Consider the following 288,358-nt stretch of genomic DNA (forward strand, 5'->3'; position numbering starts at 1 on the left):
ATATTTCCATGTTTATACAGATAGCGGTGGAGATATTTCCATGTTTGTACACACAGCGCTGTAGATATTTCCATGTTTATACAGACAGCGGTGTAGATATTTCCATGTTTATACAGATAGCGGTGTAGATATTTCCATGTTTATACAGATAGCGGTGGAGATTTTTCCATGTTTATACAGATATCAGTGGGGATATTTCCATGTTTATACAGAGAGCGGTGGAAATATTTACATGTTTATACAGATGGAGGTGTAGGTATTTCCAAGGTTATGCAGATTGCGGTGGAGTTATTTCCATGTTTATAGAGATAGCAGTGTAGATATTTCCATGTAGATACAGATAGCCATGTAGATATTTCCATGTTTATAGAGATAGCCAAGTAGATATTTCCATATTTATACAGATAGCGGTGTAGGTATTTCCATGTTTACAGAGATAGCGGTGATGTTATTTCCATGTTTATACAGATGGCATTGTTGATATTTCCATGTTTATACAGATAGTGGTGTAGATATTTCCATGTTTATACAGATTACTGTGTAGTTAATTCCATGATTATAAAGATGGCGGTGTATATATTTCCATGTTTATAGAGATAGCCATGTAGATATTTCCATGTTTATACAGATAGCGGTGTAGTTATTTCCATGTTTACAGAGATAGAGGTGTAGATATTACCATATTTGCACAGATTGCCGTGTAGATATTTCCATCTTCACACAGATAGCGGTGTACATATTTCTATGTTTACACAGACAGCTGTGTAGATATTTCCATGTTTACACAGATAGTGTTGTGGATATTTCCATGTTTATACAGATAGCGGTGCAGATATTTCCATGTTCATAAAGATAGCGGTGTAGATATTTTCATGTTTATACAGACAGCGGTGGAGATATTTCCATGTTTATACAGATAGCGCTGTAGATATTTCCCTGTTTATACAGACAGCGGTGTAGATATTTCCATGTTTATACAGATAGCGGTGTCGATATTTCCATGTTTATACAGATAGCGGTGTACGTACTTCCAAGTTTATAGAGATAGCGGTGTAGATATTTACATGCTTATACAGATGGCTGTGTAGATATTTCCATGTTTATACAGATTGCAGTGAAGTTATTTCCATGTTTATACAGATGGAGGTGTAGATATTTCCATGTTTACAGAGATAGAGGTGTAGATATTTCCATATTTGCCCAGAATGCGGTGTATATATTTCCATCTTCACACAGATAGCGTTGTACATACTTCCATGTTTACACAGACAGCTGTGTAGATATTTCCATGTTTACACAGACAATGTTGTAGATATTTCCATTTTTATATAGATAGCGGTGCAGATATTTCCATGTTTATACAGATAGCGGTGGAGATATTTCCATGTTTATACAGATAACGGTGTAGTTATTTCCATGTTTATAAATATAGCGGTGGAGATATTTCCATGTTTATACAGATATCGGTGTAGATATTTCCAAGTTTATGCAGATTGCGGTGGAGATATTATCATGTTTACAGAGATAGCGGTGTAGATATTTCCATGTAGATACAGATAGCGGTGTAGATATTTCCATGTTTATAGAGATAGTGTTGAAGGTATTTCCATATTTATGCAGATAGCGGAGTAGATATTTCCATGTTTATTCAGATGGCGGTTTAGATATTTCCATGTTTATACAGATAGTGGTGTAGACATTTCCATATTGATAGAGATATCAGTGAAGATATTTCCATGTTTATACAGATAGCGGTGCAGATATTTCCATGTTCATAAAGATAGCGGTGTAGATATTTTCATGTTTATACAGACAGCGGTGGAGATATTTCCATGTTTATACAGATAGCGCTGTAGATATTTCCCTGTTTATACAGACAGCGGTGTAGATATTTCCATGTTTATACAGATAGCGGTGTCGATATTTCCATGTTTATACAGATAGCGGTGTACGTACTTCCAAGTTTATAGAGATAGCGGTGTAGATATTTACATGCTTATACAGATGGCTGTGTAGATATTTCCATGTTTATACAGATGGCAGTGAAGTTATTTTCATGTTTATACAGATGGAGGTGTAGATATTTCCATGTTTGGACAGATGACTGTGTAGATATTTCCAAGTTTATACAGATAGCGGTGTAGATATATCCATGTTTATACAGACCGTGGTGTAGATATTTCCATGTTTATTCAGATAGCGGTGTAGATATTTTCATGTTTATACAGGGAGCGGTGTAGATATTTCCATGTTTACAGAGATAGAGGTGTAGATATTTCCATATTTGCCCAGAAAGCGGTGTATATATTTCCATCTTCACACAGATAGCGTTGTACATACTTCCATGTTTACACAGACAGCTGTGTAGATATTTCCATGTTTACACAGACAGTGTTGTAGATATTTCCATTTTTATATAGATAGCGGTGCAGATATTTCCATGTTTATACAGATAGCGGTGGAGATATTTCCATGTTTATACAGATAACGGTGTAGATATTTCCATGTTTATAAATATAGCGGTGGAGATATTTCCATGTTTATACAGATATCGGTGGAGATATTTCCAAGTTTATGCAGATTGCGGTGGAGATATTATCATGTTTATAGAGATAGCGGTGTAGATATTTCCATGTAGATACAGATAGCGGAGTAGATATATCCATGTTTATAGAGATAGCGGTATAGATATTTCCATATTTATGCAGATTGCGGTGTAGATATTTCCATGTTTATACAGATTGCAGTGTGGCTATTTCCATTTTTATACAGATGGCAGTGTAGATATATCCATGTTTATACAGAAGGAGGTGTAGATATTTCCATGTTTATACAGATGATTGTGTAGATATTTCCATGTTTATACAGATAGTGGTGTAGATATTTCCATGTTTTTACAGATGACAGTGTAGTTATTTCCATGTTTATACATATGGCGGTGTAGATATTTCCATGTTTATAGAGATAGCCTTGTAGATATTTCCATGTTTATACAGTTAGTGGTGTAGACATTTCCATGTTTATAGAGATATCGGTGAAGATATTTCCATATTTATACAGATAGCGGTGTAGATATTTCCAAGTTTATACAGATAGCGGTGTAGATATTTCCATGTTTATGCAGATAGCGGTGTAGTTATTTCAATGTTTATACAGAGAGTGGTGGAGATATTTACATGTTTATACAGATAGCGGTGTAGCTATTTCCATGTTTATAGACATAGCGGTGAAGATATTTCCATGTTTATACAGATGGCATTGTAGATATTTCCATGTTCATAGATATAGTGGTGTAGATATTTCCATGTTTATACAGATGACTGTGTAGTTAATTCCATATTTATACAGATGACGGTGTAGATATTTCCATGTTTATAGAGATAGCCATGTATATATTTCTATGTTTACACAGATAGCGGTGTAGATATTTCCATGTTTATACAGATAGCGGTGTAGATATATCCATGTTTATACAGACCGTAGTGTAGATATTTCCATGTTTATACAGATAGCGGTGTAGATATTTACATGTTTACAGAGATAGAGGTGTATATATATCCATATTTGCACACATTGCGGTGTCGATATTTCCATCTTCACTCATATAGCGGTGCATATATTCCCATGTTTATACAGACAGGTGTGTAGATATTTCCATGTTTACACAGATAGTGTTGTAGATATTTCCATGTTCATGCAGATAGCGGTGTAGATATTTCCATGTTTATAAAGATAGCGGAGTAGATACTTCCATGTTTATACAGATAGTGGAGGAGATATTTCCATTTTCAAACAGATAGCGCGGTAGATATTTCCATGTTTATACAGATGGCGGTATAGATATTTTCATGTTTATACAGGTAGCGGTGTAGATAATTCCATGTTTACAGAGACGGAGGTGTAGATATTTCCATATTTGCCCAGATTGCGGTGTAGATATTTCCATCTTCACACAGAAAGCGTTGTACATATTTCCATGTTTACACAGACAGCTGTGTAGATATTTCCATGTTTACACAGATAGTGTTGTAGATATTTCCATTTTTATAAGGATAGCGGTGCAGATATTTCCATGTTTATAAAGATAGCGGTGGAGATATTTCCATGTTTATACAGATAGTTTTGTAGATATTTCCATGTTCATGAAGATAGCGGTGTAAATATTTCCATGTTTATAAAGATAGCGGAGTAGATACTTTCATGTTTATACAGATAGCGGTGGAGATATTTCCATTTTTAAACAGATAGCGCAGTAGATATTTCCATGTTTATACAGATAGCGGTGGAGATATTTCCATGTTTATACAGATAGCGGTGTAGATATTTCCATGTTAATACAGATAGCATTGGAGTTGTTTCCATGTTTATACAGATGGCGGTGTAGATATTTCCATGTTTATACAGATAGCAGTGCAGTTATTTCCATGTTTACAGAGATAGAGGAGTAGATTTTTCCATATTTCCACAGATTTCCATGTAGATATTTCCATCTTCACACAGATAGCGGTGTACATATTTCCATGTTTACACAGACAGCTGTGTAGATATTTCCATGTTTACACAGATAGTGTTGTTGATATTTCCATGTTTATACAGATAGCGGTGTAGATATTTCCATGTTCATAAAGATAGCGGTGTAGATATTTCCATGTTTATACAGATAGCGGTGGAGATATTTCCATGTTTATACAGATAGCGCTGTAGATATTTCCATGTTTATTCAGACAGCGGTGTAGTTATTTCCAAGTTTATACTGATAGCGGGGGAGATATTTCCATGTTTATACAGATAGCGCTGTAGATATTTCCCTGTTTATACAGATAGCGGTGTAGATATTTCCATGTTTATGCAGATAGCGATGGAGATGTTTCCATGTTTATTCAGATGGCTGTGTAGATATTTCCATGTTTATACAGATTGCAGTGTAGATATTTCCATGTTTATAGAGATAGTGGTGTAGATATTTCCATGTTTCTACAGACGACAGTGTAGGTATTTCCATGTTTATACAGATGGCGGTGTAGATATTTCCATGTTTACAGAGATAGCCTTGTTGATGTTTCCATTTTTAGACAGATCGCGGTGTAGACATTTCCATGTTTATAGAGATAGCGGTGAAGTTATTTCCATATTTATACAGATAGCGGTGTAGATATTTCCAAGTTTATACAGATAGCGGTGGAGGTATTTCCATGTTTATTCAGATAGCGGTGTAGATATTTCCATGTTTATACAGAGAGTGTTGGAGATATTTCCATGTTTATACAGATAGCGGTGGAGATATTTCCATGTTTATACAGATAGCGGTGTAGGTATTTCCATGTTTATACAGATGGCATTGCAGATATTTCCATATTTATACAGATAGTGGTGTAGATACTTCCATGTTTATACAGATGAGTGTGTAGTTAATTCCATGTTTATACAGATGGCGGTGTAGATATTTCCACGTTTATAGAGATAGCCATGTAGATATTTCCATGTTTATACAGATAGCGGTGTCGATATTTCCATGTTTACAGAGATAAATGTGTAGATATTTCCGTATTTGCACAGATTGCCGTGTAGGTATTTCCATCTTCACACAGATAGCGGTGTACTTATTTCCATGTTTACACAGACAGCTGTGTAGATATTTCCATGTTTACACAGATAGTGTTGTACATATTTCCATGTTTATACAGATAGCGGTGTAGATATTTCCATGTTTATAAAGATAGCGGTGTAGATATTTCCATGTTTATACCGATAGCGGTGGAGATATTTCCATATTTATACAGGTAGCGCTGTAGATATTTCCATGTTTATACAGACAGCGGTGGAGGTATTTCCATGTTTATGCAGATAGCGGTGGAGATATTTCCATGTTTCTACAGATAGCGGTGGAAATATTGACATGTTTATACAGATGGAGGTGTAGATATTTCCAAGGTTATGCAGATTTCGGTGGAGATATTTCCATGTTTATAGAGATATCGGTGTAGATATTTCCATGTAGATACAGATAGCCGTGTAGATATTTCCATGTTTATAGAGATAGCCATGTAGATATTTCCATGTTTATAAAGATAGCGGTGTAGACATTTCCAAGTTTATAGAGATAGCGGTGAAGTTATTTCCCTATTTATACAGATAGCGGTGTAGATATTTCCATGTTTATACAGACAGCGGTGGACATATTTCCATGTTTATACAGATAGCGTTGTAGGTATTTCCATGTTTATAGAGATAGCGGTGATGTTTTTTCCATGTTTATACAGATGGCATTGTAGATATTTCCATGTTTATACAGATAGTGGTGTAGATATTTCCATGTTTATACAGATGACTGTGTAGTTAATTCCATGTTTATAAAGATGGCGGTGTAGATATTTCCATGTTTATAGAGATAGCCATGTAGATATTTCCATGTTTATACAGATAGCGGTGTAGATATTTCCATGATTACAGAGATAGAGGAGTAGATATTTCCATATTTGCACAGATTGCCGTGTAGATGTTTCCATCTTCACACAGATAGCGGTGTACATATTTCCATGTTTACACAGAGAGCTCTGTAGATATTTCCATGTTTACACAGATAGTGTTGTGGATATTTCCATGTTCATAAAGATAGCGGTGTAGATATTTCCATGTTTATACTGATAGCGGTGGAGATATTTCCATGTTTATACAGATCGCGCTGCAGATATTTCCATGTTTATACAGACAGCGGTGTAGATATTTCCATGTTTATACAGATAGCGGTGTAGATATTTCCATGTTTATACAGATTGCAGTGAAGGTATATCCATGTTTATACAGATGGAGGTGAAGATATTTCCATGTTTAGACAGATGACTGTGTAGATATTTCCAAGTTTATACATATAGCGGAGTAGATATATCCATGTTTATACAGACCGTGGTGTAGATATTTCCATGTTTATACAGATAGCGGTGTAGATATTTTCATGTTTATACAGATAGCGGTGTAGATGTTTCCATGTTTACAGAGATAGAGGTGTAGATATTTCCATATTTTCCCAGATTGCGGTGTAGATATTTCCATATTCACATAGATAGCGTTGTACATATTTCCATGTTTACTCAGATAGTGTTGTAGGTATTTCCATTTTTATATAGATAACGGTGCAGATATTTCCATGTTTATACAGATAGCGGTGGAGATATTTCCATGTTTATACAGATAACGGTGTAGATATTTCCATGTTTATAAAGATAGCGGTGGAGATATTTCCATGTTAATACAGATATCGATGCAGATATTTCCATGTTTATGCAGATTGCGTTGGAGATATTACCATGTTTATAGAGATAGCGGTGCAGATATTTCCATGTAGATACAGATAGCGGTGTAGATATTTCCGTGTTTGTAGAGATAGCGGTGTAGATATTTCCATATTTATGCAGATAGCGGTGTAGATATTTCCATGTTTATTCAGATGGCGGTGTAGATATTTCCATGTATATAGAGATGGCTGTGTAGATATTTCCATGTTTATACAGATAGTGGTGTAGATATTTCCATGTTTATACAGATGACAGTGTAGTTATTTGCATGTTTATACAGATGGCGGTGTAGATATTTCCATGTTTATAGACATAGCCATGTAGATATTTCCATGTTTATACAGATAGTGGTGTAGACAATTCCATGTTTATAGAGATATCGGTGAAGATATTTTCATATTTATAGAGATAGCGCTGTAGGTATTTCCAAGTTTATACACATAGCCGTGTAGATATTTCCGTGTTTATACAGATAGCGGTGTAGATATATCCATGTTTATACAGACCGTGGTGTAGATATTTCCATGTTTATACAGATAGAGGTGTAGATATTTCCTTGTTTATACAGATTTCGGTGTAGATATTTCCATGTTTACAGAGATAGAGGTGTAAATATATCCATATTTGCACAAATTGCGGTGTCGATATTTCCATCTTCACACAGATAGCAGTGTATATATTTCCATGTTTACACAGACAGGTGTGTGGATATTTCCATGTTTACTCAGATAGCGGTGTAGATATTTCCATGTTTACAAAGATAGAGGAGTAGATATTTCCATATTTTCACAGATTGCGTGTAGATATTTCCATCTTCACACAGATAGCGGTGTACATATTTCCATGTTTACCGAGACAGCTGTGTAGATATTTCCATGTTTACACAGTTAGTGTTGTGGATATTTCCATGTTTATACAGATAGCGGTGTAGATACTTCCATGTTCATAAAGATAGCAGTGTAGATATTTCCATGTTTATAAAGATAGCGGTGGACATATTTCCATGTTTATACAGATAGCGCTGTAGATATTTCCATGTTTATACAGACAGCGGTGTAGATATTTCCATGTTTATACAGATAGCGCTGTAGATATTTCCCTGTTTATACAGATAGCGGTGTAGATATTTCCATGTTTATGCAGATAGCGATGGAGATATTTCCATGTTTATAGAGATGGCTGTGTAGATGTTTCCATGTTTATACAGAGGGCAGTGTAGATATTTCCATGTTTATACAGATAGCGGTGTAGATATTTCCATGTTTAAAGAGATGGCTGTAGATATTTCCATCTTTGCACAGATTGCGGTTTAGATATTTCCATCTTCACACAGATAGTGGTGTATATATTTCCAAGTTTACACAGATATCTGTGTAGATATTTCCATGTTTACACAGATAGCGTCGTAGATATTTCCATGTTTATTCGGATAGTGGTGTAGATATTTCCTTGTTTATACAGATCGTGGTGTAGGGATTTCCATGTTTATACAGATAGCGGTGTAGATATTTCCATGTTTATACATGTAGAGGTGTAGATATTTCCATGTGTATACAGATATCAGTGTAGATATTTCCATGTTTATACATGTAGAGGTGTTGATATTTCCATGTTTATACAGATCGTGCGGTAGATATTTCCATCGTTCCACAGATTGCATTGTAGATATTTCCATGTTTATACAGATTGCAGTGTAGATAGTTCCATGTATATGGAGATTGCGGTTTAGATATTTTCATGTTGATAGATATGGCGCTGTAGTTATTTCCATGTTTATAGAGATAGCGGTGTAGATATTTCCATGTTTATACAGACGGCGGTGTGGATATTTCCATTTTTATAGAGATGGCGGTGTAGGATTTCTATGTTTATACAGATAGCGGTGTAGCTATTTCCATGTTTATTCAGAAAGCGGTGTAGATATTTTCATGTTTACACAGATAGCGTTGTAGATATTTCCATCTTTGCACAGATTGCAGTGTAGATTGTATATGTTTATTCAGATAGCAGTGTAGATATTTCCATGTTTCCACAGATAGCTCTGTAGACAGTTACTTGTTTACACTGATAGCGTTGTAGACATTTCCAGGTTTATAGAGATAGCTGTTTAGATATTTCCATATTTACACAGAAAGCGGTGTTGGTATTTCCATGTTTATGCAGATTGCGTTGTAGATATTTCCCTGTTTATACAGCTCGCGGTGTAGGTATTTCCATCTTTATACAGATGGCAGTGTAGATATTTCCATGTATATACAGATAGCGGTGTAGATATTTCCATGTTTATACAGATGGCGGTGTAGATATTTCCATGTTTATGGAGATGGCGGTGTAGATATTTCCATGTTTATACAGATAGCGGTTTAGACATTTCCATGTTTATACAGATGGGTTTGTAGATATTTCCATGTGTACACAGATGGCGGTGAAGATATTTCCATGTAAATACAGATGGTGGTGTAGATATTTCCATGTTTATACAGATGACTGTGTGGTTATTTCCATGTTTATACGGATGGCGGTGTAGACATTTCCATGTTTATAGAGATAGCGGTGTAGATATTTCCATGTTTATACAGATAGCGTTGTAGATATTTCCAAGTTTACACAGATCGCGGTGTAGATATTTCCATGTTTATAAAGATAGCGGTGTAGATATTTCCATGTTTATACAGATATCGGTGCAGATATTTCCATGTTTATACAGATCATGGTTTAGATATTTCCATGTTTATACAGATAGCGTTGTAGATATTTCCAGGTTTATACAGATAGCGGTGTAGATATTTCCATGTTTTTACAGATCACGGTGTAGATATTTCTACCTTTCTGCAGATTGCAGTGTGGATATTTCTATGTTTATACAGATGGCGGTGTAGATATTTCCATATTTATAGAGATGGCGGTGTAGATATTTCCTTGTTTATATATATGGTGGTGTAGATATTTCCATGTTTATAGAGATGGCGGTGTATATATTTCCATGTTTATAGAGATAGCGGTGTAGATATTTCAATGTTTATACAGATATCGGTGTAGATATTTCCATGTTTATACAACACGCGGTGTAGATATTTACATCTTTATACAGATGGCTTTGTAGATATTTCCATGTTCATACAGACGGCGGTGTAGATATTTCCATGTTTATACAGATGGCGGTGTGGATAGTTCCATGTTTATGGAGATGGCGCTGTAGATATTTCCATGCTGTTGAAGATGTTGGTGTGGATATTTCCATGTTTATAATGATAGCGGTGTGGCTATTTCCAAGTTTATACAGATGGCTGTGTAGATGTTTCCATGTTTATACCGATGGCATTGCAGATATTTCCATGTTTATACAGATAGTGGTGTAGATATTTCCATGTTTATGCAGATGACCGTGTAGGTATTTCCAAGTTTATACAGAGGGCGGTGTAGGTATTTCCATGTTTATAGAGATAGCCATGTAGATATTTCCATGTTTATACAGATAGCAGTGTAGACATTTCCATGTTTATACAGATAGCGGTGTAGATATTTCCATATTTATACAGATAGCGGTGTGGATATTTCCATTTTTATAGAGGTGGAGGTGTAGATACTTCCATATTTATGCAGATCGCGGTGTAGATAATTCCATGTTTCTACAGATGGCAGTGTAGATATTTCTATGTTTATACAGATGGCGGTGTAGATATTTCAACATTTATACAGATGGCGGTGTAAATGTTTCCATGTTTATGCAGATGGTGGTGTAGATATTTCCATGTTTATAGAAATGGTGCTGTAGCTATTTCTATGTTTATAGAGATAGCAGTGTAGGTATTTCCATCTTTATAGAGATGGCGGTGTAGTTATTTCCATGTTTTTAGAGATAGTGGTGTAGATATTTCCATGTTTATGCAGATAGCGATGGAGATATTTCCATGTTTATTCAGATGGCTATGTAGATATTTCCATGTTTATACAGATTGCAGTGTAGATATTTCCATGTTTATAGAGATAGTGGTGTAGATATTTCCATGTTTCTACAGACGACAGTGTAGGTATTTCCATGATAATACAGATGGCGGTGTAGATATTTCCATGTTTACAGAGATAGCCTTGTTGATGTTTCCATTTTTAGACAGATCGCGGTGTAGACATTTCCATGTTTATAGAGATAGCGGTGAAGATATTTCCATATTTATACAGATAGCGGTGTAGATATTTCCAAGTTTATACAGATAGCGGTGGAGGTATTTCCATGTTTATTCAGATAGCGGTGTAGATATTTCCATGTTTATACAGAGAGTGTTGGAGATATTTCCATGTTTATACAGATAGCGGTGGAGATATTTCCATGTTTATACAGATAGCAGTGCAGTTATTTCCATGTTTACAGAGATAGAGGAGTAGATTTTTCCATATTTCCACAGATTGCCATGTAGATATTTCCATCTTCACACAGATAGCGGTGTACATATTTCCATGTTTACACAGACAGCTGTGTAGATATTTCCATGTTTACACAGATAGTGTTGTTGATATTTCCATGTTTATACAGATAGCGGTGTAGATATTTCCATGTTCATAAAGATAGCGGTGTAGATATTTCCATGTTTATACAGATAGCGGTGGAGACATTTCCATGTTTATACAGATAGCGCTGTAGATATTTCCATGTTTATTCAGACAGCGGTGTAGTTATTTCCAAGTTTATACAGATAGCGGTGGAGATATTTCCATGTTTATACAGATAGCGCTGTAGATATTTCCCTGTTTATACAGATAGCGGTGTAGATATTTCCATGTTTATGCAGATAGCGATGGAGATATTTCCATGTTTATTCAGATGGCTGTGTAGATATTTCCATGTTTATACAGATTGCAGTGTAGATATTTCCATGTTTATAGAGATAGTGGTGTAGATATTTCCATGTTTCTACAGACGACAGTGTAGGTATTTCCATGTTTATACAGATGGCGGTGTAGATATTTCCATGTTTACAGAGATAGCCTTGTTGATGTTTCCATTTTTAGACAGATCGCGGTGTAGACATTTCCATGTTTATAGAGATAGCGGTGAAGTTATTTCCATATTTATACAGATAGCGGTGTAGATATTTCCAAGTTTATACAGATAGCGGTGGAGGTATTTCCATGTTTATTCAGATAGCGGTGTAGATATTTCCATGTTTATACAGAGAGTGTTGGAGATATTTCCATGTTTATACAGATAGCGGTGGAGATATTTCCATGTTTATACAGATAGCGGTGTAGGTATTTCCATGTTTATACAGATGGCATTGCAGATATTTCCATATTTATACAGATAGTGGTGTAGATACTTCCATGTTTATACAGATGAGTGTGTAGTTAATTCCATGTTTATACAGATGGCGGTGTAGATATTTCCACGTTTATAGAGATAGCCATGTAGATATTTCCATGTTTATACAGATAGCGGTGTCGATATTTCCATGTTTACAGAGATAAAGGTGTAGATATTTCCGTATTTGCACAGATTGCCGTGTAGGTATTTCCATCTTCACACAGATAGCGGTGTACTTATTTCCATGTTTACACAGACAGCTGTGTAGATATTTCCATGTTTACACAGATAGTGTTGTACATATTTCCATGTTTATACAGATAGCGGTGTAGATATTTCCATGTTTATAAAGATAGCGGTGTAGATATTTCCATGTTTATACCGATAGCGGTGGAGATATTTCCATATTTATACAGGTAGCGCTGTAGATATTTCCATGTTTATACAGACAGCGGTGGAGGTATTTCCATGTTTATGCAGATAGCGGTGGAGATATTTCCATGTTTCTACAGATAGCGGTGGAAATATTGACATGTTTATACAGATGGAGGTGTAGATATTTCCAAGGTTATGCAGATTTCGGTGGAGATATTTCCATGTTTATAGAGATATCGGTGTAGATATTTCCATGTAGATACAGATAGCCGTGTAGATATTTCCATGTTTATAGAGATAGCCATGTAGATATTTCCATGTTTATAAAGATAGCGGTGTAGACATTTCCAAGTTTATAGAGATAGCGGTGAAGTTATTTCCCTATTTATACAGATAGCGGTGTAGATATTTCCATGTTTATACAGACAGCGGTGGACATATTTCCATGTTTATACAGATAGCGTTGTAGGTATTTCCATGTTTATAGAGATAGCGGTGATGTTTTTTCCATGTTTATACAGATGGCATTGTAGATATTTCCATGTTTATACAGATAGTGGTGTAGATATTTCCATGTTTATACAGATGACTGTGTAGTTAATTCCATGTTTATAAAGATGGCGGTGTAGATATTTCCATGTTTATAGAGATAGCCATGTAGATATTTCCATGTTTATACAGATAGCGGTGTAGATATTTCCATGATTACAGAGATAGAGGAGTAGATATTTCCATATTTGCACAGATTGCCGTGTAGATGTTTCCATCTTCACACAGATAGCGGTGTACATATTTCCATGTTTACACAGAGAGCTCTGTAGATATTTCCATGTTTACACAGATAGTGTTGTGGATATTTCCATGTTCATAAAGATAGCGGTGTAGATATTTCCATGTTTATACTGATAGCGGTGGAGATATTTCCATGTTTATACAGATCGCGCTGCAGATATTTCCATGTTTATACAGACAGCGGTGTAGATATTTCCATATTTATACAGATAGCGGTGTAGATATTTCCATGTTTATACAGATTGCAGTGAAGGTATATCCATGTTTATACAGATGGAGGTGAAGATATTTCCATGTTTAGACAGATGACTGTGTAGATATTTCCAAGTTTATACATATAGCGGAGTAGATATATCCATGTTTATACAGACCGTGGTGTAGATATTTCCATGTTTATACAGATAGCGGTGTAGATATTTTCATGTTTATACAGATAGCGGTGTAGATGTTTCCATGTTTACAGAGATAGAGGTGTAGATATTTCCATATTTTCCCAGATTGCGGTGTAGATATTTCCATATTCACATAGATAGCGTTGTACATATTTCCATGTTTACTCAGATAGTGTTGTAGGTATTTCCATTTTTATATAGATAACGGTGCAGATATTTCCATGTTTATACAGATAGCGGTGGAGATATTTCCATGTTTATACAGATAACGGTGTAGATATTTCCATGTTTATAAAGATAGCGGTGGAGATATTTCCATGTTAATACAGATATCGATGCAGATATTTCCATGTTTATGCAGATTGCGTTGGAGATATTACCATGTTTATAGAGATAGCGGTGCAGATATTTCCATGTAGATACAGATAGCGGTGTAGATATTTCCGTGTTTGTAGAGATAGCGGTGTAGATATTTCCATATTTATGCAGATAGCGGTGTAGATATTTCCATGTTTATTCAGATGGCGGTGTAGATATTTCCATGTATATAGAGATGGCTGTGTAGATATTTCCATGTTTATACAGATAGTGGTGTAGATATTTCCATGTTTATACAGATGACAGTGTAGTTATTTGCATGTTTATACAGATGGCGGTGTAGATATTTCCATGTTTATAGACATAGCCATGTAGATATTTCCATGTTTATACAGATAGTGGTGTAGACAATTCCATGTTTATAGAGATATCGGTGAAGATATTTTCATATTTATAGAGATAGCGCTGTAGGTATTTCCAAGTTTATACACATAGCCGTGTAGATATTTCCGTGTTTATACAGATAGCGGTGTAGATATATCCATGTTTATACAGACCGTGGTGTAGATATTTCCATGTTTATACAGATAGAGGTGTAGATATTTCCTTGTTTATACAGATTTCGGTGTAGATATTTCCATGTTTACAGAGATAGAGGTGTAAATATATCCATATTTGCACAAATTGCGGTGTCGATATTTCCATCTTCACACAGATAGCAGTGTATATATTTCCATGTTTACACAGACAGGTGTGTGGATATTTCCATGTTTACTCAGATAGCGGTGTAGATATTTCCATGTTTACAAAGATAGAGGAGTAGATATTTCCATATTTTCACAGATTGCGTGTAGATATTTCCATCTTCACACAGATAGCGGTGTACATATTTCCATGTTTACCGAGACAGCTGTGTAGATATTTCCATGTTTACACAGTTAGTGTTGTGGATATTTCCATGTTTATACAGATAGCGGTGTAGATACTTCCATGTTCATAAAGATAGCAGTGTAGATATTTCCATGTTTATAAAGATAGCGGTGGACATATTTCCATGTTTATACAGATAGCGCTGTAGATATTTCCATGTTTATACAGACAGCGGTGTAGATATTTCCATGTTTATACAGATAGCGCTGTAGATATTTCCCTGTTTATACAGATAGCGGTGTAGATATTTCCATGTTTATGCAGATAGCGATGGAGATATTTCCATGTTTATAGAGATGGCTGTGTAGATGTTTCCATGTTTATACAGAAGGCAGTGTAGATATTTCCATGTTTATACAGATAGCGGTGTAGATATTTCCATGTTTAAAGAGATGGCTGTAGATATTTCCATCTTTGCACAGATTGCGGTTTAGATATTTCCATCTTCACACAGATAGTGGTGTATATATTTCCAAGTTTACACAGATATCTGTGTAGATATTTCCATGTTTACACAGATAGCGTCGTAGATATTTCCATGTTTATTCGGATAGTGGTGTAGATATTTCCTTGTTTATACAGATCGTGGTGTAGAGATTTCCATGTTTATACAGATAGCGGTGTAGATATTTCCATGTTTATACATGTAGAGGTGTAGATATTTCCATGTGTATACAGATATCAGTGTAGATATTTCCATGTTTATACATGTAGAGGTGTAGATATTTCCATGTTTATACAGATCGTGCGGTAGATATTTCCATCGTTCCACAGATTGCATTGTTGATATTTCCATGTTTATACAGATTGCAGTGTAGATAGTTCCATGTATTTGGAGATTGCGGTTTAGATATTTTCATGTTGATAGATATGGCGCTGTAGTTATTTCCATGTTTATAGAGATAGCGGTGTAGATATTTCCATGTTTATACAGACGGCGGTGTGGATATTTCCATTTTTATAGAGATGGCGGTGTAGGATTTCTATGTTTATACAGATAGCGGTGTAGCTATTTCCATGTTTATTCAGAAAGCGGTGTAGATATTTTCATGTTTACACAGATAGCGTTGTAGATATTTCCATCTTTGCACAGATTGCAGTGTAGATTGTATATGTTTATTCAGATAGCAGTGTAGATATTTCCATGTTTCCACAGATAGCTCTGTAGACAGTTACTTGTTTACACTGATAGCGTTGTAGACATTTCCAGTTTTATAGAGATAGCTGTTTAGATATTTCCATATTTACACAGAAAGCGGTGTTGGTATTTCCATGTTTATGCAGATTGCGTTGTAGATATTTCCCTGTTTATACAGCTCGCGGTGTAGGTATTTCCATCTTTATACAGATGGCAGTGTAGATATTTCCATGTATATACAGATAGCGGTGTAGATATTTCCATGTTTATACAGATGGCGGTGTAGATATTTCCATGTTTATGGAGATGGCGGTGTAGATATTTCCATGTTTATACAGATAGCGGTTTAGACATTTCCATGTTTATACAGATGGGTTTGTAGATATTTCCATGTGTACACAGATGGCGGTGTAGATATTTCCATGTAAATACAGATGTTGGTGTAGATATTTCCATGTTTATACAGATGACTGTGTGGTTATTTCCATGTTTATACGGATGGCGGTGTAGACATTTCCATGTTTATAGATATAGCGGTGTAGATATTTCCATGTTTATACAGATAGCGTTGTAGATATTTCCAAGTTTACGCAGATCGCGGTGTAGATATTTCCATGTTTATAAAGATAGCGGTGTAGATATTTCCATGTTTATACAGATATCGGTGCAGATATTTCCATGTTTATACAGATCATGGTTTAGATATTTCCATGTTTATACAGATAGCGTTGTAGATATTTCCAGGTTTATACAGATAGCGGTGTAGATATTTCCATGTTTTTACAGATCACGGTGTAGATATTTCTACCTTTCTGCAGATTGCAGTGTGGATATTTCTATGTTTATACAGATGGCGGTGTAGATATTTCCATATTTATAGAGATGGCGGTGTAGATATTTCCTTGTTTATATATATGGTGGTGTAGATATTTCCATGTTTATAGAGATGGCGGTGTATATATTTCCATGTTTATAGAGATAGCGGTGTAGATATTTCAATGTTTATACAGATATCGGTGTAGATATTTCCATGTTTATACAACACGCGGTGTAGATATTTACATCTTTATACAGATGGCTTTGTAGATATTTCCATGTTCATACAGACGGCGGTGTAGATATTTCCATGTTTATACAGATGGCGGTGTGGATAGTTCCATGTTTATGGAGATGGCGCTGTAGATATTTCCATGCTGTTGAAGATGTTGGTGTGGATATTTCCATGTTTATAATGATAGCGGTGTGGCTATTTCCAAGTTTATACAGATGGCTGTGTAGATGTTTCCATGTTTATACCGATGGCATTGCAGATATTTCCATGTTTATACAGATAGTGGTGTAGATATTTCCATGTTTATGCAGATGACCGTGTAGGTATTTCCAAGTTTATACAGATGGCGGTGTAGGTATTTCCATGTTTATAGAGATAGCCATGTAGATATTTCCATGTTTATACAGATAGCAGTGTAGACATTTCCATGTTTATACAGATAGCGGTGTAGATATTTCCATATTTATACAGATAGCGGTGTGGATATTTCCATTTTTATAGAGGTGGAGGTGTAGATACTTCCATATTTATGCAGATCGCGGTGTAGATAATTCCATGTTTCTACAGATGGCAGTGTAGATATTTCTATGTTTATACAGATGGCGGTGTAGATATTTCAACATTTATACAGATGGCGGTGTAAATGTTTCCATGTTTATGCAGATGGTGGTGTAGATATTTCCATGTTTATAGAAATGGTGCTGTAGCTATTTCTATGTTTATAGAGATAGCAGTGTAGGTATTTCCATCTTTATAGAGATGGCGGTGTAGTTATTTCCATGTTTTTAGAGATAGTGGTGTAGATATTTCCATGTTTATACAGATTGCAGTGTAGATATTTCCAAGTTTATACAGATAGTGGTGTTGGTATTTCCATGTTTGTACTGATAGCAGTGTAGATATTATTGTGTTTACAGAGATAGCGGTGTATATATTTCCATCTTTGTACAGATTGCATTGTAGATATTTCCATCTTTACACAGATAGAGGTATAGATATTTCCATCATTGCAAAGATTGCGGTGCAGATATTTCCATCTTTACACAGATAGCGGTGTAGATATTTCCATGTTTCACATATAGCGGTGCAGATATTTCCATGTTTACACAGATAGCTTTGTAGATATTTGCACGTTTATACACATAGCGGTGTAGATATTTCAATGTTCATACAGATAGCGGGGAACATATTTCAATGTTTATACAGATAGCGGTGTAGATTTTTCCAAGTTTATAGAGATGGCTGTGTAGATATTTCCATGTTTATACAGAAGGCCGTGCAGTTATTTCCATGTTTATACCGATAGTGCTGTAGATATTTCCATGTTTATACAGACGACTGTGTAGGTGTTTCAATGTTTATACAGATGGGGGTGTAGATATTTCCATCTTTATAGAGATAGCCATGTAGATATTTCCATGTTTATACAGATAGCAGTGTAGACATTTCCATGTTTATAGAGACAGCGGTGTTGATATTTCCATATTTATACAGATAGAGGTGTAGATATTTCCGTGTTTATAAAGGTGTAGGTGTATATATTTCCATGTTTATACAGATTGTGGTGCAGATATTTCCATCTTTCTACAGATGACAGTGTAGATATTTCTATGCTTATACAGATGGCAGTGTAGATATTTCCATGTTTATACATATGGCGGTGTAGATATTTCTATATTTATGCAGATGGCGGTGTAGATAATTCCAAGTTAATAGAGATGGCGGTGCAGATATTTCCAAGTTTATACAGATAGCGGTGGAGATATTTCCATGTTTATACAGATAACGGTGGAGATATTTCCATGTTTATACAGATGGCGGTGTAGATATTTCCATGTTTATACAGATGGTGGTGTAGATATTTCCGTGTTTATACAGATGACTCTTTAGTTATTTCCATGTTTATATAGATGGCGGTTTAGATATTTCCATGTTTATAGAGATTGCAGTGTAGATACTTCCAAGTTCATAGAGATAGCGGTGTACATATTTCCATCTTTGCACAGATTGTGGAGTTGATATTTCCATCATTACACAGATAGTGGTGTAGATATTTCCATCTTTGCACAGATTGTGGTGTAGATATTTCCATCTTTACTCAGATTGCAGTGTAGATGTTTCCATCTTTATGCCGATAGCGGTGTAGATATTTCCATGTTTATAGGGATGGTGGTGGAGTTTATTCCACGTTTATACAGATGACTGTGTAGATATTTCCATGTTTATACAGATGGCGGTTTAGATATTTCCATGTTTATACAGATAGTTGGGTAGAAATTTCCATGTTTATAGAGATAGTGGTATAGATATTTCGAAATTTATAGAGATTGTGGTGTAGATATTTCCATGTTTATACTGATAGCCGTGTACATATTTCCATGTTTATACAGGCAGCAGTGTAGGTATTTCCATGTTTCTACAGATCACGATGTAGACATTTCCATCTTTCTAAAGATGGCAGTGTAGATAATTCTATGTTTATAAAGGTGGCGGTGTAGATATTTCCATGTTTATACAGACGGCCGTGTAGTTACTTCCATGTTTATTGAGATGGCGGTGTAGATATTTCCAGATTTATAGAGATGATGGTGTAGATATTTCTATGTTTATAGAGATAGCGGTGCCGATAATTCCATGTTTATATTGATGGTGTTGTAGTTATTTCCATGTTTATCGATATAGTGGTGCAGATATTTCCATCTTTATACAGATAGCGGTGTAGATATTTCCACGTTTATACAGATAGCCGTGTTGGTATTTCCATGTTTATACAGAATGCGGTGTAGATATTTCCATGTTTATACAGCTCACGGTGTAGATATTTCCAGCTTTATACAGATGGCAGTGTTGATATTTCCATGTTTATACAGATAGCGGTGTAGATATTTCCATGTTTACACAGATGGTGGTGTAGACAGTTCCATGTTAATGGAGATGGCGGTGTAGGTATTTTCATATTTATAGAGATGGCGGTGTAGATATTTCCAAGTTTATAGAGATGGCGGTGTAGATATTTCCATGTTTATAGAGATAGCGGTGCAGGTATTTCCATGTGTATAGAGATAGCGGTGTAGATATTTCCATGTTTATACAGATGGCTTTGTAGATATTTCCATGTGTATACAGATGACAGTGTAGATATTTCCATGTTTATACAGATTTCAGTGTAGATATTTCCATTTTTATACGGATGGCGGTGTAAATATTTCCATGTTTATAGAAATATCCGTGTAGATATTTCCATGTTTATAATGATAGCGGTGTAAATATTTCCTAGTTTATACAGATAGCGTTCTATATATTTCCATGTTTATAGAGATAGCGGTGTAAATATTTCCATGTTTATACAGATAATGTTTTAAATGATTTCAAATTTACAGAGATAGCGGTGTAGATAATTCCAGGTTTACACAGAAAGTGGTCTAGATATTTCCACATTTACAGAGATAGCGGTGTATATATTTCCATGTTTATACAGATAGTGGTGTAGATATTTCCACGTTTATAAAGATAGTGGTGTAGATTTCCACGTTTATAGAGATATTGGTGTAGATATTTCCATTTTTATACAGACAGCGGTGTAGATATTTCCACGTGTATACTAATAGCGGTGTAGATATTTCCACGTTTATAGAGAGAGCGGTGTAGATATTTCCAAGTTTATACAGGTAGCGGTTTAGATATTTCTATGTTTTCAGAGACACCGGTGTAGATATTTCCACGTTTATAGAGATACCCATGTAGATATTTCCAAGTTTATGGAGACAGTGGTGTAGGTATTTGCATGTTTATAGAGACAGCAGTGTAGATATTTCCATGTTTTAGATACAGCGGTGTAGATATTTCCATGTTTATACAGATAGCAGTGTAGATATTTCCATGTTTATAGATACAGCGGTGTAGGTATTTCCATGTTTATACAGATGGCGCTGTAGGTATTTCCATGTTTATACAGACAGCGGTGTAGATATTTCTAAGTTTGTAAAGATAGCGGTGTAGATATTTTCATGTTCATGCAGACAGCGGTGTAGTTATTTCCATGTTTATAGAGATAGCGGTGTAGATATTTCCATGTTTATAGACATAGCGGTGTAATTATTTCCATGTTTATACAGATAGCGGTGTATTTCCATGTTTATGCATCTCGCGGTGTAGATATTTCCATCTTTATACAGATGGCAGTGTAGATATTTCCATCTTTATAGAGATAGCGGTGTAAATATTTCCATGTTTATACAGATAGCATTGTAAATATTTCCATCTTTATAGAGATAGCGGTGTAAATATTGCCATGTTTATACAGAAAACGGTTTAAATGTTTACACATTTACAGAGATAGCATTGTAAATATTTACATGTTTACACAGAAAGTGGTGTAGATATTTCCACGTTTATACTGATAGCGGTGTAGATGCTTCCACGTTTATAGAGATAGCGGTGTAGATATTTCCATGTTTATACAGATAGCAGTGTAGAAATTTCCACGTTTATACAGATAGCGGTGTAGATATTTCTACGTTTATACAGATTGCGGTGTATATATTTCCACGTTTATAGAGATAGCGGTGTAGATATTTCAATGTTTATAAAGACAGCGGTGTAGATATTTCCACGTTTATACTGATAGGGGTGTAGATATTTCCACGTTTATAGAGATAGCGGTGTAGATATTTCCAAGTTTATACAGATAGCCGTTTGGATATTTCCATGTTTACAGAGACACCGGCGTAGATAGTTCCACGTTTATAGAGATAGCGGTGTAGATATTTCCATGTTTATAGAGACAGTGGTGCAGATATTTCCACGTTTATACAGATGGCCCTGTAGATATTTCCAAGTTTATGGAGACAGCGGTGTGGATATTTGCATATTTATAGAGACAGCTGCGTAGATATTTCCATGTTTTTAGAGACAGCGGTGTAAATATTTCCATGTTTATACAGATAGCGGTGTAGATATTTCCATGTTTATACAGATAGCAGTGTAGATATTTCTATGTTTATACAGATAGCGGTGTAGATATTTCCATGTTTATACAGATTGCAGTGTATGTATTTCCATGTTTATAGAGATAGCAGTGAAAATATTTCCATATTTATAAAGATAGCAGTGTAGATATTGCCATGTTTATTCAGATAGCGGTGCAGATATTTCCATGTTTATACAGAGAGCAGTGTAGGTAATTCCATGTTTATACAGGTAGCGGTGTAGGTATTTCCATGTTTACACATATCGCGGAGTAGATATTTCCATCTTTCTACAGATGGCATTGTAGATATTTCTATGTTTATAGAGATGGTGGTGTAGATATCTCTATGTTTAGGCAAATAGCGGTGTAGATATTTCCATGTTTATACAGATAGCGGTTTAGATATTTCCACGTTTATACAGATAGTGGTGGAGATATCTCCATGTTTATAGAGATAGCGGTGTAGATATTTCCGTGTTTATACAGATGGCGGTGTAGATATTTCCATGTTTATACAGATAGCGGTCTGGCTATTTCCATGATTATACAGATAGCGGCTTAGCTATTTCCATGTTTATAGAGATGGGTGTGTAGATATTTCCACGTTTATATAGTTGACAGTGTAGATATTTCCATGTTTATACAGATGGTGGTGTAGATATCTCCATGTTTATACAGATGACTGTCTAGTTATTGCCATGTTTATACAGATGGCAATGTAGATATTTCCATGTTTATAGGGATAGCGTTGTAGATATTTCCATGTTTATAAAGATAGCGGTGTAAATATTTCCTAGTTTATACAGATAGCGTTGTATATATTTCCATGTTTATAGAGATAGCGGTGTAAATATTTCCATGTTTATACAGATAATGGTTTAAATGATTTCACATTTACAGAGATAGCGGTGTAGATATTTCCATGTTTACACAGAAAGTGGTCTAGATATTTCCACGTTTACAGAGATAGCGGTGTATATATTTCCATGTTTATACAGATAGTGGTGTAGATATTTCCACGTTTATAAAGATAGTGGTGTAGATATTTCCACGTTTATAGAGATATTGGTGTAGATATTTCCATTTTTATACAGACAGCGGTGTAGATATTTCCACGTGTATACTAATAGTGGTGTAGATATTTCCACGTTTATAGAGATAGCGGTGTAGATATTTCCAAGTTTATACAGGTAGCGGTTTAGATATTTCTATGTTTTCAGAGACACCGGTGTAGATATTTCCACGTTTATAGAAATACCCAAGTAGATATTTCCAAGTTTATGGAGACAGTGGTGTAGGTATTTGCATGTTTATAGAGACAGCAGTGTAGATATTTACATGTTTTAGATACAGCGGTGTAGATATTTCCATGTTTATACAGATAGCAGTGAAGATATTTCCATGTTTATAGAGACAGAGGTGTAGGTATTTCCATGTTTATACAGATGGCGCTGAAGATATTTCCATGTTTATACAGACAGCGGTGTAGATATTTCTAAGTTTGTAAAGATAGCGGTGTAGATATTTTCATGTTCATGCAGACAGCGGTGTAGTTATTTCCATGTTTATAGAGATAGCGGTGTAGATATTTCCATGTTTATAGACATAGCGGTGTAATTATTTCCATGTTTATACAGATAGCGGTGTATTTCCATGTTTATGCATCTCGCGGTGTAGATATTTCCATCTTTATACAGATGGCAGTGTAGATATTTCCATGTTTGTAGAGATAGCGGTGTAAAGATTTCCATGTTTATACAGATAGCATTGTAAATATTTCCATCTTTATAGAGATAGCGGTGTAAATATTGCCATGTTTATACAGAAAACGGTTTAAATGTTTACACATTTACAGAGATAGCATTGTAGATATTTACATGTTTACACAGAAAGTGGTGTAGATATTTCCACGTTTATACTGATAGCGGTGTAGATGCTTCCACGTTTATAGAGATAGCGGTGTAGACATTTCCATGTTTATACAGATAGCAGTGTAGAAATTTCCACGTTTATACAGATAGCGGTGTAGATATTTCTACGTTTATACAGATTGCGGTGTAGATATTTCCACGTTTATAGAGATAGCGGTGTAGATATTTCAATGTTTATAAAGACAGTGGTGTAGATATTTCCACGTTTATACTGATAGGGGTGTAGATATTTCCACGTTTATAGAGATAGCGGTGTAGATATTTCCAAGTTTATACAGATAGCCGTTTGGATATTTCCATGTTTACAGAGACACCGGCGTAGATAGTTCCACGTTTATAGAGATAGCGGTGTAGATATTTCCATGTTTATAGAGACAGTGGTGCAGATATTTCCATGTTTATACAGATGGCCCTGTAGATATTTCCAAGTTTATGGAGACAGCGGTGTGGATATTTCCATGTTTATAGAGACAGCTGCGTAGATATTTCCATGTTTTTAGAGACAGCGGTGTAGATATTTCCATGTTTATACAGATAGCGGTGTAGATATTTCCATGTTTATACAGATAGCAGTGTAGATATTTCTATGTTTATACAGATAGCGGTGTAGATATTTCCATGTTTATACAGATTGCAGTGTATGTATTTCCATGTTTATAGAGATAGCAGTGAAAATATTTCCATATTTATAAAGATAGCAGTGTAGATATTGCCATGTTTATTCAGATAGCGGTGCAGATATTTCCATGTTTATACAGAGAGGAGTGTAGGTAATTCCATGTTTATACAGGTAGCGGTGTAGGTATTTCCATGTTTACACATATCGCGGAGTAGATATTTCCATCTTTCTACAGATGGCATTGTAGATATTTCTATGTTTATAGAGATGGTGGTGTAGATATCTCTATGTTTATACAAATAGCGGTGTAGATATTTCCATGATTATACAGATAGCGGTTTAGACATTTCCAGGTTTATACAGATAGTGGTGGAGATATTTCCATGTTTATAGAGATAGCGGTGTAGATATTTCCATGTGTATACAGATGGCAGTGTAGATATTTCCATGTTTATACAGATGGAGGTGTAGATGTTTCCATGTTTGTTCACATGACTGTGTAGATATTTCCATGTTTATACAGATGGCGGTGTAGATATTTCCATGTTTATACAGATTGCAGTGTAGATAGTTCCATGTATATGGAGATTGCGGTTTAGATATTTTCATGTTGATAGATATGGCGCTGTAGTTATTTCCATGTTTATAGAGATAGCGGTGTAGATATTTCCATGTTTATACAGACGGCGGTGTGGATATTTCCATTTTTATAGAGATGGCGGTGTAGGATTTCTATGTTTATACAGATAGCGGTGTAGCTATTTCCATGTTTATTCAGAAAGCGGTGTAGATATTTTCATGTTTACACAGATAGCGTTGTAGATATTTCCATCTTTGCACAGATTGCAGTGTAGATTGTATATGTTTATTCAGATAGCAGTGTAGATATTTCCATGTTTCCACAGATAGCTCTGTAGACAGTTACTTGTTTACACTGATAGCGTTGTAGACATTTCCAGGTTTATAGAGATAGCTGTTTAGATATTTCCATATTTACACAGAAAGCGGTGTTGGTATTTCCATGTTTATGCAGATTGCGTTGTAGATATTTCCCTGTTTATACAGCTCGCGGTGTAGGTATTTCCATCTTTATACAGATGGCAGTGTAGATATTTCCATGTATATACAGATAGCGGTGAAGATATTTCCATGTTTATACAGATGGCGGTGTAGATATTTCCATGTTTATGGAGATGGCGGTGTAGATATTTCCATGTTTATACAGATAGCGGTTTAGACATTTCCATGTTTATACAGATGGGTTTGTAGATATTTCCATGTGTACACAGATGGCGGTGTAGATATTTCCATGTAAATACAGATGGTGGTGTAGATATTTCCATGTTTATACAGATGACTGTGTGGTTATTTCCATGTTTATACGGATGGCGGTGTAGACATTTCCATGTTTATAGAGATAGCGGTGTAGATATTTCCATGTTTATACAGATAGCGTTGTAGATATTTCCAAGTTTACACAGATCGCGGTGTAGATATTTCCATGTTTATAAAGATAGCGGTGTAGATATTTCCATGTTTATACAGATATCGGTGCAGATATTTCCATGTTTATACAGATCATGGTTTAGATATTTCCATGTTTATACAGATAGCGTTGTAGATATTTCCAGGTTTATACAGATAGCGGTGTAGATATTTCCATGTTTTTACAGATCACGGTGTAGATATTTCTACCTTTCTGCAGATTGCAGTGTGGATATTTCTATGTTTATACAGATGGCGGTGTAGATATTTCCATATTTATAGAGATGGCGGTGTAGATATTTCCTTGTTTATATATATGGTGGTGTAGATATTTCCATGTTTATAGAGATGGCGGTGTATATATTTCCATGTTTATAGAGATAGCGGTGTAGATATTTCAATGTTTATACAGATATCGGTGTAGATATTTCCATGTTTATACAACACGCGGTGTAGATATTTACATCTTTATACAGATGGCTTTGTAGATATTTCCATGTTCATACAGACGGCGGTGTAGATATTTCCATGTTTATACAGATGGCGGTGTGGATAGTTCCATGTTTATGGAGATGGCGCTGTAGATATTTCCATGCTGTTGAAGATGTTGGTGTGGATATTTCCATGTTTATATTGATAGCGGTGTGGCTATTTCCAAGTTTATACAGATGGCTGTGTAGATGTTTCCATGTTTATACCGATGGCATTGCAGATATTTCCATGTTTATACAGATAGTGGTGTAGATATTTCCATGTTTATGCAGATGACCGTGTAGGTATTTCCAAGTTTATACAGATGGCGGTGTAGGTATTTCCATGTTTATAGAGATAGCCATGTAGATATTTCGATGTTTATACAGATAGCAGTGTAGACATTTCCATGTTTATACAGATAGCGGTGTAGATATTTCCATATTTATACAGATAGCGGTGTGGATATTTCCATTTTTATAGAGGTGGAGGTGTAGATACTTCCATATTTATGCAGATCGCGGTGTAGATAATTCCATGTTTCTACAGATGGCAGTGTAGATATTTCTATGTTTATACAGATGGCGGTGTAGATATTTCAACATTTATACAGATGGCGGTGTAAATGTTTCCATGTTTATGCAGATGGTGGTGTAGATATTTCCATGTTTATAGAAATGGTGCTGTAGCTATTTCTATGTTTATAGAGATAGCAGTGTAGGTATTTCCATCTTTATAGAGATGGCGGTGTAGTTATTTCCATGTTTTTAGAGATAGTGGTGTAGATATTTCCATGTTTATACAGATTGCAGTGTAGATATTTCCAAGTTTATACAGATAGTGGTGTTGGTATTTCCATGTTTGTACTGATAGCAGTGTAGATATTATTGTGTTTACAGAGATAGCGGTGTATATATTTCCATCTTTGTACAGATTGCATTGTAGATATTTCCATCTTTACACAGATAGAGGTATAGATATTTCCATCATTGCAAAGATTGCGGTGCAGATATTTCCATCTTTACACAGATAGCGGTGTAGATATTTCCATGTTTCACATATAGCGGTGCAGATATTTCCATGTTTACACAGATAGCTTTGTAGATATTTGCACGTTTATACACATAGCGGTGTAGATATTTCAATGTTCATACAGATAGCTGGGAACATATTTCCATGTTTATACAGATAGCGGTGTAGATTTTTCCAAGTTTATAGAGATGGCTGTGTAGATATTTCCATGTTTATACAGAAGGCCGTGCAGTTATTTCCATGTTTATACCGATAGTGCTGTAGATATTTCCATGTTTATACAGACGACTGTGTAGGTGTTTCAATGTTTATACAGATGGGGGTGTAGATATTTCCATCTTTATAGAGATAGCCATGTAGATATTTCCATGTTTATACAGATAGCAGTGTAGACATTTCCATGTTTATAGAGACAGCGGTGTTGATATTTCCATATTTATACAGATAGAGGTGTAGATATTTCCGTGTTTATAAAGGTGTAGGTGTATATATTTCCATGTTTATACAGATTGTGGTGCAGATATTTCCATCTTTCTACAGATGACAGTGTAGATATTTCTATGCTTATACAGATGGCAGTGTAGATATTTCCATGTTTATACATATGGCGGTGTAGATATTTCTATATTTATGCAGATGGCGGTGTAGATAATTCCAAGTTAATAGAGATGGCGGTGCAGATATTTCCAAGTTTATACAGATAGCGGTGGAGATATTTCCATGTTTATACAGATAACGGTGGAGATATTTCCATGTTTATACAGATGGCGGTGTAGATATTTCCATGTTTATACAGATGGTGGTGTAGATATTTCCGTGTTTATACAGATGACTCTTTAGTTATTTCCATGTTTATATAGATGGCGGTTTAGATATTTCCATGTTTATAGAGATTGCAGTGTAGATACTTCCAAGTTCATAGAGATAGCGGTGTACATATTTCCATCTTTGCACAGATTGTGGAGTTGATATTTCCATCATTACACAGATAGTGGTGTAGATATTTCCATCTTTGCACAGATTGTGGTGTAGATATTTCCATCTTTACACAGATTGCAGTGTAGATGTTTCCATCTTTACGCCGATAGCGGTGTAGATATTTCCATGTTTATAGGGATGGTGGTGGAGTTTATTCCACGTTTATACAGATGACTGTGTAGATATTTCCATGTTTATACAGATGGCGGTTTAGATATTTCCATGTTTATACAGATAGTTGGGTAGAAATTTCCATGTTTATAGAGATAGTGGTATAGATATTTCGAAATTTATAGAGATTGTGGTGTAGATATTTCCATGTTTATACTGATAGCCGTGTACATATTTCCATGTTTATACAGGCAGCAGTGTAGGTATTTCCATGTTTCTACAGATCACGATGTAGACATTTCCATCTTTCTAAAGATGGCAGTGTAGATAATTCTATGTTTATAAAGGTGGCGGTGTAGATATTTCCATGTTTATACAGACGGCCGTGTAGTTACTTCCATGTTTATTGAGATGGCGGTGTAGATATTTCCAGATTTATAGAGATGATGGTGTAGATATTTCTATGTTTATAGAGATAGCGGTGCCGATAATTCCATGTTTATATTGATGGTGTTGTAGTTATTTCCATGTTTATCGATATAGTGGTGCAGATATTTCCATCTTTATACAGATAGCGGTGTAGATATTTCCACGTTTATACAGATAGCCGTGTTGGTATTTCCATGTTTATACAGAATGCGGTGTAGATATTTCCATGTTTATACAGCTCACGGTGTAGATATTTCCAGCTTTATACAGATGGCAGTGTTGATATTTCCATGTTTATACAGATAGCGGTGTAGATATTTCCATGTTTACACAGATGGTGGTGTAGACAGTTCCATGTTAATGGAGATGGCGGTGTAGGTATTTCCAAGTTTATAGAGATGGCGGTGTAGATATTTCCATGTTTATAGAGATAGCGGTGCAGGTATTTCCATGTGTATAGAGATAGCGGTGTAGATATTTCCATGTTTATACAGATGGCTTTGTAGATATTTCCAAGTGTATACAGATGACAGTGTAGATATTTCCATGTTTATACAGATTTCAGTGTAGATATTTCCATTTTTATACGGATGGCGGTGTAAATATTTCTATGTTTATAGAAATATCCGTGTAGATATTTCCATGTTTATAATGATAGCGGTGTAAATATTTCCTAGTTTATACAGATAGCGTTCTATATATTTCCATGTTTATAGAGATAGCGGTGTAAATATTTCCATGTTTATACAGATAATGTTTTAAATGATTTCAAATTTACAGAGATAGCGGTGTAGATATTTCCAGGTTTACACAGAAAGTGGTCTAGATATTTCCACGTTTACAGAGATAGCGGTGTATATATTTCCATGTTTATACAGATAGTGGTGTAGATATTTCCACGTTTATAAAGATAGTGGTGTAGATTTCCACGTTTATAGAGATATTGGTGTAGATATTTCCATTTTTATACAGACAGCGGTGTAGATATTTCCACGTGTATACTAATAGCGGTGTAGATATTTCCACGTTTATAGAGAGAGCGGTGTAGATATTTCCAAGTTTATACAGGTAGCGGTTTAGATATTTCTATGTTTTCAGAGACACCGGTGTAGATATTTCCACGTTTATAAAGATACCCATGTAGATATTTCCAAGTTTATGGAGACAGTGGTGTAGGTATTTGCATGTTTATAGAGACAGCAGTGTAGATATTTCCATGTTTTAGATACAGCGGTGTAGATATTTCCATGTTTATACAGATAGCAGTGTAGATATTTCCATGTTTATAGATACAGCGGTGTAGGTATTTCCATGTTTATACAGATGGCGCTGTAGGTATTTCCATGTTTATACAGACAGCGGTGTAGATATTTCTAAGTTTGTAAAGATAGCGGTGTAGATATTTTCATGTTCATGCAGACAGCGGTGTAGTTATTTCCATGTTTATAGAGATAGCGGTGTAGATATTTCCATGTTTATAGACATAGCGGTGTAATTATTTCCATGTTTATACAGATAGCGGTGTATTTCCATGTTTATGCATCTCGCGGTGTAGATATTTCCATCTTTATACAGATGGCAGTGTAGATATTTCCATCTTTATAGAGATAGCGGTGTAAATATTTCCATGTTTATACAGATAGCATTGTAAATATTTCCATCTTTATAGAGATAGCGGTGTAAATATTGCCATGTTTATACAGAAAACGGTTTAAATGTTTACACATTTACAGAGATAGCATTGTAAATATTTACATGTTTACACAGAAAGTGGTGTAGATATTTCCACGTTTATACTGATAGCGGTGTAGATGCTTCCACGTTTATAGAGATAGCGGTGTAGATATTTCCATGTTTATACAGATAGCAGTGTAGAAATTTCCACGTTTATACAGATAGCGGTGTAGATATTTCTACGTTTATACAGATTGCGGTGTATATATTTCCACGTTTATAGAGATAGCGGTGTAGATATTTCAATGTTTATAAAGACAGCGGTGTAGATATTTCCACGTTTATACTGATAGGGGTGTAGATATTTCCACGTTTATAGAGATAGCGGTGTAGATATATCCAAGTTTATACAGATAGCCGTTTGGATATTTCCATGTTTACAGAGACACCGGCGTAGATAGTTCCACGTTTATAGAGATAGCGGTGTAGATATTTCCATGTTTATAGAGACAGTGGTGCAGATATTTCCACGTTTATACAGATGGCCCTGTAGATATTTCCAAGTTTATGGAGACAGCGGTGTGGATATTTGCATATTTATAGAGACAGCTGCGTAGATATTTCCATGTTTTTAGAGACAGCGGTGTAGATATTTCCATGTTTATACAGATAGCGGTGTAGATATTTCCATGTTTATACAGATAGCAGTGTAGATATTTCTATGTTTATACAGATAGCGGTGTAGATATTTCCATGTTTATACAGATTGCAGTGTATGTATTTCCATGTTTATAGAGATAGCAGTGAAAATATTTCCATATTTATAAAGATAGCAGTGTAGATATTGCCATGTTTATTCAGATAGCGGTGCAGATATTTCCATGTTTATACAGAGAGCAGTGTAGGTAATTCCATGTTTATACAGGTAGCGGTGTAGGTATTTCCATGTTTACACATATCGCGGAGTAGATATTTCCATCTTTCTACAGATGGCATTGTAGATATTTCTATGTTTATAGAGATGGTGGTGTAGATATCTCTATGTTTAGGCAAATAGCGGTGTAGATATTTCCATGTTTATACAGATAGCGGTTTAGATATTTCCAGGTTTATACAGATAGTGGTGGAGATATCTCCATGTTTATAGAGATAGCGGTGTAGATATTTCCGTGTTTATACAGATGGCGGTGTAGATATTTCCATGTTTATACAGATAGCGGTCTGGCTATTTCCATGATTATACATATAGCGGCTTAGCTATTTCCATGTTTATAGAGATGGGTGTGTAGATATTTCCACGTTTATATAGTTGACAGTGTAGATATTTCCATGTTTATACAGATGGTGGTGTAGATATTTCCATGATTATACAGATAGCGGTTTAGACATTTCCAGGTTTATACAGATAGTGGTGGAGATATTTCCATGTTTATAGAGATAGCGGTGTAGATATTTCCATGTGTATACAGATGGCAGTGTAGATATTTCCATGTTTATACAGATGGAGGTGTAGATGTTTCCATGTTTGTTCACATGACTGTGTAGATATTTCCATGTTTATACAGATGGCGGTGTAGATATTTCCATGTTTATACAGATAGCGGTCTGGCTATTTCCATGATTATACAGATAGCGGCTTAGCTATTTCCATGTTTATAGAGATGGGTGTGTACATATTTCCACGTTTATATAGTTGGCAGTGTAGATATTTCCATGTTTATACAGATGGTGGTGTAGATATTTCCATGTTTATACAGATGACTGTCTAGTTATTTCCATGTTTATACAGATGGCAATGTAGATATTTCCATGTTTATAGGGATAGCGTTGTAGATATTTCCATGTTTATTCAGATAGTGGTGTAGATATCTCCATGTTTATACAGATGGCGATGTAGATATTTCCAAGTTTATCCAGATGGCGGTGAAGTTATTTCCATGTTTATACAGCTCGTGGTGTAGATATTTACATCTTTATTCAGATGGCAGTGTATATATTTCCATATTTATACAGATGGCTTTGTAGGTAGTTCCATGTTTATGGAGATAGCAGTGTAGATATTTTCATGTTTATAGAGATGGCGGTGTAGATATTTCCATGTTTATAGAGTTAGTGGTGTAGATATTTCCACCTTTATAGAGAGAGCGGTGTAGGTATTTCCATTTTTATAGAGATAGCAGTGTAGTTATTTCCATGTTGACACAGATGGCTGTGTAGATATTTGCAGCTGTATAGAGATGGCAATGTAGGTATTTCCATGTTTATACAGGTGGTGGTGTAGATATTTCCATATTTATACAGATACTGGTGTAGATATTTCCATGTTTACACAGATGGTGGTGTAGATATTTCCATATTTATGGAGATGGCGGTGTAGATATTTACAAGTTTGTAGAGATGGCGGTGTACATATTTCTATGTTTATACAGATGGCAGTGTAGGTATTTCCAAGTTTATTCAGATAGCGGTGTAGATATTTCCATGTTCACAGAGATAGCCGTGTAGATATTTCCATCTTTGCACAGATTGTGGTGTAGATATTTCCATGTTCTCACATGTAGCGTTGTAGTCACTTCCATGTTTATACAGATACCGGTGTAGATATTTCCATGTTTGTACAGATGACGGTGTGGATATTTCCATATTCATAAAGATAGCGTTGTAGATATTTCCATGTTTATAGAGGTAGCGTTGCAGGTATTTCCATCTTTATATAGATAGCGGTGTAGATATTTCCATGTTTATAGAGATACTGGTGTAGATATTTCCATGTTTATACAGATTGCATTGTAGATGTTTCCACGTGTATACACATGGCAGTGTAGATATTTCCATGTTTACACCGATGGAGGTGTAGATATTTCCATGTTTATACAGATGACTGTGTAGATATTTCCATGTTTTTACAGATGGCGGTGTAGACATTTCCACGTTTATACAGATGGCGGTGTAGATATTTCCATGTTTTTACAGACGGTGGTGTAGATATTTCAATGTTTACACAGATAGCGCTGTAGATATATCCATGTTTACAGAGATAGTGGTGTAGATAGTTCCATCTTTGCACAGATTGCCGTGTAGATATTTCCATGATTACACAGATAGCGGTGTAGATATTTCCATGTTTATACAGATAGCTGTTTAGATATTTCCAGGTTTATACAGATAGCGGTGGTGATATTTCCATGTTTATACAGATAGCGTTGTGGATATTTCCATGTTTATACAGATAGCGGTGTAGGTATTTCCATGTTTATAGAGATAGTGGTGTAGATATTTCCATGTTTATACAGATGTCAGTGTAGATATATTCATGTGTTTAAAGATGGCAGTGTAAATATTTCCATGTTTATACAGAAGGAGGAGAAGTTATTTCCATGTTTATACAGCTGACTCTGTAGATATTTCCATGTTTTTACAGATGGCGGTGTAGATATTTCCATGTTTATACAGATAGCAGTGTGGCTATGTCCATGTTTATACAGATAGCGATGTAGATAATTCCAGGTTTATAGAGATGGCTGTGTAGATATTTCCATATTTATACAGATGGCAGTGTAGATATTTCCATGTTTAGACAGATAGTGGTGTAGATATTTCCATGTTTATACAGATAGCGGTGTAGATATTTCATGTTTATAGAGATAGTGGTGTAGATATTTCCATGTTTATACAGATATAGCTGTAGATATTTCCATGTTTACACTTATAGTGGTGTAGATATTTCCATGTTTATACAGATAGCGGTGTAGAAATTTCCATGTTTCCACAGATGGCAGTGTATATTGTTCCATGTTTATCGAGATGGCTGTGTAGATATATTCATGTTTATAGAGATGGCGGTGTAGATATTCCCATGTTTATACAGATTGCGATGTAGATATTTCCATGTTTATAGAGATTGTGGTGTAGATGTTTCCATGTTTACACAGATAGCGGTGTGGATATTTCCATATTTATACAGATAGCGGTGTAGTTATTTCCATGTTTATTCACATGGTGTTGTAGATATTTCCATGTTTATACAGATAGTGTTGTAGATATTTCCATGTTTATACAGATAGCGTTTTAGATATTTCCATGTTTATACAGATAGCGGTGGAGATCTTTCCATGTTTATACAGATGGCCGAGGAGATATTTCCATCTTTATACAGATGGCGGTGTAGATATTTCCAAGTTTATACAGATAGCAGTGTAGATATTTCCATGTTTATTCAGATAGCGGTGTAGATATTTGCATGTTTATACAGGTAGAGGTGTAGATATTTCCATGTTTATACAGATCGCGGTGTAGATATTTCCATGTTTATGCAGATGGCGTTGTAGATATTTCCATGTTTATACAGATAGCGGTGAAGATATTTCCATGTTTATAGAGATAGCAGTGTAGATATTTACATATTTGCACAGACAGCGGTGTAGATATTTCCATCTTTACACAGATAGCGGTGTACATATTTCCATGTTTCCACAGATAGCGGTGTAGATATTTCCATGTTAACACAGATAGTTTTGTAGATATTTCCTTGTTTATACAGATTGCGGTATAGATATTTCCATGTTTATAAAGATTGCGGTGCAGATATTTCCATGTTTATACAGATAGCGGTGGAGATATTTCCATGTTTGTACAGATAGCGATGTACATATTTCCATGTTTATACAGATAGCGGTGGATATATTTCCATGTTTATACAGATGATGGTGTAGATATTTCCATGTTTATAGAGATAGCCATGTAGATATTTCCACGTTTATATAGAGAGCAGTGTAGATTTTCCATGTTTATACAGATTGCGGTGTAGATATTTCCATGTTTATCAAAATAGCGGTGTAGATATTTCCATGTTTATAGAGACAGCAGTGTAGACATTTCCATGTTTATACAGATAGTGATGCAGATATTTCCAGGTTTATAAAGATAGCGGTGTAGATATTTCCATGTCTATACAGATAGTGGGGTAGATATTTCCATGTTTATACAGATAGCGGTGTACATATTTCCATGAGTATGCAGATAGCGGTGGAGATATTTCCATGTTTATACAGATAGCTGTGGAGATATTACCATGTTTATACAGATGGCGGTGTAGATATTTAAAAGTTTATACAAATCGTTGTGTATATATTTCCATGTTTATTCAGATAGCGGTGTAGATATTTCCATGTTTATACCGATAGCGGTATAGGTATTTCCATGTTTATAGAGATAACGGTGTAGATAATTCCATGCTTATACAGATGGCGGTGTAGATATTTCCATGTGTATACAGATGGCTGTGTATGTATTTCCATGTTATACAGATGGTGGTGTAGATATTTCCATGTTTAAACAGATAGCGGTGTAGATATTTCCATGTTTATACAGATAGCGTTGTAGATATTTCCATGTTTATGCAGATCGTGGTGTCGATATTTCCATGTTTATACAGATAGCGGTGTAGATATTTTCATGTTTATAGAGATGGTTTTGTAGGTATTTCAATGTTTATACAGATGGCAGTGTAAATATTTCCATGTTTAGACATATAGTGGTGTAGATATTTCCATGTTTATACAGATGACTGTGTAGTTATTTCCATGTTCATACAGATGGCGGTTTAGATATTTCCATGTTTATAAAGATAGCGGTGTAGACATTTCCATGTTCATAGAGATAGCGCTGTAGATATTTCCATATTTATACAGATAGCTGTGTAGATATTTAAATGTTTATACAGATAGAGGTGTAGATATTTCCATGTTTATGCAGATGTCAGTGTAGATATTTCCATCTTTATACAGATGGCAGTGTAGATATTTCAATGTTTATAGAGATGGCAGTGTTGATAATTCCATGTTTATACAGAAGGCGGTGAAGTTATTTCCATGTTTATGCTGATGGCGGTGTAGATATTTAAATTTTCATAGTGATGGTGGTGTAGATATTTCAAGGTTTGTAGAGAAAGCGTTGTAGTTAATTCCATGTTTATAGAGATGGCGGTGTAGGTATTTCCATGTTTATAGAGATAGTGGTGTAGATATTTCCCTGTTTATACAGATCGTGGTGAAGTTATTTCCATGTTTATACAGATTGCAGTGTAGATATTTCCATGTTTATACAGATCGCAGTGTAGATATTTCCATGTTTATACAGATAGCGGTGTAGATATTTCCATGTTTATACAGATAGCTGTGTAGATATTTCCATGTTTATACAGATGGCGGTGTAGATATTTCCATGTTCATACAGAGTTCTCTGTAGATATTTCCATGTTTATATAGATGACAGTGTAGATATTTCCAGCTTTATACAGATGACTGTGTACATATTTCCATGTTAATACAGATGGCGGTGTAGATATTTCCATGTTTATAAAGATAGCGGTGTAGATATTTCCATGTTTATAGAGATTGCGGTTTAAATATTTCCGTCTTTATACAGATAGTGGTGTAGATATTTCCATGTTTATACAGATGGCGGTGTAGATACAGCCATGTTTCTGAATATGGCAGTGTAGATATATTCATGTTTACATAGATGGCGGTGTAGATATTTCCATGTTTCCAGAGATTTCGGTGTAGATATTTCCATGTGTATAGTGCAAGTGGTGTAGGCATTTCCATGTTTATACAGATACTAGTGTAGACATTTCCATATTTATACAGGTAGCGGTGTAGGTTTTTCCATGTTTATACAGATGGCGGTGTAGATATTTCCATGTTTCTAAAGATGGCGGTGTAGATATTTCCTTGTTTATACAGATAGCGGTGTGGATATTTCCATGTATATGCAGATAGCGGTGTAGATTTTTCCATGTTTACACAAATAGCGGTCCAGATATTTCCCTGTTTCTACAGATAGCGATGTAGATATTTCCATGTTTGTACAGATAGCGGTGTAGATATTTCCATGTTTATAGAAATGGCTGTGTAGATATTTCCATGTGTATACAGATTGCAATGTAGATATTTCCATGTTTATATATATAGCGGTGTATATATTTCCAAGTTTACAGATATAGCGGTAAAGATATTCCCATCTTTGCACAGATTGCGGTGTAGACTTTGCCAACTTTACACAGATAGCGGTGTAGATATTTCCAAGTTTACACAGATAGCTGTGTCGATATTTCCATGTTTACAGAGATATCATTGTAGATATTTCCATGTTTATACAGATAGCGGTGTAGTTATTTACATGTTGATACAGATAGCGGTGTAGATATTTTCAGGGTTATACAGATAGTGGTGTAGATATTTCCACGTTTTACAGATAGCTGTGTAGATATTTCCCTGTTTACACAGATAGCGTTGTAAATATTTCCATGTTTACCCAGATAGCGTTGTAGATATTTCCATGCTTACACAAATTGCGATGTAGATATTTCCAAGTTTACGCAGATAGCTGTGTAGATATTTGCATGTTTACATAGATACCGTTGTAGATATTTCATTGTTTATAGAGATAGCGTTGTAGGTATTTTTCTTGTTTTTAAAGATACCGGTGTAGTTATTTCCGTGTTTATAAAGATAGCAGTGGAGATATTTCCATGTTTATACAGATAGCTGTGTAGATATTTCCATGTTTATACAGATGGCGGTGTAGATATTTCCGTGTTTATTGAGATAGAGGTGTAGACATTTCCATTTTTATACTGGTAACGGTGTAGATATTTCCATATTTACACAGATGGCGGTGTAGATATTTCCATGTTTATTGTGATAGCGGTGTAGACATTTCCATGTTTATACTGATAGTGGTGAAGGTATTTAAATGATTACAGAGATAGCGGTGTTGATATTTCCATATTTATACATATAGCGTTGTAGACATTTCCATGTTTACAGTGATAGCGGTGTAGGAATTTCCATGTTTATAATGATAGCGGTGTAGATATTTCCATGTTTATACGGATAGCGGTGTAGATACTTCCATGTTTATACGGTTAGCGGTGTTGATATTTTCATGTTTATACAGATAGCGGTGTAGGTATTTCCATGCTAATGCAGATAGCGGTGTGGATATTTCCATGTTTATACAGATGGCTATGTAGATATTTCCATGTTTATGCAGATGGTGGTGTTGATATTTCCGTGTTTACAGAGATAGCGGTGTAGATATTTCCATCTTTGCAGAGATTGCGGTGCAGGTATTTCCATCTTTACACAGATAGTGGTGTTGATATTTCCGAGTTTACAAAGATAGCTGTGTAGATATTTCCATGTTTACACAGATGGCGTTGTAGATATTTCCATGTTTACACAGATAGCGTTGTAGATATTTCCATGTTTATACAGATAGCGGTGTAGGTATTTCCATGTTTATACAGATAGCGGTGTAGGTATTTCCATGTTTATACAGATAGCGGTGTAGATATTTCCATATTTATAGAGATAGCGGTGGAGATATTTTCATGTTTATACAGATAGCGGTGTAGATATTTCCATGTTTATACAGATAGCGGTGTAGATATTTCCATGTTTATAGAGATAGCGGTGTAGATATTTACATATTTGCACAGACAGCGGTGTAGATATTTCCATCTTTACGCAGATAGCGGTGTTCATATTTCCATGTTTCCACAGATAGCGATGTAGATATTTCCATGTTAACACAGATAGTTTTGTAGATATTTCCATGTTTATACAGATTGCGGTATAGATATTTCCATGTTTATAAAGATTGCGGTGCAGATATTACCATGTTTATACAGATAGCGGTGGAGATATTTCCGTGTTTGTACAGATAGCGATGTAGATATTTCCATGTTTGTACAGAGAGCGGTGGATATATTTCCATGTTTATACAGATGGTGGTGTAGATATTTCCATATTTATAGAGATAGCCATGTAGATATTTCCACGTTTATACAGAGAGCGGTGTAGATTTTCCATGTTTATACAGATTGCGGTGTAGATATTTCCATGTTTATCAAAATAGCGGTGTGGATATTTCCATGTTTATAGAGACAGTGGTGTAGACATTTCCATGTTTATACAGATAGTGATGCAGATATTTCCAGGTTTATAAAGATAGCGGTGTAGATATTTCCACGTTTATACAGATAGTGGGGTAGATATTTCCATGTTTATACAGATAGAGGTGTATATATTTCCATGAGTATGCAGATAGCGGTGGAGATATTTCCATGTTTATACAGATAGCTGTGGAGATATTACCATGTTTATACAGATGGCGGTGTAGATATTTCCAAGTTTATACAAATCGTGGTGTATATATTTCCATGTTTATTCAGATAGCGGTGTAGATATTTCCAGGTTTATACCGATAGCGGTATAGGTATTTCCATGTTTATAGAGATAGCGGTGTAGATAATTCCATGTTTATACAAATGGCGGTGTAGATATTTCCATGTGTATACAGATGGAGGTGTAGATATTTCCATGTGTATACAGATGGTGGTGTAGATATTTCCATGTTTGTAGATATTGCTGTGTAGATATTTGCATGTTTATACAGATGTCAGTGTAGATATTTCCATGTTTATACAGATAGTGTTGTAGATATTTCCATGTTTATACAGATGGCTGTGTAGGCATTTCCATGTATATACAGATGGTGGTGTAAATATTTCCATGTTTGTAGATATAGCCATGTAGATATTTCTATGTTTATACAGAGAGCGGTGTAGACATTTCCATGTTTATAGAGATAGCAGTGTATATATTTCCATATTTATAAAGATAGCGGTGTATATATTTCCATGTTTATACAGGTAGCGGTGTAGTTATTTAGATGTTTATACAGATAGCGGTGTAGTTATTTCCATGTTTACACAGATGGTGGTGTAGATATTTCCATGGTTACACAGATGGCGTTGTAGATATTTCCATGTTTATACAGATAGCGGTGTAGCTATTTCCATGTTTATACAGATAGCGGTGTAGATATTTCCATGTTTATAGAGATAGCAGTGTAGATATTTACATATTTGCACAGAGAGCGGTGTAGATATTTCCATCTTTACACAGATAGCGGTGTTCATATTTCCGTGTTTCCACAGATAGCGATGTAGATATTTCCATGTTAACACAGATAGTATTGTAGATATTTCCATGTTTACAAAGATTGCGGTGCAGATATTTCCATGTTTATACAGATAGCGGTGGAGATATTTCCATGTTTGTACAGATAGCGATGTAGATATTTCCATGTTTATACAGATAGCGGTGGATATATTTCCTTGTTTATACGGATGGTGTTGTAGATATTTCCATGTTTATAGAGATAGCCATGTAGATATTTCCACGTTTATACCGACAGCGGTGTCGATTATCCATGTTTATACAGATTGCTGTGTAGATATTTCCATGTTTATCAAAATAGCGGTGTAGATATTTCCATGTTTATAGAGACAGCGGTGTAGACATTTCCATGTTTATACAGATAGTGATGCAGATATTTCCAGGTTTATAAAGATAGCGGTGTACATATTTCCATGTTTATTCAGAAGGCGGTGTAGTTATTTCCATGTTTATACAGATGGTGGTGTAGATATTTCCATGTTTATACAGATAGCGCTATAGATATCTCCATGTTTACAGAGATGGTGGTGTAGATATTTCCATATTTGCACAGATTGCGGTGTAGATATTTCCATCTTTACACAGATAGTGGTGTACATATTTCCATGTTTACACAGATTGCTGTGTAGATATTTCCATGTTTACACAGATAGTGTTGTAGATATTTCCATGTTTATACAGATAGCGTTGTAGATATTTCCATGTTTATACAGATGGCGGTGGAGATCTTTCCATGTTATACAGATGGCAATGGAGATATTTCCCTCTTTATACAGATGGCGGTGTAGATATTTCCAAGGTTATACAGATAGCGGTGTAGATATTTCCATGTTTATACAGATAGGGGTGTGGATATTTGCATGTTTATACAGGTAGAGGTGTAGATATTTCCATGTTTATACAGATCACGGTGTGGATATTTCCATGTTTATGCAGACTGCGGTGTAGCTATTTCCATGTTTATAGAGATATCGGTGTAGATATTTCTATGTTTTTAGAGATAGCGGTGTAGATAATTCCATGTTTATAGAGATGGTGGTGTAGGTATTTCCCTGTTCATAAAGATAGTGGTGTAGATATTTCCAAGTTTATTCAGATAGCAGTGTAGATATTTTCATGCTTATACAGATAGTGGTGTTGATATTTCCATGTTTATACACATAGCGGTGTAGACATTTCCATGTTTATTCTGCTGGCAGTGCAGGTAACTCCATGTTTATACAGATGGCAGTGTAGCTATTTCCATGTTTATGCAGATAGCGGTGTAGATATTTCCATGTTTATACAGGTAGAGGTGTAGATATTTCCATGTTTATTCAGATCTCGGTGAAGATATTTCCATCTTTCTACAGATGGCATTGTAGATATTTCTATGTTTATAGAGATGGCGGTGTAGATAATTCCACATTTATACAGACGGCAGTGTAGTTATTTCCATGTTTATGCTGATGGCGGTGTAGATATTTCCATGTTTATTGAGATAGCGGTGTAGATATTTCCATTTTTATACTGGTAGCGGTGTAGATATTTCCATGTTTACACAGATGGTGGTGTAGATATTTCCATGTTTATTGTGATAGCGGTGTAGACATTTCCATGTTTATACAGATAGTGGTGTAGATATTTAAATGTTTATAGAGATAGCGGTGTAGATATTTCCATATTTATACATATAGCGTTGTAGACATTTCCATGATTATAGTGATAGCGGTGTAGGAATTTCCATGTTTATAATGATAGCGGTGTAGATATTTCCAAGTTTATACGGATAGCGGTGTAGAAACTTCCATGTTTATACGGTTAGCGGTGTTGATATTTTCATGTTTATACAGATAGCGGTGTAGGTATTTCCATGCTAATGCAGATAGCGGTGTGGATATTTCCCTGTTTATACAGATGGCTATGTAGATATTTCCATGTTTATACAGATGGCAGTGTAGATATTTCCATGTTTATGCAGATGGTGGTGTTGATATTTCCGTGTTTACAGAGATAGCGCTGTAGATATTTCCATCTTTGCACAGATTGCGGTGCAGGTATTTCCATCTTTACACAGATAGTGGTGTTGATATTTCCGAGTTTACAAAGATAGCTGTGTAGATATTTCCATGTTTACACAGATGGCATTGAAGATATTTCCATGTTTATACAGATAGCGGTGTAGTTATTTCCATGTTTATACAGATAGCTGTGTAGGTATTTCCATGTTTATACAGATAGCGGTGTAGATATTTCCATATTTATAGAGATAGCGGTGGAGATATTTTCATGTTTATACAGATAGCGTTGTAGATATTTCCATGTTTATACAGATAGCGGTGTAGGTATTTCCATGTTTATACAGATAGCTGTGTAGGTATTTCCATGTTTATACAGATAGCGGTGTAGATATTTCCATATTTATAGAGATAGCGGTGGAGATATTTTCATGTTTATACAGATAGCGTTGTAGATATTTCCGTGTTTATACAGATAGCGGTGTAGGTATTTCCATGTTTATACAGATAGCTGTGTAGGTATTTCCATGTTTATACAGATAGCGGTGTAGATATTTCCATATTTATAGAGATAGCGGTGGAGATATTTTCATGTTTATACAGATAGCGGTGTAGATATTTCCATGTTTATACAGATAGCGGTGTAGATATTTCCATGTTTATAGAGATAGCGGTGTAGATATTTACATATTTGCACAGACAGCGGTGTAGATATTTCCATCTTTACACAGATAGCGGTGTTCTTATTTCCATGTTTCCACAGATAGCGATGTAGATATTTCCATGTTAACACAGATTGTTTTGTAGATATTTCCATGTTTATACAGATTGCGGTATAGATATTTCCATGTTTATAAAGATTGCGGTGCAGATATTTCCATGTTTATACAGATAGCGGTGGAGATATTTCCGTGTTTGTACAGATAGCGAAGTAGATATTTCCATGTTTATACAGATCACGCTGTAGATATTTCCATGTTTATACAGATCGAGGTGTAGATATTTCCATCTTTATAAAGATCATGGTGTAGAAATTTCCATGTTTATGCAGATCGTGGTGCTGATATTACCATGTTTATAGGGATAGCGGTGCAAATATTTCCACATTTATAGATATAGCGGTGTAGTTATTAGCATGTTTATACACATAGCGGTGTAGATATCTCCATGTATAAACAGATGTCTGTGTATATATTTCCATGTTTAAACAGATGGCGGTATAGATATTTCCTTGTTTATACAAACAGCGGTTTAGTTATTTATATGTTTATACATATAGCGGTGTAGATTTTCCATGTATATACAGACGGCTGTGTAGATATTTCCATGTTTATAGAGATGGCTTTGTAGATATTTCCATGTTTATACAGACGACTTTGAAGGTATTTCCATGTTTACACAGATGGCGGTGTACGTATTTCCATGTTTATAGAGATAGCTGTGTAGGTATTTCCATGTTTATACAGATGGCGGTGTAGAGATTTCCACGTTTATAGAGATAGCGGTGTAGATATTTCCATATTTATACAGATAACGGTGTAGATATTTCCATGTTTATACAGATAGCAGTGTAAATATTTCCATGTTTATACAGATCACGGTGTAGTTATTTCCATGTTCATAGAGATAGCGGTGTAGATATTTCCATGTTTATACAGATAACGGTTTAGATATTTTCATGTTTATACAGACAGCGTTGAAGATATTTCCATGTTTATACAGATAGCGGTGCAGATATTTCCATGTTTGTACAGATGGTGGTGTTGATATTTCCATCTATACACAGATGACCGTGTAGATATTTCCATGTTTATACAGATGGCGGTGCAGATATTTCCATGGTTATGTATATGGCGGTGTAGATATTTCCATGATTATACAAATAGCGGTGTAGTTATTTCCATGTTCATATAGATAGCGGTGTAGATATTTCCATGTATATACATTTGGCTGTGTAGTTATTTCCATGTTTATATAGATCGCTCTGAAGATATTTCCATGTTTATACAAATCGCGGTGTAGATAGTTCCATGTTCCTACGCATGACTGTGTTGGTATTTACATGTTTATACAGATGGCTTAGTAGATTTTTCCATGTTTATAGAGATAGCGGTGTGGATATTTCCATGTTTATACAGATAGGGGTGTGGATATTTCTATGTTTATAGAGATGGCGGTGTAGATATTTCCATGTTTATACAGATCACGTAGTAGATATTTCCTTGTTTATACAAATATCGGTGTAGTTATTTCCATGTTTATACAGATAGTGGTGTAGATATTTCCTTGTTTATACAAATAGCACTGTAGATATTTCCATGTTTATACAGATCACGGTGTAGAGATTTCCTTGTTTATACACATAGCAGTGTAGTTATTTCCATGTTTATACAGATAGTGGTGTAGATAATTCCATGTATATACAGATGGCTGTGTAGATATTTCCATGCTTACACAGATGGCTGTGTAGATATTTCCATGTTTATACAGATGACTTGTAGGTATTTCCATGTTTATACAGATGGCGGTGAAGATATTTCCATGTTTATAGAGAAAGCTGTGTAGATATTTCCATGTTTATACAGATAGCGGTGTAGATATTTCCATGTTTACACAGATCGCGGTGTAGATATTTCCATGTTTATGCAGATCGCGGTGTAGATATTTCCATGTTTATACAGATAGCGGTGTAGATATTTCCATGTTTTTACAGATAATGTTGTAGATAATTCCATGTTTGCACAGATTGCGGTGTAGGTATTTCCATCTTTCTACAGATGGCCTTGTAGATATTTCCATGTTTATACAGATGGCGGTGTATATATTTCCATGTTTATATAGATGGTGGTGTAGATATTACCATATATATACAGATAGCTTTGTAGATATTTCCATGTTTATACAGATCGTGGTGAAGATATTTCCATGTTTATACAGATCACGGTGTAGATATTTCCATGTTTATACAGATCGCGGTGTAGATATTTCCATGTTTATACAGATAGCGGTGTAGATATTTCCATGTTTATACAGATAGCGGTGTAGATATTTCCATGTTTATACAGATGGCGGTGTAGATATTTCCATGTTTATAGAGATGGCGGTGTAGATATTTCCATGTTCATTGTGATAACGGTGTAGATATATCCATGTACATAGAGATAGCAATGAGGAGATTTCCATGTTTATACAGATAGCAGTGTAGATATTTCCATTTTTATAGAGATAGCGGTTTTGATATTTCATATTTATACAGATAGCGGTGTAGATATTTCCATGTTTATACAGATTGCGGTGTAGATATTTCCATGTTTATACAGTTAGCGGTGTAGGTATTTCCACGTTTATACAGATGGCTGTTTAGATATTTCCATGTTTATACAGATAGCGGTGTAGTTATTTCCATGTTTATATAGATAGCGGTGTAGATATTTCCATGTATATACACATGGCTGTGTAGATATTTCCATGTTTATACAGATGGCGGTGTAGATATTTCCATGTTTATATTGATAACGTTGTAAGTATTTCCATGTTTATACAGATGGCGGTGTAGATATTTTGATGTTTATAGAGATAGCAGTAGAGTTATTTCCATGTTTTTAGAGATAGTGTTGTAGATATTTCCACGTTTATACTGATCGCGGTGTAGATATTTCCATGTTTATAGAGATGGCAGTGTAGTTATTTCCATGTTCATAGAGATAGCAGTGTTGATTTTTCCATGTTTATAGAGATAGCGGTGTGGATATTTCCATGTTTATACAAATAGGGGTGTAGATATTTCCACGTTTATAGAGATGGCGGTGTAGATATTTCCATGTTTATACAGATCACGGTGAAGATATTTCCATGTTTATACAGATCGCGGTGTAGATATTTCCATGTTTATACAGATCATAGTGTAGATATTTCCATGATTATAGAGATCGCGGTGTTGATATAACCATGTTTATAGGGATAGCGGTTCAAATATTTCCACATTTATAAAGATAGCGGTGTAGTTATTAGCATGTTTATACAGATGGTGGTGTAGATATTTCCAAGTATAAACAGATGTCTCTGTATATATTTCCATGTTTAAACAGCTGGCGGTGTAGATATTTCCTTGTTTATACAAATAGCGGTGTAGTTATTTCCATGTTTATACAGATCACGGTGTAGATACTTCCTTGTTTATACAAATAGCGGTGTAGTTATTTCAATGTGTATACAGATAGCGGTGTAGATATTTCCTTGTTTATACAAATAGCGGTGTAGAGATTTCCATGTTTATACAGATCACGGTGTAGATATTTCCTTGTTTATACAAATCGCGGTGTAGTTATTTCCATGTTTATACAGATAGCGGTATATATATTTCCATGTTTTTACAGATATTGGTGTAGATATTTCCATGTTTACACAGATTGCGGTGTACATATTTCCATCTTTCTACAGATGGCATTGTAGATATTTCCATGTTTATACAGATGGCGGTGTAGTTACTTCCATGTTTATATAGATGGTAGTGTAGATATTACCATGTTTATACAGATAGCGGTGTAGATATTTCCATGTTTTTACAGATCGTGGTGAAAATATTTCCATGTTTATACAGATCGCGGTGTAGATATATCCATGTTTATACAGATCGCAGTGTAGATATATCCATGTTTATACAGATAACGTTGTAGATATTTCCATCTTTATACAAACGGTGGTGTAGATATTCCCATGTTCCTACACATGACTGTGTAGTTATTTCCATGTTTTTACAGACTGCAGTGTAGGTATTTCTATGTTTATACAGATAGCGGTGTAGATATTTCCATATTTGTACAGATGGCGTTGTAAATATTTCCATGTTTATACAGATCGTGGTGAAGGTATTTCCATGTTTATACAGATACCGGTGTAGATATTTCCATGTTTATACAGACCGCAGTGTAGATATTTCCATGTTTATAGAGATAGCGGTGTAGATATTTCCATGTTTCTAGAGATGGCGGTTTTGATGTTTCCATCTTTACACAGATTGCCGTGTAGGTATTTCCATGTGTATACAGATGGCATTGTAGATATTTCCATGTTTATACAGATGGTGGTGTAGATATTTCCATGTTTATACAGATGACTGTCTAGGTATTTCCATGTTTTTACAGATGGCATTGTAGTTATTTCCATGCTTATAGAGATAGCATTGTAGATATTTTCATGTTTATATAGATGGCGGTGTAGATATTTCCATGTTTATACAGATAACGGTGTAGATATTTCCATGTTTATACAGAGTTCTCTGTAGATATTTCCATGTTTATAGAGATGACAGTGTAGATATTTCCAGGTTTATACAGATGACTGTGTAGATATTTCCATGTTAATACAGATGGCAGTGTAGATATTTCCATGTTTATAGAGATCACTGTGTAGATATTTCCATGTTTATACAGATAACGTTGTAGATATTTCCATCTTTATACAAACGGTGGTGTAGATATTTCCATGTTCCTACACATGACTGTGTAGTTATTTCCATTTTTATACAGATGGCGGTGTAGATATTTCCATATTTATAGAGATAGCGGTGTAGATATTTCCAGGTTTATACAGATAGCGGTGTAAATATTTCCAAGTTTATACAGATCGTGGTGTAGATATTTCCATGTTTATACAGATACCGGTGTAGATATTTCCATGTTTATACAGACTGCAGTGTAGGTATTTCTATGTTTATACAGATAGCGGTGTAGATATTTCCATGTTTGTAGAGATGGCGGTGTTGATATTTCCATGTGTACACAGACTGCCGTATAGATATTTCCATCTTTATACAGATGGCGTTGTAGATATTTCCATGGATATGCAGATGGCGGTGTGGATATTTCCATGTTTATAGAGATAGCGGTGTAGATATTTCAATGTTTATACAGATCGCGGTGTAGATATTTCCATGTTTATACAGACAGCAGTGGAGATATTTCCATGTTTATACACATAGCGGTGTACATATTTCCATGTTTATAGAGACAGCGGTGTAGGTATTTCCATGTTTATACAGATAGCGGTGCAGATATTTCCATGTTTATACAGATGCCTATGCAGATATTTCCATATTTATACAGAGGTCTGTGTTGATATTTCCACGTTTATACAGATGGCAGTGTACATATTTCCATGTTTATACACATGACTGTGTATGTATTTCCATGTTTATACAGATGGCTTTGTAGATATTTCCATGTTTATAGAGATATCGATGCAGATATTTCCATGTTTATACAGATAGCAGTGTAGATATTTACATGTTTATACAGACCGCAGTGTAAGTATTTCCATGTTTATAGAGATAGCGGTGTAGATGTTTCCATGTTTGTACAGATGGTGGTGTTGATGTTTCCATTTACACACAGATTGCCGTGTAGGTATTTCCATGTGTACACAGATGGCATTGTAGATATTTCCATGTTTATAGAGATCGCGATGTAGATATTTCCATATTTATTCAGCTAACTGTGTAGATATTTCCATCTTTATACAGATTGCGGTGTAAATATTTCCATGTTTATACAGATCATGGTGCAGATATTTCCATGTTTATAGAGATCACGGTGTAGATTTCTCCATGTTTATACAGATAGCGGTGTAGATATTTCCATGTTTATACAGACCGCGGTGTAGATATTTCCATGTTTATACAGATAGCGGTGCAGATATTTCCATGTTTGTCCAGATGGCGGTGTTGATATTTCCATCTATACACAGATGACCGTGTAGATATTTCCATGTTTATACAGATGGCGGCACAGATATTTCTATGGATATGTAGATGGCGGTGTAGATATATCCATATTTATACAGATGACAGTGTAGTTATTTCCAAGTTTATATAGATAGCGGTGTAGATATTTCCACGTTTATACAGATGGCGGTGTAGATATTTCCATCTTTCTACAAAAGGCAGTGTAGATATTTCCATGTTTATAAAGATGGCGGTGTAGATATTTCCATGTTTATATAGATGGCATTGTAGATATTTTCTTGTTTATGTAGATGGCGTTGTAGATATCTCCATGTTTAAAGAGATGGCGGTGTACATATTTCCATGTTTATAGAGACAGCGGTGTAGGTATTTCCATGTTTATACAGATAGCGGTGCAGATATTTCCATGTTTATACAGATTCCTATGCAGATATTTCCATATTTATACAGAGGGATGTGTAGATATTTCTATGTTTATACAGATGGTAGTGTAGATATTTCCATGTTCCTACACATGACTTTGTAGGCATTTCCATGTTTATACAGATGGCTTTGTAGATATTTCCATGTTTATAGAGATAGCGGTGCAGATATTTCCATGTTTATACAGATAGCGGTGTATATATTTCCATGTTTATACAGATCGTGGTGTAGATATATCCATGTTTATAGAGATAGCAGTGTAGATATTTCCATGTTTGTACAGATGGCGGTGTTGATGTTTCCATCTATACACAGATTGCCGTGTAGGTATTTCCATGTGTATACAGATGGCATTGTAGATATTTCCATGTTTATACAGATGGTGGTGTAGATATTTCCATGTTTACACAGATGACTGTATAGGTATTTCCATGTTTATACAGATGGCGGTATGGATATTTCCATGTTTATAGAGATAGCGGTGTAGATATTTCCATATTTATACAGATAACGGTGTAGAAATTTCCATGTTTATACAGATATCGGTGTAAATATTTCCATGATTATACAGATCACGGTGTAGTTATTTCCATGTTTATAGAGATAGCGGTGTATGTATTTCCATGTTGATACTGATCGCGGTGTAGATATTTCCATGTTTATACAGACCGCGGAGCAGATATTTCCATGTTTATACAGATAGCCGTGCAGATATTTCCATGTTTGTACAGATGGCGGTGTTGATAACTCCATCTACACGCAGATGACCGTGTAGATATTTCCATGTTTATACAGATGGCAGTGTAGTTATTTCCATGTTTATACCGATAACTTTGTAAGTATTTCCATGTTTATACAGATGGCGGTGTAGATATTTCAATGTTTATAGAGATAGCAGTGGAGATATTTCCATGTTTATAGAGATAGCGGTGTAGATATTTAAACGATTATACTGATCGCGGTGTAGATTTTTCCATGTTTATAGAGATAGCAGTGTGGATATTTCCATGTTTATACAGAAAGGGGTGTAGATATTTCCATGTCTATAGAGATGGCGGTGGAGATATTACCATGTTTATACAGATCACGTTGTAGATATTTCCTTTTTTTACAAATAGCGGTGTAGTTATTTCCATCTTTACAGATAGCGGTGTAGATATTTCCTTGTTTATACACATTGCACTGTAGATATTTCCATGTTTATACAGATCACTGTGTAGATATTTCCTTGTTTATACAAATAGCAGTGTAGTTATTTCCATGTTTATACAGATAGCGGTGTTGATATTTCCATGTATATACAGATGGCTGTGTAGATATTTCCATGTTTATACAGATGGCTGTGTAGATATTTCCCTGTTTATACAGATGACCTGTAGGTATTTCCATGTTTATACAGATGGCGGTGAAGATATTTCCATGTTTATAGAGATAGCTGTGTAGATATTTCCATGTTTATACAGATCGCGGTGTAGATATTTCCTTGTTTATACAGATCGTGGTGTAGATATTTCCATGTTTATGCAGATCACGGTGTAGATATTTCCATGTTTATACAGATAGCGGTGAAGATACTTCCATGTTTTTACAGATATTGTTGTAGATATTTCCATGTTTACACAGATTGCGGTGTAGGTATTTCCATCTTTCTACAGATTGCATTGTAGATATTTCCATGTTTATTCACATGGCGGTGTAGATATTTCCATGTTTATATAGATGGTGGTGCATGTATTACCATGTTTATACATATAGCTTTGTAGAGATTTCCATGTTTTTACAGATCGTGGTGAAGATATTTCCATGTTTATACAGATCGCGGTGTAGATATTTCCATGTTTATACAGATCGCGGTGTAGATATTTCCATGTTTATACATATAGCGTTGTAGATATTTCCATGTTTATACAGATGGCGGTGTAGATATTTCCATGTTTACAGATATGGCGGTGTAGATATTTCCATGTTCATTGAGATAGCGGTGTAGATGTATCCATGTTCCTAGAGATAGCAGTGAGGATATTTCCAAGTTTATAAAGATAGCAGTGTAGATATTTCCATTTTTATAGAGATAGCGGTTTTGATATTTCATATTTATACAGATAGCGGTGTAGATATTTCCATGTGTATACAGATTTCGGTGTAGATATTTCCATGTTTATACAGTTAGCGGTGTAGATATTTCCACGTTTATACAGAAGGCGGTTTAGATATTTCCATCTTTCTACAAATGGCAGTGTAGATATTTCCATGTTTATAAAGATGGCGGTGTAGATATTTCCATGTTTATATAGATGGCAATGTAGATATTTTCTTGTTTATGTAGATGGCGTTTTCGATATCTCCATGTTTAAAGAGATGGCGGTGTACATACTTCCATGTTTATAGAGACAGCGGTGTAGGTGTTTCCATGTTTATACAGATAGTGGTGCAGATATTTCCATGTTTATACAGATTCCTATGCAGATATTTCCATATTTATACAGAGGGCTGTGTAGATATTTCTATGTTTATACAGATGGCAGTGTAGATATTTCCATCGTCCTTCACATGACTTTGTAGGCATTTCCATATTTATTCAGATGGCTTTGTAGATATTTCCATGTTTATAGAGATAGCGGTGCAGATATTTCCATGTTTATACAGATAGCGGTGTATATATTTCCATGTTTCTACAGATCGTGGTGTAGATATTTCCATGTTTATACAGATACCGGTGTAGATATTTCCATGTTTATACAGAGCGCGGTGTAGATATTTCCATGTTTATAGAGATAGCAGTGTAGATATTTCCATGTTCGTACAGATGGCGGTGTTGATGTTTCCATCTTTACACAGATTGCCGTGTAGGTATTTCCATGTGTATACAGATGGCATTGTAAATATTTCCATGTTTATACAGATGGTGGTGTAGATATTTCCATGTTTACACAGATGAATGTATAGGTATTTCCATGTTTATACAGATGGCGGTATAGATATTTCCATGTATATAGAGATAGTGGTGTAGATATTTCCATATTTATGCAGATAACGGTGTAGAAATTTCCATGTTTATACAGATATCGGTGTAAATATTTCCATGTTTATACAGATCACGGTGTAGGTATTTACATGTTTATAGAGATAGCGGTGTATATATTTCCATGTTGATACAGATCACGGTGTAGATATTTACATGTTTATACAGACCGCGGTGTAGATATTTCCATGTTTCTACAGATAGCAGTGCAGATATTTCCATGTTTGTACAGATGGCGGTGTTGATAAATCCATCTATACGCAGATGACCGTGTAGATATTTCCATGTTTATACAGATGGCAGTGTAGATATTTCCATGTTTATACCAATAAATTTGTAAGTATTTCCATGTTTATACAGATGGCGGTGTAGATATTTCGATGTTTATAGAGATAGCATTGGAGATATTTCCATGTTTATAGAGATAGCGGTGTAGATATTTCCACGTTTATACTGATCGCGGTGTAGATTTTTCCATGTTTATAGAGATAGCAGTGTGGATATTTCCAAGTTTATACAGATAGGGGTGTAGATATTTCCATGTTTATAGAGATGGCGGTGTAGATATTTCCATGTTTATACAGATCACGTTGTAGATATTTCCTTGTTTTTACAAATAGCCGTGTAGTTATTTCCATGTTTATACAGATAGCGGTGTAGATATTTCCTTGTTTATACAAATAGCACTGTAGATATTTCCATGTTGATACAGATCACGGTGTAGATATTTCCTTGTTTATACAAATAGCAGTGTAGTTATTTCCATGTTTATATAGATAGCGGTGTAGATATTTCCATGTATATACTGATGGCTGTGTAGATATTTCCATGTTTATACAGATGGCTGTGTAGATATTTCCCTGTTTACACTGATGGCTTGTAGGTATTTCCATGTTTATACAGATGGCGGGGAAGATATTTCCATGTTTATAGAGATAGCTGTGTAGATATTTCCATGTTTATACAGATCACGTTGTAGATATTTCCATGTTTATACAGATCGTGGTGTAGATATGTCCATGTTTATGCAGATCACGGTGTAGATATTTCCATGTTTACAGATAGCGGTGTAGATACTTCCATGTTTTTACAGATATTTTTGTAGATATTTCCATGTTCACACAGATTGCGGTGTAGGTATATCCATCTTTCCACAGATGGCATTGTAGATATTTCCATGTTTATACACATGGCGGTGTAGATATTTCCATGTTTATATAGATGGTGGTGCAGGTATTACCATGTTTATACAGATAGCTTTGTAGATATTTCCATGTTTTTACAGATCGTGGTGAAGTTATTTCCATGTTTATACAGAACGCGGTGTAGATATTTCCATGTTTATACAGATTGCGGTGTAGGTATATCCATCTTTCCACAGATGGCATTGTAGATATTTCCATGTTTATACACATGGCGGTGAAGATGTTTCCATGTTTATATAGATGGTGGTGCAGGTATTACCATGTTTATACAGATAGCTTTGTTGATATTTCCATGTTTTCACAGATCGTGGTGAAGTTATTTCCATGTTTATACAGATCGCGGTGTAGATATTTCCATGTTTATACAGATCGCGGTGTAGATATTTCCATGTTTATACATATAGCGTTGGAGATATTTCCATGTTTATACAGATGGCGGTGTAGATATTTCCATGTTTACAGATATGGCGGTGTAGATATTTCCATGTTCATTGAGATAGCGGTGTAGATGTATCCATGTTCCTAGAGATAGCAGTGAGGATATTTCCAAGTTTATAAAGATAGCAGTGTAGATATTTCCATTTTTATAGAGATAGCGGTTTTGATATTTCATATTTATACAGATAGCGGTGTAGATATTTCCATGTGTATACAGATTTCGGTGTAGATATTTCCACGTTTATACAGAAGGCGGTTTAGATATTTCCATCTTTCTACAAATGGCAGTGTAGATATTTCCATGTTTATAAAGATGGCGGTGTAGATATTTCCATGTTTATATAGATGGCAATGTAGATATTTTCTTGTTTATGTAGATGGCGTTTTCGATATCTCCATGTTTAAAGAGATGGCGGTGTACATACTTCCATGTTTATAGAGACAGCGGTGTAGGTGTTTCCATGTTTATACAGATAGTGGTGCAGATATTTCCATGTTTATACAGATTCCTATGCAGATATTTCCATATTTATACAGAGGGCTGTCTAGATATTTCTATGTTTATACAGATGGCAGTGTAGATATTTCCATCGTCCTTCACATGACTTTGTAGGCATTTCCATATTTATTCAGATGGCTTTGTAGATATTTCCATGTTTATAGAGATAGCGGTGCAGATATTTCCATGTTTATACAGATAGCGGTGTATATATTTCCATGTATCTACAGATCGTGGTGTAGATATTTCCATGTTTATACAGATACCGCTGTAGATATTTCCATGTTTATACAGAGCGCGGTGTAGATATTTCCATGTTTATAGAGATAGCAGTGTAGATATTTCCATGTTCGTACAGATGGCGGTGTTGATGTTTCCATCTTTACACAGATTGCCGTGTAGGTATTTCCATGTGTACACAGATGGCATTGTAAATATTTCCATGTTTATACAGATGGTGGTGTAGATATTTCCATGTTTACACAGATGAATGTATAGGTATTTCCATGTTTATACAGATGGCGGTATAGATATTTCCATGTATATAGAGATAGTGGTGTAGATATTTCCATATTTATGCAGATAACGGTGTAGAAATTTCCATGTTTATACAGATATCGGTGTAAATATTTCCATGTTTATACAGATCACGGTGTAGGTATTTACATGTTTATAGAGATAGCGGTGTATATATTTCCATGTTGATACAGATCACGGTGTAGATATTTACATGTTTATACAGACCGCGGTGTAGATATTTCCATGTTTCTACAGATAGCAGTGCAGATATTTCCATGTTTGTACAGATGGCGGTGTTGATAAATCCATCTATACGCAGATGACCGTGTAGATATTTCCATGTTTATACAGATGGCAGTGTAGATATTTCCATGTTTATACCAATAAATTTGTAAGTATTTCCATGTTTATACAGATGGCGGTGTAGATATTTCGATGTTTATAGAGATAGCATTGGAGATATTTCCATGTTTATAGAGATAGCGGTGTAGATATTTCCACGTTTATACTGATCGCGGTGTAGATTTTTCCATGTTTATAGAGATAGCAGTGTGGATATTTCCAAGTTTATACAGATAGGGGTGTAGATATTTCCATGTTTATAGAGATGGCGGTGTAGATATTTCCATGTTTATACAGATCACGTTGTAGATATTTCCTTGTTTTTACAAATAGCCGTGTAGTTATTTCCATGTTTATACAGATAGCGGTGTAGATATTTCCTTGTTTATACAAATAGCACTGTAGATATTTCCATGTTGATACAGATCACGGTGTAGATATTTCCTTGTTTATACAAATAGCAGTGTAGTTATTTCCATGTTTATATAGATAGCGGTGTAGATATTTCCATGTATATACTGATGGCTGTGTAGATATTTCCATGTTTATACAGATGGCTGTGTAGATATTTCCCTGTTTACACTGATGGCTTGTAGGTATTTCCATGTTTATACAGATGGCGGGGAAGATATTTCCATGTTTATAGAGATAGCTGTGTAGATATTTCCATGTTTATACAGATCACGTTGTAGATATTTCCATGTTTATACAGATCGTGGTGTAGATATGTCCATGTTTATGCAGATCACGGTGTAGATATTTCCATGTTTACAGATAGCGGTGTAGATACTTCCATGTTTTTACAGATATTTTTGTAGATATTTCCATGTTCACACAGATTGCGGTGTAGGTATATCCATCTTTCCACAGATGGCATTGTAGATATTTCCATGTTTATACACATGGCGGTGTAGATATTTCCATGTTTATATAGATGGTGGTGCAGGTATTACCATGTTTATACAGATAGCTTTGTAGATATTTCCATGTTTTTACAGATCGTGGTGAAGTTATTTCCATGTTTATACAGAACGCGGTGTAGATATTTCCATGTTTATACAGATTGCGGTGTAGGTATATCCATCTTTCCACAGATGGCATTGTAGATATTTCCATGTTTATACACATGGCGGTGAAGATGTTTCCATGTTTATATAGATGGTGGTGCAGGTATTACCATGTTTATACAGATAGCTTTGTTGATATTTCCATGTTTTCACAGATCGTGGTGAAGTTATTTCCATGTTTATACAGATCGCGGTGTAGATATTTCCATGTTTATACAGATAGCGGTGTAGATATTTCCATGTTTTTGCAGATGGCGGTGTAGATATTTCCATGTTTACAGAGATGACGGTGTAGATATTTCCATGTTCATTGAGATAGCGGTGTAGATATATCCATGTTCCTAGATATAGCAGTGAGGATATTTCCATGATTATACAGATAGCAGTGTAGATATTTCCATTTTTATAGAGATAGCGGTTTTGATATTTCATATTTATACAGATAGCGGTGTAGATATTTCCATGTTTATACAGATTGCAGTGTAGATATTTCCATGTTTATACAGTTAGCAGTGTAGATATTCCCACGTTTATACAGATGGCAGTTTAGATATTTCCATCTTTCTACAAATGGCAGTGTAGATATTTCCATGTTTATAAAGATGGCGGTGTAGATATTTCCATGTTTATATAGATGGCAATGTAGATATTTTCTTGTTTATGTAGATGGCGTTGTAGATATCTCCATGTTTAAAGATATGGCGGTGTACATATTTCCATGTTTATAGAGACAGCGGTGTAGGTATTTCCATGTTTATACAGATAGCGGTGCAGATATTTCCATGTTTATACAGATTACTATGCAGATATTTCCATATTGACACAGAGGGCTGTGTAGATATTTCTATGTTTATTCAGAAGGCAGTGTAGATATTTCCATGTTCCTACACATACTTTGTAGGCTTTTCCATGTTTATACAGAAGGCTTTGTAGTTATTTCCATGTTTATAGAGATAGCGGTGCAGATATTTCCATGTTTATGCAGATAGCGGTGTATATATTTCCATGTTTATACAGATCGTGGTGTAGATATTTCCATGTTTATACCGATACCGGTGTAGATATTTCCATGTTTATACAGAGCGCGGTTTAGATATTTCCATGTTTATAGAGATAGCAGTGTAGATATTTCCATGTTCGTACAGATGGCGGTGTTGATGTTTCCATCTATACACAGACTGCCTTGTAGGTATTTCCATGTGTATACAGATGGCATTGTAGATATTTCCATGTTTATACAGATGGTGGTGTAGATATTTCCATGTTTACACAGATGACTGTATAGGTATTTCCATGTTTATTCAGATGGCGGTATAGATATTTCCAAGTTTATAGAGATAGCGGTGTATATATTTCCATGTTGATACAGATAGCGGTGTAGATATTTCCATGTTTATACAGACCGCGGTGTAGATATTTCCATGTTTATACAGATAGCGGTGCAGATATTTCCATGTTTGTACAGATGGCAGTGTTGATAACTCCATCTATACGCAGATGACCTTGTAGATATTTCCATGTTTATACAGATGGCAGTGTAGATATTTCCATGTTTATACCGATAACTTTGTAAGTATTTCCATGTTTATACAGATGGCGGTGTAGATATTTCGATGTTTATAGAGATAGCAGTGGAGATATTTTCATGTTTATAGAGATAGCGGTGTAGATATTTCCACGTTTATACTGATCGCGGTGTAGATATTTCCATGTTTATAGAGATAGCAGTGTGGATATTTCCATGTTTATACAGATAGGGGTGTAGATATTTCCATGTTTATAGAGATGGCGGTGTAGATATTTCCATGTTTTTACAGATCACGTTGTAGGTATTTCCTTGTTTATACAAATAGTGGTGTAGTTATGTTCATGTTTATACAGATAGCGGTGTAGATATTTCCTTGTTTATACAAATAGCACTGTAGATATTTCCATGTTTATATAGATATCGGTGACAATATATCCATGTTTATACAGATCACGGTGTACGTATTTCCATGTTTATAGAGATAGCCGTGTATATATTTCCATGTTTATACAGATAGCGGTGTCGATATTTCCATGTTAATACAGACCGCGGTGCAGATATTTCCATGTTTCTACAGATGGCGGTGTTGAGATTTCCATCTATACACAGATGACCGTGTAGATATTCCCATGTTTATACAGATGGCAGTGCTGATATTTCTATGGATATGTAGATGGCGGTGTAAATATTTCCATGTATATACAGATAGCAGTGTAGTTATTACCATGTTTATATAGAGAGCGGTGTGCATATTTCCATATATGTACACATGGCTGTGTATATATTTCCATGTTTATACAGATGGCGGTGTAGATATTTCCATGTTTATACAGATAACTTTGTAAATATTTCCATGTTTATACAGATGGCGGTGTAGGTATTTCGATGCTTATAGAGTTAGCAGTGGAGATATTTCCATGTTTATAAAAATGGCGGTGTAGTTATTTCCATGTTTATATAGATAGCGGTGTAGATATTTCCATGTATATTCACATGGCTGTGTAGATATTTCCATGTTTATACAGATGGCGGTGTAGATATTTCCATGTTTATACAGATAACTTTGTAAGTTTTTCCATGTTTATACAGATGGCGGTGTAGATATTTCGATGCTTATTGAGATAGCTGTGGAGATATTTCCATGTTTATACAGATAGCGGTGTAGATATTTCCATGTTTATACAGATCGCGGTGTAGATATTTCCATGTTTATGCAGATCGCGGTGTAGATAGTTCCATGTTTATACAGATAGCGGTGTAGATACTTCCATGTTTTAACACATATTGTTGTAGATATTTCCATGTTTACACAGATTGCGGTGTAGGTATTTCCATCTTTCTACAGATGGCATTGTAGATATTTCCATGTTTATACACATGGCGTTGTAGATATTTCCAGGTTTATATAGATGGTGGTGTAGATATTACCAAGTTTATACAGATAGCTTTTTAGATATTTCCATGTTTTTACAGATCGTGGTGAAGATATTTCCATGTTTATACAGATCGCGGTGTAGATATTTCCAAGTTTATACAGATAGCTGTTTAGATATTTCCATGTTTATACAGATAGCGGTGTAGATATTTCCATGTTTATACAGATGGCGGTGTAGGTATTTCCATGTTTATAGAGATGGCGATGTAGATATTTCCATGTTCATTCAGATAGCGGTGTAGATATATCCATGTTCCTAGAGATAGCAGTGAGGATATTTCCATGTTTATACAGATAGCAGTGTAGATATTTCCATTTTTATAGAGATAGCGGTTTTGATATTTCATATTTATACAGATAGCGGTGTAGATATTTCCATGTTTATACAGATTGCGGTGTAGATATTTCCATGTTTATACAGATAGCGGTGTAGATATTTCCACGTTTATACAGATTGCGGTGTAGATATTTCCATCTTTCTACAAATGGCAGTGTAGATATTTAGATGTTTATACAGATGGTGGTGTAGATATTTCCATGTTTACACAGATGACTGTATAGGTATTTCCAGGTTTATACAGATGGCGGTATAGATATTTCCATGTTTATAGAGATATCGGTGTAGATATTTCCATATTTATACAGATAACAGTGTAGAAATTTTCATGTTTATACAGATATCAGTGTCAATATTTCCATGTTTATATAGATCACGGTGTACGTATTTCCATGTTTATAGAGATAGCTGTGTATATATTTCCATGTTTATTCAGACAGCGGTGTAGGTATTTCCATGTTTATACAGACCGCAGTGTAGATATTTCCATGTTTATACAGATAGCGGTGCTGATATTTCCATGTTTCTGCAGATGGCGGTGTTGCTATTTCCATCTATACACAGATGACCGTGAAGATATTCCCATGTTTATACAGATGGCAGTGCAGATATTTCTATGGATATGTAGATGGCGGTGTAGATATTTCCATGTATATACTGATAGCGGTGTAGTTATTACCATGTTTACATAGTGAGCGGTGTGGATATTTCCATATATGTACAGATGGCTGTGTAGATATTTCCATGTTTATACAGATGGCGGTGTAGATATTTCCATGTTTATATAGATAACTTTGTAAGTATTTCCATGTTTATACAGATGGCGGTGTAGATATCTCGATGTTTATAGAGATAGCAGTGGAGATATTTCCATGTTTATAAAAATGGCGGTGTAGTTATTTCCATGTTTATATAGATAGCGGTGTAGATATTTCCATGTATATACACATGGCTGTGTAGATATTTCCATGATTATACAGATGGCGGTGTAGATATTTCCATGTTTATACAGATAACTTTTTAAGTTTTTCCATGTTTATACAGATGGCGGTGTAGATATTTCGATGCTTATTGAGATAGCTGTGGAGATATTTCCATGTTTATACAGATAGCGGTGTAGATATTTCCATGTTTATACTGATCGCGGTGTAGATATATCCATGTTTATAGAGATGGCGGTGCAGATATTTCCATGTTCATAGTGATAGCGGTGTTGATTTTTCCATTTTTATAGAGATAGCGGTGTGGATAATTCCATGTTTATACAGATAGTGGTGTAGATATTTCCATATTTATAGAGATGGCGGTGTAGATATTTCCATGTTTATGCAGATCACGGTGTAGATATTTCCATGTTTATACAGATCACGGTGTAGATATTTCCATGTTTATACAGATCATGGTGTAGATATTTCCATGTTTATACAGATCACGCTGTTGATATTACCATGTTTATAGGGATAGCGGTGCAAATATTTCCAAATTTATACAGATACCGGTGTAGTTATTAGCATGTTTTTACAGATAGTGGTGTAGATATTTCCATGTATAAACAGATGTCTGTGTAGATATTTCCATGTTTAAACAGATGGTGGTGTAGATATTTCCTTTCCTCTACCAATAGCGGTGTATTTATTTCCATGTTTATACAGATAGCGGTGTAGATATTTCCATGTGTATACAGACGGCTGTGTAGATATTTCCATGTTTATACAGATGGCTGTGTAGATATTTCCATGTTTTTATGGATGTCTTTGTGGGTATTTCCATGTTTATACAGATTGCGGTGTAGATATTTCCATGCTTATAGAGATAGCTGTGTAGGTATTTCCATGTTTATACAGATACATGTTTAGATATTTCAATGTTTATACAGATCGCGGTGTAGATATTTCCATGTTTATACAAATCGCGGTGTAGATATTTCCATGTTCCTACACATGACTGTGTTGTTATTTCCATGTTTATACAGATGGCTTTGTAGATATTTCCATGTTTATAGAGATAGCGGTGTAGATATTTCCATGTTTATACAGATAGCTGTGTAAATATTTCCTTGTTTATACAGATCATTTTGCATATATTTCCATGTTTATACAGATACCGGTGTAGAAATTTCCATGTTTATAAAGACCGCAGTGTAGATATTTCCATGTTTATAAATATAGCGGTGTAAATATTTGCATGTTTGTACAGATGGCGGTGTTGATGTTTCCATCTATACACAGATTGCCGTGTAGGTATATCCATGTGTATACAGATGGCATTGTAGATATTTCCATGTTTATACAGATGGTGGTGTAGATATTTCCATGTTTATACAGATGACTCTATAGGTATTTCCATGTTTTTACAAATGGCATTGTAGATATTTCCATGTTTATAGAGATAGCAGTGTAGATATTTCCATGTTCATACAGATGGCGGTGTAGATATTTCCATGTTAATAGAGATAGCCGTGTAGATATTTCCATATTTATACAGATAACGGTGTAGATATTTCCATGTTTATACAGATAGCAGTGTAAATATTTCCATGTTTATACAGATCAGGGTGTAGATATTTCCATGTTTATAGAGATAGCGGTGTAGATATTCCATGTTTATATAGATTACGGTTTAGATATTTCCATGTTTATACAGACCGCAGTGTAGATATTTCCATGTTTGTACAGATGGCGGTGTTGATATTTCCATCTATACACAGATGAGCGTGTAGATATTTCCATGTTTATACAGATGGCGTCCCAGATATTTCCAAGGATATGTAGATGGCGGTGTAGATATTTCCATGTTTATACAGATAGCGGTGTAGTTATTTCCATGTTTATATAGATAGCGGTGTAGATATTTCCATGTATATACACATGGCTGTGTAGATATTTCCATGTTTATACAGATGGCGGTGTAGATATTTCCATGTTTATATTGATAACGTTGTAAGTATTTCCATGTTTATACAGATGGCGGTGTAGATATTTTGATGTTTATAGAGATAGCAGTAGAGTTATTTCCATGTTTTTAGAGATAGTGTTGTAGATATTTCCACGTTTATACTGATCGCGGTGTAGATATTTCCATGTTTATAGAGATGGCAGTGTAGTTATTTCCATGTTCATAGAGATAGCAGTGTTGATTTTTCCATGTTTATAGAGATAGCGGTGTGGATATTTCCATGTTTATACAAATAGGGGTGTAGATATTTCCACGTTTATAGAGATGGCGGTGTAGATATTTCCATGTTTATACAGATCACGGTGAAGATATTTCCATGTTTATACAGATCACGGTGTAGATATTTCCATGTTTATACAGATCATAGTGTAGATATTTCCATGATTATAGAGATCGCAGTGTTGATATAACCATGTTTATAGGGATAGCGGTTCAAATATTTCCACATTTATAAAGATAGCGGTGTAGTTATTAGCATGTTTATACAGATAGTGGTGTAGATATTTCCATGTATAAACAGATGTCTCTGTATATATTTCCATGTTTAAACAGCTGGCGGTGTAGATATTTCCTTCTTTATACAAATAGCGGTGTAGTTATTTCCATGTTTATACAGATCACGGTGTAGATACTTCCTTGTTTATACAAATAGCGGTGTAGTTATTTCAATGTGTATACAGATAGCGGTGTAGATATTTCCTTGTTTATACAAATAGCGGTGTAGAGATTTCCATGTTTATACAGATCACGGTGTAGATATTTCCTTGTTTATACAAATCGCGGTGTAGTTATTTCCATGTTTATACAGATAGCGGTATATATATTTCCATGTTTTTACAGATATTGGTGTAGATATTTCCATGTTTACACAGATTGCGGTGTACATATTTCCATCTTTCTACAGATGGCATTGTAGATATTTCCATGTTTATACAGATGGCGGTGTAGTTATTTCCATGTTTATATAGATGGTAGTGTAGATATTACCATGTTTATACAGATAGCGGTGTAGATATTTCCATGTTTTTACAGATCGTGGTGAAAATATTTCCATGTTTATACAGATCGCGGTGTAGATATATCCATGTTTATACAGATCGCAGTGTAGATATATCCATGTTTATACAGATAACGTTGTAGATATTTCCATCTTTATACAAACGGTGGTGTAGATATTCCCATGTTCCTACACATGACTGTGTAGTTATTTCCATGTTTTTACAGACTGCAGTGTAGGTATTTCTATGTTTATACAGATAGCGGTGTAGATATTTCCATGTTTGTACAGATGGCGTTGTAAATATTTCCATGTTTATACAGATCGTGGTGAAGATATTTCCATGTTTATACAGATACCGGTGTAGATATTTCCATGTTTATACAGACCACAGTGTAGATATTTCCATGTTTATAGAGATAGCGGTGTAGATATTTCCATGTTTCTAGAGATGGCGGTTTTGATGTTTCCATCTTTACACAGATTGCCGTGTAGGTATTTCCATGTGTATACAGATGGCATTGTAGGTATTTCCATGTTTATACAGATGGTGGTGTAGATATTTCCATGTTTATACAGATGACTGTCTAGGTATTTCCATGTTTTTACAGATGGCATTGTAGTTATTTCCATGCTTATAGAGATAGCATTGTAGATATTTTCATGTTTATATAGATGGCGGTGTAGATATTTCCATGTTTATACAGATAACGGTGTAGATATTTCCATGTTTATACAGAGTTCTCTGTAGATATTTCCATGTTTATAGAGATGACAGTGTAGATATTTCCAGGTTTATACAGATGACTGTGTAGATATTTCCATGTTAATACAGATGGCAGTGTAGATATTTCCATGTTTATAGAGATCACTGTGTAGATATTTCCATGTTTATACAGATAACGTTGTAGATATTTCCATCTTTATACAAACGGTGGTGTAGATATTTCCATGTTCCTACACATGACTGTGTAGTTATTTCCATTTTTATACAGATGGCGGTGTAGATATTTCCATATTTATAGAGATAGCGGTGTAGATATTTCCAGGTTTATACAGATAGCGGTGTAAATATTTCCAAGTTTATACAGATCGTGGTGTAGATATTTCCATGTTTATACAGATACCGGTGTAGATATTTCCATGTTTATACAGACTGCAGTGTAGGTATTTCTATGTTTATACAGATAGCGGTGTAGATATTTCCATGTTTGTAGAGATGGCGGTGTTGATATTTCCATGTGTACACAGACTGCCGTGTAGATATTTCCATCTTTATACAGATGGCGTTGTAGATATTTCCATGGATATGCAGATGGCGGTGTGGATATTTCCATGTTTATAGAGATAGCGGTGTAGATATTTCCATGTTTATACAGATCGCGGTGTAGGTATTTCTATGTTTATACAGATAGCGGTGTAGATATTTCCATGTTTGTACAGATGGCGTTGTAAATATTTCCATGTTTATACAGATCGTGGTGAAGATATTTCCATGTTTATACAGATACCGGTGTAGATATTTCCATGTTTATACAGACCACAGTGTAGATATTTCCATGTTTATAGAGATAGCGGTGTAGATATTTCCATGTTTCTAGAGATGGCGGTTTTGATGTTTCCATCTTTACACAGATTGCCGTGTAGGTATTTCCATGTGTATACAGATGGCATTGTAGATATTTCCATGTTTATACAGATGGTGGTGTAGATATTTCCATGTTTATACAGATGACTGTCTAGGTATTTCCATGTTTTTACAGATGGCATTGTAGTTATTTCCATGCTTATAGAGATAGCATTGTAGATATTTTCATGTTTATATTGATGGCGGTGTAGATATTTCCATGTTTATACAGATAACGGTGTAGATATTTCCATGTTTATACAGAGTTCTCTGTAGATATTTCCATGTTTATAGAGATGACAGTGTAGATATTTCCAGGTTTATACAGATGACTGTGTAGATATTTCCATGTTAATACAGATGGCAGTGTAGATATTTCCATGTTTATAGAGATCACTGTGTAGATATTTCCATGTTTATACAGATAACGTTGTAGATATTTCCATCTTTATACAAACGGTGGTGTAGATATTTCCATGTTCCTACACATGACTGTGTTGTTATTTCCATGTTTATACAGATGGCTTTGTAGATATTTCCATGTTTATAGAGATAGCGGTGTAGATATTTCCATGTTTATACAGATAGCTGTGTAAATATTTCCTTGTTTATACAGATCATTTTGCATATATTTCCATGTTTATACAGATACCGGTGTAGAAATTTCCATGTTTATAAAGACCGCAGTGTAGATATTTCCATGTTTATAAATATAGCGGTGTAAATATTTGCATGTTTGTACAGATGGCGGTGTTGATGTTTCCATCTATACACAGATTGCCGTGTAGGTATATCCATGTGTATACAGATGGCATTGTAGATATTTCCATGTTTATACAGATGGTGGTGTAGATATTTCCATGTTTATACAGATGACTGTATAGGTATTTCCATGTTTTTACAAATGGCATTGTAGATATTTCCATGTTTATAGAGATAGCAGTGTAGATATTTCCATGTTCATACAGATGGCGGTGTAGATATTTCCATGTTAATAGAGATAGCCGTGTAGATATTTCCATATTTATACAGATAACGGTGTAGATATTTCCATGTTTATACAGATAGCAGTGTAAATATTTCCATGTTTATACAGATCAGGGTGTAGATATTTCCATGTTTATAGAGATAGCGGTGTAGATATTCCATGTTTATATAGATTACGGTTTAGATATTTCCATGTTTATACAGACCGCAGTGTAGATATTTCCATGTTTGTACAGATGGCGGTGTTGATATTTCCATCTATACACAGATGAGCGTGTAGATATTTCCATGTTTATACAGATGGCGTCGCAGATATTTCCAAGGATATGTAGATGGCGGTGTAGATATTTCCATGTTTATACAGATAGCGGTGTAGTTATTTCCATGTTTATATAGATAGCGGTGTAGATATTTCCATGTATATACACATGGCTGTGTAGATATTTCCATGTTTATACAGATGGCGGTGTAGATATTTCCATGTTTATATTGATAACGTTGTAAGTATTTCCATGTTTATACAGATGGCGGTGTAGATATTTTGATGTTTATAGAGATAGCAGTAGAGTTATTTCCATGTTTTTAGAGATAGTGTTGTAGATATTTCCACGTTTATACTGATCGCGGTGTAGATATTTCCATGTTTATAGAGATGGCAGTGTAGTTATTTCCATGTTCATAGAGATAGCAGTGTTGATTTTTCCATGTTTATAGAGATAGCGGTGTGGATATTTCCATGTTTATACAAATAGGGGTGTAGATATTTCCATGTTTATAGAGATGGCGGTGTAGATATTTCCATGTTTATACAGATCACGGTGAAGATATTTCCATGTTTATACAGATCGCGGTGTAGATATTTCCATGTTTATACAGATCATAGTGTAGATATTTCCATGATTATAGAGATCGCGGTGTTGATATAACCATGTTTATAGGGATAGCGGTTCAAATATTTCCACATTTATAAAGATAGCGGTGTAGTTATTAGCATGTTTATACAGATAGTGGTGTAGATATTTCCATGTATAAACAGATGTCTCTGTATATATTTCCATGTTTAAACAGCTGGCGGTGTAGATATTTCCTTCTTTATACAAATAGCGGTGTAGTTATTTCCATGTTTATACAGATCACGGTGTAGATACTTCCTTGTTTATACAAATAGCGGTGTAGTTATTTCAATGTGTATACAGATAGCGGTGTAGATATTTCCTTGTTTATACAAATAGCGGTGTAGAGATTTCCATGTTTATACAGATCACGGTGTAGATATTTCCTTGTTTATACAAATCGCGGTGTAGTTATTTCCATGTTTATACAGATAGCGGTATATATATTTCCATGTTTTTACAGATATTGGTGTAGATATTTCCATGTTTACACAGATTGCGGTGAACATATTTCCATCTTTCTACAGATGGCATTGTAGATATTTCCATGTTTATACAGATGGCGGTGTAGTTATTTCCATGTTTATATAGATGGTAGTGTAGATATTACCATGTTTATACAGATAGCGGTGTAGATATTTCCATGTTTTTACAGATCGTGGTGAAAATATTTCCATGTTTATACAGATCGCGGTGTAGATATATCCATGTTTATACAGATCGCAGTGTAGATATATCCATGTTTATACAGATAACGTTGTAGATATTTCCATCTTTATACAAACGGTGGTGTAGATATTCCCATGTTCCTACACATGACTGTGTAGTTATTTCCATGTTTTTACAGACTGCAGTGTAGGTATTTCTATGTTTATACAGATAGCGGTGTAGATATTTCCATGTTTGTACAGATGGCGTTGTAAATATTTCCATGTTTATACAGATCGTGGTGAAGATATTTCCATGTTTATACAGATACCGGTGTAGATATTTCCATGTTTATACAGACCGCAGTGTAGATATTTCCATGTTTATAGAGATAGCGGTGTAGATATTTCCATGTTTCTAGAGATGGCGGTTTTGATGTTTCCATCTTTACACAGATTGCCGTGTAGGTATTTCCATGTGTATACAGATGGCATTGTAGATATTTCCATGTTTATACAGATGGTGGTGTAGATATTTCCATGTTTATACAGATGACTGTCTAGGTATTTCCATGTTTTTACAGATGGCATTGTAGTTATTTCCATGCTTATAGAGATAGCATTGTAGATATTTTCATGTTTATATAGATGGCGGTGTAGATATTTCCATGTTTATACAGATAACGGTGTAGATATTTCCATGTTTATACAGAGTTCTCTGTAGATATTTCCATGTTTATAGAGATGACAGTGTAGATATTTCCAGGTTTATACAGATGACTGTGTAGATATTTCCATGTTAATACAGATGGCAGTGTAGATATTTCCATGTTTATAGAGATCACTGTGTAGATATTTCCATGTTTATACAGATAACGTTGTAGATATTTCCATCTTTATACAAACGGTGGTGTAGATATTTCCATGTTCCTACACATGACTGTGTAGTTATTTCCATTTTTATACAGATGGCGGTGTAGATATTTCCATATTTATAGAGATAGCGGTGTAGATATTTCCAGGTTTATACAGATAGCGGTGTAAATATTTCCAAGTTTATACAGATCATGGTGTAGATATTTCCATGTTTATACAGATACCGGTGTAGATATTTCCATGTTTATACAGACTGCAGTGTAGGTATTTCTATGTTTATACAGATAGCGGTGTAGATATTTCCATGTTTGTAGAGATGGCGGTGTTGATATTTCCATGTGTACACAGACTGCCGTGTAGATATTTCCATCTTTATACAGATGGCGTTGTAGATATTTCCATGGATATGCAGATGGCGGTGTGGATATTTCCATGTTTATAGAGATAGCGGTGTAGATATTTCCATGTTTATACAGATCGCGGTGTAGGTATTTCTATGTTTATACAGATAGCGGTGTAGATATTTCCATGTTTGTACAGATGGCGTTGTAAATATTTCCATGTTTATACAGATCGTGGTGAAGATATTTCCATGTTTATACAGATACCGGTGTAGATATTTCCATGTTTATACAGACCACAGTGTAGATATTTCCATGTTTATAGAGATAGCGGTGTAGATATTTCCATGTTTCTAGAGATGGCGGTTTTGATGTTTCCATCTTTACACAGATTGCCGTGTAGGTATTTCCATGTGTATACAGATGGCATTGTAGATATTTCCATGTTTATACAGATGGTGGTGTAGATATTTCCATGTTTATACAGATGACTGTCTAGGTATTTCCATGTTTTTACAGATGGCATTGTAGTTATTTCCATGCTTATAGAGATAGCATTGTAGATATTTTCATGTTTATATAGATGGCGGTGTAGATATTTCCATGTTTATACAGATAACGGTGTAGATATTTCCATGTTTATACAGAGTTCTCTGTAGATATTTCCATGTTTATAGAGATGACAGTGTAGATATTTCCAGGTTTATACAGATGACTGTGTAGATATTTCCATGTTAATACAGATGGCAGTGTAGATATTTCCATGTTTATAGAGATCACTGTGTAGATATTTCCATGTTTATACAGATAACGTTGTAGATATTTCCATCTTTATACAAACGGTGGTGTAGATATTTCCATGTTCCTACACATGACTGTGTTGTTATTTCCATGTTTATACAGATGGCTTTGTAGATATTTCCATGTTTATAGAGATAGCGGTGTAGATATTTCCATGTTTATACAGATAGCTGTGTAAATATTTCCTTGTTTATACAGATCATTTTGCATATATTTCCATGTTTATACAGATACCGGTGTAGAAATTTCCATGTTTATAAAGACCGCAGTGTAGATATTTCCATGTTTATAAATATAGCGGTGTAAATATTTGCATGTTTGTACAGATGGCGGTGTTGATGTTTCCATCTATACACAGATTGCCGTGTAGGTATATCCATGTGTATACAGATGGCATTGTAGATATTTCCATGTTTATACAGATGGTGGTGTAGATATTTCCATGTTTATACAGATGACTGTATAGGTATTTCCATGTTTTTACAAATGGCATTGTAGATATTTCCATGTTTATAGAGATAGCAGTGTAGATATTTCCATGTTCATACAGATGGCGGTGTAGATATTTCCATGTTAATAGAGATAGCCGTGTAGATATTTCCATATTTATACAGATAACGGTGTAGATATTTCCATGTTTATACAGATAGCAGTGTAAATATTTCCATGTTTATACAGATCAGGGTGTAGATATTTCCATGTTTATAGAGATAGCGGTGTAGATATTCCATGTTTATATAGATTACGGTTTAGATATTTCCATGTTTATACAGACCGCAGTGTAGATATTTCCATGTTTGTACAGATGGCGGTGTTGATATTTCCATCTATACACAGATGAGCGTGTAGATATTTCCATGTTTATACAGATGGCGTCGCAGATATTTCCAAGGATATGTAGATGGCGGTGTAGATATTTCCATGTTTATACAGATAGCGGTGTAGTTATTTCCATGTTTATATAGATAGCGGTGTAGATATTTCCATGTATATACACATGGCTGTGTAGATATTTCCATGTTTATACAGATGGCGGTGTAGATATTTCCATGTTTATATTGATAACGTTGTAAGTATTTCCATGTTTATACAGATGGCGGTGTAGATATTTTGATGTTTATAGAGATAGCAGTAGAGTTATTTCCATGTTTTTAGAGATAGTGTTGTAGATATTTCCACGTTTATACTGATCGCGGTGTAGATATTTCCATGTTTATAGAGATGGCAGTGTAGTTATTTCCATGTTCATAGAGATAGCAGTGTTGATTTTTCCATGTTTATAGAGATAGCGGTGTGGATATTTCCATGTTTATACAAATAGGGGTGTAGATATTTCCACGTTTATAGAGATGGCGGTGTAGATATTTCCATGTTTATACAGATCACGGTGAAGATATTTCCATGTTTATACAGATCGCGGTGTAGATATTTCCATGTTTATACAGATCATAGTGTAGATATTTCCATGATTATAGAGATCGCGGTGTTGATATAACCATGTTTATAGGGATAGCGGTTCAAATATTTCCACATTTATAAAGATAGCGGTGTAGTTATTAGCATGTTTATACAGATAGTGGTGTAGATATTTCCATGTATAAACAGATGTCTCTGTATATATTTCCATGTTTAAACAGCTGGCGGTGTAGATATTTCCTTGTTTATACAAATAGCGGTGTAGTTATTTCCATGTTTATACAGATCACGGTGTAGATACTTCCTTGTTTATACAAATAGCGGTGTAGTTATTTCAATGTGTATACAGATAGCGGTGTAGATATTTCCTTGTTTATACAAATAGCGGTGTAGAGATTTCCATGTTTATACAGATCACGGTGTAGATATTTCCTTGTTTATACAAATCGCGGTGTAGTTATTTCCATGTTTATACAGATAGCGGTATATATATTTCCATGTTTTTACAGATATTGGTGTAGATATTTCCATGTTTACACAGATTGCGGTGAACATATTTCCATCTTTCTACAGATGGCATTGTAGATATTTCCATGTTTATACAGATGGCGGTGTAGTTATTTCCATGTTTATATAGATGGTAGTGTAGATATTACCATGTTTATACAGATAGCGGTGTAGATATTTCCATGTTTTTACAGATCGTGGTGAAAATATTTCCATGTTTATACAGATCGCGGTGTAGATATATCCATGTTTATACAGATCGCAGTGTAGATATATCCATGTTTATACAGATAACGTTGTAGATATTTCCATCTTTATACAAACGGTGGTGTAGATATTCCCATGTTCCTACACATGACTGTGTAGTTATTTCCATGTTTTTACAGACTGCAGTGTAGGTATTTCTATGTTTATACAGATAGCGGTGTAGATATTTCCATGTTTGTACAGATGGCGTTGTAAATATTTCCATGTTTATACAGATCGTGGTGAAGATATTTCCATGTTTATACAGATACCGGTGTAGATATTTCCATGTTTATACAGACCGCAGTGTAGATATTTCCATGTTTATAGAGATAGCGGTGTAGATATTTCCATGTTTCTAGAGATGGCGGTTTTGATGTTTCCATCTTTACACAGATTGCCGTGTAGGTATTTCCATGTGTATACAGATGGCATTGTAGATATTTCCATGTTTATACAGATGGTGGTGTAGATATTTCCATGTTTATACAGATGACTGTCTAGGTATTTCCATGTTTTTACAGATGGCATTGTAGTTATTTCCATGCTTATAGAGATAGCATTGTAGATATTTTCATGTTTATATAGATGGCGGTGTAGATATTTCCATGTTTATACAGATAACGGTGTAGATATTTCCATGTTTATACAGAGTTCTCTGTAGATATTTCCATGTTTATAGAGATGACAGTGTAGATATTTCCAGGTTTATACAGATGACTGTGTAGATATTTCCATGTTAATACAGATGGCAGTGTAGATATTTCCATGTTTATAGAGATCACTGTGTAGATATTTCCATGTTTATACAGATAACGTTGTAGATATTTCCATCTTTATACAAACGGTGGTGTAGATATTTCCATGTTCCTACACATGACTGTGTAGTTATTTCCATTTTTATACAGATGGCGGTGTAGATATTTCCATATTTATAGAGATAGCGGTGTAGATATTTCCAGGTTTATACAGATAGCGGTGTAAATATTTCCAAGTTTATACAGATCGTGGTGTAGATATTTCCATGTTTATACAGATACCGGTGTAGATATTTCCATGTTTATACAGACTGCAGTGTAGGTATTTCTATGTTTATACAGTTAGCGGTGTAGATATTTCCATGTTTGTAGAGATGGCGGTGTTGATATTTCCATGTGTACACAGACTGCCGTGTAGATATTTCCATCTTTATACAGATGGCGTTGTAGATATTTCCATGGATATGCAGATGGCAGTGTGGATATTTCCATGTTTATAGAGATAGCGGTGTAGATATTTCCATGTTTATACAGATCGCGGTGTAGATATTTCCATGTTTATACAGACAGCAGTGGAGATATTTCCATGTTTATACACATAGCGGTGTACATATTTCCATGTTTATAGAGACAGCGGTGTAGGTATTTCCATGTTTATACAGATAGCGGTGCAGATATTTCCATGTTTATACAGATGCCTATGCAGATATTTCCATATTTATACAGAGGTCTGTGTTGATATTTCCACGTTTATACAGATGGCAGTGTAGATATTTCCATGTTTATACACATGACTGTGTATGTATTTCCATGTTTATACAGATGGCTTTGTAGTTATTTCCATGTTTATAGAGATATTGATGCAGATATTTCCATGTTTATACAGATAGCAGTGTAGATATTTACATGTTTATACAGACCGCAGTGTAAGTATTTCCATGTTTATAGAGATAGCGGTGTAGATGTTTCCATGTTTGTACAGATGGTGGTGTTGATGTTTCCATTTACACACAGATTGCCGTGTAGTTATTTCCATGTGTACACAGATGGCATTGTAGATATTTCCATGTTTATAGAGATCGTGATGTAGATATTTCCATATTTATTCAGCTAACTGTGTAGATATTTCCATCTTTATACAGATTGCGGTGTAAATATTTCCATGTTTATACAGATCATGGTGCAGATATTTCCATGTTTATAGAGATCACGGTGTAGATTTCTCCATGTTTATACAGATAGCGGTGTAGATATTTCCATGTTTATACAGACCGCGGTGTAGATATTTCCATGTTTATACAGACAGCGGTGCAGATATTTCCATGTTTGTCCAGATGGCGGTGTTGATATTTCCATCTATACACAGATGACCGTGTAGATATTTCCATGTTTATACAGATGGCGGCACAGATATTTCTATGGATATGTAGATGGCGGTGTAGATATATCCATATTTATACAGATGACGGTGTAGTTATTTCCAAGTTTATATAGATAGCGGTGTAGATATTTCCACGTTTATACAGATGGCGGTGTAGATATTTCCATCTTTCTACAAAAGGCAGTGTAGATATTTCCATGTTTATAAAGATGGCGGTGTAGATATTTCCATGTTTATATAGATGGCATTGTAGATATTTTCTTGTTTATGTAGATGGCGTTGTAGATATCTCCATGTTTAAAGAGATGGCGGTGTACATATTTCCATGTTTATAGAGACAGCGGTGTAGGTATTTCCATGTTTATACAGATAGCGGTGCAGATATTTCCATGTTTATACAGATTCCTATGCAGATATTTCCATATTTATACAGAGGGATGTGTAGATATTTCTATGTTTATACAGATGGTAGTGTAGATATTTCCATGTTCCTGCACATGACTTTGTAGGCATTTCCATGTTTATACAGATGGCTTTGTAGATATTTCCATGTTTATAGAGATAGCGGTGCAGATATTTCCATGTTTATACAGATAGCGGTGTATATATTTCCATGTTTATACAGATTGTGGTGCAGATATTTCCATGTTTATAGAGATAGCAGTGTAGATATTTCCATGTTTGTACAGATGGCGGTGTTGATGTTTCCATCTATACACAGATTGCCGTGTAGGTATTTCCATGTGTATACAGATGGCATTGTAGATATTTCCATGTTTATACAGATGGTGGTGTAGATATTTCCATGTTTACACAGATGACTGTATAGGTATTTCCATGTTTATACAGATGGCGGTATGGATATTTCCATGTTTATAGAGATAGCGGTGTAGATATTTCCATATTTATACAGATAACGGTGTAGAAATTTCCATGTTTATACAGATATCGGTGTAAATATTTCCATGTTTATACAGATCACAGTGTAGTTATTTCCATGTTTATAGAGATAGCGGTGTATGTATTTCCATGTTGATACTGATCGCGGTGTAGATATTTCCATGTTTATACAGACCGCGGAGCAGATATTTCCATGTTTATACAGATAGCCGTGCAGATATTTCCATGTTTGTACAGATGGCGGTGTTGATAACTCCATCTACACGCAGATGACCGTGTAGATATTTCCATGTTTATACAGATGGCAGTGTAGTTATTTCCATGTTTATACCGATAACTTTGTAAGTATTTCCATGTTTATACAGATGGCGGTGTAGATATTTCGATGTTTATAGAGATAGCAGTGGAGATATTTCCATATTTATAGAGATAGCGGTGTAGATATTTAAACGTTTATACTGATCGCGGTGTAGTTTTTTCCATGTTTATAGAGATAGCAGTGTGGATATTTCCATGTTTATACAGAAAGGGGTGTAGATATTTCCATGTCTATAGAGATGGCGGTGGAGATATTACCATGTTTATACAGATCACGTTGTAGATATTTCCTTTTTTTACAAATAGCGGTGTAGTTATTTCCATCTTTACAGATAGCGGTGTAGATATTTCCTTGTTTATACACATTGCACTGTAGATATTTCCATGTTTATACAGATCACTGTGTAGATATTTCCTTGTTTATACAAATAGCAGTGTAGTTATTTCCATGTTTATACAGATAGCGGTGTTGATATTTCCATGTATATACAGATGGCTGTGTAGATATTTCCATGTTTATACAGATGGCTGTGTAGATATTTCCCTGTTTATACAGATGACCTGTAGGTATTTCGATGTTTATACAAATGGCGGTGAAGATATTTCCATGTTTATAGAGATAGCTGTGTAGATATTTCCATGTTTATACAGATCGCGGTGTAGATATTTCCTTGTTTATACAGATCGTGGTGTAGATATTTCCATGTTTATGCAGATCACGGTGTAGATATTTCCATGTTTATACAGATAGCGGTGAAGATACTTCCATGTTTTTACAGATATTGTTGTAGATATTTCCATGTTTACACAGATTGCGGTGTAGGTATTTCCATCTTTCTACAGATTGCATTGTAGATATTTCCATGTTTATACACATGGCGGTGTAGATATTTCCATGTTTATATAGATGGTGGTGCATGTATTACCATGTTTATACATATAGCTTTGTAGAGATTTCCATGTTTTTACAGATCGTGGTGAAGATATTTCCATGTTTATACAGATCGCGGTGTAGATATTTCCATGTTTATACAGATCGCGGTGTAGATATTTCCATGTTTATACATATAGCGTTGTAGATATTTCCATGTTTATACAGATGGCGGTGTAGATATTTCCATGTTTACAGATATGGCGGTGTAGATATTTCCATGTTCATTGAGATAGCGGTGTAGATGTATCCATGTTCCTAGAGATAGCAGTGAGGATATTTCCAAGTTTATAAAGATAGCAGTGTAGATATTTCCATTTTTATAGAGATAGCGGTTTTGATATTTCATATTTATACAGATAGCGGTGTAGATATTTCCATGTGTATACAGATTTCGGTGTAGATATTTCCATGTTTATACAGTTAGCGGTGTAGATATTTCCACGTTTATACAGAAGGCGGTTTAGATATTTCCATCTTTCTACAAATGGCAGTGTAGATATTTCCATGTTTATAAAGATGGCGGTGTAGATATTTCCATGTTTATATAGATGGCAATGTAGATATTTTCTTGTTTATGTAGATGGCGTTTTCGATATCTCCATGTTTAAAGAGATGGCGGTGTACATACTTCCATGTTTATAGAGACAGCGGTGTAGGTGTTTCCATGTTTATACAGATAGTGGTGCAGATATTTCCATGTTTATACAGATTCCTATGCAGATATTTCCATATTTATACAGAGGGCTGTGTAGATATTTCTATGTTTATACAGATGGCAGTGTAGATATTTCCATCGTCCTTCACATGACTTTGTAGGCATTTCCATATTTATTCAGATGGCTTTGTAGATATTTCCATGTTTATAGAGATAGCGGTGCAGATATTTCCATGTTTATACAGATAGCGGTGTATATATTTCCATGTTTCTACAGATCGTGGTGTAGATATTTCCATGTTTATACAGATACCGGTGTAGATATTTCCATGTTTATACAGAGCGCGGTGTAGATATTTCCATGTTTATAGAGATAGCAGTGTAGATATTTCCATGTTCGTACAGATGGCGGTGTTGATGTTTCCATCTTTACACAGATTGCCGTGTAGGTATTTCCATGTGTATACAGATGGCATTGTAAATATTTCCATGTTTATACAGATGGTGGTGTAGATATTTCCATGTTTACACAGATGAATGTATATGTATTTCCATGTTTATACAGATGGCGGTATAGATATTTCCATGTTTATAGAGATAGTGGTGTAGATATTTCCATATTTATGCAGATAACGGTGTAGAAATTTCCATGTTTATACAGATATCGGTGCAAATATTTCCATGTTTATACAGATCACGGTGTAGGTATTTACATGTTTATAGAGATAGCGGTGTATATATTTCCATGTTGATACAGATCACGGTGTAGATATTTACATGTTTATACAGACCGCGGTGTAGATATTTCCATGTTTCTACAGATAGCAGTGCAGATATTTCCATGTTTGTACAGATGGCGGTGTTGATAAATCCATCTATACGCAGATGACCGTGTAGTTATTTCCATGTTTATACAGATGGCAGTGTAGATATTTCCATGTTTATACCAATAAATTTGTAAGTATTTCCATGTTTATACAGATGGCGGTGTAGATATTTCGATGTTTATAGAGATAGCATTGGAGATATTTCCATGTTTATAGAGATAGCGGTGTAGATATTTCCACGTTTATACTGATCGCGGTGTAGATTTTTCCATGTTTATAGAGATAGCAGTGTGGATATTTCCAAGTTTATACAGATAGGGGTGTAGATATTTCCATGTTTATAGAGATGGCGGTGTAGATATTTCCATGTTTATACAGATCACGTTGTAGATATTTCCTTGTTTTTACAAATAGCCGTGTAGTTATTTCCATGTTTATACAGATAGCGGTGTAGATATTTCCTTGTTTATACAAATAGCACTGTAGATATTTCCATGTTGATACAGATCACGGTGTAGATATTTCCTTGTTTATACAAATAGCAGTGTAGTTATTTCCATGTTTATATAGATAGCGGTGTAGATATTTCCATGTATATACTGATGGCTGTGTAGATATTTCCATGTTTATACAGATGGCTGTGTAGATATTTCCCTGTTTACTCTGATGGCTTGTAGGTATTTCCATGTTTATACAGATGGCGGGGAAGATATTTCCATGTTTATAGAGATAGCTGTGTAGATATTTCCATGTTTATACAGATCACGTTGTAGATATTTCCATGTTTATACAGATCGTGGTGTAGATATGTCCATGTTTATGCAGATCACGGTGTAGATATTTCCATGTTTACAGATAGCGGTGTAGATACTTCCATGTTTTTACAGATATTTTTGTAGATATTTCCATGTTCACACAGATTGCGGTGTAGGTATATCCATCTTTCCACAGATGGCATTGTAGATATTTCCATGTTTATACACATGGCGGTGTAGATATTTCCATGTTTATATAGATGGTGGTGCAGGTATTACCATGTTTATACAGATAGCTTTGTAGATATTTCCATGTTTTTACAGATCGTGGTGAAGTTATTTCCATGTTTATACAGAACGCGGTGTAGATATTTCCATGTTTATACAGATTGCGGTGTAGGTATATCCATCTTTCCACAGATGGCATTGTAGATATTTCCATGTTTATACACATGGCGGTGAAGATGTTTCCATGTTTATATAGATGGTGGTGCAGGTATTACCATGTTTATACAGATAGCTTTGTTGATATTTCCATGTTTTCACAGATCGTGGTGAAGTTATTTCCATGTTTATACAGATCGCGGTGTAGATATTTCCATGTTTATACAGATAGCGGTGTAGATATTTCCATGTTTTTGCAGATGGCGGTGTAGATATTTCCATGTTTACAGAGATGACGGTGTAGATATTTCCATGTTCATTGAGATAGCGGTGTAGATATATCCATGTTCCTAGATATAGCAGTGAGGATATTTCCATGATTATACAGATAGCAGTGTAGATATTTCCATTTTTATAGAGATAGCGGTTTTGATATTTCATATTTATACAGATAGCGGTGTAGATATTTCCATGTTTATACAGATTGCAGTGTAGATATTTCCATGTTTATACAGTTAGCAGTGTAGATATTCCCACGTTTATACAGATGGCAGTTTAGATATTTCCATCTTTCTACAAATGGCAGTGTAGATATTTCCATGTTTATAAAGATGGCGGTGTAGATATTTCCATGTTTATATAGATGGCAATGTAGATATTTTCTTGTTTATGTAGATGGCGTTGTAGATATCTCCATGTTTAAAGATATGGCGGTGTACATATTTCCATGTTTATAGAGACAGCGGTGTAGGTATTTCCATGTTTATACAGATAGCGGTGCAGATATTTCCATGTTTATACAGATTCCTATGCAGATATTTCCATATTGACACAGAGGGCTGTGTAGATATTTCTATGTTTATTCAGATGGCAGTGTAGATATTTCCATGTTCCTACACATACTTTGTAGGCTTTTCCATGTTTATACAGAAGGCTTTGTAGTTATTTCCATGTTTATAGAGATAGCGGTGCAGATATTTCCATGTTTATGCAGATAGCGGTGTATATATTTCCATGTTTATACAGATCGTGGTGTAGATATTTCCATGTTTATACCGATACCGGTGTAGATATTTCCATGTTTATACAGAGCGCGGTTTAGATATTTCCATGTTTATAGAGATAGCAGTGTAGATATTTCCATGTTCGTACAGATGGCGGTGTTGATGTTTCCATCTATACACAGACTGCCTTGTAGGTATTTCCATGTGTATACAGATGGCATTGTAGATATTTCCATGTTTATACAGATGGTGGTGTAGATATTTCCATGTTTACACAGATGACTGTATAGGTATTTCCATGTTTATTCAGATGGCGGTATAGATATTTCCAAGTTTATAGAGATAGCGGTGTATATATTTCCATGTTGATACAGATAGCGGTGTAGATATTTCCATGTTTATACAGACCGCGGTGTAGATATTTCCATGTTTATACAGATAGCGGTGCAGATATTTCCATGTTTGTACAGATGGCAGTGTTGATAACTCCATCTATACGCAGATGACCTTGTAGATATTTCCATGTTTATACAGATGGCAGTGTAGATATTTCCATGTTTATACCGATAACTTTGTAAGTATTTCCATGTTTATACAGATGGCGGTGTAGATATTTCGATGTTTATAGAGATAGCAGTGGAGATATTTTCATGTTTATAGAGATAGCGGTGTAGATATTTCCACGTTTATACTGATCGCGGTGTAGATATTCCCATGTTTATAGAGATAGCAGTGTGGATATTTCCATGTTTATACAGATAGGGGTGTAGATATTTCCATGTTTATAGAGATGGCGGTGTAGATATTTCCATGTTTTTACAGATCACGTTGTAGGTATTTCCTTGTTTATACAAATAGCGGTGTAGTTATGTTCATGTTTATACAGATAGCGGTGTAGATATTTCCTTGTTTATACAAATAGCACTGTAGATATTTCCATGTTTATACAGATATCGGTGACAATATATCCATGTTTATACAGATCACGGTGTACGTATTTCCATGTTTATAGAGATAGCCGTGTATATATTTCCATGTTTATACAGATAGCGGTGTCGATATTTCCATGTTAATACAGACCGCAGTGCAGATATTTCCATGTTTCTACAGATGGCGGTGTTGAGATTTCCATCTATACACAGATGACCGTGTAGATATTCCCATGTTTATACAGATGGCAGTGCTGATATTTCTATGGATATGTAGATGGCGGTGTAGATATTTCCATGTATATACAGATAGCAGTGTAGTTATTACCATGTTTATATAGAGAGCGGTGTGCATATTTCCATATATGTACACATGGCTGTGTATATATTTCCATGTTTATACTGATGGCGGTGTAGATATTTCCATGTTTATACAGATAACTTTGTAAATATTTCCATGTTTATACAGATGGCGGTGTAGATATTTCGATGTTTATAGAGTTAGCAGTGGAGATATTTCCATGTTTATAAAAATGGCGGTGTAGTTATTTCCATGTTTATATAGATAGCTGTGTAGATATTTCCATGTATATTCACATGGCTGTGTAGATATTTCCATGTTTATACAGATGGCGGTGTAGATATTTCCATGTTTATACAGATAACTTTGTAAGTTTTTCCATGTTTATACAGATGGCGGTGTAGATATTTCGATGCTTATTGAGATAGCTGTGGAGATATTTCCATGTTTATACAGATAGCGGTGTAGATATTTCCATGTTTATACAGATCGCGGTGTAGATATTTCCATGTTTATGCAGATCGCGGTGTAGATAGTTCCATGTTTATACAGATAGCGGTGTAGATACTTCCATGTTTTAACACATATTGTTGTAGATATTTCCATGTTTACACAGATTGCGGTGTAGGTATTTCCATCTTTCTACAGATGGCATTGTAGATATTTCCATGTTTATACACATGGCGTTGTAGATATTTCCAGGTTTATATAGATGGTGGTGTAGATATTACCAAGTTTATACAGATAGCTTTTTAGATATTTCCATGTATTTACAGATCGTGGGGAAGATATTTCCATGTTTATACAGATCGCGGTGTAGATATTTCCAAGTTTATACAGATAGCTGTTTAGATATTTCCATGTTTATACAGATAGCGGTGTAGATATTTCCATGTTTATACAGATGGCGGTGTAGGTATTTCCATGTTTATAGAGATGGCGATGTAGATATTTCCATGTTCATTCAGATAGCGGTGTAGATATATCCATGTTCCTAGAGATAGCAGTGAGGATATTTCCATGTTTATACAGATAGCAGTGTAGATATTTCCATTTTTATAGAGATAGCGGTTTTGATATTTCATATTTATACAGATAGCGGTGTAGATATTTCCATGTTTATACAGATTGCGGTGTAGATATTTCCATGTTTATACAGATAGCGGTGTAGATATTTCCACGTTTATACAGATTGCGGTGTAGATATTTCCATCTTTCTACAAATGGCAGTGTAGATATTTAGATGTTTATACAGATGGTGGTGTAGATATTTCCATGTTTACACAGATGACTGTATAGGTATTTCCATGTTTATACAGATGGCGGTATAGATATTTCCATGTTTATAGAGATATCGGTGTAGATATTTCCATATTTATACAGATAACAGTGTAGAAATTTTCATGTTTATACAGATATCAGTGTCAATATTTCCATGTTTATATAGATCACGGTGTACGTATTTCCATGTTTATAGAGATAGCTGTGTATATATTTCCATGTTTATTCAGACAGCGGTGTAGATATTTCCATGTTTATACAGACCGCAGTGTAGATATTTCCATGTTTATACAGATAGCGGTGCTGATATTTCCATGTTTCTGCAGATGGCGGTGTTGCTATTTCCATCTATACACAGATGACCGTGAAGATATTCCCATGTTTATACAGATGGCAGTGCAGATATTTCTATGGATATGTAGATGGCGGTGTAGATATTTCCATGTATATACTGATAGCGGTGTAGTTATTACCATGTTTACATAGTGAGCGGTGTGGATATTTCCATATATGTACACATGGCTGTGTAGATATTTCCATGTTTATACAGATGGCGGTGTAGATATTTCCATGTTTATATAGATAAATTTGTAAGTATTTCCATGTTTATACAGATGGCGGTGTAGATATCTCGATGTTTATAGAGATAGCAGTGGAGATATTTCCATGTTTATAAAAATGGCGGTGTAGTTATTTCCATGTTTATATAGATAGCGGTGTAGATATTTCCATGTATATACACATGGCTGTGTAGATATTTCCATGATTATACAGATGGCGGTGTAGATATTTCCATGTTTATACAGATAACTTTTTAAGTTTTTCCATGTTTATACAGATGGCGGTGTAGATATTTCGATGCTTATTGAGATAGCTGTGGAGATATTTCCATGTTTATACAGATAGCGGTGTAGATATTTCCATGTTTATACTGATCGCGGTGTAGATATATCCATGTTTATAGAGATGGCGGTGCAGATATTTCCATGTTCATAGTGATAGCGGTGTTGATTTTTCCATTTTTATAGAGATAGCGGTGTGGATAATTCCATGTTTATACAGATAGTGGTGTAGATATTTCCATATTTATAGAGATGGCGGTGTAGATGTTTCCATGTTTATGCAGATCACGGTGTAGATATTTCCATGTTTATACAGATCACGGTGTAGATATTTCCATGTTTATACAGATCATGGTGTAGATATTTCCATGTTTATACAGATCACGCTGTTGATATTACCATGTTTATAGGGATAGCGGTGCAAATATTTCCAAATTTATACAGATACCGGTGTAGTTATTAGCATGTTTTTACAGATAGTGGTGTAGATATTTCCATGTATAAACAGATGTCTGTGTAGATATTTCCATGTTTAAACAGATGGTGGTGTAGATATTTCCTTTCCTCTACCAATAGCGGTGTATTTATTTCCATGTTTATACAGATAGCGGTGTAGATATTTCCATGTGTATACAGACGGCTGTGTAGATATTTCCATGTTTATACAGATGGCTGTGTAGATATTTCCATGTTTTTATGGATGTCTTTGTGGGTATTTCCATGTTTATACAGATTGCGGTGTAGATATTTCCATGCTTATAGAGATAGCTGTGTAGGTATTTCCATGTTTATACAGATACATGTTTAGATATTTCAATGTTTATACAGATCGCGGTGTAGATATTTCCATGTTTATACAAATCGCGGTGTAGATATTTCCATGTTCCTACACATGACTGTGTTGTTATTTCCATGTTTATACAGATGGCTTTGTAGATATTTCCATGTTTATAGAGATAGCGGTGTAGATATTTCCATGTTTATACAGATAGCTGTGTAAATATTTCCTTGTTTATACAGATCATTTTGCATATATTTCCATGTTTATACAGATACCGGTGTAGAAATTTCCATGTTTATAAAGACCGCAGTGTAGATATTTCCATGTTTATAAATATAGCGGTGTAAATATTTGCATGTTTGTACAGATGGCGGTGTTGATGTTTCCATCTATACACAGATTGCCGTGTAGGTATATCCATGTGTATACAGATGGCATTGTAGATATTTCCATGTTTATACAGATGGTGGTGTAGATATTTCCATGTTTATACAGATGACTCTATAGGTATTTCCATGTTTTTACAAATGGCATTGTAGATATTTCCATGTTTATAGAGATAGCAGTGTAGATATTTCCATGTTCATACAGATGGCGGTGTAGATATTTCCATGTTAATAGAGATAGCCGTGTAGATATTTCCATATTTATACAGATAACGGTGTAGATATTTCCATGTTTATACAGATAGCAGTGTAAATATTTCCATGTTTATACAGACCAGGGTGTAGATATTTCCATGTTTATAGAGATAGCGGTGTAGATATTCCATGTTTATATAGATTACGGTTTAGATATTTCCATGTTTATACAGACCGCAGTGTAGATATTTCCATGTTTGTACAGATGGCGGTGTTGATATTTCCATCTATACACAGATGAGCGTGTAGATATTTCCATGTTTATACAGATGGCGTCCCAGATATTTCCAAGGATATGTAGATGGCGGTGTAGATATTTCCATGTTTATACAGATAGCGGTGTAGTTATTTCCATGTTTATATAGATAGCGGTGTAGATATTTCCATGTATATACACATGGCTGTGTAGATATTTCCATGTTTATACAGATGGCGGTGTAGATATTTCCATGTTTATATTGATAACGTTGTAAGTATTTCCATGTTTATACAGATGGCGGTGTAGATATTTTGATGTTTATAGAGATAGCAGTAGAGTTATTTCCATGTTTTTAGAGATAGTGTTGTAGATATTTCCACGTTTATACTGATCACGGTGTAGATATTTCCATGTTTATAGAGATGGCAGTGTAGTTATTTCCATGTTCATAGAGATAGCAGTGTTGATTTTTCCATGTTTATAGAGATAGCGGTGTGGATATTTCCATGTTTATACAAATAGGGGTGTAGATATTTCCACGTTTATAGAGATGGCGGTGTAGATATTTCCATGTTTATACAGATCACGGTGAAGATATTTCCATGTTTATACAGATCGCGGTGTAGATATTTCCATGTTTATACAGATCATAGTGTAGATATTTCCATGATTATAGAGATCGCGGTGTTGATATAACCATGTTTATAGGGATAGCGGTTCAAATATTTCCACATTTATAAAGATAGCGGTGTAGTTATTAGCATGTTTATACAGATAGTGGTGTAGATATTTCCATGTATAAACAGATGTCTCTGTATATATTTCCATGTTTAAACAGCTGGCGGTGTAGATATTTCCTTGTTTATACAAATAGCGGTGTAGTTATTTCCATGTTTATACAGATCACGGTGTAGATACTTCCTTGTTTATACAAATAGCGGTGTAGTTATTTCAATGTGTATACAGATAGCGGTGTAGATATTTCCTTGTTTATACAAATAGCGGTGTAGAGATTTCCATGTTTATACAGATCACGGTGTAGATATTTCCTTGTTTATACAAATCGCGGTGTAGTTATTTCCATGTTTATACAGATAGCGGTATATATATTTCCATGTTTTTACAGACATTGGTGTAGATATTTCCATGTTTACACAGATTGCGGTGTACATATTTCCATCTTTCTACAGATGGCATTGTAGATATTTCCATGTTTATACAGATGGCGGTGTAGTTATTTCCATGTTTATATAGATGGTAGTGTAGATATTACCATGTTTATACAGATAGCGGTGTAGATATTTCCATGTTTTTACAGATCGTGGTGAAAATATTTCCATATTTATACAGATCGCGGTGTAGATATATCCATGTTTATACAGATCGCAGTGTAGATATATCCATGTTTATACAGATAACGTTGTAGATATTTCCATCTTTATACAAACGGTGGTGTAGATATTCCCATGTTCCTACACATGACTGTGTAGTTATTTCCATGTTTTTACAGACTGCAGTGTAGGTATTTCTATGTTTATACAGATAGCGGTGTAGATATTTCCATGTTTGTACAGATGGCGTTGTAAATATTTCCATGTTTATACAGATCGTGGTGAAGATATTTCCATGTTTATACAGATACCGGTGTAGATATTTCCATGTTTATACAGACCACAGTGTAGATATTTCCATGTTTATAGAGATAGCGGTGTAGATATTTCCATGTTTCTAGAGATGGCGGTTTTGATGTTTCCATCTTTACACAGATTGCCGTGTAGGTATTTCCATGTGTATACAGATGGCATTGTAGATATTTCCATGTTTATACAGATGGTGGTGTAGATATTTCCATGTTTATACAGATGACTGTCTAGGTATTTCCATGTTTTTACAGATGGCATTGTAGTTATTTCCATGCTTATAGAGATAGCATTGTAGATATTTTCATGTTTATATAGATGGCGGTGTAGATATTTCCATGTTTATACAGATAACGGTGTAGATATTTCCATGTTTATACAGAGTTCTCTGTAGATATTTCCATGTTTATAGAGATGACAGTGTAGATATTTCCAGGTTTATACAGATGACTGTGTAGATATTTCCATGTTAATACAGATGGCAGTGTAGATATTTCCATGTTTATAGAGATCACTGTGTAGATATTTCCATGTTTATACAGATAACGTTGTAGATATTTCCATCTTTATACAAACGGTGGTGTAGATATTTCCATGTTCCTACACATGACTGTGTAGTTATTTCCATTTTTATACAGATGGCGGTGTAGATATTTCCATATTTATAGAGATAGCGGTGTAGATATTTCCAGGTTTATACAGATAGCGGTGTAAATATTTCCAAGTTTATACAGATCGTGGTGTAGATATTTCCATGTTTATACAGATACCGGTGTAGATATTTCCATGTTTATACAGACTGCAGTGTAGGTATTTCTATGTTTATACAGATAGCGGTGTAGATATTTCCATGTTTGTAGAGATGGCGGTGTTGATATTTCCATGTGTACACAGACTGCCGTGTAGATATTTCCATCTTTATACAGATGGCGTTGTAGATATTTCCATGGATATGCAGATGGCGGTGTGGATATTTCCATGTTTATAGAGATAGCGGTGTAGATATTTCCATGTTTATACAGATCGCGGTGTAGGTATTTCTATGTTTATACAGATAGCGGTGTAGATATTTCCATGTTTGTACAGATGGCGTTGTAAATATTTCCATGTTTATACAGATCGTGGTGAAGATATTTCCATGTTTATACAGATACCGGTGTAGATATTTCCATGTTTATACAGACCACAGTGTTGATATTTCCATGTTTATAGAGATAGCGGTGTAGATATTTCCATGTTTCTAGAGATGGCGGTTTTGATGTTTCCATCTTTACACAGATTGCCGTGTAGGTATTTCCATGTGTATACAGATGGCATTGTAGATATTTCCATGTTTATACAGATGGTGGTGTAGATATTTCCATGTTTATACAGATGACTGTCTAGGTATTTCCATGTTTTTACAGATGGCATTGTAGTTATTTCCATGCTTATAGAGATAGCATTGTAGATATTTTCATGTTTATATAGATGGCGGTGTAGATATTTCCATGTTTATACAGATAACGGTGTAGATATTTCCATGTTTATACAGAGTTCTCTGTAGATATTTCCATGTTTATAGAGATGACAGTGTAGATATTTCCAGGTTTATACAGATGACTGTGTAGATATTTCCATGTTAATACAGATGGCAGTGTAGATATTTCCATGTTTATAGAGATCACTGTGTAGATATTTCCATGTTTATACAGATAACGTTGTAGATATTTCCATCTTTATACAAACGGTGGTGTAGATATTTCCATGTTCCTACACATGACTGTGTTGTTATTTCCATGTTTATACAGATGGCTTTGTAGATATTTCCATGTTTATAGAGATAGCGGTGTAGATATTTCCATGTTTATACAGATAGCTGTGTAAATATTTCCTTGTTTATACAGATCATTTTGCATATATTTCCATGTTTATACAGATACCGGTGTAGAAATTTCCATGTTTATAAAGACCGCAGTGTAGATATTTCCATGTTTATAAATATAGCGGTGTAAATATTTGCATGTTTGTACAGATGGCGGTGTTGATGTTTCCATCTATACACAGATTGCCGTGTAGGTATATCCATGTGTATACAGATGGCATTGTAGATATTTCCATGTTTATACAGATGGTGGTGTAGATATTTCCATGTTTATACAGATGACTGTATAGGTATTTCCATGTTTTTACAAATGGCATTGTAGATATTTCCATGTTTATAGAGATAGCAGTGTAGATATTTCCATGTTCATACAGATGGCGGTGTAGATATTTCCATGTTAATAGAGATAGCCGTGTAGATATTTCCATATTTATACAGATAACGGTGTAGATATTTCCATGTTTATACAGATAGCAGTGTAAATATTTCCATGTTTATACAGATCAGGGTGTAGATATTTCCATGTTTATAGAGATAGCGGTGTAGATATTCCATGTTTATATAGATTACGGTTTAGATATTTCCATGTTTATACAGACCGCAGTGTAGATATTTCCATGTTTGTACAGATGGCGGTGTTGATATTTCCATCTATACACAGATGAGCGTGTAGATATTTCCATGTTTATACAGATGGCGTCGCAGATATTTCCAAGGATATGTAGATGGCGGTGTAGATATTTCCATGTTTATACAGATAGCGGTGTAGTTATTTCCATGTTTATATAGATAGCGGTGTAGATATTTCCATGTATATACACATGGCTGTGTAGATATTTCCATGTTTATACAGATGGCGGTGTAGATATTTCCATGTTTATATTGATAACGTTGTAAGTATTTCCATGTTTATACAGATGGCGGTGTAGATATTTTGATGTTTATAGAGATAGCAGTAGAGTTATTTCCATGTTTTTAGAGATAGTGTTGTAGATATTTCCACGTTTATACTGATCGCGGTGTAGATATTTCCATGTTTATAGAGATGGCAGTGTAGTTATTTCCATGTTCATAGAGATAGCAGTGTTGATTTTTCCATGTTTATAGAGATAGCGGTGTGGATATTTCCATGTTTATACAAATAGGGGTGTAGATATTTCCACGTTTATAGAGATGGCGGTGTAGATATTTCCATGTTTATACAGATCACGGTGAAGATATTTCCATGTTTATACAGATCGCGGTGTAGATATTTCCATGTTTATACAGATCATAGTGTAGATATTTCCATGATTATAGAGATCGCGGTGTTGATATAACCATGTTTATAGGGATAGCGGTTCAAATATTTCCACATTTATAAAGATAGCGGTGTAGTTATTAGCATGTTTATACAGATAGTGGTGTAGATATTTCCATGTATAAACAGATGTCTCTGTATATATTTCCATGTTTAAACAGCTGGCGGTGTAGATATTTCCTTGTTTATACAAATAGCGGTGTAGTTATTTCCATGTTTATACAGATCACGGTGTAGATACTTCCTTGTTTATACAAATAGCGGTGTAGTTATTTCAATGTGTATACAGATAGCGGTGTAGATATTTCCTTGTTTATACAAATAGCGGTGTAGAGATTTCCATGTTTATACAGATCACGGTGTAGATATTTCCTTGTTTATACAAATCGCGGTGTAGTTATTTCCATGTTTATACAGATAGCGGTATATATATTTCCATGTTTTTACAGATATTGGTGTAGATATTTCCATGTTTACACAGATTGCGGTGTACATATTTCCATCTTTCTACAGATGGCATTGTAGATATTTCCATGTTTATACAGATGGCGGTGTAGTTATTTCCATGTTTATATAGATGGTAGTGTAGATATTACCATGTTTATACAGATAGCGGTGTAGATATTTCCATGTTTTTACAGATCGTGGTGAAAATATTTCCATGTTTATACAGATCGCGGTGTAGATATATCCATGTTTATACAGATCGCAGTGTAGATATATCCATGTTTATACAGATAACGTTGTAGATATTTCCATCTTTATACAAACGGTGGTGTAGATATTCCCATGTTCCTACACATGACTGTGTAGTTATTTCCATGTTTTTACAGACTGCAGTGTAGGTATTTCTATGTTTATACAGATAGCGGTGTAGATATTTCCATGTTTGTACAGATGGCGTTGTAAATATTTCCATGTTTATACAGATCGTGGTGAAGATATTTCCATGTTTATACAGATACCGGTGTAGATATTTCCATGTTTATACAGACCGCAGTGTAGATATTTCCATGTTTATAGAGATAGCGGTGTAGATATTTCCATGTTTCTAGAGATGGCGGTTTTGATGTTTCCATCTTTACACAGATTGCCGTGTAGGTATTTCCATGTGTATACAGATGGCATTGTAGATATTTCCATGTTTATACAGATGGTGGTGTAGATATTTCCATGTTTATACAGATGACTGTCTAGGTATTTCCATGTTTTTACAGATGGCATTGTAGTTATTTCCATGCTTATAGAGATAGCATTGTAGATATTTTCATGTTTATATAGATGGCGGTGTAGATATTTCCATGTTTATACAGATAACGGTGTAGATATTTCCATGTTTATACAGAGTTCTCTGTAGATATTTCCATGTTTATAGAGATGACAGTGTAGATATTTCCAGGTTTATACAGATGACTGTGTAGATATTTCCATGTTAATACAGATGGCAGTGTAGATATTTCCATGTTTATAGAGATCACTGTGTAGATATTTCCATGTTTATACAGATAACGTTGTAGATATTTCCATCTTTATACAAACGGTGGTGTAGATATTTCCATGTTCCTACACATGACTGTGTAGTTATTTCCATTTTTATACAGATGGCGGTGTAGATATTTCCATATTTATAGAGATAGCGGTGTAGATATTTCCAGGTTTATACAGATAGCGGTGTAAATATTTCCAAGTTTATACAGATCGTGGTGTAGATATTTCCATGTTTATACAGATACCGGTGTAGATATTTCCATGTTTATACAGACTGCAGTGTAGGTATTTCTATGTTTATACAGTTAGCGGTGTAGATATTTCCATGTTTGTAGAGATGGCGGTGTTGATATTTCCATGTGTACACAGACTGCCGTGTAGATATTTCCATCTTTATACAGATGGCGTTGTAGATATTTCCATGGATATGCAGATGGCAGTGTGGATATTTCCATGTTTATAGAGATAGCGGTGTAGATATTTCCATGTTTATACAGATCGCGGTGTAGATATTTCCATGTTTATACAGACAGCAGTGGAGATATTTCCATGTTTATACACATAGCGGTGTACATATTTCCATGTTTATAGAGACAGCGGTGTAGGTATTTCCATGTTTATACAGATAGCGGTGCAGATATTTCCATGTTTATACAGATGCCTATGCAGATATTTCCATATTTATACAGAGGTCTGTGTTGATATTTCCACGTTTATACAGATGGCAGTGTAGATATTTCCATGTTTATACACATGACTGTGTATGTATTTCCATGTTTATACAGATGGCTTTGTAGTTATCTCCATGTTTATAGAGATATCGATGCAGATATTTCCATGTTTATACAGATAGCAGTGTAGATATTTACATGTTTATACAGACCGCAGTGTAAGTATTTCCATGTTTATAGAGATAGCGGTGTAGATGTTTCCATGTTTGTACAGATGGTGGTGTTGATGTTTCCATTTACACACAGATTGCCGTGTAGGTATTTCCATGTGTACACAGATGGCATTGTAGATATTTCCATGTTTATAGAGATCGTGATGTAGATATTTCCATATTTATTCAGCTAACTGTGTAGATATTTCCATCTTTATACAGATTGCGGTGTAAATATTTCCATGTTTATACAGATCATGGTGCAGATATTTCCATGTTTATAGAGATCACGGTGTAGATTTCTCCATGTTTATACAGATAGCGGTGTAGATATTTCCATGTTTATACAGACCGCGGTGTAGATATTTCCATGTTTATACAGACAGCGGTGCAGATATTTCCATGTTTGTCCAGATGGCGGTGTTGATATTTCCATCTATACACAGATGACCGTGTAGATATTTCCATGTTTATACAGATGGCGGCACAGATATTTCTATGGATATGTAGATGGCGGTGTAGATATATCCATATTTATACAGATGACGGTGTAGTTATTTCCAAGTTTATATAGATAGCGGTGTAGATATTTCCACGTTTATACAGATGGCGGTGTAGATATTTCCATCTTTCTACAAAAGGCAGTGTAGATATTTCCATGTTTATAAAGATGGCGGTGTAGATATTTCCATGTTTATACAGATGGCATTGTAGATATTTTCTTGTTTATGTAGATGGCGTTGTAGATATCTCCATGTTTAAAGAGATGGCGGTGTACATATTTCCATGTTTATAGAGACAGCGGTGTAGGTATTTCCATGTTTATACAGATAGCGGTGCAGATATTTCCATGTTTATACAGATTCCTATGCAGATATTTCCATATTTATACAGAGGGATGTGTAGATATTTCTATGTTTATACAGATGGTAGTGTAGATATTTCCATGTTCCTACACATGACTTTGTAGGCATTTCCATGTTTATACAGATGGCTTTGTAGATATTTCCATGTTTATAGAGATAGCGGTGCAGATATTTCCATGTTTATACAGATAGCGGTGTATATATTTCCATGTTTATACAGATCGTGGTGTAGATATTTCCATGTTTATAGAGATAGCAGTGTAGATATTTCCATGTTTGTACAGATGGCGGTGTTGATGTTTCCATCTATACACAGATTGCCGTGTAGGTATTTCCATGTGTATACAGATGGCATTGTAGATATTTCCATGTTTATACAGATGGTGGTGTAGATATTTCCATGTTTACACAGATGACTGTATAGGTATTTCCATGTTTATACAGATGGCGGTATGGATATTTCCATGTTTATAGAGATAGCGGTGTAGATATTTCCATATTTATACAGATAACGGTGTAGAAATTTCCATGTTTATACAGATATCGGTGTAAATATTTCCATGTTTATACAGATCACAGTGTAGTTATTTCCATGTTTATAGAGATAGCGGTGTATGTATTTCCATGTTGATACTGATCGCGGTGTAGATATTTCCATGTTTATACAGACCGCGGAGCAGATATTTCCATGTTTATACAGATAGCCGTGCAGATATTTCCATGTTTGTACAGATGGCGGTGTTGATAACTCCATCTACACGCAGATGACCGTGTAGATATTTCCATGTTTATACAGATGGCAGTGTAGTTATTTCCATGTTTATACCGATAACTTTGTAAGTATTTCCATGTTTATACAGATGGCGGTGTAGATATTTCGATGTTTATAGAGATAGCAGTGGAGATATTTCCATATTTATAGAGATAGCGGTGTAGATATTTAAACGTTTATACTGATCGCGGTGTAGTTTTTTCCATGTTTATAGAGATAGCAGTGTGGATATTTCCATGTTTATACAGAAAGGGGTGTAGATATTTCCATGTCTATAGAGATGGCGGTGGAGATATTACCATGTTTATACAGATCACGTTGTAGATATTTCCTTTTTTTACAAATAGCGGTGTAGTTATTTCCATCTTTACAGATAGCGGTGTAGATATTTCCTTGTTTATACACATTGCACTGTAGATATTTCCATGTTTATACAGATCACTGTGTAGATATTTCCTTGTTTATACAAATAGCAGTGTAGTTATTTCCATGTTTATACAGATAGCGGTGTTGATATTTCCATGTATATACAGATGGCTGTGTAGATATTTCCATGTTTATACAGATGGCTGTGTAGATATTTCCCTGTTTATACAGATGACCTGTAGGTATTTCCATGTTTATACAGATGGCGGTGAAGATATTTCCATGTTTATAGAGATAGCTGTGTAGATATTTCCATGTTTATACAGATCGCGGTGTAGATATTTCCTTGTTTATACAGATCGTGGTGTAGATATTTCCATGTTTATGCAGATCACGGTGTAGATATTTCCATGTTTATACAGATAGCGGTGAAGATACTTCCATGTTTTTACAGATATTGTTGTAGATATTTCCATGTTTACACAGATTGCGGTGTAGGTATTTCCATCTTTCTACAGATTGCATTGTAGATATTTCCATGTTTATTCACATGGCGGTGTAGATATTTCCATGTTTATATAGATGGTGGTGCATGTATTACCATGTTTATACATATAGCTTTGTAGAGATTTCCATGTTTTTACAGATCGTGGTGAAGATATTTCCATGTTTATACAGATCGCGGTGTAGATATTTCCATGTTTATACAGATCGCGGTGTAGATATTTCCATGTTTATACATATAGCGTTGTAGATATTTCCATGTTTATACAGATGGCGGTGTAGATATTTCCATGTTTACAGATATGGCGGTGTAGATATTTCCATGTTCATTGAGATAGCGGTGTAGATGTATCCATGTTCCTAGAGATAGCAGTGAGGATATTTCCAAGTTTATAAAGATAGCAGTGTAGATATTTCCATTTTTATAGAGATAGCGGTTTTGATATTTCATATTTATACAGATAGCGGTGTAGATATTTCCATGTGTATACAGATTTCGGTGTAGATATTTCCATGTTTATACAGTTAGCGGTGTAGATATTTCCACGTTTATACAGAAGGCGGTTTAGATATTTCCATCTTTCTACAAATGGCAGTGTAGATATTTCCATGTTTATAAAGATGGCGGTGTAGATATTTCCATGTTTATATAGATGGCAATGTAGATATTTTCTTGTTTATGTAGATGGCGTTTTCGATATCTCCATGTTTAAAGAGATGGCGGTGTACATACTTCCATGTTTATAGAGACAGCGGTGTAGGTGTTTCCATGTTTATACAGATAGTGGTGCAGATATTTCCATGTTTATACAGATTCCTATGCAGATATTTCCATATTTATACAGAGGGCTGTGTAGATATTTCTATGTTTATACAGATGGCAGTGTAGATATTTCCATCGTCCTTCACATGACTTTGTAGGCATTTCCATATTTATTCAGATGGCTTTGTAGATATTTCCATGTTTATAGAGATAGCGGTGCAGATATTTCCATGTTTATACAGATAGCGGTGTATATATTTCCATGTTTCTACAGATCGTGGTGTAGATATTTCCATGTTTATACAGATACCGGTGTAGATATTTCCATGTTTATACAGAGCGCGGTGTAGATATTTCCATTTTTATAGAGATAGCAGTGTAGATATTTCCATGTTCGTACAGATGGCGGTGTTGATGTTTCCATCTTTACACAGATTGCCGTGTAGGTATTTCCATGTGTATACAGATGGCATTGTAAATATTTCCATGTTTATACAGATGGTGGTGTAGATATTTCCATGTTTACACAGATGAATGTATAGGTATTTCCATGTTTATACAGATGGCGGTATAGATATTTCCATGTTTATAGAGATAGTGGTGTAGATATTTCCATATTTATGCAGATAACGGTGTAGAAATTTCCATGTTTATACAGATATCGGTGTAAATATTTCCATGTTTATACAGATCACGGTGTAGGTATTTACATGTTTATAGAGATAGCGGTGTATATATTTCCATGTTGATACAGATCACGGTGTAGATATTTACATGTTTATACAGACCGCGGTGTAGATATTTCCATGTTTCTACAGATAGCAGTGCAGATATTTCCATGTTTGTACAGATGGCGGTGTTGATAAATCCATCTATACGTAGATGACCGTGTAGATATTTCCATGTTTATACAGATGGCAGTGTAGATATTTCCATGTTTATACCAATAAATTTGTAAGTATTTCCATGTTTATACAGATGGCGGTGTAGATATTTCGATGTTTATAGAGATAGCATTGGAGATATTTCCATGTTTATAGAGATAGCGGTGTAGATATTTCCACGTTTATACTGATCGCGGTGTAGATTTTTCCATGTTTATAGAGATAGCAGTGTGGATATTTCCAAGTTTATACAGATAGGGGTGGAGATATTTCCATGTTTATAGAGATGGCGGTGTAGATATTTCCATGTTTATACAGATCACGTTGTAGATATTTCCTTGTTTTTACAAATAGCCGTGTAGTTATTTCCATGTTTATACAGATAGCGGTGTAGATATTTCCTTGTTTATACAAATAGCACTGTAGATATTTCCATGTTGATACAGATCACGGTGTAGGTATTTCCTTGTTTATACAAATAGCAGTGTAGTTATTTCCATGTTTATATAGATAGCGGTGTAGATATTTCCATGTATATACTGATGGCTGTGTAGATATTTCCATGTTTATACAGATGGCTGTGTAGATATTTCCCTGTTTACTCTGATGGCTTGTAGGTATTTCCATGTTTATACAGATGGCGGGGAAGATATTTCCATGTTTATAGAGATAGCTGTGTAGATATTTCCATGTTTATACAGATCACGTTGTAGATATTTCCATGTTTATACAGATCGTGGTGTAGATATGTCCATGTTTATGCAGATCACGGTGTAGATATTTCCATGTTTACAGATAGCGGTGTAGATACTTCCATGTTTTTACAGATATTTTTGTAGATATTTCCATGTTCACACAGATTGCGGTGTAGGTATATCCATCTTTCTACAGATGGCATTGTAGATATTTCCATGTTTATACACATGGCGGTGTAGATATTTCCATGTTTATATAGATGGTGGTGCAGGTATTACCATGTTTATACAGATAGCTTTGTAGATATTTCCATGTTTTTACAGATCGTGGTGAAGTTATTTCCATGTTTATACAGAACGCGGTGTAGATATTTCCATGTTTATACAGATTGCGGTGTAGGTATATCCATCTTTCCACAGATGGCATTGTAGATATTTCCATGTTTATACACATGGCGGTGAAGATGTTTCCATGTTTATATAGATGGTGGTGCAGGTATTACCATGTTTATACAGATAGCTTTGTTGATATTTCCATGTTTTCACAGATCGTGGTGAAGTTATTTCCATGTTTATACAGATCGCGGTGTAGATATTTCCATGTTTATACAGATAGCGGTGTAGATATTTCCATGTTTTTGCAGATGGCGGTGTAGATATTTCCATGTTTACAGAGATGACGGTGTAGATATTTCCATGTTCATTGAGATAGCGGTGTAGATATATCCATGTTCCTAGATATAGCAGTGAGGATATTTCCATGATTATACAGATAGCAGTGTAGATATTTCCATTTTTATAGAGATAGCGGTTTTGATATTTCATATTTATACAGATAGCGGTGTAGATATTTCCATGTTTATACAGATTGCAGTGTAGATATTTCCATGTTTATACAGTTAGCAGTGTAGATATTCCCACGTTTATACAGATGGCAGTTTAGATATTTCCATCTTTCTACAAATGGCAGTGTAGATATTTCCATGTTTATAAAGATGGCGGTGTAGATATTTCCATGTTTATATAGATGGCAATGTAGATATTTTCTTGTTTATGTAGATGGCGTTGTAGATATCTCCATGTTTAAAGATATGGCGGTGTACATATTTCCATGTTTATAGAGACAGCGGTGTAGGTATTTCCATGTTTATACAGATAGCGGTGCAGATATTTCCATGTTTATACAGATTCCTATGCAGATATTTCCATATTGACACAGAGGGCTGTGTAGATATTTCTATGTTTATTCAGAAGGCAGTGTAGATATTTCCATGTTCCTACACATACTTTGTAGGCTTTTCCATGTTTATACAGAAGGCTTTGTAGTTATTTCCATGTTTATAGAGATAGCGGTGCAGATATTTCCATGTTTATGCAGATAGCGGTGTATATATTTCCATGTTTATACAGATCGTGGTGTAGATATTTCCATGTTTATACCGATACCGGTGTAGATATTTCCATGTTTATACAGAGCGCGGTTTAGATATTTCCATGTTTATAGAGATAGCAGTGTAGATATTTCCATGTTCGTACAGATGGCGGTGTTGATGTTTCCATCTATACACAGACTGCCTTGTAGGTATTTCCATGTGTATACAGATGGCATTGTAGATATTTCCATGTTTATACAGATGGTGGTGTAGATATTTCCATGTTTACACAGATGACTGTATAGGTATTTCCATGTTTATTCAGATGGCGGTATAGATATTTCCAAGTTTATAGAGATAGCGGTGTATATATTTCCATGTTGATACAGATAGCGGTGTAGATATTTCCATGTTTATACAGACCGCGGTGTAGATATTTCCATGTTTATACAGATAGCGGTGCAGATATTTCCATGTTTGTACAGATGGCAGTGTTGATAACTCCATCTATACGCAGATGACCTTGTAGATATTTCCATGTTTATACAGATGGCAGTGTAGATATTTCCATGTTTATACCGATAACTTTGTAAGTATTTCCATGTTTATACAGATGGCGGTGTAGATATTTCGATGTTTATAGAGATAGCAGTGGAGATATTTTCATGTTTATAGAGATAGCGGTGTAGATATTTCCACGTTTATACTGATCGCGGTGTAGATATTCCCATGTTTATAGAGATAGCAGTGTGGATATTTCCATGTTTATACAGATAGGGGTGTAGATATTTCCATGTTTATAGAGATGGCGGTGTAGATATTTCCATGTTTTTACAGATCACGTTGTAGGTATTTCCTTGTTTATACAAATAGCGGTGTAGTTATGTTCATGTTTATACAGATAGCGGTGTAGATATTTCCTTGTTTATACAAATAGCACTGTAGATATTTCCATGTTTATACAGATATCGGTGACAATATATCCATGTTTATACAGATCACGGTGTACGTATTTCCATGTTTATAGAGATAGCCGTGTATATATTTCCATGTTTATACAGATAGCGGTGTCGATATTTCCATGTTAATACAGACCGCACTGCAGATATTTCCATGTTTCTACAGATGGCGGTGTTGAGATTTCCATCTATACACAGATGACCGTGTAGATATTCCCATGTTTATACAGATGGCAGTGCTGATATTTCTATGGATATGTAGATGGCGGTGTAGATATTTCCATGTATATACAGATAGCAGTGTAGTTATTACCATGTTTATATAGAGAGCGGTGTGCATATTTCCATATATGTACACATGGCTGTGTATGTATTTCCATGTTTATACTGATGGCGGTGTAGATATTTCCATGTTTATACAGATAACTTTGTAAATATTTCCATGTTTATACAGATGGCGGTGTAGATATTTCGATGTTTATAGAGTTAGCAGTGGAGATATTTCCATGTTTATAAAAATGGCGGTGTAGTTATTTCCATGTTTATATAGATAGCTGTGTAGATATTTCCATGTATATTCACATGGCTGTGTAGATATTTCCATGTTTATACAGATGGCGGTGTAGATATTTCCATGTTTATACAGATAACTTTGTAAGTTTTTCCATGTTTATACAGATGGCGGTGTAGATATTTCGATGCTTATTGAGATAGCTGTGGAGATATTTCCATGTTTATACAGATAGCGGTGTAGATATTTCCATGTTTATACAGATCGCGGTGTAGATATTTCCATGTTTATGCAGATCGCGGTGTAGATAGTTCCATGTTTATACAGATAGCGGTGTAGATACTTCCATGTTTTAACACATATTGTTGTAGATATTTCCATGTTTACACAGATTGCGGTGTAGGTATTTCCATCTTTCTACAGATGGCATTGTAGATATTTCCATGTTTATACACATGGCGTTGTAGATATTTCCAGGTTTATATAGATGGTGGTGTAGATATTACCAAGTTTATACAGATAGCTTTTTAGATATTTCCATGTTTTTACAGATCGTGGGGAAGATATTTCCATGTTTATACAGATCGCGGTGTAGATATTTCCAAGTTTATACAGATAGCTGTTTAGATATTTCCATGTTTATACAGATAGCGGTGTAGATATTTCCATGTTTATACAGATGGCGGTGTAGGTATTTCCATGTTTATAGAGATGGCGATGTAGATATTTCCATGTTCATTCAGATAGCGGTGTAGATATATCCATGTTCCTAGAGATAGCAGTGAGGATATTTCCATGTTTATACAGATAGCAGTGTAGATATTTCCATTTTTATAGAGATAGCGGTTTTGATATTTCATATTTATACAGATAGCGGTGTAGATATTTCCATGTTTATACAGATTGCGGTGTAGATATTTCCATGTTTATACAGATAGCGGTGTAGATATTTCCACGTTTATACAGATTGCGGTGTAGATATTTCCATCTTTCTACAAATGGCAGTGTAGCTATTTAGATGTTTATACAGATGGTGGTGTAGATATTTCCATGTTTACACAGATGACTGTATAGGTATTTCCATGTTTATACAGATGGCGGTATAGATATTTCCATGTTTATAGAGATATCGGTGTAGATATTTCCATATTTATACAGATAACAGTGTAGAAATTTTCATGTTTATACAGATATCAGTGTCAATATTTCCATGTTTATATAGATCACGGTGTACGTATTTCCATGTTTATAGAGATAGCTGTGTATATATTTCCATGTTTATTCAGACAGCGGTGTAGATATTTCCATGTTTATACAGACCGCAGTGTAGATATTTCCATGTTTATACAGATAGCGGTGCTGATATTTCCATGTTTCTGCAGATGGCGGTGTTGCTATTTCCATCTATACACAGATGACCGTGAAGATATTCCCATGTTTATACAGATGGCAGTGCAGATATTTCTATGGATATGTAGATGGCGGTGTAGATATTTCCATGTATATACTGATAGCGGTGTAGTTATTACCATGTTTACATAGTGAGCGGTGTGGATATTTCCATATATGTACACATGGCTGTGTAGATATTTCCATGTTTATACAGATGGCGGTGTAGATATTTCCATGTTTATATAGATAAATTTGTAAGTATTTCCATGTTTATACAGATGGCGGTGTAGATATCTCGATGTTTATAGAGATAGCAGTGGAGATATTTCCATGTTTATAAAAATGGCGGTGTAGTTATTTCCATGTTTATATAGATAGCGGTGTAGATATTTCCATGTATATACACATGGCTGTGTAGATATTTCCATGATTATACAGATGGCGGTGTAGATATTTCCATGTTTATACAGATAACTTTTTAAGTTTTTCCATGTTTATACAGATGGCGGTGTAGATATTTCGATGCTTATTGAGATAGCTGTGGAGATATTTCCATGTTTATACAGATAGCGGTGCAGATATTTCCATGTTCATAGTGATAGTGGTGTTGATTTTTCCATGTTTATAGAGATAGCGGTGTGGATAATTCCATGTTTATGCAGATCACGGTGCAGATATTTCCATGTTTATACAGATCACGGTGTAGATATTTCCATGTTTATACAGATCATGGTGTAGATATTTCCATGTTTATACAGATCACGGTGTAGATATTTCCATGTTTATACAGATCATGGTGTAGATATTTCCATGTTTATACAGATCACGCTGTTGATATTACCATGTTTATAGGGATAGCGGTGCAAATATTTCCAAATTTATACAGATACCGGTGTAGTTATTAGCATGTTTTTACAGATAGTGGTGTAGATATTTCCATGTATAAACAGATGTCTGTGTAGATATTTCCATGTTTAAACAGATGGTGGTGTAGATATTTCCTTTCCTCTACCAATAGCGGTGTATTTATTTCCATGTTTATACAGATAGCGGTGTAGATATTTCCATGTGTATACAGACGGCTGTGTAGATATTTCCATGTTTATACAGATGGCTGTGTAGATATTTCCATGTTTTTATGGATGTCTTTGTGGGTATTTCCATGTTTATGCAGATTGCGGTGTAGATATTTCCATGCTTATAGAGATAGCTGTGTAGATATTTCCATGTTTATACAGATACATGTTTAGATATTTCAATGTTTATACAGATTGCGGTGTAGATATTTCCATGTTTATACAAATCGCGGTGTAGATATTTCCATGTTCCTACACATGACTGTGTTGTTATTTCCATGTTTATACAGATGGCTTTGTAGATATTTCCATGTTTATAGAGATAGCGGTGTAGATATTTCCATGTTTATACAGATAGCTGTGTAAATATTTCCTTGTTTATACAGATCATTTTGCATATATTTCCATGTTTATACAGATACCGGTGTAGAAATTTCCATGTTTATAAAGACCGCAGTGTAGATATTTCCATGTTTATAAATATAGCGGTGTAAATATTTGCATGTTTGTACAGATGGCGGTGTTGATGTTTCCATCTATACACAGATTGCCGTGTAGGTATATCCATGTGTATACAGATGGCATTGTAGATATTTCCATGTTTATACAGATGGTGGTGTAGATATTTCCATGTTTATACAGATGACTGTATAGGTATTTCCATGTTTTTACAAATGGCATTGTAGATATTTCCATGTTTATAGAGATAGCAGTGTAGATATTTCCATGTTCATACAGATGGCGGTGTAGATATTTCCATGTTAATAGAGATAGCCGTGTAGATATTTCCATATTTATACAGATAACGGTGTAGATATTTCCATGTTTATACAGATAGCAGTGTAAATATTTCCATGTTTATACAGATCAGGGTGTAGATATTTCCATGTTTATAGAGATAGCGGTGTAGATATTCCATGTTTATATAGATTACGGTTTAGATATTTCCATGTTTATACAGACCGCAGTGTAGATATTTCCATGTTTGTACAGATGGCGGTGTTGATATTTCCATCTATACACAGATGAGCGTGTAGATATTTCCATGTTTATACAGATGACGTCGCAGATATTTCCAAGGATATGTAGATGGCGGTGTAGATATTTCCATGTTTATACAGATAGCGGTGTAGTTATTTCCATGTTTATATAGATAGCGGTGTAGATATTTCCATGTATATACACATGGCTGTGTAGATATTTCCATGTTTATACAGATGGCGGTGTAGATATTTCCATGTTTATATTGATAACGTTGTAAGTATTTCCATGTTTATACAGATGGCGGTGTAGATATTTTGATGTTTATAGAGATAGCAGTAGAGTTATTTCCATGTTTTTAGAGATAGTGTTGTAGATATTTCCACGTTTATACTGATCACGGTGTAGATATTTCCATGTTTATAGAGATGGCAGTGTAGTTATTTCCATGTTCATAGAGATAGCAGTGTTGATTTTTCCATGTTTATAGAGATAGCGGTGTGGATATTTCCATGTTTATACAAATAGGGGTGTAGATATTTCCACGTTTATAGAGATGGCGGTGTAGATATTTCCATGTTTATACAGATCACGGTGAAGATATTTCCATGTTTATACAGATCGCGGTGTAGATATTTCCATGTTTATACAGATCATAGTGTAGATATTTCCATGATTATAGAGATCGCGGTGTTGATATAACCATGTTTATAGGGATAGCGGTTCAAATATTTCCACATTTATAAAGATAGCGGTGTAGTTATTAGCATGTTTATACAGATAGTGGTGTAGATATTTCCATGTATAAACAGATGTCTCTGTATATATTTCCATGTTTAAACAGCTGGCGGTGTAGATATTTCCTTGTTTATACAAATAGCGGTGTAGTTATTTCCATGTTTATACAGATCACGGTGTAGATACTTCCTTGTTTATACAAATAGCGGTGTAGTTATTTCAATGTGTATACAGATAGCGGTGTAGATATTTCCTTGTTTATACAAATAGCGGTGTAGAGATTTCCATGTTTATACAGATCACGGTGTAGATATTTCCTTGTTTATACAAATCGCGGTGTAGTTATTTCCATGTTTATACAGATAGCGGTATATATATTTCCATGTTTTTACAGACATTGGTGTAGATATTTCCATGTTTACACAGATTGCGGTGTACATATTTCCATCTTTCTACAGATGGCATTGTAGATATTTCCATGTTTATACAGATGGCGGTGTAGTTATTTCCATGTTTATATAGATGGTAGTGTAGATATTACCATGTTTATACAGATAGCGGTGTAGATATTTCCATGTTTTTACAGATCGTGGTGAAAATATTTCCATATTTATACAGATCGCGGTGTAGATATATCCATGTTTATACAGATCGCAGTGTAGATATATCCATGTTTATACAGATAACGTTGTAGATATTTCCATCTTTATACAAACGGTGGTGTAGATATTCCCATGTTCCTACACATGACTGTGTAGTTATTTCCATGTTTTTACAGACTGCAGTGTAGGTATTTCTATGTTTATACAGATAGCGGTGTAGATATTTCCATGTTTGTACAGATGGCGTTGTAAATATTTCCATGTTTATACAGATCGTGGTGAAGATATTTCCATGTTTATACAGATACCGGTGTAGATATTTCCATGTTTATACAGACCACAGTGTAGATATTTCCATGTTTATAGAGATAGCGGTGTAGATATTTCCATGTTTCTAGAGATGGCGGTTTTGATGTTTCCATCTTTACACAGATTGCCGTGTAGGTATTTCCATGTGTATACAGATGGCATTGTAGATATTTCCATGTTTATACAGATGGTGGTGTAGATATTTCCATGTTTATACAGATGACTGTCTAGGTATTTCCATGTTTTTACAGATGGCATTGTAGTTATTTCCATGCTTATAGAGATAGCATTGTAGATATTTTCATGTTTATATAGATGGCGGTGTAGATATTTCCATGTTTATACAGATAACGGTGTAGATATTTCCATGTTTATACAGAGTTCTCTGTAGATATTTCCATGTTTATAGAGATGACAGTGTAGATATTTCCAGGTTTATACAGATGACTGTGTAGATATTTCCATGTTAATACAGATGGCAGTGTAGATATTTCCATGTTTATAGAGATCACTGTGTAGATATTTCCATGTTTATACAGATAACGTTGTAGATATTTCCATCTTTATACAAACGGTGGTGTAGATATTTCCATGTTCCTACACATGACTGTGTAGTTATTTCCATTTTTATACAGATGGCGGTGTAGATATTTCCATATTTATAGAGATAGCGGTATAGATATTTCCAGGTTTATACAGATAGCGGTGTAAATATTTCCAAGTTTATACAGATCGTGGTGTAGATATTTCCATGTTTATACAGATACCGGTGTAGATATTTCCATGTTTATACAGACTGCAGTGTAGGTATTTCTATGTTTATACAGATAGCGGTGTAGATATTTCCATGTTTGTAGAGATGGCGGTGTTGATATTTCCATGTGTACACAGACTGCCGTGTAGATATTTCCATCTTTATACAGATGGCGTTGTAGATATTTCCATGGATATGCAGATGGCAGTGTGGATATTTCCATGTTTATAGAGATAGCGGTGTAGATATTTCCATGTTTATACAGATCGCGGTGTAGATATTTCCATGTTTATACAGACAGCAGTGGAGATATTTCCATGTTTATACACATAGCGGTGTACATATTTCCATGTTTATAGAGACAGCGGTGTAGGTATTTCCATGTTTATACAGATAGCGGTGCAGATATTTCCATGTTTATACAGATGCCTATGCAGATATTTCCATATTTATACAGAGGTCTGTGTTGATATTTCCACGTTTATACAGATGGCAGTGTAGATATTTCCATGTTTATACACATGACTGTGTATGTATTTCCATGTTTATACAGATGGCTTTGTAGATATTTCCATGTTTATAGAGATAGCGATGCAGATATTTCCATGTTTATACAGATAGCAGTGTAGATATTTACATGTTTATACAGACCGCAGTGTAAGTATTTCCATGTTTATAGAGATAGCGGTGTAGATGTTTCCATGTTTGTACAGATGGTGGTGTTGATGTTTCCATTTACACACAGATTGCCGTGTAGGTATTTCCATGTGTACACAGATGGCATTGTAGATATTTCCATGTTCATAGAGATCGCGATGTAGATATTTCCATATTTATTCAGCTAACTGTGTAGATATTTCCATCTTTATACAGATTGCGGTGTAAATATTTCCATGTTTATACAGATCATGGTGCAGATATTTCCATGTTTATAGAGATCACGGTTTAGATTTCTCCATGTTTATACAGATAGCGGTGTAGATATTTCCATGTTTATACAGACCGCGGTGTAGATATTTCCATGTTTATACAGATAGCGGTGCAGATATTTCCATGTTTGTCCAGATGGCGGTGTTGATATTTCCATCTATACACAGATGACCGTGTAGATATTTCCATGTTTATACAGATGGCGGCACAGATATTTCTATGGATATGTAGATGGCGGTGTAGATATATCCATATTTATACAGATGACGGTGTAGTTATTTCCAAGTTTATATAGATAGCGGTGTAGATATTTCCATGTATATACGCATGGCTGTGTAGATATTTCCATGTTTATACAGATGGCGGTGTAGATATTTCCATGTTTATACAGATAACTTTGTAAGTATTTCCATGTTTATACAGATAGCGGTGTAGATATTTCCATGTTTGTAGAGATGGCGGTGTTGATATTTCCATGTGTACACAGACTGCCGTGTAGATATTTCCATCTTTATACAGATGGCGTTGTAGATATTTCCATGGATATGCAGATGGCGGTGTGGATATTTCCATGTTTATAGAGATAGCGGTGTAGATATTTCCATGTTTATACAGATCGCGGTGTAGATATTTCCATGTTTATACAGACAGCAGTGGAGATATTTCCATGTTTAAACACATAGCGGTGTACATATTTCCATGTTTATAGAGACAGCGGTGTAGGTATTTCCATGTTTATACAGATAGCGGTGCAGATATTTCCATGTTTATACAGATGCCTATGCAGATATTTCCATATTTATACAGAGGGCTGTGTTGATATTTCCACGTTTATACAGATGGCAGTGTAGATATTTCCATGTTTATACACATGACTGTGTATGTATTTCCATGTTTATACAGATGGCTTTGTAGATATTTCCATGTTTATAGAGATAGCGATGCAGATATTTCCATGTTTATACAGATAACAGTGTAGATATTTCCATGTTTATAGAGATAGCAGTGTAGATATTTCCATGTTCGTACAGATGGCGGTGTTGATGTTTCCATCTTTACACAGATTGCCGTGTAGGTATTTCCATGTGTATACAGATGGCATTGTAAATATTTCCATGTTTATACAGATGGTGGTGTAGATATTTCCATGTTTACACAGATGAATGTATAGGTATTTCCATGTTTATACAGATGGCGGTATAGATATTTCCATGTTTATAGAGATAGTGGTGTAGATATTTCCATATTTATGCAGATAACGGTGTAGAAATTTCCATGTTTATACAGATATCGGTGTAAATATTTCCATGTTTATACAGATCACGGTGTAGGTATTTACATGTTTATAGAGATAGCGGTGTATATATTTCCATGTTGATACAGATCACGGTGTAGATATTTACATGTTTATACAGACCGCGGTGTAGATATTTCCATGTTTCTACAGATAGCAGTGCAGATATTTCCATGTTTGTACAGATGGCGGTGTTGATAAATCCATCTATACGCAGATGACCGTGTAGATATTTCCATGTTTATACAGATGGCAGTGTAGATATTTCCACGTTTATACCAATAAATTTGTAAGTATTTCCATGTTTATACAGATGGCGGTGTAGATATTTCGATGTTTATAGAGATAGCATTGGAGATATTTCCATGTTTATAGAGATAGCGGTGTAGATATTTCCACGTTTATACTGATCGCGGTGTAGATTTTTCCATGTTTATAGAGATAGCAGTGTGGATATTTCCAAGTTTATACAGATAGGGGTGTAGATATTTCCATGTTTATAGAGATGGCGGTGTAGATATTTCCATGTTTATACAGATCACGTTGTAGATATTTCCTTGTTTTTACAAATAGCCATGTAGTTATTTCCATGTTTATACAGATAGCGGTGTAGATATTTCCTTGTTTATACAAATAGCACTGTAGATATTTCCATGTTGATACAGATCACGGTGTAGATATTTCCTTGTTTATACAAATAGCAGTGTAGTTATTTCCATGTTTATATAGATAGCGGTGTAGATATTTCCATGTATATACTGATGGCTGTGTAGATATTTCCATGTTTATACAGATGGCTGTGTAGATATTTCCCTGTTTACTCTGATGGCTTGTAGGTATTTCCATGTTTATACAGATGGCGGGGAAGATATTTCCATGTTTATAGAGATAGCTGTGTAGATATTTCCATGTTTATACAGATCACGTTGTAGATATTTCCATGTTTATACAGATCGTGGTGTAGATATGTCCATGTTTATGCAGATCACGGTGTAGATATTTCCATGTTTACAGATAGCGGTGTAGATACTTCCATGTTTTTACAGATATTTTTGTAGATATTTCCATGTTCACACAGATTGCGGTGTAGGTATATCCATCTTTCCACAGATGGCATTGTAGATATTTCCATGTTTATACACATGGCGGTGTAGATATTTCCATGTTTATATAGATGGTGGTGCAGGTATTACCATGTTTATACAGATAGCTTTGTAGATATTTCCATGTTTTTACAGATCGTGGTGAAGTTATTTCCATGTTTATACAGAACGCGGTGTAGATATTTCCATGTTTATACAGATTGCGGTGTAGGTATATCCATCTTTCCACAGATGGCATTGTAGATATTTCCATGTTTATACACATGGCGGTGAAGATGTTTCCATGTTTATATAGATGGTGGTGCAGGTATTACCATGTTTATACAGATAGCTTTGTTGATATTTCCATGTTTTCACAGATCGTGGTGAAGTTATTTCCATGTTTATACAGATCGCGGTGTAGATATTTCCATGTTTATACAGATAGCGGTGTAGATATTTCCATGTTTTTGCAGATGGCGGTGTAGATATTTCCATGTTTACAGAGATGACGGTGTAGATATTTCCATGTTCATTGAGATAGCGGTGTAGATATATCCATGTTCCTAGATATAGCAGTGAGGATATTTCCATGATTATACAGATAGCAGTGTAGATATTTCCATTTTTATAGAGATAGCGGTTTTGATATTTCATATTTATACAGATAGCGGTGTAGATATTTCCATGTTTATACAGATTGCAGTGTAGATATTTCCATGTTTATACAGTTAGCAGTGTAGATATTCCCACGTTTATACAGATGGCAGTTTAGATATTTCCATCTTTCTACAAATGGCAGTGTAGATATTTCCATGTTTATAAAGATGGCGGTGTAGATATTTCCATGTTTATATAGATGGCAATGTAGATATTTTCTTGTTTATGTAGATGGCGTTGTAGATATCTCCATGTTTAAAGATATGGCGGTGTACATATTTCCATGTTTATAGAGACAGCGGTGTAGGTATTTCCATGTTTATACAGATAGCGGTGCAGATATTTCCATGTTTATACAGATTCCTATGCAGATATTTCCATATTGACACAGAGGGCTGTGTAGATATTTCTATGTTTATTCAGATGGCAGTGTAGATATTTCCATGTTCCTACACATACTTTGTAGGCTTTTCCATGTTTATACAGAAGGCTTTGTAGTTATTTCCATGTTTATAGAGATAGCGGTGCAGATATTTCCATGTTTATGCAGATAGCGGTGTATATATTTCCATGTTTATACAGATCGTGGTGTAGATATTTCCATGTTTATACCGATACCGGTGTAGATATTTCCATGTTTATACAGAGCGCGGTTTAGATATTTCCATGTTTATAGAGATAGCAGTGTAGATATTTCCATGTTCGTACAGATGGCGGTGTTGATGTTTCCATCTATACACAGACTGCCTTGTAAGTATTTCCATGTGTATACAGATGGCATTGTAGATATTTCCATGTTTATACAGATGGTGGTGTAGATATTTCCATGTTTACACAGATGACTGTATAGGTATTTCTATGTTTATTCAGATGGCGGTATAGATATTTCCAAGTTTATAGAGATAGCGGTGTATATATTTCCATGTTGATACAGATAGCGGTGTAGATATTTCCATGTTTATACAGACCGCGGTGTAGATATTTCCATGTTTATACAGATAGCGGTGCAGATATTTCCATGTTTGTACAGATGGCAGTGTTGATAACTCCATCTATACGCAGATGACCTTGTAGATATTTCCATGTTTATACAGATGGCAGTGTAGATATTTCCATGTTTATACCGATAACTTTGTAAGTATTTCCATGTTTATACAGATGGCGGTGTAGATATTTCGATGTTTATAGAGATAGCAGTGGAGATATTTTCATGTTTATAGAGATAGCGGTGTAGATATTTCCACGTTTATACTGATCGCGGTGTAGATATTCCCATGTTTATAGAGATAGCAGTGTGGATATTTCCATGTTTATACAGATAGGGGTGTAGATATTTCCATGTTTATAGAGATGGCGGTGTAGATATTTCCATGTTTTTACAGATCACGTTGTAGGTATTTCCTTGTTTATACAAATAGCGGTGTAGTTATGTTCATGTTTATACAAATAGCGGTGTAGATATTTCCTTGTTTATACAAATAGCACTGTAGATATTTCCATGTTTATACAGATATCGGTGACAATATATCCATGTTTATACAGATCACGGTGTACGTATTTCCATGTTTATAGAGATAGCCGTGTATATATTTCCATGTTTATACAGATAGCGGTGTCGATATTTCCATGTTAATACAGACCGCAGTGCAGATATTTCCATGTTTCTACAGATGGCGGTGTTGAGATTTCCATCTATACACAGATGACCGTGTAGATATTCCCATGTTTATACAGATGGCAGTGCTGATATTTCTATGGATATGTAGATGGCGGTGTAGATATTTCCATGTATATACAGATAGCAGTGTAGTTATTACCATGTTTATATAGAGAGCGGTGTGCATATTTCCATATATGTACACATGGCTGTGTATATATTTCCATGTTTATACTGATGGCGGTGTAGATATTTCCATGTTTATACAGATAACTTTGTAAATATTTCCATGTTTATACAGATGGCGGTGTAGATATTTCGATGTTTATAGAGTTAGCAGTGGAGATATTTCCATGTTTATAAAAATGGCGGTGTAGTTATTTCCATGTTTATATAGATAGCTGTGTAGATATTTCCATGTATATTCACATGGCTGTGTAGATATTTCCATGTTTATACAGATGGCGGTGTAGATATTTCCATGTTTATACAGATAACTTTGTAAGTTTTTCCATGTTTATACAGATGGCGGTGTAGATATTTCGATGCTTATTGAGATAGCTGTGGAGATATTTCCATGTTTATACAGATAGCGGTGTAGATATTTCCATGTTTATACAGATCGCGGTGTAGATATTTCCATGTTTATGCAGATCGCGGTGTAGATAGTTCCATGTTTATACAGATAGCGGTGTAGATACTTCCATGTTTTAACACATATTGTTGTAGATATTTCCATGTTTACACAGATTGCGGTGTAGGTATTTCCATCTTTCTACAGATGGCATTGTAGATATTTCCATGTTTATACACATGGCGTTGTAGATATTTCCAGGTTTATATAGATGGTGGTGTAGATATTACCAAGTTTATACAGATAGCTTTTTAGATATTTCCATGTTTTTACAGATCGTGGGGAAGATATTTCCATGTTTATACAGATCGCGGTGTAGATATTTCCAAGTTTATACAGATAGCTGTTTAGATATTTCCATGTTTATACAGATAGCGGTGTAGATATTTCCATGTTTATACAGATGGCGGTGTAGGTATTTCCATGTTTATAGAGATGGCGATGTAGATATTTCCATGTTCATTCAGATAGCGGTGTAGATATATCCATGTTCCTAGAGATAGCAGTGAGGATATTTCCATGTTTATACAGATAGCAGTGTAGATATTTCCATTTTTATAGAGATAGCGGTTTTGATATTTCATATTTATACAGATAGCGGTGTAGATATTTCCATGTTTATACAGATTGCGGTGTAGATATTTCCATGTTTATACAGATAGCGGTGTAGATATTTCCACGTTTATACAGATTGCGGTGTAGATATTTCCATCTTTCTACAAATGGCAGTGTAGATATTTAGATGTTTATACAGATGGTGGTGTAGATATTTCCATGTTTACACAGATGACTGTATAGGTATTTCCATGTTTATACAGATGGCGGTATAGATATTTCCATGTTTATAGAGATATCGGTGTAGATATTTCCATATTTATACAGATAACAGTGTAGAAATTTTCATGTTTATACAGATATCAGTGTCAATATTTCCATGTTTATATAGATCACGGTGTACGTATTTCCATGTTTATAGAGATAGCTGTGTATATATTTCCATGTTTATTCAGACAGCGGTGTAGATATTTCCATGTTTATACAGACCGCAGTGTAGATATTTCCATGTTTATACAGATAGCGGTGCTGATATTTCCATGTTTCTGCAGATGGCGGTGTTGCTATTTCCATCTATACACAGATGACCGTGAAGATATTCCCATGTTTATACAGATGGCAGTGCAGATATTTCTATGGATATGTAGATGGCGGTGTAGATATTTCCATGTATATACTGATAGCGGTGTAGTTATTACCATGTTTACATAGTGAGCGGTGTGGATATTTCCATATATGTACACATGGCTGTGTAGATATTTCCATGTTTATACAGATGGCGGTGTAGATATTTCCATGTTTATATAGATAAATTTGTAAGTATTTCCATGTTTATACAGATGGCGGTGTAGATATCTCGATGTTTATAGAGATAGCAGTGGAGATATTTCCATGTTTATAAAAATGGCGGTGTAGTTATTTCCATGTTTATATAGATAGCGGTGTAGATATTTCCATGTATATACACATGGCTGTGTAGATATTTCCATGATTATACAGATGGCGGTGTAGATATTTCCATGTTTATACAGATAACTTTTTAAGTTTTTCCATGTTTATACAGATGGCGGTGTAGATATTTCGATGCTTATTGAGATAGCTGTGGAGATATTTCCATGTTTATACAGATAGCGGTGCAGATATTTCCATGTTCATAGTGATAGCGGTGTTGATTTTTCCATGTTTATAGAGATAGCGGTGTGGATAATTCCATGTTTATGCAGATCACGGTGTAGATATTTCCATGTTTATACAGATCACGGTGTAGATATTTCCATGTTTATACAGATCATGGTGTAGATATTTCCATGTTTATACAGATCACGGTGTAGATATTTCCATGTTTATACAGATCATGGTGTAGATATTTCCATGTTTATACAGATCACGCTGTTGATATTACCATGTTTATAGGGATAGCGGTGCAAATATTTCCAAATTTATACAGATACCGGTGTAGTTATTAGCATGTTTTTACAGATAGTGGTGTAGATATTTCCATGTATAAACAGATGTCTGTGTAGATATTTCCATGTTTAAACAGATGGTGGTGTAGATATTTCCTTTCCTCTACCAATAGCGGTGTATTTATTTCCATGTTTATACAGATAGCGGTGTAGATATTTCCATGTGTATACAGACGGCTGTGTAGATATTTCCATGTTTATACAGATGGCTGTGTAGATATTTCCATGTTTTTATGGATGTCTTTGTGGGTATTTCCATGTTTATACAGATTGCGGTGTAGATATTTCCATGCTTATAGAGATAGCTGTGTAGATATTTCCATGTTTATACAGATACATGTTTAGATATTTCAATGTTTATACAGATCGCGGTGTAGATATTTCCATGTTTATACAAATCGCGGTGTAGATATTTCCATGTTCCTACACATGACTGTGTTGTTATTTCCATGTTTATACAGATGGCTTTGTAGATATTTCCATGTTTATAGAGATAGCGGTGTAGATATTTCCATGTTTATACAGATAGCTGTGTAAATATTTCCTTGTTTATACAGATCATTTTGCATATATTTCCATGTTTATACAGATACCGGTGTAGAAATTTCCATGTTTATAAAGACCGCAGTGTAGATATTTCCATCTTTATAAATATAGCGGTGTAAATATTTGCATGTTTGTACAGATGGCGGTGTTGATGTTTCCATCTATACACAGATTGCCGTGTAGGTATATCCATGTGTATACAGATGGCATTGTAGATATTTCCATGTTTATACAGATGGTGGTGTAGATATTTCCATGTTTATACAGATGACTGTATAGGTATTTCCATGTTTTTACAAATGGCATTGTAGATATTTCCATGTTTATAGAGATAGCAGTGTAGATATTTCCATGTTCATACAGATGGCGGTGTAGATATTTCCATGTTAATAGAGATAGCCGTGTAGATATTTCCATATTTATACAGATAACGGTGTAGATATTTCCATGTTTATACAGATAGCAGTGTAAATATTTCCATGTTTATACAGATCAGGGTGTAGATATTTCCATGTTTATAGAGATAGCGGTGTAGATATTCCATGTTTATATAGATTACGGTTTAGATATTTCCATGTTTATACAGACCGCAGTGTAGATATTTCCATGTTTGTACAGATGGCGGTGTTGATATTTCCATCTATACACAGATGAGCGTGTAGATATTTCCATGTTTATAAAGATGACGTCGCAGATATTTCCAAGGATATGTAGATGGCGGTGTAGATATTTCCATGTTTATACAGATAGCGGTGTAGTTATTTCCATGTTTATATAGATAGCGGTGTAGATATTTCCATGTATATACACATGGCTGTGTAGATATTTCCATGTTTATACAGATGGCAGTGTAGATATTTCCATGTTTATATTGATAACGTTGTAAGTATTTCCATGTTTATACAGATGGCGGTGTAGATATTTTGATGTTTATAGAGATAGCAGTAGAGTTATTTCCATGTTTTTAGAGATAGTGTTGTAGATATTTCCACGTTTATACTGATCACGGTGTAGATATTTCCATGTTTATAGAGATGGCAGTGTAGTTATTTCCATGTTCATAGAGATAGCAGTGTTGATTTTTCCATGTTTATAGAGATAGCGGTGTGGATATTTCCATGTTTATACAAATAGGGGTGTAGATATTTCCACGTTTATAGAGATGGCGGTGTAGATATTTCCATGTTTATACAGATCACGGTGAAGATATTTCCATGTTTATACAGATCATAGTGTAGATATTTCCATGATTATAGAGATCGCGGTGTTGATATAACCATGTTTATAGGGATAGCGGTTCAAATATTTCCACATTTATAAAGATAGCGGTGTAGTTATTAGCATGTTTATACAGATAGTGGTGTAGATATTTCCATGTATAAACAGATGTCTCTGTATATATTTCCATGTTTAAACAGCTGGCGGTGTAGATATTTCCTTGTTTATACAAATAGCGGTGTAGTTATTTCCATGTTTATACAGATCACGGTGTAGATACTTCCTTGTTTATACAAATAGCGGTGTAGTTATTTCAATGTGTATACAGATAGCGGTGTAGATATTTCCTTGTTTATACAAATAGCGGTGTAGAGATTTCCATGTTTATACAGATCACGGTGTAGATATTTCCTTGTTTATACAAATCGCGGTGTAGTTATTTCCATGTTTATACAGATAGCGGTATATATATTTCCATGTTTTTACAGATATTGGTGTAGATATTTCCATGTTTACACAGATTGCGGTGTACATATTTCCATCTTTCTACAGATGGCATTGTAGATATTTCCATGTTTATACAGATGGCGGTGTAGTTATTTCCATGTTTATATAGATGGTAGTGTAGATATTACCATGTTTATACAGATAGCGGTGTAGATATTTCCATGTTTTTACAGATCGTGGTGAAAATATTTCCATGTTTATACAGATCGCGGTGTAGATATATCCATGTTTATACAGATCGCAGTGTAGATATATCCATGTTTATACAGATAACGTTGTAGATATTTCCATCTTTATACAAACGGTGGTGTAGATATTCCCATGTTCCTACACATGACTGTGTAGTTATTTCCATGTTTTTACAGACTGCAGTGTAGGTATTTCTATGTTTATACAGATAGCGGTGTAGATATTTCCATGTTTGTACAGATGGCGTTGTAAATATTTCCATGTTTATACAGATCGTGGTGAAGATATTTCCATGTTTATACAGATACCGGTGTAGATATTTCCATGTTTATACAGACCACAGTGTAGATATTTCCATGTTTATAGAGATAGCGGTGTAGATATTTCCATGTTTCTAGAGATGGCGGTTTTGATGTTTCCATCTTTACACAGATTGCCGTGTAGGTATTTCCATGTGTATACAGATGGCATTGTAGATATTTCCATGTTTATACAGATGGTGGTGTAGATATTTCCATGTTTATACAGATGACTGTCTAGGTATTTCCATGTTTTTACAGATGGCATTGTAGTTATTTCCATGCTTATAGAGATAGCATTGTAGATATTTTCATGTTTATATAGATGGCGGTGTAGATATTTCCATGTTTATACAGATAACGGTGTAGATATTTCCATGTTTATACAGAGTTCTCTGTAGATATTTCCATGTTTATAGAGATGACAGTGTAGATATTTCCAGGTTTATACAGATGACTGTGTAGATATTTCCATGTTAATACAGATGGCAGTGTAGATATTTCCATGTTTATAGAGATCACTGTGTAGATATTTCCATGTTTATACAGATAACGTTGTAGATATTTCCATCTTTATACAAACGGTGGTGTAGATATTTCCATGTTCCTACACATGACTGTGTAGTTATTTCCATTTTTATACAGATGGCGGTGTAGATATTTCCATATTTATAGAGATAGCGGTATAGATATTTCCAGGTTTATACAGATAGCGGTGTAAATATTTCCAAGTTTATACAGATCGTGGTGTAGATATTTCCATGTTTATACAGATACCGGTGTAGATATTTCCATGTTTATACAGACTGCAGTGTAGGTATTTCTATGTTTATACAGATAGCGGTGTAGATATTTCCATGTTTGTAGAGATGGCGGTGTTGATATTTCCATGTGTACACAGACTGCCGTGTAGATATTTCCATCTTTATACAGATGGCGTTGTAGATATTTCCATGGATATGCAGATGGCAGTGTGGATATTTCCATGTTTATAGAGATAGCGGTGTAGATATTTCCATGTTTATACAGATCGCGGTGTAGATATTTCCATGTTTATACAGACAGCAGTGGAGATATTTCCATGTTTATACACATAGCGGTGTACATATTTCCATGTTTATAGAGACAGCGGTGTAGGTATTTCCATGTTTATACAGATAGCGGTGCAGATATTTCCATGTTTATACAGATGCCTATGCAGATATTTCAATATTTATACAGAGGTCTGTGTTGATATTTCCACGTTTATACAGATGGCAGTGTAGATATTTCCATGTTTATACACATGACTGTGTATGTATTTCCATGTTTATACAGATGGCTTTGTAGATATTTCCATGTTTATAGAGATAGCGATGCAGATATTTCCATGTTTATACAGATAGCAGTGTAGATATTTACATGTTTATACAGACCGCAGTGTAAGTATTTCCATGTTTATAGAGATAGCGGTGTAGATGTTTCCATGTTTGTCCAGATGGCGGTGTTGATATTTCCATCTATACACAGATGACCGTGTAGATATTTCCATGTTTATACAGATGGCGGCACAGATATTTCTATGGATATGTAGATGGCGGTGTAGATATATCCATATTTATACAGATGACGGTGTAGTTATTTCCAAGTTTATATAGATAGCGGTGTAGATATTTCCATGTATATACACATGGCTGTGTAGATATTTCCATGTTTATACAGATGGCGGTGTAGATATTTCCATGTTTATACAGATAACTTTGTAAGTATTTCCATGTTTATACAGATAGCGGTGTAGATATTTCCATGTTTGTAGAGATGGCGGTGTTGATATTTCCATGTGTACACAGACTGCCGTGTAGATATTTCCATCTTTATACAGATGGCGTTGTAGATATTTCCATGGATATGCAGATGGCGGTGTGGATATTTCCATGTTTATAGAGATAGCGGTGTAGATATTTCCATGTTTATACAGATCGCGGTGTAGATATTTCCATGTTTATACAGACAGCAGTGGAGATATTTCCATGTTTATACACATAGCGGTGTACATATTTCCATGTTTATAGAGACAGCGGTGTAGGTATTTCCATGTTTATACAGATAGCGGTGCAGATATTTCCATGTTTATACAGATGCCTATGCAGATATTTCCATATTTATACAGAGGGCTGTGTTGATATTTCCACGTTTATACAGATGGCAGTGTAGATATTTCCATGTTTATACACATGACTGTGTATGTATTTCCATGTTTATACAGATGGCTTTGTAGATATTTCCATGTTTATAGAGATAGCGATGCAGATATTTCCATGTTTATACAGATAACAGTGTAGATATTTACATGTTTATACAGACCGCAGTGTAAGTATTTCCATGTTTATAGAGATAGCGGTGTAGATATTTCCATGTTTGTACAGATGGCGGTGTTGATGTTTCCATTTACACACAGATTGCCGTGTAGGTATTTCCATGTGTACACAGATGGCATTGTCGATATTTCCATGTTTATAGAGATCGCGATGTAGATATTTCCATATTTATTCAGCTAACTGTGTAGATATTTCCATCTTTATACAGATTGCGTTGTAAATATTTCCATGTTTATACAGATCATGGTGCAGATATTTCCATGTTTATAGAGATCACGGTGTAGATTTCTCCATGTTTATACAGATAGCGGTGTAGATATTTCCATGTTTATACAGACGGCGGTGTAGATATTTCCATGTTTATACAGATAGCGGTGCAGATATTTCCATGTTTGTCCAGATGGCGATGTTGATATTTCCATCTATACACAGATGACCGTGTAGATATTTCCATGTTTATACAGATGGCGGCACAGATATTTCTATGGATATGTAGATGGCGGTGTAGATATTTCCATATTTATACAGATGACGGTGTAGTTATTTCCAAGTTTATATAGATAGCGGAGTAGATATTTCCATGTATATACACATGGCTGTTTAGATATTTCCATGTTTATACAGATGGCGGTGTAGATATTTCCATGTTTATACAGATAACTTTGTAAGTATTTCCATGTTTATACAGATGGCGGTGTAGATATTTCGATGTTCATAGAGATAGCAGTGGAGATATTTCCATGTTTATACAAATAGCGGTGTAGATATTTCCATGTTTATACAGATCATGGTATAGCTAATTCCATGTTTATACAGATCACGGTGTTGGTATTACCATGTTTATAGGGATAGCGGTGCAAATATTTCCAAATTTATACAGATAGCGGTGTAGTTATTAGCATGTTTATACAGATATCGGTGTAGATATTTCCATGTATAAACAGATGTCTGTGTATATATTTCCATGTTTAAACAGATGGCGGTGTAGATATTTTCTTGTTTATACAAATACCGGTGTAGATATTTCCTTGTTTATACTTCTCGCGGTGTAGATATTTCCATCCTTATACAGATGGCAGTGTAGACATTTCCATGTATATACAGATAGCGGTGTAGATATTTCCATGTCTATAGAGATAGCGGTGTAGTTGTTTCCGTATTTATACAGATTGCGGTGTAGATATTTCCATCTTTATACAGATGGCAGTGTAGATATTTCCATGTTTATACAGATGGCAGTGAAGATATTTCCATATTTATACAGATAGTGCTGTAGTTATTTCCATGTTTATACAGATGGCGGTGTAGATACATCCATGTTTCTGAAGATGGCGGTGTATATATTTTCATGTTTATAGAGATGGAGGTGTAGATATTTCCATGTATATAGAGATAGCACTGTAGATATTTTCATGTTTATAGAGAAAGTGTTGTTGGTATTTCCATGTTTATACAGAGAGCAGTGGAGATATTTCCATTTTTATACACATAGCGGTGTTCATATTTCCATGTTTATAGAGACAGCGGTGTAGGTACTTCCATGTTTATACAGATAGCGATGCAGATATTTTCATGTTTACACAGATGCGTATGCAGATATTTCCATATTTCTACAGAGGGCTGTGAAGGTATTTCTATGTTTATACAGATGGCAGTGTAGATATTTAAATGTTCCTACACATGACTGTGTAGGTATTTCCATGTTTATACAGATGTCTTTGTAGATATTTCTATGTTTATAGAGATAGCGGTGCAGATATTTCCATGTTTATACAGATAGCGGTGTAGATACTTCCATGTTTATAGAGATAGAGGTGTAGATATTTCCATGTTTATATAGATAGCGGTGTAGATATTTCCATGTTTATACAGATCACGGTGTAGATATTTCCATGTTTATAGAGATAGCGGTGTAGATATTTCCATGTTTATACAGATAGCGGCGTAGATATTTCCATGTTTATACAGACCACGGTGTAGATATTTCCATGTTTGTACAGATGGTGGTGTTGTTATTTCCATATATACACAGATGACCGTGTAGATATTTCCATATTTATACAGATGGCGGCGCAGATATTTCCATGGATATGTAGATGGCGGTGTAGATATTTCCATGTTTATACAGATAGCGGTGTAGTTATTTCCATGTTTATATAGATAGCAGTGTAGATATTTCCATGTATATACACATGGGTGTGTAGATATTTCCATGTTTATACAGATGGCGGTGTAGATATTTCCATGTTTATACAGATAACTTTGTAAGTATTTCCATGTTTATACTGACGGCGGTGTAGATATTTCGATATTTATAGAGATAGCAGTGGAGATACTTCCATGTTTATACAGATAGGGGTGTAGATATTTCCATGTTTATAGAGATGGCGGTGTAGATATTTCCATGTTTATACAGATCACAGTGTAGATATTTCCTTGTTTATACAAATAGCGGTGTAGTTATTTCCATGTTTATACAGATAGCTGTGTAGATATTTCCATGTATATACAGATGGTTGTGTAGATATTTCCATGTTTAGACAGATGGCTGTGTAGATATTTCCATGTTTATACAGATGACTTTGTACGTATTTCCATGTTTATACAGATGGCGGTGTAAATATTTCCATGTTTATACAGAGAACTATGTAGATATTTCCATGTTTATACAGATCGCGGTGTGGATATTTCCATGTTTATTCAGATCGTGGTGTAGATATTTCCATGTTTATACAGATAACGGTGTAGATATTTCCATGTTTTTACAGATAGCGGTGCAGATATTTCCATGTTTACACAGATTGCGGTGTTGATATTTCCATCTTTCTACAGATGGCATTGTAGATATTTCCATGTTTATAAAGATGGCGGTGTAGATATTTCCATGTTTATATAGATGGTGGTGTAGATATTACCATGTTTATACAGGTAGCGGTGTAGATATTTCCATGTTTCTACAGATTGTGGTGAAGATATTTCCATGTTTATACAGACCGCGGTGTAGATATTTCCATGTTTATACAGATAGCGGTGTAGGTATTTCCATCTATATAGACATAGCGGTGTAGATATTTCCATGTTTATATAGATGGCGTTGTAGATATTTCCATGTTTATACCGATAGCGGTGTTGGTATTTCCATGTTTATACAGATAGCGATGTAGATTTTCCATGTTTATACAGCTCGCGGTGCAGATATATATATCTTTATACAGATGGCATTGTAGATATTTCCTTATTCACACAGATGTCGGTGTAGATGTTTCCATGTTTATACAGATGGCGGAGTAGTTAGTTCCATGTTTATGGATATGGCAGAGTAGATATTTTCATGTTTATAGAGATGGCGGTGTAGATATTTCCATGTTTATACAGATGGCTGTGTAGATATTTCCATATGTATACAGATGGCATTGTAGATATTTCCATGTTTATACAGATGCCTGTATAGGTATTTCCATGTTTTTACAGATGGCAGTGCAGATATATCCATGTTTATAGAGATAGCGATGTGGATATTTCCATATTTGCACAGATTGCGCTGTAGATATTTCGATCTTTTCACAGATAGCGGTGTAGATATTTCCAAGTTTACACAGATACCTGTGTCGATATTTCCATGTTTACAGAGATATCATTGTAGATATTTCCATGTTTATACAGATGGCGCTGTATTTATTTCTATGTTTATAGAGATAGCGGTGTAAATATTTCCATGTTTATGGAAATGGTGGTGTAAGTATTTTCATGTATATAGAGATAGCGGTGTAGATATTTCCATGTTTCTACAGATGACTGTGTAGATATTTCCATGTTTGTACAGATGGCAGTGTAGATATTTCCATGTTTATAGAGATAGCCGTGTAGATATTTCAATGTTTATACAAATTGCGGTGGAGGTGTGTCCATGTTTATACAGATAGAAATGGAGATATTTCCATGTTAATACACATAGCGGTGTAGATATTTCCATGTTTATACAGATAGCGGTGTAGATATTTCCATGTTTATACAGATGGCTGTGCTGATATTTCCATATTTATACAGAGTTTTCTCTAGATATTTCCATGTTTTTATAGATGACAGTGTAGATATTTCCCGGTTTATACAGATGACTGTGTAGATATTTCCATGTTAATACGGATGGCGGTGTAGGTATTTCCATGTTTATAGAGATAGCGTTGTAGATATTTCCATGTTTATAGAGATAGTGGTTTAAATATTTCCATCTTTATACAGATAGTGGTGTAGATATTTCAATGTTTATACAGATGGCAGTGTAAATACAGCCATGTTTCTCAAGATGGCAGTGTAGATATTTTCATGTTTATACAGATAGCGGTGGAGATATTTCCATGTTTATAGAGACTGCAGTATAGATATTTCCATGTTTATACAGATAGCGGTGGAGATATTTCCATGTTTACAGAGATAGCAGTGTAGATATTTCCATCTTTGCACAGATTGCTGTGTAGATATTATCATTTTTACACAGAGAGCTGTGTAGATATTTCCATGTTTACGCAGATAGCATTGTATATATTTCCATGTTTATACAGATAGCGGTGTAGATATTTCCATGTTTATACAGAAAGCGGTGGAGATATTTCGATGTTTTTACAGATATCGGTGGAGATATTTCCCTGTTGATACAGATAGCGATGTAGATATTTCCATGTTTATACAGATAACGGTGTAGATATTTCCATGTTTATAGAGATAGCGTTGAAGATATTTCCATGTTTATACAGATGGCTGTGTAGATATTTCCATGTGTGTACAGATGGCGGTGTAGATATTTCCCTGTTTATACAGATGGCGCTGTAGATATTTCCATGTTTATACAGATGGCAGTGTAGATATTTCCATGTTTATAAAGATATCGGTGTAGATATTTCCATGTTTACAGAGATAGCGGTGTAGATATTTCCATCTTTGCACAGATTGCGGTGTAGGTATTGCCAAATTTACATAGATAGCGGTGTAGATATTTCCAAGTTTACACAGATAGCTGTGTAGATATTTCCATGTTTACAGAGATAGCATTGTAGATATTTCTGTATTTATACAGATTGCGGTGTAGTTATTTCCATGTTGATACAGATAGCGTTGTAGATATTTCCATGTTTTTAAAGGTAGCGGTGTAGAAATTCCCATGTTTATACAGATCGCTTCGTATATATTTCCATCTATCTACACATGTCAGTGTAGACATTTCCAAGTTTATACAGATGTCTGTGTAGATATTTCCATGTTTATGCAGATGGCGGTGTAGATATTTCCATGTTTATAGAGATGGCGGTGTAGTTATTTCTATGTTTATAGAGATAGCGGTGTAAATATTTCCATGTTTATAGACATGGTGGTGTAAGTATTTTCATGTTTATAGAGATAGCGGTCTACATATTTCCATGTTTATACAGATAGCGGTGTTGCTACTTCCATGTTTATACAGATAGCAGTGTAGATATTTCCATGTTTATACAGCTCGCGGTGTAGATATTTCCCTCTTTATACAGATGGGAGTGGAGCTATTTCCATGTTTATACAGATAGCAGTGTAGATATTTCCATGTCTATAGAGATAGCGGTGTAGGTATTTCCATGTTTATACAGATTGCGGTTTAGATATTTCCATCTTTATACAGATGGCGGTGTAGATATTTCCATGTTTAAACAGATAGAAGTGAAGATATTTCCATGTTTATACAGATAGTGGTGTAGATATTTCGAAGTTTATACAGATGGCAGTGTAGATTCATCCATGTTTCTGAAGATGGCGGTGTAGATATTCTCATGTTTATAGAGATGGCGGTGTAGATATTTCCATGTATATAGAGATTGCAGTGTAGATATTTCCATGTTTATAGAGAAAGCGGTGTTGGTATTTCCATGTTTATAGAGATAGCGGTGTAGATATTTTCATATTTATACAGATAGCGGTGTAGGTATTTCCATGTTTATACAGATTGCGGTGTAGATATTTCCATGTTTCTACAGATGGCGGTGTAGATATTTCCTTGTTTATACAGACAGCTGTGTAGATATATCCATGTTTATACAGGTAGCGGTGTAGATATTTCTATGATTACAGAGGTAGCGGGGTAGTTATTTCCATTTTGCACAGATTGTCGTGTAGATATTTCCATGTTTACGCAGATAGCTGTGTAGATATTTCCAAGTTTACACAGATAGCTGTGTAGATACTTCCATGTTTACACAGATAGCGTTGTAGATATTTCCATGTTTATACAGATAGCGGTGTAGATATTTCCATGTTTATACAGATAGCGTTGTAGATATTTCCATGTTTATACAGATAGCGGTGGAGATATATCCCTGTTTATACAGATAGCGATGTAGATATTTCCATGTTTCTACAGATAGCGGTGTAGATATTTCCATGTTTATAGAGATAGCAGTGTAGATATATCCATGTTTATGCAGATGGCTTTGTAGATATTTCCATGTGTGTACAGATGGCGGTGTAGATGATTCCATGTTTATACAGATGGCGCTGTAGACATTTCCATGTTTATACAGATGGCAGTGTAGATATTTCCATGTTTATACAGATATCGGTGTAGATATTTCCATGTTTGCAGAGATAGCGGTGTAGGTATTTCCATCTTTGCACAGATTGCGGTGTAGGTATTGTGAAATTTACACAGATAGCGTTGTAGATATTTCCAAGTTTACACAGATAGCTGTGTAGATATTTCCATGTTTACAGAGATAGCATTGTAGATATTTCCGTGTTTATACAGATTGCGGTGTAGTTATTTCCATGTTGATACAGATAGCGGTGTAGATATTTCCATGTTTATACAGGTAGCGGTGTAGGAATTCCCATGTTTATACAGATCGCTTTGTAGACATTTCCATTTTTCTACAGATGTCTGTGTAGATATTTCCAAGTTTATACAGATGGCAGTGTAGATATTTCCATGTTTATACAGATGTCGGTGTAGATATTTCCATGTTTATTCAGATGGCGGTGTAGATATTTCCATGTTTATAGAGATGGCGGTGTAGTTTTTTCTATGTTTATAGGGATAGCGTTGTAAATTTCTCCATGTTTATAGAGACGGTGGTGTAAGTATTTTCATGTGTATAGAGATAGCGGTGTAGATATTTCCATGTTTATACAGATAACTGTGTTGTTACTTCCATGTTTATACAGATAGCGGTGTAGATATTTCCATGTTTATACAGTTCGCGGTGTAGATATTTCCATCTTTATAAAGATGGCAGTGTAGATATTTCCATGTTTATACAGATAGCGGTGTAGATGTTTCCATGTCTATAGAGAAAGCGGTGAAGGTATTTCCATATTTATACAGATTGGGTTGTAGATATTTCCATCTTTATTCAGATGGCGGTGTAGATATTTTCATGTTTATACAGATGGCAGTGAAGGTATGTCCATGTTTATACAGATAGTGGTGTAGATATTTCCATGTTTATTCAGATGGTGGTGTAGATACATCCATGTTTCTGAAGATGGCGGTGTAGATATTTTCATGTTTATAGAGATGGCGGTGTAGATATTTCCATGTTTATACAGATGTCTGTGTAGATATTTCCATGTTTATGCAGATAGCGGTGTAGATATTTCCATGTTCATGGAGATGGCGGTATAGTTATTTCTAAGTTTATAGAGATAGCGGTGTAAATATTTCCATGTTTATAGAGATGGTGGTGTAAGTATTTTCATGTATATAGAGATAGCAGTGTAGATATTTTCATGTTTATAGAGATAGCGGTGTAGGTATTTCCATGTTTATAGAGATAGCGGTGTAGATATTTCCATATTTATACAGATAGCGGTGTAGGTATTTCCATGTTTATACAGATTGCGGTGTAGATATTTCCATGTTTCTACAGATGGCGGTGTAGATATTTCCTTGGTTATACAGACAGCGGTGTAGATATCTCCATGTTTATACAGGTAGCGGTGTAGATATTTCCAAGTTTACAGAAATAGCGGTGTAGTTATTTCCATCTTTGCACAGATTGCCGTGTAGATATTTCCATGTTTACGCAGATAGCTGTGTAGATATTTCCAAGTTTACACAGAGAGCTGTGAAGGTATTTCCATGTTTACACACATACCGTGGTAGACATTTCCATGTTTATACAGATTGTGGTTTAGATATATCCATGATTATACAGATAGCAGTGTAGATATTTTCATGTTTATACAGATAGCAGTGGAGATATTTCCATGTTTATAGAGACTGCAGTATAGATATTTCCATGTTTATACAGATAGCGGTGTAGATATTTCCATGTTTATACAGTCAGTGGTGTAGATATTTCCATGTTTAAACAGACTGCGGTGTAGATATTTCCATCTTTATACAGATGGCGGTGTAGGTATTTCCATGTTTATACAGATGGCAGTGAAGATATTTCCATGTATATACAGATAGTGGTGTAGATATTTCCATGTTTACACAGATGGCAGTGTAGATACACCCATGTATCTGAAGATGGCGGTTTAGATATTTTCATATTTATAGAGATGGTGGTGTAGATATTTCCATGTATATAGAGATAGCAGTGTAGATATTTTCATGTTTATAGAGAAAGCAGTGTAGGTATTTCCATGTTTATACAGATGGCAGTGTATATGTTTCCATGTTTATACAGATATCCGTGTAGATATTTCCATGTTTACAGAGATAGCGGTGTAGCTATTTCCATCTTTGCATAGATTGCGGTGTAGTTATTGCCAAATTTACCCAGATAGCGGTGTAGATATTTCCAAGTTTACACAGATAGCTGTGTAGATATTTCCATGTTTACAGAGATAGCATTGTACATATTTCCATGTTTATACAGATTGTGGTGTAGTTATTTCCATGTTGATACAGATAGCGGTGTAGATATTTCTATGTTTATACAGGTAGCGGTGTAGAAATTCCCATGTTGATACAGATTGCTTTGTAGACATTTCCATCTTTCTACAGATGTCAGTGTAGATATTTCCAAGTTTATACAGACAGCAGTGTAGATATTTCCATGTTTATACAGATGTCTGTGTAGATATTTCCATGTTTATGCAGATGGCGGTGTAGATATTTCCATGTTTATAGAGATGGCGGTGTAGTTATTTCTATGTTTATAGAGATAGCTGTGTAAATATCTCCATGTTTATAGAGATAATGGTGTAAGTATTTTCATGTTTATAGAGATAGCGGTGTAGGTTTTTCCATGTTTATACAGATAGCGGTGTTGTTATTTCCATCTTTATACAGATAGCGGTGTAGATATTTCCATGTTTATACAGCTCGTGGTGTAGATATTTCCATCTTTATACAGATGGCCGTGTAGATATTTCCATGTTTATATAGATAGCGGTGTAGATATATCCATGTTTCTGAAGATGGCGGTTTATATAGTTTCATGTTTATAAAGATGGTGGTGTAGATATTTCCATGTATATAGAGATTGCAGTGTAGATATTTCCATGTTTATTGAGAAAGCGGTGTAGGTATTTCCATGTTTATAGAGATAGCGGTGTGGATATTTCCATATTTATACAGATAGCGGTGTAGGTATTTCCATGTTTATACAGATGGTGGTGTAATATTTCCTTGTTTATACAGTTAGAGGTGTAGATATTTCCATGTTTATACAGATATCGGTGTAGATATTTCCAGGTTTATACAGAGAGCGGTGTAGATATTTCCACGTTTTACAGATAGTGGTGTAGATATTTCCATCTTTATACAGATAGCGGTGCAGATATTTCCATGTTTACACAAATAGCCGTGCAGATATTTCTATGTTTACACAGATAGAGTTGCAGATATTTCCATGTTTATAAAGATAGCGGTGCAGATATTTCCATCTTTATACAGATAGCGGTGTGGATATATCCATGTTTATACAGATAGCGGTGTGGGTATTTCCATGTTTATACAGATAGCTGTATAGATATTTCCATGTTTATAGAGATGACAGTCTATATATTTCCATGTTTATACAGCCTTCCGTTTAGATATTTCCTCATTTATACAGATAGCGGTGTAGATATTTCCATGTTTATACAGATAGCTGTGTAGATATTTCCATGTTTATACAGACAGCAATGTAGATATTTCTATGTTTATAGAGATAGCGGTGTAGATATTTTCATGTTCATGCAAACAACAGTGTAGATATTTTCATGTTTATGGAGATAGCGGTGTAGATATTTCCATTTTTATAGACATAGCGGTGTAAATATTTCCAAGTTTTTACAGATAGCGATGTAAATATTTCCATGATTATACAGATAGCGGTGTAAATATTTTCATGTTTATAGACATAGCTGTGTAGATATTTCCATGTTTTTAGAGATAGCGGTGTAAATATTTCCATGTTTATACAGATAGCCGTGTAAATGTTTACACGTTTATAGGGATAGCGGTGTAGATATTCCCACGTTTATACAGATAGCGGTGTAGATATTTCCCCGTTTATAGAGATAGCGGTGTAGATATTTCCACGTTTATACAGATAGAGGTGAAGATATTTCCACCTTTATACCGATTGCGGTGTAGAAATTTCCAAGTTTATACACATAGCGGTGCAGATATTTCCACGTTTATACACATACCGGTGTAGATATTTCCACGTCTATACAGATAGCGGTGTAGGTATTTCCACATTAATACAGATAACGGTGTAGATATTTCCAGGTTTATAGAGACAGCGGTGTAGGTATTTCCATGTTTCTACAGATGGCGGTGTACATATTTCCATGTTTATAGAGACAGCTGTGTAGTTATTTCCATGTTTATACAGAAAGTGGTGTAGATATTTCCATGTTTATTCAGTCAGTGCTGTAGATATTTCCATGTTTAAACAGATAGCCATGTATATATTTCCATGTTTATACAGACAGCGGTGTAGATATTTCCATGTTTTACAGATAGTGATGTAGATATTTCCATGTTTATAGAGATAGCGGTGTAGATATTTCCATGTTTATAGAGATAGCTTTGTAGATATTTCCATGTTTATAGAGACAGCAGTGTAGATATTTCCATGTTTATACTGATAGCGGTGTAGGTATTTCCATGTTTATAGAGATAGCGGTGTAGATATTTCCATGTTTATAGAGATAGCGGTGTAGATATTTCCATGTTTATAGAGACGGCGGTGTAAGTAGTTCCATGTTTTTACAGATAGCGTTGCAAGTGTTTACACATTTACAGAGATAGCGGTGTAGATATTTCCACGTTTACAGAGATTTTATGAAAAGTTATTTTATGAAGACCAAACAAGTCATTGGGGTACCTACCTTATGTCATTTTTTACATTGAGAGTGTTAAAAATACCCCTCCCCTAACCAAAACCCTGACATATAGAGCCAGGAAAGGCCATGCAATAAAGGATTCTTGGGCTTGTTTGCCTGATAACAAAAACTTGCCACAGAAGACTGCAAAAAACACAATCTTGCACAAAGCCCATTGCAACTTTGCACACAACAATTCTTTTGAAGGATATTTGCCCAACAACTGCCTGTCCAACCTGGGCCTGGCATCACCTTTGTTATTGATCTTTGTAGCCAAGGATAGTCATTTCCAAATGATCATATAATCTTCCTCATTTTTTCTTTTGTCTTCCTTTACCTCCGTGAATATGCATATAGTTTACTCTGGCTTGCCTGTTTCTATTGCAAGGCTCTGTTTCCAAACGAATATCTTTTTCTTGTGGAGAGCCTCTCTCTGTTTGTTATTTAGGTTGATAAGAGAAATGTGAACATTTGAGAGCTCAGGTAAAAGGCCTTAGTCTACAGTGAAACTTTTTTGCACCCTTAGATGCTTACTTCCACTACAACTTGCAGGTGGGCCTTGAAAAGTTCTTGGAATAAGTTTGAGCTTTGGTCTTCTCCGATTCATTTAGCATAGATTCTCAAAATGTGGTCCCTGGACCCACAGCATCAGCATCACCTGGAGATTGTTAGAAATGCAAATCATCGGGCCTCATTCCAGACCCTCAGCTGGAAACTCTAGGGGCATGGCCAGACCCTCTGTAGCTGAACAAGCCATCCAGGTGGTTTTGATGCAGCTAAAGTTCTGGAACAACTAATGTAGCCCCATTTGGAAAACTTGCCTCTACAGGCCTCCCTAGCTGGTAAGCTGCTAGCATTTTTTGTTTGTTTGTGTCTTTGTTTTGATACAGGGTCTTGCTCTGTTGACCAGACCATGACCTCCTGGGTTGAAGTGAGGACTCAGCCTCCTGAGTAGCCGGGACTACAGGTATGTGCCCCCACCATGCCCAACTACTTTTTGTATTTTTTTTTTTTGTAGGGATGGGGTTTTAGCCCAGGCTAGTCTCAAACTCCTGGACTCAAGCAATCTGCCCACTTTGGCCTCACGAACTGCTGGGATTATAGGCATGAGCCACTGTGCCCGGCCCTGCCAGCTTTGTATAAGCTGAGGAGTTTTTAAAAATACCTAGACTCAGGGCAAACCCCAGACACTTAAGTCAGATTCTCTGGGAGGTGAAGCCCAGGCACTGGTATTTTTAAAGTCTCTACAGATGGTTCTAATGTGCTGCTAAGTTAGAGAACCGCTGATCTAGACCAGGCCTTTTCAAACTTAATGTGCACGTGAATTACCTGGACCTTGTTAAAATGCAGATTCAGTCTGCATAGGCCTGGGGTGGAGCCTGAGCTTCTGCATTTTTAACAAGTCTCTAGAGGATGCTGCTGCATCTGGGCTGCTAACTACACTTGGAGATAGGAGGTTCTGGAGAGCAGAGGAAAGAGCATGAACCATAACCTAGGGGCTGGTAGTCCTGACTTCCGAGCCAAGGTTTGCCTTTATGTGGCTGGCAACTTGCTTGGACTCCTACCTCAATTCTTTGGGCCCAAGGTTTGTCCTGCCTCAGAAGGATGTCAAGAAAATTGAGTGAGTAATGCAGAATTGTTTCTTAAAGTGTGTGCAGATGCTCCATGAATTTAGAGAGTATGTGGATGCACATTAGTAAATTTTAATAGTTGTGACCATCTTGTTATGAGTACTTAGAACAAGTAATAATGGCTTTTGATGTACAGTAGTAAGAAAGCTTCCTTTTAAAAGGCGTGTATTTAAGTTTCAAAAGTGGGTCTATTTAAAAATATATGAAATAAATAATAGTAGAGGTAATTGACAGATCAAAATTAGGAAGGCAGGATGAGAATGACTCAAGTTTGGGAAATGCTGAGAAAGCAGATGCCCAAGGGCTATGAAAACTTAAAAAAATAGGTAGCACTTGATTTTGATTGGCTGAATGAGATGATGTGTTTGATTATTTATGGGGTTGGCATTTGGCAACATGCACTGGGTGGCTGGGATCACTGTTTATTAAAAAATATTTGAGTCTCCACTTTGCACTAGATACTCTTTTAGTCTCTTGGAAAAGGAATTGGGGGGCAGGCAGGATAAAAACAAATCATTTATGCCCACAAGAAAATTGCAGGAAGATAAAAGTCATGAAATAAACTCTATGCTTCTAATTTAATATTTTTTATAGATTATGAGAAAAAAGTTTTGCTCACTATCAGCTAGGAAAGCTGTCTTAGCACAACCATTCATTCTTGCACAAATCAAAATCAAGACGAGCCAGATTTAATTTAATATTTTTTCACAGATTATGAGAAAAAAGTTCTAATTTAATTTTTTTATAGATTATGAGAAAAAAGTTTCGCTCTCTATCAGCTAGGAAATCTGTCTTAGCACAACCATTCATTCTTGCACAAATCAAAATCAAGATGAGCCAGAAGGCTCCATTCTGACAGCTTCTAATGGAGAAGCTACATTTACTGGACATGGGGAAAGTTGCTGGGCTCTAAGGACGGTGCATTTCTTGAACTAGATAAATGGTCTTGGTGTAGCATAATACCAAAACTTCTTGTCGCAGCCTGTAAGGACAGAACTCAATCAGCCTGAAAAGGAAGTCAGTGACTCCGACTCAACACAGGAATGTTCTGTGATTCCTAAAGAAGGATGTAGGAGTGTGGCACAATTCAACCACAGTCTGTGGCCCTGTGCCTCTGCCTTGACATGAGTGGGATTTCCCAGCTGGTCATTTTCTTCTTCTCTAAGACATTGGGAACAAATTACTTGACCTCCTCTGGGCTTCAGTACTCCCACTCATCAAATTAGAGGACTGGGCAGTCGCTAGGCTCTCTTTAGGCATCATATTTTAGTTTCTGTGATTTTAAATTTGAGAAGGGGTGTCTAAGGGAGAATACATAGGGGAGGGGGAAAGGCTTATTAAAAGTGTAGTTAGACACTGAATTTTTAAGAATTGCATTTTGTAATAATACCTTTACCTAATCAGGACTGACAATCTTACCTGATGACAGCACATGGAGGAATGGCTGCATTCAAAAATAAAAATGAAATAAAACAAGACCTTATTTGAACTTAGCAATAATGCTGATTCCTCTTTTTGATTTGAGGAGGTTATAGCTGTTGTAAATGCTTGAATTGGGTCTGCCCAGGCAAAACGGAGTCAAGAGTCCATGTCGGATGAATTTTAACAATGTAGACAATAGAAAGGGTTGCTTAAACTGCCCCTCTTTTACCAAAACACATTTACAAATGAAAGAACAACACTTCCATTTTTTAAAAACATTTTTTGAGATGAAGTCTTCCTTTGTCACCCAGAGTGGAGTGCAGTGGTGCGATCTTGGCTCACTGCAAACTTTGCCTCCCGGGTTCAAGTGATTCTCCTGCCTCATCCTCCCGAGTAGCTGGGACTACAGGCGCCCACCACCATTCCTAGCTAATTTTTGTATTTTTAGTAGAGACAGGGTTTCACCATGTTGGCCAGGCTGGTCTCGAACTCCTGACCCCAGGTTATCCGCCGACCTCGGCCTCTGAAAGTGCTGGGATTACAGGCATGAGCCAACACGCGTGGCCAAAAAATTTCCATTTTTAATTGCAGGGTCTGGGGAATTAAAATGCATCCGTAATTTCTTGCATCTCTCCGCTCGGGCTTGCATGAATGCAGAGGGATGGGGAGGACTTCTTGAGGCAAGCATCCCCCTCTTGTCGCCTGCCATCTAGAGAGAGAGGGCTGTGATTTATCTCACTTTAATCAGGAAGGACGCGATGTGTGGATGGAGAGAGCTGACGGCTTTGTTGCTCCATGTGGGAAAGAAACGGACAGAGTGAATTAGTGTATGATCCCTAAGGAGAAAGCGTCTTTGTGCTCTATTTCTTTTTGACCTGGAGCCCCTGAATGCAAGCTAGTTACAAGTTGAAATAGGCCGTTTCTAAAGTGTGATTTTGTTTGTGTATGAGCCTTGATTACAAAGGGGAAAAAAAACCCGCTTAATTTACATACACCACATGTAGTGCAGGATCCCCTGGGCTGTCTTTTCAGGTATCAGGGAACTTTGATGAAAGTTGCTTGTCTCATCTAGGAGTCATTTCATATTGTTTAGCAGAGCCTGGTATTAACATTTCCTTCCAACTGTTTACTGGAATCTGTGTGTTCCCTTCAAGTGATGCATACTAGGTGCACAGGCTTCCTGCCACTGTCATCCTAATCTTTCCGTGCAGACAGGAGCAGAGGGGAGAGCGCTGAGCCAGGCCCCAGCTTGCTTTTCTTTCCTGACACAGCCCGGCTCCACTGCACTTCTCAGCTCTTGCTCTAGGTGGTGCTGTTTGACCATTTTCTTCATGTGACCCTCCACTCGGTAATATAAATTCATTCGGAGGATGACCTGATATCAAAAAAAATTCCTTTTGATTAGTAGAATCAACTTGTTTCTTCACACGATACTCTTCCCACTGAGACACATGGAGACAATTCTGACTCCAGGTTTGCAACCTTGAGATTTCTCTCAGATGGAATAAAAAAAACAAAAAAGCATTTTGAGTGGCACAGTGATGCCTAGTGCATGATCATGTTTGTCTGCTCAAACATTAAAGGGAAACTTGTGGGTTTGAGGATGCCCAGCGGCACGACAGCTGCCAATGTAAATGAGCCGTATAGAGAGAGAAGGGGCGGGAGGGGACTACAAACTTCAGAATATGAGCTGATCGTTTATAAGTTAAAAAAAAAAAAACAAGTCAAAAGGGAGCCCAGGATGGTGCAAGAAAGAGGAGAAAGGAAGATTTTCCTTGCAGCTAATCAGGAGAGTTCATAAGGGCTGATTACATGAGTGGAAGCCTTAAGTTCTTTTTTTAAAAAAATGTGAAAATTTGCATGTATGTATGTATGTATGTATGTATGTATGTATAGCTTCGTGTATTACCATTATTATTGCAATCAGCAAATGGATTTACTTCCTTTATCTCATGGGCTCCTTCCCACTCACTTCTGGCAGCACATTTTCCTTTCTCCTTCATCCCAGAACACCAAAGAACAGATGCGCTTCCTAACCCTGGCTCCAGGGGACTTTATACAATGTAAACAGTGCACCTCTAACATGGTTCACTGCTTAGAGAACGTGTGTCCCATTTTAAAACTGTGACTCCTTTATATTTTGCAGTGCTTATTTTAATAAGAGACGTTGGACTTGTGACTTATTTTTCATGGAGGAGTGAGCTTAGTGGTTGAAAGTAATCGATAAACTTGTTTTTCCTCTGATGCCATCAGCCAAGATCCTATGGCAATAGTAAGAGGATGACACTGGGCTGGCACCCCCTCCATAACATATTTGGACCATGTTTTCCCCCCAGAATGCACATGCAATAGCTTTGGTTTGGTAAGAGAGAGATGGCGTACTTGGTTTCCTTCTGTCACACTTTTGGTGAAATGAATTAGACTTTTAAATCAGGAAATTCAGCGAGATGAGGTAGATTTTTACACAAGAGCAGTGGAGGACTTCCAGCTGGTTGGGGGAATGATACGGAAATATCTTGCTAAATCAGGGTCTGGTGGAATGCTGCTCCCCTGGCAGGCTCCTCTTCACAGGGAGCAATCTGTGGGTTGCTTATAGAACAGAGCGAGCAGGAGGCATAGCATGGTCTTGCTCAGGTGTTCAAACATCTGAACCCGGTGTTCAGATGTTTGTCATTAGGAACTGGGTGTGGGCTTTTTCAAGTTAAACTGAAGCAGCAGTTCTATTAGGAAGAGCCTCCCAGATCAGCATCTTCTGTTTCTGGATACTCTCCCTTTGAAAAGCCAGATTTCAGCAAAAAGCTTTGCTAATGGTGAAATTGCACAACTGAAACCCTATGGGAGCAATGGGAAAGATGGAGAAAGAAGTGGTTATATCATGTACTTCAACAGTTTATTTAGAGGCTGTTGACGTTAGAATAACAAGCCAAGACAAACAAAAATACTCATTTTGGATGAAAATATTGTCTTTTCATGTTATTATAGATAGCTGAGTCCTAAGACTTCTACAGAAACACATTTTCCTAATGAGTGGCTGATTTTTCTGGTTGTGCAAGTAATATCCAAATTATTGTACAAATTTTTGGCTCAGGAGCAAACATTGTATTGTATATTGAGCAAATCACTTGCCCTTTCTAAGGTAAGCCCTTACCTCTGCTTTCCCTTCATCTTGTCATTTCTGTTTGTTGGGTACAGGTTTCCTGTTGGTTCTTTCTGTTGGCTCTGATGTAACATGAATGAAGTTCTTAACATCCTTTCAGACATAAACACAACTTAGCTCATTGTTTCTGAGTTCATATAGAGGTTTTATTGCCCCTGAGACTTTCGTGTCAGACAGCTGGATGTTGCTGTGTTCAAGGCTCTATATGTTGATTTTGTATCCTACAACTTTACTGATATCACCTATCAGTTCAGTTCTAACAGTTTTCAAATTTTATTTATTTGTTTTTGTTTTTTAAATATTGCATGTTTCATTTTAGAGTCAGGAGCGTAGATGTACAGGTTTCTTAAACAGGTATATTGCATGGTGCTGAGGTTTGGGCTTCTAATGATCCCACCACCCAAGCAGTGAGCATAGTAATCGATAGGTAGTTTTTCAACCCTTGCTCCCACCATCCTTCCCTCCCACCTTTGGAGTCCCCCAGTGTCTATTGTTCCCTTCTTTGTGTTGAGTTCTAACCTTTTTTTAGTGAAGTTTGTAGGGTTTTCTATATATAACAAGATCATGCCGTCAGTAGAGACAGTTTCACTTCTTCCTTTCCTATTAAGAGGCCTTTTATTTCTTTCTTTTGCCTAATTACCCTGAGAAGTGGTGTCTGTGGGCATCCTTGTCTTGTTCCTGATGGTAGAGGAAAAGTTTCAACTTTTCACCATTGATCATGGTGTTAGCTATGGGTTTGTCATATATGGCCTTTATTTTGTTGGGATACAGTCCCCCAATACGTGATCTGTTGGGTGTTTTTTTTTTTCACCACGAAAGTGTTTCGAATTTTGTCAAAAGCTTTTTCTATATCTATTGTGATGGCCATATAGTTTCTATCCTTTATTTTTCTAATATGGTATATTATATGTATTGATTTGCTTATGTTGAACCATGACATGATCATGGTGAATGATTCTTTCAATGTGCTATTGAATTTGGTTTGCTAGGATTTTGTTGAGGATTTTTGCATCTATGTAGATCAAGGATATTGGCCTGTCATTTTCCTTTCTTGTAGTGTTCTTGTCTGGCTTTGGAATCAGGGTAATGCTGGCCCTGTAAGATGAGTTTGGAAGTATTCCCTCCACTTCAGCTTTTTGGAAGAGTTTGAGAAGGACTGGTATTAGTTCTTCTTAAAATATTTGGTAGAATTAATCTGGGAAGCCATCTGGTTTTGGGTTTTTCATTGATTGGAGACGTTTTCTTACGGATTCAACCTCCTTGCTTGCTATTAGTCTGTTCAGATTTTTAAATTTCTTCATGAGTCAATCTTGGTAGGTTTTATGTGTCTGGGAATTTATCCATTTCTTCTAGATGATCCAATTAGTTAGTGTGTAATTATACCTAGCAGTTTCTTAGGATCCTTTGTATTTCTGTGATATTGGCTATGATGTTTCATCTTTCATTTCTGATTTTATGCTCTATTGAAAACATGAGGCATAGCAGGTAGGGGGCACTGGTCAGGACTTGGGGTATAAACTGGCAGATGTTAAGGTGGGTGATTCTGGTTAACTCAGAAACTGCGAAGTCCCGTGTGGAAGAATTAACTGCCTGTACTCACCTAGTAATGTATATCCTTGGTCAAAAAAGATCCAGCTGAGAATGTTGGATGAAGGGACCAAATCAATATTCATCATTATATTGAAAACAAGTCAGATTGGCTGTGGTCTTTTGACAGCAGGTCAGTGGCTAAGTCTATTTGAACAAAGTTAGGGCAGGTTCAAGGGAGAATCCTGAGATCGGTATTCTTTGTTCCATACAAACTTGCCTTTCAGTTTCTTCTCCCCATGCCTCCAGGATGTCCCTGCACAGCCCGTAGGGCCCCCTCCTTCAGTACCTTGCCTTACGAAGGGGAGAAAATGAGTTTTCCAATGTTAGCATATATTTAGCCTTCCAAAATTTTCTATTTCTATTTTAGGGGAGCTCTAGGAAAACAGCAGATTACTCTAAATCCCCAGGTAAAAATCTGAAATGGTGGAATTTCATATGACCAGGAGACATATTTTGGGGCAAGTGGGCTTTTCACAATCACTTGGACATGAAGGCATCTGCTTCTTCTATGCCTAAAATAGTCCTTCAATTTAGTAGTTTAATTCCTCTTCCACTTTTTCAAATTTCAAGACAATACATGTAGTGACTGAACAATTTGGATCCAAGTTTCACTATTTAACTGCCAGTGTGACCTTGGGCGTGTCACTTAATCTTTTCAAGGCTCAATTTCATCATGTAAAGTAGAAGTACAAACAATCCCTGACTTAGAATATTTTGACTTACGATTTTTCAACTTTAAGATAGTTTGAAAGCAATACACATTCAGCAGAAGCTGTACTTTGAGTACTCATACAACCATTCTGTTTTCCACTTTCAGTACAGTATTCATTATATTACATGAGATATTCAAAGCCCACTTTATTATAAAATGGGCTTTCTGTTAGATGATTTTGCCTAACTGTAGGTTAATGTGAGTGTTTAAGGTAGGCCGAGCTAAGCTATGATGTTTAGTAGGTTAAGTGTATTAAATGCATTTTCAGCTTACAATATTTTCATAAGTTTATTGGAATATAACCCTATTGTAAATTGAGGGGTATTTGTAATAATGATATCTCTTCAAGGAGACTTTGTGAGCCTCTCATAGGAAAATGCATACACAGATGCATATAAATATATAATCTTTCTTTTCCATACATATGATATTCTTTAAGGATATTCAAAAATCTGGAAACCGTTGCCTCCAGGGAGATAAATGGTAGTGGGTTGGGAAACTTTTAACTGTATACGCTTTTGTACCTTTTGCATTTTGAATGAGATGAATGTATAATCTACATAAAATATTAAGATTAAAACATCACCGAATAACTTATCAGGAGTTTGGTGAACATAAGAGAAGGCCACCTATGGTGGCTGTATTTTATTCAGTGTTGGTCACTGTTGGGCACTTCATAGAGCTTATTTCATTTCATCCTCACAATCGCCGTAGGAGGAAGGGGCCCCAGAGGGATTCATGGTTAGAATAGCAGAGTAGGAGCATTTGGCAGCTATATTCTGTGTAGGTGATAACTTTAAAGATATTTTTGTTATAAAATGTTTCAAACATACAAAAAATATAGAGAAGCAGTTTTCTATAGTTATTAAATATTGTTAATGGGTAGTCACAGAAATTATCATCCAAAGTGGGATATTCTTGAGAGAAAAAGGAGGTTCTATTTATAATTATGGTGGGATAACAAACTTAAGATGAACAGCTCTGGACAAACTGGGTTGTATGGTCCCTGGAAAACAAGGATTACTGTAAATGTGAGTCCCGCCTTGTGCTTCTCTCTGTCCCACCAAGAAAATATGATCTTGATACAGATGTTCATTGTGTCAACGTAACCATGGCAACCATGATCTAGATACACTGTTCAAGTTTTATGCTGATCCTACCTAGGTATGTCTCAGGAACTTTCCAGAGTTTCCTTTGAGTGCTTCTAAATTTTGCATAAATGGTATGTTGTCCCTTGTCTCTTTTTAAAACCAATAAGCCATTTTCCCTTCTTTTCCTGGAAAATTAAAGGAACAAAGACCAGGAAATAACAACGTATTAGCTAAGGTTCTGTTGATTGAAAGCAATAGAACCTAATTCTGGCTAGCTTAAACCATGCTAGGATTTAATGAAGAATACTGCAGAATCTTAGATATCTTATGACTGGGAAAGAGGAGGTTCAGGCAGTTCCTGGGATGTCTGTCAGCAACAGGTAGCTGTCAATTAACTGCCCCCACACCACCCACTGCTGCCGTCATCAATATAGCACACCACGATGGCTCCCAGCCTCTGTACGTCTGGGTTCCAGTGTTCAAATTCTAGAGACAGCAAGAGAAATCCCATTGAGTCAGGGATCCTTCCCTGGGTCACACTCCCTGCATATGGTCAGAAATGCAGGATTATGTACTAAAGACACAGCTAAAGAGGACCCACTTCACTGTTTTGGGACCATTTGCAGGGGAGGCAAAATTATGAGCTACTCACTTAAAGAGGTGATAACCATAAGTTTGCAGGAAAAAAAAAATTGGAGAAGAGAAGGATAACACTATCCTACGGTTTCTTCTGAAAATGGACTAAGGGAACAGCATTTCCATTTGGAAATTCTCTCCTGGCATTTCAATATTTATGTATTCTGAATTCTGAGAAAAATCAGTTGAGAAATTAGGAAAATGGGAAGGAACATTCTAATTTTCCTGTGAAAATTACAGCTTAATAGTCAGTATAGAGAACTTACTGGCTTGAAGAAATGCACTGACTTCAAGTCAAGCAAGATGAGGAAGCACTGACATGTGGAGATGAAAGTTAAGGTGAACAGGACAGGAGCAGTAAAGGAGCCTCAGTCAGACTTTCTTGTATCTGTTGCTGTGTTACAAGTGTGTGTTCATGGCCTTGTCCACTGCTAACAGTGAACCATTTCTGCAAATAAATATTAATGTGTTCATAGGCATAGTATATGTTTTACAAATCCTATGAGAGGTTTTCTAAGCAATGCCAAGTTTTAGAAACAAAATATGCCCTTAAATCGGCGATTTTGACAGTTGCTTCTTTCTAGTGCTATTCATCTTGCCAGGAGATCAGAATGTTATGTTATTTAAATGGTATTGGAGGGGATGATTGATGCCTTGTTTAACAATGTCATGTAAACAACGATTAAAGCATTAAGTATTTGTGGTGTTACCTTTCAATCTTTAAAGGACTTTTCTTTAGCATTTATTTTGTGATAATATTCATTTCTTTTTAATGTTTTCTCTATTAATGCTATTGGATTTTATAATCTTGTTACAATATGTTGGCTCCTAATAATAAGAAATCATCATTTGTTATCATATCTTTTAAAAACAGAAGACTACTAAAACTTTTCATATAATCCTGTTACAGAAAAAAACGACTATTTGCTTGTTATTATAGTCACTTATTAATTTTCAAAAACTTGTAAGTGAAGTGTTATGAAAATCATATGAATTTGGGAATTCCCAAGCATTCTCAGAAATTCTATTTCCTTGTTCCGAAATCCCAATGATTAATATCTGCCAGGAGTCGGAAAACAGTGAAAGGAAGTAACATCCTATGTTGGATACCTGGTAGGGTTAGTGAAGAAACGTTATTGCTGAGCTCTGTGTTACGCTCACGAATGATGCCATTGAGGAAGTCACGCTTGTTGAAAGGAACGCAGATACACAAAGAGTTTTGCTGCTGTCTGTTGGATAAGAACCCCCTGGTCGATTTCAGCTCCTACTGCAAGTTACAAAAATCAATCCAATGATAAATGAAAAGTGCCCAGTGTGTTGGGAAATAACTTATTTTTTGGCTTCAGAGGAAATTTTAGAAACAGTGCCAAGTGAAACGTAAAAACAAACTACGAAGACGTTCATGAATTTCCCTCTGAAGCTGACAGCCGTATTTTAGCAGATGGAACTCCTACTATTAGCCCAACTCTTGGGTTGAAACAGTGTGTCCAGGAAACCCTATGTTAAAATGCAATGTGTTGGGGATATTGTTCCTCTATTTGCTTGAGTTAATTTTCAAATTAGTGTACTCTTGCTTAGCTGTGCTCTGAGGGAATGAACAAAAGATTGGTAAACTCTGATGGAGAACACTGGTCAGGCAGGGCACATAGAATCCCTGGGGATGGTGGTTCCTGGCAAATGGGGGAGGAGGCCCTGAGCCAGGCTTGGGCTGGGCTGGAGGAACATGAAGATGGGATCTACTCACAACCCCCAAAACTGAGGGGTCCTGGTAACACATTATTTCACCCTCAGCCATGCAAATTTATTATTTTTATGGATAAAATAGCTTTAAAAAACTAATTTACATTGAAATGTTAAAATATTTATATAGAGATTAGAAATATTTATATAGAGATTATTGGGAATCCCCTCCTAAAGCCCAAACCTAAAAACTACCAAAAAAAGAAATTCCGTGTAGGCTAAGATTGCAAATGACTGATGGAATGTAATTTAAATTAAACATGGAAAATATATTTCCTCTTTAATAAAGATCTAAATTCTATTCTTTTTAGGAGCCTTCAGAAATGAAATTCAACTATTAAAAAAAGTATAGAGAAGCCTTTAGAAAAGAAACTTTTCTTTTGCTGTATTATATATTAAAGAACTTTGATGAGAATAGTTCTAAAGTGTTTAATACTCGATTCCACTGATGTTTCTAGGTATTGTGGGGAACACCTAGAAATTAAATCTTCATCTTTGGCAGATCAGAGGCCTATTATTTTTAGGTAAAACAATTAAAATCTGCTTTTAATAAATCACAAATTTTGCAAGTTAGCCATTAATAGTAAGTTCTTTTCAAAGTTTGACCCAATACATGAAAAAGCCAGAAAAACATACCTGCATTAGTTTTGCCCATCACCTTCTTATGCTGGCCTCAGGAGATTTATTAACAGCATTCAATATTTTAGGTAGGCTGGATGTGGTGGCTCATGCATGTAATCCCAGCACTTTGGGAGGCTGAGGTGGGAGGATGGCTTGAGACCAGGAGTTCAAGACCAGCCTGGTCAACCTAGTGAGCCCCTCGGTCTCTCTGAAAAGAAAAAAAAAATAGGTATCCTGTGGCTACCTCCAAAAACAAACTCCAGAGGAACAGAATTTTTTTTTTTTATTTCATGTGTTGGGATAATGGCTTCTTTTGCAGTTATTTACGAAGAATTTAAGGGTCAGTAAAAATATTTTTTCATCCTTAATAACATGAATTCTCTAATTTGTGTGTGATATAATGCTAGATATTGTGCCAAAAGTGTTACATAGACATAATCCATGCCCATTTTCAAAGATAATACTAATATAGAGAATAAGAATGATTATTATTGTAGTAATTATTATTTTAGTAATAGTAGTAATAATCAAAACAATTACATCAAACACTTATTAAACCCTTATTATGTGATAGGTACTGTGTAAGCAATTTCCACATATTAGCTCCTTAAATGTGATCACTAACCCCATGAGGTAGGTAGCATTATGTCCATTTTATAGATGCAGAAACTGAGCTTTGAAGAGGGAAAGCAACTTGCCCAAGGCCATGCAGGCAGTCATTGATAAGGGTGGGGAGCGAGAAGTTGAAGTCTGAGATGTAAGTTCACAGACACGAGTACACAAACACGTACAAGATACTCGTATGACATGTGGGGTTGCTTGAAATATGTAATTGACTTTCCCCAGCACAAGAAAGTGTTTGGACAGATTTCAAAGGGATCTAACACTTCCTCAGAGGACTGCCCTACGACATTTTTCCGTGTGCTTTTCTGCCTCTTGTCCTATACTTTTGGCATTTCTTCTGCTCTTAGAGGCAATGAGTCAACAGCATATTTTTAGCACCTCCTGTGTGCATAGAAGTGGCCCCTGACTCAATGGGAGTGTATAACTACCATGGGCCAAATCAGTGTGCTTTCCTGTTAGCCAGGGGATTATAGAAGAACACGCTCCCCTGATTCCAACAGAACTTGCTGCCACTCTGATGTCTTCATTGTAAGGCCTCTAAATGAATGTTCAAGAAATTCATGTTAAAGGCACGTGTCATATGTGTAACTTGTAAACATTTGTGTACTTGTCTCTGTGTCCTTACACCTCAGGCTTCAACTCTTGTTTTTACCTTTATCAATGACTACCTGTGTGCTGTGTGGCTTTGGACCAATTGCTCACCCCCTCTAAAGCTCAGTTTCTGCATCTGTAAAATGGATATAATGCCATATATACATAGATATAGATATACATACACCAATATATATACACACATATATATGTGTGTATATACATACATATATATGTGTATATACACACATATATATAATATACAAACTGAAATATATAGTTATATAAATATTTCAGTTTAAGTTTCAAAAATCACTGGAGGGTATTTTTATAATACCCTTCAGCAATTTTACCTGCTGCCTTTGCACATTCTGGTGAATTTCTAAATGGAAGTCTGATAGAGATTAATCTTTTAATGCATCATAAATAAAAAAGAAAATCACAGAATGATGTAGCTGGAGAGGACCCTGGGGATCTAGTGTTTCATGAAAGATTAATGTCCTTGATCTGTTTGTGTTTTGGAAAAATCTTCCATGGTCAAATAAAACTTGGCAATGTTGGATTAAAGTTAAATAGGTTTTTTTTTTCCTGCAGAACTTCATAGTCTTTAATATGCTAATATGTTTTGTGAATCTACAAGGAATGAAGTGTTTCAATGCTTATTTTACCCAGATTCTCATTTTGGGACAGGCTGGTCAAGCTGAGTCAGATAGTATATTCTCTAGATGGAGATGATGGCTGATTCCTTTTTGAGAGCAAGAGAGTCCCCAGGGGAAGCAAGGGTATATCAGTTGCTCCATTTCATGCCAAGGATCCTCAGTCTTTAGAGGCTCAGAGAAGGCTGAAAGGCTACTCTAGGCTATCAGGGCTACCATTCATTGTGACCCATGCTACAGAGAAGCTTTGAGCTCAGTGCAAAGGAGTGACCAGCCCTTGAGAATCAGGAAAATTTATTTATTCCTGACCTAGTCCACTGAGGACATACAAGGAATGGGGCAGGGGAGTGTCACCAGCTATGGTTACAAGCTAGTCTGATTCTCTTTCACTAAGAAAACTGGTCCCTGTGAGTTTAGATTGGGAAGCACCAGGTTAAAAAAATTTTAGGCCAGGAGTGGTGGCCACTGTACTCCAGCCTGGGTGACAGAGTGAGAGTCTGTCTTAAAAAAAAAAAAAAAAGTTAAGTGATGTCTTCTGTTGAGGACCTCTCAGAACTTTTAATATGAAAGTGTGCATTGTGAAGAATGGGAGTAGAGTGTACAGGAGTTTTAAAAGCTACTTGGTCATGAAACTCTTGCTTTGTGCAGGATTCGAGGGGCACTAACATTCTGAGGAAAATATTTTGGGAAACATTGATCTAATCCAAACTTCTCATTTTACCAGCAAACAACTGTGGGGCCCTCTAAGTTTCCTTTCTCCATCATTGTGACAAATTCATTGGAATTAATTCAATTAAACCTGGGGTCAGCTTTGAAGAGATTTATTTAGCAGGTAAATCTGTTTTGTACATTTTGAGGGAGTTCTGAGTTTCCATAGTCAAAAACCACAGATCAATTTAACCAACCTTTATGGAATATCACCTATGGCCCAAAGACCCTTTAGCTACAGTGATGGTCTACAAAAATATAAACTGTAATTCTTGCAATACAGGAGATTAGTAATAATGGTAAATATAATGATGATGACACCATGAATAGCTAACATTTATTGAATGCCTTTCTATTAGTCAGGCACTTTACTAAGTATTTTAATCCTCCCAACAATTTATGAGGTAGGGATTATAATAATTCCCATCTTATAGTGAGGACACTGAGGTTAGGAAATTATCCTAGCCTAAATGTTAAGTATAAGCATGAATAGAAAGGTGTTATTAGCCTATAAGACATTCCTTTATGAGTGATACAAAGTCCTATGTAAATTCAGAGAAAAGAAAAGTGGTTTTAGAAATCCTTGATCAGTGAGTGTGAAGCATGTGGTGGCCCGGTTACTGTTTGGTTGCCCATCTGTCCTCCCTCTGGGATCAGCACCCCCTTACTTTGGAAGAATTGTTTTCCTTTTCACTGTAAGGTTCTTTCTGGCTATGCGATGGGGCACATTGCCTCAAACTAGCCCTGTTCCAGTCTTTGAGAACCTTGAAATTGGAACCAAGGGAAGAGGATTGCCTCTTGAATGGTAATTCTCTAAAATCTAGTCTGAGGTGCTGGTGCCTAATCCCTGGGTCTGTGGAAGGAGCTGGGCTGTGAGAGGGGAGAATGATGTTGATGTCAAGAGAGAGGCAGGTGCTAGGAGCAGAGAAATGGAGGCCTGGAGGGTTTCTGGGCTTCTCTGAGGCTTAGGGTTTGGATCATTGTCTTCGTTACTGGAACAAAGGATTTACCATACCTGCTCTTCTGGGAATGAAACTGTCCTGCTTTGCAAAATAAAGTGTCATTAGAAAGAGATCTTAAAAACCCCACACCATAGACAGGTGCACAGATCCGTAGAAGTGTTAAAGTTCTGTCTGTTGGATGCTAAGCCAAGACTCTTAAGTATGTTCTAAAGAGAAACTGGTGTGTGTAGGCTGTGCACTCCCAGGGAGATAAAACGTTAGGAACTTTATGGGTTGGGCTTGGTGGCTCCCACCTGTAATCCCAGCACTGTGGGAGGCTAAAGTGGGCAGATTGATTGAGCTGAGGACTTCGAGACCAGCCTAGGCAACATGGTGAAACCCCATGTCTACAAAAACTACAAAAATTAGCTGGGCGTGGTGGCATGTACCTGTAGGCGGGAAGATCGCTTGAGCCCAAGAGGGAGAGGGTGCAGTGAGCCATGATTGTGCCACTGCACTCCACCTAGGTGACAGGAACTTTATGGGGAATGGGATCTTGGAGACTGAGTAGAGACTAGAGGAAAAAAAAAAAAAACTACCTCCCCAACTGGCCACACTATTCTTTTAAAAAATGTTAATTGACAAATTAAAATTGTATGTATTTACGGAGGTATAATGTGATGTTATGATATATGTATACATTGTGGAATAATTAAATCCAGAGAATTAATAGATTCATCACCTCAAAACCTATCTTTTTGTGGTGAGAACATGTGAAATTTATTGTCTTAGCAATTTTGAAATACACAATACTTCATTGTAAACTACAGTCACCATGCTGTGCTGTAGATCTCAACAAAATGTATTCTTCCTGTCTCAACTAAAACATTGTACTCTTTGACAACATTTCCCCATTCCTCTCACCCCCTCCAAAAACACCCATTCTTTATGTTGAAGAGAATGGCTAAAAAGTCCCTGCAGGTTTCAACTGACAGCTTCAGTGGTTGTCCCATCACACTTCAATGTTATTAATAGAAAGGGGAGGGGCAATACATAATTCGGACAGGCGGAAAGTACCACTGTAACCACTTTCCTGACTTCACAGAAAAAGTCCTCTTGTTTTCATCTGTAAAATGGGAACTGCGTGAATACCATTCTTCTTTTCTTCAGCCTCCAAAGAAAAAACAGATGCAAAGCCTTTTATCAATTGCAAAACAGTATACAATGTTTGTTATTACTCACAGTTGTCTTACTGTGACCAAACACTTTATAAGCCTGTGGCAAGTCAGCCTTACTCTCAGGAAGTGGACAATATTTGGGGAAGGAGAAGCAGCAGGATCTTTCAGGACAGTTGCCTTGGTGGGTCCAAAAATTCCTTGAGCGAAATGGGAGACAAAACTTTCTTCCTGCTTTGGGGTTTATCCTGTTAGTCTTTTCTCTCTTCACTCCTATTTTCTATGGAGAATTTCCTGGTTTTGGAGTTTGGGTGCGTTTTATGGAGAGGAGGCAGAACATCTTTAGCTCCAGCAGAATGAAAGGATACATGCAGAGGAACCTAGCACAGTATGTGGTACCCAGTTCCCCTTTAACTTGGCTTTATTCATTCACTCCTGGTAGGGCATTAATAAGGGATTTAGCCCCCTCCTATTGAAAACGATTAATTCAGGGAAGAGTTCAGGCAGTGTGGACAGATACAGTGTAGGCCAAGCCTGTTTCTAAGGCAGGAGCTGGGTAGGGAGGGTGAGAAGGGCGAGAAGAATAGGGAAATATGTGTCGTCTGTGTTGCTGCTGTTGCAACCACCAAAACAAACAAACAAGTGAAAAAAAAAAAAAAGAATTGTCCATACCGGAAAGTGTGCTGTTTTGGAGGAGGCTGGGGAAAGTGTGGATGGCTCGAGTGGGTCCTGTTGGATTGAAGTCTGACAGTGGTGATTCCCTTCAACAAATGGTCGGGGTGGGAGGGTACACACACACATACACACACACACACACCCCACACGCAGCACCAAGCCTCCGATTTCAGCGCTGGCAGGAGATAACCATTCTTAGCTCGCCTTTCCAGGGTTATTTTTGGCTGAGGCTGTTCGCTGATGGCAAAAGGTTTCAGCCCCCTCCCAAATCCCTCCCCATGCTTGTTCTAAAGAGAAACTGGTGCGTGTAGGCTGCGCACTCCCAGGGAGACAGGGAGACGGGCCTGGCGCCGGAGAGGAACCCGGACTCTGCCCAAAGTCTCGCCGCCCGCCGGCTGTTTTCTGGCAGAGGGTGTGCCCCGGAGGGTGGCGATCGCGCGTGAAGGCTGGGGCCAGGCGCGGGTGCAGGCGTCACCGGGGTCTGGCTAGCAGGCCCTGGAATCAGGCTTTTGGGACACCCCGAAAGTGAGTCCAACTTGGGGAGAAACTGAGGACACCTCGGGCGGTCTGGCAGTGGAGAAAGTGGGCGGGAGAAAACTTTACAGGAAGGCAGAAGCAATCTCCGCCGAGGGATTCAGCGAGCGGCCGCGTGGAGAGGAGGGGCGGGCGGTCCCCAGGCGGGCGGGCGCAGGGCGCAGGGTGCCGACCTGCCGGAGAGGGGGCCCGGGCGCGAGGCGGAGTCCCGGCACGAGGCCAGGCTGGTGGAGGCCCCCGGCAGGCTGCAGATTCCCTCCGGCCCTGGGAGCCACAGCAGGACCGGCCAGGAGGCACCACGGACGGGAGCCCCATCCCGGTGCTGACAGTGCCCACCGTGCCCTACGAGGACTCGCGGCGGGCCGGCGGCGGGGTTCTGCGGCGACCTACCAGCCTCTTCGAGGGCCAGCGCAACTACCTGCCCAAATTCATCCAGAGCGTGCTATCGTCCATTGACCTGCGCGACCGTCGGGGCTGCACCACAGTGGTGAGCAGCGACGGCAGGTACTTTAGCAGGACGGCCATCGAGATCGTGGGGCAGATGGCCGCGGCCAACGGGGTGAGTGTCGAGATGCCCCTCGCTTCCCGCCGCGCTGCCGCCATGCCCTCTCCTAGCCCTTGTCCCCCTGCTGCCTCCAGGCCCAGCTGGGAGGCCCCTGCCCGGCCCAGGCTTTGCTTCCTCACTCCCGCGTCCTCACCCTCCAGCGCCCCACTCCCACCGTGCTTGCAGCCTCCCCGGCGCACCCCGGACACTGGGTTCTATTAGTACCCACTGCCCCCAAAAGCCTTGAGGGGTGTCCGTCGTTCCTGGAACCACTCCGGGCGCCCTGGACTCTTCTCCGACTCTGCACACATCCCGCACCTGCTCATTTTTCTTTCGGACATTCTCTTACCCGGCCCTGTAGATTCCAAGGCAGCTCCCAGTTTTCCATATTGTTCCCAACGGGTTCACTGCCCACAGTCCCCACACAAACTTCTTTCCCAGGCTCACAACATAGTCCCTCTGCCCCGTGCCCTTTTTGCAATAATCTGCCAGTCCCCTAAGTCTTAGCTCTGCCTATTTAACAGTAGTGGTGTCTCAGAACACACACACACACACACACACACACACACACACACACACACACACACACACGATCCCTGACATATTTGGCAAGAGTAGGCCCTGAAGGTTTTTAATATTTTGGTTTTTTAACCCAGTGGAATTACTGAATGATTTATTTAATTAGGGTAGGGATGGAGTGGATCCATTTGTTTGATGCTAAACAGCCTGAGCTCGCAGTTCCCAGGGGGCATATCTCTAAATGGTCTGTAACGAGATTTGCAGTGGTTTTCTTAATGCAATTCCCAACTTCTCTCCAAATGCCTTTTGACATTTGACAACATTTCATGCCTCTTCCCCTTTCACTTTTCATCCTTGTTTTCTCTCCCTTCTCCCACGACCTCGGTAGTCTTCTGCAATCCAGATTCTCAGACTTCGGGTTTTTCTCCCTCTGCCCCTTTCCTCTCTGTCCTATAACTAGAAGCACCTTTTGGCATAGACCCGTATCCCAGTTTCCTCTTTCCCAGGTCCAGCAGCATCTCAAGGACATCTACAAGAGGGATACCTAACTTCAGGGGTCTCTGAATGATATGTGGGAAACATCGTCTAAAAAAGTAATTTTATCCTTATTCATGCAACCAGACCCACACTCATAGAACTTTTCTTTAAGGGGATTGTCTTGCAGATGTATAAATGAGTGTTAACATCTTTAAAAGCGACACTGCACAATTCCCTGGCATTTGAATTCCCTCCTTCCTTCCCAACCCTCTCCTTTTCATTTTCTCATTTATTATTAAAAACATTTTTAAAGGATCTCCATGCTTCATATTTATCTACTATAATTCCTCCTTCTCGGTGTTGCAGGGATGGGGAAAGAGGATTTTTTAAAAAACACAATAAAAAGCAATTGGGAGAAACAGGGCCAATGGTGTTGGGGTGGGTAGTGGAATTGTGATTTTTGACTCCAGTAGACAATGATGCTGGATATATGGGGTTTGATTTCTCTCTGGCTCCTCACTTGAGATTGATGAAGTTTGGCTAGAATCAGGGAGTTGAAGAGAGGTTGACAAATGGTCTTTCACTCTTCTCTGACAGGCTGTTCCTGTGGAGTGATGGAGAATAATGAGCCTTGGGAGAGCTATGGGAGCTCTCATACTCCTTCCCGAGCCAATTTTTTAGGGAGTGAGAGAAACATGGCCTGTCCAATACTTGTTGTGGGTCAAGATATTTTTGAAGCTACGGTTGTTGATTTGCATGGGAAAATTATTATGTCTTATTATTTCTTGTCCCACTTTACCATAAGGGCTCCTCAGCTTCTTACTTCAATGGGTCTTCCATGACACACACAATTTATTAACTCTAAGAGTGGAATTTATTTTAACAGATAATTAGCATAGGTCAATATATGCTGAAAATAGAGTCAAATTAAACCTACTAGCTGTTATAAAGGACAGATGACAAAATCCACATAGAAGCATCGACTCTTAAATAATCTGAAAGTACTACTTCTAAGAGGGGCGGGCATGGGTGAAGGGAATGGTGGACATGTTTCAGAATTTCAAATGCCAACTTTAACCAATCGTTTCCTCATTTTGTTCACCTTCTTGGGGGCTTATGCTAAAGTGAAGTGAATAGCCATAAGGCTGGCTTCAGGAGAAAGGTGGTCTAAAAGAACTGGATAATTATAAGCAAAATTGGTCTCGAATGATTGAAAATTGATGAGAATGTGCTTGTCTCCTGATTTGGCATCCTGAGTTAGACTCAGGAATACTGAACATGGATCCCAAAGGCTTTGGTCTTTTTTGATATCCTATTGGATAATCATAAGCAGGCTAGAAAAATAGGAAACTAGAATTTATTCTCTTTGAACTGACAAATCTGACCAGTGGGCTGCATTCTCTATATCTGAAAAATCTTGGTTTTGATTGAAAAATTAATTTTACAAAGCAATTTTCTTTTTTTCAATTAAATTTCATTTTTTTTTTGACACAGGGTCTCACTTTGTTGCCCAGGCTGGAGTGCAATGGTACAGTCTTGGCTCACTGTAGCCTTGACCTCCCCAGATTCAGGTGATCTTCCCACCTCAGCCTCCTGAGTAGCTGGGGCTATAGGTGCACGCCACTATGCACAGCTGATTTTTGTGTTTTTACTACTCATAGGGTTTCTCTGTTGCCCAGTCTAGTCTCAAACTCCTGATCTCAAGAGATCTGCCTGCCTTGGCCTCCTAAAGTGTCATGAACCACCATGCCCAGCCTACAAAGCAATGTTCTAGGAAAAACTACAGTTACTCTTTGATTATGTAATTGCTGGAGAAGAAAAGCATGGCATTTCTAAAATGATGAACTATATTACTTATATTTTAATATCTCATAAAGTTTGAAATAGACATTTCAAACATAAACATGTATAAAAATTTTTATAAATTATAAAATCAAAAACTTTTTACAATTATTTTATTATAAAATTATTATAGAATCAAAAACATTATAAATTTAAACAACTTTTTTAAAAATTTATTTTGGGATTTCCCATGGAGTGATGGAGAATAATGAGCCTTGGGAGAGCTATGGCAGCTCTCATACTCCTTCCTGGGCCAACATTTTTAGGAAATGGGAGAAATATACCCTGTTCAATGTTTATTGTGGGTCAGGATATTTTTGAAGCTATAGTTGTTGATTTGCTTCAAACTTTAAAAAAAATATTATAAAATTATGGGATGTAAAAAAATTTATTATAAAACTTTGAAATTATCAAACTTTCAGAAAAGCAGAGAGATGAGATTAATGGCACTCACAGGCAAGCATAGAACATAGATTGTAAACATTTTGCTATATTTGTGTCGTGACTATTTTTTGCTTGTGTTTGAAAGTATATTAAAGAAAATGATATTTTACCCCTAAATTCTTTAGTACAGATTTCTAAAAAAAAAGAACATTTTCCTGTATACTTACAAAATCATCTTTTCAAACAAAATAAAAAATGGCTTTTTTATATCATTTATTACCCAGTCCACATTCAGATTTCCTCAATTATTATGAAATGTCCTTTTATTTCTTGAGACAAAGTCTTGCTCTTTCACACAGCCTGAAGTGCAGTGAAACAATCATAGCTCATTGCAGCCTCAAACTCCTGGGCTCAAGTGATCTTCCTGCCTCAGCTTCCTGAGTAGCTAGGACTAGAGGTGCACACCACCATGCCCAGCTAATTTATTGTTTTTGTAGAGATGGAGGTCTTACTACGTTGCCCAGGCTGGTCTCAAACTCCTGGCCTCAAGTGATCCTTCCAGCTTGGTCTCCCTGAAATATCTTTTGTGGATGGTTTGTTCAAATTAGTTTCTTCTAATCAAGGGATACACATTGCCTTTGATTATTTAGCTCAAGACTTTTTTAACATGGAAAATACCCATACTCTTTGTTTATGAATTTATTTAGTGAAATTGACTTGTTGAAAAACTAGTCAGTTGTCCTGTAGAATATTTCCCCTTCTGGAATTTTCTGGTTGCTTTTTATGGTGTCATTTAACTTTTCACTCTGTTTTTTCCTGGTTAACTGGAAGTTAGTTCTAAAGGCTTTTAGGCCTGCTATAACAAAATACCAAAAACTGGATGACTTATAAAGAACAGAAATTTATTTCTCACAGTCCTAGAGGCTAGCAAGTTTAAAATCAAGGAGCATGTGGTTTTGATATCTGGTTAGGACCAACTTTCTGGTTCATAGATTGGCCTTCTTGCTGGGCCCTCACATAGTGGGAGAGACTAGCTAGCTCTCTGGGGCCTCTTTTATAAGGGCACTAATTCCAATCATGAAGCCTCTGTCCTTATGATCTAATGACCCCCTAAAGGCCCCACCTTTTAATACCAGCATCTTTGGGGTTAGGATGTCAACATATTAATTTGGGGAAGACATACACATTCAGCCCATTGCAAGGTTTAGTTAGATTCAGGTTCAACTTCTTTTTTTAAAGACTATTTCATAGGCAATAATGTGTATTCACATCCCATCATTAGTGATGGTGAGATGATCGCAAGGTTAGGGTGATCACTGCCTATCTCCTCTGCTATATTCCCCCTTGGGTCAAGCCAGTAGTCTGTGACGTGAACTTTGTACCATGTGTATATTCAGTTATATTCTGTATCAATAGTTACTTGATTGTTTTAGCATTTATTAATGATCCTTGCTTGAGTTGATTATTTCATTAGGGGTTTCAAAATGGTGAATTTCTAATTCTCTAATTCTATCGACATGTTTTAGCTGGCATTTTTCTATAAGCAGACCATTTTCTTCACAACTGGGTTATTTGGCTACCCTGAAACATAGTTCCTTCCGGGAAGGCAGAACATATGTTTATTTCTGTCTTTTAAAAATTACTGGTGTTTGGAGTGAAGATTAGGTGAGCTAACTACCTCCACAGGTGACAAATGAATTTTGTTTTGTCTTGCTTTTGCTTTTTTGAATATCACTGTGGCTGCTTGGATTTTTATATTTAATTTGAATGGATTAGGGAATAAATGAGAAGATAGATTTTATCTGTTTCTGTAGTTTTTATGTGGCTGTGTGAACTTACTTTTAAAAATTCCCAGAAATATTTTAATTCCCCTTTAAAGATATAAACTATGTCATACTATAAAGCAAAAGAAAAACCAATCATGTGAAGAGTAAATAGTATCGTTTAAACGAATTGTGGTTAAGCTTAGTTTGTAACTAATTAGTTTTTTATTTTCTTTCTACTTTTATCTGCTTCAGAGCCTCTTCAGTGGTTTAGATCTTCTATGTGTCAAATTATTCTAATCTCTTAAAAAGTTTAAGAGCTAAAATACAACACAATGACTACAGGAATGCCCTTGTCCTTTTCTGGGTAGGTACACCTAAGGCAACTTCTTTTTCTCTTCTTTGTTCTCTTCTTCTTTCTTATTTTTAAATCATCTTCAATATTGGACAGATGACAGCACTATGCCTGCCTCTAGATGTTTCTGACTTTTTCTTTTTCTTGTTTTTTTTTTTTTTGAGATGGAGCCTTGCTCTGTCACCCAGGCTAGAGTGCAGTGGCACAATCTTGGCTCACTACAACTTCTGTCTCCTGGGTTCCAGTGATTCTCCCAACTCAGCCTCCTGAGTAGCTGGGGTTACAGGCATGCACCACCACGCCTAGCTAATTTTTTGTATTTTTACTAGAGACGGGGTTTCACCATGTTGGCCAGGCTGGTCTTGAACTCCTGACCTCAAGGGATCTGCCTGCCTTGGCCTCCCAAAGTGCTGGGATTACACGTGTGAGCCACTGCACCCGGCCGTTTCTGACTTTTTCTAAAGTCTTCTTTCTCCGGAGATGACATTATATAATAGCACTGTTCAATAGAAGTTTCTTTGATGATGGAACTGTTCTATAATCTGCATTGTCCCAGCCACTAGCCATATGTGACTACTGTAACACTTGAAATGTGGCTAGAGCAACTGAAGAACTGAATTTTGCATTTTACTGAATTTTAATTAATTAAAATAGAAATGCAAATAACCATAAGTGGTTAGTAGCTACCATACTGGACAGCAAAGATCTATAATTCAGCATTTAAAATCGATTTTGTTTTGTTTTCAAAAATGGAGTCAGACTGTTACAACCCAAAAGAACTGTAGGTTAAATTAAGGTAAATCCCCAAATACTACATACACATTTGGGAAATCCAAACCAGATTTTTTCATGTGATAACCACACCCTCTTTTGACTTTAGCCTTGGAGGTAATGGAGTATGGCAGAAAAAACCCTGTATCAGCTGCTGGAAGACTCACCTTCTTTTCCTAGCTCTGCCATATATTGACCAAAAGAGTCAAAGTGCATTCAGATGGTTGAAGGGCCTTGGAATTTTGTTTTTGGTTTTCACATACAAGTTGGAGGGCAGATGCGTTAGCCTCTTGAAATACCCAGAAACCACTTGTTTCCTCATCTAAAAATCAGGTATGACAGGATCATTTAATTATCCTGGAAATCAGATGAAGCACTGCATATGAAAGCACTTTGTAACATCGATAGCACTGGGAAATGTAAAGAACTTTTACTGAAATATAAAGGTGTATGGTCAACTGAATATATCTCAGATAGTTAGGATTTGACTGTATATATTGAATATAACCTGTAGTGGGCCCCTTGGTAAACAGCTTACAGTTTTGTTGCAAGTTTTAGCCAAGAGAAAATTTATTTGTTGACTAGTCATGCCCTTTATTGGCCACATGATGAGCAGCCAAGATATTAACACACAGTGCACCTTGCAGAATTCAAGAATGTCTCAGTGTCTTGTGAACTAGGAAGCTGAAATGCAGTGGCATGCAGAAGGCTGGCTCAGTAGGAGCCTTGGGAGTGTCCTCCAGATAGATGTTTGTGCAGGTTGTGTTTGATTCCAGTTGGCCATGAAAAGCTGGTTGCTCTAAAGAATGAGAATATACTTGGTTTTGCATTTACTAGAACTATCTGGGGAACAAATCTTGGGGTGGAAGAAAGAAGGGAGGGAGGGAAAGCTGTGCTTCAATACCTAGGGCTTCTTTCCTGGAATGGATCTGAGAATCTGGGATTGGGTGGCTAATATCTCATCTCTAGAAGGGAGAAAGAACTGGGTGGTGATGGCTTTGTATTTTCTATTGGAGTTCACTAGAGAATAGGTGAATGGAATGGGCTGCTATGATCCAGACATTAGGGAGGACAGGTTTGTGATACATTAGAAAACTTGAATGAGCCCTTCTATGATTCTCTCTTCCCTCTTTCTGCTTCCCGTTCTTAATCACCATCCGCAGGTTGTGGAATTAGCAAATCTATTATGTGAGCAATAGCAAACTTACAGGAGCCCTTGGCTCCATCTATCTCCCTGTTTGTGTCAGTTCCTTCTGGATGCTTTTAGTCTGTGGTCTTCATTCACTCTTTTTATGGGGAAGTAAAAGGAGTGGGACAGATTATGAGAACAGCTGGGTCCTCCCAGTTGCTGGGGTGGTTATTTTAAGCTTTGTTTAATGTGTCCAGAGACCCAGATGGCATTTTTAACTAAGCTGCTTTATTAAATCTTGTGATAAAGCATAGTGATGTTTATTGAAAAGGCAGACACGCATCAGCAACATTATGCGTGAAACTTGCTCTAAGAATTTTCTATAAAACATCTGTTCTCTTTGAGCCTTTTGTGAACTCTGGAAGTTTGCTAGTTTCTATACAGACTTGAGGACAAGAAGTTGGAACCCACTTTTGGAGATGTCCAAGCATAGGTATTGGAATCATTAATCCTAACCCTCTCAGTTTTAAGGCCCCGGATACCCTTCTGTTAGACAACAGTAACATGAGCAAGCACTGTAATAACCTTTAAACAAGATTATTTGGAAATAATGGACAAGAAAAATTAGTATAAATTGTTTGGGGATTTTAAAATTAAAGATAAAAAGCTAGGGCTTCAATGACCTGTGCCAGCCTATAGCCTTAAGAGTCAATTTGCAAACACTCAAGATTTGGCCAATATGCCTCTACTACTTCTACTTAACACAGTCAAAGGGAAATTTTTAGAGTCTTTCATCTGATTTGACTCTCTTAGTTACGAATAAGAGGATATCTAGAATATATATGTGACTTGTTAAAATGAAAATCCACCTTCTCTGAGTCTTCAAATATCTTTCATATCTTACATTTTTTAGTCACATCAACTTTTGAAGTCATGTCCGTAGTTGTATGAAAAGAAAAATTTCAGGAACATTCAACCTCAAAAGTTCTTTTTCTTAGTCTGAAGTCGTAGAAGCATTTGACTTTTACTTTCTCTTTTTAAGTTTGTACTACTAGGTATTTTGTATAAATATAATATTTAATTATTGCCTTTGTATTCTTTTTCTCTAGTAAACATCCTGGTTTTTAGCTATCAATATGTAGTTTTACATTTAGGGATTTCTAATGGAAAGAGAAAGGAATCTGAAATCAGAGGACGAGAGTTTATTCCACTTGACCAAACACATACACAATACTGGAAGGAGAGTTTTACAACAAATATTTAATATCTATGACATGTAAAACGTTTTTTGAAATCAAGAAAATTCAAACAATTCCATACAAATATCATCAATAATAACACATGAACAGGTGGTCAACCTTATTAATAACCAGAGAAATATAAATTAAAACAATCCATCAACTTGTAAAAAAGATGAAATTACCCAGAGTTGGTGTAGGTGATGGAAAATTGTCATGTTTGTATACTGTTCATAGAAGTTAAATTGACATAACTTTTTGGTCAGGCAATTTGGAAGTATATATCTAAATTAATAGAGTAGTTTTCTAATAACCTGGGATTCTCTTAATCTAAGAATCTTTACTGTAGATTTTTCTAGAACAAATGTACAAACATCTGTGTACAAGGGTACTCACTGCAGCATTTTGCTAAGGAAAAACTCAGAAAAAATCTATATGTTCAACAGAGAACAGGTACATAATTTATGACACAACTGCACAATATACACCACTAAAATAAAGGATATAAATTTATAGTTAGTATGAAAAAGATGTGAATGATAGCTTGTTGGTGAAAAACAGCAATGACTGGAATATTGTGTGTAACGTAATCCTGCTTTTCTGTATATAATGTAGGCATAGAAAATAGGATTGAAAGGACATACTCTAGTCAACAGTGTATATAGCTTGGGTGGAGGGGGTGTATAATGGGGAAGGAGAGTCCCTTTTCCTATCTATTCCATATACATCTCTGGATTTAAAAGATCATACATGCATATGCATTACCTTCAAAATTAAAATGATAAAGACAAAAGGAGAAGCTTTGGATTTGAATCATGATACTACTGTTTGCAACTTCTATGACCGTGGGGAAGTCGCCTAGCCTCCTGGGGTTTATTTCCTCATTTATAAAAATAGGGAAAGTAATAATACTTGTCTACATATCTTCTAGGGTTGTTGGGAGGATTGAATGTGATAATTGGTTACAGCATTATGAATTATTTATTCATATAACACAATTATTATAAAAATATTTTGCTCTGATTAAAATAAAAGAAGGACGAGATCGTGTGTGTTTTTCAGTCCCAGTAGCTTTACTCACCAGAAAGCGCCTGCTGATGTGGTGATCACAGTTGCTTTGGTGCAGCTTCCTCTTGACTTTTGGCAATTCTCCACGCTGCTAGCTAAGGCTGAGGTGGCGACTGTGGAAGGTGTGATCTCCTCCCCCTCCCAGCACACATTTGTGTGCATACTCACACTCATGCACACACAAACACACACATGCACACTCTATCACAGTACATGAGGTGGCAGCAGCTGCTCCGGCATAGACTTTCACACAACATAAAGGGCTTTTTTGGTGTGGTCTGTGCATTATTTCCTGTTAAGCATGAGCTGAGTCAGTGCCATGCTTTTCCATCTGAAACCTTTCTGAGGCTCAGGCTGTGTTAAGAGCAAACCCTCTCCCCTCCATGCCCACCCCATGGCCCTCTACTGAAGCCAGATCATAATCTGCTCATTTCATGAGGATTTTCAAACCGAATGGACTGGGCCATGTGAGAGATCACTGAAAGGAACAGACCAAGCAGAGGCTAAGAGACTCCACGCTAATCTGCTGAGTCATCTGAAAATGCACAGCTGTGGGAGCTCACGGTGCTTTAAAGTACTTTGGCAGGATGTTTGTTCAGGGGGCCTGTTCCTGCAGCCCTGCTGAATGTTTGGTTAGGAGGCATAATCATTTTTTGGACAGGATCTCCCAAATGTAAGGTGATAGATGCTAATGTGGAATATAATACAGAAGATACAGCTTGGATGTCATAAATAACAATAAATTGTTTAATCTTTCTGAGTTGTAAATCTATGATTGCCAGAGGTCTTTAGTTCACTGGAACATAGTATGGGGGCAGGGGCACTTAGCAAATAGGCAGTTATTATTTTCCAACCAGACAGAAACTGGTCTGATGAAATTTATCTAAAAAGGCATACACATGTATTTTAATTAATTGTGACAATTACTCAGAGAAAACACATGGCCCTAAAGAGGCTGAGGGTTTTTTTGTTCTAAATATAAATGTATATGTATATTCACCTATATTCTACCTATGTATAAGTAAGAGAATGAGTTTTTGTTTTGGGGATATATATTTATACGTATCTATACAGAGAGATATACACATACTTAATTTCTGTGTACCTATTAAGATGCGGTGACAGATGGAAAGTATTTTTAAGCATTTAGATAGCTTATTCTATAGCATATGTGAGCATATAGCCCACCCATAAAGCTTTGTCTCTTTTCTGGATATATTTAACAAGAGGCTAGAACAGAGTCCAAAACGTCAGAAATGTTTGAACATTCCATAGAAATGAAGGAGGTGTTTCCAAATGACCTATGTTTCTATGGCAATAAATAGAACTTGTGCTGCGTTGGATGGGTCAGGAGTAAGGAATATAAACAGTGTAAGTATGGCTATTCCAGGCAGAAATCTACCTTGTAAGAACAGCTTTGTGCAGTGAGCTCGACAACATTGATCAGTTAGCAGTCCGGTTCAGTACAACATTGATGAGGTAGCAAGACGGTTCGGCAGTGCCAGTCGGAAACACAGATGGGGACAATCAAAGAAGATGCAGGTCAGGACAAGGATGCAGACATGTACCTGTCACTACCATGGACTTCAGCAGCTTCTTAGTGAGCAGGTTTATGATCAAAGAAGAAAGACATCGTTGATATGGAAGCATGTTACAATTAATTTGCTGTTTAGTTACTAGCAAACTACATCCAGTTTTTAGTTTTTAGGTTGTTTTTTCTTTTTTCTTTTTTGAAACAGGTTCTTGTTCTGTCATCCAGGTTGGAGTGCAGTCGTTATCCAAGCTCACTGCAGCCTTAATATCCTGGGCTCCGTAGATCCTCCCAACTCAGCCTCCCAAGAAGCTGGGACTACAGGTGCACACGACCATGGCCAGCTAATATTTCTAATTTTATTGAAGAGATGAGGCCTTGCTGTATTGCCCAGGCTGCTCTTGAGCTCCTGGCACTGTAGATATTTCCATGTTTATACAGATGATGGTGTAGATATTTCCATGTTTATACAGATGAGTGTGTAGATATTTCCATGTTTTTAAAGATGGCGGTGTAGATATTTCCATGTTTATAGAGATGGCGGTGTAGATATTTCCATGTTTATACAGATAGTGGTGTAGATATTTCCACGTTTTTAAGGTAGCGGTGTAGATATTTCCATTTTTATACAGGTAGCGGTGTAGATATTTCCATGTTTACACAGATGGCGGTGTAGATATTTCCATGTTTATTGAGATAGCGGTGTAGACATTTCCATGTTTATACAGATAGTGGTGTAGATATTTCCATGTTTATAGAGATAGCGGTGTAGATATTTCCATGTTTATACAGACCGCGGTGTAGATATTTCCATGTTTATACAGATAGCAGTGCAGATATTTCCATGTTTGTACAGATGGCGGTGTTGATATTTCCATCTATACACAGATGACCGTGTAGATATTTCCATGTTTAAACAGATGGCGGCACAGATATTTCTATGGATATGTAGATGGCGGTGTAGATATTTCCATGTATATACAGATAGTGGTGTAGTTATTTCCATGTTTATATAGAGAACAGTGTAGATATTTCCATGTTTACACAGATGGCGGTGTAGATATTTCCATGTTTATACAGACAACTTTGTAAGTATTTCCATGTTTATACAGATGGCGGTGTAGATATTTCGATGTTTATAGAGATAGCAGTGGAGATATTTCCATGTTTATACAGATAGCGGTGTAGATATTTCCATGTTTATACTGATCACGGTGTAGATATTTCCATGTTTAAAGAGATGGCGGTGTAGATATTTCCATGTTCATAGAGATAGCGGTGTTGATTTTTCCATGTTTATACAGATAGCTGTGTGGATATTTCCATGTTTATACAGATAGGGGTGTAGATATTTCCATGTTTATAGAGATGGCGGTGTAGATATTTCCATGTTTATACAGATCACGGTGTAGATATTTCCATGTTTATACAGATCGCGGTGTAGATATTTCCATGTTTATACAGAGCATGGTGTAGAAATTTCCATGTTTATACAGATCGTGGTGATGATATTTCCATGTTTCTAGGGATAGCGGTGCAAATATTTCCACATTTATAGAGATAGCGGTGTAGTTATTAGCATGTTTATACAGATAGCGGTGTAGATATCTCCATGTATAAACATATGTCTGTGTAGATATTTCCATGTTTAAACAGATGGCGGTATAGATATTTCCTTGTTTATACAAATAGCGGTGTAGTTATTTCCCTGTTTATACAGATAGCGGTGTAGGTATTTCCATGTATATACAGATGGCTGTGTAGATATTTCCATGTTTATACAGATGGCTGTGTATATATTTCCATGTTTATACAGATGACTTTGTAGGTATTTCCATGTCTATACAGATTGCGGTGTAGGTATTTCCATGTTTATAGAGATAGATGTGTAGATATTTCCATGTTTATACAGATCGCGGTGTAGATATTTCCATGTTTATACAGATCACGGTGTAGATATTTCCATATTTATACAGACAGCTGTGGAGATATTTCCATGTTTATACACATAGCGGTGTACATATTTCCATGTTCATCGAGAAAGCGGTGTAGGTATTTCCAAGTTTATACAGATAGCGGTGCAGATATTTCCACGTTTATACAGATGCCTATGCAGATATTTCCATATTTATACAGAGGGCTCTGTAGATATTTCTATGTTTATACAGATGGCAGTGTAGATTTTTCCATGTTCCTACACATGACTGTGCCAGGTATTTTCATGTTTATACAGATGGCTTTGTAGATATTTCCATGTTTATAGAGATAGCAGTGTAGATATTTCAATGTTTATACAGATAGCGGTGTAAATATTTCCATATTTATACAGATCGTGGTGTAGATATTTCCATGTTTATACATATGACTGTACAGGTATATCCATGTTTTTCCAGATGGCATTGTAGATATTTCCATGTTTACAGAGATAGCAGTGTATATATTTCCATGTTTATACAGATGGCGGTGTAGAGATTTCCATGTTTATAGAGATAGCGGTGTAGATATTTCCATATTTATACAGATAACGGTGTAGATATTTCCATGTTTATACAGATAGCGGTGTAAATATTTCCATGTTTATACAGATCACGGTGTAGTTATTTCCATGTTTATAGAGATAGCGGTGTAGATATTTCCATGTTTATACAGATAGCGGTTTAGATATTTTCATGTTTATACAGACCGTGGTGAAGATATTTCCATGTTTATACAGATAGCGGTGCAGATACTTCCATGTTTGTACAGATGGCGGTGTTGATATTTCCATCTATACACAGATGACCGTGTAGATAATTCCATGTTTATACAGATGGCGGCGCAGATATTTCTATGGATATGTAGATGGCGGTGTAGATATTTCCATGTATATACAGATAGTGGTGTAGTTATTTGCATGTTTATATAGAGAACAGTGTAGATATTTCCATGTTTACACAGATGGCGGTGTAGATATTTCCATGTTTATACAGACAGCTTTGTAAGTATTTCCATGTTTATACAGATGGCGGTGTAGATATTTCGATGTTTATAGAGATAGCAGTGGAGATATTTCCATGTTTATACAGATAGCGGTGTAGATATTTCCATGTTTATACTGATCACGGTGTAGATATTCCATGTTTATAGAGATGGCGGTGTAGATATTTCCATGTTCATAGAGATAGCGGTGTTGATTTTTCCATGTTTATAGAGATAGCTGTGTGGATATTTACATGTTTATACAGATAGGGTTGTAGATATTTCCATGTTTATAGAGATGGCGGTGTAGATATTTCCATGTTTATACAGATCACGGTGTAGATATTTCCATGTTTATACAGATCGCGGTGTAGATATTTCCATGTTTATACAGATCATGGTGTAGAAATTTCCATGTTTATACAGATCGTGGTGATGATATTACCATGTTTATAGGGATAGCGGTGCAAATATTTCCACATTTATAGAGATAGCGGTGTAGTTATTAGCATGTTTATACAGATAGCGGTGTAGATATCTCCATGTATAAACATATGTCTGTGTATATATTTCCATGTTTAAACAGATGGCGGTATAGATATTTCCTTCTTTATACAAATAGCGGTGTAGTTATTTCCCTGTTTATACAGATAGCGGTGTAGGTATTTCCATGTATATACAGATGGCTGTGTAGATATTTCCATGTTTATACAGATGGCTGTGTATATATTTCCATGTTTATACCGATGACTTTGTAGGTATTTCCATGTTTATACAGATTGCGGTGTAGGTATTTCCATGTTTATAGAGATAGCTGTGTATATATTTCCATGTTTATACAGATGACTTTGTAGGTATTTCCATGTTTATACAGATCACGGTGTAGATATTTCCATGTTTATAGAGATAGCTGTGGAGATATTTCCATGTTTATACACATAGCGGTGTACATATTTCCATGTTTATCGAGACAGCGGTGTAGGTATTTCCAAGTTTATACAGGTAGCGGTGCAGATATTTCCACGTTTATACAGATGCCTATGCAGATATTTCCATATTTATACAGAGGGCTCTGTAGATATTTCCATGTCTATACAGATGGCAGTGTAGATTTTTCCATGTTCCTACACATGACTGTTCCAGGTATTTTCATGTTTATACAGATGGCTTTGTAGATATTTCCATGTTTATAGAGATAGCGGTGTAGACATTTCAATGTTTATACAGATAGCGGTGTAAATATTTCCATGTTTATGCAGATCGTGGTGTAGATATTTCCATGTTTATACATATGACTGTACAGGTATATCCATGTTTTTCCAGATGGCATTCTAGATATTTCCATGTTTACAGAGATAGCAGTGTAGATATTTCCATGTTTATACAGATGGCGGTGTAGAGATTTCCATGTTTATAGAGATAGTGGTGTAGATATTTCCATATTTATACAGATAACGGTGTAGATATTTCCATGTTTATACAGATAGCGGTGTAGATATTTCCATGTTTATACAGATCACGGTGTTGTTATTTCCATGTTTATGGAGATAGCGGTGTAGATATTTCCATGTTTATACAGATAGCGGTTTAGATATTTTCATGTTTATACAGACCGTGGTGAAGATATTTCCATGTTTATACAGATAGCGGTGCAGATATTTCCATGTTTGTACAGATGTCGGTGTTGATATTTCCATCTATACACAGATGACCGTGTAGATAATTCCATGTTTATACTGATGGCGGCGCAGATATTTCCATGGATGTGTAGATGGCGGTGGAGATATTTCCATGTTTATACAGATAGTGGTGTAGTTATTTCAATGTTTATATAGATAGCGGTGTAGATATTTCCATGTATATACACATGGCTGTGTAGATATTTCCATGTTTATACAGATGGCGGTGTAGATATTTCCATGTTTATACAGATAACTTTGTAAGTTTTTCCATGTTTATACAGATGGCGGTGTAGATATTTCGATGTTTATAGAGATAGCAGTGGAGATATTTCCATGTTTATACAGATAGCGGTGTAGATATTTCCATGTTTATACTGATCGCGGTGTAGATATTTCCATGCTTATACAGATAACTTTGTAAGTATTTCCATGTTTATTCACATGGCGGTGTAGATATTTCGATGTTTATAGAGATAGCAGTGGAGAGATTTCCATGTTTATACAGATGGCAGTGTAGATATTTCCATGTTTATATTGATCGCGGTGTAGATATTTCGATGTTTATAGAGATGGCGGTGTAGATATTTCCATGTTCATAGAGATAGCGGTGTTGATTTTTCCATGTTTATAGAGATAGCGGTGTGGATGTTTCCATGTTTATACAGATAGGGGTGTATGTATTTCCATGTTTATAGAGATGGCGGTGTAGATATTTCCATGTTTATACAGTTCACGGTGTAGATATTTCCATGTTTATTCAGATCGTGGTGTAGATATTTCCATGTTTATACAAACAGCGGTGTAGATATTTCCATGTTAATATAGATAGCGGAGTTGATATTTCCATATTTACAGAAATATATGTGTAGATATTTCCATATTTGCACAGATTGCGGTGTAGATATTTCCACCTTTATACAGATATCGTTGTAGATATTTCCATGTTTATATAGATAACGGTATAGATATTTCCATCTTTATACCGATGACTGTGTAGATATTTCCATGTGTACACACATGGCAGTGTAGATATTTCCATGTTTATGCAGATAACAGTGTGGCTATTTCCATGTTTATAGAGATAGAATTGAAGATATTTCCATGTTTATAGAGATGGCTGTGTAGATATTTCCATGTTTATACAGATGGCAGTGTAGATATTTCCACGTTTATACAGAAAGTGGTGTAGATATTTCCATGTTTATACAGATGACTGTGTAGGTATTTCCATGTATATACAGATGGCAGTGTAGATATTTCCATGTTTATAGAGATAGCAGTGTAGGTATTTCCATGTTTATACAGATGGCAGTGTAGGTATTTCAATGTTTATGCAAAAGGCGGTGTAGTTATTTCCAAGTTTTTAGAGATAGCCATGTAGATATTTCCATGTTTATACAGATAGCAGTGAAGTCATTTCCATGTTTATAGAGATAGCGTTGAAGATATTTCCATATTTATACAGATAGCGGCGCAGATATTTCCATGTTTATACAGATAGTGGTGTAGATATTTCCATGTTTACAGAGATAGCGGTGTAGATATTTCCATATTTGCACAGATTGCGGTGTAGATATTTCCATCCTCACACAGATTGCATTGTGCATATTTCCATGTTTACAGAGACAGCTGTGTAGATATTTCCAGGTTTACACAGAAATTGTTGAAGATATTTCCATGTTTATAGTGATTGCGGTGTATATATTTTCATGTTTATAAAGATAGCGGTGTAGATATTTGCATGTTTATGCAGATAGCGGTTTAGATATTTCCATGTTTATACAGATAGCGGTGTAGTTATTTCCATGTTTGTACAGATAGCGGTGTAGATATTTCCATGTTTGTACAGAGAGCGGTGGAGATATTTCCATGTTTATACAGATAGCGGTGGAGTTATTTCCATATTTATAGAGATGGCGGTGTAGATATTTCCAAGTTTATGCAGATAGCGGTGTGGTTATTTCCATGTTTATAGAGATTGCGGTGTAGATGTTTCCATGTTTATACAGATAGCGGTGGAGATATTTCCTGGTTTATACTGATAGCGCTGTAGATATGTGCATGTTTATGCAGATATCGGTGTAGATATTTCCATGTTTATACAGATAGCGGTTTAGCTATTTCCATGTTTATACAGATAGCGATGCAGATATTTCCATGTTTATAGAGATGGCTGTGTAGATATTTCCATGTTTATACAGATGGCATTGTAGATATTTCCATATTTATAGAAATAGCCATGTAGATATTTCCATGTTTAAACAGATAGCAGTGTAGACATTTCCATGTTTATAGAGATAGCGGTGTAGATATTTCCATATTTATACAGATAGCGGTGTAGATATTACCATGTTTACAGAGACAGAGTTGTAGATATTTTCATCTTCACACAGATTGCGGTGTACATATTTCCATGTTTACAAAGACAGCTGTGTAGGTATTTCCATGTTTACACAGATAGTGTTGTAGATATTTCCATGTTTATAGAGATTGCATTGTAGATATTTCCAGGTTTATGTATATAGCGGTGTAGATATTTCCAGGTTTATACAGATAGCGGTGGAGATATTTCCATGTTTATACAGATAGCGCTGTAGATATTTGCATGTTTATGCAGATAGCGGTGTAGATATTTCCATGTTTATACTGAGAGCGGTGTAGATATTTCCATGTTTATAGAGATAGAGGTGAAGATATTTCCATATTTATACAGATAGCCATGTAGATATTTGAATGTTGATGCAGATAGCGGTCTAGATATTTCCATGTTTATACAGATAGTGGTGTAGATATTTCCATGTTTATACAGATAGCGGTGTAGATATTTCCATGTACATACAGATAGCGGTGGAGATATTTTCAAGTTTATACAGATAGCGGTGGACGTATTTTCATGTTTATAGTGATGGCGGTGTAGATATTTCCAAGTATATACAGATAGCGGTGTAGATATTTCCGTGTTTATACAGATAGCGTTGCAGGTATTTCCATGTTTATAGAGATAGCGGTGTAGATAATTCCATGTTTATACAGATGGCTGTGTAGATATTTAAATGTGTATACAGGTGGCAGTGTAGATATTTCCATGTTTATACAGATGGGGGTGTAGATATTTCCATGTTTATACAGATGAATGTGTAGATATTTCCATGTTTTTTACAGATGGCAGAGTAAATATTTCCATGTTACACAGATAGCGGTGTGGATATTTCCATGTTTATACAGATAGCGATGTAGATATATCCATGTTTATACAGATGGCAGTGTAGATATTTCCATGTTGATACAGAAGGCGGTGAAGATATTTCCATGTTTTTAGAGATAGCAATGTAGATATTTCCATGTTTATACAGATAGCGGTGTTGACATTTCCATGTTTATAGAGATAGCGGTTTAGATATTTCCATATTTATACAGATAGCGGAGTAGATATTTCCATGTTTATACAGATAGCAGTGTAGATATTAACATGTTTATAGAGATAGCGGTGTTGATATATCCATGTTTACACAGATTGTGGTGTAGATATTTCCATGTTTATACAGATTGTGGTGGAGATATTTCCGTGCTTAGACAGATAGCGGTGGAGATATTTCAATGTTTATACAGATGACTGTGTAGATATTTCCATGTGCATACAGATGGCAGTGTAGATATTTCCATGTTTATACAGATGGCAGTGTAGATATTTCCATGTTTATACAGATTGCGGTGTGGCTATTTTCATGTTTATAGAAATAGCGGTGTAGGTATTTCCATGTTTATAGAAACGGCTGTGTAGATATTTCCATGTTTACACAGATGACTGTGTAGGTATTTCCATGTATATCCAGAAGGCAGTGTTGATATTTCAATCTTTATAGAGATAGCGGTTATTTCCATGTTTATACAGATGGTAGTGTAGAAATTTCCATGTTTATACAGAAGCTGGTGAAGATATTTCCATGTTTTTAGGGATAGCCATGTAGATATTTCCATGTTTATACAGATAGCGGTGTTGACATTTCCATGTTTATAGAGATAGCGGTGTAGATATTTCCATATTTATGCAGATAGCGGAGTAGTTATTTCCATGTTTATACAGATAGCAGTGTAGATATTAACATGTTTATACAGATAGCGGTGTAAATATATCCATGTTTATACAGATTGTGGTGAAGATATTTCCATGTTTATACAGATAGCGGTGTAGATATTTCCATGTTTATACAGATAGTGGTGTAGATATTTCCATGTTTAGAGAGACAGAGGTGTAGATATTTCCATATTCACACAGATTGCAGTGTACATATTTCCATATTTACACTGACAGCTGTGAAGTTATTCCCATGTTTACACAGATACTGTTGTAGATGTTTCCATGTTTATAGAGATTGCAGTGTAGATTTTTCTATGTTTATAACGATAGCGGTGTAGATATTTCCATGTCTATGCAGATAGCGTTGGAGATATTTCCATGTTTATGTAGATAGTGCTGTAGATATTTGCTTGTTTATACAGATAGCGGTGGACATATTTTCATGTTTATACAGATGGCGGTGTAGATTTTCCAAGTTTATACAGATAGCAGTGTAGATATTTCCGTGTTTATACAGATAGCGGTGTAGATATTTCCATGTTTATGCAGATAGCGGTATAGGTTTTACATGATTACAGAGATAGCGGTGTAGATATTTCCATATTTATACAGATGACTCCGTAGTCTTTTCCATGTGTATTCAGATGGCTGTGTAGATATTTCCATGTTTATACAGATGGAGGTGTAGATATTTCCATGTTTACACAGATGACTGTGTAGATATTTCCATATTTTTACAGATGGCGGTGTAGATATTTCCATGTTTATACAGATATCGGTGTCACTATTTCCATGTTTATAGGGATAGCGGTGTAGATATTTCCATGTTTATAGTGATGGCTGTGATGATATTTCCATGTTTATACAGATTGCAGTTTACATATTTCCATATTTATACAGATAGTGGTTTAGATATTTCCATGGTTATACAGATGACTGTGTAGGCATTTCCATGTATATACAGAAGGCAGTGTAGATATTTCCAAGTTCATACAGATAGCCATGTAGATATTTCCATGTTTATACAGATAGACTTGTAGACATTTCCATGTTTATAGAGATAGCGGTGTGGATATTTCCATATTTATTCAGATAGCGGTGTAGATATCTCCATGTTCATACAGGAAGAGGTGTAGATATCTCCATGTTTATATAGATTAAGGTGTAGATATTTCCATCTTTCTACAGATGGCAGTGTAGATCTTTCTACGTTTATACTGATGGCGGTGTAGATATTTCCATTTTTACACATATCGCGGTGTAGATATTTCCAAGTTTATGCAGATGGCGGTGTAGTTATCTCCATGATTACTGAGATTCGTTGTAGATAATTCTATGTTTATAGAGATAGTTGTGTAGATAATTCCATGTTTATAGAGATGGCGGTGTAGGTATCTCCATGTTTATAGAGATAGTGGGGTAGATATTTCCCTGTTTACAGTCAGCGCTGTAGATATTTCCATGTTTATACAGATAGTGGTGTTGGTATTTCCATGTTTATACACATAGCTGTGTAGATATTTACATGTTTATACAGCTCGCAGTGTAGATATTTCCATCTTTATACAGATGGCAGTGTAGTTATTCCTATGTTTCTACAGATGGCGGTGTAGATATTTCCATGATTATAGAGATGGTGTTGTAGATATTTCCATGTCCATAGTGATGGTGTTGTAGATATTTCCATGTATATACAGATGACTGTGTAGGTATTTCCATGTTTCTACAGATGGCGGTGTAGATATTTCCATGATTATAGAGATAGCGGTGTAGATATTTCCATGTTTATACAGATAGCGGTGCAGATATTTCCAAGTTTATACAGAACGGTGTTGATATTTCCATGTTTACACAGATAGCGTTGTAGACATTTCCATGTTTAAACAGATAGCGGTGTAGATAATTCCATGTTTATAGATATAGCTGTGTTGATGTTTCAATGTTTATACAGATAGCGGTGGTGTTATTTCCTTGTTTATACTGATAGCGGTGTAGATATTTCCATGTTTATAGAGATACCGGTGTAGATATTTCCGTGTTTATAGTGTTAGTGGTGTAGATATTTCCATGTTTATTCAGATGGTGGTGTAGATATTTCCACGTTTTCACAGATGGCGGTGTAGATATTTCCATGTTTATACAGATAGCGGTGTAGATATTTCCATGCTTATACAGAGAGTGGTGTAGATATTACCATGTTTACACAGATAGCGGTGTGGATATTTCCATCTTTGCACAGATTGCGGTGTAGATATTTCCTACTTTACAAAGATAGCGGTGTAGATATTTCCACCTTTGCACAGATTGCAGTGAAGATATTTCCATCTTTACACAGATATCAGTGTAGATATTTCCAACTTTACACAGATAGCGTTGTAGATATTTGCATGTTTATACAGATAGAGGTGTAGATATTCCCATGTTTATGAAGATAGCGGTGTAGATGTTTCTATGTTTATACAGAAAGCGGTGGAGATATTTCCATGTTTATACAGATCGTGGTGTAGATATTTCCATGTTTATACAGATAGCAGTGTAGATATTTCCATTTTTATAGAGATCGTGGTGTAGATGTTTCCATGTTTATATAGATAGCGGTGTAGATATTTCCATGTTTGTACAAGTAGCGGTGTAGATATTTCCAAGTTTATTCAGATCGCGTTGTAGACATTTCCATCCTTCCACAGATGGCAGTGTAGATATTTCTATGTTTATACAGACGGCGGCATAGATATTTCCATGTTTATACAGATGGCGGTGTAGATGTTTCCATGTTTATAGAGATAGTGGTGTACATATTTCCATGTTTATAGAGATGGCGGTGCAGGTATTTCTATGTTTATAGAGATAGTTGTGTAGATAATTCCATGTTTTTAGAGATGGCAGTGCAGATATTTCCATGTTTATAGAGATAATGGTGTCGATATTTCCATGTTTATACAGATAGTGGTTTAGATATTTCCATGTTTATACAGATAGCAGTGCAAATATTTCCATGTTTATACAGATCACGGTGTAGATATTTCCATGTTTATAGAGATAGCGGAGTAGATATTTCCATGTTTATACAGATAGTGGTGTAGATATTTCAATGTTTATACTGCTGGCGGTGTAGATATTTCCATCTTTATACAGATGGCAGTGTAGATATGTACATGTTTATACAGATAGCGGTTTAGATATTTCCATTTTTACACAGGGTGTGGTGTAGATAGTTCCATGTTTATGGAGATGGCGGTGTAGATATTTTCATGTTTTTAAATATGTCACTGTAGATGTTTCCATGTTTATAGAGATGGCGGTGTACATCTTTCCATGTTTATAGAAATAGCTGTGTAATTATTTCCATCTGTGTAGAGATAGCGGTGTAGTTATTTCCATGTTTATGCAGATGGCTGTGTACATATTTCCATGTTTACACAGATGGCAGTCTAGATATTTCCATGTTTATAGAGATGGTGGTGCAGATATTTCCATGTTTATACAGATGACTGTGTAGATATTTCCATGTTTATACAGATGGCAGCATAGATATTTCCATGTTTATAGAGAAAGCGGTGTATATATTTCCATATTGATAGAGATAGCAGTGTAGTTATTTCCATGTTTATTCAGAGGGCGGTGTAGATATTTCCATGTTTAAACAGATAGCGGTGTATTTATTTCCATGTTTATACAGAGAGACTTGTAGATATTTCCATGTTCATACAGATCATGGTGTAGATATTTCCACGTTTATACAGATAGTGGTGTTGGTATTTCCCTGTTTATACAGATAGCAGTGCAGATATTTCCATGTTTATACAGCACGGGATGCAGATATTTCCATCTTTATACAGACGGCAGTGTAGATATTTCCATGTTTACACAGATGGCGGTATAGATAGTTCCATGTTTATAGAGATGGCGGTGTAGGTATTTGCATGTTTATCGAGTTTTTGGTGTAGATATTTCCATGTTTATACAGATTGCAGTGTAGGTATTTCCATGTGTATAGAGATAGCGGTGAAGATGTTTCCATGTTTATACTGATGGCTCTGTAGACATTTCCATGTGTATACAGCCGGCAGTGTAGATATTTCCACGTTTATAGAGAAGGTGGGGTAGATATTTCCATGTATATACAGATGATTGTGTAGATATTTCCATGTTTATACAGATTGCATTGTAGGTATTTCCATGTTTTTAGAAGTAGCGGTGTAGATATTTCCATGTTTATACAGATGGCTGTGTAGCTATTTCCATGTGTATACATCGCAGTGTAGATATTTCCATGTTTATGTAGATGGAGGTGTAGATATTTCCATGTTTATATAGATGGCGGTGTAGATATTTCCATGTTTATAGAGATAGCGGTGTAGATATATCCATGTTCACAGAGATAGCGGTTAGGATATTTCCATGTTTATACAGACAGCAGTGTAGATATTTCCATATTTATAGAGATAGCGGTTTAGGTATTTCATATTTATACAGATATCGGAGTAGATATTTCCATCTTTCTACAAATGGCAGTGTAGATATTTCCATGTTTATAGAGATGGCGGTGTAGATATTTCCACGTTTATATAGATGGCAGTGTAGATATTTTCTTGTTTATGTAGATGGCGTTGTAGATATCTCCATGTTTAAAGAGATGGTGGTGTATATATTTCCATGTTGATGGAGATAGCGGTGTAGATATTTCCATGTTTATAGAGATAGCGGTGCAGATATTTCCATGTTTCTACAGATGACTGTGTATATATTTCCATGTTTGTACAGATGGCAGTGTAGATATTTCCATGTTTATAGAGATAGCGGTTTACATATTTTCATGTTTACAGATTGCGGTGGAGATATGTCCATATTTATACAGATAGCAATGGAGATATTTCCACGTTAATACACATAGCGGTGTAGATATTTCCATGTTTATACAGATAGCGGTGTAGATATTTCCATGTTTATGCAGATGGCTGTGCTGATATTTCCATGTTTATTCAGAGTTCTCTGTAGATTTTTCCATGTTTATATAGATGACATTGTAGATATTTCCAGGTTTATACAGTTGACTGTGTAGATATTTCCATGTTAATACAGATGGCGTTGTAGATATTTCCATGTCTATAGAGATAGCGGTGTAGATATTTATATGTTTATAGAGATAGCGGTGTAAATGTTTCCATATTTATACAGATAGTGGTGTAGATATTTCCATGTTTTTACAGATAGCGGTGTAGGTATTTCCATCTTTATTCAGAGAGTGCTGTACAAATTTCCATGTTTATACAGATCACTGTGTTGATATTTCCATGTTTATACAGGTAACTTTGTAGATATTTCCATCTTTATACAAACGGTGGTGTAGATATTTCCAAGTTCCTACACATGACTGTGTTGTTATTTCCATGTTTATACAGATGGCGTTGTAGATATTTCCACATTTATAGAGATAGCAGTGTAGATATTATCAGGTTTATACACATAGCGGTGTAAATATTTCCATGTTTATACAGATCGTGGTGTAGATATTTCCATGTTAATACAGACTGCAGTGTAGATATTTCTATGTTTATACAGATAGCCGTGTAGATATTTCCATGTTTATACAGATGACGGTGTTGATATTTCCATCTATACACAGATTGCCGTGGAGATATTTCCATCTTCATACAGATGGCGTTGTAGATATTTCCATGGATATGCAGTTGGCGGTGTGGATATTTCCATGTTTATAGAGATAGCGGTGTAGGTATTTCCATGTTTATAGACATAGCGGTGTAGATATTTCCGTGTTTATATAGATGGCGTTGTAGATATTTCCATGTTTACACCGATAGCAGTGTTGGTATTTCCAAGTTTATGCAGATAGCGGTGTAGATATTTCCATGTTTACACAGATGGTGGTGTAGATATTTCCGTGTATATACACATGGCGGAGTAGATACTTCCATGTTTATGGAGATGGCAGTGTAGATAATTTCATGTTTATAGAGATAGCGGTGTAGATATTTCCATGTTTCTACAGTTGGCAATGTAGATATTTCCATGTTTATACACATGGCGGTGTAGATATTTCCATATTTATACAGATGTCTGTGAAGATATTTCCATGTGTATACAGATGCTATTGTAGATATTTCCATGTGTATACAGATGGTATTGTAGATATTTCCATGTTTATACAGATGGTGGTGTAGATATTTCCATGTTTATTCAGATGACTTTGGAGATATTTCCATGTTTTTACAGATGGCAGTGTTGATATTTCAATGTTTATAGAGATGGCGCTGTAGATATTTCCATGTTTATGCAGATAACGGTGGAGATATTTCCAAGTTTATACAGAGAGCAGTGGAGATATTTCCACGATTATACACATAGCGCTGTACATATTTCCATGTTTACAGAGATAGCTGTGTAGATATTTCCATGTTTATACAGATAGCGGTGAAGATATTTCCATGTTTATGCAGATGGCAGTGTAGATATTTCCATGTTTATAGAGATACTGGTGAAGATATTTCCATGTTTATACAGATTACTCTGTAGGTATTTCCATGTTTATTCAGATGTCGGTGTGGATATTTTCAGGTTTATAGAGATAGCGATGTAGATATTTCCATGTATTTACAGACAGCGGTGTAGACATTTCCATGTTTACAGAGAGAGCGGTGTAGATATTTCCATATTTACACAGATAGTGGTGTAGATATCTCCATGTTTATACAGATGGCGCTGAAGTTAGTTCCATGTTTTTGAAGATGGCGGTGTAGATATTTTCATGTTTTTAGAGACTGCGGTATAGATATGTTTATGTTCCTAGAGATAACAGTGTAGATATTTCCATGTTTATACAGATGGCTGTGTAGATATTTCCAAGTGTATACAGAGGCAGTGTAGTTATTTCCATGTTTATAGAGATGGTGAAGTAGATATTTCCATGTTTATACAGATGACTGTGTAGATATTTCCATCTTTATACAGATGGCAGTGTAGATATTTCCATGTTTATACAGATAGCGATGTAGATATTTCCATGTTTACAGAGATAGCGGTGTAGATATATCCATCTTTGCAGAGATTACGGTACAGATATTTCCATCTTTACACAGACAGCGGTGTATATATTTCCAAGTTTACACAGATAGCTGTGTAGATATTTCCATGTATCTACATATAGCGTTGTAGGTATTTCCATGTTTACACTGATAGCGGAGTAGATATTTTCATGTTTATACAGATAGCGGTGTAGATATTTCCATGTTTATAGAGATAACAGTGTAGATATTTCCATGTTTATACAGATGGCTGCGTAGATACTTCCATTTGCATACAGATGGCATTGTAGATATTTCCATGTTTATACTGATAGCGGTGTAGGTATCTCCTTGTTTATAGAGATGGCTTTGTAGATATTTCCATGTTTATACAGATTGCGGTGTAGATATTTCCATGTTTATAGAGACAGTGGTGTAGATATTTCCATGTTTATACAGATGACTGTGTAGGTATTTCCATGTTTATATAGATGTCGGTGTAGATATTTTCAGGTTTATAGAGATAGCGATGTAGATATTTCCATGTTTATACAGATAGCGGTGTAGACATTTCCATGTTCACAGAGATAGCGGTGTAGATATTTCCATATTTATACAGATAGCGGTGTAGACATTTCCATGTTTATAAAGATAGCGGTGTAGATATTTCCATGTTTATAGAGATGGCAGTGAAGTTATTTCCATGTTTATAGAGATAGTGATGTAGATATTTCCATGTTTACAGAGAGCGGAGAAGATACTTCCATGTTTACAGAGATAGCGGTGTAGATATTTCCATCTAGGCACAGATTGCGGTGTAGATATTTACATCCTTAAACAGATAGCGGTGTAGATATTTCCAACTTTACACAGATAGCTGTGTAGATATTTCCAATTTTACACAGAAAGCGTTGCAGATGTTTCCATGTTTACACAGATAACGCTGTAGATATTTCCATGTTTATACAGATAGTGGTGTAATTATTTCCATGTTTATACAGATAGCGGTGGAGACATTTCCATGTTTAAACAGATAGCGATGTAGATATTTCCATGTTTCTACAGATAGCGGTGTAGATATTTCCATGTTTATAGAGATAGCGGTTTAGAAATTGCCATGTTTTTACAGATAGCGGTGTAGATATTTCCAGGTTTATAGAGACGGCGGTGTAGGTATTTCCATGTTTATACAGATAGCAGTGTAGATAATTCCATGTTTATACAGATAGCAGTGTAGATATTTCCATCTTTATGGACAAGGCGGTGTAGATATTTCCATGTTTATACAGATTGCGGTGTAGATATTTCCATCTTTACACAGATAGCGGTATAGATATTTCCATCATTGCACAAACTGTGCTGTAGATTTTTCCATCTTAACACAGATAGTGGTGTAGATATTTCCATGTTTACACAGACAGTGGTGTATATATTTTCATGTTTATAGAGATAGGGGTGTAAGTGTTTCCATGTTTATACAGATATCTGTGGAGATATTTCCATGTTTATACAGGTAGCGATGGAGATATTTCCATGTTTATACAGATTGAGGTGTAGATATTTCCAAGTTTATATAGATTGCGGTGTAGGTATTTAAATGTTTTTACAGATAGCGGTGTAGTTATTTCTATGTTTATACAGATTGCGGTGTAGGTATTTCCATGTTTATAGAGATAGCGGTGTAGACATTTCCATGTTTATAGAGATAGTGGTGTAGATAATTCTATGTTTATAGACAGAGCGGTGTAGATATTTCCATGTTTATAGAGATAGCGGTGTAGGTATTTCCATGTTTATGGAGATAGCGGTGTAGGTACTTCCATGTTTATGCAGATGGCTGTGTAGATATTTCCATGTGTATGCAGATGGCAGTGTAGATATTTCCATGTTTATAGAGATGGTGGTGTAGATATTTCTATGCTTATACAGATGACGGTGTAGCTATTTCCCTGTTTATACAGATGGCGGTGTAGATATTTCCAAGTTTATAGAGATAGCGGTGAAGAAATTTCCATGTTTATACAGATAGCGGTGTAGCTATTTCCATGTTTATACAGATGGCGGTGTAGATATTTCCATGTTCATAGAGATGGCGGTGTAGATATTTCCAAGTTTATACAGATAGCGGTGTAGATATTTCCATGTATATACTGATAGCGGTCTAGATAATTCCATGCTTATTCAGATAGCGGTGTAGATATTTCCATCTTTGCACAGTTTGCGGTGTAGATATTTCCATCTTTACACAGATAGCGGTGTAGATATTTCCATGTTTACACAGATAGCTCTGTAGGTATTTCCATGTTTACACAGATAGTGTTGTAGATGTTTCCATGTTTATAGAGATAGCGGTTTAGATATTTCCATGTATCTACAGATAGCGGTGTAGACATTTCCATGTTTTCAGGGATAGTGGTTTACATATTTCCATGTTTATACAGATAGCGGTGTAGATATTTCCATGGTTATACAGATAGCGGTGCAGATATTTCCTTGTTTATACAGATAGTGGTGTAGATATTTCCATGTTTATACAGATCGTGGTGTACATATTTCCACGTTTATAGAGATAGCGGAGTAGATATTTCCATTTTAACAAAGGTAGCGGTGTTGAAATTTCCAAGTTTATGCAGATCACGGTGTAGATATTTCCATCTTTCTAGAGATGGCAGTGTAGATATTTCCATGTTTATACAGATGGTGGTGTAGATAGTTCCATGTTTATGCAGACAGCGTTGTAGATATTTCCATGTTAATCCGATGGCGGTGTAGATATTTCCATGTTTATAGAGATGGCTGTGTAGATATTTCTATGTTTATAGAGATAGCGGCGTAGATATTTCCATGTTTATTCAGATAGCGGTGTTGGTAATTCCCTGTTTATACAGAGAGCGGTGTATATATTTCCGTGTTTATACAGCTCGCAGTGTAGATATTTCCATCTTTATACAGATGGCAGTGTAGATATTTCCATGTTTACACAGATAACAGTGTAGATATGTCCTTGTTTATAGAGATGGCGCTGTAGATAGTTCCATGATTATGGAGAGGGCGGTGTAGTTGTTTCCATGTTTATAGAGATGGTGGAGTAGATATTTCCATGTTTTTACAGATGATTGTGAAGCTATTTCCATGTTTATACAGATGGCAGTGTAGATATTTCCATGTTATACAGATAGCGGTGTAGATATTTATATGTTTTTACAGATAGCGCTGTAGATATTTCCATGTTTATACAGATAGCGGTGCAGGTATTTCCATTTTATACAGAGATGTGTAGACATTTCCATGTTTAAAGAGATAGCGGTGTAGATATTTCCATGTTTATACACATAGCGATGTAGATATTTCTATGTTTATACAGATAGCTGTGTAGATATTTCCGTGTGTATACAGATGGCAGTGTAGATATTTCCATGTTTATAGAGATGGTGGAGTAGACATTTCCATGCTTATACAGATGACTGTGTGGATATTTCCATGTTTATACAGATGGCGGTGTAGATATTTCCATGTTTATAGAGATAGGGGTGTAGATATTTCCATGTTTATACAGAGAGCGGTGTAGCTATTTCCATGTTTATAGACATAGGGTGTAGATATTTTCATATTTATACAGATAGCGGTGTAGATATTTCCATGTTTATACAGATGGCGGTGTAGATATTTCCATGGTTATTGAGACGGCGCTGTAGATATTTCCATGTTTATACAGATGACTGTGGAGATATTTCCGTGTTTTTACAGATGGCGGTGTAGATATTTCCATGTGTATACAGAAGGCGGTGTGTCTATTTCCAGGTTTATACAGATAGCGGTGTAGATATTTCCATGTTTATTGAGATGGCTGTGTAGATATGTCCACGTTTATACTGATGGCAGTGTAGATATTTCCATGTTTATAAAGATAGCGGTTTAGATATTTCCATCGTTGCACTGATTGTGCTGTATATATTTCCATCTTTCCACAGGTAGTGATGTAGATATTTCCATGTTTACACAGACAGTGGTGTCGATATTTCCATGTTTACACAGAAAGCGTTGTATATATTTGCATGTTTATACAGATAGCAGTGTAGATATTTCCATGCTTATACAGATAGCGGTGTAGATGTTTCCATGTTTATACAGATAGCGGTGGAGATATTTCCATGTTTATACAGATAGCAGTGTACATGATTCTATGTTTATACAGATATAGGTGGAGATATTTCCATGTTTATACAGATTGCGGTGTAGATATTTCCATGTTTATAGAGATAGCGGTGTAGTTATTTCCATATTTAAACAGATGGCGGTGTAGATATTTCCATGTTTATTCATATGTCAGTGTAGATATTTCCATGTTTATTCAGATGGCGGTGCAGATATTTCCATGTTTATACAGATGGCGGTGTAGATATTTCCATGTTTATACAGATAGAGGTGTAGATATTTCCATGTTTATACAGATAGCGGTGTAGATGTTACCATGTTTACAGAGATATCGGTGTAGATATTTCCATCTTTGCGGAGATTGCGGTGTAGATATTTCCATTTTTACACAGAGAGCGGTGTAGATATTTCAGTCGTTGCACAGATTGTGCTGTAGATATTTCCATATTTACACAGAGATTGGTGTAGATATTTCCATGTTTACACAGACAGCGGTTTAGCTATTTCCATGTTTACACAGATAGCGTTGTAATATATGCATGTTTATACAGGTAGCGGTGTAAGTGTTTCCATGTTTATACAGATAGCGGTGGAGATATTTCCATGTTTATACAGGTAGCGATGGAGATATTTCCATGTTTATACAGATTGAGGTGTAGATATTTCCAAGTTTATATAGATAGCGGTGTAGGTATTTAAATGTTTTTACAGATAGCGGTGTAGTTATTTCTATGTTTATACAGATTGCGGTGTAGGTATTTCCATGTTTATAGAGATAGCGGTGTAGAAATTTCCATGTTTATAGAGATAGCGGTGTAGAGATTTCCATGTTTATAGAGATAGTGGTGTAGATAATTCTATGTTTATAGACAGAGCGGTGTAGATATTTCCATGTTTATAGAGATAGCGGTGTAGGTATTTCCATGTTTATGGAGATAGCGGTGTAGGTACTTCCATGTTTATGCAGATGGCTGTGTAGATATTTCCATGTGTATGCAGATGGCAGTGTAGATATTTCCATGTTTATAGAGATGGTGGTGTAGATATTTCTATGCTTATACAGATGACGGTGTAGCTATTTCCCTGTTTATACAGATGGCGGTGTAGATATTTACAAGTTTATAGAGATAGCGGTGAAGAAATTTCCATGTTTATACAGATAGCGGTGTAGCTATTTCCATGTTTATACAGATGGCGGTGTAGATATTTCCATGTTCATAGAGATGTCGGTGTAGATATTTTCAAGTTTATACAGATAGCGGTGTAGATATTTCCATGTATATACTGATAGCGGTCTAGATAATTCCATGCTTATTCAGATAGCGGTGTAGATATTTCCATCTTTGCACAGTTTGCGGTGTAGATATTTCCATCTTTACACAGATAGCGGTGTAGATATTTCCATGTTTACACAGATAGCTCTGTAGGTATTTCCATGTTTACACAGATAGTGTTGTAGATGTTTCCATGTTTATAGAGATAGCGGTTTAGATATTTCCATGTATCTACAGATAGCGGTGTAGACATTTCCATGTTTTCAGGGATAGTGGTTTACATATTTCCATGTTTATACAGATAGCGGTGTAGATATTTCCATGGTTATACAGATAGCGGTGCAGATATTTCCTTGTTTATACAGATAGTGGTGTAGATATTTCCATGTTTATACAGATCGTGGTGTACATATTTCCACGTTTATACAGATAGCGGAGTAGATATTTCCATTTTAACAAAGGTAGCGGTGTTGAAATTTCCAAGTTTATACAGATCACGGTGTAGATATTTCCATCTTTCTAGAGATGGCAGTGTAGATATTTCCAAGTTTATACAGATGGTGGTGTAGATATTTCCATGTTTATGGACATGGTGGTAAAGATATTTCTATGCTTATACAGATGACTGTGTAGCTATTTCCAAGTTTATACAGATGGCAGTGTAGATATTTCAAAGTTTATAGAAATAGCGGTGTAGATATTTCCATGTTTATACAGATAGCGGTGTAGACATTTCCATGTTTATACAGATAGCGGTGTGGATATTTCCATGTTTATAGAGATGGCATTGAAGTTATTTCCATGTTTATAGAGATCGTGATGTAGATATTTCCATGTTTATACAGAGAGCGGAGAAGATACTTCCATGTTTACAGAGATAGCGGTGTAGATATTTCCATCTTGGCACAGATTGCGGTGTAGATATTTACATCTTTATACAGATAGCGGTGTAGATATTTCCAAGTTTACACAGATAGCTGTGTAGATATTTCCATTTTTACACAGATAGCGTTGTAGATATTTCCATGTTTACACAGATAACGCTGTAGATATTTCCATGTTTATACAGATAGTGGTGTAGATATTTCCATGTTTATACAGATAGCGGTGGAGACATTTCCATGTTTAAACCGATAGCGATGTAGATATTTCCATGTTTATACAGATAGCGGTGTAGATATTTCCATGTTTATAGAGATAGCGGTTTAGAAATTTCCATGTTTTTACAGATAGCGGTGTAGATATTTCCAGGTTTATAGAGACGGCGGTGTAGGTATTTCCATGTTTATACAGATAGCGGTGTAGATAATTGCATGTTTATACAGATAGCAGTGTAGATATTTCCATCTTTATGGACAAGGCGGTGTAGATATTTCCATGTTTATAGAGATTGCGGTGTAGATATTTCCATCTTTACACAGATAGCGGTATAGATATTTCCATCATTGCACAAACTGTGCTGTAGATATTTCCATCTTAACACAGATAGTGGTGTAGATATCTCCATGTTTATACAGATCGTGGCGTACATATTTCCACGTTTATACAGATAGCGGTGTAGATATTTCCATTTTAACAAAGGCAGTGTTGTAGAAATTTCCAAGTTTATACAGATCACGGTGTAGATATTTCCATCTTTCTAGAGATGGCAGTGTAGATATTTCCAAGTTTATACAGATGGTGGTGTAGATAGTTCCATGTTTATACAGACAGCGCTGTAGATATTTCCATGTTAATCCGATGGCGGTGTAGATATTTCCATGTTTATAGAGATGGCGGTGTAGATATTTCTATGTTTATAGAGATAGCGGTGTTGGTATTTCCATGTTTATACAGATGGAGTTGTAAGTATTTCCATGTTTATAGAGATAGCAGTGAAGATATTTCCGTGTTTATACATATAGCGATGTAGATATTTCCATGTTTATTCAGATAGCGGTGTTGGTATTTCCATGTTTATACAGAGAGCGGTGTATATATTTCCGTGTTTATACAGCTCGCAGTGTAGATATTTCCATCTTTATACAGATGGCAGTGTAGATATTTCCATGTTTACACAGATAACAGTGTAGATATGTCCTTGTTTATAGAGATGGCGGTGTAGATAGTTCCATGATTATGGAGAGGGCGGTGTAGTTGTTTCCATGTTTATAGAGATGGTGGAGTAGATATTTCCATGTTTTTACAGATGACAGTGAAGCTATTTCCATGTTTATACACATGGCAGTGTAGATATTTCCATGTTATAGAGATAGCGGTGGAGATATTTATATGTTTTTACAGATAGCGCTGTAGATATTTCCATGTTTATACAGATAGCGGTGCAGGTATTTCCATTTTATACAGAGATGTGTAGACATTTCCATGTTTAAAGAGATAGCGGTGTAGATATTTACATGTTTATACAGATAGCGGTGGAGATATTTCCATGTTTATACAGATAGCGATGTAGATATTTCTATGTTTATACATATAGCTGTGTACATATTTCCGTGTGTATACAGATGGCAGTGTAGATATTTCCAAGTTTATAGAGATGGTGGAGTAGATATTTTCATATTTATACAGATAGCGGTGTAGATTTTTCCATGTTTATACAGATGGCGGTGTACATATTTCCATGTTTATAGAGACGGCGGTGTAGATATTTCCATGTTTATACAGATGACTGTGGAGATATTTCCATGTTTTTACAGATGGCGGTGTAGATATTTCCATGTGTATACACATGGCGGTGTGTCTATTTCCAGGTTTATACAGATAGCGGTGTAGATATTTCCATGTTTATTGAGATGGCTGTGTAGATATGTCCACGTTTATACAGATGGCAGTGTAGATATTTCCATGTTTATAGAGACAGTGATTTCGATATTTCCATGTTTATAAAGATAGCGGATTAGATATTTCCATCGTTGTACAGATTGTGCTGTAGATATTTCCATCTTTACACAGGTAGTGATGTAGATATTTCCATGTTTACACAGACAGTGGTGTAGATATTTCCATGTTTACACAGAAAGTGTTGTATATATTTGCATGTTTATACAGATAGCAGTGTAGATATTTCCATGTTGAAACAGATAGCAGTGTAGATATTTCCATGTTTATACAGACAGCGGTGTAGATATTTCCATGTTTATACAGATAGCGGTGTACATGATTCTATGTTTATACAGATATAGGTGGAGATATTTCCATGGTTATACAGATTGCGGTGTAGATATTTCCATGTTTATAGAGATAGCGGTGTAGTTATTTCCATATTTAAACAGATGGCTGTGTACATATTTCCAAGTTTATTCATATGTCGGTGTAGATATTTCCATGTTTATTCAGATGGCGGTGTAGATATTTCCATGTTTACACAGATAGAGGTGTAGATATTTCCATGTTTATACAGATAGCAGTGTAGATGTTACCATGTTTACAGAGATATCGGTGTAGATATTTCCATCTTTGCAGAGATTGCGGTGTAGATATTTCCATTTTTACACAGAGAGCGGTGTAGATATTTCAGTTGTTGCACAGATTGTGCTGTAGATATTTCCATATTTACACAGAGAGTGGTGTAGATATTTCCATGTTTACACAGACAGCGGTTTAGATATTTCCATGTTTACACAGATAGCGTTGCAATATATGCATGTTTATACAGGTAGCGGTGTAAGTGTTTCCATGTTTATACAGATAGCGGTGGAGATATTTCCATTTTTATACAGATATCGATGGAGATATTTCCATGTTTATACAGATTGAGGTGTAGATACTTCCAAGTTTATGCAGATAGCGGTGTAGATATTTAAATGTTTTTACAGATAGCGGTGTAGTTATTTCCATGTTTATACAGATAGCGGTGTAAGTATTTCCATGTTTGTAGAGATAGCGGTCTAGACATTTCCATGTTTATACAGATGGCGGTGTAGATAGTTTCACGTTTATGGAGATTGCGGTGTAGATATTTCCATGTTTATAGAGATTGCGGTGTAGGTATTTTCATGTTTATAGAGATAGCGGTGTAGGTATTTCCATGTTAATAGAGATAGCGACGTAGGTACTTCCATGTTTACAGATGGCTGTGTAGATATTTCCATGTGTACGTAGATGGCACTGTAGATATTTCCATGTTTATACAAATAGCGGTGTAGTTATTTCCATGTATACAGACATAGCGGTGTAGATATTTCCATATTTATACAGATAGCGGTGTGGATATTTCCATGTTTATACAGATGGTGTTGTATATATTTCCATATTCATAGAGACGGCGGTGTAGATATTTCCAAGTTTATACAGATAGCGATGTAGATATTTCCATGTATATATTGATATTGGTGTATATATTTCCATGTTCACTCAGATATCGGTGTAGATATTTCCATCTTTGCACAGATTGTGGTGTAGATATTTCCATCTTTACACAGATAGCGGTGTAGGTATTTCCATGTTTACACAGATACTGATGAAGATATTTCCATGTTTACACAGATAGCTCTGTAGGTATTTCCATGTTTACACAGATAGTGATGTAGATGTTTCCATTTTTATAGAGTTAGAGGTTTAGATATTTCCATGTTTCTACAGATAGCGGTGTAGACATTTCCATGTTTACAGGGATAGCAGTTTACATATTTCCATGTTTATACAGACAGCGGTGTAGATTTTTCCATGTTTACAAAGATAGCGTTATATATATTTGCATGTTTGTACAGATAGCAGTGTAGATATTTCCATGTTTATACTGATAGCAGTGTAAATATTTCCATGTTTATACAGATAGCGGTGTAGATAATTCCATGTTTATACAGATAGCGGTGTACATGATTCTATGTTCATACAGATATAGGTGGAGATGTTCCCAGGTTTATACAGATAGCGGTGTAGATATTTCCATGTTTACAGAGATAGCAGTGTAGTTATTTCCATATTTATACAGATGGCAGTGTAGATATTTCCATGTTTATTCATATGTCGGTGTAGATATATCCATGTTTATACAGATGGCGGTGTAGGTATTTCCATGTTTATACAGATAGAGGTGTAGATATTTCCATGTTTATATAGATAGCGGTGTAGATATTACCATGTTTACAGAGATATCGGTGTAGATATTTCCATATTTGCAGAGATTGCGGTGAAGATATTTCCATTTTCACACAGAGAGCGGTGTAGATATTTCAGTCGTTGCACAGATTGTGCTGTAGGTATTTCCATCTTTACACAGATAGTGGTGTAGATATTTCCATGTTTACACAGACAGCGGTGTTGATATTTCCATGTTTACACAGATAGCGTTGTATATATTTGCATGTTTATACAGATAGCGGTATAAGTATTTCCATGTTTATACAGATAGCGGTGGAGATATTTCCATGTTTATACAGGTAGCGATGGAGATATTTCCATGTTTATACAGATTGAGGTGTAGATATTTCCAAGTTTATACACATAGCGGTGTAGATATTTAAATGTTTTTACAGATAGCGGTGTAGTTATTTCTATGTTTATACAGATAGCGGTGTAGGCATTTCCATATTTATAGAGATAGCGGTGTAGACATTTCCATGTTTATAGAGATAGTGGTGTAGATAATTCTATGTTTATAGACAGAGCGGTGTAGATATTTCCATGTTTATAGAGATAGCGGTGTAGGTATTTCCATGTTTATGGAGATAGCGGTGTAGGTACTTCCATGTTTATGCAGATGGCTGTGTAGATATTTCCATGTGTATGCAGATGGCAGTGTAGATATTTCCATGTTTATAGAGATGGTGGTGTAGATATTTCTATGCTTATACAGATTACTGTGTAGCTATTTCCCTGTTTATACAGATGGCGGTGTAGATATTTCCAAGTTTATAGAGATAGCGGTGAAGAAATTTCCATGTTTATACGGATAGCGTTGTAGCTATTTCCATGTTTATACAGATGGCGGTGTAGATAATTCCATGTTCATAGAGATGGCGGTGTAGATATTTCCATTTATATACTGATAGCGGTGTAGATATTTCCATGTATATAGGATAGCGGTGTAGGTATTTCCATGTTTATAGTGATAGCGTTATAGATCTTTCCATGTTTATACAGATAACGGTGAAGATATTTCCATGTATATGCGGATAGCGGTGTTCATATTTTCATGTTTATAGGGATAGCGGTGTAGATATTTCCATGTTTATACAGATAGCATTGTAGATATTTCCATGTTTATAGAGATGCCTGTGTAGATATTTACATGTTTATACAGATGGCAGTGTAGATATTTCCAAATTTATACAGATAGTGGTGTACATATTTCCATGTTTATACAGAAGACTGTGTAGGTATTTCCATGTGTATACAGATGTCGGTGTAGATATTTTCAGGTTTATAGAAATAGAGGTGTAGATATTTCCATGTTTATACAGATCGTGGTGTAGATATTTCCATGTTTATACAGATGGATGTGTAGATATTTCCATGTGTATACAGATGGCAGTGTAAATATTTCCATGTTTATGCTGATGGAGCTGTAGATATTTCCATGTTTATACAGATGACTGTGTAGGTATTTCCGTGTTTATACATATGGCCGTGGATATATTTCCATGTTTATAGAGATAGCAATGTAGATGTTTCCATGTTTATACAGATAGCGCTGTAGATATTTCCATGTTTATACAGAAAGCGGTGTAGGTATTTCCATGTTTATACAGATAGCGGTGTAGATATTTCCATGTTTATTCAGATAGCGGTGTAGACAATTCCATGTATATAAAGATAGCGGTGTAGATATTTCCATATTTATACAGATATCGGTGTATATATTTCCATGTTTATATATATATCGGCATAGATATTTCCATGTTCATAAAGATTGCGGTGTAGGTATTTCCATGTTTATACAGATGGCTGTGTAGATATTTCCATATATATACAGATGGCAATGTAGATATTTCCATGTTTATACAGATGGAGGTGTAGATATTTCCATGTTTATACAGATGACTGTGTAGATATTTTCATATTTTTACACATGGCAGTGTAAATATTTCATTGTTTATACAGATAGCGGTGTGGCTACTTCCATGTTTATACAGATAGCAGTGGAGGTATTTCCATGTTCATAGAGATGGTTGTGTAGATATATCCATGTTTATGCAGATGACTGTGTAGGTATTTCCATGTTTATACAGATGGCGGTGTAGATATTTCCATGTTTATACAGATAGTGGTGTAGACATTTCGATATTTATAGAGATAGCGGTGTAGATATTTCCATGTTTATACAGATGGCGATGTAGATATTGCCATGTTTACTGAGATATTGCTGTAGATATTTCAGTATTTGCACAGATTGCGGTGTAGATATTTCCATCTTTACACAGATAGCGGAGTACATATTTCCATGTTTACACAGGCAGCTGTGTAGATATGTCCATGTTTACACAGAGAGTGTTGTAGATATTTCCATGTTTATACAGATTGCGGTGTAGATATTTCCATGTTTACACAGATGGCTGTGTAGGTATTTCCATATGTATACAGATGGCAGTGTAGATATTTCCATGTTTTACAGATGGTGGTGTAGATATTTCCATGTTTATACAGATACCGTTGTTCATATTTCCATGTTTATAAGGATAGCGGTGTAGATATTTCCATGTTTATACAGATAGCGGTGTAGATATTTCCATGTTTATATAGATGCCTGTGTAGATATTTCCATGTTTAAACAGATGGCAGTGTAGATATTTCCATATTTATAGAGATAGTGGTGTAGATATTTCCATGTTTATACAGATGACTGTGTAGGTATTTCCATGTTTATACAGATGTCGGTGTAGATATTTTCAGGTTTATAGAAATAGAGGTGTAGATATTTCCATGTTTATACAGATAGCGGTGTAGTTATTACCATGTTTACAAAGATAGCGGTGTAGATATTTCCATATTTATATAGATAGCGGTGTAGATATTTCCATGTTTATATAGATAGCGATGTAGATGTTTCCATGTTTATACAGATAGCGGTGTAGATATTTCCATGTGTATAGAGATGGTGGTGAAGGTATTTCCATGTTTATAGAGATAATGGTGTAGACATTTCTATGTTTATATTGATAGGGGTGTAGATATCTCCATGTTTATTGAGCTACCGGTGTAAATATTTCCATCTTTATACAGATGACAGTGTAGATATTTCGATGTTTATACTGATAGTGGTGTAGATTTTTTCATGTTTATAGAGTTGGTGGTGTAGTTATTCCCAAGTTTATAGAGATTGCGGTGTAGATATTTCCATGTTTATAGAGATGGCCGTGTAGGTATTTCCATGTTTATAGAGACAGTGGTGTAGATACTTCACGTTTCTACAGATGGCGTTGTAGATATATCCATGTGTATACAGATGGCAGTGTAGATATTTCCATGTTTATAGATTTGGTTGTGTAGATATTTCCATGTTCATAGAGATGACTGTGTAGATATTTGCATGTTTATACAGATGGCGGTGTAGATATCTCCATGTTTATAGAGATAACAGTGTTGATATTTCCATGTTTATAAAGATAGCGGTGTAGATATTTCCATGTTGATACAAATAGTGGTGTAGATATTTCCATGTTTACAGAGATAGCGGTGTAGATGTTTCCATCTTTGCACAGATTGCGCTGTAGATATTTCGATCTTTACACAGATAGCTGTGTAGATATTTGCAAGTTTACACAGATATATGTGTAGATATTTCCATGTCTACACAGATAGAGTTGTAGACATTTCCATGTTTATACAGATAGCGTTGTACATATTTCCGTGTTTATAGAGATAGAGTTGTAGATATTCCCATGTTTATACAGATAGCGGTGTTGATATTTCCATGTTTATACAGATAAAGGTGTAGATATTTCCATGTTTATACTGATAGCGGTGGAGATATTTACATGTTTATTCAGATAGCGATGTAGATATTTCCATGTTTATAGAGATGGCGGTGTAGATATTTCCATGAGTGTAGAGATGGTGGTGTAGGTATTTCCATGTGTATAGATATGGCGGTGTAGGTATTTCCATGTTTATACAGATAGTGGTGAGGTTATTTCCGTATTTATACAGATAGCATTGTAGATATTTCCATGTTTATACAAATAGCCGTTTTGGTATTTCCATGTTTATACAGATAGCGGTGTAGATATTTCCATCTTTATACAGATAGCTGTGAAGGCATGTCCATGTTTATAGAGATAGCGTTGTAGATATTCCAATATTTATAGAGATAGCGGTGTAGATATTTCCATGTTTATACACATAGCGGTGTAGATATTTCCATGTTTATTCAGATAGCGGTGTAGACATTTCCGTGTTTATGCAGATCGAGGTGTAGATATTTCCATGTTTATACAGATAGCGGTGTAGATATTTCCATGTTTATACTGATAACGGGGTAGATATTTCGATGTTTACAGAGATAGCGTAGTAGATATTTTGATATTTGCACAGATTTCGGTGTACCTATTTTCATCCTTACACATATAGTGGTGTACATATTTCCATGTTTACACAGACAGCTGTGTAGATATTTCCATTTTTACACAGATATTGTTGTAGATATTCCCATGTTTATACAGATAGCTGTGTAGATATTTCCATGTTTATGAAGATAGCGTTGTAGATATTTCCATGTTTATACAGATAGAAGTGTTGGTATTTCCATGTTTATGGATACAGCTGTGTAGATATTTCCATGTTTACAGATGGCAGTGTTGATATTTCCATGTTTATGCAGATAGTGGTGTATATATTTCCATGTTTATACAGGTAGAGGTGTAGATATTTCCATGTTTATGCAGATCTCTGTGTAGATATTTCCATCTTTCTGGAGATGACAGTGTAGATGTTTCTATGTTTATAGAGATGGCTGTGTAGATATTTCCATGTTTATACAGATGGAGGTGTAGTTATTTCCATGTTTATGCTGATGGCAGTGTGGATATTTCAATGTTTATAGAGATAGCGGTGTAGATATTTCCATGTTTATGCACATAACGGGGTAGTTATTTCCATGTTTACAGAGATAGCGGTGTAGATATTTTGATATTTGCACAGATTGCGGTGTACATGTTTTCATCTTTCACAGATAGCGGTGTACATATTTCCATGTTAACACAGATAGCTGTGTAGATATTTCCATGTTTACACAGATATTGTTGTAGATATTTCCATGTTTATACAGATAGCGGTGTAGATATTTCCATGTTTCGGAAGATAGCCGTGTAGATATTTCCATGCTTATACAGATAGCGGTGTAGGTATTTCCATGTGTTTAGACATGGCAGTGAAGATATTTCCATGTTTATAGAGATGGCAGTGTAGATATCTCCATGTTTATACAGATTGTGTTGTAGATATTTCCATATTTGCGCATATTGCGGTGTAGATATTTCCATCTTTACACAGATAGCAGTGTACATATTTCCATGTTTACACAGATAGCTCTGAAGACATTCCCATGTTTACACAGATAGTTTTGTAGATATTTCCATGTTTGTACAGGTAGCGGTGTAGATATTTCCATGTTTATAGAGATAGCGCTGGCGATATTTCCGTCTTTATACAGATGGTGATGTAGATATTTCCATGTTTATAGAGATTGCGTTGTAGATATTTTCATCTTTATAGAGAAAGCCGTGTAGATATTTCCAAGTTTATACAGATGGCTGTGTAGATATTTTCATGTGTATACAGATGGCAGTGTAGATAATTCCATGTTTATACAGATGGAGATGTAGGTATTTCCAAGTTTATACAGATGACTGTGTAGATATTTTCATGTTTTTATAGATGGCGGTGTAGTTATTTCCATGTTTATACAGATAGCGGTGTCGCTATTTCTATGTTTATACAGATAGCAGTGTAGATATTTCCATGTTTATAGAGATAGCTGTGTAGATATTTCAATGTTTATACAGATAGCGGTGTAGATATTTCCATGTTTATACAGATGACTGTGTAGAAATTTTCATGTTTATACAGATTGCGGTGTAGGTATTTCCAAGATTATAGAGATAGCGGTGTAGATTTTTCCATGCTTTCACAGATAGCGATGTAGTTATTTGCAAGTGTATACAGATGGCAATGTAGATATTTCCATGTTTATACAGATGGCAGTGTAGATATTTCCATGTTTATACAGATAGCAATGTAGATATTTCCATGTTTATACAGATAGCGGTTTTGATATTTCCATGTTTATACAGATAGCGGTGTAAGTATTTCCTTGTTAATAGAGATAGTGTTGTAGATATTTCCATGTTTATGTAATTGACTGTGTAGGTATTTCAATGTTTATACAGATGGCGGTGAAGATATTTCCATGTATATAGAGATAGCCATGTAGATATTTCCATTTTTATACACCCAGCGGTGTAGATATTTCCATGTTTATAGAGATAGCGGTGTAGATATTTCCATATTTTTACAGATAGCGGTGTAGATATTTCCATGTTTATACAGATAACGGTGTAGATATTTCCATTTTTATACAGATTGCGCTGTAGGTATTTCCATGTTTGTGGAGATAGCGGTGTAGATATATCCATGTTTACACAGATGGCTGTGTAGATATTTCCATGTGTATACAGATGGCAGTGTAGATATTTCCATGTTTATACACATGGAGATGCAGATATTTCCATGTTTATACAGATGACTGTGTACATATTTTCATGTATTTACAGATTGCGGTGTAGATATTTCCTTGTTTATAAAGATAGCGGTGTGGCTATTTCCTTGTTTGTACAGATAGCTGTGTAGATATTTCCTTGTTTATAGAGATGGCTGTGAAGATATTTCCATGTTTATATAGATGGCTGTGTAGATATTTCCATGTTTATACAGAAGGCAGTGTAGATATTTCCATGTTTTTACAGATAGTGCTGTAGATTTTTCCATGTTTATACAGATGACTCTGTCGGTATTTCCATGTTTATACAGATGGCGGTGTAGATATTTCCATGTTTATAGAGATAGCCATGTAAATATTTCCATGTTTATACAGATAGCAGTGTAGACATTTCCATGTTTATAGAGATAGCGGTGCAGATATTTGTATGTTTATACAGATAACGGTGTAGTTATTTCCATGTTTATACAAATAGCGGTGTAGATATTTCCATGTTTATACAGATAACGGTGTAGATATTTCCATGTTTATACTGATCGTGGTGTAGATATTTCCATGTTTATACAGATAGCGGGGGAGATATTTCCATGTTTATACAGATAGCGGTGCAGGTATTCCATGTTTCTGCAGATAGCATTGTTGATATTTCCATGTTGATAGAGATAGCGGTGGAGGTATTTCCATGTTTATGCAGTTGGCGGTGTTGATATTTCCAAGTTAATGAAGATAGCGGTGTAGATATTTCCATGTTTATACAGGTAGAGGTGTAGACATTTCCATGTTTACAGAGATGTCGGTGTAGATATTTCCATCTTTACACAGATAGCGGTGTACATATTTATATGTTTACACAGATACCTGTGTAGATATTTCCATGTTTACCCAGATAATGTTGTAGATATTTCCATGTTTATTCAGATAACGATGTAGATATTTCCACGTTTATAATGTCAGCGGTGTAGATATTCCCATGTTTATAGAGATTGCGGTGGAGATATTTCCATGTTTACACATATTGTGTTGTAGATATTTCCATGTTTATACAGATAGCGGTGGGGATATTTCCAAGTTTATAATGATACCGTTGTAGATATTTCCATGTTTATACAGATAGCGGTGTGGCTATTTCCATGTTAACAAATAGCTGTGTAGATATTTCCATGTTTATAGAGACAGCTGTGTAGATATTTCCATGTTTATACAGATTGCAGTGTAGATATTTCCATGTTTATACAGATAGTGGTGTAGATATTTCCATGTTTGTACAGATGGCGGTGTAGATATTTCCATTTTTATAGAGATGGCCCTGTAGGTATTTCCATGTTTATACAGATAGCAGTGTAGGCATTTACATGTTTATACAGATTGCCATGTAGGTATTTCCATGTTCATACAGATAGTGGTGTAGATATTACCAAATTTATACAGATAGCTGTGTAGATATTTCCATGTTTACACTGGTAGAGGTGTAGGTATTTCCATGTTTATGCTGATCTCGGTGTAGATATTTCCATCTTTCTACCGATGGCAGTGTAGATATTTCTGTGTTTATAGAGATGGCAGTGTAGATATTTCCATGTTTATACAAATGGCGGTGTAGATATTTCCATGTTTTTACAGATGGCGTTGTAGATAGTTCCATGATTATGGAGATGGCGGTGTAGATATTTTCTTGTTTATAGAGTTGGCGGTGTAAATATTTCCATGTTTATATAGATAGCAGTGAAGATATTTCCATGTTTATACAGATGGCTGTGTAGATATTTCCATCTGTATACAGATGGCAGTGTAGATATTTCCATGTTTATAGAGATGGTGTTGTAGATATTTCCATGTTTATACAGAGGACTGTGTTGATATTTCCAGGTTTATATAGATGGTGGTGTACATATTTCCATGTTTATAGAGATAGCGGTGTAGATATTTCCACTTTTCTAGAGATAGCGCTGTATATATTTCCTTGTTTATAGAGATAGCGGTGTAGATATTTCCATATTTATACTGATAGTGGTGCAGATATTTCCATGTTTATACAGATGGCCGTGTAGATATTTCCATGTGTATACAGATGGCAGTGTGGATATTTCCATGTTTATACAGATGATCGTTTAGATATTTCCATGTTTTTACAGATGGTGGTGTACTTATTTCCAAGTTTATACGGATTTCGGTGTGGCTATTTCCATGTTCATACAGATAGCGGTGTAGATATTTCCATGTTTATATAGATGGCTTGGTAGATATTTCCATGTTTATACAGATGGCAGTGTAGATATTTCCATGTTTATACAGACGGTGGTGTAGTTATTACCATGTTTATACAGATGACTGTGTATGTATTTCCATGTTAATACAGATGGCGTTGTAGATATTTCCATGTTTATACAGATAGCCATGTAGATACTTCCATGTTTATACAGATAGCGGTGTAGTAATTTCCATGTTTATAGAGATAACGGTGTAGATATTTCCATGTTTATACACATGGCAGTGTAGATATATCCATGTGTATACAGATGGCAGTGTAGGTATTTCCATGTTTATACAGATGGATGTGTAGATATTTCCAAGTTTATACAGATAGCGGTGTAGATATTTCCATGTTTCTACAGATAGCGGTGTAGATATTTCCTTCTTTATACAGATAGCTGTGTAGGTATTTTCATGTTTATAGAGATAGAAGTGTAGATATTTCCATGTTTATACAGATGGCAGTGTAGATATTTCCATGTGTATAGAGATGGTAGTGTAGTTATTTCCAGGTTTATACAGATAGCTGTGTAGATATTTCCAAGTTTATGCAGATAGTGGTGTAGATGTTTCCATGTCTATACAGATAGCGGTGGAGATATTTCCATGTTTATACAGATAGCGATGAAGTCGTTTAGATGTTTATACAGAAAGCGGTGGAGATATATCCATGTTTATACAGATATCGGTGTAGATATTTCCATGTTTATACAGATAGCGGTGTAGATATTTCCATGTTTATAAAGATAGCAGTGTAGATATTTCCATGTTTACTGAGATAGCGGTGTAGATATTTTCATCTTTGCACATATTGAGGTCTAGTTATTGCCATCTTTACAGAGATAGCGATGTACATATTTCCAGGTTTACACAGATATCTGTGTAGATATTTCCATGTTTACACAGATATTGTTTTATATATTTCCATGTTTATACAGGCAGCGGTGTAGATATTTCCATGTTTATAAAGATAGCATTGTAGATATTTCCATATTTATACTGAGAGTGGTGTAGATATTTCCATGTTTATACAGATTGCGGTGAAGGTATTTCCATGTTTATGGAGATAGCGGTGTAGATATTTCCATGTTTATTCTTATGACTGTGTAGAAATTTTCATGTTTTTACACATGGCGGTGTAGATATTTCCATGTTTATACAGATAGCGGTGTGGCTATTTCCATGTTTATACAGATAGTGGTGTAGATATTTCCATGTTTATGCAGATAGCGGTGTAGGTATTTCCATGTTTATACGGATGGTGTTGTAGGTATTTCCATGTTTATAGAAATAGCCATGTAGATATTTCCATGTTTATACAGATAGCAGTGTAGACATTTCCATGTTTATAGAGTTAGCAGTGTTGATATTTCCTTATTTATACACATAGCAGTGTAGATATTTCCATGTTTATAGAGATCGTGGTGTAGATATTGCCATATTTATACAGATAGCGGTGTACATATTTCCCTGTTTATACAGATAACGGCTTAGATGTTTACATGTTTATACAGCTACCAGTGGAGATATTTCCATGTTTATACCGATAGCGGTGTATAAATTTCCATGTTTATAGAGATAACGGTGTAGATAATTCCATATTTATACAGATAGCGGTGTAGAGATTTCCATGTTTATTCAGATGACGGTGTAGTTATTTCCATGTTTATACAGATGGCGGTGTAGATATAACCATGTTTATACTGACAGTGGTGTAGATACTTCCATGTTTATACAGATAGCGGTATAGATATTTCCATGTTTATACAGATAGCGTTGTGGATATTTCCATGTTTATACAGATCGTGGTGTCGATATTTCCATGTTTATACAGATAGCGCTGTAGATATTTCCATGTTTAAAGAGATGGCTTTGTAGATATTTCCATGTTTTTTCAGATAGCGGTGTTGGTATTTCCATGTTCATACAGATAGCGGTGTAGATATTTCCATGTATATACAGCTCCCGGTGTAGATATTTAAATCTTTATACAGATGGCAGTGAAGATATTTCCATGTTTATACAGATAGTGGTGTAGAGATTTGCATGTTTATACAGATGGCGTTGTAGATAGTTCCATGTTATTGGAGATTCCGGTGTACATATTTGCATGTTTATAGAGATGGTGTTGTAGATATTTCCATGTTTATAGAGATTGTGGTGTAGATATTTCCATGTTTATAGAGATGGCTGTGTAGATATTTCCATGTTTACAGACATTGCGGTGAAGATATTTCCATCTTTGCACAGATTGCGGGGTGGATATTTCCATCTTTACGCTGATAGTTCTGTAAACATTTCCAAGTTAACACAAATAGCTGTGTTGATATTTCCATGTTTACACAGATAGCGTTGTAAATATTTCCAAGTTTATACAGATAGCGGAGTAGATTTTTCCATGTTTATACAGATAGCAGTGTTGGTATTTCCATGTTTATACAGATAGCGCTATAGATATTTCCATGTTTATACAGCTCGCGGTGTAGATTTTCCATCTTTATACTGATAGCGGTGTGGATATTTCCATATTTATACAGATAGTCTTGTGGATATTTCCATGTTTATACCGATGGCGGTGTAGACAGTTCCACGTTTCTGGAGATGGCGGTGTAGATATTTTCATGTTTATAGAGATGGCGGTGTAGATACTTCCATGTTTATGGAGATTGCATTGTAGATATTTCCATGTTTATAGAGATAGCGTTGTAGGTATTTCCATGTTTATAGAGTTAGCAGAGTAGATATTTCCATGTTTACACAGATGGCTGTGTAGGTATTTCCATGTTTATACAGATAGCGGTGTAGATATTTCCATATTTATACAGATCATGGTGTAGATAATTACATGTTTATACAGATAGCGGTGTAGATATTAACATGTTTATACAGACTGCGGTGTAGATATTTCAATGTTTATACAGATAGTCGAGCAGTTGTTTCCATGTTTGTACAGATGGCGGTGTTGATATTTCCATCTATACAGAGATGGCCGCGTAGATATTTCCATGTTTATACATATGGTGGCATGGATATTTCCATGCATATGCAGATGGCGGTGTAGATATTTCCATGTTTATACACATAGCGGTGTAGTTATTTCCAGGTTTATACAGATCGCGGTGCAGATATTTCCATCTTTCTACAGATGACTGTGTAGATATTTCCATGTTAATACTGATGGTGTAGTAGATAATTCCATGTTTATAGAGATAGCGGTGTAGATATTTCCATGTTTATAGAGATAGCGGTGTAAATATTTCCATATTTATACAGATAGCAGTGTAGTTATTTCCATCTTTATACAGAGATCGCTGTACATATATCCATGTTTATACATATCATGGTGTAGATATTTCCATGTTTATACAGATAACGTTGTAGATATTTCCATGTTCATCTAGATAGCGGTCTTGATATTTCCATGTTTATACAGATGGCAGTGTAGGGATTTCCATGTTTATATAGATGGTGGTGTAGGTATTTCCTTGTTTATGTAGATGGTGGTGTAGATTTTTCCATGTTTATAGAGATGGTTGTGTATATATTTCCACGTTTATAGAGATAGCGGTGTAGATATATACATGTTTATGCAGATGCCGTTGTAGATATTTCCATATTTATTGAGATAGCGGTGTAGATATTTCCACATTTATAGAGATGGCTGTGTAGATATTTCTATCTTTATACAGATGGCGGTGTAGATATTTCCATGTTTACACAGATGGTGGTGTAGGTATTTGCGTGTTTATACACATGGCGGAGTAGATATTCCATCTTTATGGAGATGGCAGTGTAGATATTTACATGTTTATACAGATGGCGGTGTAGATATTTCCATATTCATACAGATAGCAGTGTAGATATTTCCAGGTTTATACAGATACCGGTGTAGATATTTCCATGTTTATACAGACCGTAGTGTAGAAACATTCATATTTATACAGATATCGGTGTAGATATTTGCATGTTTGTGCAGATGGCAGTGTTGATGTTTCCATCTATACACAGATTGCCGTGTAGGTGTTTCCATGTGTATACAGATGGCATTGTAGATATTTCCATGTTTATACAGATGGTGGTGTAGATATTTCCATGTTTATGCAGATGACTGTATAGGTATTTCCATGATTTTACAGATTGCATTGTAGATATTTCCATGTTTATAGAGACACCAGTGTAGATATTTCCATGTTTATACAGATGGCGGTGCTGATATTTCCATGTTTATAGAGATAGCGGTGTAGATATTTCCATATTTATACAGGTAACGGTGTAGATATTTCCATGTTTATACAGATAGCGGTGTAAATATTTCCATGTTTATACACATCACGGTGTAGATATTTCCGTGTTTATAGAGATAGCCGTGTAGATATTTCCATGTTTATACAGACAGCGGTGTAGGTATTTCCATGTTTATACCGACCGCGGTATAGATATTTCCATGTTCATACAGATAGCGGTGCAGATATTTCCATGTTTGTACAGATGGCGGTGTTGATATTTCCATCTATACACAGATGACCGTGTAGAAATTTCCATGTTTATACAGATGGTGGCGCAGATATTTCCATGGATATGTAGATGGCGGTGTAGATATTTCCCTGTTTATACAGATAGCGTTGAAGTTATTTTCATGTTTATATAGATAGCGGTGTAGATATTTCCATGTATATACACATGGCTGTGTAGATATTTCCATGTTTATACAGATGGCGGTGTAGATATTTCCATGTTCATACAAATAACTTTGTAAGTATTTCCATGTTTATACTTATGGCGGTGTAGATATTTCGATGTTTACAGAGATAGCAGCAGGGATATTTCCATGTTTATACAGATAGCGGTGTAGATATTTCCATGTTTATACTGATCACAGTGTAGATATTTCCATGTTTATAGAGACGGCGGTGTAGATATTTCCATGTTCATAGAGATAGCAGTGTTGATTTTTCCATGTTTATAGAGATAGCGGTGTGGATATTTCCATGTTTATACAGATAGGGGTGTAGATATTTACATGTTTATAGAGATGTCGGTGTACATATTTCCATGTTTATACAGATCGCAGTGTAGGTATTTCCATGCTTATACAGATCATGGTGTAGATACTTCCATGTTTATAGAGATCGCGGTGTTGATATTACCATGTTTATAGGGATAGCGTTGCAAATATTTCCACATTTATACAGATAGCGGTGTAGTTATAAGCATGTTTATACAGATAGCGGTGTAGATATTTCCATGTATAAACAGATGGCTTTGTAGATATTTCCATGTTTATACAGATGGCTGTGTAGATATTTCCATGTTTATACAGATGGCTGTGTAGATATTTCCATGTTTATACAGATGGCTGTGTAGATATTTCCATGTTTATACAGATGGCTGTGTAGATATTTCCATGTTTATACAGATGGCTGTGTAGATATTTCCATGTTTATACAGATGACTTTGTAGGTATTTCCATGTTTATACAGATGTCAGTGTAGATATTTCCATGTTTATAGAGATACCTTTGTAGATATTTCCATGTTGATACAGATAGCGGTGTAGATATTTCCATGTTTATACAGATCGTGGTGTAGATATTTCCATGTTTATACAGATCGCGTTGTAGATATTTCCATGTTTTTACAGATATCAGTGTAGAAATTTCCAAGTTTACACAGATTGCAGTGTAGATATTTCCATCTTTATACAGACGGCATTGTAGATATTTCCATCTTTATACAGACGGCATTGAAGATATTTCCATGTTTATACAGATGACGGCGTAGATTTTTCCATGTTTATACAGATGGTGGTGTAGATATTACCATGTTTATACAGATAGCGGTGTAGATATTTCCATGTTTATACAGATCGTGGTGAAGATATTCCATGTTTATACAGATCACGGTGTTGGTATTTCCATGTTTATACAGATAGCGGTGTAGATATTTCCATGTTTACACAGATAGCGGTGTAGATATTTCCATGTTTATGCAGAAAGAGGTGTAGATATTTCCATGTTTCTGCAGATGACTGTGTAGATATTTCCATGCTTGTACAGATGGCAGTGAGGATATTTCCATGTTTAAAGAGACAGCGGTGTAGATATTTTCATGTTTATACAGATTGCGGTGGAGATATGTCCATGTTTATAAAGATAGAAATGGAGATATTTCCACGTTAATACACATAGCGGTGTAGATATTTCCATGTTTATACAGACAGCGGTGTAGATATTTCCATGTTTATACAGATGGCTGTGCCGATATTTTCATGTTTATACAGAGTTCTCTGTAGATATTTCCATGTTTATATAGATGACAGTGTAGATATTTCCAGGTTTATACAGATAACTCTTTAGAGGTTTCCATGTTAATACAGATGGCGGTGTAGATATTTCCATGTATATACAGATGGCTGTGTAGATATTTCCATGTTTATACAGATGGCGGTGTAGATATTTCCATGTTTATACGGATAACTTTGTAAGTATTTCCATGTTTATAAAGATGGCGGTGTACGTATTTCCATGTTTATAGAGATAGCGGTGTAGTTATTTCCATGATTATGGAGATAGCGTTGTAGATATTTCCATGTTTACACAGATGACTGTGTAGATATTTCCATGTGAATACAGATGACTGTGTAGATATTTCCATGTTTATAGAGAAGGTGTTGTAGATATATCCATGTTTATACAGATGACTGGGTAGATAATTCCATATTTTTAATGATGGCATTGTAGATATTTCAATGTTTACAGAGATAGCACTGTAGATATTTCCATGTTCATACAGATGGCGCTGTAGATATTTCCATGTTTATACAGATAGCGGAGTAGATATTGCCATGTTTACAGAGATAGCGGAGTAGATATTTCCATCTTTGCACAGATTGCGGTGTAGATATTGCCAACTTTACACAGATAGCGGTGTTGATATTTCGAAGTTTACACAGATAGCTGTGTAGATATTTCCATGTTTACAGAGATATCATTGTAGATATTTCCATGTTTATACAGATAGCGGTGTAGTTATTTCCATGTTGATACAGATAGCGGTGTAGATATTTCCAGGTTTATAGAGATAGTGGTGATGGTATTTCCACGTTTATACAGATAGCGATGTAGATATTTCCACGTTTATACAGATAGCGTTGTAGGTATTTCCACATTTATAGAGATAGCGGTTTAGATATTTCCACGTTTATACAGATAGCGGTGTAGATATTTCCACGTTTTACAGATAGCTGTGTAGATATTTCCCTGTTTTCACAGATAGTGTTGTAAATATTTCCATGTTTACACAGATAGCGTTGTAGATATTTCCAGGCTTACACAGATTGCGGTGTAGATATTTCCAAGTTTACACAGATAGCTGTGTAGATATTTCCATGTTTACACAGACAGCGTTGTAGATATTTCATTGTTTATAGTGATAGCGGTGTAGGTATTTCCATTTTGATAAAGATACCAGTGTAGGTATTTCCGTGTTTATAAAGATAGCGGTGTAGATATTTCCATGTTTATAGAGACCGCGTTGTAGATATATCCATCTTTGCACAGATTGCTGGTTAGATTTTTCCATTTTTACACAGATAGCTGTGTAGATATTTCCAAGTTTACACAGATAGCGGTGTAGATATTTCCATGTTTATAGAGATAGCAGTGTAGATATTTCCATGTTTATACAGATGGCTCGGTAGGTATTTCCATGTGTATACAGATGGCGGTGTAGATATTTCCATGTTGATACAGATAGCGGTGTAGATATTTCCATGTTTATACAGATCGCGGTGTAGATATTTCCATGTTTATACAGATCGCGTTGTAGATATTTCCATGTTTTTACACATATCAGTGTAGAAATTTCCAAGTTTACACAGATTGCAGTGTAGATATTTCCATCTTTATACAGACGGCATTGTAGATATTTCCATCTTTATACAGACGGCATTGAAGATATTTCCATGTTTATACAGATGGCGGAGTAGATTTTTCCATGTTTATATAGATGGTGGTGTAGATATTACCATGTTTATACAGATAGTGGTGTAGATATTTCCATTTTTATACAGATTGCGGTGTAGATATTTCCATGTTTATACAGATCGCGGTGTAGATATTTCCATGTTTTTACAGATATCGGTGTAGATATTTCCATGTTTACACAGATTGCGGTGTTAATATTTCCAGCTTTCTACAGATGGCATTGTAGATATTTCCATGTGTATATAGATGGTGGTGTAGATATTACCATGTTTATACAGATAGCGGTGTAGATATTTCCATGTTTATACAGTTCGTGGTGAAGATATTTCCATGTTTATACAGATAGCGGTGTAGATATTTCCATGTTTATACAGATCACGGTGTAGATATTTCAAAGTTTATACAGATCGCGGTGTAGATATTTCCATGTTTATACAGATTACGGTGTAGATATTTCAAAGTTTATACAGATCGCGGTGTAGATATTTCCATGTTTATACAGATAGCGGTGTAGATATTTCCATGTTTCTACAGATGGCGGTGTTGATATTTCCATCTATACACAGATGGCCATGTAGATGTGTCCATGTTTATACAGATGGCGGCATAGATATTTCCATGGACATGCAGATGGCGGTGTAGATATTTCCATGTTTATACAGATAGCGGTGTAGGTTTTTCCATGTTTACACAGATGGTGGTGTTGATATTTCCGTGTTTATACACATGGTGGAGTAGATACTTCCATCTTTATGGAGATGGCAGTGTAGTTATTTTCATGTTTATAGAGATGGCGGTGTAGATATTTCCATATTTATAGATATAGCGGTGTAGATATTTCCATCTTTCTACAGATGGCAGTGTAGATATTTCCATGTTTATACAGCTGGCGGTGTAGATATTTCCATATTTATACAGATGTCTGTCTAGATATTTCCATGTGTATACAGATGGTATTGTAGGTATTTCCTTGTTTATACAGATGGTGGTGTAGATATTTCCATGTTTATTCAGATGACTGTGTTGATATTTCCATGTTTTTACAGATGGCAGTGTAGATATTTCAATGTTTATAGAGATGGCGCTGTAGATATTTCCATGTTTATACAGATAAAGGTGGAGATATTTCCATGTTTATACAGAGAGCAGTGGAGATATTTCCATGTTTATACACATAGCCGTGTACATATTTCCATGTTTATAGAGACAGCTGTGTAAGTTTTTCCATGTCTATACAGATAGCGGTGCAGATATTTCCATGTTTACACAGATGCCTATGAAGATATTTCCATATTTATACAGAGGGCTGTGTAGATAATTCTATGTTTATACAGATGGCAGTGTAGATATTTAAATGTTCCTACACATGACTGTGTAGGTATTTCCATGTTTATACAGACGTCTTTGTAGATATTTCCATGTTTATAGAGATAGCGGTGCAGATATTTCCAAGTTTATACAGATAGCGGTGTATATATTTCCATGTTTATACAGATTATCGTGTAGATATTTCCATGTTTATACAGATGGCGGTGTAGATATTTCCATGTTTATACAGATAGCGGTGTAAATATTTCCATGTTTATATAGATCACGGTGTAGATATTTCCATGTTTATAGAGATAGCGGTGCAGATATTTCCAAGTTGATACAGATAGCGGAGTATATATTTCCATGTTTATACAGATTATCGTGTAGATATTTCCATGTTTATACAGATGGCGGTGTAGATATTTCCATGTTTATACAGATGGCGTTGTAGATATTTCCATATTTATACAGATAACTGTGTAGAAATTTCCATGTTTATACAGATAGCGGTGTAAATATTTCCATGTTTATATAGATCACGGTGTAGATATTTCCATGTTTATAGAGATAGTGGTGTAGATATTTCCATGTTTATACAGATAGCGGTGCAGATATTTCCTTGTTTGTACAGATGGCGGTGTAGATATTTCCTTTTTTATACAAATAGCGGTGTAGATATTTCCATGTTTATAGAGATCGCGGTGTAGATATTTCCTTGTTTATACAAATAGCGGTGTAGTTATTTCCATGATTATACAGATAGCGGTGTAGATATTTCCTTGTTTATACAAATAGCGGTGTAGATATTTCCATGTTTATTCAGATCACGGTGTACATATTTCCTTGTTTATACAAATAGCGGTGTAGTTATTTCCATGTTTATACAGGTAGCGGTATAGATATTTCCATGTATATACAGATGGCTTTGTAGATATTTCCATGTTTATACAGATGGCAGTGTAGATATTTCCATGTTTATACAGATGACTTTGTAGGTATTTCCATGTTTATACAGGTGGCGGTGTAGATATTTCCATGTTTATAGAGATAGCTCTGTAGATATTTCCATGTTTATGCAGATAGCGGTGTAGATATTTCCATGTTTATACAGATCGCGGTGTAGATATTTCCATGTTTATACAGATAGCGGTGTATATATTTCCATGTTTATACAGATAGCGGTGTAGATATTTCCATGTTTATAGAGATAGCGGTGTAGATATTTCCATGTTTGTAGACATAGCGGTGTAGATACTTCCATGTTTATATAGAAGGTGTTGTAGATATTTCCATGTTTAAACTGATCGCGGTGTTGGTATTTCCACGTTTATACAGATAGCGATGTAGATATTTCCATGTTTACACAGAGGGTGGTGTAGATATTTCCGTGTTTACACAGAGGGTTGTGTAGATATTTCCGTGTTTATACACATGGCGGAGTAGATACTTCCACCTTTATGGTGATGGCAGTGTAGATATTTTCATGTTTATAGAGATGGCGGTGTAGATATTTCCATATTTATAGAGATATCGGTGTAGGTATTTCCATCTTTCTACAGATGGCAGTGTAGATATTTCCATGTTTATACAGATGGCGGCGTAGATTTCTCCATGGACATGCAGATGGCTGTGAAGATATTTCCATGTTTATACAGATAGCGGTGTAGATATTTCCATGTTTACACAGATGGTGGTGTAGATATTTTCGTGTTTATACACATGGCGGAGTAGATACTTCCATCTTTATGGTGATGGCAGTGTAGATATTTTCATGTTTATAGAGATGGCGGTGTAGATATTTCCATATTTATAGAGATAGCGGTGTAGATATTTGCATCTTTCTACAGATGGCAGTGTAGATATTTCCATGTTTACACAGCTGGCGGTGTAGATATTTCCATATTTATACAGATGTCTGTTTAGATATTTCCATGTGTATACAGGTCGTATTGTAGGTATTTCCATGTTTATACAGATGGTGGTGTAGATATTTCCATGTTTATTCTGATGACTGTGTAGATATTTCCATGTTTTTACAGATGGCAGTGTAGATATTTCAATGTTTATAGAGATGGAACTGTAGATATTTCCATGTTTATACAGATATCGGTGGAGATATTTCCATGTTTATACAGAGCAGTGGAGATATTTCCATGTTTATAAACATAGCGGTGTACATATTTCCATGTTTATAGAGACAGCGGTTTAGGTATTTCCATGTTTATTCAGATAGCGGTGCAGATATTTCCATGTTTATACAGATGCCTATGCAGATATTTCCATATTTATACATAGGGCTGTGTAGATATTTCTATGTTTATACAGATGGCAGTGTAGATATTTCCATGTTCCTACACATGACTGTGTAGGTATTTCCATGTTTCTACAGATGGCTTTGTAGATATTTCCATGTTTATAGAGGTAGCGGTGCAGATATTTCCATGTTTATACAGATAGCGGTGTAGATATTTCCATGTTTATACAGACCGCGGTGAAGATATTTCCATGTTTATACAGATAGCGGTGCAGATATTTCCAGGTTTGTACAGATTGCTGTGTTGATATTTCCATCTATTCACAGATGACCATGTAGATATTTCCATGTTTATACAGATGGCGGCGCAGATATTTCTATGGATATGTAGATGGTGGTGTAGATATTTCCATGTATATACAGATAGCGCTGTACTTATTTCCATGTTTATATAGAGAGCGGTGTAGATATTTCCATGTATGTACACATGGCTGTGTAGATATTTCCATGTTTATAGAGATGGCGGTGTAGATATTTACATGTTTATAGAGATAAATTTGTAAGTATTTCCATGTTTATACAGATGGCGGTGTAGATATTTCGATGTTTATAGAGATAGCAGTGGAGATATTTCCATGTTTATACAGATTGCGGTGTAGTTCTTTCCATGTTTATATAAATAGCGGTGTAGATATTTCCATGTATATACACATGGCTGTGTAGATATTTCCATGTTTATACAGATGGCGGTGTAGATATTTCCATGTTTATACAGATAACTTTGTAAGAATTTCCATGTTTACACCGATGGCGGTGTAGATATTTCGATGTTTACAGAGATAGCATTGGAGATATTTCCATGTTTATACAGATAGCGGTGCAGATATTTCCATGTTTATACTGATCGCGGTGTAGATATTTCCATGTTTATAGAGATGGCGTTTTAGACATTTCCATGTTCATAGAGATAGCGGTGTTTATTTTCCATGTTTATAGAGATAGCTGTGTGGATATTTCCATGTTTATACAGATAGGGGTGTAGATATTTCCATCTTTATAGAGTTGGCAGTGTAGATATTTTCATGTTTCTACAGATCACGGTGTAGATATTTCCATGTTTATACAGATCACGGTGTAGATATTTCCATGTTTATTCAGATCATTGTGTAGATATTTCCATGTTTATACAGATCGCGGTGTTGATACTACCATGTTTATAGGGATAGCGGTGCAAATATTTCCACATTTATACAGATAGTGGTGTAGTTATTAGCATGTTTATACAGATAGCGGTGTAGATATTTCCATGTATAAACAGATGTCTGTGTATATATTTCCATGTTTAAACAGATCACGGTGTAGATGTTTCCTTGTTTATACAAATAGCGGTGTAGTTATTTCCATATTTATACAGATAGTGGTGTAGATATTTCCATGTTTACAGAGATAGATGTGTAGATATTTCCATGTTTATACAGATAGAGGTGTAGATATTTCCATGTTTATTCAGATAGCGGTGTAGATGTTTCCATGTTTTTACAGATATCGGTGTAGATATTTCCATGTTTACACAGATTGGGGTGTAGATATTTCCATCTTTCTACAGATGGCATTGTAGATATTTCCATGTTTATACAGATATCGGTGTAGATATTTCCATGTTTACACAGATTGCGGTGTAGATATTTCCATCTTTCTACAGATGGCACTGTAGATATTTCCATGTTTATACAGATGGCGGTGTAGATATTTCCATGTTTATATAGATGGTGTAGTAGATACTACCATGTTTATACAGATAGCGGTGTAGATATTTCCATGTTTATACAGATCGTGGTGAAGATATTTCCATGTTTATAGAGATCGTGGTGTAGATATTTCAATGTTTATACAGATCGCAGTGTAGATATTTCCATGTTTATACAGATGGCTTTGTAGATATTTCCATGTTGATACAGATGACTTTGTAAGTATTTCCATGTTTATACAGATGGCGGTGTAGATATTTCCATGTTTACAGAGATAGCTGTGTAAATATTTCCATGTTTATACAGATAGAGGTGTAGATATTTCCATGTTTCTACCGATCGCGGTGTATATAGTTCCATGTTTATACAGATAGCGGTGTAGATATTTCCATGTTTTTACAAATATCTGTGTAGATATTTCCATGTTTACACAGATTGCGGTGTAGATATTTCCATCTTTCTACAGATGGCATTGTAGATATTTCCATGTTTATACAGATGGCGGTGTAGATATTTCCATGTTTATATAGATGATGGTGTAGATATTACCATGTTTATACAGAAAGCGGTGCAGATATTTCCATGTTTATACAGATAGCGGTGTAGATATTTCCATGTTTATAGAGATAGCGGTGTAGGTATTTCCATGTTTATAGACATAGCGGTGTAGATATTTCCATGTTTTTATTGTTGGCGTTGTAGATATTTCCATGTTTATACCGATAGCGGTGTTGGTATTTCTCCGTTTATACAGATAGCGATGTACATATTTCCATGTTTATACAGCTCGCGGTGCAGATATTTATATCTTTATACAGATGGCATTGTGGATATTTCCTCATTCACACTGATGGCGGTGTAGATGTTTCCATGTTTGTACAGATGGCGGAGTAGTTAGTTCCATGTTTATGGAGATGGCAGTGTAGATATTTTCATGTTTATGGAGATGGCAGTGTAGGTATTTTCATGTTTATACAGATGGCGGTGTAGATATTTCCATGATTATAGAGATAGCAGTGTAGATATTTACATGTTTATACAGATGGCTGTGTAGATATTTCCATGTGTATTCAGATGGCATTGTAGATATTTCCAAGTTTATACAGATGACTGTATAGGTATTTCCATGTTTTTACAGATGGAAGTGCAGATACTTCCATGTTTATAGAGATAGCGGTGTACATATTTCAATGTTTCTACAGATGGCGGAGTTGATATTTCCTCGTTTATAAAGATGGCGGCGTAGCTGTTTCCATGGACATGCAGATGGCGGTGTAGATATTTCCATGTTTATACAGATAGCGTTGTAGATATTTCCATGTTTTCACAGATGGTGGTGTAGATATTTCCATGTTTTTACAGATGGCTTTGTAGATATTTCCATGTTGATACAGATGACTTTGTAAGTATTTCCATGTTTATGCAGATGGCGGTGTAGATATTTCCATGTTTACAGAGATAGCTGTGTAAATATTTCCATGTTTATACAGATAGAGGTGTAGATATTTCCATGTTTCTACCGATCGCGGTGTATATAGTTCCATGTTTATACAGATAGCGGTGTAGATATTTCCATGTTTTTACAAATATCGGTGTAGATATTTCCATGTTTACACAGATTGCGGTGTAGATATTTCCATCTTTCTACAGATGGCATTGTAGATATTTCCATGTTTATACAGATGGCGGTGTAGATATTTCCATGTTTATATAGATGGTGGTGTAGATATTACCATGTTTATACAGAAAGCGGTGCAGATATTTCCATGTTTATACAGATAGCGGTGTATATATTTCCATGTTTATACAGATCATGGTGTAGATATTTCCATGTTTATACAGATCGCGGTGTAGATATTTCCATGTTTATACAGATAGCGGTGAAGATATTTCCATGTTTATACAGATAGCGGTGTAGATATTTCCATGTTTATAGAGATAGCGGTGTAGGTATTTCCTTGTTTATAGACATAGCAGTGTAGATATTTCCATGTTTATATAGATGGCATTGTAGATATTTCCATGTTTATACCGATAGCGGTGTTGGTATTTCCACGTTTATACAGATAGCGATGTAGATATTTCCATGTTTATACAGCTCGCGGTGCAGATATTTATATCTTTTTACAGATGGTATTGTAGATATTTCCTTATTCACACAGATGGCGGTGTAGAGGTTTCCATGTTTATACAGGTGGCGGAGTAGTTAGTTCCATGTTAATGGAGATGGCAGTGTAGATATTTTCATGTTTATAGAGATGGCGGTGTAGATATTTCCATGTTTATAGAGATAGCAGTGTAGATATTTACATGTTTATACAAATGGCTGTGTGGTTATTTCCATGTGTATGCAGACGGTGGTGTAGATATTTCCATATTTATACAGGTGTCTGTGTGGATATTTCCATGTGTATACGGATGATATTGTAGGTATTTCCATGTTTATACAGATGGTTTTGTAGATATTTCCATGTTTATAGAGATAGCGGTGCAGATATTTCCATGTTTATACAGATAGCAGTGTATATATTTCCATGTTTATACAGATCGTGGTGTAGATATTTCCATGTTTATACAGATACGGGTGTAGATATTTCCATGTTTATACAGACCACAGTGTAGAGATTTCCATGTTTATAGAGATAACTGTGTAGATATTTCCATGTTTGTACAGATGGCGGTGTTGCTGTTTCCATCTATACACAGATTGCCGTGTAGGTATTTCCATGTGTATACAGATGGCATTGTAGATATTTCCAAGTTTACACAGATGACTGTATAGGTATTTCTATGTTTATACAGATGGCGGTGTAGATATTTCCATGTTTATAGAGATAGCGGTGTAGATATTTCCATGTTTATACAGATAGCGGTGTAGATATTTCCATGTTTATACAGATAGCGGTGTAGTTATTTCCATGTTTATATATAGAGCGGTGTAGATATTTCCATGTATATACACATGGCTGTGTAGATATTTCCATGTTTATACAGATGGCCGTGTAGATATTTCCATGTTTATACAGATAACTTTGTAAGTATTTCCACGTTTTTACAGATGGCGGTGTAGATATTTCCATGTTTATAGAGATAGCTGTGTAGACATTTCCATGTTTATACAGATAGCGGTGTAGATATTTCCATGTTTATACAGATCGCGGTGTATATATTTCCATGTTTATACAGATAGCGGAGTGGCTATTTCTATGTTTATACAGATAGTGGTGTAGATATTTCCGTGTTTATAGAGATGTCTGTGTAGATATTTCCATGTATATACTGATTGTGGTGTAGATATTTCCATGTTTATACAGATAGTGGTGCAGATATTTCCGTGTTTATAGAGATGTCTGTGTAGATATTTCCATGTATATACTGATTGTGGTGTAGATATTTCCATGTTTATTCAGATGGCTGTGTAGATATTTCCATATGTATACAGATGGCAGTGCAGTTATTTCCAAGTTTATACAGATGGAGGTGTAGGTATTTCCATGATTATACTGATGACTGTGTAGATATTTCCATATTTTTACACAGGTGGGTGTAGATATTTCCTTGTTTATACAGATAGTGGTGTGGTTATTTCCATGTTTATACAGATAGCGTTGTAGATATTTCCATGTTTATAAAGATAGCGGTGTAGATATTTCCATGTTTATAGAGATAGCGGTGGAGATATATCGATGTTTATACATATAGCATTGTAGATATTTCCATGTTTATACAGATAGCGGTGGAGATATTTCCATGTGTATACAGATGGAAGTGTAGATATTTGCATGTTTTTACAGACGGTGGTGTAGATATTTCCATGTTTATACAGATAACGTTCTGGCTATTTCCATGCTTATACAGATAGCAGTGTAGATATTTCCATGTTTATATACATGGCTGTGTAGATATTTCCGTGTTCATACAGATGGCTGTGTAGATATTTCCAAGTTTATACAGCTGACAGTGTGGATATTTCCATGTTTATACCGATATGGGTGTCAATATTTCCATGTTTATACAGATTACAGTGTAGGTATTTCCACGTTTATACAGATGGAGGTGTAGATATTTCCATGTTTATAGAGATAGCCATGTAAATATTTCCATGTTTCTACAGATAGTGGTGTAGACCTTTCCATGTTTATAGAGATAGCAGTGTAGGTATTTCCATATTTATACAGATAGCGGTATAGATATTTCCATGTTTATACAGGTAGTGGTGTAGATATGTCCATGTTTATACAGATAGCGGTGTAGATATTTCCATGTTTATACAGATTGCGTTGTAGATATTTCCATGTTTATACAGATATCGATGTAGGTATTTCCATGTTTATACAAATAGCCGTATAGATATTTCCATGTTTATACATATAGCAGTGTAGATATTTCCATGTTTATACAAACAGTGGTGTAGATATTTCCATGTTTATACAGATAGGGGTGGAGATATTTCCATGGTTATACAGATAGCGTAGAAGATATTTCCATGTTTATACAGATGGCGGTGTATATATTTCCAAGTTTATAGAGATAGCGGTGCAGATATTTCCATGTTTATAGAGATAGCGGTGTAGATATATCCATGTTTATACAGATTGCCTTGTAAGTATTTTCATGTTGATAGAGATAGCGGTGTAGGTATTTCCATGTTTATACAGATGGCTGTGTAGATATTTCCATGTGTATACAGAAGGCAGTGTAGATATTTCCGTGATTATACAGATGGAGGTGCAAATATTTCCATGTTTATACAGATGACTCTGTAGATATTTTCATGTGTTTACAGATGGCAGTGTAGATATTTCTATGTTTATAGAGATGGCTGTGTAAATATCTCCATGTTTATAGAGATGGTGGTGTAAGTATTTTCATGTTCATAGAGATAGCGGTGTAGATATTTCCATGTTTATACAGATAACGGTGTTATTATTTCCATGTTTATACAGATCGTGGTGTAGTTATTTCCGTGTTTATACAGATCGCGGTGTAGATATTTCCATGTTTATACAGATCGCGGTGTAGGTATTTCCATGTATATACAGATGGCTGTGTAGATATTTACATGTTTATACAGATGGCTGAGTAGGTATTTCCATGTTTAGTCAGATGATTTTGTAAGTATTTCCATGTTTATACAGATTGCGGTGTAGATATTTCCATGTTTACAGAGATAGCTGTGTAGATATTTCCATGTTTATACAGATAGCGGTGTAAATATTTCCATGTTTATACAGATCACGGTGTAGATATTTCCTTGTTTATACAAATAGCGGTGTAGTTATTTCCATGTTTATACAGATAGCTGTGTAGATATTCCCATGTATATACAGATGGCTGTGTAGATATTTCATGGTTTATACAGATGGCTTTGTAGATATTTCCATGTTTATACAGATGACTTTGTAGGTATTTCCATCTTTATACAGATGGCGGTGTAGATATTTCCATGTTTATAGAGATAGCTGTGTAGATATTTCCATGTTTATTCAGATAGCGGTGTAGATATTTCCATGTTTATACAGATCGTGGTGTAGATATTTCCATGTTTATACAGATCGCGGTTTAGATATTTCCATGTTTATACAGATAGCGGTGTAGATATTTCCATGTTTTTACAGATATCGGTGTAGATATTTCCATGTTTACACAGATTGCCGTGTAGATATTTCCATCTTTCTACAGATGGCATTGTAGATATTTCCATGTTTATACAGATGGCGGTGTAGATATTTCAATGTTTATATAGATGGTGGTGCAGATATTACCATGTTTATACAGATAGCGGTGTAGATATTTCCATGTTTATACAGATCGTGGTGAAAATATTTCCATGTTTATACAGATCGCGGTGTAGATATTGCCATGTTTATACAGATAGCGGTGTACATATTTCCATGTTTATACAGATAGCGGTGTAGATTTTTCCATGTTTATACAGATATCGGTGTAGATATTTCCATGTTTACAGAGATAGCAGTGTAGGTATTTCCATCTTTGCACAGATTGCTTTATAGGTTTTTCCAAATTTACACTGATAGCGGTGTAGATATTTCCAAGTTTACACAGATAGCTGTGTAGTTATTTCCATGTTTACAGAGATAGCATTGTAGATATTTCCGTGTTAATACAGATTGCGGTGTAGTTATTTCCATGTTGATACAGATAGCGGTGTAGATATTTCCATGTTTATACAGGTAGCGGTGTAGAAATTCCCATGTTTATACAGATCGCTTTGTAGACATTTCCATTTTTCTACAGATCTCAGTGAAGATATTTCCAAGTTTATACAGATGGCATTGTAGATATTTCCATGTTCATATAGATGTCTGTGTAGATATTTCCATGTTTATTCAGATGGCGGTGTAGATATTTCCATGTTCATAGAGATGGCGGTGTAGTTATTTCTATGTTTATAGAGATAGCGGTGTAAATATCTCCATGTTTATAGAGATGGTGGTGTAAGTATTTTCATGTTCATAGAGATAGCGGTGTAGATATTTCCATGTTTATACAGATAACGGTGTTGTTATTTCCATGTTTATACAGATCGTGGTGTAGTTATTTCCGTGTTTATACAGATCGCGGTGTAGATATTTCCATGTTTATACAGATCGCGGTGTAGGTATTTCCATGTTTATACAGATCGCGGTGTAGATATTTCCATGTTTATACAGATAGCGGTATAGATATATCCATGTTTATACAGATAGCGGTGTAAATATCTCCATGTTTAGAGAGATGGTGGTGTAAGTATTTTCATGTTTATAGAGATAGCGGTGTAGATATTTCCATGTTTATACAGATAACGGTGTTGTTATTTCCATGTTTATACAAATCGTGGTGTAGATATTTCCATGTTTATACAGATCGCGGTGTAGATATTTCCATGTTTATACAGACCGCGGTGTAGATATTTCCATGTTTATACAGATAGCGGTGCAGACATTTCCATGTTTCTACAGATGGCGGTGTAGATATTTCCATGTATATACAGATGGCTGTGTAGATATTTCCATGTTTATACAGATGGCTGTGTAGATGTTTCCATGTTTATACAGATGACTTTGTAGGTATTTCCATGTTTATACATATGGCGGTGTAGATATTTCCATGTTTATGAATAGCTGTGTATATATTTCCATGTTTATACCGATAGTGGTGTAGAAATTTCCATGTTTATACAGATCGCTTTGTAGATATTTCCATGTTTATACAGATAGCGGTGTAGATATTTCCATGTTTATACAGATCGTAGTGTAGATATTTCCATGTTTATAAAGATCGTGGTGTAGATATTTCCATGTTCACACAGATGTCTGTGTAGATATTTCCATGTTTATTCAGATGGCGGTGTAGATATTTCTATGTTTATAGAGATGGCGGTGTAGTTATTTCTATATTTATAGTGATAGCGGTGTAAATATCTCCATGTTTATAGAGATGGTGGTATAAGTATTTTCATGTTTATAGAGATAGCGGTGTAGATATTTCCATGCTTATACAGATAACGGTGTTGGTATTTCCATGTTTATACAGATCGTGGTGTAGATATTTCCATGTTTATAGAGATAGCGGTGTAGGTATTTCCATGTTTATAGACGTAGCGGTGTAGATATTTCCATGGTTATATTGATGGCGTTGTAGATATTTCCATGTTTATGCCGATAGCGTTGTTGGTATTTCCACGTTAATACAAATAGCGATGTAGATATTTCCATGGTTATACAGCTCGCGGTGCAGATATTTATATCTTTATACAGATGGCATTGTAGATATTTCCTTATTCACACAGATGGCGATGTAGATGATTCCAGCTTTATACAGATGGCGGAGTAGTTAGTTCCATGTTTATGGAGATGGCAGTGTAGATATTTTCATGTTTATAGAGACGGCGGTGTAGATATTTCCATGTTTATAGAGATAGCAGTGTACATATTTACATGTTTATACAGATGGCTGTGTAGATATTTCCATGTGTATACAGATGGCATAGTAGATATTTCCATGTTTATACAGGTGACTGTATAGGAATTTCCATGTTTTTACAGATGGCAGTGCAGATATTTCCATGTTTATAGAGATAGCGGTGTAGATATTTCCATGTTTGTACAGATGGCGGTGTTGATATTTCCATCTATACACAGATGGCCGTGTAGATATTTCCATGTTTATACAGATGGCGGTGTAGATATTTCCATGGACATGCAGATGGCGATGTAGATATTTCCATGTTTATACAGATAGCGGTGTAGATATTTCCATGTTTACACAGATGGTGGTGTAGATATTTCCATGTTTATACACATGGCGGAGTAGATACTTCCATCTTTATGGAGATGGCAGTGTAGATATTTTCATGTTTATAGAGAAGGCGGTGTAGATATTTACATCTTTCTACAGATGGCAGTGTAGATATTTCCATGTTTATACAGCTGGCGGTGTAGATATTTCCATATTTATACAGATGTCTGTGTAGATATTTCCATGTGTATACAGATGGTGTTGTAGTTATTTCCATGTTTATACAGATGGTCGTGTAGATATTTCCATGTTTATTCAGATGACTGTGCAGATATTTCTATGTTTTTACAGATGGCAGTGTAGATATTTCAATGTTTATAGAGATGGCGCTGTAGATATTTCCATGTTTATACAGATAACGGTGGAGATATTTCCATGTTTATACAGAGAGCAGTGGAGGTATTTCCATGTTCATACACATAGCGGTGTACATATCTCCATGTTGATAGAGACAGCGGTGTAGGTATTTCCATGTTTATACAGATAGCGGTGCAGATATTTCCATGTTTATACAGATGCCTCTGCAGATATTTCCATATTTATACAGAGGGCTGTGTAGATATTTCTATGTTTATACAGACGGCAGTGTAGATATTTCCATGTTCCTACACATGACTGTGTAGGTATTTCCATGTTTATACAGATGGCTTTGTAGATATTTCCATGTTTATAGAGATAGCGGTGCAGATATTTCCATGTTTATACAGATCGTGGTGTAGATATTTCCATGTTTATACAGATCGTGGTGAAGATATTTCCATGTTTATACAGATACCGTTGTAAATATTTGCATGTTTATACAGACCGCAGTGTAGATATTTCCATGTTTATAGAGATAGCAGTGTAGATATTTCCATGTTTGTTCAGATGGCGGTGTTGATGTTTCCATCTATACACAGATTGCCGTGTAGGTATTTCTTTGTGTATACAGATAGCATTGTAGATATTTCCATGTTTATACAGATGGCGGTGTAGATATTTCCATGTTTATATAGATGGTGTAGTAGATACTACCATGTTTATACAGATAGCGGTGTAGATATTTCCATGTTTATACAGATCGTGGTGAAGATATTTCCATGTTTATAGAGATCGTGGTGTAGATATTTCAATGTTTATACAGATCGCAGTGTAGATATTTCCATGTTTATACAGATGGCTTTGTAGATATTTCCATGTTGATACAGATGACTTTGTAAGTATTTCCATGTTTATACAGATGGCGGTGTAGATATTTCCATGTTTACAGAGATAGCTGTGTAAATATTTCCATGTTTATACAGATAGAGGTGTAGATATTTCCATGTTTCTACCGATCGCGGTGTATATAGTTCCATGTTTATACAGATAGCGGTGTAGATATTTCCATGTTTTTACAAATATCTGTGTAGATATTTCCATGTTTACACAGATTGCGGTGTAGATATTTCCATCTTTCTACAGATGGCATTGTAGATATTTCCATGTTTATACAGATGGCGGTGTAGATATTTCCATGTTTATATAGATGATGGTGTAGATATTACCATGTTTATACAGAAAGCGGTGCAGATATTTCCATGTTTATACAGATAGCGGTGTAGATATTTCCATGTTTATAGAGATAGCGGTGTAGGTATTTCCATGTTTATAGACATAGCGGTGTAGATATTTCCATGTTTTTATTGTTGGCGTTGTAGATATTTCCATGTTTATACCGATAGCGGTGTTGGTATTTCTCCGTTTATACAGATAGCGATGTACATATTTCCATGTTTATACAGCTCGCGGTGCAGATATTTATATCTTTATACAGATGGCATTGTGGATATTTCCTCATTCACACTGATGGCGGTGTAGATGTTTCCATGTTTGTACAGATGGCGGAGTAGTTAGTTCCATGTTTATGGAGATGGCAGTGTAGATATTTTCATGTTTATGGAGATGGCAGTGTAGGTATTTTCATGTTTATACAGATGGCGGTGTAGATATTTCCATGATTATAGAGATAGCAGTGTAGATATTTACATGTTTATACAGATGGCTGTGTAGATATTTCCATGTGTATTCAGATGGCATTGTAGATATTTCCAAGTTTATACAGATGACTGTATAGGTATTTCCATGTTTTTACAGATGGAAGTGCAGATACTTCCATGTTTATAGAGATAGCGGTGTACATATTTCAATGTTTCTACAGATGGCGGAGTTGATATTTCCTCGTTTATAAAGATGGCGGCGTAGCTGTTTCCATGGACATGCAGATGGCGGTGTAGATATTTCCATGTTTATACAGATAGCGGTGTAGATATTTCCATGTTTTCACAGATGGTGGTGTAGATATTTCCATGTTTTTACAGATGGCTTTGTAGATATTTCCATGTTGATACAGATGACTTTGTAAGTATTTCCATGTTTATGCAGATGGCGGTGTAGATATTTCCATGTTTACAGAGATAGCTGTGTAAATATTTCCATGTTTATACAGATAGAGGTGTAGATATTTCCATGTTTCTACCGATCGCGGTGTATATAGTTCCATGTTTATACAGATAGCGGTGTAGATATTTCCATGTTTTTACAAATATCGGTGTAGATATTTCCATGTTTACACAGATTGCGGTGTAGATATTTCCATCTTTCTACAGATGGCATTGTAGATATTTCCATGTTTATACAGATGGCGGTGTAGATATTTCCATGTTTATATAGATGGTGGTGTAGATATTACCATGTTTATACAGAAAGCGGTGCAGATATTTCCATGTTTATACAGATAGCGGTGTATATATTTCCATGTTTATACAGATCATGGTGTAGATATTTCCATGTTTATACAGATCGCGGTGTAGATATTTCCATGTTTATACAGATAGCGGTGAAGATATTTCCATGTTTATACAGATAGCGGTGTAGATATTTCCATGTTTATAGAGATAGCGGTGTAGGTATTTCCTTGTTTATAGACATAGCAGTGTAGATATTTCCATGTTTATATAGATGGCATTGTAGATATTTCCATGTTTATACCGATAGCGGTGTTGGTATTTCCACGTTTATACAGATAGCGATGTAGATATTTCCATGTTTATACAGCTCGCGGTGCAGATATTTATATCTTTTTACAGATGGTATTGTAGATATTTCCTTATTCACACAGATGGCGGTGTAGAGGTTTCCATGTTTATACAGGTGGCGGAGTAGTTAGTTCCATGTTAATGGAGATGGCAGTGTAGATATTTTCATGTTTATAGAGATGGCGGTGTAGATATTTCCATGTTTATAGAGATAGCAGTGTAGATATTTACATGTTTATACAAATGGCTGTGTGGTTATTTCCATGTGTATGCAGACGGTGGTGTAGATATTTCCATATTTATACAGGTGTCTGTGTGGATATTTCCATGTGTATACGGATGATATTGTAGGTATTTCCATGTTTATACAGATGGTTTTGTAGATATTTCCATGTTTATAGAGATAGCGGTGCAGATATTTCCATGTTTATACAGATAGCAGTGTATATATTTCCATGTTTATACAGATCGTGGTGTAGATATTTCCATGTTTATACAGATACGGGTGTAGATATTTCCATGTTTATACAGACCACAGTGTAGAGATTTCCATGTTTATAGAGATAACTGTGTAGATATTTCCATGTTTGTACAGATGGCGGTGTTGCTGTTTCCATCTATACACAGATTGCCGTGTAGGTATTTCCATGTGTATACAGATGGCATTGTAGATATTTCCAAGTTTACACAGATGACTGTATAGGTATTTCTATGTTTATACAGATGGCGGTGTAGATATTTCCATGTTTATAGAGATAGCGGTGTAGATATTTCCATGTTTATACAGATAGCGGTGTAGATATTTCCATGTTTATACAGATAGCGGTGTAGATATTTCCATGTTTATACAGATAGCGGTGTAGTTATTTCCATGTTTATATATAGAGCGGTGTAGATATTTCCATGTATATACACATGGCTGTGTAGATATTTCCATGTTTATACAGATGGCCGTGTAGATATTTCCATGTTTATACAGATAACTTTGTAAGTATTTCCACGTTTTTACAGATGGCGGTGTAGATATTTCCATGTTTATAGAGATAGCTGTGTAGACATTTCCATGTTTATACAGATAGCGGTGTAGATATTTCCATGTTTATACAGATCGCGGTGTATATATTTCCATGTTTATACAGATAGCGGAGTGGCTATTTCTATGTTTATACAGATAGTGGTGTAGATATTTCCGTGTTTATAGAGATGTCTGTGTAGATATTTCCATGTATATACTGATTGTGGTGTAGATATTTCCATGTTTATACAGATAGTGGTGCAGATATTTCCGTGTTTATAGAGATGTCTGTGTAGATATTTCCATGTATATACTGATTGTGGTGTAGATATTTCCATGTTTATTCAGATGGCTGTGTAGATATTTCCATATGTATACAGATGGCAGTGCAGTTATTTCCAAGTTTATACAGATGGAGGTGTAGGTATTTCCATGATTATACTGATGACTGTGTAGATATTTCCATATTTTTACACAGGTGGGTGTAGATATTTCCTTGTTTATACAGATAGTGGTGTGGTTATTTCCATGTTTATACAGATAGCATTGTAGATATTTCCATGTTTATAAAGATAGCGGTGTAGATATTTCCATGTTTATAGAGATAGCGGTGGAGATATATCGATGTTTATACATATAGCATTGTAGATATTTCCATGTTTATACAGATAGCGGTGGAGATATTTCCATGTGTATACAGATGGAAGTGTAGATATTTGCATGTTTTTACAGACGGTGGTGTAGATATTTCCATGTTTATACAGATAACGTTCTGGCTATTTCCATGCTTATACAGATAGCAGTGTAGATATTTCCATGTTTATATACATGGCTGTGTAGATATTTCCGTGTTCATACAGATGGCTGTGTAGATATTTCCAAGTTTATACAGCTGACAGTGTGGATATTTCCATGTTTATACCGATATGGGTGTCAATATTTCCATGTTTATACAGATTACAGTGTAGGTATTTCCACGTTTATACAGATGGAGGTGTAGATATTTCCATGTTTATAGAGATAGCCATGTAAATATTTCCATGTTTCTACAGATAGTGGTGTAGACCTTTCCATGTTTATAGAGATAGCAGTGTAGGTATTTCCATATTTATACAGATAGCGGTATAGATATTTCCATGTTTATACAGGTAGTGGTGTAGATATGTCCATGTTTATACAGATAGCGGTGTAGATATTTCCATGTTTATACAGATTGCGTTGTAGATATTTCCATGTTTATACAGATATCGATGTAGGTATTTCCATGTTTATACAAATAGCCGTATAGATATTTCCATGTTTATACATATAGCAGTGTAGATATTTCCATGTTTATACAAACAGTGGTGTAGATATTTCCATGTTTATACAGATAGGGGTGGAGATATTTCCATGGTTACACAGATAGCGTAGAAGATATTTCCATGTTTATACAGATGGCGGTGTATATATTTCCAAGTTTATAGAGATAGCGGTGCAGATATTTCCATGTTTATAGAGATAGCGGTGTAGATATATCCATGTTTATACAGATTGCCTTGTAAGTATTTTCATGTTGATAGAGATAGCGGTGTAGGTATTTCCATGTTTATACAGATGGCTGTGTAGATATTTCCATGTGTATACAGAAGGCAGTGTAGATATTTCCGTGATTATACAGATGGAGGTGCAAATATTTCCATGTTTATACAGATGACTCTGTAGATATTTTCATGTGTTTACAGATGGCAGTGTAGATATTTCTATGTTTATAGAGATGGCTGTGTAAATATCTCCATGTTTATAGAGATGGTGGTGTAAGTATTTTCATGTTCATAGAGATAGCGGTGTAGATATTTCCATGTTTATACAGATAACGGTGTTATTATTTCCATGTTTATACAGATCGTGGTGTAGTTATTTCCGTGTTTATACAGATCGCGGTGTAGATATTTCCATGTTTATACAGATCGCGGTGTAGGTATTTCCATGTATATACAGATGGCTGTGTAGATATTTACATGTTTATACAGATGGCTGAGTAGGTATTTCCATGTTTAGTCAGATGATTTTGTAAGTATTTCCATGTTTATACAGATTGCGGTGTAGATATTTCCATGTTTACAGAGATAGCTGTGTAGATATTTCCATGTTTATACAGATAGCGGTGTAAATATTTCCATGTTTATACAGATCACGGTGTAGATATTTCCTTGTTTATACAAATAGCGGTGTAGTTATTTCCATGTTTATACAGATAGCTGTGTAGATATTCCCATGTATATACAGATGGCTGTGTAGATATTTCATGGTTTATACAGATGGCTTTGTAGATATTTCCATGTTTATACAGATGACTTTGTAGGTATTTCCATCTTTATACAGATGGCGGTGTAGATATTTCCATGTTTATAGAGATAGCTGTGTAGATATTTCCATGTTTATTCAGATAGCGGTGTAGATATTTCCATGTTTATACAGATCGTGGTGTAGATATTTCCATGTTTATACAGATCGCGGTTTAGATATTTCCATGTTTATACAGATAGCGGTGTAGATATTTCCATGTTTTTACAGATATCGGTGTAGATATTTCCATGTTTACACAGATTGCCGTGTAGATATTTCCATCTTTCTACAGATGGCATTGTAGATATTTCCATGTTTATACAGATGGCGGTGTAGATATTTCAATGTTTATATAGATGGTGGTGCAGATATTACCATGTTTATACAGATAGCGGTGTAGATATTTCCATGTTTATACAGATCGTGGTGAAAATATTTCCATGTTTATACAGATCGCGGTGTAGATATTGCCATGTTTATACAGATAGCGGTGTACATATTTCCATGTTTATACAGATAGCGGTGTAGATTTTTCCATGTTTATACAGATATCGGTGTAGATATTTCCATGTTTACAGAGATAGCAGTGTAGGTATTTCCATCTTTGCACAGATTGCTTTATAGGTTTTTCCAAATTTACACTGATAGCGGTGTAGATATTTCCAAGTTTACACAGATAGCTGTGTAGTTATTTCCATGTTTACAGAGATAGCATTGTAGATATTTCCGTGTTAATACAGATTGCGGTGTAGTTATTTCCATGTTGATACAGATAGCGGTGTAGATATTTCCATGTTTATACAGGTAGCGGTGTAGAAATTCCCATGTTTATACAGATCGCTTTGTAGACATTTCCATTTTTCTACAGATCTCAGTGAAGATATTTCCAAGTTTATACAGATGGCATTGTAGATATTTCCATGTTCATATAGATGTCTGTGTAGATATTTCCATGTTTATTCAGATGGCGGTGTAGATATTTCCATGTTCATAGAGATGGCGGTGTAGTTATTTCTATGTTTATAGAGATAGCGGTGTAAATATCTCCATGTTTATAGAGATGGTGGTGTAAGTATTTTCATGTTCATAGAGATAGCGGTGTAGATATTTCCATGTTTATACAGATAACGGTGTTGTTATTTCCATGTTTATACAGATCGTGGTGTAGTTATTTCCGTGTTTATACAGATCGCGGTGTAGATATTTCCATGTTTATACAGATCGCGGTGTAGGTATTTCCATGTTTATACAGATCGCGGTGTAGATATTTCCATGTTTATACAGATAGCGGTATAGATATATCCATGTTTATACGGATAGCGGTGTAAATATCTCCATGTTTAGAGAGATGGTGGTGTAAGTATTTTCATGTTTATAGAGATAGCGGTGTAGATATTTCCATGTTTATACAGATAACGGTGTTGGTATTTCCATGTTTATACAGATCGTGGTGTAGATATTTCCATGTTTATACAGATCGCGGTGTAGATATTTCCATGTTTATACAGTCCGCGGTGTAGATATTTCCATGTTTATACAGATAGCGGTGCAGACATTTCCATGTTTCTACAGATGGCGGTGTAGATATTTCCATGTATATACAGATGGCTGTGTAGATATTTCCATGTTTATACAGATGGCTGTGTAGATGTTTCCATGTTTATACAGATGACTTTGTAGGTATTTCCATGTTTATACATATGGCGGTGTAGATATTTCCATGTTTATGAATAGCTGTGTATATATTTCCATGTTTATACCGATAGTGGTGTAGAAATTTCCATGTTTATACAGATCGCTTTGTAGATATTTCCATGTTTATACAGATAGCGGTGTAGATATTTCCATGTTTATACAGATCGTAGTGTAGATATTTCCATGTTTATAAAGATCGTGGTGTAGATATTTCCATGTTCACACAGATGTCTGTGTAGATATTTCCATGTTTATTCAGATGGCGGTGTAGATATTTCTATGTTTATAGAGATGGCGGTGTAGTTATTTCTATATTTATAGTGATAGCGGTGTAAATATCTCCATGTTTATAGAGATGGTGGTATAAGTATTTTCATGTTTATAGAGATAGCGGTGTAGATATTTCCATGCTTATACAGATAACGGTGTTGGTATTTCCATGTTTATACAGATCGTGGTGTAGATATTTCCATGTTTATAGAGATAGCGGTGTAGGTATTTCCATGTTTATAGACGTAGCGGTGTAGATATTTCCATGGTTATATTGATGGCGTTGTAGATATTTCCATGTTTATGCCGATAGCGTTGTTGGTATTTCCACGTTAATACAAATAGCGATGTAGATATTTCCATGTTTATACAGCTCGCGGTGCAGATATTTATATCTTTATACAGATGGCATTGTAGATATTTCCTTATTCACACAGATGGCGATGTAGATGATTCCAGCATTATACAGATGGCGGAGTAGTTAGTTCCATGTTTATGGAGATGGCAGTGTAGATATTTTCATGTTTATAGAGACGGCGGTGTAGATATTTCCATGTTTATAGAGATAGCAGTGTACATATTTACATGTTTATACAGATGGCTGTGTAGATATTTCCATGTGTATACAGATGGCATAGTAGATATTTCCATGTTTATACAGGTGACTGTATAGGAATTTCCATGTTTTTACAGATGGCAGTGCAGATATTTCCATGTTTATAGAGATAGCGGTGTAGATATTTCCATGTTTGTACAGATGGCGGTGTTGATATTTCCATCTATACACAGATGGCCGTGTAGATATTTCCATGTTTATACAGATGGCGGTGTAGATATTTCCATGGACATGCAGATGGCGATGTAGATATTTCCATGTTTATACAGATAGCGGTGTAGATATTTCCATGTTTACACAGATGGTGGTGTAGATATTTCCATGTTAATACACATGGCGGAGTAGATACTTCCATCTTTATGGAGATGGCAGTGTAGATATTTTCATGTTTATAGAGAAGGCGGTGTAGATATTTCCATCTTTCTACAGATGGCAGTGTAGATATTTCCATGTTTATACAGCTGGCGGTGTAGATATTTCCATATTTATACAGATGTCTGTGTAGATATTTCCATGTGTATACAGATGGTGTTGTAGGTATTTCCATGTTTATACAGATGGTCGTGTAGATATTTCCATGTTTATTCAGATGACTGTGCAGATATTTCTATGTTTTTACAGATGGCAGTGTAGATATTTCAATGTTTATAGAGATGGCGCTGTAGATATTTCCATGTTTATACAGATAACGGTGGAGATATTTCCATGTTTATACAGAGAGCAGTGGAGGTATTTCCATGTTCATACACATAGCGGTGTACATATCTCCATGTTGATAGAGACAGCGGTGTAGGTATTTCCATGTTTATACAGATAGCGGTGCAGATATTTCCATGTTTATACAGATGCCTCTGCAGATATTTCCATATTTATACAGAGGGCTGTGTAGATATTTCTATGTTTATACAGACGGCAGTGTAGATATTTCCATGTTCCTACACATGACTGTGTAGGTATTTCCATGTTTATACAGATGGCTTTGTAGATATTTCCATGTTTATAGAGATAGCGGTGCAGATATTTCCATGTTTATACAGATCGTGGTGTAGATATTTCCATGTTTATACAGATCGTGGTGAAGATATTTCCATGTTTATACAGATACCGTTGTAAATATTTGCATGTTTATACAGACCGCAGTGTAGATATTTCCATGTTTATAGAGATAGCAGTGTAGATATTTCCATGTTTGTGCAGATGGCGGTGTTGATGTTTCCATCTATACACAGATTGCCGTGTAGGTATTTCTTTGTGTATACAGATAGCATTGTAGATATTTCCATGTTTATACAGATGGTGGTGTAAATATTTCCATGTTTACACAGATGAGTGTATAGGTATTTCCATGTTTATACAGATGGCAGTGTAGATATTTCCAAGTTTATAGAGATAGCGGTGTAGATATTTCCATATTTATACAGATAACGGTGTAGAAGTTTCCATGTTTACACAGATAGCGGTGTAAATATTTCCATGTTTATACAGATCACGGTGTAGATATTTCCATGTTTATAGAGATAGCGGTGTAGATATCTCCATGTTTATACAGAAAGCGGTGTAGATATTTCCATGTTTATACAGACCGTGGTGTAGATATTTCCATGTTTATGCAGATAGCAGTGCAGATATTTCCATGTTTGTACAGATGGCGGTGTTGATATTTCCATCTATGCACAGATGACCGTGGAGATATTTCCATGTTTATACAGATGGCGGTGCAAATATTTCCATGGATATGTAGATGGCGGTGTAGATATTTCCATGCTTATACAGATAGCGGTGTAGTTATTTCCATGTTTATATAGATAGCGGTGTAGATATTTCCATGTATGTACACATGGCTGTGTAGATATTTCCACGTTGATAGAGATGGCGGCGTTGATATTTCCATGTTTATACAGATAAATTTGTAAGTATTTCCATGTTTATACAGATGGCGGTGTAGATATTTCCATGTATATAGACATAGCAGTGGAGTTATTTCCATGTTTATTCAGATAGCGGTGTAGATATTTCCATGTTTATACTGATCGTGGTGTAGACATTTCCATGTTTATAGAGATGGTGGTGTAGATATTTCAATGTTCATAGAGATAGCGGTGTTGATTTTTCCATGTTTATAGAGTTAGCGGTGTGGAGATTTCCATCTTTATACAGATAGGTGTGTAGATATTTCCACGTTTATACAGATGGCGGTGTAGATATTTCCATGTTTATACAGATCACGGTGTAGATATTTCCTTCTTTATACACATAGCTGGGTAGTTATTTCCATGTTTATACAGATAGCGGTGAAGGTATTTCCATGTATATACAGATGGCTGTGTAGATATTTCCATGTTTATACAGATGGCTGTGTAGGTATTTCCATGTTTAGTCAGATGACTTTGTAGGTATTTCCATGTTTATACAGATTACGGTGTAGATATTTCCATGTTTACAGAGATAGCTGTGTAGATATATCCATGTTTATACAGATAGCGGTGTAGATATTTCCATGTTTATACAGACCGCGGTGTAGATATTTCCATGTTTATACAGATCGCGGTGTAGATATTTCCATGCTTATACAGATAGCGGTGTAGATATTTCCATGTTTTTACAGATATCGGTGTAGATATTTCCATGTTTACAGAGATTGCAGTGTAAATATTTCCAGCTTTCTACAGAGGGCATTGTAGATATTTCCATGGTTATATAGACGGTGGTGTAGATATTACCATGTTTATACAGATAGCGGTGTAGATATTTCCATGTTTATACAGATCGAGGTGTAGATATTTCCATGTTTATACAGATCGCGGTGTAGATATTTCCATGTTTATACAGATAGCGGTGCAGATATTTCCATCTTTATACAGACCGTGGTGTAGATATTTCCATGTTTATACAGATAGCGGTGTAGTTATTTCCATGTTTATATAGATAGCGGTGTAGATATTTCCATGTATGTACACATGGCTGTGTAGATATTTCCTTGTTTATACAGATGGCGGTGTTGATATTTCCATGTTTATACAGATAACTTTGTAAGTATTTCCATGTTTATACAGATGGCGGTGTAGATATTTCCATGTTTATAGAAATAGCAGTGGAGATATTTCCATGTTTATTCAGATAGTGGTGTAGATATTTCCATGTTTATACTGATCGTGGTGTAGATATTTCCATGTTTATAGAGATGGCGGTGTAGATATTTCAATGTTCATAGAGATAGCGGTGTTGATTTTTCCATGTTTATAGGGATAGCGGTGTGGATATTTCCATGTTTATACAGATAGGTGTGTAGATATTTCCACGTTTATACAGATGGCGGTGTAGATATTTCCATGTTTATACAGATCACGGTGTAGATATTTCTTTGTTTATACACATAGCTGAGTAGTTATTTCCATGTTTATACAGATAGCGGTGTAGGTATTTCCATGTATATACAGATGGCTGTGTAGATATTTCCATGTTTATACAGATGGCTGAGTAGGTATTTCCCTGTTTAGTCAGATGACTTTGTAAGTATTTCCATGTTTATACAGATTGCGGTGTAGATATTTCCATGTTTATACAGATCGCGGTGTAGATATTTCCATGTTTTTACAGATATCGGTGTAGATATTTCCATGTTTGCACAGATTGCGGTGTTAATATTTCCAGCTTTCTACAGATGGCATTGTAGATATTTCCATGTGTATATAGATGGTGGTGTAGATATTACCATGTTTATACAGATAGCGGTGTAGATATTTCCATGTTTATACAGTTCGTGGTGAAGATATTTCCATGTTTATACAGATAGCGGTGTAGATATTTCCATGTTTATACAGATCACGGTGTAGATATTTCAAAGTTTATACAGATCGCGGTGTAGATATTTCCATGTTTATACAGATCACGGTGTAGATATTTCAAAGTTTATACAGATCGCGGTGTAGATATTTCCATGTTTATACAAATAGCGGTGTAGATATTTCCATGTTTCTACAGATGGCGGTGTTGATATTTCCATTTATACACAGATGGCCATGTAGATGTGTCCATGTTTATACAGATGGCGGCGTAGATATTTCCATGGACATGCAGATGGCGGTGTAGATATTTCCATGTTTATACAGATGGTGGTGTTGATATTTCCGTGTTTATACACATGGTGGAGTAGATACTTCCATCTTTATGGAGATGGCAGTGTAGTTATTTTCATGTTTATAGAGATGGCGGTGTAGATATTTCCATATTTATAGCTATAGCGGTGTAGATATTTCCATCTTTCTACAGATGGCAGTGTAGATATTTCCATGTTTATACAGCTGGCGTTGTAGATATTTCCATATTTATACAGATGTCTGTCTAGATATTTCCATGTGTATACAGATGGTATTGTAGGTATTTCCTTGTTTATACAGATGGTGGTGTAGATATTTCCATGTTTATTCAGATGACTGTGTTGATATTTCCATGTTTTTACAGATGGCAGTGTAGATATTTCAATGTTTATAGAGATGGCGCTGTAGATATTTCCATGTTTATACAGATAAAGGTGGAGATATTTCCATGTTTATACAGAGAGCAGTGGAGATATTTCCATGTTTATACACATAGCCGTGTACATATTTCCATGTTTATAGAGACAGCTGTGTAGGTTTTTCCATGTCTATACAGATAGCGGTGCAGATATTTCCATGTTTACACAGATGCCTATGCAGATATTTCCATATTTATACAGAGGGCTGTGTAGATAATTCTATGTTTATACAGATGGCAGTGTAGATATTTAAATGTTCCTACACATGACTGTGTAGGTATTTCCATGTTTATACAGACGTCTTTGTAGATATTTCCATGTTTAAAGAGATAGCGGTGCAGATATTTCCAAGTTTATACAGATAGCGGTGTATATATTTCCATGTTTATACAGATTATCGTGTAGATATTTCCATGTTTATACAGATTGCGGTGTAGATATTTCCATGTTTATACAGATGGCGTTGTAGATATTTCCATATTTATACAGATAACGGTGTAGAAATTTCCATGTTTATACAGATAGCGGTGTAAATATTTCCATGTTTATATAGATCACGGTGTAGATATTTCCATGTTTATAGAGATAGCGGTGCAGATATTTCCAAGTTGATACAGATAGCGGAGTATATATTTCCATGTTTATACAGATTATCGTGTAGATATTTCCATGTTTATACAGATGGCGGTGTAGATATTTCCATGTTTATACAGATGGCGTTGTAGATATTTCCATATTTATACAGATAACTGTGTAGAAATTTCCATGTTTATACAGATAGCGGTGTAAATATTTCCATGTTTATATAGATCACGGTGTAGATATTTCCATGTTTATAGAGATAGCGGTGTAGATATTTCCATGTTTATACAGATAGCGGTGCAGATATTTCCTTGTTTGTACAGATGGCGTTGTAGATATTTCCTTTTTTATACAAATAGCGGTGTAGATATTTCCATGTTTATAGAGATCGCGGTGTAGATATTTCCTTGTTTATACAAATAGCGGTGTAGTTATTTCCATGATTATACAGATAGCGGTGTAGATATTTCCTTGTTTATACAAATAGCGGTGTAGATATTTCCATGTTTATTCAGATCACGGTGTACATATTTCCTTGTTTATACAAATAGCGGTGTAGTTATTTCCATGTTTATACAGGTAGCGGTATAGATATTTCCATGTATATACAGATGGCTTTGTAGATATTTCCATGTTTATACAGATGGCAGTGTAGATATTTCCATGTTTATACAGATGACTTTGTAGGTATTTCCATGTTTATACAGGTGGCGGTGTAGATATTTCCATGTTTATAGAGATAGCTCTGTAGATATTTCCATGTTTATACAGATAGCGGTGTAGATATTTCCATGTTTATACAGATCGCGGTGTAGATATTTCCATGTTTATACAGATAGCGGTGTATATATTTCCATGTTTATACAGATAGCGGTGTAGATATTTCCATGTTTGTAGACATAGCGGTTTAGATACTTCCATGTTTATATAGATGGTGTTGTAGATATTTCCATGTTTAAACTGATAGCGGTGTTGGTATTTCCACGTTTATACAGATAGCGATGTAGATATTTCCATGTTTACACAGAGGGTGGTGTAGATATTTCCGTGTTTACACAGAGGGTTGTGTAGATATTTCCGTGTTTATACACATGGCGGAGTAGATACTTCCATCTTTATGGTGATGGCAGTGTAGATATTTTCATGTTTATAGAGATGGCGGTGTAGATATTTCCATATTTATAGAGATAGCGGTGTAGGTATTTCCATCTTTCTACAGATGGCAGTGTAGATATTTCCATGTTTATACAGATGGCGGCGTAGATTTCTCCATGGACATGCAGATGGCTGTGAAGATATTTCCATGTTTATACAGATAGCGGTGTAGATATTTCCATGTTTACACAGAGGGTGGTGTAGATATTTCCGTGTTTATACACATGGCGGAGTAGATACTTCCATCTTTATGGTGATGGCAGTGTAGATATTTTCATGTTTATAGAGATGGCGGTGTAGATATTTCCATATTTATAGAGATAGCGGTGTAGATATTTGCATCTTTCTACAGATGGCAGTGTAGATATTTCCATGTTTACACAGCTGGCGGTGTAGATATTTCCATATTTATACAGATGTCTGTTTAGATATTTCCATGTGTATACAGGTCGTATTGTAGGTATTTCCATGTTTATACAGATGGTGGTGTAGATATTTCCATGTTTATTCTGATGACTGTGTAGATATTTCCATGTTTTTACAGATGGCAGTGTAGATATTTCAATGTTTATAGAGATGGAACTGTAGATATTTCCATGTTTATACAGATATCGGTGGAGATATTTCCATGTTTATACAGAGCAGTGGAGATATTTCCATGTTTATAAACATAGCGGTGTACATATTTCCATGTTTATAGAGACAGCGGTTTAGGTATTTCCATGTTTATTCAGATAGCGGTGCAGATATTTCCATGTTTATACAGATGCCTATGCAGATATTTCCATATTTATACATAGGGCTGTGTAGATATTTCTATGTTTATACAGATGGCAGTGTAGATATTTCCATGTTCCTACACATGACTGTGTAGGTATTTCCATGTTTCTACAGATGGCTTTGTAGATATTTCCATGTTTATAGAGGTAGCGGTGCAGATATTTCCATGTTTATACAGATAGCGGTGTAGATATTTCCATGTTTATACAGACCGCGGTGAAGATATTTCCATGTTTATACAGATAGCGGTGCAGATATTTCCAGGTTTGTACAGATTGCTGTGTTGATATTTCCATCTATTCACAGATGACCATGTAGATATTTCCATGTTTATACAGATGGCGGCGCAGATATTTCTATGGATATGTAGATGGTGGTGTAGATATTTCCATGTATATACAGATAGCGCTGTACTTATTTCCATGTTTATATAGAGAGCGGTGTAGATATTTCCATGTATGTACACATGGCTGTGTAGATATTTCCATGTTTATAGAGATGGCGGTGTAGATATTTACATGTTTATAGAGATAAATTTGTAAGTATTTCCATGTTTATACAGATGGCGGTGTAGATATTTCGATGTTTATAGAGATAGCAGTGGAGATATTTCCATGTTTATACAGATTGCGGTGTAGTTCTTTCCATGTTTATATAAATAGCGGTGTAGATATTTCCATGTATATACACATGGCTGTGTAGATATTTCCATGTTTATACAGATGGCGGTGTAGATATTTCCATGTTTATACAGATAACTTTGTAAGTATTTCCATGTTTACACCGATGGCGGTGTAGATATTTCGATGTTTACAGAGATAGCATTGGAGATATTTCCATGTTTATACAGATAGCGGTGCAGATATTTCCATGTTTATACTGATCGCGGTGTAGATATTTCCATGTTTATAGAGATGGCGTTTTAGACATTTCCATGTTCATAGAGATAGCGGTGTTTATTTTCCATGTTTATAGAGATAGCTGTGTGGATATTTCCATGTTTATACAGATAGGGGTGTAGATATTTCCATGTTTATAGAGTTGGCAGTGTAGATATTTTCATGTTTCTACAGATCACGGTGTAGATATTTCCATGTTTATACAGATCACGGTGTAGATATTTCCATGTTTATACAGATCATTGTGTAGATATTTCCATGTTTATACAGATCGCGGTGTTGATACTACCATGTTTATAGGGATAGCGGTGCAAATATTTCCACATTTATACAGATAGTGGTGTAGTTATTAGCATGTTTATACAGATAGCGGTGTAGATATTTCCATGTATAAACAGATGTCTGTGTATATATTTCCATGTTTAAAGAGATCACGGTGTAGATGTTTCCTTGTTTATACAAATAGCGGTGTAGTTATTTCCATGTTTATACAGATAGTGGTGTAGATATTTCCATGTTTACAGAGATAGCTGTGTAGATATTTCCATGTTTATACAGATAGAGGTGTAGATATTTCCATGTTTATTCAGATAGCGGTGTAGATGTTTCCATGTTTTTACAGATATCGGTGTAGATATTTCCATGTTTACACAGATTGCGGTGTAGATATTTCCATCTTTCTACAGATGGCATTGTAGATATTTCCATGTTTATACAGATATCGGTGTAGATATTTCCATGTTTACACAGATTGCGGTGTAGATATTTCCATCTTTCTACAGATGGCACTGTAGATATTTCCATGTTTATACAGATGGCGGTGTAGATATTTCCATGTTTATATAGATGGTGTAGTAGATACTACCATGTTTATACAGATAGCGGTGTAGATATTTCCATGTTTATAGAGATAGCGGTGTAGTTATTTCCATGTTTATAGACATAGCGGTGTAGATATTTCCATGTTTTTATTGTTGGCGTTGTAGATATTTCCATGTTTATACCGATAGCGGTGTTGGTATTTCTCCATTTATACAGATAGCGATGTACATATTTCCATGTTTATACAGCTCGCGGTGCAGATATTTATATCTTTATACAGATGGCATTGTGGATATTTCCTCATTCACACTGATGGCGGTGTAGATGTTTCCATGTTTGTACAGATGGCGGAGTAGTTAGTTCCATGTTTATGGAGATGGCAGTGTAGATATTTTCATGTTTATGGAGATGGCAGTGTAGGTATTTTCATGTTTATACAGATGGCGGTGTAGATATTTCCATGATTATAGAGATAGCAGTGTAGATATTTACATGTTTATACAGATGGCTGTGTAGATATTTCCATGTGTATTCAGATGGCATTGTAGATATTTCCAAGTTTATACAGATGACTGTATAGGTATTTCCATGTTTTTACAGATGGAAGTGCAGATACTTCCATGTTTATAGAGATAGCGGTGTACATATTTCCATGTTTCTACAGATGGCGGAGTTGATATTTCCTCGTTTATAAAGATGGCGGCGTAGCTGTTTCCATGGACATGCAGATGTCGGTGTAGATATTTCCATGTTTATACAGATAGCGGTGTAGATATTTCCATGTTTTCACAGATGGTGGTGTAGATATTTCCATGTTTTTAAAGATGGCTTTGAAGATATTTCCATGTTGATACAGATGACTTTGTAAGTATTTCCATGTTTATACAGATGGCGGTGTAGATATTTCCATGTTTACAGAGATAGCTGTGTAAATATTTCCATGTTTATGCAGATAGAGGTGTAGATATTTCCATGTTTCTACCGATCGCGGTGTATATAGTTCCATGTTTATACAGATAGCGGTGTAGATATTTCCATGTTTTTACAAATATCGGTGTAGATATTTCCATGTTTACACAGATTGCGGTGTAGATATTTCCATCTTTCTACAGATGGCATTGTAGATATTTCCATGTTTATACAGATGGCGGTGTAGATATTTCCATGTTTATATAGATGGTGGTGTAGATATTACCATGTTTATACAGAAAGCGGTGCAGATATTTCCATGTTTATACAGATAGCGGTGTATATATTTCCATGTTTATACAGATCATGGTGTAGATATTTCCATGTTTATACAGATCGCGGTGTAGATATTTCCATGTTTATACAGATAGCGGTGAAGATATTTCCATGTTTATACAGATAGCGGTGTAGATATTTCCATGTTTATAGAGATAGCGGTGTAGGTATTTCCTTGTTTATAGACATAGCAGTGTAGATATTTCCATGTTTATATAGATGGCATTGTAGATATTTCCATGTTTATACCGATAGCGGTGTTGGTATTTCCACGTTTATACAGATAGCGATGAAGATATTTCCATGTTTATACAGCTCGCGGTGCAGATATTTATATCTTTTTACAGATGGTATTGTAGATATTTCCTTATTCACACAGATGGCGGTGTAGAGGTTTCCATGTTTATACAGGTGGCGGAGTAGTTAGTTCCATGTTTATGGAGATGGCAGTGTAGATATTTTCATGTTTATAGAGATGGCGGTGTAGATATTTCCATGTTTATAGAGATAGCAGTGTAGATATTTTCATGTTTATACAAATGGCTGTGTAGTTATTTCCATGTGTATGCAGACGGTGGTGTAGATATTTCCATATTTATACAGGTGTCTGTGTGGATATTTCCATGTGTATACGCATGATATTGTAGGTATTTCCATGTTTATACAGATGGTTTTGTAGATATTTCCATGTTTATAGAGATAGCGGTGCAGATATTTCCATGTTTATACAGATAGCGGTGTATATATTTCCATGTTTATACAGATGGCGGTGTAGATATTTCCATGTTTATACAGATAGCGGTGTAAATATTTCCATGTTTATATAGATCACGGTGTAGATATTTCCATGTTTATAGAGATAGCGGTGCAGATATTTCCAAGTTGATACAGATAGCGGAGTATATATTTCCATGTTTATACAGATTATCGTGTAGATATTTCCATGTTTATACAGATGGCGGTGTAGATATTTCCATGTTTATACAGATGGCGTTGTAGATATTTCCATATTTATACAGATAACTGTGTAGAAATTTCCATGTTTATACAGATAGCGGTGTAAATATTTCCATGTTTATATAGATCACGGTGTAGATATTTCCATGTTTATAGAGATAGTGGTGTAGATATTTCCATGTTTATACAGATAGCGGTGCAGATATTTCCTTGTTTGTACAGATGGCGGTGTAGATATTTCCTTTTTTATACAAATAGCGGTGTAGATATTTCCATGTTTATAGAGATCGCGGTGTAGATATTTCCTTGTTTATACAAATAGCGGTGTAGTTATTTCCATGATTATACAGATAGCGGTGTAGATATTTCCTTGTTTATACAAATAGCGGTGTAGATATTTCCATGTTTATTCAGATCACGGTGTACATATTTCCTTGTTTATACAAATAGCGGTGTAGTTATTTCCATGTTTATACAGGTAGCGGTATAGATATTTCCATGTATATACAGATGGCTTTGTAGATATTTCCATGTTTATACAGATGGCAGTGTAGATATTTCCATGTTTATACAGATGACTTTGTAGGTATTTCCATGTTTATACAGGTGGCGGTGTAGATATTTCCATGTTTATAGAGATAGCTCTGTAGATATTTCCATGTTTATGCAGATAGCGGTGTAGATATTTCCATGTTTATACAGATCGCGGTGTAGATATTTCCATGTTTATACAGATAGCGGTGTATATATTTCCATGTTTATACAGATAGCGGTGTAGATATTTCCATGTTTATAGAGATAGCGGTGTAGATATTTCCATGTTTGTAGACATAGCGGTGTAGATACTTCCATGTTTATATAGAAGGTGTTGTAGATATTTCCATGTTTAAACTGATCGCGGTGTTGGTATTTCCACGTTTATACAGATAGCGATGTAGATATTTCCATGTTTACACAGAGGGTGGTGTAGATATTTCCGTGTTTACACAGAGGGTTGTGTAGATATTTCCGTGTTTATACACATGGCGGAGTAGATACTTCCACCTTTATGGTGATGGCAGTGTAGATATTTTCATGTTTATAGAGATGGCGGTGTAGATATTTCCATATTTATAGAGATATCGGTGTAGGTATTTCCATCTTTCTACAGATGGCAGTGTAGATATTTCCATGTTTATACAGATGGCGGCGTAGATTTCTCCATGGACATGCAGATGGCTGTGAAGATATTTCCATGTTTATACAGATAGCGGTGTAGATATTTCCATGTTTACACAGATGGTGGTGTAGATATTTTCGTGTTTATACACATGGCGGAGTAGATACTTCCATCTTTATGGTGATGGCAGTGTAGATATTTTCATGTTTATAGAGATGGCGGTGTAGATATTTCCATATTTATAGAGATAGCGGTGTAGATATTTGCATCTTTCTACAGATGGCAGTGTAGATATTTCCATGTTTACACAGCTGGCGGTGTAGATATTTCCATATTTATACAGATGTCTGTTTAGATATTTCCATGTGTATACAGGTCGTATTGTAGGTATTTCCATGTTTATACAGATGGTGGTGTAGATATTTCCATGTTTATTCTGATGACTGTGTAGATATTTCCATGTTTTTACAGATGGCAGTGTAGATATTTCAATGTTTATAGAGATGGAACTGTAGATATTTCCATGTTTATACAGATATCGGTGGAGATATTTCCATGTTTATACAGAGCAGTGGAGATATTTCCATGTTTATAAACATAGCGGTGTACATATTTCCATGTTTATAGAGACAGCGGTTTAGGTATTTCCATGTTTATTCAGATAGCGGTGCAGATATTTCCATGTTTATACAGATGCCTATGCAGATATTTCCATATTTATACATAGGGCTGTGTAGATATTTCTATGTTTATACAGATGGCAGTGTAGATATTTCCATGTTCCTACACATGACTGTGTAGGTATTTCCATGTTTCTACAGATGGCTTTGTAGATATTTCCATGTTTATAGAGGTAGCGGTGCAGATATTTCCATGTTTATACAGATAGCGGTGTAGATATTTCCATGTTTATACAGACCGCGGTGAAGATATTTCCATGTTTATACAGATAGCGGTGCAGATATTTCCAGGTTTGTACAGATTGCTGTGTTGATATTTCCATCTATTCACAGATGACCATGTAGATATTTCCATGTTTATACAGATGGCGGCGCAGATATTTCTATGGATATGTAGATGGTGGTGTAGATATTTCCATGTATATACAGATAGCGCTGTACTTATTTCCATGTTTATATAGAGAGCGGTGTAGATATTTCCATGTATGTACACATGGCTGTGTAGATATTTCCATGTTTATAGAGATGGCGGTGTAGATATTTACATGTTTATAGAGATAAATTTGTAAGTATTTCCATGTTTATACAGATGGCGGTGTAGATATTTCGATGTTTATAGAGATAGCAGTGGAGATATTTCCATGTTTATACAGATTGCGGTGTAGTTCTTTCCATGTTTATATAAATAGCGGTGTAGATATTTCCATGTATATACACATGGCTGTGTAGATATTTCCATGTTTATACAGATGGCGGTGTAGATATTTCCATGTTTATACAGATAACTTTGTAAGTATTTCCATGTTTACACCGATGGCGGTGTAGATATTTCGATGTTTACAGAGATAGCATTGGAGATATTTCCATGTTTATACAGATAGCGGTGCAGATATTTCCATGTTTATACTGATCGCGGTGTAGATATTTCCATGTTTATAGAGATGGCGTTTTAGACATTTCCATGTTCATAGAGATAGCGGTGTTTATTTTCCATGTTTATAGAGATAGCTGTGTGGATATTTCCATGTTTATACAGATAGGGGTGTAGATATTTCCATGTTTATAGAGTTGGCAGTGTAGATATTTTCATGTTTCTACAGATCACGGTGTAGATATTTCCATGTTTATACAGATCACGGTGTAGATATTTCCATGTTTATACAGATCATTGTGTAGATATTTCCATGTTTATACAGATCGCGGTGTTGATACTACCATGTTTATAGGGATAGCGGTGCAAATATTTCCACATTTATACAGATAGTGGTGTAGTTATTAGCATGTTTATACAGATAGCGGTGTAGATATTTCCATGTATAAACAGATGTCTGTGTATATATTTCCATGTTTAAAGAGATCACGGTGTAGATGTTTCCTTGTTTATACAAATAGCGGTGTAGTTATTTCCATGTTTATACAGATAGTGGTGTAGATATTTCCATGTTTACAGAGATAGCTGTGTAGATATTTCCATGTTTATACAGATAGAGGTGTAGATATTTCCATGTTTATTCAGATAGCGGTGTAGATGTTTCCATGTTTTTACAGATATCGGTGTAGATATTTCCATGTTTACACAGATTGCGGTGTAGATATTTCCATCTTTCTACAGATGGCATTGTAGATATTTCCATGTTTATACAGATATCGGTGTAGATATTTCCATGTTTACACAGATTGCGGTGTAGATATTTCCATCTTTCTACAGATGGCACTGTAGATATTTCCATGTTTATACAGATGGCGGTGTAGATATTTCCATGTTTATATAGATGGTGTAGTAGATACTACCATGTTTATACAGATAGCGGTGTAGATATTTCCATGTTTATAGAGATAGCGGTGTAGTTATTTCCATGTTTATAGACATAGCGGTGTAGATATTTCCATGTTTTTATTGTTGGCGTTGTAGATATTTCCATGTTTATACCGATAGCGGTGTTGGTATTTCTCCATTTATACAGATAGCGATGTACATATTTCCATGTTTATACAGCTCGCGGTGCAGATATTTATATCTTTATACAGATGGCATTGTGGATATTTCCTCATTCACACTGATGGCGGTGTAGATGTTTCCATGTTTGTACAGATGGCGGAGTAGTTAGTTCCATGTTTATGGAGATGGCAGTGTAGATATTTTCATGTTTATGGAGATGGCAGTGTAGGTATTTTCATGTTTATACAGATGGCGGTGTAGATATTTCCATGATTATAGAGATAGCAGTGTAGATATTTACATGTTTATACAGATGGCTGTGTAGATATTTCCATGTGTATTCAGATGGCATTGTAGATATTTCCAAGTTTATACAGATGACTGTATAGGTATTTCCATGTTTTTACAGATGGAAGTGCAGATACTTCCATGTTTATAGAGATAGCGGTGTACATATTTCCATGTTTCTACAGATGGCGGAGTTGATATTTCCTCGTTTATAAAGATGGCGGCGTAGCTGTTTCCATGGACATGCAGATGTCGGTGTAGATATTTCCATGTTTATACAGATAGCGGTGTAGATATTTCCATGTTTTCACAGATGGTGGTGTAGATATTTCCATGTTTTTAAAGATGGCTTTGAAGATATTTCCATGTTGATACAGATGACTTTGTAAGTATTTCCATGTTTATACAGATGGCGGTGTAGATATTTCCATGTTTACAGAGATAGCTGTGTAAATATTTCCATGTTTATGCAGATAGAGGTGTAGATATTTCCATGTTTCTACCGATCGCGGTGTATATAGTTCCATGTTTATACAGATAGCGGTGTAGATATTTCCATGTTTTTACAAATATCGGTGTAGATATTTCCATGTTTACACAGATTGCGGTGTAGATATTTCCATCTTTCTACAGATGGCATTGTAGATATTTCCATGTTTATACAGATGGCGGTGTAGATATTTCCATGTTTATATAGATGGTGGTGTAGATATTACCATGTTTATACAGAAAGCGGTGCAGATATTTCCATGTTTATACAGATAGCGGTGTATATATTTCCATGTTTATACAGATCATGGTGTAGATATTTCCATGTTTATACAGATCGCGGTGTAGATATTTCCATGTTTATACAGATAGCGGTGAAGATATTTCCATGTTTATACAGATAGCGGTGTAGATATTTCCATGTTTATAGAGATAGCGGTGTAGGTATTTCCTTGTTTATAGACATAGCAGTGTAGATATTTCCATGTTTATATAGATGGCATTGTAGATATTTCCATGTTTATACCGATAGCGGTGTTGGTATTTCCACGTTTATACAGATAGCGATGAAGATATTTCCATGTTTATACAGCTCGCGGTGCAGATATTTATATCTTTTTACAGATGGTATTGTAGATATTTCCTTATTCACACAGATGGCGGTGTAGAGGTTTCCATGTTTATACAGGTGGCGGAGTAGTTAGTTCCATGTTTATGGAGATGGCAGTGTAGATATTTTCATGTTTATAGAGATGGCGGTGTAGATATTTCCATGTTTATAGAGATAGCAGTGTAGATATTTTCATGTTTATACAAATGGCTGTGTAGTTATTTCCATGTGTATGCAGACGGTGGTGTAGATATTTCCATATTTATACAGGTGTCTGTGTGGATATTTCCATGTGTATACGCATGATATTGTAGGTATTTCCATGTTTATACAGATGGTTTTGTAGATATTTCCATGTTTATAGAGATAGCGGTGCAGATATTTCCATGTTTATACAGATAGCGGTGTATATATTTCCATGTTTATACAGATCGTGGTGTAGATATTTCCATGTTTATACAGATACGGGTGTAGATATTTCCATGTTTATACAGACCACAGTGTAGAGATTTCCATGTTTATAGAGATAACTGTGTAGATATTTCCATGTTTGTACAGATGGCGGTGTTGCTGTTTCCATCTATACACAGATTGCCGTGTAGGTATTTCCATGTGTATACAGATGGCATTGTAGATATTTCCAAGTTTACACAGATGACTGTATAGGTATTTCTATGTTTATACAGATGGCGGTGTAGATATTTCCATGTTTATAGAGATAGCGGTGTAGATATTTCCATGTTTATACAGATAGCGGTGTAGATATTTCCATGTTTATACAGATAGCGGTGTAGTTATTTCCATGTTTATATATAGAGCGGTGTAGATATTTCCATGTATATACACATGGCTGTGTAGATATTTCCATGTTTATACAGATGGCCGTGTAGATATTTCCATGTTTATACAGATAACTTTGTAAGTATTTCCACGTTTTTGCAGATGGCGGTGTAGATATTTCCATGTTTATAGAGATAGCTGTGTAGACATTTCCATGTTTATACAGATAGCGGTGTAGATATTTCCATGTTTATACAGATCGCGGTGTATATATTTCCATGTTTATACAGATAGCGGAGTGGCTATTTCTATGTTTATACAGATAGTGGTGTAGATATTTCCGTGTTTATAGAGATGTCTGTGTAGATATTTCCATGTATATACTGATTGTGGTGTAGATATTTCCATGTTTATACAGATAGTGGTGCAGATATTTCCGTGTTTATAGAGATGTCTGTGTAGATATTTCCATGTATATACTGATTGTGGTGTAGATATTTCCATGTTTATTCAGATGGCTGTGTAGATATTTCCATATGTATACAGATGGCAGTGCAGTTATTTCCAAGTTTATACAGATGGAGGTGTAGGTATTTCCATGATTATACTGATGACTGTGTAGATATTTCCATATTTTTACACAGGTGGGTGTAGATATTTCCTTGTTTATACAGATAGTGGTGTGGTTATTTCCATGTTTATACAGATAGCGTTGTAGATATTTCCATGTTTATAAAGATAGCGGTGTAGATATTTCCATGTTTATAGAGATAGCGGTGGAGATATATCGATGTTTATACATATAGCATTGTAGATATTTCCATGTTTATACAGATAGCGGTGGAGATATTTCCATGTGTATACAGATGGAAGTGTAGATATTTCCATGTGTATACAGATAGAGATGTAGTTATTTCCATGTTTATACAGATGAGTTTGTAGATATTTGCATGTTTTTACAGACGGTGGTGTAGATATTTCCATGTTTATACAGATAACGTTCTGGCTATTTCCATGTTTATACAGATAGCAGTGTAGATATTTCCATGTTTATATACATGGCTGTGTAGATATTTCCGTGTTCATACAGATGGCTGTGTAGATATTTCCAAGTTTATACAGCTGACAGTGTGGATATTTCCATGTTTATACCGATATGGGTGTCAATATTTCCATGTTTATACAGATTACAGTGTAGGTATTTCCACGTTTATACAGATGGAGGTGTAGATATTTCCATGTTTATAGAGATAGCCATGTAAATATTTCCATGTTTCTACAGATAGTGGTGTAGACCTTTCCATGTTTATAGAGATAGCAGTGTAGGTATTTCCATATTTATACAGATAGCGGTATAGATATTTACATGTTTATACAGGTAGTGGTGTAGATATGTCCATGTTTATACAGATAGCGGTGTAGATATTTCCATGTTTATAGAGATTGCGTTGTAGATATTTCCATGTTTATACAGATATCGATGTAGGTATTTCCATGTTTATACAAATAGCCGTATAGATATTTCCATGTTTATACATATAGCAGTGTAGATATTTCCATGTTTATACAAATAGTGGTGTAGATATTTCCATGTTTATACAGATAGGGGTGGAGATATTTCCATGGTTATACAGATAGCGGAGAAGATATTTCCATGTTTATACAGATGGCGGTGTATATATTTCCAAGTTTATAGAGATAGCGGTGCAGATATTTCCATGTTTATAGAGATAGCGGTGTAGATATATCCATGTTTATACAGATTGCCTTGTAAGTATTTTCATGTTGATAGAGATAGCGGTGTAGGTATTTCCATGTTTATACAGATGGCTGTGTAGATATTTCCATGTGTATACAGAAGGCAGTGTAGATATTTCCGTGATTATACAGATGGAGGTGCAAATATTTCCATGTTTATACAGATGACTCTGTAGATATTTTCAGGTGTTTATAGATGGCAGTGTAGATATTTCTATGTTTATAGAGATGGCTGTGTGGATATTTCCATGCTTATGCAGATGGCAGTGTAGATACTTCCATGTTTATACAGATAGTGGTGTAGATATTTCCATGTTTATACAGATGTCTATGTAGGTAATACCATGTTTATACAGATTGCGGTGTAGACATTTCCATGTTTATAGAGATAGCGGTGTAGATATTTCCATGTTTATAGAGATATAGTTGTAAATATTTCCACGTTTATAGAGATAGTGGTGTATATATTTCCACGTTTATACAGATAGCGGAGTAAATATTTTCATGTTTATAGAGATAGCGGTGTAGATATTTCCATGTTTATAGAGATAGCGGTGTAGATATTTCCATGTTTATACAGATAGCGGTGTAGATATTTCCATGTTTACACAGACCGCGGTGTAGATAATTCCATGTTTATACAGATAGCGGTGCAGATATTTCCATGTTTGTACAGATTGCCGTGTTGATATTTCCATCTATACACAGATGACCGTGCAGATATTTCCATGTTTATACAGATGGCGGCAAAGATATTTCTATGTATATGTAGATGGCGGTGTAGATATTTCCATGTTTATACAGATAGCGGTGTAGTTATTTCCATGTTTATTTAAATAGCGGTGTACATATTTCCATGTATATACACATAGCTGTGTAGATATTTCCATGTTTATACAGATGGCGGTGTAGATATTTCCATTTTTTACAGATAACATTGTAAGTATTTCCATGTTTATACAGTTGGTGGTGTAGATATTTCGATATTTATAGAGATAGCAGAGGAGATATTTCCATGTTTATACAGATAGCGGTGTAGATATTTCCATGTTTATACTGATCGCGGTGTAGATATTTCCATGTTTATACAGATGGCGGTGTAGATATTTCCATATTTATACAGATGTCTGTGTAGATAATTCCATGTGTATGCAGATGGTATTGTAGGTATTTCCATGTTTATACAGATGGTGGTGTTTATATTTCCATGTTTATTCGGATGACTGTGTAGATATTTTCATGTTTTTACAGATGGCAGTGTAGATATTTCCATGTTTATAGAGATGGCGCTGTAGATATTTCCATGTTTATACAGATAAAGGTGGAGATATTTCCACGTTTATACAGACAGCTTTGGAGGTATTACCATGTTTATACACATAGCGGTGTACATATTTCCATGTTTATGGAGACAGCGGTGTAGGTATTTCCATGTTTATACAGATAGCCGTGTGGATATTTCCATGTTTATACAGATGCCTATGCAGATATTTCCATATTTATACAGAGGGCTGTGTACATATTTCCATGTTTATACACATGGCAGTGTAGATATTTCCATGTTCCTACACATGACTGTGTAGTTATTTCCATGTTTATGCAGATGGCTTTGCAGGTATTTCCTTGTTTATAGAGATAGCGGTGTAGATATATCCATGTTTATACAGTTAGCGGTGTAAATATTTCCATGTTTTATACAGACCATGGTGTAGATATTTCCATCTTTATAAAGATACCGGTGTAGATATTTCCATGTTTATACATATCGCAGTGTAGATATTTCCATGTTTATAGAGATAGCGGTGTAGATATTTCCATGTCTGTACAGATGGCGGTGTTGATGTTTCCATCTATACACAGATTGCCGTGTAGGTATTTCCATGTGTATACAGATGGCATTGTAGATATTTCCACGTTTATACACATTGTGGTGTAGATATTTCCATGTTTCTACAGATGGCGTTGTAGGTATTTCCATGTTTATACAGATAACGGTGTAGATATTTCCATGTTTATACAGATAGTGGTGTAAATATTTCCATGTTTATACAGATCACGGTGTAGATGTTTCCATGTTTATAGAGATAGCGGTGTAGATATTTCCATGTTTATACAGATAGCGGTTTAGATATTTCCATGTTTATACAGACCGCAGTGTAGATATTTCCATGTTTCTACAGATTGCGGCGCAGATATTTCCATGTTTGTACAGATGGCGGTGTTGATATTTCCATCTATACACAGATGACCGTGTAGATATTTCCATGTTTATACAGATGGCGGCGCAGATATTTCCATGGATATGTAGATGGCAGTGTAGATATTTCTATGTTTATACATATAGCGGTGTAGTTATTTCCATGTTTATTTAGATAGCGGTGTAGATATTTCCATGTATATACACATAGCTCTGTAGATATTTCCATGTTTATACAGATGGCGGTGTAGACATTTCCATGTTTATACTGATAACTTTGTAAGTATTTCCATGTTTATACAGATGGCGGTGTAGAAATTTCGATGTTTATAGAGATAGCATTGGAGATATTTCCATGTTTATTCAGATAGCGGTGTAGATATTTGCATGTTTATACTGATCGTGGTGTAGATATTTCCATGTTTTAAGAGATGGCGGTGTAGATATTTCCATGTTCATGGAGATAGCGCTGTTGATTTTTCCATGTTTATAGAGATAGCTGTGTGGATATTTCCATGTTTATACTGGTAGGTGTGTAGATATCTCCGTGTTTATAGAGATGGCGGTGTAGATATTTCCATGATAATACAGCTCACGGTGTAGATATTTCCTTGTTTATACAAATAGCGGTGTAGCTATTTCCATGTTTATACAGATAGCGGTGTAGATATTTCCATGTATATACAGATGGCTGTGTAGATATTTCCGTGTTTATACAGATGGCTGTGTAGATATTTCCATATTTATACAGACGACTTTGTAGGTATTTCCATGTTTATACAGATGGCAGTGTAGATATTTCCATGTTTATGGAGATAGCTGTGTAGATATTTCCATGTATATACAGATAGTGGTGTAAATATTTCCATGTTTATACAGATCGTGGTGTAGATATTTCCATGTTTATACAGATAACGGTGTAGGTATTTACTTGTTTATACAGACCACAGTATAGGTATTTCCATGTTTATAGAGATAGCGGTGTACATATTTCCATGTTTGTACATATGGCGGTGTTGACGTTTCCATCTATAAAAAGATTGCTGTGTAGGTATTTCCATGTGTATACAGATGGCATTGTAGATACTTCCATGTTTATACAGATGGTGGTGTAGAGATTTCCATGTTTATACAGATGACTGTATAGGTATTTCCATGTTTTTATAGATGTCATTGTAGATATTTCCATGTTTATAGAGATAGCAATGTAGATATTTCCATCTTTATACAGATGGCGGTGTAGGTATTTTCATGTTTATAGAGATAGCGGTGTAGATATTTCTATATTTATACAGATAACTGTGTAGTTATTTCCATGTTAATACAGATAGCGGTGAAAATATTACCATGTTTATACAGATCATGGTGTAGATACTTCCATGTTTACAGACATAGCGGTGTAGATATTTCCATGTTTATACAGATAACGGTGTAGATATTTCCATGTTTATACAGACCGCGGTGTAGATAATTCCATGTTTATACAGATAGCGGTGCAGATATTTCCATGTTTGTACAGATGGCCGTGTTGATATTTACATCTATACACAGATGACCGTGTAGATATTTCCATGTTTATACAGATGGCGGCAGAGATATTTCTATGTATATGTAGATGGCGGTTTAGATATTTCCATGTTTATACAGATAGCGGTGTAGTTATTTCCATGTTTATATAAATAGCGGTGTACATATTTCCATGTATATGCACATGGCTGTGTAGATATTTCCATGTTTATACAGATGGCGGTGTAGATATTTGCATGTTTTTACCGATAACTTTGTAAGTATTTCCATTTTTATACAGTTGACGGTGTAGATATTTCGATGTTTATAGAGGTAGCAGTGGAGATATTTCCATGTTTATACAGATAGCGGTGTAGATATTTCCATGTTTATACTGATCGCGGTGTAGATATTTCCATGTTTATACAGATGGCGGTGTAGATATTTCCATATTTATACAGATGTCTGTGTAGATATTTCCATGTGTATACAGAAGGTATTGTAGGTATTTCCATGTTTATACAGATGGTGGTGTTTATATTTCCATGTTTATTCGAATGACTGTGTAGATTTTTCCATGTTTTTACAGATGGCAGTGTAGTTATTTCCATGTTTATAGAGATGGCGCTGTAGATATTTCCATGTTTATACAGATAAAGGTGGAGATATTTCCATGTTTATACAGACAGCTGTGGAGATAATGCCATGTTTATACACATAGCGGTGTACGTATTTCCATGTTTATGGAGACAGCGGTGTAGGTATTTCCATGTTTATACAGATTGCCGTGTAGGTATTTCCATGTGTATACAGATGGCATTGTAGATATTTCCATGTTTATACAGATTGTGGTGTAGATATTTCCATGTTTCTACAGATGGCGTTGTAGGTATTTCCATGTGTATACACATGGCATTGTAGATATTTCCATGTTTATAGAGATAGCGGTCTAGATATTTCCATGTTTATACAGATAGCGGTTTAGATATTTCCATGTTTATAGAGACCGCAGTGTAGATATTTCCATGTTTATACAGATTGCGGCGCAGTTATTTCCATGTTTGTACAGATGGCGGTGTAGATATTTCCATCTATACACAGATTACCGTGTAGATATTTCCATGTTTATACAGATGGCGGCGCAGATATTTCCATGGATATGTAGATGGCAGTGTAGATATTTCCATGTTTATACAGATAGCGGTGTAGTTATTTCCATGTTTATATAGATAGCGGTGTAGATATTTCCATGTATATACACATGGCTGTGTAGATATTTCCATGTTTATACAGATGGCGGTGTAGATATTTCCATGTTTATACTGATAACTTTCTAAGTATTTCCATGTTTATACAGATGGCGGTGTAGAAATTTCGATGTTTATAGAGATAGCATTGGAGATATTTCCATGTTTATACAGATAGCGGTGTAGATATTCCCATGTTTATACTGATCGTGGTGTAGATATTTCCATGTTTTTAGAGATGGCGGTGTAGATATTTCCATGTTCATAGAGATAGCGCTGTTGATTTTTCCATGTTTATAGAGATACCTGTGTGGATATTTCCATGTTTATACAGGTAGAGGTGTAGATATTTCCGTGTTTATAGAGATGGCGGTGTAGATATTTCCATGATCATACAGATCACGGTGTAGATATTTCCTTGTATATACAAATAGCGGTGTAGTTATTTCCATGTTTATACAGATAGCGGTGTAGATATTTCCATGTATATACAGATGGCTGTGTAGATATTTCCATGTTTACAAAGATTGCGGTGTAGATATTTCCATCTTTCTACAGATGGCATTGTAGATATTTCCATGTTTATACAGATGGCGGTGTAGATATTTCCATGTTTATATAGATGGCAGTGAGGATATTTCCATGTTTATACAGATAACTTGGTAAGTATTTCCTTGTTTATACAGATGGCAGTGTAGATATTTCGATGTTTATAGAGATAGCATTGAAGATATTTCCATGTTTATTCAGATGGCGGTGTAGATATTTCCATGTTCATAGAGATAGCGGTGTTGATTTTTCCATGTTTATAGAGATAGCGGTGTGGATATTTCCATGTTTATAAAGATGGCTGTGTAGATATTTCCATGTTTATACAGATGACTTTTTAGGTATTTCCATGTTTATACAGATGGCGGTGTAGATGTTTCCATGTTTATAGAGATAACTGTGAAGATATTTCCATGTTTATACAGATAGCGGTGTAGATATTTCCATGTTTATACAGATCACGGTGTAGATATTTCCATGTTTATACACATCACGGTGTAGATATTTCCATGTCTATACAGATAGCGGTGTAGATATTTCCATGTTTATACAGATGGCGGTGTAGATATTTCCATGTTTATAAAGATGGTGGTGTAGATATTACCATGTTTATACAGATAGCGGTGTAGATATTTCCATGTTTATACAGATCGCGGTGAAGATATTTCCATGTTTATACAGATCGCGGTGTAGATATTTCCATGTTTATTCAGATCGCGGTGTAGATATTTCCATGTTTATTCAGATAGCGGTGTAGTTATTTCCATGTTTATACAGATAGCGGTGTAGATATTTCCATGCATATACAGATGGCTGTGTAGATATTTCCATGTTTATACAGATGGCTGTGTAGATATTTCCATGTTTATACAGATGACTTTTTAGGTATTTCCATGTTTATACAGATGGCGGTGTAGATGTTTCCATGTTTATAGAGATAACTGTGAAGATATTTCCATGTTTATACAGATAGCGGTGTAGATATTTCCATGTTTATACAGATCACGGTGTAGATATTTCCATGTTTATACACATCACGGTGTAGATATTTCCATGTCTATACAGATAGCGGTGTAGATATTTCCATGTTTATACAGATGGCGGTGTAGATATTTCCATGTTTATAAAGATGGTGGTGTAGATATTACCATGTTTATACAGATAGCGGTGTAGATATTTCCATGTTTATACAGATCGTGGTGAAGATATTTCCATGTTTATACAGATCGCGGTGTAGATATTTCCATGTTTATTCAGATCGCGGTGTATATATTTCCATGTTTATTCAGATAGCGGTGTAGTTATTTCCATGTTTATATAGATAGCGGTGTAGATATTTCCATATATGTACACATGGCTGTGTAGATATTTCCATGTTTATGCAGAAGGCGGCGTAGATATTTCCATGTTTATACAGATAACGTTGTATTTCCATGTTTATATAGATGGCGGTGTAGATATTTCGATGTTTATAGAGATATCAGTGCTGATATTTCCATGTTTATACAGATAGCGGTCTAGATATTTCAATGTTTATACTGATCGTGGCGTAGATATTTCCATGTTTATAGGGATGGCGGTGTAGATATTTCCATGTTTATACAGATAGGGGTGTGGACATTTCCATGTTTATAGAGATGGCGGTGTAGATATTTCCATGTTTAAACAGATCGCGGTGTAGATATTTCCTTGTTTATACAAATAGCGGTGTAGTTATTTCCATGTTTATACAGATAGCGTCGTAGATATTTCCATGTATATACAGATGACTGTGTAGATATTTCCATGTTTATACAGATGACTTCCTAGGTATTTCCATGTTTATACAGATGGCGGTGTAGATATTTCCATGTTTATGGAGATAGCTGTGTAGATATTTCCATGTTTATACAGATCGCGGTGTACATATTTCCATGTCTATACAGATCGCGGTGCAGATATTTCCATGTTTATAGAGATATCGGTGTAGATATTTCCATGTATACTCAGATTGCGTTGGAGTTATTTCCATCTTTCTACAGATGGCATTGTAGATATGTCCATGTTTATAAAGATGGCGGTGTAGATATTTCCATGTTTATATAGATGGTGGTGTAGATATTACTATGTTTCTAAAGATATCGGTGTAGATATTTCCATGTTTATACAGATCGCGGTTTAGGTATTCCCATGTTTATACAGATAGCGGTGTAGATATTTCCAGGTTTATACAGATAGCGGTGTAGATATTTCCATGTTTATAGAGATAGCGGTGTAGTTATTTCCATGTTTATAGACATAGCGTTGTAGATATTTCCATGTTTATATAGATGGCGTTGTAGATATTTCCATGTTTATACCGATAGCGGTGTTGGTATTTCCATGTTTATACAGATAGCAATGTAGATATTTCCATGTTTATACAGCTCGCGGTGCAGATATTTATATCTTTATACAGATGGCATTGTAGATATTTCCTTATTCACACAGATGGCGGTGTAGATGTTTCCATGTTTATACAGATGGCGGAGTAGTTAGTTCCATGTTTATGGAGATGGCATTGTAGATATTTACATGTTTACTGAGATGGCGGTGTAGATATTTCCATGTTTATACACATCACGGTGTAGATATTTCCATGTCTATACAGATAGCGGTGTAGATATTTCCATGTTTACACAGATTGCGGTGTAGATATTTCCACCTTTCTACAGATGGCATTGTAGATATTTTCATGTTTATGCAGATGGCGGTGTAGATATTTCCATGTTTATATAGATGGTGGTGTAGATATTACCATGTTTATACAGATAGCGGTGCAGGTATTTCCATGTTTATACAGATCGTGTTGAAGATATTTCCATGTTTATACAGATCGCGGTGTAGAGATTTCCATGTTTATTCAGATCGTGGTGTAGATGTTTCCATGTTTATTCAGATCGCGGTGTAGATATTTCCATGTTTATACAGATAACGGAGTAGATATTTCCATGTATATACACTTGGCTGTGTAGATATTTCCATGTTTATACAGATGGCGTTGTAGATATTTCCATGTTTATACAGATAACTTTGTAAGTATTTCCTTGTTTATACAGATGGCTGTGTAGATATTTCGATGTTTATAGAGATAGCATTGGAGATATTTCCATGTTTATTCAGATAGCGGTGTAGATATTTTCATGTTTATAGAGATAGCGGTGTTGACTTTTCCATGTTTATAGAGATAGCAGTGTGTATATTTCCATGTTTATACAGGTAGGGGTGTAGATATTTCCGTGTTTATAGAGATGGCGGTGTAGATATTTCCATGTTTATACAGATCACGGTGTAGATATTTCCTTGTTTATACAAATAGCGGTGTAGTTATTTCCATGTTTATACAGATAGCGGTGTAGATATTTTCATGTATATACAGATGGCTGTGTAGATATTTCCATTTTTATACAGATGGCTGTGTAGATATTTCCATGTTTACACAGACGACTTTGTAGGTATTTCCATGTTCATACAGATGGCGGTGTAGATATTTCCATGTTTATAGAGATAGCTGTGTAGATATTTCCATGTTTATACAGATAGCAGTGTAGATATTTCCATGTTTATACAGATCGCGGTGTAGATATTTCCATGTTTATAGAGATAGCGTTGTAGGTATTTCCATGTTTATACAGATAGTGGTGTAGATATTTCCATGTTTATACAGACCGCGGCATAGATATTTCCATGATTATACAGATAGCGGTGCAGATATTTCCATTTTTGTACAGATGGCGGTGTTGATATTTCCATGTATACACAGATGACCGTGTAGATATTTCCATGTTTATACAGATGGCGGCGCAGTTATTTCCATGGATATGTAGATGGCGGTGTACATATTTCCATGTTTATACAGATAGCGGTGTAGTTATTTCCATGTTTATATAGATAGCGGTGTAGATATTTCCATATATGTACACATGGCTGTGTAGATATTTCCATGTTTATGCAGAAGGCGGTGTAGATATTTCCATGTTTATACAGATAACGTTGTAAGTATTTCCATGTTTATAAATGGCGGTGTAGATATTTCGATGTTTATAGAGATATCAGTGGAGATATTTCCATGTTTATACAGATAGCGGTCTAGATATTTCAATGTTTATACTGATCGTGGCATAGATATTTCCATGTTTATAGGGATGGCGGTGTAGATATTTCCATGTTTATACAGATAGGGGTGTGGATATTTCCATGTTTATAGAGATGGCGGTGTAGATATTTCCATGTTTATACAGATCGCGGAGTAGATATTTCCTTGTTTATACAAATAGCGGTGTAGTTATTTCCATGTTTATACAGATAGCGTCGTAGATATTTCCATGTACAGACAGATGGCTGTGTAGATATTTCCATGTTTATACAGATGACTTCATAGCTATTTCCATGTTTATACAGATGGCGGTGTAGATATTTCCATGTTTATGGAGATAGCTGTGTAGATATTTCCATGTTTATACAGATCGCGGTGTACATATTTCCATGTCTATACAGATAGCGGTGTAGATATTTCCATGTTTATAGAGATATCGGTGTAGATATTTCCATGTTTACTCAGATTGCGGTGGAGTTATTTCCATCTTTCTACAGATGGCATTGTAGATATTTCCATGTTTATACAGATGGCGGTGTAGATATTTCCATGTTTATATAGATGGTGGTGTAGATATTACTATGTTTATAAAGATATCGGTGTAGATATTTCCATGTTTATACAGATCGTGGTGAAGATATTTCCATGTTTATACAGATTGCGGTGTAGATATTTCCATGTTTATACAGATCGCGGTTTAGATATTCCCATGTTTATACAGATAGCTGTGTAGATATTTCCATGTTTATACAGATAGCGGTGTAGATATTTCCATGTTTATAGAGATAGCGGTGTAGGTATTTCCATGTTTATAGACATAGCGTTGTAGATATTTCCATGTTTATACAGCTCGCGGTGCAGATATTTATATCTTTATACAGATGGCATTGTAGATATTTCCTTATTCACACAGATGGCGGTGTAGATGTTTCCATGTTTATACAGATGGCGGAGTAGTTAGTTCCATGTTTATGGAGATGGAAGTGTAGATATTTTCATGTTTACTGAGATGGCGGTGTAGATATTTCCATGTTTATAGAGATAGCAGTGTAGATATTTACATGTTTATACAGAAGGCTGTATAGGAATTTCCATGCTTTTACAGATGGCAGTGCAGATATTTCCATGTTTGTAGAGATAGCGATGTAGTTATTTCCATGTTTGTACAGATGGTGGAGTTGATATTTCCATCTATACAAAGATGGCCGTGTAGATATTTCAATGTTTATATAGATGGCGGTGTAGATATTTCCATGGACATGCAGATGGCGGTGTAGATATTTCCATGTTAATACAGATAGCGGTGTAGATATTTCCATGTTTACACAGATGGTGGTGTAGATATTTCCGTGTTTATACACATGGCGGAGTAGATACTTCTATCTTTATGGAGATGGCAGTGTAGATATTTTCATGTTTATAGAGATGGCGGTGTAGATATTTCCATATTTATAGAGACAGCGGTGTACATATTTCCATCTTTCTGCAGATGGCAGTGTAGATATTTCCATGTTTATACAGATGGCCTTGTAGATATTTCCATATTTATACAGATGTCTGTGTAGATATTTCCATGTGTATACACATGGTATTGTAGGTATTTCCATGTTTATACAGATGGTGGTGTAGATATTTCCATGTTTATTCAGATGACTGTGTTGATATTTCCATGTTTTTACAGATTGCAGTGTAGATATTCCAATGTTTATAGAGATGGCGCTGTAGATATTTCCATGTATAAACAGATATCGGTGGAGATATTTCCATGTTTATACACATAGCGGTGTACATATTTCCATGTTTATACAGACAGCGGTGTAGGTATTTCCATGTTTATACAGATAGCGGTGCAGATATTTCCATGTTTACACAGATGCCTATGCAGACATTTCCATATTTATACAGAGGGCTGTGTAGATATTTCTATGTTTATACACATTGCAGAGTAGATATTTCCTAGTTCCTACACATGACTGTGTAGGTATTTCCATGTTTATACAGATGGCTTTGTAGATATTTCCATGTTTATAGAGATAGTGGTGCAGATATTTCCAGGTTTATACATATAGCGCTGTATATATTTCCATGTTTATACAAATCGTGGTGTAGATATTTCCATGTTTATACAGATACCGGTGTAGATATTTCCATGTTTATACAGACCGCAGTGTAGATAATTCCATGTTTATAGAGATAGCAGTGTAGATATTTTCATGTTTGTACAGATGGCGGTGTTGGTGTTTCCATCCATACACAGATTTCCATGTAGGAATTTCCATGTGTATACAGTTGGAATCGTAGATATTTCCATGTTTATACAGATGGTGGTGTAGATATTTCCATGTTTATACAGATGGCGGCGTAGATATTTCCATGGATATGTAGATGGCGGTGCAGATATTTCCATGTTTATACAGATAGTGGAGTAGTAATTTCCATGTTTATATAGATTACGTTGTAGATATTTCCATGTATATACACATGGCTGTGTAGATATTTCCATGTTTATAGAGATAGCGGTGTAGATATTTCCACGTTTATACAGATAACTTTGTAAGTATTTCCATGTTTATGCAGATGGCGGTGTAGGTATTTCGATGTTTATAGAGATAGCAGTGGAGATATTTCCATGTTTATACAGATAGCGGTGTAGATATTTCCATGTTTATACTGATCGTGGTGTAGATATTTCCATGTTTATAGAGATGGCGGTGCAGATATTTCCATGTTCATAGAGATAGCGGTGTTGATTTTTCCATGTTTATAGAGACAGCGGTGTGGATATTTCCATGTTTATACAGATAGGGGTGTAGATATTTCCATGTTTATAGAGATGGCGCTGTAGATATTTCCATGTTTATACAGATCACGGTGAAGATATTTGCTTGTTTATAAAAATAGCGGTGTAGTTATTTCCATGTTTATAAAGATAGCGGTGTAGATATTTCCATGTATATACAGATGGTTGTGTAGATATTTCCATGTTTATATAGATGGCTGTGTAGATATTTCCATGTTTATACAGATGACTTTGTAGGTATTTCCATGTTTTTTCAGATGGCGGTGTAGATATTTCCATGTTTATAGAGATCGCGGTGTAGATATTTCCATGTTTATACAGATCGCGGTGTAGATATTTCCATGTTTACACAGATTGCGGTGCAGATATTTCCATCTTTCCACATATGGCATTGAAGATATTTCCATGTTTATATAGATGGCGGTGTAGATATTTCCGTGTTTATATAGATGGTGGTGCAGATATTACCATTTTTATACAGATAGCGGTGTAGATATTTCCATGTGTATACAGATCGTGGTGAAGATATTTCCATGTTTATACAGATCGCGGTGTAGATATTTCCAAGTTTGTACAGATCGTGGTGTAGATATTTCCATGTTTATACAGATAGCGATGTAGATATTTCCATGTTTATACAGATAGCGGTGTAGATATTTCCATGTTTATAGAGATGGCGGTGTAGGTATTTCCATGTTTATAGACATAGCGGTTTAAATATTTCCATGTTTATATAGATGGCGTTGTAGATATTTCCATGTTTATAGCGATAGCGGTGTTTGTATTTCCACGTTTATACAGATAGCGATGTTGATATTTCCATGTTTATACAGCTCGCGGTGCAGATATTTATATCTTTATAAAGATGGCATTGTAGATATTTCCTTGTTCACACAGATGGCGGTGTAGATGTTTCCATGTTTATACAGATGGCGGAGAAGTTAGTTCCATGTTTATGGAGATGCTAGTGTAGATATTTTCATGTTTATAGAGATGGTGGTGTAGATATTTCCATGTTTATAGAGATAGCAGTGTAGATGTTTACATGTTTATACAGATGGCTGTGTATATATTTCCATGTGTATACAGAAGGCATTGTAGATATTTCCATGTTTATACAGATGACTGTCTAGGTATTTCCATGTTTTTACAGATGGCAGTGCAGATATTTCCATGTTTATAGAGATAACGGTGTAGATATTTCCATGTTTGTACAGATGTCGGTGTTGATATTTCCATCTATACACAGATGGCCTTGTAGATATTTCCATGTTTATACAGATGGCGGCGTAGATATTTCCATGGACATGCAGATGGCGGTGAAGATATTTCCATGTTTATACAGATAGCGGTGTAGATATTTCCATGTTTACACAGATGGTGGTGTAGATATTTCCATGTTTATACACATGGCGGAGTAGATACTTCCATCTTTATGGAGATGGCGGTGTAGATATTTTCATGTTTATAGAGATGGCGGTGTAGATATTTCCATATTTATAGAGATAGCGGTGTAGATATTTCCATCTTTCTACAGATGGCAGTGTAGATATTTCCATGTTTATACAGATGGCGGTGTAGATATTTCCATATTTATACAGATGTCTGTGTAGATAATTCCATGTGTATACAGATGGTATTGTAGGTACTTCCATGTTTATACATATGGTTGTGTAGGTATTTCCATGTTTATTCAGATGACTGTGTAGATATTTCCATGTTTTTACAGATGGCAGTGTAGATATTTGAATGTTTATAGAGATGGCGCTGTAGATATTTCCATGTTTAAACAGATACCGGTGTAGATATTTCCATGTTTATACAGACAGCAGTGTAGATATTTCCATGTTTATAGAGATAGCAGTGTAGATATTTCCATGTTTGTACAGATGGCGGTGTTGATGTTTCCATCTATACACAGATTGCCATGTAGGTATTTCCATGTGTATACAGATGGCATTGTAGATATTTCCACGTTTATACAGATGGCGGTGTAGATATTTCCATCTTTCTACAGATGGCAGTGTAGATATTTCCATGTTTATATAGATGGCGGTGTAGATACTTCCATATTTATACTGATGTCTGTGTAGATATTTCCATGTGTATACAGATTGTATTGTAGGTACTTCCATGTTTATACATATGGTTGTGTAGATATTTCCATGTTTATTCAGATGACTGTGTAGATATTTCCATGTTTTTACAGATGGCAGTGTAGATATTTCAGTGTTTATAGAGATGACGCTGTAGATATTTCAATGTTTAAACAGATACCGGTGTAGATATTTCCATGTTTATATAGACCGCAGTGTAGATATTTCCATGTTTATAGAGATAGCAGTGTAGATATTTCCTTGTTTGTACAGATGGCGGAGTTGATGTTTCCATCTATACACAGATTGCCATTTAGGTATTTCCATGTGTATACAGATGGCATTGTAGATATTTCCACGTTTATACAGATGGTGGTGTAGATATTTCCATGTTTACACAGATGACTGTATAGGTATTTCAATGTTTATACAGATGGCGGTGTAGATATTTCCAAGTTTAAAGAGATAGCGATGTAGATATTTCCATATTTATACAGATAACGGTGTAGAAGTTTCCATCTTTATACAGATAGCATTGTAAATACTTCCATGTTTATACAGATCACGGTGTAGATATTTCCATGTTCATAGAGATAGCGGTGTAGATATCTCCATGTTTATACAGATAGCGGTGTAGATATTTCCATGTATATACACATGGCTGTGTAGATATTTCCATGTTTATACAGATAACTTTGTAAGTATTTCCTTGTTTATACAGATGGCAGTGTAGATATTTCGATGTTTATGGAGATAGCATTGGAGATATTTCTATGTTTATTCAGATAGCGGTGTAGATATTTCCATGATTATACTGATCGTGGCGTAGATATTTCCATGTTTATAGAGATGGCGGTGTAGACATTTACATGTTCATAGAGATAGCGGTGTTGATTTTTCCATGTTTATAGAGATAGCGGTGTGGATATTTCCATGTTTATACAGGTAGGGGTGTAGATATTTCCGTGTTTATAGAGATGGCGGTGTAGATATTTCCATGTTTATACAGATCACGGTGTAGATATTTCCTTGTTTATACAAATAGCAGTGTAGTTATTTCCATGTTTATACAGATAGCGGTGTAGATATTTCCATGTATACACAGATGACCGTGTAGATATTTCCATGTTTATACAGATGGCCGCGCAGTTATTTCCATGGATATGTTGATGGCGGTGTAGATATTTCCATGTTTATACAGATAGCGGTGTAGTTATTTCCATTTTTATATAGAGAGCGGTGTAGATATTTCCATATATGTACACATGTCTGTGTAGATATTTCCATGTTTATACAGAAGGCGGTGTAGATATTTCCATGTTTATATAGATGGCGTTGTAGATATTTCGATGTTTATAGAGATATCAGTGGAGATATTTCCATGTTTATACAGATAGCGGTCTAGATATTTCAATGTTTATACTGATCGTGGTGTAGATATTTCCATGTATATAGGGATGGCGGTGTAGATATTTCCATGTTTATACAGATAGGGGTGTGGATATTTCCATGTTTATAGAGATGGCGGTGCAGATATTTGCATGTTTATACAGATCGCGTTGTTGATATTTCCTTGTTTATACAAATAGCGGTGTAGTTATTTCCATGTTTATACAGATAGCGTCGTAGATATTTCCATGTATATACAGATGGCTGTGTAGATAGTTCCATGTTTATACAGATGGCTGTGTAGATATTTCCATGTTTATACAGATGACTTTGTAGGTATTTCCATGTTTATACAGATGGCGGTGTAGATATTTCCATGTTTATGGAGATAGCTGTGTAGATATTTCCATGTTTATACAGATCGCGGTGTAGATATTTCCATGTTTATACAGATATCAGTGTAGATATTTCCATGTTTACTCAGATTGCGGTGGAGATATTTCCATCTTTCTACAGATGGCATTGTAGATATTTTCATGTTTATACAGATGGCGGTGTAGATATTTCCATGTTTATATAGATGGTGGTGTAGATATTACTATGTTTATAAAGATATCGGTGTAGATATTTCCATGTTTATACAGATCGTGGTGTAGTTATTTCCTTGTTTATACAGATCGCGGTGTAGATATTCCCATGTTTATACAGATAGCGGTGTAGATATTTCCATGTTTATACAGATAGCGGTGTAGATATTTCCATGTTTATACAGATAGCGGTGTAGATATTTCCATGTTTATAGAGATAGCGGTGTAAGTATTTCCATGTTTATAGACATAACGATGTAGATATTTCCATGTTTATACAGCTCGCGGTGCAGATATTTATATCTTTATACAGATGGCATTGTAGATATTTCCTTATTCACACAGATGGCGGTGTAGATGTTTCCATGTTTATACAGATGGCGGAGTAGTTAGTTCCATGTTTATGGAGATGGCAGTGTAGATATTTTCACGTTTATTGAGATGGCGGTGTAGATATTTCCATGTTTATAGAGATAGAAGTGTAGATATTTACATGTTTATACAGATAGCAGTGTAGATATTTCCATGTGTATACAGATGGCATTGTAGATATTTCCATGTTTATACTGATAGCGGTGTAGATATTTCCATGTATATACACATGGCTGTGTAGATATTTCCATGTTTATACAGATGGCGGTGTAGATATTTCCATGTTTATACAGATAACTTTGTAAGTATTTCCTTGTTTATACAGATGGCAGTGTAGATATTTCGATGTTTATAGAGATAGCATTGGAGATATTTCTATGTTTATTCAGATAGCGGTGTAGATATTTCCATGTTTATACTGATCGTGGCATAGATATTTCCATGTTTATAGAGATGGCGGTGTAGATATTTCCCTGTTCATAGAGAAAGCGGTGTTGATTTTTCCATGTTTATAGAGATAGCGGTGTGGATATTTCCATGTTTATACAGGTAGGGGTGTAGATATTACCGTGTTTAAAGAGATGGCGGTGTAGATATTTCCATGTTTATACAGATCACGGTGTAGATATTTCCTTGTTTATACAAATACCGGTGTAGTTATTTCCATGTTTATACAGATAGCGGTGTAGATATTTCCATGTATATACAGATGGCTGTGTAGATATTTCCATTTTTATACAGATGGCTGTGTAGATATTTCCATGTTTATACAGATGACTTTGTAGGTATTTCCATGTTTATACAGATGGCGGTGTAGATATTTCCATGTTTATAGAGATAGCTTTGTAGATATTTCCATGTTTATACAGATAGCGGTGTAGATATTTCCATGTTTATACAGATAGCGGTGTAGATATTTCCAAGTTTATACAGATAGTGGTGGAGATAATTCCATGTTTATACAGATAGCGGTGTAGATATTTCCATGTTTATACAGATAGTGGTGTTGATATTTCCATGTTTATACACATAGCGGTGTAGACATTTCAATGTTTATTCAGCTCGCGGTGTAGATATTTCCATGTTTATACAGATGGCAGTGTAGGTATTTCCATGTTTATGCAGATAGCGGTGCAGATATTTCCATGTTTAAACAGATAGCAGTGTAGATCTTTCCATGTATATAGAGACAGCGGTGTAGGTATTTCCATGTGTATTCAGATAGCGGTGCAGATGTTTCCAAGTTTATACTGATGGCTGTGTAGATATTTCCATGTGTATACTCATGGCAGTGTAAATATTTCCATGTTAATAGAGTTGGTGATGTAGATATTTCCATGTATATACAGATGACTATGTAGATATTTCCATGTTTATACAGATGGTGGTGTAGTTATTTCCATGTTTACTGAGATAGCGGTGTACATATTTCCATGTTTATAGAGATAGCGGTGCAGATATTTTCATGTTTATAGAGATAGCGGTGTAAATATTTCCATGTTTGCACAGATTGCGGTGCAGATATTTCTGTCTTTACACAAATAGCACTGTAGATATTTCCATGTTTACACAGATAGCTGTGTAGACATTTCCATGTTTACACAGATAGCTGTGTAGACATTTCCATGTTTACACAGATAGCGTTGTAGATATTTCCATGTTTATACTGCTGCCTGTGTAGATATTTCCATGACTATACAGATAGCTGTGTAGACATCACCATGTTTATACAGATGATTGTGTAGGTATTTCCATATTTATACAGATTGCGGTGTAGATATTTCCATGTTTTTACAGATGGCGGCGTAGATATTTCCATGTATATACAGATAGCGTTGTGGATATTTCCATGTTTATACAGACAGTGGTGTAGATATTACCATGTTTACACAGATAGCGGTTTAGATATTTCCATCTTTGCACAGATTGCGGTGTAGATATTTCCATGTTTACACAGATTGCGGTGTAGATATTTGCATGTTTACACAGATAGTGGTGTAGATGTTTCCATGTTTATACAGATAACTGTGTAGGTATTTCCATGTTTATACAGATGGCAGTGTAGTTATTTCTATGTTTATACAGAGGGCGGTGCAGATATTTTCATGTGTATACAGATGGCAATGTAGATATTTCCATTTTTATACAGATCGTGGTGTATATGTTTCCATGTTTTTACAGATAGCGGTGTAGATATTTCCATGTTAACACATATAGCTGTGTAGATATTTCCATGTTTACACAGATAGTGTTGTAGATTTTTCCATGTTTATACATAGAGCGGTGTAGATATTTCCATGTTTACACAGATAGTGGTGTAGATGTTTCCATGTTTATACAGATAACTGTGTAGGTATTTCCATGTTTATACAGATGGCAGTGTAGTTATTTCTATGTTTATACAGAGGGCGGTGCAGATATTTTCATGTGTATACAGATGGCAATGTAGATATTTCCATGTTTATACAGATCGTGGTGTATATGTTTCCATGTTTTTACAGATAGCGGTGTAGATATTTCGATGTTTACACATATAGCTGTGTAGATATTTCCATGTTTACAGAGATAGTGTTGTAGATTTTTCCATGTTTATACTGAGAGCGGTGTAGATATTTCCATGTTTATACAGATAGCGGTGTAGATGTTTCCATGTTTATACAGATAGCGGTGGAGATATTTCCATGTTTATACAGATCGTGGTGTAGATATTTCCATATTTATGGAGATAGCCGTGTAGATATTTCCATATTCATAGAGATAGCGGTGTAGATATTTAAATGTTTATTCAGAAGTCGGTGTAGTTATTTCCATGTTTATACAGATGGTGGTGTAGATATTTCCATGTTTATACAGATAGCGCTATAGATATCTCCATCTTTACAGAGATGGTGGTGTAGATAATTCCATATTTGCACAGATTGCGGTGTAGATATTTCCATCTTTACACAGGTAGCGGTGTACATATTTCCAAGTTTACACAGATAGCTGTGTAGATATTTCCATGTTTACACAGATAATGTTGTAGATATTTCCATGTTTATACAGATAGCGTTGTAGATATTTCCATGTTTATACAGATGGCGGTGGAGATCTTTCCATGTTTATACAGATGGCAATGGAGATATTTCCCTCTTTATACAGATGGCGGTGTAGATATTTCCAAGGTTATACACGTAGCGGTGTAGATATTTCCATGTTTATACAGATAGTGTTGTAGATATTTGCATGTTTATACAGGTAGAGGTGTAGATATTTCCATGTTTATACAGATCGCGGTATAGATATTTCCATGTTTATGCAGACTGCGGTGTAGTTATTTCCATGTTTATAGAGATGGCGGTGTAGATATTTCTACGTTTATAGAGATAGCGGTGTAGATAATTCCATGTTTATAGAGATGGTGGTGTAGGTATTTCCATGTTCATAAAGATAGTGGTGTAGATATTTCCAAGTTTATTCAGATAGCGGTGTAGATATTTTCATGCTTATAAAGATAGTGGTGTTGATATTTCCATGTTTATACACATAGCGGTGTAAATATTTCCATGTTTATTCTGCTGGCAGTGCAGGTAATTCTATGTTGATACAGATGGCAGTGTAGGTATTTCCATGTTTATGCAGGTAGCGGTGTAGATATTTCCATGTTTATACAGGTAGAGGTGTAGATATTTCCAAGTTTATTCAGATCTCGGTGAAGATATTTCCATCTTTCTACAGATGGCAGTGTAGATATTTCCATGTTTATAGAGATGGCGGTGTAGATAATTCCATATTTATACAGACGGCGGTGTAGTTATTTCCATGTTTATGCTGATGGCGGTGTAGAAATTTCCATGTTCATTGAGATAGCGGTGTAGACATTTCCATTTTTATACTGGTAGCGGTGTAGATATTTCCATGTTTACCCAGATGGCGGTGTAGATATTTCCATGTTTATTGTGATAGCGGTGTAGACATTTCCTTGTTTATACAAATAGTGGTGTAGATATTTAAATGTTTATAGAGATAGCGGTGTAGATATTTCCATATTTATACATATAGCGGTGAAGACATTTCCATGTTTATAGTGATAGCGGTGAAGGAATTTCCATGTTTATAGTGATAGCGGTGTCGATATTTCCATGTTTATATGGATAGCGGTGTTGATATTTTCATGTATATACAGATAGCGGTGCAGGTATTTCCATGCTAATGCAGATAGCGGTGTGGATATTTCCATGTGTATACAGATGGCTGTGTAGATATTTCCATGTTTATACAGATGTCAGTGTTGATATTTCCATGTTTATGCAGATGGTGGTGTTGATATTTCTGTGTTTACAGAGGTAGCGGTGTAGATATTTCCATCTTTCCACAGATTGCGGTGCAGGTATTTCCATCTATACACAGATAGTGGTGTTGATATTTCCGAGTTTAAAAAGATAGCTGTGTAGATATTTCCATGTTTACACAGATGGCATTGTAGATATTTCCATGTTTACACAGATAGCGTTGTAGATATTTCCATGTTTATACAGATAGCGGTGTAGGTATTTCCATGTTTATACAGGTAGCAGTGTAGGTATTTCCATGTTTATACAGATAGCGGTGTAGATATTTCCATGTTTATTGAGATAGCGGTGTAGATATTTACATATTTGCACAGACAGCAGTGTAGATATTTCCATCTTTACACAGATAGCAGTGTTTATATTTCCATGTTTCCACAGATAGCGATGTAGATATTTCCATGTTAACACAGATAGTTTTGTAGATATTTCCATGTTTAAAAAGATTGCGGTGCAGATATTTCCATGTTTATACAGATAGCGGTGGAGATATTTCCATGTTTGTACAGATAGCGATGTAGATATTTCAATGTTTATACAGATAGCGGTGGATATATTTCCATGTGTATACGGATGGTGGTGTAGATATTTCCATGTTTACACAGATAGCGTTGTAGATATTTCCATGTTTATACAGATAGCGGTGTAAATATTTCATTTTTATACAGATAGCATTGTAGATTTTTCCATATTCATACAGATAACGATGGAGATATATCCCTGTTTATACAGATAGCGATGTAGATATTTCCACGTTTATAGAGATAGCAGTGTAGATATTTCCATGTTTATACAGATGGCTTTGTAGATATTTCCATGTGTGTACAGATGGCGGTGTAGATATTTCCATGTTTATACTGATGGCTCTGTAAATATTTCCATGTATATACAGATGGCAGTGTAGTTATTTCCATGTTTTTATAGATATCGGTGTAGATATTTCCATGTTTACAGAGATAGCAGTGTAGATATTTCCATCATTGCACAGATTGCTGTGTAGATATTTCCATTTTTACACAGATTGCTGTGTAGATATTTCCATGTTTACGCAGATAGCATTTTATATATTTCCATGTTTATACAGATAGCGGTGTAGATATTTCCATGTTTAAAAAGATTGCGGTGCAGATATTTCCATGTTTATACAGATAGCGGTGTAGATATTTCCATATTTCTACAGATGACTGTGTAGATATTTCCATGTTTGTACAGATGGCAGCGTAGATATTTCCATGTTTATAGAGATAGCGGTGTAGATATTTTCATGTTTATACAGATTGCGGTGGAGATATGTCCATGTTTATACAGATACCAGTGGAGATATTTCCACGTTAATACACATAGCGGTGAACATATTTTCATGTTTATACAGATAGCGGTGTAGATATTTCCATGTTTATACAGATGGCTGTGGCGATATTTCCATGTTTATACAGAGTTCTCTGTAGATATTTCCATGTTTTATAGATGACAGTGTAGATATTTGCAGGTTTATAAAGATGACTGTGTAGATATTTCCATGTTAATACAGATGGCGGTGTAGATATTTCCATGTTTATAGAGATAGCGGTGTAGATATTTCCATGTTTATTGAGATAGCGGTGTAAATATTTCCATATTTATACAGATAGAGGTGTAGATATCTCCATGTTTTTACAGATAGCGGTGTAGATATTTCCATCTTTATTCAGAGAGTGCTGTACATATTTCCGTGTTTATACAGATCACTGTGTAGATATTTCCATGTTTATACAGATAACGTTGTAGATATTTCCATCTTTATACAAACGGTGGTGTAGATATTTCCATGTTCCTACACATGACTGTGTAGTTATTTCCATGTTTATACAGATGGCGTTGTAGTTATTTCCATGTTTATAGAGATGGAGGTGTAGATATTTCCATATTTATACAGATAACGGTGTAGAAATTTCCATGTTTATGCAGATATCGATGTGAATATTTCCATGTTTATACAGATCACGGTGTAAATATTTCCATGTTTATAGAGATAGCAGTGTATATATTTCCATGTTTATACAGATAGCGGTGTAGTTATTTCCATGTTTATACAGACTGCGGTGTAGATATTTCCATGTTTATACAGATGGCTGTGTAGATATTTCCATGTGTGTACAGAATGCAGTGTAGATATTTACATGTTTATACAGATGGCTGTGTAGATATTTCCATGTTTGTACAGAATGCAGTGTAGATATTTACATGTTTATACAGATGGCGCTGTAGATATTTCCATGTTTAAACAGATGGCAGTGTAGATATTTCCAAGTGTATACAGATAGCGGTGTAGATATTTCCATGTTTGCAGAGATAGCGGTGTAGATATTTCCATCTTTGCACAGATTGCGGTGTAAGTATTGCCAAATTTACACAGATATCGGTGTAGATATTTCCAAGTTTACACAGATAGCTGTGTAGATATTTCCACGTTTACAGAGATAGCATTGTACATATTTCTATATTTATACAGATTGCGGTGTAGTTATTTACATGTTGATACAGATAGCAGTGTAGATATTTCCATGTTTATACAGGTAGTGGTGCAGAAATTTCCATGTTTATACAGATCGCTTTGTAGAAATTTCCATCTTTCTACAGATGTCAGGGTATATATTTCCAAGTTTATACCGATGGAAGTGTAGATATTTCCATTTTATACAGATGTCTGTGTAGATATTTCCATGTTTATGCAGATGGCAGTGTAGATATTTCCATGTTTATACAGATGGCGGTGTAGATATTTCCATGTTTATACAGATGGCAGTGAAGATATTTCCATATTTATACAGATAGTGGTGTAGATATTTCCATGTTTATACAGATGGCGGTGTAGATACATCCATGTTTCTGAAGATGGAGGTGTAGATATTTTAATGTTTATAGAGATGGAGGTGTAGATATTTCCATGTATATAGAGATAGCAGTGTAGATATTTTCATGTTTATAGAGAAAGAGGTGTAGGTATTTCCATGTTTATACAGATGGCAGTGTAGATATTTCCATGTTTATACAGATATCGGTGTAGATATTTCCATGTTTATAGAGGTAGCGGTGTAGGTATTTCCATCTTTGCACTGATTGCGGTGTAGTTATTGCCAAACTTACACAGATAGTGGTGTAGATATTTCCATGTTTATACAGATACCGGTGTAGACATTTCCATGTTTATACAGACTGCAGTGTAGGTATTTCTATGTTTATACAGATCGTGGTGTAGATATTTCCATCTTTATACAGATCCCGGTGTAGATATTTCCATGTTTATACAGACTGCAGTGTAGGTATTTCTATGTTTATACAGATAGCGGTGTAGGTATTTCGATGTTTAAACAGATAGCGGTGTAGATATTTCCATGTTTATAGAGATAGCGGTGTAGATATTTCCATGTTTATACAGATGGCTGTGTAGATATTTCCATGTTTATAGAGATAGCGGTGTAGATATTTCCATCTTTATACAGATAGTGGTGTAGATATTTCCATGTTTATACAGATGGCGGTGTAGATAGTTCCATGTTAATGGAGATGGCGGTGTAGATATTTTCATTTTTAAATAGATGGCGGTATAGATATTTGCATGTTTGTAGAGATTGTGGTGTTGATATTTCCATGTTTATAGAGATAGCGCTGTAGGTATTTCCTTGTTTATACAGATAGTTGTGTAGATACATTCATGTTTATACAGATGGCTGTGTAGATATTTCCATGTGTATACAGATGACTCTGTAGATATTTGTAGGTTTACACAAATGGCGGTGTAGATATTTCCATATTTATACAGATAGCGGTGTAGATATTTCCATGTTTATACAGACAGTGGTGTAGATATTTCCATGTTTTTAGAGATAGCGGTGTAGATATTTCCACGTTTATACTGATTGTGGTGTAGATATTTCCATGTTCATAGAGATAGCAGTGTTGATTTTTCCATGTTTATAGAGATAGCGGTGAGGATATTTCCATGTTTATACAGATAAGGATGTAGATATTTCCATGTTTATAGAGATGGCGGTGTAGATATTTCCATGTTTATATAGATCACGGTGTAGATATTTCCATGTTTATACAGATCATGGTGTAGATATTTCCATGTTTATACAGATCGCGGTGTTGATATTACCATGTTTATAGGGATAGCGGTGCAAATATTTCCACATTTATACAGATAGCGGTGTAGTTATTAGCATGTTTATACAGATAGAGGTCTAGATATTTCCATGTATAAACAGATGTCTGTGTATACATTTCCGTGTTTAAACAGATGGCGGTGTAGATATTTCCTTGTTTATACAAATAGCGGTGTAGTTATTGCCAAGTTTATACAGATCACGGTGTAGATATTTCCTTGTTTATACAAATAGCGGTATAGTTATTTCCATGTTTATACAGATAGCGGTGTAGACATTTCCTTGTTTATACAAATAGCGTTGTAGATATTTCCATGTTTATACAGATCACAGTGTAGATATTTCCTTGTTTATACAAATAGCGGTGTAGTTATTTCCCTGTTTATACAGATAGCGGTGTAGATATTTCCATGTATATAGAGATGGCTGTGTAGATATTTCCATGTTTATACAGATGGCTGTGTAGATATTTCCATGTTTATACAGATGACTTGTAGGTATTTCCATGTTTATACAGATGGCGGTGTAGGTATTTCCATGTTTACAGAGATAGCTGTGTAGATATTTCCATGTTTATACAGATAGCGGTGAAGATATTTCCATGTTTATGCAGATGGCAGTGAAGATATTCCCATGTTTATACAGATAGTGGTGTAGATATTTCCATGTTTATACAGATAGCGGTGTAGTTACATCCATGTTTCTGAAGATGGCGGTGTAGATATTTTCATGTTTATAGAGATGGAGGTGTAGATATTTCCATGTATATAGAGATAGCCGTGTAGATATTTTCATGTTTATAGAGAAATCGGTGTAGGTATTTCCATGTTTATAGAGATAGCGGTGTAGATATTTCCATATTTACATAGATAGCGGTGTAGGTATTTCCCTGTTTATACAGATTGCGGTGTAGATATTTCCATGTTTCTACAGATGGTGGTGTAGATATTTCCTTGTTTATACAGACAGCGGTGTAGATATTTCCATGTTTATACAGATGACTTGTAGGTATTTCCATGTTTATACAGATGGCGGTGTAGGTATTTCCATGTTTACAGAGATAGCTGTGTAGATATTTCCATGTTTATACAGATAGCGGTGTAGATATTTCCATGTTTATACAGATCGTGGTGTGGATATTTCCATGTTTATGCAGATCGCGTTGTAGATATTTCCGTGTTTATACAGATAGCGGTGTAGATATTTCCATGTTTTCACCGATATTGGTGTAGATATTTCCATGTTTATACAGATGGCAGTGAAGATATTTCCATGTTTATACAGATAGTGGTGTAGATATTTCCGTGTTTACAGAGATTGCGGTGTAGGTATTTCTATCTTTTCACAGATTGCGGTTTAGGTATTGCCAAACTTACAGAGATAGCGGTGTAGATATTTCCAAGTTTACACAGATAGCTGTGTAGATATTTCCATCTTTACAGAGATAGCATTGTAGATATTTCCATGTTTATAGAGATTGCGGTGTAGTTATTTCCATGTTGATACAGATAGCGGTGTAGATATTTCCATGTTTATACAAGTAGCGGTGTAGAAATTCCCATGTTTATACAGATTGCTTTGTAGACATTTCCATCTTTCTACAGATGTCAGTGAAGATATTTCCATGTTTATACAGATGTCTGTGTAGATATTTCCATGTTTATGCAGATGGCGGTGTAGATATTTCCATGTTTATAGAGATGGCGGTGTAGTTCTTTCTATGTTTATAGAGATAGCGGTGTAAATATCTTCATGTTTATAGAGATGGTGATGTAAGTATTTTCATGTTTATAGAGATAGCGCTGTAGATATTTCCATATTTATACAGATAACGGTGATGGTATTTCCATGTTTATACAGATAGCGGTGTAGCTATTTCCATGTTTATACCGCTCGCGGTGTAGATATTTCCATCTTTATACAGATGGCAGTGAAGATATTTCCATGTTTATACAGATAGCGGTGTAGATATTTCCTTGTCTATAGAGATAGCGGTGTAGGTATTTCCATCTTTATACAGATTGCGGAGTAGATATTTCCATCTTTATACAGATGGCGGTGTAGATATTTCCATGTTTATACAGATTGCAGTGAAGATATTCCCATGTTTATACAGATAGTGGTGTAGATATTTCCAAGTTTATACAGATAGCGGTGTAGTTACATCCATGTTTCTGAAGATGGCGGTGTAGATATTTTCATGTTTATAGAGATGGAGGTGTAGATATTTCCATGTATATTGAGATAGCAGTGTAGATATTTTCATGTTTATAGAGAAATCGGTGTAGGTATTTCCATGTTTATAGAGATAGCGGTGTAGATATTTCCATATTTACATAGATAGCGGTGTAGGTATTTCCATGTTTATACAGATTGCGGTGTAGATATTTCCATGTTTCTACAGATGGTGGTGTAGATATTTCCTTGTTTATACAGACAGCGGTGTAGATATTTCCATGTTTATACAGGTAGCTTTGTAGATATTTCCGTGTCTATAGGGATAGCGGTGTAGATATTTCCATGTTTTTACAGATGGCCGTGTAGATATTTCCATGTTTATACAGATGGCAGCGTAGTTATTTCCATGGACATGCAGATGGCGGTGTAGATATTTCCTTGTTTATACAGATAGCGGTGTAGATATTTCCATGTTTTCACCTATGGTGGTGTAGATATTTCCGTGTTTATACACATGGCGGAGTAGATACTTCCATCTTTATGGAGATGGCAGTGTAGATATTTTCATGTTTATAGAGATAGCGGTGTAGATACTTCCATCTTTCTACAGATGGCAGTGTAGATATTTCCATGTTTATACGTATGGCCGTGTAGATATTTCCATATTTATACAGATGTCTGTGTAGATATTTCCATGTGTATACAGATGGTACTGTAGTTAGTTCCATGTTTATACAGATGGTGGTGTAGATATTTCCATGTTTATTCAGATGACTGTGTAGATATTTCCATGTTTATACAGATGGCTTTGTTGTTATTTCCATGTTCCTACACATGACTGTGTAGATATTTCCATGTTCATACAGATGGATTTGTAGCTATTTCCATGTTTATACAGATAGCGGTGTAGATATTTCCATGTTTATACAGATAGTGGTGTAGATATTTCCATGTTTTTACAGATATCGGTGTAGATATTTCCATGTTTACACAGATTGCGGTGTAGATATTTCCATCTTTCTACAGATGGCATTGTAGATATTTCCATGTTTATACAGATAGCGGTGTAGCTATTTCCATGTTTATACAGATAGCGGTGTAGATATTACCATGTTTATATAGATAGCGGTGTAGATATTTCCATGTTTATACAGATCGTGTTGTAGATATTTCCATGTTTATATAGATCACGGTGCAGATATTTCCATGTTTATACAGATCACGGTGTGGATATTTCCATGTTTATACAGAGAGCAGTGTAGATATTTCCATGTTTATACAGATAGCGGTGTAGATATTTCCATGTTTATAGAGATAGCGGTGTAGGTATTACCATGTTTATATAGATGGCGTTGTAGATATTTCCATGTTTATACCGATAGCGGTGTTGGTATTTCCACGTTTATACAGATAGCGATGTAGATATTTCCATGTTTATACTGCTCGCGGTGCAGATATTTATATCTTTATACAGATGGCATTGTAGATATTTCCTTATTCACACTGATGGCCCTGTAGATGTTTCCATGTTTATACAGATGGCGGAGAAGTTAGTTCCATGTACATGGAGATGGCAGTGTAGATATTTTCATGTGTATAGAGATGGCGGTGTAGATATTTCCATGTTTATAGAGATAACAGTGTAGATATTTACATGTTTATACAGATGGCTGTGTAGATATTTCCATGTGTATACAGAAGGCTTTGTAGATATTTCCATGTTTATTCAGATGACTGTAAAGATATTTCCATGTTTTTACAGATGGCAGTGCTGATATTTCCATGTTTATAGAGATAACGGTGTAGATATTTCCATGTTTGTATAGATGGCGGTGTGGATATTTCTATCTATACACAGATGGCCATGTAGATATTTCCATGTTTATAGAGATTGCGGCGTAGATATTTCCATGGACATGCAGATGGTTGTGTAGATATTTCCATGTTTATACAGTTAGCGGTGTAGATATTTCCATGTTTACACTGATGGTGGTGTAGATATATCCGTGTTTATACACATGGCGGAGTAGATACTTCCATCTTTATGGACATGGCAGTGTAGATATTTTGATGTTTATAGAGATGGAGGTGTAGATATTTCCATATTTATAGAGATAGCGGTGTAGATATTTCCATCTTTCTACAGATGGCAGTGTAGATATTTCCATGTTTATACAGATGGCGGTGCAGATATTTCCATATTGATACAGATGTCTGTGTAGATATTTCCATGTGTATACAGATGGTATTGTAGTTATTTCCATGTTTATACAGAAGGTGGTGTAGATATTTCCATGTTTATTCAGATGACTGTGTACTTATTTCCATGTTTATACAGATGGCAGTGTAGATATTTCCATGTCTATAGAGATAGCGGTGCAGATATTTCCAAGATTATACAGATAGCGGTGTATATATTTCCGTGTTTACACAGATCGTGGTGTAGATATTTCCATGTTTATACAGATACCGGTGTAGATATTTCCATGTTTATACAGACCGCAGTGTAGATATTTCCATGTTTATAGAGATAGCAGTGTAGATATTTCCAAGTTTGGGCAGATGGCGGTGTTGATGTTTCCATCTATACACAGATTGCCGTGTAGGTATTTCCATGTGTATACAGATGGCATTGTAGATATTTCCATGTTTATACAGATGGTGGTGAAGATATTTCCATGTTTACACAGAAGACTGTATAGGTATTTCCATGTTTATACAGATGGCGGTGTAGCTATTTCCATGTTTATAGAGATAGCGGTGTACATATTTCCATATTTATACAGATAACGGTGTAGAAATTTCCATGTTTATACAGATAGCGGTGTAAATATTTCCATGTTTATACAGATCACGGTGTAGATATTTCCTTGTTTATACAAATAGCGGTGTAGTTATTTCCATGTTTATACAGATAGCGGTGTAGATATTTCCATGTATATACAGATGGCTGTGTAGATATTTCTATGTTTATACAGATGGCTTTGTAGATATTTCCATGTTTATACAGATGACTTTGTAGGTATCTCCATGTTTATACGGAGGGCGGTGTAGATATTTCCATGTTTATAGAGATAGCTGTGTAGATATTTCCATGTTTATACAGATAGCGGTGTAGATATTTCCATGTTCATACAGATCGCAGTGTAGATATTTCCATATTTATACAGATAGCGGTGTAGATATTTCCATGTTTATACAGATAGCGGTGTAGATATTTCCATGTTTTTACAGATACCGGTGTAGATATTTCCATGTTTACACAGATTGCGGTGTAGATATTTCCATCTTTCTACAGATGGCATTGTAGATATTTCCATGTTTATACAGATGGCGGTGTAGATATTTCCATGTTTATATAGATGGTGGTGTAGATATTACCATGTTTATATAGATGGTGGTGTAGATATTACCATGTTTATACAGATAGCGGTGTAGATATTTCCATGTTTATACAGATCGTGTTGAAGATATTTCCATGTTTATACAGAGAGCAGTGTAGATATTTCCATGTTTATACAGTTAGCGGTGTAGATATTTCCATGTTTATAGAGATAACAGTGTAGATATTTACATGTTTATACAGATGGCTGTGTAGATATTTCCATGAGTATACAGAAGGCTTTGTAGATATTTCCATGTTTATTCAGATGACTGTATAGTTATTTCCATGTTTTTACAGATGGCAGTGCTGATAATTCCATGTTTATAGAGATAACGGTGTAGATATTTCCATGTTTGTATAGATGGCGGTGTGGATATTTCTATCTATACACAGATGGCCATGTAGATATTTCCATGTTTATACAGATGGCGGCGTAGATATTTACATGGACATGCAGATGGTTGTGTAGATATTTCCATGTTTTTACAGATATCGGTGTAAATATTTCCATGTTTACACAGATTGCGGTGTAGATATTTCCATCTTTCTACAGATGGCATTGTAGATTTTTCCATGTTTATACAGATGGCGGTGTAGATATTTCCATGTTTATATAGATGGTGGTGTAGATATTACCATGTTTATACAGATAGCGGTGTAGATTTTACCATGTTTATACAGATAGCGGTGTAGATATTTCCATGTTTATAGAGATCGTGTTGAAGATATTTCCATGTTTATACTGCTCGCGGTGCAGATATTTATATCTTTATACAGATGGCATTGTAGATATTTCCTTATTCACACAGATGGCGGTGTAGATGTTTCCATGTTTATACAGATGGCGGAGAAGATAGTTCCATGTTTATGGAGATGGCAGTGTAGATATTTTCATGTTTATAGAGATGGCGGTGTCGATATTTCCATGTTTATAGAGATAACAGTGTAGATATTTACATGTTTATACAGATGGCTGTGTAGATATTTCCATGGGTATACAGGTGGCATTGTAGATATTTCCATGTTTATTCAGATGACTGTATAGTTATTTCCATGTTTTTGCAGATGGCAGTGCAGATAATTCCATGTTTATAGAGATAACGGTGAAGATATTTCCATGTTTGTACAGATGGCGGTGTTGATATTTCTATCTATACACACATGGCCGTGTAGATATTTCCATGTTTATACAGATGGCGGCATAGATATTTCCATGGTCATGCAGATGGTGGTGTAGATATTTCCATGTTTGTACGGATAGCGGTGTAGGTATTTCCAAGTTTACACAGATGGTGGTGTAGATATTTCCGTGTTTATACACATGGCGGAGTAGATACTTCCATCTTTATGGAGATGGCAGTGTAGATATTTTCATGTCTATAGAGATGGAGGTGTAGATATTTCCATATTTATAGAGATAGCGGTGTACATATTTCCATCTTTCTACAGATGGCAGTGTAGATATTTCCATGTTTATACAGATGGCGGTGTAGATATTTCCATGTGTACACAGATGGTTTTGTAGATATTTCCATGTTTATACAGATGTTGGTGTAGATATTTCCATGTTTACTCAGATGACTGTGTAGATATTTCCATGTTTTTACAGATGGCAGTGTAGACATTTCAATGTTTATAGAGATGGCACTGTAGATATTTCCATGTTTATACAGATCGCGGTGTAGATATTTCCACGTTTATACAGATAGCGGTGTAGATATTTCCATGTTTTTACAGATATTGGTGTAGATATTTCCATGTTTACACAGATTGCGGTGTAGATATTTCCATCTTTCTACAGATGGCAGTGTAGATATTTCCATGTTTATACAGATGGCGGTGTAGATATTTCCATATTTATACAGATGTCTGTGTAGATATCTCCATGTGTATACAGATGGTATTGTAGTTATTTCCATGTTTATACAGATGGTGGTATAGATATTTCCATGTTTATTCAGATGACTGTGTAGATATTTCCAAGTTTATACAGATGGCAGTGTAGATATTTCCATGTTCCTACACATGACTGTGTAGGTATTTCCATGTTTATACAGATGGCTTTGTAGATATTTCCATGTCTATAGAGATAGCGGTGCAGATATTTCCATGATTATACAGATAGCGGTGTATATATTTCCATGTTTATACAGATCGTGGTGCAGATATTTCCATGTTTATACAGATACCGGTGTAGATATTTCCATGTTTATACAGACCGCAGTGTAGATATTTCCATGTTTATTGAGATAGCAGTGTAAATATTTCCAAGTTTGTGCAGATGGCGGTGTTGATGTTTCCATCTATACACAGATTGCCGTGTCGGTATTTCCATGTGTATACAGATGGCATTGTAGATATTTCCATGTTTATACAGATGGTGGTGTAGATATTTCCATGTTTACACAGAAGACTGTATAGGTATTTCCATCTTTATACAGATGGCGGTGTAGCTATTTCCATGTTTATAGAGATAGCGGTGTAGATATTTCCATATTTATAAAGATAACGGTGTAGAAATTTCCATGTTTATACAGATAGCGGTGTAAATATTTCCATGTTTATACAGATCACGGTGTAGATATTTCCTTGTTTATACAAATGGCGGTGTAGTTATTTCCATGTTTATACAGATAGCGGTGTAGATATTTCCATGTATATACAGATGGCAGTGTAGATATTTCCATGTTTATACAGATGGCTTTGTAGATATTTCCATGTTTATACAGATGACTTTGTAGGTATTTCCATGTTTATACAGATGGCGGTGTAGATATTTCCATGTTTATAGAGATAGCTGTGTCGATATTTCCATGTTTTTACAGATAGCTGTGTAGATATTTTCATGTTATACAGATCGCGGTGTAGTTACTCCCATGTTTATACAGATAGCGGTGTTGATATTTCCATGTTTTTACAGATATCGGTGTAGATATTTCCATGTTTACACAGATTGCGGTGTAGATATTTCCATCTTTCTACAGATGGCAGTGTAGATATTTCCATGTTTATACACATGGCGGTGTAGATACTTCCATATTTATACAGATGTCTGTGTAGATATTTCCATGTGTATACAGATGGTATTGTAGATATTTGCATGTTTATACAGATGTTGGTGTAGATATTTCCCTGTTTACTCAGATGACTGTGTAGATATTTCCATGTTTTTACAGATGGCAATGTAGATATTTCAATGTTTATAGAGATGGCACTGTAGATACTTCCATGTTTATACAGATCGCGGTGTAGATATTTCCATGTTTATGCAGATAGCGGTGTAGATATTTCCATGTTTTTACAGATATTTGTGTAGATATTTCCATGTTAACACAGATTGCGGTGTAGATATTTCCATCTTTCTACAGATGGCATTGTAGATATTTCCATGTTTATACAGATGGCAGTGTAGATATTTCCATGTTTATATAGATGGTGGTGTAGATATTACCATGTTCATACAGAGAGTGGTGTAGATATTTCCATGTTTATACAGATAGCGGTGTAGATATTTCCATGTTTATATAGATAGCGGTGTAGGTATTTCCATGTTTATAGACATAGCGGTGTAGATATTTCCATGTTTATATAGATGGCGTTGTAGATATTTCCATGTTTATACCGATAGCCATGTTGTTATTTCCACATTTATACAGATAGCGATGTAGATATTTCCATGTTTATACAGCTCGCGGTGCTGATATTTATATCTTTATACAGATGGCATTGTAGGTATTTCCTTATTCACACTGATGGCGGTGAAGATGTTTCCATGTTTATACATATGGCGGAGTAGTTACTTCCATGTTTATGGAGATGGCACTGTAGATATTTTCATGTTTATAGAGATAGCGGTGTAGATATTTCCATGTTTATAGAGATAGCAGTGTAGATATTTACATGTTTATACAGATGGCTGTGTAGATATTTCCATGTGTATACAGATGGCATTGTAAATATTTCCATGTTTATACAGATGACTGTATAGGTATTTCCATGTTTTTACAGATGGCAATTCAGATATTTCCATGTTTATAGAGATAGCGATGTAGATATTTCCATGTTTGTACAGATGGCGGTGTTGATATTTCCATCTATACACAGATGGCCGTGTAGATATTTCCATGTTTATACAGATGACTTTGTAGGTATCTCCATGTTTATACAGAGGGCGGTGTAGATATTTCCATGTTTATAGAGATACCTGTGTAGATATTTCCATGTTTATACAGATAGCGGTGTAGATATTTCCATGTTCATACAGATAGCGGTGTAGATATTTCCATGTTTTTACAGATACCGGTGTAGATATTTCCATGTTTACACAGATTGCGGTGTAGATATTTCCATGTTTCTACAGATGTCATTGTAGATATTTCCATGTTTATACAGATGGCGGTGTAGATATTTCCATGTTTATATAGATGGTGGTGTAGATATTACCATGTTTATATAGATGGTGGTGTAGATATTACCATGTTTATACAGATAGCGGTGTAGATATTTCCATGTTTATACAGTTCGTGTTGAAGATATTTCAATGTTTATACAGAGAGCAGTGTAGATATTTCCATGTTTATACAGATAGCGTTGTAGATATTTCCATGTTTATAGAGATAACAGTGTAGATATTTACATGTTTATACAGATGGCTGTGTAGATATTTCCATGTTTATTCAGATGACTGTATAGTTATTTCCATGTTTTTACAGATGGCAGTGCTGATAATTCCATGTTTATAGAGATAACGGTGTAGATATTTCCATGTTTGTATAGTTGGCGGTGTGGATATTTCTATCTATACACAGATGGCCATGTAGATATTTCCATGTTTATACAGATGGCGGCGTAGATATTTACATGGACATGCAGATGGTTGTGTAGATATTTCCATGTTTTTACAGATATCGGTGTAGATATTTCCATGTTTACACAGATTGCGGTGTAGATATTTCCATCATTCTACAGATGGCATTGTAGATTTTTCCATGTTTATACAGATGGCGGTGTAGATATTTCCATGTTTATATAGATGGTGGTGTAGTTATTACCATGTTTATACAGATAGCGGTGTTGATATTACCATGTTTATACAGATAGCGGTGTAGATATTTCCATGTTTATAGAGATCGTGTTGAAGATATTTCCATGTTTATACTGCTCGCGGTGCAGATATTTATATCTTTATACAGATGGCATTGTAGATATTTCCTTATTCACACAGATGGCGGTGTAGATGTTTCCATGTTTATACAGATGGCGGAGAACATAGTTCCATGTTTATGGAGATGGCAGTGTAGATATTTTCATGTTTATAGAGATGGCGGTGTCGATATTTCCATGTTTATAGAGATAGCAGTGTAGATATTTACATGTTTATACAGATGGCTGTGTAGATATTTCCATGGGTATACAGATGGCATTGTAGATATTTCCATGTTTATTCAGATGACTGTATAGTTATTTCCATGTTTTTGCAGATGGCAGTGCAGATAATTCCATGTTTATAGAGATAACGGTGAAGATATTTCCAAGTTTGTACAGATGGCGGTGTTGATATTTCTATCTATACACACATGGCCGTGTAGATATTTCCATGTTTATACAGATGGCGGCATAGATATTTCCATGGACATGCAGATGGTGGTGTAGGTATTTCCATGTTTGTACGGATAGCGGTGTAGGTATTTCCATGTTTACACAGATGGTGGTGTAGATATTTCCGTGTTTATACACATGGCGGAGTAGATACTTCCATCTTTATGGAGATGGCAGTGTAGATATTTTCATGTCTATAGAGATGGAGGTGTAGATATTTCCATATTTATAGAGATAGCGGTGTACATATTTCCATCTTTCTACAGATGGCAGTGTAGATATTTCCATGTTTATACAGATGGCGGTGTAGATACTTCCATATTTATAGAGATGTCGGTTTAGATATTTCCATGTGTACACAGATGGTTTTGTAGATATTTCCATGTTTATACAGATGTTGGTGTAGATATTTCCATGTTTACTCAGATGACTGTGTAGATATTTCCATGTTTTTACAGATGGCAGTGTAGACATTTCAATGTTTATAGAGATGGCACTGTAGATATTTCCATGTTTATACAGATCGCGGTGTAGATATTTCCACGTTTATACAGATAGCGGTGTAGATATTTCCATGTTTTTACAGATATTGGTGTAGATATTTCCATGTTTACACAGATTGCGGTGTAGATATTTCCATCTTTCTACAGATGGCAGTGTAGATATTTCCATGTTTATACAGATGGCGGTGTAGATATTTCCATATTTATACAGATGTCTGTGTAGATAGTTCGATGTGTATACATATGGTATTGTAGTTATTTCCATGTTTATACAGATGGTGGTATAGATATTTCCATGTTTATTCAGATGACTGTGTAGATATTTCCATGTTTATACTGATGGCAGTGAAGATATTTCCATGTTCCTACACATGACTGTGTAGGTATTTCCATGTTTATACAGATGGCTTTGTAGATATTTCCATGTCTATAGAGATAGCGGTGCAGATATTTCCATGATTATACAGATAGCGGTGTATATATTTCCATGTTTATACAGATCGTGGTGTAGATATTTCCATGTTTATACAGATACCGGTGTAGATATTTCATTGTTTATACAGACCGCAGTGTAGATATTTCCATGTTTATTGAGATAGCAGGGTAAATATTTCCAAGTTTGTGCAGATGGCGGTGTTGATGTTTCCATCTATACACAGATTGCCGTGTCGGTATTTCCATGTGTATACAGATGGCATTGTAGATATTTCCATGTTTATACAGATGGTGGTGTAGATATTTCCATGTTTACACAGAAGACTGTATAGGTATTTCCATCTTTATACAGATGGCGGTGTAGCTATTTCCATGTTTACAGAGATAGCGGTGTAGATATTTCCATATTTATAATGATAATGGTGTAGAAATTTCCATATTTATACAGATAGCGGTGTAAATATTTCCATGTTTATACAGATCACGGTGTAGTTATTTCCTTGTTTATACAAATGGCGGTGTAGTTATTTCCATGTTTATACAGATAGCGGTGTAGATATTTCCATGTATATACAGATGGCAGTGTAGATATTTCCATGTTTATACAGATGGCTTTGTAGATATTTCCATGTTTATACAGATGACTTTGTAGGTATTTCCATGTTTATACAGATGGCGGTGTAGATATTTCCATGTTAATAGACATAGCTGTGTAGATATTTCCATGTTTTTACAGATAGCTGTGTAGATATTTCCATGTTTATACAGATCGCGGTGTAGTTACTCCCATGTTTATACAGATAGCGGTGTTGATATTTCCATGTTTTTACAGATATCGGTGTAGATATTTCCATGTTTACACAGATTGCGGTGTAGATATTTCCATCTTTCTACAGATGGCAGTGTAGATATTTCCATGTTTATACACATGGCGGTGTAGATACTTCCATATTTATACAGATGTCTGTGTAGATATTTCCATGTGTATACAGATGGTATTGTAGATATTTGCATGTTTATACAGATGTTGGTGTAGATATTTCCCTGTTTACTCAGATGACTGTGTAGATATTTCCATGTTTTTACAGATGGCAATGTAGATATTTCAATGTTTATAGAGATGGCACTGTAGATATTTCCATGTTTATACAGATCGCGGTGTAGATATTTCCATGTTTATACAGATAGTGGTGTAGATATTTCCATGTTTTTACAGATAATTGTGTAGATATTTCCATGTTAACACAGATTGCGGTGTAGATATTTCCATCTTTCTACAGATGGCATTGTAGATATTTCCATGTTTATACAGATGGCGGTGTAGATATTTCCATGTTTATATAGATGGTGGTGTAGATATTACCATGTTCATACAGAGAGCGGTGTAGATATTTCCATGTTTATATAGATAGCGGTGTAGGTATTTCCATGTTTATAGACATAGCGGTGTAGGTATTTCCATGTTTATATAGATGGCGTTGTAGATATTTCCATGTTTATACCGATAGCCGTGTTGTTATTTCCACATTTATACAGATAGCGATGTAGATATTTCCATGTTTATACAGCTCGCGGTGCTTATATTTATATCTTTATACAGATGGCATTGTAGGTATTTCCTTATTCACACTGATGGCGGTGAAGATGTTTCCATGTTTATACAGATGGCGGAGTAGTTACTTCCATGTTTATGGAGATGGCACTGTAGATATTTTCATGTTTATAGAGATAGCGTTGTAGATATTTCCATGTTTATAGAGATAGCAGTGTAGATATTTACATGTTTATACAGATGGCTGTGTAGATATTTCCGTGTATACAGATGGCATTTTAAATATTTCCATGTTTATACAGATGACTGTATAGGTATTTCCATGTTTTTACAGATGGCAATTCAGATATTTCCATGTTTATAGAGATAGCAATGTAGATATTTCCATGTTTGTACAGATGGCGGTGTTGATATTTCCATCTATACACAGATGGCCGTGTAGATATTCCCATGTTTATTCAGATGGCAGCATAGTTATTTCCATGGACATGCAGATGGCGGTGTAGGTATTTCCTTGTTTATACAGATAGCGGTGTAGATATTTCCATGTTTTCACATACGGTGGTGTAGATATTTCCGTGTTTATACACATGGCGGAGTAGATACTTCCATCTTGATGGAGATGGCAGTGTAGATATTTTCATGTTTATAGAGATGGCGGTGTAGATATTTCCATGTTTATAGAGATAGCTGTGTAGATATTGCCATGTTTTTACAGATAGATGTGTAGATATTTCCATGTTTATACAGATGTCTGTGTAGATATTTCCATGTGTATACAGATGGTATTGTAGATATTTGCATGTTTATACAGATGGTGGTGTAGATATTTCCCTGTTTACTCAGATGACTGTGTAGATATTTCCATGTTTTTACAGATGGCACTGTAGATATTTCCATGTTTATACAGACCGCGGTGTAGATATTTCCATGTTTATACAGATACCGGTGTAGATATTTCCATGTTTATACAGACCGCAGTGTAGATATTTCCATGTTTATAGAGATAGCAGTGTAGATATTTCCAAGTTTGTGCAGATGGCGGTGTTGATGTTTCCATCTATACACAGATTGCCGTGTAGGTATTTCCATGTGTATACAGATGACATTGTAGATATTTCCATGTTTATACAGATGGTGGTGTAGATATTTCCATGTTTACACAGAAGACTGTATAGGTATTTCCATGTTTATACAGATGGCGGTGTAGCTATTTCCATGTTTATAGAGATAGCGGTGTAGATATTTCCATATTTATACAGATAACGGTGTAGAAATTTCCATGTTTATACAGATATCGGTGAAAATATATCCATGTTTATACAGATCACGGTGTAGATATTTCCCTGTTTATACAAATAGCGGTGTAGTTATTTCCATGTTTCTACAGATAGCGGTGCAGATATTTCCATGTATATACAGATGGCTGTGTAGATATTTCCATGTTTATACTGATGGCTTTCTAGGTATTTCCATGTTTATACAGATGACTTTGTAGGTATCTCCATGTTTATACAGATGGCGGTGTAGATATTTCCATGTTTATAGAGATAGCTGTGTAGATATTTCCAAGTTTATACAGATAGCGGTGTAGATATTTCCATGTTTATACAGATCGCGGTTTAGATATTTCCAAATTTATACAGATAGTGGTGTAGATATTTCCATGTTTATACAGATAGCGGTGTAGATATTTCCATGTTTTTACAGATATCGGTGTAGATATTTCCATGATTACACAGATTGCGGTGTAGATATTTCCATCTTTCTACACATGGCATTGTAGATATTTCCATGTTTATACAGATGGCGGTGTAGATATTTCCATGTTTATATAGATGGTGGAGTAGTTATTACCATGTTTATACAGATAGCGGTTTAGATATTACCATGTTTATACAGATAGCGGTGTAGGTATTTCCATGTTTATACAGATCGTGTTGAAGATATTTCCATGTTTATACAGATCGCGGTGTAGACATTTCCATGTTTATACAGATCACGCTGTAGATATTTCCATGTTTATACAAATGGCGGTGTAGTTATTTACATGTTTATACAGATAGCGGTGTAGATATTTCCATGTTTATACAGATCACGGTGTAGATATTTCCTTGTTTATACAAATGGGGGTGTAGTTATTTCCATGTTTATACAGATAGCGGTGTAGATATTTCCATGTATATACAGATGGCTGTGTAGATATTTCCATGTTTATACGGATGGCTTTGTAGATATTTCCATGTTTATACAGATGACTTTGTAGGTATTTCCATGTTTATACAGATGGCGGTGTAGATATTTCCATGTTTATAGAGATAGCTGTGTAGATATTTCCATGTTTTTACAGAGAGCTGTGTAGATATTTCCATGTTTATACAGATCGCGGAGTAGTTACTCCCATGTTTATACAGATAGCGGTGTTGATATTTCCATGTTTTTACAGATATCGGTGTAGATATTTCCATGTTTACACAGATTGCGGTGTAGATATTTCCATCTTTCTACACATGGCAGTGTAGATATTTCCATGTTTATACACATGGCGGTGTAGCTACTTCCATATTTATACAGATGTCTGTGTAGATATTTCCAGGTGTATACAGATGGTATTGTAGATATTTGCATGTTTATACAGATGGTGGTGTAGATATTTCCCTGTTTACTCAGATGACTGTGTAGATATTTCCATGTTTTTACAGATGGCAGTGTAGATATTTCAATGTTTATAGAGATGGCACTGTAGATATTTCCATGTTTATACAGATCGCGGTGTAGATATTTCCATGTTTATACAGACAGCGGTGTAGATATTTCCCTGTTTTTACCGATATTGGTGTAGATATTTCCATGTTTACACAGATTGCGGTGTAGATATTTCCATCTTTCTACAGATGGCATTGTAGTTATTTCCATGTTTATACAGATGGCGGTGTAGATATTTCCATGTTTATATAGATGGTGGTGTAGATATTACCATGTTCATACAGAGAGCGGTGTAGATATTTCCATGTTTATACAGATAGCGGTGTAGATATTTCCATGTTTATATAGATAGCGGTGTAGGTATTTCCATGTTTATAGACATAGCGGTGTAGATATTTCCATGTTTATATAGATGGCGTTGTAGATATTTCCATGTTTATACCGATAGCGGTGTTGTTATTTCCCCGTTTATACAGATAGCGATGTAGATATTTCCATGTTTATACAGCTCGCAATGCTGATATTTATATCTTTATACAGATGGAATTGTAGGTATTTCCTTATTCACACTGATGGCGGTGAAGATATTTCCATGTTTATACAGATGGCGGAGTAGTTACTTCCATGTTTATGGAGATGGCATTGTAGATATTTTCATGTTTATAGAGATGGTGGTGTAGATATTTCCATGTTTATAGAGATAGCAGTGTAGATATTTACATGTTTATGCAGATGGCGGTGAAGATATTTCCATGTTTATAAAGATGACGGTGT

This window comes from Pan paniscus, chromosome 22, assembly GCF_029289425.2.
Source record: "Pan paniscus chromosome 22, NHGRI_mPanPan1-v2.0_pri, whole genome shotgun sequence".
NCBI classification, from domain to species: Eukaryota; Metazoa; Chordata; class Mammalia; order Primates; family Hominidae; genus Pan; species Pan paniscus.